General features: G+C 43.4%; 1 protein-coding gene and 1 pseudogene across 4 annotated transcripts; one reads left to right on the top strand and one right to left on the bottom strand.

Annotated features, from left to right (window-relative positions):
- The first annotated feature begins 14197 nt into the window (after positions 1–14197).
- On the top strand, positions 14198–42024 carry LOC106584605 (ethanolamine kinase 1-like; annotated as a pseudogene).
- A 33596-nt stretch (positions 42025–75620) lies between these two features.
- LOC106584620 (transcription factor SOX-6) lies at positions 75621–259764 on the bottom strand. 4 transcript variants are annotated; one of them, XM_014170103.3, is made up of 17 exons: positions 259384–259764; positions 256881–256935; positions 231388–231452; positions 191362–191581; positions 189072–189282; positions 152138–152227; positions 145314–145486; positions 144168–144236; positions 133413–133536; positions 127408–127487; positions 113596–113769; positions 111465–111639; positions 110091–110275; positions 101295–101400; positions 96649–96822; positions 89423–89639; positions 75621–79240 (listed from the first exon to the last, which is right to left on the bottom strand). In XM_014170103.3, exons 4-17 carry the CDS (start codon positions 191575–191577, stop codon positions 78937–78939), a joined length of 2298 nt encoding a protein of 765 aa, XP_014025578.1. In that variant the 5' UTR covers positions 191578–191581; positions 231388–231452; positions 256881–256935; positions 259384–259764; the 3' UTR covers positions 75621–78936. The 4 variants fall into 4 exon arrangements, with proteins under 4 accessions (XP_014025578.1, XP_045562391.1, XP_014025577.1 ...); XM_045706435.2 differs by lacking the exon at positions 256881–256935 and adding an exon at positions 253953–254081; XM_014170102.3 differs by lacking the exon at positions 256881–256935.
- Between the last annotated feature and the right edge of the window lie 286 nt (positions 259765–260050).

The raw sequence follows: 260050 nt of genomic DNA, 5'->3' as shown, positions 1-260050 counted from the left end.
GTCTTGGTAATCCATCTGGCCCCGTGGCTTTGTGAATGTTGACCTGTTCAAAGACCTTGCTCACGGCTACAGTGAGCGTGATCACGCAGTCGTCCGGAACAGCTGGTGCTCTCATGCATGCTTCAGTGTTGCTTGCCTCGAAGCGAGCATAAAAGGCATTTAGCTCGTCTGGTAGGCTTGCATCACTGGGCAGCTCGCGTCTGGGTTTCCCTTTGTAGTCCGTAATATTGTTCAAGCCCTGCCACATCTGACGAGTGTCAGAGCCAGTGTAGTACGATTCAATCTAAATCCTGTATTGTTGCTTTGCCTGTTTGATGATTCGTTTGAGGGCATAGCGGGATTTCTTATAAGCGTCCGGATTAGTGTCCAGCTTCCTGAAAGCGGCAATTCTAGCCTTTAGTTCGGTGCGGATGTTGGCAGTAATCCATCGATTCTGGTTGGGAAATGTGCGTGCGGTCACTGTGGGGACGACGTCATCAATGCACTTATTGATGAAGCCGGTGACTGAGGTGGTATACTCCTCAATGCCATTGGATGAATTCCGGAACATATTCCAGTCTGTGCTAGCACAACAGTCTTGTAGCGTAGCGTCCGCATCATCAGACCCCTTCTGCATTGAGCGAGTCACTGGTACTTCCTGATTTAGTTTTTGCTTGTAAGCAGTAATCATGAGGGTGGAATTATGGTCAGATTTGCCAAATGGAGGGCGAGGGAGAACTTTGCATTTATTTAAATAGGCAAGTCAGTTAAGAACAAATTGTTATTTACAATGACGGCCTACACCGGCCAAATCCGTACGACGCTGGGCCAATTGTGCACCACCCTATCCCAATCACAGCAGGTTGGGATACAGCCTGGAATCAAACCAGGGTGTCTGTAGTGAGGCATCTAGCACTAAGATGCAGTGTCTTAGACAGCTGGCCTCTCGGGAGCCCAGAAATGTGTCTCTGTCTGTGGGGTAAAGTTGGTCTAGAGTTATTTTTAAGTTTGCCTGCATTAAAGTCCCCGGCCAGTAAGAGAGCCACTTCTGGATGAGCATTTTCTTGTTTGCTTATGGCCTTATACAGCTCGTTGTGGTCTTAGTGCCAGCATCGGATTGTGGTGGTAAATAGACAGCTACAAATAATATAGATGAGAACTCTCTTGGTAGATAGTGTGGTCAACAGCTTATCATGAGGTATTGTACCTCAGGCGAACAATACCTTGAGACTTCTATAATATTATACATCGCGCACCAGCAGTTATTGACAAAAAGACACACACCCTCGTCTACCAGACGTAGCTTCTTTGTCCTGCCAATGCACAGAGAAGACAGATAGCACTATATTATCTGTGTTGTCGTTCAGCCACGTCTCGGTAAAACATAAGATATAACCGTTTTTAATGTCCCATTGGTAGGATAGTTTTAATCATAGATTGTTCAGTTGGTTTTCCAATGATTGCACGTTGGCCAATAATTGTTTTATTCATTTAACCTTTATTTAGTAGGTCCTATGATTGAGTGTAGTCTGACCCAGGTGTGTGAAGGTGAACGGAAAGGCACTGGAGCAACGAATCGCCCTTGCTGTCTCTGTCTGGCCGGTTCCCCTCTCTCCACTGGGATTCTGCTTACTGGTGCTCTTCCATGCCGCCCCTAGGAGGGGTGTGTCATTTGAGTGGGTTGAGTCACTGACGTAATCTTTCTGTCCGGGTCGGACATACCGTGTCCGGGTCCACATACCGGGCTCAAGCCAGTGATCCTCTGCTCACAAACACACATGACCTCCTTCCTTGTCAATGTACCAACCATTTGAGCTATCGAAGCATATCTAATTCAATAGCTCCATCGATGACATTTCAAACTAGCTGTGGAGTGAGCTTATTGTACGTTCTTAACTTCATTAGATATGTACCTGGAGGATCTTCTCCCCAGTTATTCCAATGAACCCAGGACAAGACAAGTCCGATCTTCAGTCAATTGCACCCAGTCGCAGCAGTGTAGTCGGTATGGTTGAAATGTAAGCTACATACAAATGTATCCCAGAGTATCTTAAATGTAAGGCCTTCAACCCTTCTCACAGCATGAACCCATCTTTTCCGCTCTTCCATGTTGCTCGGAAAAGCATGGAAACTTAGGTACGGCTGCTTTTGTTATTAGTATAGAGAGGTATGCTACACTCGGTTACCAAGGAAGGGACTGGAACTTGTCCCAACAAACGATACTTCCACATTCCAAAATTCGGAAGTATGATAATCACCTATTTCACTGTGATGGCAAGGCGTGCATGTTGGCATATTTTCCTTCATTATCCAGTCTTTTCTGCAGCACCCTGCACAATACACTTACCTCTTCACTCCGGAATGATGGAGTCTTGACCACCCACACGCTGTCTTCCACTAAACAATAATTGTGGAGAGGAGTGAATGGACTTGATATCGGATAAAGACAATCATATCAAGTCCATTCACTCCTCTCCACAAATCAATCTACATAAAGAAGCTTTGGATGTCATTGATCACATAGCGCCAGTGTTTTGACATCCAGCTCGGAATGATGTTTCGAAACATTAGTGTCCAATGGTCGATACAGTGTCAAGTGCGAGTGTTGAAAGTATTCTTCTGTCATTAGGCCAAATATTGGGGAGCATTTATGTCCAGTCTCACACTTGAAACCAATTACGGCATGTTTCACCATTGGTTTGACGGCTAATTAAAATATTAACATTTTGTTTATTTAGTTTTACTTGGGTCCTTGGTGGTATTGTCGCCATATGAGGACCCAGAGGAATTTTAATTGCTTTAATACACTTAAACATCAACACTGCATTAATCAGAACATGTCTGTGGTCACAGTGTTTGGTCAGGGTCAGTAGAGGGTAAAACCTTGCACGTAAATGCACAGCATATTCTGTAATTGTTGTTTTGCTGTTTTTATCTCTGTAAAAGTTTCAGATTTGCAGGGTGACTGAAAAAAAAATTGCAAGTCTCTTTTGGAAAATACATTACATAGCAATGGCAGTATATGTTTGTTCTTGAAATATTACCGGTGCTATACACGAGCATCGCAGCCTGCCCTACTCCTCTAAATGAAATGACTGGACTTCCGGCGGAATGCACACACATTATACTACACTGTTTGGGTTTCTTAAAACGCTCCTGAACTGAAGCAACATTTCAGTCTGCTTTTGGTTCAGTAAATTCCTCATGGACTGCCTTGAATATTTGTGATTGTTGCCTGAGTGCTTTTTGAGTGCAAGAGTAGACTAGCATGGGGTCTGGCTGTAAGGTTTGGAATTGATTCTGAAATAACTCTGCATTGTATTCTCTGATTAACTTTAAATGTGTGCTGTACTGTGTGTCACAAAAAGTGTACCTTAATTTCTAAACATTATCGTCTTGTACTGGAAGAAAAACAAAGGGGATGATGACCACTACTCAGTAAATGAAAAATTGTGAAAAAATGTAGTGGGACTTACTTTTACTATCAAGAAAAAATGGAGGAACTTGATCTATAGAAATATTAAAAACAGCAGGACAAACCAAAGCCAATGAGTTTCGGACTACCTTTGACAGGGCATAAAGGTTTGAATGAACTTATGGGGGCTCTATAAATAACCTTTAACCTTTGACCAATCAGATTGTGTGCCCGGAACTACCCGTTTCATACCAAGTGTTTTAAATGTTGTTATTGGAAGGAGTCCACTGCTATGGGACTACTGTAAGTTTCAGCAGAGAAATCTGTCTCACTGAACACATCTCGTCTGAAATATCTCAATAAAATCACTCCCCACACAAGACCGCTAGGTCTCAAGTAAATAACAAAACACCTCTAATCAAATTAGTAACAAAGAACAATCTGGAAGAAGTGTTTAATGACCATCTATGTAACGGTCGTCGTATGTAGTGGACCAAGGCGCAGCGGGTTGAGTGCTCATAGTGACTTTATTTAACACTGAACAAACAAAACAAGAAAACGATCGAACGAACAGGATTGCAGGCTAAACACAGCTATGCAACAACAACTTCCCAAAAAGGGACAGGTGAAAACAGGCTACCTAAGTATGACTCTCAACCAGCAACAACGATGTACAGCTGTTCCTGATTGAGAGCCATACCAGGCCAACAAAGAAATACACAACATAGACAGAACATAGAAATACGAAATAAAGAACATAACCCAAAAACCCCGGAATACTCTAACCAAACACCCCTCTACATAAACACATATACTAACAAACCCCGAACCACATAAAACAAATACCCCCCTGCCACGTCCTAACCAAACTACAATAACAAATAACCCCTTTACTGGTCAGAACGTGACAATCAGCCAGGCCCATTTTAATCTTTCACTTCCCACATTCATCTGTTCTTCCCCGGACCACATCCAAACCCTCTAAACGTCATGCAGACTCTCCTCCTTCCCTTGGCAGTCTGTCCCTGGGCCCCTTAAAAGACCACCAGAGCATGTCTCCTCCACTTAGTGTTGTCCCCCCAGAACCAACCCCTGAACAAAGGTTTTCACCCCCCAATACAAGGCCCTTGCTTCCTTCGCTTTCGTTCGCTCTAACGTCCCGGAGGATTTGTGTTTCCCTGGCTCGCTTGCCTGCATCAATGCTTACACAGTGACTGAATTGTAATTTAGCTTCTGGATTGTTGTGCTAACTGCTTACAGTTACTGACTGTAGGGTATTCTTTTGAATACCAGATACGGTAATAATGCCTTTAAACAAGCCTTTAAACAAGTTTGGCCTCCATTTTGATTAGTGACAAACCAACATGTTTGAAGTACAGTACAAACTGTAGCAGGAAATAGTAATCCATTTTGATAAATGCATTAACACCGTTACCATTTGACAAGTTTGGATTTTGGAGAGGTTTTACAGTAGCCTGTTTCTTCCACAATTATTAAGCCCTGAAAAGCAACATATCTGTCTGATACGCATGTTACAACCCTCATGTCCCAACTTCCCAACAAAAACATGAATATGTTTGGTTTGTTAGCTGGCCCATGCTGTGTGTTAAATGGAATGGTTGAGTTTCTGAGAATGGGACCTGCTAAACCACTGTCACAATCAGTAACTTACAGTCAATGGACATAGTCTGAGGACTTCATTTGACATTAAAGACATACAACAGCAACTCACTTGACTTTGGTACAAAACATTCTATTATATCACAGGTAGTTAGAACAGCAAAGTTTATTATAAAAAATAAAAAACTGTTTGTAGTCATAGGTAACCAGAACGTGACGACAACTAAGTTCGATGACCAAACTGTGCTGCTTTGGGGAGTAAAAACTTGTGCCTCCTACCCTTTCATTTTACGGAATGCAGTGGATTGAAGTGTTGGGGAAACTACTTTGAAAATATAGTTTACCAAGCTACCAATTACTTCGCACTGGTAAAAGTTAAACTGCACAAAATCTTCTCTTAAGAAGCATATAGTGTACTTAACTCAAGTTACATTGAAAAATTAGTTCACAAACTACTTAGTGAAAGATGATCTTGTGTAAATCTGAAATGTCATAGACTACAAATCGCAAGAACAGATCACTTTGGGCTCATTGTCACGTTCTGACCTGTAAAGGTGTTATTTGTTAGTGTTTAGTTTGGTCAGGACGTGGCAGGGGGTATTTGTTTTATGTGGCTCAGGGTGGTTGTGTGTATGTGTCCATGTAGAGAGGGGTATTTGATTTATTAGTCCAGGGTTTTGGTTATTGTTCTATGTCAGTTTATTTCTATGTTCTGTCTAGTCATTTGTATTTCTATGTTTAGTTAATTGGTGTTGGGGCCTTCAGTTGGAGGCAGCTGTCTATCGTTGCCTCTGATTGAAGGTCCTATAATTAGGGTTGTGTTTGTATTGTGGGTTGTGGGTAGTTGTATTCTGTTTTGTGCCTGTCACCTGACAGACCTGTTAGTGTCGTTTCTGTTAATTGTATACGTGTTTATTTTGTTTCTCCTTCTTATATGTTAAAAAGAGAAGATGAGTATGCACTTCCCTTGGTCCTCCACACATGACACGCGTTACACTCATATGTTAACAGAATGTGGAATTTAGCCTATTAAACACAAAACGATGTTTCAAGTGAGAATTCAGCAGGTCTGATGCCACCAAAAAAATAAAAAAACATTATTGCACAGCAAATTCTCCAGTGTTAAATTAACACTGAGAGTGAATCATTTAACACTGGGCCAGTGTCTATACGGGTTCACACTTTCCATTGCTAAATTAACACTGTGCTTAGTGCTGACTCTGTTACCCTTTGTCAGTGTTAGGGAATTAATACTTTTAGTGTTTTGCAATAATACCTCATATGGTATTTTTAACACTAGGGAGGGTATATAGTTTGCACCGGTGTATTTCTAACCAAAGAGGTCCATATCTCTTGACAAGGTCACTAATTTATTTTAATTTTTTTATTATTCTTTTTTTATTATTATTTTTAGGGGTAGATCAGCTTAATATTTGCGGAAAGAATATTGCTTCCATCAATGTAATTGTCTGCATCATTTCCAATCCCCATTTAGTTTTTTTGGGGGTGGGGGTGTCTGCAGAGACACCTGCCTTGCCTGTAGCTTGCAGCTTTGACTGAATGTGTCTGACCCAACCCATCCCATCCTTCTGTGAAAATGTAGACATTGTAGTCCTGTGTTTTTGCGTTACACCATATTCACGGAACAGTGCATGCATTTTCTGTTGCAGAGTCCTGAACTTTGATGCAGCTGCACAGCCTCATGAGTTCATTTTCATTGATGAAGATGGATTCAATCTGGCTAAATCCAGGTGTCGGGGCCGAAATGTCATAGGACAAAAAAGCCGTTGTAAATGTCCCTGGGCAGCGCGGGGGAAATATCACCTTGTGTGCCGCCATTAGTCTGCAAGGAGTTCTCCATCACCACGCCACCCTAGGTCCCTACAATACTGCACACATAATCATATTTCTGGATGCACTACATAATGCAGTTGTACATTTTGCCATTTTGAAAAAGGATTGTTAGGTTTTGATTGCTGAGTTTTGTTTTGACATACCGTAGAAGTGAGATGTTTATCTCCAAGTGTTGTGTCTTATTTGGCTGGTGTGTGGAGTTTTGACACAATGAGCCAAATTCCGCAACAAGTGTGTAAGCAATCGCAAAAAACTGTAACATACCCAAGCCACATCAGGCCTAGAAGTCACATTATGCTGGCTTGCAAAGCGAGGTGTAATTATTATTGGAATCCAGAGTTAGGACAGCCAACAATTGGAATTTTATTCACCCGCAACCTGCATTCAGAATAATTGACAGGGTTAGGAGCGTTGGGAGGAGACTACTTAAACCATTTAAACTGGAACAACCATTTCAGTAACGGGTGCAATAAATCTAACTGATTCGTTTAGAGAAATGTATTGTCTGTTTAGCATAAGATTCATTCATTAATCAATGTACCTGCAAAACACAGATATTAAAAATGTCTACCTGCAGTAGAGCATGATGGGAAATCTGATAAAGATAGGCATGGTTTTGATGGGAATGTTTTACTCTCCACAGAAAAAAATTTACACAATCACACTCAATTGGTTATTAACACCAACACTGGGGTTATTTTACACCACTGAGTGTTCATTTAATTACATTCACTCCAGTGATGCCGCTCCATATCCTGGTCTTTGAGTGAGCATCAATAACACCAACTCCGTCGTCCCTCAGCTGTTTCCGCTTTGCTGCACTGCAATGGAACTTACATTACCGTCTCCATGTAAATCACTCTCCCACACAAAGACAACTAGCGAGTACGAAGTGATGGGGACCATTCATTGCTCCCCCTGACAGCAGAAATTAAAATTACATAATTATAAATGCAACATGCAATAATTTCTAAGATTTCATGAGTTACAGTTCATATAAGGAAATCAATCAATTGAAATACATTCATGAGTCCCTTATCTATGGCTTTTACATAACAGGGAATACAGATATGCATCTGTTGGTTCACAGATACCTTAAAAAATAAATGTAGGTGCATGGATCAGAAAACCAGTGAGTATCTGGTGTGACCACTATTTTCCTCATGCAACATCTCCTTTGCATCGAGTTGATCAGGCTGTTGATTGTGGCCTGTGGAATGTTGTCCCACTCCTCTTCAATGGCTGTGCGAAGTTGCTGGATATTGGTGGGAATTGGAACACGTTGTCATACACGTTGATTCAGAGCATCCCAAACATGCTCAATGGGTGATATGTCTGGTGAGTATGCGGACCATGGAAGAACTGGGACATTTTAAGATTCCAGGAATTATGTACAGATCCTTGAGACATGGGGCCATGCATTATCATGCTGAAATATGAGGTGATGGCAGAAGATGAATGACACGACAATGGGCCTCTGGATCTCGTCACGGTATCTCTGTGCATTGAAATTGCCATCAATAAAATACAATTGCTTTCATTGTCCGTAGCTTATGCCTGCCCATACCATAACTCCACCTCCACCATGGGGCACTCTGTTCACAATGTTGATATCAGCAAACCGCTCGCACACACGATGCCATACACGCTGTCTGCCATCTGCCCAGTACAGTTGAAACCAGGATTAATTTGTGAAGAGCACATTTCTCCAGCGTGCCAGTGGCCATTGAAAGTGAGCATTTGCCCACTGAAGTCAGTTACGATGGCGAACTGCAGTCAGGTCAAGACCCTGGTGAGGACGAAATTGAATAATGTTTTGGTTGTGCAAACCCACATGGGTACACCTGGTCTGCGGTTGTGAGGCCGGATGGACATGCTGCCAAATTCGCTAAAACAAGGTTGGAGGCACCTTATGAACATTCAATGCTCTAAGCAACAGCTCTGGTGGACATTTCTGCAGTCAGCATGCCAATTGCACGCTCCCTCATCTGTGGCATTGTGACATCTGTGGCACTGTGTTGTGTGAGAAAATAGCACGTTTCAGAGTGGCCTTTTATTGTCTCCAGCACAAAGTGCACCAGTGTAATGATCATGCTGTTTAATCAGCTTCTTGATATGCCACACCTGTCAGGCTGATGGATTATCTTGGCAAAGGATACATTCTCAATAACAGGGATGTAAACAAATTTGTGCATAAAATGTGTGAGAAATAAGCTTTTTGTGCATATGGAACATTTCTGGGATCTTTTTTTATTTTTTTATTATTATTATTTTTTTAATTTTTTTTAACTCATAAAACATGGGACCAACACTTTATGTGTGGAATATATATTTTTGTTCATTCAACACAGCTGGTTTGGATGACCTGCTCTACTAGGGATGTATAGTAAGACATTTGTAGAAAGTGTTTGTGTATGTGGTGTGTGTGTTTGTTTGTGTGTGTGTCCTGCTGCTCTAACATAACATACATGGGTGAGAGTTTTACCACTTATACATATATTATAAACTAAAGAGTCTAATTACACATTGAGAAGTCCGAAGGTAAACCACTTTGAATTGTTGTCTGTGAGTATTGCTCTTTGTCAGGAATAGGGCTCTGTAACTGAACAAGCATACGGGAAATGTTTTCCTGAATAGCTTTATTTTCTGCAGTATTACTCACAATTTGTCCTGACTCAATATGAACAGTAAATATAACAACAACAAACAACTGTTATTACACTTAATAATGTTTCTAACATGTATGATTTTATCAAACGAGAGGGGGCCATTAAGGCTGGACTGTGATTTTCTCAGAGATGAAAGTGAATATGTAATTAACACTCCCTATAATTGCTATCAGACATTCTTTTCATTTGAAAACGAAATGATTAACATTCTTTCAAACCAAGGTCAGATGCCCAGTCATAAATATTTAATAAAACAGGATCAACACACGTTTGGCTGCTAAGCGAAATGTCATGGTATCGTATGCTCTATCGGTCATCTCTAAATTCAATGAATACACAAATACTCATCACAGGAAATGGCATATCAAAAGTACACTCAGCATGCAGGCCATTTTTTAAATAAAAATTAAAATCAATCACTTGATTATGGAGTAGGTGTTGTTGCTTATCCACACAGTCATGGGTGAACAGGGAGTACAACAGTAGGTGTTGTTGCTTATCCACACAGTCGTGGGTGAACAGGGAGTACAACAGTAGGTGTTGTTGCTTATCCACACAGTCGTGGGTGAACAGGGAGTACAACAGTAGGTGTTGTTGCTTATCCACACAGTCGTGGGTGAACAGGGAGTACAACAGTAGGTGTTGTTGCTTATCCACACAGTCGTGGGTGAACAGGGAGTACAACAGTAGGTGTTGTTGCTTATCCACACAGTCGTGGGTGAACAGGGAGTACAACAGTAGGTGTTGTTGCTTATCCACACAGTCGTGGGTGAACAGGGAGTACAACAGTAGGTGTTGTTGCTTATCCACACAGTCGTGGGTGAACAGGGAGTACAACAGTAGGTGTTGTTACTTATCCACACAGTCGTGGGTGAACAGGGAGTACAGCAGGGGAGTAGATGTTGTTGCTTATCCTGTATGTGTGCATATTAATATGCATTTATGGGCCTGTCTTAGTGCATTAGGAGGCATCTCACCATGCTAAACCGTCTATTTCAGTGCACCGTGTAGTGCTAATTTCCCCTACTTAGAACTAAAAACAGTAGCCAGACCTCAACTCTCCATTACTCGCTATAAAACTAAATTGGGGACTCATCTGGTGACGTGGTTATGGTGGCTGGGTATCCGACAGATGATTTCAGCACTAACCGTCTTGCTTGGTCTCCGACAGATGATTTCAGCACTAACCCACTGCCTCGCTCCATAAACACAACCCCAACCACTCTACTGCTTCCCTCGCATTTATTAACATTCAAAGTCCGAGGAAGTCTGCTAAAACGCTTTCCGAACATGGAATATATAAACCAGGAAATATACCATATTATTGGCGAATATAAGCGTGCTATCGAAGTAGGTTTAACAAGACTAGCTGTGGTGAGGGATTTGGCTGCTTCGAGCAATGATCAGAACTGATTCATATAGGATACTAAGGATGAGTCCCAAATGGCATCCTATTCCCTACATAGTGCACTACATTTTTTGGGGTGATATATACAGTACCAGTCAAAAGTTTGGACACAGCTACTCATTCAAGGGTTTTTATTTATTTAGACTATTTTCTACATTGTATAATAATAGTGAAGACATCAAAACTATGAAATGACACATATGGAATCATGTAGTAACCAAAAAAGTGTTCAACAATTGAAAATATATTTTACATTTTAGGTTCTTCAAAGTAGCCACCCTTTGCCTTGATGACAGCTTGGCACAGACTTGTCATTATTATTATATATATATATATATATATATATATATATATATATATATATATATATATATATTTTTTTTTTTTGTACAAATAAAGAAAAACCCTGACTGGTTCTGTATATATGTATTTATTCCGGTTTTTTTTTCTCCAGATTTCAGATTATTACACATTTCATAATTGACAATTTCAGATTACTTAAAGTTGCATAGAGTAAGATGGTTCCCTATAGGTCCTGGTCCAAAGTAATGCATTATAGGGAATAGGGAGCCATTTGGGAAGCCTGAGATCCTTGTAGAAGCTGCTGTTAGCATCAGACTAGAGCCAAGCTGTGTGTGGGTGACCTAGTGGACTGTGGTTTGGATGGCACTCCAATGACGAACGATGTTTAGAGCTACAGTATATGGTTATAGACGGTTACAGTATAACATGATCTCAACGGTTTCCGTCTTCCTCTGCTTTACATTTGACAGTCGCCATCCCGTTGAGTGTTTCTCCAACATTTGATGTCTATCCTTACTCTTGACTGTCAAGTCAATTGATTGGTTAAACATTGCCTACACACTTCCATTACACACTGGAGACAGTATACACACACACACACACACGGACACACAGCCCTGTGTGTTTTCTTACTCTGTTTTCCTACCAGGCATAAGAAAGGGCCTCACTGCATCCACTTATCCCCAAAACAATATGTTACATGCTTTTCTAATAAAGAATATTAATCATTCCTTGCTTCTAGTTTCCCTATCTTAAAGCAGTGACTTCTGTAGTGTGAGTCCACAGAAGAATAGTAAAGCTTTGTCCCCTACGTCACCCTCTCCACATAATCAACTGACAGCAGGACAGTGTCATGTCTTGGTTTGAAGAGTAAGCCGTATTAAATGGTGTAACAGGCAGCATTAGAACCTCGAAATACAGGTGTACACCCACAGTTATTACCATGCCCCCTTGAAACAAAAAAAGGCATTTGTCTGGCAATAAAATTGGATATCAACCTGTCTGAAAGCCGACTCCGTTTGTCTCTAACAAACGTTAGCGGCGACGGCAAACAGTTTGACACACTTCCATAAAATGCGAGTGAAGGCAAACCATCCTTTGGTAATAGCCCCTCATTGTTGGCTCTATTCATACCGGTGTGTGATTGAAAAGAAAATTGAATGCCTTGTGATGTGATAAATGTGTCCATTACTGCCTTTGAACACAAAATGTCCATGGAAATTACAGAGGGAAGCCAAGACATCGGAGGGTGGGGAGGGGGAGGTGGGGGGAGAGCGCCGGGAGGACATATTGGATTCTATTTGAGCTGAAATATAAATATACTGTACAGCCAGATGAAATGAGGCCGTGCTGCATGATTTCTCATAGGCACATCACAAATGAAATCCTTTGAGAGACCCAATTGTAAGACTATATAAAAAGGTTAAATGTCTCCATAGTGCTCTGTACTGTAAATAGCTGTTTGATAATGGACACCGTCTAATGTTTGCCTACAGTAATAAAAGGGAATATTTCCTGTGAATAAGTTCTGAGACTTCCTTCCTCCGAGAGGAAAAATAAGATATGTGGAGTACAGTATGTGCCCACTGTTATGACAAAGGCCATCTTGGATGTTCTCAATTATAAAATCTGTGTGTCCTTTCTTCACATCTTACAAAACCATCTTTGTGATTCAACAGAGCTTCATGTTAATTGAAAACCTGATGAAATCATACATTTTGTTGTTGTTTGCATAGCTGTGTGTGTAGCCTGCAATCCTGTTCGTTCGATCGTTTTCTTGTTTTTGGTTAATTTCGTGTTCAATAAAAGTCACTATGAGCACTCGACCCGCTGCGCCTTGGTCCACTACGTACGACGACCGTTACAGAACTTCCCACCTCCAACGGACCAAGCAGCGGGGTAAGGAGCAAAAGAAGAATTATGTGGACTATTCGGAGACTTGGACATGGGAGGAGATCCTGGACGGGGCAGGACCATGGCACCAGGCTGGGGAATATCGTCGCCCACCGCAGGAGATAGAGGCAGCCAAGGCGGAGCGGCGCCAGTATGAGGCTCTATACACACGGTTGGCATTTAAGCCTGAGAGGCAGCCTCAAGAATTCTTTTTGGGGGGGCACACGGTGGTTTGGCTGGGCCAGGGTTAAGCCCCAAGCCAACTCCCCGTGCTTATAGGAAGCAGCCTGTTACTGGTCAGGCCCCAGTGCGTCAGCCCAGTCTAACTCGTCCTGTTCCTGCTCCTCGCACTAGCCCTGAGGTGCGTGTATTCAGTCTGGCGTATCCAAAGCCAGTCCCACGCACCAGGCTTCCAGTGCGTCAGCCCAGTCCTGTTCCTGCTCCTCGCACTAGCCTTGGGGTGCGTGTATCCAGTCTGGCATCTCTAGTACCAGCCCCACGCACCAGGCCTCCAGTGCGTCATCTCAGTCCAACTCGTCCTGTTCCTGCTCCTCGCACTAGCCTTGGGGTGCGTGTCCCCAGTCTGGTACCTCCACTACCAGCCCCACGCATCAGGCTTTCAGTGCGCAGTCCCTGTCCAGAGCTTCCGACGACAGTACCCTGTCCAGAGCTTCCGGCAATAGTGCCTCGTCCAGAGCTTCCGGCAACAGTACCCCGTCCAGAGTGTCCGGAAACAGTGCCCTGTCCAGAGTGTCCGACGACAGTGCCTCGTCCAGAGTGTCCGGCGACAGTGCCCCGTCTAGAGATGGCCCACAGTCCGGAACCGAGTGAGACGGCCTACAGTCCGGAAACGAGTGAGACGGCCTACAGTCCGGAGCCGAGTGAGACGGCCTACAGTCCGGAGCCGAGTGAGACGGCCTACAGTCCGGAGCCGAGTGAGACGGCCTACAGTCCGGAGCCGAGTGAGTCGCTCTACAGTCCGGAATCGGCGCAGCCAGAGTCGCCCTGCAGTCTGGAGCTCCCAGAGTTGTCCTTCTGCCCGAGGTCTACAGCGACATGCCTCAGCCAGAGGTCTACAGCGACGTGCCTCAGCCAGAGGTATTCAACGGGGGTGGACAGGTTAGGTGGGGGACTAAGGCCAGAGCCTGAGCCACCTCCACAGTAGGAGGATTGGGGAGGGGGGGGGGGGTGTAGCACGGGAACCGTCGGTGACGGCAGCCACCCTCCCTTCCCTCCCTTTAGTTTGGGGGGTTTATTTTGTGTTTTTTGTATGAGATGCATTAGGGGTCTGCACCTTTGGGGGGGGGGGGGGGGGGGGGTACTGTCACGTCCTGACCAGTATAAGGGGTTATTGGTTATTGTAGTTTGGTCAGGACGTGGCAGGTGGTATTTGTTTTATGTGGTTCGGGGTTTAATGGGATATGTGTTTATGTAAGAGGGGTATTTGATTTATATGTTCCGGGGTTTTTGGTTAATGTTCTTATTTCGTATTTCTATGCTCTGTCTATGTTGTGTATTTCTTTGTTGGCCTGGTATGGCTCTCAATCAGGAACAGCTGCTGTACATTGTTGTTGCTGATTGAGAGTCATACTTAGGTAGCCTGTTTTCACCTGTCCCTTTGTGGGAAGTTGTTGTTTGCATAGCTGTGTGTGTAGCCTGCAATCCTGTTTGTTGATCTGATCGTTTTCTTGTTTTTGGTTAAGTTTGTGTTCAATAAAAGTCACTATGAGCACTCGACCCGCTGCGCCTTGGTCCACTACGTACGACGACCGTTACAATTCATCACCTTAAAGGACATGGTCGCAATCCAAATTACACTCCATTCCCTATATAGTGCACTACTTTTGATTACTTATGTAGGGGATAGGCTCTGGTCAAAAGTAGTGCACTGTGTAATGCTAACCATGTAAGCCGATATAGTGTTTGGTTCAGAACATACTATGTTATCTTTACGTTGATGGTTAGGTTGGATAAGATTAGATCATCTTTATTGTCCACCATTAAAGTTATGATCAGAAATATTGTCTTAATGTTTTACTGGCTCCTGATAAGAAACTGTTGTTGTGATAAACTCTTACAAAATACTTTCATTTTGAGGAAACGCTGACGTTATTCCTGAGACATTGTAGAAAAATACAAAATGATTCATTGTTAGTAAAAATGGGGCTAGATTGTATAAGCCACACACATGCATATATGTACAACGTCGAGCACATTTACTGTAAGTCAACTTGGATATTCTGTAGATGTTCATTGGAAAGAGATTGTAGTGACCCAGACAATTAAAGAAGACTTGGGTAGTCAATCAATGAGTCATCTTGCTTTAATACATCAAAAAGTAAAAAGAGCTAGTCTGAAGTTGCACACAGATTTCTAAAGTTTAATTAATTTTGCACAATCAACCATAGTCCATTTTGTCTTCAGTCTGATGATACTGCAGAAAAAGACAGGGCAACAGTACCCGACACCACCCCAGTCAAAATAACACAACTCTGTTATTCTCTCATGTTCTCTTCAACTCTTGTCTGCTTTATGATCTTTTTATCAATTATTAATTTCTTCCCAGTCATCTCCAAGGTCTGCCTCTCCCCTGATTCAAACAGGACTGTGAGTCTGAAACGGAAATGTGGATAAAAGAGAGGGGGATAGTGAAAGTATGTAAGGAAAAGTGAAGGAAAGACATAAAAAGTGTGCGGAGAATCTCTCTCTCTGTGTGTGTGTGTGTGTGTGTGTGTGTGTGTGTGTGTGTGTGTGTGTGTGTGTGTGCGTGCGTGTGTGCGTGCGTGTGCGTGTGCGTGTGTGCCATCCCAGTACCCTTATACCGTGCTACTTACTGTATGTCCAACTTGTTGGAAAAACATGTTCAGCCAACACTGACTTTGAATCTGTGCTGTTCTACAGTATCTCCTAAATCATTTATGTATACAATCATCTCCCTTTCAATACACAACATCTTTGATGGCGAGGCGCCCTTTGATGACAACTGAATTTAATTTGCGTCTAAAAGCCTGGAAAATATTGAATTTATGATGATCAACATAATCATGACTTCTAAGCAATTACTGTAATTATGTAAAATTGGAAACTTTGGACGACATTCTAAATAATTCAACATGTAAACAGCCTGTTATTACATATCATCCATTCAATGTGGTAGAATGTTATAGGGGAAGTTCAGGATTTTACAACTTGATGTTAAATGGTTCCTCACCCTAAAAGTAATCTATGGGCCAGGAGAAACTGTAATCCATACCCTAGTATACCGTATACTGGGGTAAACCGTATACTGGGGGTATTTTGAAATATAGGCCATATGATTTTCTTATTCCAAAAAAAAAATATGTTCTTCTGATCAGACCCTGAACCAAAAAGAGTTATCCTTTGGGGACAGCCGAAGAATCCTTTGGGAACTCTTTTTTCTAAGAGTGTAGTATGTTCCCCTGGTTTTCTTGTGGTGTGCATCAGACCTTGAAAATGTTTCATTGAAAGACATTCCTCTCAACCTTCATCCGGACACTCAGAGGTAACAACTTCTGCAATAAGGTTGGACACCGTATTACATTAGTAGAACGTCTGTCCTCAGCTAACATAGCTTCTCTGAAGGATATCACACTTAATTTGTGTGTGCAAACAGTGGGGCAATCTCCCAGAGAAATGGGATCCATGTTTGTCAGGGTCACACTGGAGCGAGACAGTGACCTCTCAATCTAGAGTAGGTCTAGTTTAAGCACACAGAGAGGTGGATGCTAACTTCCAGAGTTCCCCCTCATATGCACATTGTGTCAGTAGGTTTGTGGGACTACGAACAAGCGATTCAAAAAGGAAAGAAAAGGGGATGTATAGACATCTCAGAGAAACTCTCTCAAATTAAAGGAAGCATGGCCTCTCAAACTGTCTACGGATTAAGTTGAAGCTTTTCTGTCTGCTTCAAATGTTTTTGCTCTGTCAATCTCGACTCCTCGACAGACATGCTTCAACATAATTCAGAGGCTCAGTTGAATAGACGAGTCAGGTTGAATCAGGGTGACAGACTCTTCAGTCAGTTGGATAGAGAAATTATCCTACTCAGCAGAGCTTAGACCATGACAGCTACACTGAGTGTACAAAATATTAAGAACATTGCTCTTTCCGTGATATAGACTCACCAAGTGAATCCAGGTGAAAGCTATGATCTCTTATTGATGTCACCTTTTAAATCCACTTCAATCAGTGTAGATAAAGGGGAGGAGACAGGTTAAAGAAGGATTTTTAAGCCTTGAGACATTCAGAGGGTGAATGGGCAAGGCAAAAGATTGAAGTGCCTTTGAATGGGGTATGGTAGTAAGTGCCAGGCGCACTGGTTTGAGTGTGTCAAGAACGGCAATGCTGCTGAGTTTTTCATGATCAACAGTTTCCCGTGTGTATCAAGAATGGTCCACCACCCTAAGAACGTCCAGCCAACTTGACACAACCGTGGGAAGCATTGGAGTCAACATGGGCCAGCATCCCTGTGGAATGCTTTCGACACCTTGTAGAATGAATTGAGGCTGTTCTGAGGGCAAAAGGGGGTGCAACTCAATATTAGGAAGGTGTTCCTAATATTTTGTACACTCAGTGTAGTTTCACTGACTGGGTTGTGTTCATTAGACATGAAACCGAACTGAAACAGGGAGGTACTACATGGACTTCATTTACGTTTTCCTTGGCAAAGATGAAAAGATTTCCTACTGCAAAACTTCATAGATGTTAAGATTTCACATCTATTCATTACCAAGGCAATGTGAGATCACAGATTCATTCAATGAATGTAGTGGTTCTCATACCTCTATTGAAGTATGAAACAAGTGGTCTAATCATCTTTTAAACTCCATCAAATATTTTTCTATTAAAACAAGGCAAACACCTCTCCTTGAACCAAGCACCGTGTTTTGGCGTCAGGAATACAGCTAATTGTTCTTGCCAGGTAGTTGGAGAGCATACAGCCTCTAATTTGTATGAAAAAAACCTTCCTCTGAATCTTAAACAGAATACTGATCATCTGGTTACCACTGTCAGTAAATCAATCACTTTTAAGATGGATCAACAAAGCAAGCTATTCTCTGTTAGCCGAGGTTCCGAGTAATGTGACTGCACATCAGCATATATTGTTATTGGTGAAAAGGCCTATGGGTACACACTGGTTGAATCAACGTTGTTTCCACATCATTTCAATGATTAAGTTGAAAATTTATTTGAACCAACGTGGAATAGAGATGCTCACCACATTGTGCAAACCCAGAACCAAATCTTCTGTACACCGGCCAGATAACAATTGTTCTAAGAGTCTGTCACGAGAGACAGTGTAAACTCCCTCAAGTTCGCTACAACATTTCTGATTGCTAGCCAACGAAAGGCAGATTCTAAATAGAATACACCCCCACACAAACGGTTTGTAAATGCATGGACCTTGCTTCATATTCAAGAAAAGGTTATGGCGTTGATTTCTTGCTCCGACATACCACGTCGGTCTGATGACAAAAGCCTGTCGTATTTGATCACAATATTTTGGGTTAGATGTGGCGTGTTTGTTCAAGTGGCTCTCATTCCAGTGCTATGAATACTTCATCAAATGTCAAGGCGACAATGTTTGTTCTCTGCCTGTGTTTCATGCGGTCCCTTCGGAGTTTGAGGACGCTTTGGGGAACAGTGGAAGTGAGAGAACGCTCAGCAGGCAATGAATGGAAACAAACGTGCAATGATGAGGCCTTGCTAGCAAACACAGGCCAACACAGACTGCATGTGGAGGGTCTGATATTGCTGACAAAGCCAATATCATAACCACTGAAGAGTGTCCTTTCGGTGCTCAATAATGCAAGTTGCCTGTAGGGTTTGTCACTCAAATTTTCACAATCAGTTACTTAATACACTGGAGTGACTATAAACGCTTACAAGAACCATATTTAAATGTGTCCTTTTAATATTCCCTCAGATTAAAGGGATAGTTCACCCAAATTACAAAATTCCATATTGGTTTAAGCAGTTTAGGAACAAGGTAAGACAACAATCCATGTTTTGGTTTGGTTTACCTAGCTACTGTCTCCAGGGAAGGTAATGGTATGTCATTTTATGATTTGTGTGAACTATCTCTTTAATGAGTAGAACCAAACCCTGCTGCCTGCTCCCTCCCTAAGTGAGTCTCTGCTGGCTTTGAATAAGACATGGCTTTGCTCTCTTAGTGTTTATTGGGTTCAATCATCAAAGAATTGTTGTCTTTAAGGTATAAAGTTGGAAGTCATAAACTCCTGTGACCAATCATAATACCATAACTTTAAAGGCAATAGAAATACCGTCCCAATGAAAGTGTTATGCAATTACTTTAAACAGGAACTTGTGACTTATTGTTAGTTTCATATTGAATGTTGTTGTTTACACACAAGGGGCAAGCCCATGCAGAACACGCCATAGCACAGCATCACTACTATTTTCCAATTTTAATCTCATGTAGTTTGGACCTTCTGTTTCCACTTATTCTGATGTTTTGCCTGTTTATTCCCTCTTTTGGACAGTGCGCTGTCCCGACTCCGGCCGAAGTCGGCCCCTCTCCTTGTTCGGGCGGCGTTCGGCGGTCGACGTCACCGGCTTACTAGTCACCACCGATCTATGTTTCCCTGTTACTTTGGCTTTGTCTTAATTATACACACCTGTTTTTGATTCCCTGATTAGGTTCATTATTTAACCCTCTGGCTTCCCTGTTTGTCTTGTCTGTGATTGTTCATGTTTGGTGGTTGTTGGAGGTGTTTCTCCCAACCCTGTTATTTTGCTGGGAGAAGTTTATTGAAAATTTGAGTAAACACGTTTTGTTTACACTTATCCCTGTGTCCTGCGCCTGACTCCACTACTTCTCATAAGAAACCATTACATGCGCGAACAGAGATTTTGAGTCCACAGGACAATCAACATAAACACACAAAACATAATTGATATAGACATCATGCGTAAAAGTGGTATGATTAAGCAATAAGGCACAAGGGGGTGTGGTATATGGCCAATATAGCGTGGCTAAGGGCTGTTCTTTCCCCGACGCAACGCAGAGTGCCTGGATACAGCCCTTAGCCGTGGTATATTGGCCATATACCACAAACCCCCAAGGTGCCTCAATGCTATTATAAACTGGTTTCCAACATACTTAGAGCAGAAAAATAGTCTGTCAGCCAATCAGCATTCTGTGCTCGAACCACCCAGTTTAGAATCTGATTTAGAACAGGGAGAGCGGGACACGTTGCAGCTGAACTTTTGCTGTGCTTGAAAAATCCAAGCAGTGAACTAACCCCTCAGGGGTAGAAATATGTGGTTGAGAGTCAGAGTGTGACCAGACTATCAACACTATCCTGACATTACCACTCCACCAGACTATCCACACTATCCTGACATTACCACTCCACCAGACTATCCACACTATCCTGACATTACCACTCCACCAGACTATCCACACTATCCTGACATTACCACTCCACCAGACTATCCACACTATCCTGACATTACCACTCCACCAGACTATCCACACTATCCTGACATTACCACTCCACCAGACTATCCACACTATCCTGACATTACCACTCCACCAGACTATCCACACTATCCTGACATTACCACTCCACCAGACTATCCACACTATCCTGACATTACCACTCCACCAGACTATCCACACTATCCTGACATTACCACTCCACCAGACTATCCACACTATCCTGACATTACCACTCCACCAGACTATCCACACTATCCTGACATTACCACCACCAGACTATCCACACTATCCTGACATCACCACTCCAGCAGATAATCCACACTATCCTGACATTACCACTCCACCAGACTATCCACACTATCCTGACATTACCACTCCACCAGACTATCCACACTATCCTGACATTACCACTCCACCAGACTATCCACACTATCCTGACATTACCACTCCACCAGACTATAAACACTATCCTGACATTACCACTCCACCAGACTATCCACACTATCCTGACATTACCACTCCACCAGACTATCCACACTATCCTGACATTACCACCACCAGACTATCCACACTATCCTGACATTACCACTCCACCAGACTATCCACACTATCCTGACATTACCACTCCACCAGACTATCCACACTATCCTGACATTACCACCACCAGACTATCCACACTATCCTGACATCACCACTCCACCCGACTATAAACACTATCCTGACATCACCACTCCACCAGACTATCCACACTATCCTGACATTACCGGTCCACCAGACTATCCACACTATCCTGACATTACCACTCCACCAGACTATCCACACTATCCTGACATTACCACTCCACCAGACTATCCACACTATCCTGACATTACCACTCCACCAGACTATCCACACTATCCTGACATCACCACTCCACCAGACTATCCACACTATCCTGACATTACCACTCCACCAGACTATCAACACTATCCTGACATCACCACTCCACCAGACTATAAACACTATCCTGACATTACCACTCCACCAGACTATCCACACTATCCTGACATTACCACTCCACCAGACTATCCACACTATCCTGACATCACCACTCCACCAGACTATCCACACTATCCTGACATTACCGGTCCACCAGACTATCCACACTATCCTGACATTACCACTCCACCAGACTATCCACACTATCCTGACATCACCACTCCACCAGACTATCCACACTATCCTGACATTACCACTCCACCAGACTATCCACACTATCCTGATATTACCACTCCACCAGACTATCCACACTATCCTGACATGGTTGCCTTGTGTTCAGGCAATTCCAGTCCTCGAGGGCCTGGTTGGTGTCACAGTTTTTCCCCAGCCCCATCTAACACCCCTGACTCCAATAATCACCTAATCATGATCTTCAGTTTAGAATGTAATGTGATTAATCAGCTGTGTTTGCTAGGGATGGAGAAAAAATGTGACACCAATAAGGCCCTCGAGGACCGGAGTTGCCCACCCCTGACCTAGTGCATCACCAACCAGCTGATGGGCTGCTTCGTGGGCTCACTCCAAGAGTTGGGGGCCATGCAGGTGCTTGTGTACGGGAGGTTGACAGAGCTCTATGTGGACCGGGAGAGAGAGACGTGGAGATGTTCCAGATACTCCACGCTCACGACTGCGGCCCACAGATCTATTGCAGCTTCCAGAATGGCATCTGCTATGAGTTTGTGAGGGAGACTGTGTTAGACGACGCACAGCTCATACAGCCTGCCATGTATCTGTGAAAAGTTATACAATACCAGTCAAAACTTTGGACACACCTACTCATTCAAGGGTTTTTCTTTATTTTTACTATTTTCTACATTGTAGAATAATAGTGAAGACATCAAAACTATGAAATAACACATAGTCATCAAAAAAGTGTTAAACAAATATATTTTATATTTGAGACTCTTCAAAGTAGCCACACTTAGCCTTGATGACAGCTTTGCACACTCTTGGCATTCTCTCCACCAGCTTCACGAAGTAGTCACCTGGAATACATTTCAATTAACAGGTGTGCGTTGTTAAAAGTTCATTTGTGGAATTTCTTTCCTCCTTAATGTGTTTGAGCCAATCAGTTTTGTTGTGACATGGTAGGGTTGGTATACAGAATATAACCCTATTTGGTAAAAGACCAAGTCCCTATTATGGCAAAAACAGCTCAAATAAGCAAAGAGAAACAACAGTCCATTAAAACATGAAGGTCAGTCAATCCGGAAAATGTCAAGAACTTTGAAAGTTTCTTCAAGTGCAGTCGCAAAAACCATCAAGCGCTATGATAAAACTGGCTCTCATGTGCACCGCCACAGGAAAGGAAGACCCAGAGTTAACTCTGTTGCAGAGGGTAAGTTCATTAGAGTTATCAGCCTCAGACACATCTCAACATCAACTGTTCAGAGGAGACTGCGTGAATCAGGCCTTCATGGTCAAATTGCTACAAAGAAACCACTACTAAAGGACACCAATAAAAAGAAGAGACTTGCTTGGGCCACGAAACACAAGCGATAGACATTAGACTGGTTGAATCTGTCCTTTTGTCTAACGAGTCCAAATTTGCAATTTTTAATTCCAACCACTGTCTATGTGAGAAGCAGAGTAGGTGAACGGATGATCTCTGCATGTATTGTTCCCACCGTGAAGCATGGAGGAGGAGGTGTGATGGTGTGGGGTGCTTTACTGGTGACACTGTCATGATTTATTTAGAATTCAAGGCACACCAGCATGGCTACCACGGCATTCTGCAGCGATACGCCATCCCATCTGGTTTGCCTTTAGTGGGACTATCATTTGTTTTTCAACAGGACAATGACCCAACACACCTCCAGGATGTGTAAGGGCTATTTGACCAAGACGGAGAGTAATGGAGTGCTGCATCAGATGACCTGGCCTCCACAATCACCCAACCTCAACCCAATTGAGATAGTTTGGGATGAGTAGGACCGCAGAGTGAAGGAAAAGCAGCCAACAAGTGCTCAGCATATGTGGGAACTGTTGGAAAAGCATTCCAGGTGAATCTGGTTGAGAGAATGCCAAGAGTGTGAAAAGCTGTCATCAAAGGGTGGCTACTGTGAAGAATCTCAAATATAAAATATATTTTGATTTGTTTAACACTTTTTTTGGTTACTACATAATTCCATGTGTTATTGCATGGTTTTGATGTCTTCACTATTATTCTATAATGTAGAAAAAATTGTCAAAATAAAGAAAACCCTTGAATGAGTAGGTGTGTCCATACTTTGACTGGTACTGTATATTTACACACATACATACTGTACAGATCTGCAAACATGACCCACAATTCACAAAAAACTACAATTGACCCATATTAGGTTTTTCCCAAGGACAATTTGACCAGTGTCAATCCACTGGGTCTCACACTGGATCTGAAAGTTAATTATAACAGTGGAGCATGGAAATGGAGGGATGAGGGAATGGCGGGATGAAGGAATGGAGGGATGAAGGAATGGAGGGATGAAAATATGGAGGGATGAGGGAATGGCGGGATGAGGGAATGGAGGGATGAGGGAATGGCGGGATGAAGGAATGGAGGGATGAAGGAATGGAGGGATGAAGGAATGGAGGGATGAGGGAATGGCGGGATGAAGGAATGGAGGGATGAGGGAATGGCGGGATGAAGGAATGGAGGGATGAAGGAATGAAGGAATGGAGGGATTGTGCGTGTGTGTGTGTGTGTGTGTGTGTGTGTGTGTGTGTGTGTGTGTGTGTGTGTGTGTGTGTGTGTGTGTGTGCGTACGTGTAAAGTAAAGTTTGGGCGCTAATTCAGATTTGGGTCTGGAGGATGGTTTCTCAGTGGGTACCAGAGTAAAGGGTATGTTTGTTTTTCAAGAAACAGTGATATATAGCCATTATGTCTATAACAATTTGATGGCTCCTCCAGTTATGCTAGTGGACAGAACCCAGACAACAGATTTGGCTACTCCAGCTATGCTAGTGGATCGAACCCACACTGTTAGCCGTTTTTGTAATTTTATCAGTTAGTTACCCTATTAATTAACAGTACGATACTTTCTAAACTGAATACAGTAGATAACTGTAGAATGCACAGTAAAATATCGTACATTTGTTTTACAGTACATTATAAGACCCTTCTGAAATTGCAACAGTAATACACTGTAGAATGCACAGTAAAATACCGTAAACGTGTTTTACAGTATTAATTATGGTGCATCGTGAGAAAATGTTGTGGGCGGGGAAAGAGTCTCTGGCTCATTAACATATTTTAGGGCATGCCATGCAAAAGGCTATATTTGTTGTACCCCCACAGAATATGGTAATATACTATGTTTATGGAATTCTACAAACTCTGTCCTGAAACTCTACAGTAACTTACTGGTAAATTGCTGCTAGTAATTTACTGTAATTCAGAATACAGTACCATACCACATTTTTGGAGTGTCAAAAACCTTTTGAACACTAGTGGGTGCATGGTTTTGTTGTTTTTCACTCAATTCAATATTTCGAGGCGCGTCTTGTAAGGTCTATATTTGTTGCAGCCGTTAGTGAGATTCCTGAACCAATTTAAGTAATATGTGGTAGTGGTCCCATGATAATTTAATTTATAAACTTGACGGATCAGAACGGCAGCAAGTTGTCAGTTTAGATATAAAGTGCCAAATATCAGTTGGAATGCTGTAAGATACATTTAAATATTCACTATTAGAAATTGCTGATTTTTTTTCAATACAATTCAACAATAAAGTACTATATTACTGTTTTGGTATATTTCTACTGCAGCATATTGTAAATTACGTTAAATTGTAGGGAAATGTCTTGGGAGGAGGAAGAATTGCTGGCTCATTGGGGAGGCAGGTAGCCTAGTGGTTAGAGCATAGGGCCAGTAACCCAAAGGTTGCTGGATTGAATTCCCAAGGCGAAAATCTGTTGTTGTACCCCTGAACAAGGCAGTTAACCCACTGTTCCCCAGTAGGCTGTCATTGTAAATAATAATTTGTCCTTAACTGACTTGCCTAGTTAAAAAAAGGTTCAATTAACATATTTTAAGGTGTGCCTTGTAAGGGTCTATATTTGTTGCAACTATTAGTGAGATTCCTGAACCAATTTAACTAATATGTGGTAGTGGCTTCCTAACAGTTAAATGTATATAAGCAAAAGGTCTGAGTTGTAGCAGGTCTTAAACTCTTAATGGTTGAATATTTACCCATGTTTATTTGATATGTTTTTCTATGTAATCACAGCCAGTTTGGAAGCCTTTGTTTAGGCCTCTAGAATTGCAAGTGATATTAAACACCTAGCGTTCATTCATGTGCTGTACTATGCAAATGTATGCAGCTAACCTGCTGTAGAATACTCAAGAAATAATTGTCTTACAGTTTAATAGTCACTTTTACTGTATTGTACTGAGCTTCATTGCTCTGACATCATGTTACTATGAATATCTCAGTATTGTATTGGCACTATCCAGAGATATATCATAAGATATCTTGTTTTAACTACAATTATTTTGAAGACCTTAACTGCATCAATATTTTCAGTAATGGTTACAGAAATGTTTTACTTGCCATGACTGTGATGTGTTTTTTTTTAATCAATCTTGGTTGAATGCACTGACTGTAAGATGCTAAGGGGTCCTGAGTGGCATTGTAGTCTAAGGCACTGCATCTCACTGCATCTCGCACAATTGGCCCAGCGTCATTAGGGTTTGGTCAGGATAGGCTGTCGTTGTAAATAAGACTGACTTACCTAGTTACATTTAATAAATGTTTTTTTTAAGGAGAAGAGCACCCGCTAAATGGCCAAAAGTTAAACGTAAATGTAAAAAATTAAACCTTGCAAAGGACACTGGGTAAAATGTCGCTGCATGGGTAATTCCAGTAATATACTGTAAATTAGATTACAGTAAAATGTTCCCCGTAAAATTTATTACAGTAGTTGCACTGTAAAATAAATTACCTTAATTTACTCGCCAATTTCTGCCAGTTAGTTCATGTAGTTTATACAGGAAATGTTTTACAGTGCAGACAGCAGGTTTGACTCCTCCAGCTATGCTAGTGGATGGAATCCAGACAACAGGTTTGGCTCCGGCTATGCTAGTGGATAGTATCCAGACAACAGGGGGCAAACCTCAGGGCCAGTCTCCATCTATCAGCCTGCTCAGTTTGATAGCCTGTAGCAAAAGCGGCTCCATGACACCACAAACACTCTGCAAAACATGCACACTAGCAATCAATAGGGTCCTAAATGAAACAACATTTAGTTTGAATGGATTGCTTAATGGAAAGATAGCAGCTATCTATTTCTGGTCCAGAGTTCTTTTGTGCAATATCTTGGCTCAGTCTCATCTGTAGTTATGGTATAAATTATCCTAGTTTTTTTCCCCTGCAGATTGATTGCGATAGAAATTGGAAAAATCCTCTCGATCGAGTTCGAATCTGACAACCCCGCAGAGAATATTCTGTGGAAGAAGATGGCACAATTCCTCAAACTTGTCCAGCACGCTCAGAGCAGAACACCAGCATCGCAGAGGTGAGTTAACACTACAAGATCTACTTAGACATTTTCTATTTTGCAAAATATTTTTTTGTAAAGCAAAAATTTGCACTTTCCTCTTCTTCTATGAGATGTGTTGACGGTGAAGTCTGACGTGTTTAGCCAGTCTTTTCTGTCGCTATCAGTCCACTCTCTTGCCATGTGGCACCAAGCAGTGATTGGCCCATTGAGGAGGTGGGGGAACAAAGAAAATAAGACATTAGCTCGGCTTCCTCGAACGGTCTCTCTCCATTATCAATCAAATGTTCTGTGTTGTTTACGATTGCTGTGAGGGTTGAGGGGTCGGAAGTCCATGCAAACTAGAGTCAAGCTAGAGTCCTAAAGTACTGTGTCTGCTTTAGCTCTTTAGATTGAAATAATATCACCAGACTGTTCCAGTATGTTCTTTGTGTTTTGTGGAGAGAGGTCAAGAGGTCAAGGCAATTAGCTATGGATTGGGTCATCCATTTAATAGACAACTGCTATGGGGAGATTGGGACCTTTATGATAAGAGAGAAGCAGCTTCCTGCACACATCTGAGATGGAGCCAGCATGTCTCTAGTAGTCTTTTTTTAACATTGCTATGACAGGACACAGGCAACTAACTTTCTGTGAGTAACAGCCCATATAGCTCTATTCTGAAGCGTTGTCATGATGTGACATTACACAGGGAGGATTATTATTATTATATGATAATGGAGGTATAAGCAAACAATTTTCATGAATCTTTGAAGTAACTAAGGGCTCCATTCAATCGGTATCGCTGAACAGTTACAGATTGCGCGATAGACATTTAAAGGAAATATCCGATTGAGCTGACATAGGCAGTGTTTACAGTGAATGCAGTCTCCGCTAACGTGGAAATGTTACCTTTAAATTTCAATCACAATGTAGTACTGAACTTCCATGACACTGATTGAATAGAGCCCTAAGATTATGTTAACAGCCAAGTGTGTATACGAAATTGCTAACTTGTAGGCAATTTCATTATATAAAGGACATTTTATTTTACAGAGCGTACACCAACCTTTATCACAGTTGCACCGCATTCAGAAGTCCAATAGATGGAGCTATATTGTGATATATTTTTAAGCTGGATCACTCGATCCACATTTAAAAGTCTCAAAATGAAATTCATATGACAAGAAAGCATCAAAGAGAGAACAAATATTATATATCATACTCAATATAAGGTGATTTCTGTAAAAAAAAATATATATATGTATATCTTTTTTTTACATCTCTCATTGTAAGGTGTTCCACTAATACAAGACATTTTTGAAATGTATTGGCTTTTGCAGGTCAATAATCCATAAAACATACATTTGATTGCTTTGAATGTGTGTATACATGTTGTTTCGTACACAGCTAATTCTACTTGTATATTTCCCAGAATGCCTTGCTTTTCGAGTGAATTGTAGCGTTACCATCCATGATTGTATTTGTTATACCCTTTCAAAAGCAATAATTGATAACCTTTCAGACATTTTTTTTTAATTTAAGTGTGGCTTCTGTACCTTTAGAGACAGAAGAATTCTGTATAGAATATTAGGTACTGTTTCCCTGTGTTGTTTTTCTGCTATTTTTTAATGGTAGGGTAGATGTTTTCTCTACTAACTGTATTGGTAAGTCATTGTATTTAACAGACTTCAAAGTACTTTTCTAAGAGGTGAGTGGTCTGCACACAGGCATCTTGAGATCATTTCATTGACAGTTCAACCAGAAGTTGCCGCCACTACAGACAAGTTAAATGCCGCTTCAAAACTATCTCCAGAGAAGGTTTCATGACGGATTTTTAAAAGCTGTAGCCTTTCAGACAAACAAACATGCTGTAGCCGAGGTGCTTCAAGGCGCCACATTACATATGTCTGAAAGGAGTGTTAGTGACAGAGACATGGTTGTTGCATTCATCCGTTTTCAAGCCTCTGGCCATCACCAAGTGAGATACTAAGCAAATATGTTATCGTAAAAATGTAATTATTCCACACAATACCACCAGTATTCCAAAAGCTCTTATTTTAAGGCCCTAGTTTTACCCTAATATAGTGGCATGAAACTCATGGTTTACAAGCCACATCAGGCCTGCAAGTCACATTATGCTGGCTTGAAAAGTGATGTGTGATTCTTACTGGAATCCAGCCAGAGTGAGGATATCCAACATTTTGAATTTTTATTCACCCACAACCTGCATTCAGAATGAATGCTAGGTTTTGAAGAGTAAGACAGGAGAATACCTAAACCATATAAACTGGAACAACCATTTCAGTACCCGGGTGCAATAAGTCCTATTAACAGATTGGATTAGTTTAGACACATGTATGTTATTTCTATTTGAGTGGCATACGATTAATTAATCAATCATGCAAAAACAGAGATATTGAAACAAACAATTCTAAAAATCAACAAGCAATACAGCATGCTGGGAAACACTGGTTAGTACCACTGGTTAGTAGCACCAAGGCTGGGGTTATTTTACACCACTGTGTTAATTTAATATTAATATTAAATATATATGAAATATGAATACATTTTCACTTACAGAGTTCATTTAACACCTGAGTCAACCTAAGAAATGTTACACTGAAAAATCAACACTGTCCAATTTGCTGTGTATCTAAAGGGAGCAACAGAAGGACAGGGTGAGAACCAGTCAACACACAAAAGCATCAGAGAGACTTTTATACTTGGGCAACGTATGAGTGCTTGTGAGAGAGTGTGTCTTCCGAGGAAACGTGGGGAGAGGGGGAGCAGGAGAGTGGGTGCACCTGCAGAAGAGCTCCTCTGTCTGAATCAGATAGTCACCCACTGGGGTGGGAGGCAGAGGAGAGAAAGGAGGGGAGATACATCTGTGGTGTTGAGGAGAGGGGGGGAAGAAGACCGAACAGGAGAGGAGGGGAGAGGAGCTAACAGGAGAGGAAGGGAGAGGACCTAACAGGACAGAGCCAGACAGGAGAGAACATGAGAGGGGAGGAACGCAGGAAAAGAGAGACACAGTACAGCTGCACTTTCCGAGGAAAGCGTAGAAACCGGGAGAGCAGTCTCCTGCTCTGCTCAAAGCCCTCCCGCTAATTCTCCCATTTAACACTCAACACAAACCACACAATACTGCCATAATCACTGCTGCTCCACTGGAGCTGGTAATCAGATGTAAATAAGGCACATTGATAACGAGCCACCAGAGGAGGAAATTCCTCTAATTGCTGTAGTAGCTAGCTCTCTAGAAACAGACTTCACTGAGAGACATGAGAGGAGTGGGAGCCGGGAGGCAAGCATCGTCCTCCACGACCGCCTGCATCTGAAAGGCATTGGGCAAGAGAAGGGGGAGAAAGTCCAAATAGCAGAGTGGTGTTACGATGTGAAATGCTTGGGAGCTTGTTTATATATATATATATATATATATATATATATATATATATATAGAATAGTTGATAGGAATGAATCATGTAAGTTTCACCGAGGATTGAGCCTTTGAACAAACATTAGTTTTCATATGAACAGTTATTCTGCAAACAGAATTAAAAATGAGTATGCATTTTTAAAGAGATGTGGAATTTGTAAACCACATTTAATATTACATATTTTCATGAATATTGATGATATAAATAAATTGCCTATCAAGAGCTAATATATGAACGAAATACTAATATAATACAACTATTTATTCTGTACTATGCTATTTTTCTAAGCAAAACTTGAGTTTCTGGGGAAAGTAAAAAACAAACAAGGTTATTCTGAAAATGCAAGAATGCATGCTACAACAAAACTATGTCACAATATATCCCAGAAATCCAGATACCAGTTGTCAGTGAATAGGGCCAAAAGCCTTTATGAGTGATGAGCAAAGTGTCCATTTTGCAACCACAACTAAAAAACGATGGAACAGAGCAGAACGAGATACTCTTCCATCCAAATAAGCGTGTGTGGCTGAGGAAGTAGTGAAGGAGGCTGTAGGAGTGGAGAAGAGACCTCTATCATGACTGTAAACAACGGCCAACGTCACTGCATTTATTGTACGTTCCTAACAGACCTCACTAAATTATGTCGACAACTGTGTATAATAACACCGCAACTGTATGTCTCCTTGCATAAATAGGTATAACAGTGTTTAAATTAAATACTTTTTTTTGCCGATTGAAAGGAGACATAAAAATTCCTCAGAACGGTACAATGCTTACACAGCATTTCGCAGGTGCATTTTTTTCAAGTAGCGTCTGTGAAAATAAGACCTTTGTTGATTGATGGAGCTGTCCCAAGAAGGAAAAACAAGACATTGTAAATAGCATGTAACCTCTCCAGATGATATGGTGTGCTGTCTGGTGTCATAAACAACTTGTGTTGCTGTAAACGCATGCAGGCCTGGAGAATGCATCTACAGGTTGGTGAACTACTGCATTAAGAAGTAGTTCCCCCCCCCCTGATAGAATAAAATACCGGGCCAGACGTTTTCCTCTTCTAGTCTTTGTAGGCACAGGAAATCATGGATTTTATTTATTTATTTAAGTCATTTTCACTGTGAGAGTACTGGTTGATTAATGGCCCACATGGCCTGGATGTTATACAAGTAACTTGAAACATGGAAATATTTCCAATATACCTGTGTAAATGTCAGTGTCCAGTCAGAGGTGGGAATTCTTGAAGGTACAATTAAGTAAGTAAGCATACTATGTACAGGAAATATTTTAAAAGTCAGTTTCAATACCATATTTACATGTGCAGGAATACTGGAGTGATGGAGGTAGATATGTATAGGGGTAAGATGACTAGGCAACAGGATATAAGTTAAACAGAGTAGCAGCAGCTTGTATGTGAGTGGGTGTGCAGTCAGTATAAATGTATGGGCATATTATGTGTGAGTGAGAAAATATTGGAGTGAGTGTGTGTTTTGTAGTGACAGTGTGTGTGTGTGTGTGTGTGTGTGTGTGTGTGTGTGTGTGTGTGTGTGTGTGTGTGTGTGTGTGTGTGTGTGTGTGTGTGTGTGTGTGTGTGTGTGTGTGTGTATAGCGACAGTGCAAAGATTGAAATAAAAGGTCAATAAAGTTACAAGATTCATTCAGATAGCCCGTGTAGCTATTTTGTTAGCTATTTATCAGTCGTATTGCTTGGGGATAGAAGCTGTTCAAGAGCCTGTTGGTGTCAGACTTGATGCACCGGTACGTCTTGCCGAGACGTCAGCAGAGAAAATAGTCTATGGCTTGGATGGTTGGAGTCTTTGAAGATTTTCGAGGCCTTCTTTTCACATCGCCTGATATAGAGGTCCTGAATGGAGAGCTCAGCCCCAGTGATGTACTGGGCTGTCCGCACAGCCCTCTGTAGGATCCAGTTGCAGAGGGAGGTGTTCAGACCCAGAGTCCTAAGCTTGGTGACGAGTTTGGAGGGGACAACGGTGTTGAGCTCTGAGCTGTTGTCAATGAACAGCATTCTCACATAGGTATTCCTCTTATCTAGGTGGGTGAGGGCAGTGTAGAGAGCAATTGAGATTGCATTGTCTATGGATCTGTTGGGGCGGTATGTAAATTGGAGTGGGTCTAGGTTGGCTGGGATGGAGGAGTTAATGTGTGCCATAACCAGCCTCTCAATGCACTTCATGATTACAGAAGTGAGTGCTACGGTGTGGTAGCCATTGTGGCATGAAGCCTTAGAGTTCTTAGGAGCAGGAATGACAGACTGGGACAAGGAGAGGTTGAAAATTACCGTGAATATTTTTTTATTTAGTCTTTATTTAACTAGGCAAGTCAGTTAAGAACAAATTCTTATTTACCTATTTAATATGCCTGCCAGCTGTTCTGTGCATCCTCTGAGAACGCACCCTAGAATACCGCGGCCTTGCGGGTGGTGACCTAATTAAAGACCCTTCTCACATCGGCCTCGGAGAGCGAGATCAACCAGTCCTCTGGGTCGGTGACGGCCCTCACACCCTGCTCAATGTTGTTGTTGTCAAAGCGTGCATAAAATGCATTGAGTTGGTCTGGTAGAGAGGCCTCGCTGGGCAGATCACGGCTGGGTGTTCCATTATAATCCGTAATGGACTGTAGCCCCTATCACATGCGGCAGGCGTCGGAGCCTGAGTAATATGATTCCACCCTATTCCTTATAAACGTGTATATTTACTGCAGACCATCAGTAAGACTTTATAACATACAGTATATCCTACCTCCCTTCATCTAGGGGTTCTCTACATTTTCTCCAATAGAGACATAGTCTATTTGTTTTTGAAAGTGTATTTGAAAGTTATTCAAATATGAAAAAAGACCATAAAGACGATAAATACTTACTAAACAGCTAATTAAACACAGCATGCATAATAGCATGAGCTCAATTTGAATGTGATGATAATATATGAATGTGATGATACTATATGAATGTGATGATACTATATGAATGTGATACTGATTCTTTCAGTGTCTGCAATACGTAACAGTTCTTTTGTTATTTTTTTGTCCACATAGTTCCAAGCTGCTGAAAGAGTTCCCTAGCATCGGAACCCTGTCAGATGAAAGGGAAACGTTGAAAAGACACCTCTCCGATTCGCTCGCCGACCGTGCTTTGTCACAACGACCTCCTGACTAAAAACATAATCTATGACCACAAAGAGGGTGGATGATGAGTCTTAGTGCCTGGATTTTGAGTTGCAAGGCTGACATATAAAGTGTTCCAAGCGAGTGTATGTGATCATTTAAAAAAGCGACACAGTGTGAAGAATAAGTGGATTCATTACTACTGAACTGATTGGTTATAGCGTTTGTTCTGCCATTCTGATGCAATATACCATCAGTGTCAGAAAGAATACAAGATTGCCATGTTTTAGACTCAATAACTTGGATGTCCCTTTGATTTAACTTATTTCCATGAAATGGTCCAATTGCAAGACATGTTCCATTTTAACACTTTGACAAAATGTGGTTCACAAAACGGTCACATCTTTCCTTTCTTTTGCTATGGATAATACATCTATACCCTATTCTCTTAATCCTCTTGTCATTTCATTATGTCCTTATGTCATTTCATGATGACCTTAGGTCCTTTCATTATGCCCTTATGTACAGACGTACGGCCTTGGTCATTGTTATGATTAATGTATGGAACACGGTTATAATGAATACATTATTAATGTTTCTCTGAAGCTTTTCAGGGACTTTGTTGTTGTAACAGTAAAGCACAAACTAAAAGAATATTATATCTGAACAAATCATACATATCAGAACATAATATGGAGTAAAGTGGAAAATTGTTTCATTGTATCTTTAATTTAAAAAAAATTAATTAATTAATTTGTATCCTATTGAGGAATTGTAGCGTTGACTATTAAAGCTTTCAGAGCACACTATCAATTATAGCGGCATACAGATAACTGGCAAAATAAAGGAAACCAACATAAATTGTCTTAATAGGCAGTTGAGCCCTTATTCCACTCCAGTCATTACCATGTGCCCAATTAAGGTGCCATCAACCTCCTGTGACACACACACACACACACACACACACACACACACACACACACACACACACACACACACACACACACACACACACACACACACACTGCTTAACTCAGGCACTTGCTTTCAATATACTTTGTATCCCTCATTTACTCAAATGTTTCCATTATTCCATTATTACCCTCTACATAGGGTACAGTACTGGGTTTCAAATATTTGAAAAAAATCATTAAAATACTTTGAGGCTTTGCTTGTCTGCCTAGTGGGTGGTGTTTGCAGTTTTGGGACTTTTCTATTTGTTTATTAAGCCAGGCATGTTCAAACAGGCCAAGTATTTGAATATATTTGTCAAGTAATTGCAACCTAGGTCTGATAGAGTAATAATTATATTGCTGAGGTGCTACAGAACAGTTTACTAATGTGTATGTGTCATTGCAATAAACTGTATGAACCATACGTTGCTCTCTTCTCCTTTAGGCATGGTGAGATTCATTGACTATGAGTATGCTGATGATAGCAGGCCTTCGACATAGGCAATCACTTCAATGTGTTTGCAGGTGCGTTCCTTCAGTTGACAGTTCATTTCTGAGGTGTATCTCACAGACAGAGAATCAGAGCGAAATGTTTTTTTTTTTTCAATGTATTTCAAATATTTCATTTTGCCTTCAACATTGAACTAAGCAAGCACATTAACCTGTTGGGGTGTAGGGGGCAGTATTTTCACGGCCGGATGAAAAACGTACCCAATTTAAACAGGTTACTACTCTGGCCCAGAAACTAGAATATGCATATTATTAGTAGAGTTGGATAGGAAACACTCTGAAGTTTCTAAAACTGTTTGAATGGTGTCTGTGACTATAACAGAACTCATATGGCAGGCAAAAACCTGAGAGAAATCCAAGCAGGAAGTGGAAGAGAATTGTAGTTCTTCTTTTGATTCTCTATCGAAACTACAGTGTCTGTGGGGTGACGTTGCACTTCCTAAGGCTTCCATTGGCTGTCAACAGCCTTCAGAAAGTGGTTTGAGCATTCTCCTGTCACTGGGCAGATAATAGGAGCTCAGTTACTGAGTGGACTGCCTGTGGACAAAGGGATTGGATATGCGCGGTCACACGAGCGCACCGTTCCTTTTTTTTCTACTTGAATGAATATGCTATTGTCCGGTTGGAATATTATCGCAATTTTACGTTAAAAATACCATAAAGATTGATTTTAAACAGCGTTTGACATGCTTCTAAGTAAGGTAATGGAACATTTTGACTTTTCGTTTCTGGTACCGCGCTCGCGCGGTATTCCTTTGGATAGTGACCTGAACGCACAAACAAAACGGAGGTATTTGGACATTAATATGGATTACTTCAAACCAAAATAACATTTCTTGTGGAAGTAGCAGTCCTGGGAGTGCATTCTGACGAAGATCAGCAAAGGTAAGACAATATCTGTAATACTAATTCTGAGTTTAGGTTGCCCCAAACTTGGCGGGTGTCTGTATAGCTCGCTGTGATGGCTGAGCTATGTACTCAGAATATTGAAAAATGTGCTTTCTCCGTAAAGCTATTTTAAAATATGACACAGCGGTTGCATCCAGGAGTAGTCTATCTATAATTCTTTAAATAATTGTTATATATTTTGTCAACGTTTATGATGAGTATTTTTATAAATAGATGTGCACATTCACCGGAAGTTTTGGTGGGAATACATTTTCTGAACATCATGCGCCAATGTAAAATGCTGTTTTGGGATATGAAAATTAACTTTATCGAACAAAACATACATGTAGTGTGTAACATAATGTCCTCGGAGTGTCATCTGATGAAGATCGTCAAAGGTTAGTGCTTCATTTAGCTGGGTTTTGGGTTTTATTGACACATGTCCTTGCTTGGAAAATGGCTGTGTGAATATTTTTGTCTATGTACTCTCCTAACATAATCTAATGTTTTGCTTTCACTGTAAAGCCTTTTTGAAATCAGACAATGTGGTTACATCAAGGAGAAGTGTATCTTTAAAATGGTGTAAAATAGTTGTATGTTTGAGAAAGTTGAATTATGACATTTTGTTGTTTTTGAATTTGCCGCCCTGATATTTCACTGGCTGTGTCCTGCAGGTGGGACGCTAGCGTCCCACATAGCCCATAGAAGTTAAAGGGACATTACACCTTCAAATTAAAGTTTGTCAGATGTAAAGTAGTCTAAGTAGTCTACCTCTAAAGTAGTCTGTCAAGATGAAACCATTTCCCACAACATTGGTCGTGTAGATCCAGCTATTTGCCTCCACCCCAAATGAATGTAAAAGATACGCTGACAAACTTTCCTTTAAAGTTTCCCTTTACACAGTTTACGCAAAGATTTACAATGTGATCTTTTAAACAGTCAGGCCCACTAGTCCCCCCTCCCCTTCTCCATCTCTCTCTTTTTATCTCAAATGCACGCACACTCTCTCACACACACATACTTTCTCTAAAACACATGGGCACACACACACACATTAAGTCTGGGAATTGCCAGGGACCTCATGATACGTTACAGAACTCCAAATTGGTACAAGGGTTTCTAACCCATGTTTTTGCTGTATCATCCAGCCTGATTGGGTTGACAGGTTCTCATTACATTTGTCTGTGTGTTTGATACGTCCCCAAGGTGTGAAAGGCATTGACTACAGCCTGTATCCCAGCCTTTAACTGCAGAGGGACAGGTTGACTGCTTACCTGGAGCGCTACAAGCACAGTGTGGGGCTAGGAGCCACAATTACAGGACGAGAGGTTCAGGAGCTTTATGTTCAAGTCTGCAAGTTCTCACTGGTGAGAGACACTGGCACAGCACCCATCAACCTGGCCTACGACATTGATATTTCACCACAGCACCCATCAACCTGGCCTACGACATTGATATTTCACCACAGCACCCATTAACCTGGCCTACGGCATTGATATTTCACCACAGTCTAAGTAAATACTGTATGTCTACATTCTGATTCACTTTTATTTCTCTGTGTGAAATTTACAGATATAAATTCATTGGCTGATCTCCATTTTAATGTGAGTATTTGTCGATGCAGAGACCAAAAGTAGTTTTGTGCAGGGGTGCCTGCCTTTCACTATAGTAATGAGCACTGGCAAGATTCAATATTTCAATTCACATCAAACAATGTCCTTTTACGGGTCCATATTCCCAAAAACCAAAGTCCCATCCACTCTGTATGATCCACTTACCGCTGCATTTTGACATACTCTATTGGAGTTGATTTGAAACCACTGCAAGAAAAATGACAGACAGCAGCCAAGATGTGTTTTTTTAACAACCACAATTTTCAGTCTTTGGTGGCTCAAGTGCTGCTGGACTAAACTAATGGAGCTTTCATAAGTGGACACAATACGCAGGATTGTTTTAGTAATTTGGGGGGGTAGTGTCGATGTCGCTCAAAATAGTCCAGAAATGATGAGTAAGCCTTTTCTTTTTAAAATAACTCTGCCTCAGCCAAACGCGGAAGGGAAGAAAAAAAACATGCCTGGAAATGAATAAGAGCAGCGATAACATATTGTTGATTGAAATCAGATTTCTGTGACAAACCAAGAACTCTGGCTTGGTGAAGTGGGAGAAGTCTCTCATTGACAATGAATGGGTGAGTCAAGTTTCCTGCCCAAGTTATTTACAAGTCTGGCATAGAGATGGTGGATATGCTTGTTTATCAAAACAATCACGAAATAAAAGTTTGGCTTAGCTGGTTTTCATTTAAATCTGATTTAAAGATATGACTAGAACTTTCTCAATATCCCTCCCATACTCTGGTTTTTAGTCATGTGACCGGATGGTGGTTTGGCAGTGTTTTTAGACTACAATTTCAGTTAATGGGAGGACCTAGGTCTACTGAAAGGAAGCTTACTTTGTCCAACTGATATCAATGCCCTATTGAACTTCAGGGTCTGTTGTGATATTTCCCAGGGTCCTTAAATAGACAAATCGTCTTCACTGTGGATTCACTAGCGAGTAGCTCTCTGCCAATGTTCTGGGGAGGGGAGCTTCTCCACTGCTCCTCTCCCTATCTTAAGCCGAGACAGAGTAAGCCAAGGCACACTGGGCTCTTTACGCCTCTTCTTGGCCCCCTCTGGGACCCCCCCCCCCCCCCCCCCCCCAAATACTGAAGGGCCAAAGACTGTGACTCCGTGATGTCACCCCCCTATCTTGTTGTAGTATGCTTCCTCTCTGGGCTTTTCTGAATGGTTCCCTGTCACTGGCCATCTCTGCTTAGCGTTAGGCTAATGGCATCTTAATGGAGGGGAGTTATTAAACATAGTAGAAGAACTGCACTCAATCTCCATCTAGAACCGGGGAGAGACATTACAGTTGAAAATGTGCCAGGAAAAAATGGAGAGGAGAAACCACACACTGCTCCAGTATTTCATTCCGCCCTTTATTTGATTATCAAATAAAAATTTAATTATATCACTCGGCCACAACACAGAGGTCCGCCTGGAACTCGTTAGGAAATTATTAGTGGTCCCACCGTGGATAATTACTATTAGGGTGGATGACAACAGAAATGTATGGAGGCGTGGAGTGCTATGGAGTTAAGGGAGCAATTCCATTAGTACGGGAACAATTCAATATGAGCATTGCACTTTTCCCCTTTTTCTTCAGAAGCAAAACACAGGGAAATCTAAACAATTTACTTGTGGTTTATGGGTACAAAAAATCTTGTCATAAAAAATTGCCATAAATAACATCCTAACACAATACAGCTCTCACATGTAAGTTCATTTTCTAGTTTAAAGATGTCAAAATGTACGAAACATTTACAAAATGTATAGCACTTTCTTACCGAGACTCTAGGTAATGTTACTAAACATATCATGAGAATATATTTTTTTAATTAGTTACACAGTTATTGTTTTAGTTAATGCTCCATTTCAACGCTTGGTTCAAATTCTTCACGGCGCCGCAATGGACAGTATTTTCTGTCAGCCTTGGCGGCATTTGACGTTGATGTCTCATTGAAAACAATGGCATACGTTTTTGTCCTGCCATCATGAGTCGCCCGAGACGCTGCATAAGAAAGGTCATTACAGAAGTAGGATCTTCATTTGAGAACGCTTTCATTTGCTGAGAATTTTCCTGCGCTGCAGGAAATGCAGATGAGCTTTGTGATTTACATAAATTCACTGAAAACCCACTCTAAATCAGTTATATCACAGTTCTAAAACAAAGGTCATGTGGTTTGGTAAGAAGAATGCCCCCCTCCCCACAAGTGTGATTACTACCTCTGAGGGTTTAGAGCTTGAGGTAGTCACCTCATACAAGTACTTGGGAGTATGGCTAGATAGTACACTGTCCTTCTCTCAGCACATATCAAAGCTGCAGGCTAAAGTTAAATCTAGACTCTATCGCAATCGCTCCTCTTTCACCCCAGCTGCCAAACTAACCCTGATTCAGATGACCATCCTACCCATGCCAGGTTATGGAGATGTAATTTATAGATCGGCAGGTAAGGGTGCTCTCGAGCGGCTAGATGTTCTTTACCATTCGGCCATCAGATTTACCACCAATTCTCCTTATAGGAAATATCACTGCACTCTTTACTCTTCTGTAAACTGGTCATCTCTGTATACCCGTCGCAAGACCCACTGGTTGATTCTTATTTATAAAGCCTCTTAGGCCTCACTCTCCCATCTGAGATATTTATTGCAGCCCTCATCCTCCACATACAACACCCGTTCTGCCAGTCACATTCTGTTAAAGGTCTCCAAAGCACACACATCCCTGGGTCGCTCATCTTTTCAGTTCACTGCAGCTAGCGACTGGAACGAGCTGCAACAAACACTCAAACTGGACAGTTTTATCTCAATTTCTTCATTCAAAGACTCAATCATGGACACTCTTACTGACACTTGTGGCTGCTTTGCGTGATGTATTGTTGCTTCTACCTTCTTGCCCTTTGTGCTGTTGTTTGTGCCCAATAATGTTTGTACCCTTTTTTGTGCTGCTACCATGTGCTGCTGCCATGTTGTGTTGCTACCATGTTGTTGTCATGTTGTGGTGCTACCATGCTGTGTTGTCATGTGTTGCTGCCATGCTGTGTTGTCATGTGTTGCTGCCTTGCTATGTTGTTGTCTTAGGTCTCTCATTATGTAGTGTTGTGTTGTCTCTCTTGTCGTGATATGTGTTTTGTCCAATATTTTTATCAAATATATTTTTATTTTATCCCAGCCACTGTCCACGCATGAGGTCTTTTTCCTTTTGGTAGGCCGTCATTGTAAATAAGAATTTGTTCCTAACTGACTTGCCTAGTTAAATAAAGGTTCAATAAAATAAATAAATAAACAGTAACAGTATTGCACTTGTCATGTAGCCTACTTTTGTCCAGCCTAACCACCGATCAAGCAACATTATGGACTAAATGTTTAAATCCTGTTGCTGTAGGATCATTTTGCTACGACAATATTGGTAAAGTTCCAACATCAGTCTATTTCAGTCATGTAGCACACAATATTGCACCATGAAAGGTACATCCTCAAAACCACAGCAGTGTGGAACAAAGGCTTCTGAGAACATACAGGACAGGACAATATAACCAGAGAGGAATTGTAATGATTTTCTGGGGTCTGAAACAACAGCTCTTTGCAGGCTACAGTGTCTCGATACGACCACTTAGTGGGTACTTCAAACTCACTGAACTTTAAAGGGATACTCCCCCAGACTCAGATGAACTCATGGATACCATTTTTATGTCTCTGCATCCAGTATGAAGGAAGCTAGAGGTACTTTTGCGAGCCAATGCTAACTACTGTTAGCGCAATGACTGGAAGTTATGGTATCTACTAACATGCTAGCTGATACTGTAAACTTCCAGTCATTGTGCTAACGCTAGTTAGAAATTACGCTAACGCTAGCGTAGTTGCGGCAGGTAGCCTAGCAATTAAGAGCGTTGGACCAGTAACCGAAAGGTTGCTGGTTCACATCCCTGAGCTGACTAAGTGAAAATCAGTTGATGTGCCCTTAAGCAATGCACTTAAACCTAATTGCTCCTGTAAGTCCCTCTGGATAAGAGTGTCTGCTAAATGACAAAAATGCAAACGTATAGTTAGCTACTTCCTTCAAACTGCACACAGAGACACCCACGAGTTGATCTGCGTTGGGGAAATAGATTAAGGGCTCCATTGTCAAAATCCCAAAGTATCCCTATAAGAAAGACAGGATTCTGAATTATATTTAACAATAAGAAATATTTCTTAAATGTAGTGGCAGGGTTAAGTATTAGATTTATACAGAAGAGGACATCAAGTACAAGTCAAGATGAGAACAACCCTGAACAAGGCATGACCCTTCCCCTTCTCACAAACCTATTCGCAGGTCTCCAATTTCTTCTGGGATCTCTGGGCAATCCTGCAGGCCAGACACTCTTCCATTGACTTCAACTTTGAAAGGTGAGTGACCAGGTATCTCTTGAGTCTAGACTGTGGGGCTTCGGTCTTACAGTAATAGTATTACTTCTAAATGCTGATACAAAGTAAAACCTACAATTGTTTACTTAGCTTTACTATGAATAGCCTTTCCTCCCCTCAGACCTCTTCTGCTCCGTACTCACACAACCTCCCTGCCTCCCCATACTCACACAACCTCCCCGCCTCCCCGCCTCCCCATACTCACACAACCTCCCTGCCTCCCCATACTCACACAACCTCCCTGCCTCTCCATACTCACACAACATCCCTGCCTCCCCATACTCACACAACCTCCCTGCCTCCCCATACTCACACAACCTCCCCGCCTCCCCATACTCACACAACCTCCCCGCCTCCCCATACTCACACAACCTCCCCGCCTCCCCATACTCACACTACCTCCCTGCCTCCCCATACTCACACAACCTCCCTGCCTCCCCATACTCACACAACCTACCCGCCTCCCCATACTCACACAACCTTTATGAGGAATGAGAAAACACCTAACACAATGGATGAACTTCAATGGAATCACCTAGTAACACATTAGAACCAGTAACAAACATTTAGTATTTTCAGGGGGACAAAATGTATTATGAACAGCATAGTCCTGTGAGCAGAAAGTGTTCCTTTCCTCATCCTCTCGTTCTTCCTCCTCTCTGCTGCCATGCCCCATTGTGCCCCACAGCAGCAGCAGCAGCAGTCTCCACGTTAATCACTATTGACACACAGCACCCTCCCCTCTGTGTGGCTTCTTCTCTGCCCGCTCTGGGGACCAGTGACTGGTGTCGCACCTCTTCTCTATCAGAACCTTGGAAGAAATGTGATCCATCAGGAGCAGATGGAACAGTATTGTTCCAGTCTCATTGGTCCTCCCTGTCTGTCTCCCATCCCTGGTTGGGCCACATGTGGCTGTTAGCCTGCCTAGCCCCACCAAGCTCCATACACAAGTTGCCCCAAAGTGCATTGCGAGGGTCAGGTTACATCCCTATACCACAAATCTAAGTTGAACCATAATGAGGTGGAGAATGGCGAGTTTGCACCAGCTGCTTGTGTGGGTAAAGTCTCCCTCTAGAGCTTCCAGTAGAGAGCCTATGTCCTAGACTGGGAGGAGAGTCCTCGCGATTAAGGTTTGTTGGAGTGTTTCTCTCTATGCCTGTTTCCTCGCTGCATTATCTCTTTGAGCCAAATCTCTGCTGACTACTCAACGAATGACAGGCGACTGCTAGGCTTCCCGCTTAACCAAAGACAGATGTGCATGTGACAATAGGGAGCCACAAGGGGAATGCATGTACCCCACCCTCCCTGCCTCCCACCCTACACACTTAGAAAAAAGGGTTTTGAAAGGATTTGTTGGCTGTCCCCATTGGAATAGCCTATTTTGTTCCAGGTAGAACCCATTTTGGTTCCAGATAGAACTCTTTTTGGTTCCATGGAGAACCCTCTGTGGAAATGGTTCTACATGGAACGCAATAGAGTTCTACCTAGAACCCCAAAACGTTTTTTCAAAGGGTTATTCTGTGGGGACTGCCATAGAACCCTTTAGGTTCTATATAGAACATTCTTTAAGTGAGTAGGAGGCCCACTGTTTGAGTGGAAGGCCTACTGTTTGAGTAGGAGGCCCACTGTTTGAGTAGGAGGCCCACTGTTTGAGTAGGAGGCCCACTGTTTGAGTAGGAAGCCCACTGTTTGAGTAGAAGGCCCACTGTTTGAGTAGGAAGCCCACTGTTTGAGTAGAAGGCCCACTGTTTGAGTAGGAGGCCCACTGTTTGAGTAGGAGGCCCACTGTTTGAGTAGAAGGCCCACTGTTCGAGTAGGAGGGCCACTGTTTGAGTAGGAAGCCCACTGTTTGAGTAGAAGGCCCACTGTTTGAGTAGGAGGCCCACTGTTTGAGTAGGAGGCCCACTGTTTGAGTAGGAGGCCTACTGTTTGAGTAGGAGGCCCACTGTTTGAGTAGAAGGCCCACTGTTTGAGTAGAAGGCCCACTGTTTGAGTAGGAGGCCCAGTGTTTGAGTAGAAGGCCCACTGTTTGAGTAGGAGGCCCACTGTTTGGAATGGGTCAAGTGAAGAAAAGCACATTGTGAAATGGTATACCTGCTTTTGAATGTGTGTATTTGCCCCCCTTTTTCTACAGTAAATAGTAAATAGGAAAATGTTTATTACTACATTTTATCGTAAAACATACATTTTCATGGCATCCTGTTGGAGAAGTTAAATGTAGGTTTTCTTAACTGCACTTCATGTGGTCATGTCCTACATTAGGCCAACATGATATAACCATAGACTTATGTCATCTTTAAGCAAGAGGGAAAAACTGCAAATTACAACAGCTGGTTCGATGGAAACAAACTTAATTAAATATTTTTTATCAATCGTTCTCAACAAGAACTGTTTTCTGTTTAACCAAGTTACTCTCAGAAGACTGATGATGACTCTAAGAGAGGTTTTTCAGATAAATAACCTTTTCTAAAATTGAACAGTGGACAATTTTAATCATCCTCTCCATGATGTCATTGCCAATTTGAGGCACAAACTAACAATTTTAACAGAATGACAAATTAATCCAAACAAATACAACAAAACAACCACACATATAGATGGGATGAGTGTGGAATGCTAGCAGCTAAGTCGTGGAACTGGAAAATAACTTTATGAAATACATCTGTTGTATACCAAATGAGTCTTTTCGCCAGAGTAAGATGGCTGTCAGTTAGGGCAACTGTGAGGTTCAGTGAGATTCACACTATGTACTGAGCTGGCACTGAAGAGTTAACCATCATCTCCTTTATGTCTCCATTTTCCGTTCTGTTTTTAAACTTCACTGTTTCAAAGATGAGCCAAGGGCAAGAGCATCAGATTTATTGAAGTGTTGAACAACTTGGTTCAAACAAATACAAAACCACTTTTCTCGCGGTTAACTTTTCAAACATGTCGAGGCTTCTGTGCTACTTTGAAAGAAAGTACTTTGTTGAGATGATGAGAGTCAAAGCCGACTTAATAATGTCATGAAAGGCAACTACCTAAATCAGTGCCATGTTGGGACAACTTCTGTGAAGATACAACATACTGTATCAAAGTAAATCACTTCGTCCAAAGTAAGAGGGATACATGTCCCATGAAATAAAGAAAATGTGTAATCTATTGATTAGAAAATCTTATCTCAATTAGTTTTCCTAATTGATTATTTGATTGTCAACTCCCATTATCATCAGCTTATCTACAGGAAATCAAACCACAGGTTGAGATATTTGGAGATGTATGAATTCCAATCTTTTGTTACTGTATTTCTAATTTGTTAAAATCAATGGACATTTTTTTTACTGTTTAATATCAAGCCATCTGTTTCACTTGGTTCATCTCTTTCTCTCTCCTCTTTCATTAATGGCATTCAACCAGATCCTACCTGACCTATCACTTCTCCTTTTTGTTATTAATCCCCCCCCCCAAATAAAATTATTTTTCTCAGCCGCCCTCTTCCCCTTGATAGGAAAGGCGTTGTAGAGTGAGGAACATTTGAAGTGCTTTCAGTGAATCACTTAATTTCCATGCCTGAAATGAGCTACTTCTATCCGGCATCACTGAAAGAACTTTGTCATAATGGTTATCAAATGAATAATGCCTTCCCTCCCCTGAAAGCAAGCGTTATGACAACACAACACATTTGTGTTGATGAATAGGTCTCTACGCAGTTCATGAGTGTATAAAAGCCAGAAAATGCAATTGACTCCGACTGATCCTGAATCATCTCAGTTCCAAATGCTTTTGACAGAACAGATATCGTGGCAATGTAACAGTTTAAAAAAGTATAATTTTTATTCATCTTTTTACTCATCTACATGTAAATCCATGATTGAAACATTCATAGCAATGCAGGTGAAATTGTTTGGTTTGAATGGTGTTTTATGGCAGACAGATTGTAGCCCTAAATTTAATTTGAATGTGGATTTAACTGTACTTTACTATAGTAAACTGTTGACAATAAACAAAGAAATGTATGTTTCCATCAATGTCAAACCACCGGTGTGTTCATGAGGAGACTTAGGTAGGGATTAAAGGTGCATTATAAAGCAGCCCACTACAACAGACTTTTTAAGGTCATTTACACTTAAACCGACATTTACAACATTTAACGTGACTGACAAGAACTTCTGGTCATTAGATCAGCAATTACTGACCACAAATTCTACTTCGCTGACCTGGACCCTTGGTTTGGATTACACGAAGCAGCCCCATTCATCCCGGATGCTCTGCTAAAAAGACATGTTGAAAATCAAATCAAATCAAATTTTATTAGTCACATACGCCGAATACAACAAATACAACATTACAGTGAAATGCTTACTTATGAGCCCCTAACCAACAATGCAGTGTAAAAAATATATGAATAAGAATAAGAAATAAAAGTAACAAGTAATTCAAGAGCAGCAGTAAAATAACAATAGCGAACTATATACAGGAGGGTACCGACACAGAGTCAATGTACGGGGCACCGGTTAGTTGAGGTAATATGTACCTGTAGGTAGAGTTATTAAAGTGACTATGCATAGATAATAACAACAGAGAGTAGCAGCGGTGTAAAGGGTGGGGGGGTGGAAATAGTCTGGGTGGCCATTTGATTAGATGTTCAGGAGTCTTATGGCTTGGGGGTAGAAGCTGTTTAGAAGCCTCTTGGACCTAGACTTGGTGCTCCGGTATCGCTTGCCATGCGGTAGCAGAGAGAACAGTCTATGACTAGGGTGGCTGGAATCTTTGACAATTTTTAGGGCTTTCCTCTGACACCGCCTGGGATAGAGGTCCGGGATGGCAGGAAGCTTGGCCCCAGTGATGTACTGGGCCATACGCACTACCCTCTGTCGTGCCTTGCGGTCGGAGGCCGAGCAGCTGGCATACCAGGCAGTGATGCATCCAGTCAGGATGCTCTCGATGGTGCAGCTGTAGAACCTTTTGAGGATCTGAGGACCCATGACAAATCCTTTCAGTCTCCTGAGGGGGAATAGGTGCTCGCTGCTCACGAGGACTGCAAGCTCCCAATCTCTGTAGCCGACTTGAGTCGGACTTTCAAACGTGTTAACCCTCGCAAGGCTGCCGGCCCAGATGGCATACCAAGCAGAGTTCTCAGTGCATGTGCAGACCAGCTGGCTGGACATGTGACCAACCACCTCGATTCGGGCTTATGTAGCAACATTTGAAATTTACATTGGATAAAAGTAGAGACTCAGAGCTACAAAATGATATATCATACACTGCAGTTGAGGAACAATGGGAAAGTAATTCTGCTTTGAATGTTGATAAACTTGAAACCCCACTTTTGAGAAAAAGTACACCTCCCGGAGAGCTCTTCTTTGTCTTCACCGATTCAGCATCGTTCACACCCTCTTAAGCCTTAGCCCCACCCATCTCTCTAAGCATTCTCATGTGAGGACATGTGCTAAACAGGCTGAGTAAGGTAGTGTAGTAAACAACAAAAGATTTCAAGACTAAAAGTGATAGAAGTAGTAGCCTACAACTCATCTCTCAGCATGTCCAGCCCATTCATTAACTCAACCAATCATGGCTTGCGGGAAGGTTCCTGCCTTTTTCATATTTTTTTGTAATTTAACAATTTTATTCAGATTTACAGATGGCACACACGTTTGTTATTAAGGCACATGAAAGTTCACATGCCAAAAAACGAATTTGATTAAAAAAAAATGAAATTACGTTCAATTGGCTCTCCTGTGAAGTAGTGACGTGCGACATATGCCTAGCTTCCTGAAACGGGTCACATATTCAACCTCTCCCTATCCCAGTCTGTTGTCCCCACTTGCTTCAATTGATCCTGTACCCAAGCAAGCTAAGGTAACTGAACTAAATGACCATCGACCCGTAGCACTTGTAGCGGAATAATGAGATAAGGTGATACTCGCGACTAGCGACTAGCGATTGGCTGGCGTGGGAGTACAGCGTAATGACTCAATCACAATTTATGACATTGTTTGGATGGCAGACTATCTGTTGGCTATCACAGGGATAAAACACATCTTATCTGTGTCAATTTCGATGAAGAGACGTTCTCACGGAAGTCCTGGGGTCACTGATGCCAGGAAAGGTGTGACGACTGATAAAAACTTGACATGATGAAATTGGTGGTACTGTGTGAATTAAATTGTCATGTTTGGTTTGTTTCAAAATCTAATAAAGAGCTGCACATTTTGATATGTCTTATTGCATAGTATGTTTTCTGGTTGATGTATTTTTAAAGTGACTCGATTGTATGTTGGGTTTACTGGTTATCAGGCACATTCTTGTTGTCTGGTCATAACATCCAAATTGAGTTTATTAGATTAGAATCTGGGTGTGTTCCTACCTTTTGTTTTCACTAGCAAAATGTTAAGAAATATTAATTCAGGTTGGGGGTGCGTTCCTGCTTGAATTTGGTTTAAAGGGCAGTGAATTCGCACATACTTTGAGAACTTGCTACCAAGCCCCTGTGTGTATCAGACACACATCGTTTTTTCTCTTCGAGATGATTCTGAACTGAACACGTGTAACCACGTTAAGTCGTAGCCTATTGGTGATAGTCATTTACTCTGTGGTATTCTGTAACGTGTCATGTATTTCATGTACAATGTAATTGTTTGTGTCAATAAGTGACTAATACATTCTATTCACTGAATTGTGTAAATGTATTCCTGGTTTTACAGAGTCATTTTTTGATTGACTATATGCCTATAATTTAGTAGTTCTATTGACAGTTGTTCACTGCACTGTACACATAGCACATGTTTGGGTACCAACTTGACATCTCTGATCTGCTTGCCTCAATAAATTATTGCTAGAACATTGGTTGCCAGGATTAGCTATATTTATCTAGCCTCTTAATAATTGCATAAAATAGCAAGCCAGATACATGTTCATTATAGACATACTGAGACAGTGATGCAATGATTCACTATCTTTCTAGATCCTCCAGAGATGCACAGGGCCTTACCAACAATGACGAGACAGCCTACATGGAGGAGTTTAGAGTCCTGGCATAGTGGTGACTGGAAAATAACCCCTTACTCATTGTAAAAAAAAAAAGAAAGGAGCTGATCGTGGACAACAGGAGGCAGAAGACGTTCAATTTATTATTGACGAGGCTGAGGTGGAGTGTCAACAGCTTCCACAACACTGAGGACCTGAAATGGTTCCACTACACCAACACCATGTTGAAGAAGGCGCAACAGTAACTCTACAACTTTAGGTGGCTGAAGAAATTCGTTATGCCCCTCAGGCCCTCACAAACTTCTACAGATGCACCATTGAGAGCATTCTGACAGGCCGCATCACCACCTGGTATGGCAACTGCACCACTGTTACGTTCCCCAGTTTCTGTGTTGTGGTTTGTATATTTTCATGTATGTATTTCAGGAAATGGCTTCCTGAAATTCTCCCCAAGCAGCTGATTGGTCAGCACCCATTGATGATTGGAGAGCTGACCACGCCCCCTCGTCAGGAAACGCCTGTATCCCATTACCGACTCCTTCTGAAGCTATATAAGCCAGTGTTCAGTTGCTCAGGAGAGAAGAGTTGATTGCTGAGAGAGGAAGCTGATGTTGAGGGTTATAGCATGTTGGTTGGTGCTAAGAGATTTGGTATGTACTGTGTTGTTGCTGAGGGAGCTGATTGGTTATGTCTGTTGTGTGTCAATAGGATGCCGTGTTTTGATTATTGAAATTGTTTGTGTTATTCTGTTTCATTTGTTCCCAGGGGGGAAGGGGAAGGCACCTAGGGAGTGCTTAGGCAAGAGGCCCGTGGGCATACATTACCCATAGTAGTTTACTGTCTATGCACACTAGGAAAGACCTGGGCAGACCATCCCCTGTATTTTGGTTAGTGCACCAGGTGGTGCTAGTTAGGTAAGTAGTGGGTAGGCAGGTAAGGTAGGAGAAGGGGCTTTGATATTTACTTTCTTTGCTTTGGTTCCGTCCAGCCCCTTTTCCCCAAAATTATCGTGCAACAGAATAAATTCCCTGTAAACAGTAAATCTCTGCCTTTTGTCATCCTTACTCACACCTACAGTCCATACCTCTTTCACACCACGGAGAGTTGAGTTGTAGCAGGGTATTGCGTTCCCTCTTACTAGAGGCGTGCGTAACAACCACCCTCAACCTCATGGCTCTCCAGAGGGTGGTGCAGTCAGCCCATCGCATCACTGGGGGCCCGCTGCCTACCTTACAGGACATTTACAGCACTCAGTGTCAAAGGAAGGCCAAGAAGATCATCAAGGACCTCAGTCACCCGAGCCTTGTTCACTCTGCTACCTTCTAGCAGACAGAGCCGGCACAGGAACATCAAACCCGTGACAGAGAGACTGAAAAGGACATCAGACTGTTGTACAGCCATCACTATCTGGCTTCTTTCCCTGTACTCTGCCCTGCACTTTGAGACAAATGCCCAGAATCATTGAATGCTGGTCACCTCATATTCTGTTTATATACTGTTTACTCACTGTGTATGTATATACTGTGTTCTCCACATAGCTCATTCTAACATACAGTACCTACCATTTTCTTTCCAAATTGTATACTGTCTAAACACACGACATATTTCTGGATTCTGACACATGTTCACTGTAATGTATCTACTCTTGATTGTTGATTGGATCCGTTGTGTCATTTCCTGATTTCTTGTTTTGTAACGGATTGGCAGTCGTGGTGAAGGAATGAGGCACAGGAAGCAGCGAGCACAGGGTAGTGGCGTATTTAATGTACACTCACTCATTAAACAAAATACTCCCACACACAGGGGAGAAAATACACACGGCGTAAAATAGCGCCGACACAAACATGAACCGTCACAATAGAAATAATCCCACACAACACGGAAGCGGACCAGCTAACATAAATAGCCCCGCTAATTAACCAAACTAAACACAGGTGCACAAAACCAAAAGGAAGGGAAAACCAAAAAAGGGAATCAGTGGCAGCTAATAGGCCGGTGACGACGACCACCGAGCGCCACCCGAGCAGGAGGGGGCACCACCGTCGGTGGGAATCGTGACAGTACCCCCCTCCTGACGCGCGGCTCCCGCAGAGCGCCGACACCGGCCTCGAGGATGACCCGGAGGGCGAGGCACAGGGCGATCCGGACGGAGGCGATGGAAATCCTTCAACATGGATGGGTCCAAGACGTCCTCCGCCGGCACCCAGCACCTCTCCTCCGGGCCGTACCCCTCCCAGTCCACGCGGTACTGCAGGCCCCTCGCCCGGCGTCTCGAGTCCAGAATGGCCTGTATGCTGTGCGCCGGGGACCCCCGATGTCCAGAGGGGGTCGAGGGACCTCCGGTACCTCACCTTCCTGCAGGGGACCAGCTACCACCGGCCTGAGGAGAGACACATGAAACGAGGGGTTAATACGGTAATAGGAAGGGAGTTGTAACCGATAACACACCTCGTTTATCGTCCTCAGGACTTTAAAGGGCCCCACACACTGCGGCCCCAGCTTCCGGCAGGGCACGCGGAGGGGCAGGTTCCGGGTCGAGAGCCAGACCCTGTCTCCTTGTACGAACACGGGTGCCTCACTGAGGTGGCGGTCAGCACTCCTCTTCTGCCGTCCACTGGCCTCCTTCAGGGAGTCCTGGACGGCTCTCCAGGTCTCCTTGGAGTGCTGTACCCAGTCCTCCACCGCAGGAGCCTCGGTCTGGCTCCGGTGCCATGGTGCCAGGACCGGCTGGTAACCCAAAACACACTGAAAGGGTGACATGTTAGTAGAGGAGTGGCGAAGTGAGTTCTGGGCTAACTCAGCCCAGGGAATGTACCTCGCCCACTCCCCTGGCCGGTCCTGGCAATACGACCTCAGAAACCTGCCCACCTCCTGGTTCACCCTCTCCGCCTGCCCATTGCTCTCGGGGTGAAAACCGGAGGTCAAACTGACCGAGACCCCCAGCCGCTCCATAAACGCCCTCCAGACCCTGGATGTGAACTGGGAACCTCGATCAGAGACAATGTCCTCCGGCACCCCGTAGTGCCGGAAGACTTGGGTAAATAGGGCCTCCGCAGTCTGCAGGGCCGTAGAGAGACCGGGCAATGGGAGGAGACGGCAGGACTTAGAGAACCGATCCACAACCACCAGAATCGCAGTGTTCCCCTGAGAGGGGGGAAGATCTGTCAAGAAATCTATAGATAGGTGCGACCATGGCCGTTGTGGAACGGGGAGTGGCTGTAACTTCCCTCTTGGTAGATGCCTAGGAGCCTTACTCTGAGTTCACACCGAACAGGAAGAGACATAGGACCTCACGTCCTTAGCCAAGGTGGGCCACCAGTACTTCCCCCTGAGACTCCACACTGTCCTCGCCACACCAGGATGACCCGCAGTAGGTAGCGTGTGCGCCCATCGAATCAAACGATCACGAACACTGAGCGGCACATACATGCGACCCACGGGAACCTGCGCAGGCACAGGTTCCAACACTAATGCCCGCTCGATGTCCGCGTCCACCTCCCATACCACCGGTGCCACCAGCCTAGACGCTGGAATGATGGGAGTTGGATTGATGGGCCGGTCCTCCGTGTCATAGAGACGGGACAACGCGTCGGCTCTAGTGTTAAGGGAACCCGGTCTATAGGAGATAGTGAACCTAAACCGGGCGAAGAATATGGCCCACCTTGCCTGACGCGGATTCAGTCTCCTCGCTGCCCGGATGTACTCCAGGTTTCGGTGGTCGGTCCAGATGAGAAAGGGGTGTTTAGCCCCCTCAAGCCAGTGCCGCCACACCCTCAAAGCTTTTACCACCGCTAGCAACTCCCTGTCCCCCACATCATAGTTACGCTCCGCCGAACTGAGCTTCTTCGAAAAGAAAGCTCAGGGGCGGAGTTTCGATGGCGTACCCGAGCGCTGTGATAGCACGGCACCCACCCCAGCCTCGGATGCGTCCACCTCCACTATGAATGCTAGAGACGGGTCCGGGTGCACCAACACGGGTGCGTCGGTGAACAGGGTCTTCAACTTCTTGAAGGCTCCGTCCGCCTCCGTCGACCATCGCAAACGCACCGGTCCCCCCTTCAGCAGTGAGGTAATGGGAGCCGCTACCTGGCCAAAACCCCGGATAAACCTCCGGTAGTAATTGGCAAAGCCTAAGAACCGCTGCACTTCCTTCACCGTGGTTGGAGTCGGCCAATTACGCACGGCCTTAACGCGGTCACACTCCATCACCACCCCCGTGGTGGAAATGCGATAACCCAGAAAGGAAACGGCTCGTTTGGAAAACACACATTTCTCAGCTTTAACGTATAGGTCATGCTCCAGCAGTCTACCAAGCACCTTGCGCACCAGGGACACATGCGTGGAGCGGGTGGCGGAATATATCAGAATGTCATCGATATAGACAATCACGCCCTGCCCGTGCAGGTCCCTGAGAATCTCATCAACAAAGGATTGAAAGACGGCTGGAGCATTTTTCAACCCATACGGCATGACGAGGTACTCATAATGGCCCGATGTGGTACTAAAGGCGGTTTTCCACTCGTCTCCCTTCTTGATACGCACCAGGTTATACGCGCTCCTGAGATCCAGTTTCGTGAAGAACTTTGCTCCGTGAAATGATTCCACTGCCGTAGCGATGAGAGGTAGTGGGTAACTAAACCCCACCGTGATAGCGTTTAGACCTCAGTAATCAATGCACGGACGCAGACCTCCCTCCTTTTTCTTCACAAAAAAGAAACTCGAGGAGGCGGGTGAGATGGAGGGCCGAATGTACCACAGTCCCAGGGATTCAGTGACATATGTCTCCATAGCCGCTGTCTCCTCCTGTGACAAGGGGTACACGTGACTCTTGGGAAGCGCAGCGTTAACCTGGAGGTCTATCGCACAATCCCCCTGTCGATGGGGTGGTAATTTAGTCACCCTCTTTTTACAGAAGGCGATCGCCAAATCGGCGTACTCAGGGGGAATGCGCACAGGGGACACCTGGTCTGGACTCTCCACCGACGTGGCACCTATGGAAACTCCTAGACACCTCCCTGAACACTCCTCTGACCACCCCTGGAGAACCCCCTGTTTCCACGAAATACGGGGATTGTGACCAGCCAGCCAGGGGACCCCCAGCACCACCGGAAACGCAGGCGAATCAATAAGGAAAAAACTAATGCGTTCCTTATGATTCCCCTGCGTTACCATGTCCAGTGGCACCGTAGACTACCTGACTAGCCCTGACCCTAATGGTCGGCTATCTAGGGAGTGCACGGGGAAGGGGGGGTCTATCGGCACCCGCGGAATGCCCAGCTTAATGGCAAGTCCACGATCCATAAAGTTCCCAGCTGCGCCTGAATCGACTAGCGCCCTATGCTGGGAAGAGGGAAAAAATTTAGAAAACAAAACAGGTAAGAACACGTGACCAACAGGGGGTTCTGGGTGAATCTGGTGCTGACTCACCTGGGGTGACCCAGAAGTGTTCTGCCTGCCCTCTCGACTCCCAGACTGGCTCCTCCAGCACCGGTCCACGTGTGTCCTCTTCGACCACAGCTGGTGCAGGAGGAGCCAGCTCCTCCGGTGCCTCTTGGCACGGCCCACCCTACCTCCATAGGGATAGGGGCGGGGGTGCACGGAGGTGGAACGGGCAGGACCCTCTCCGAACGCCCGCGGGCAGCCAGCAGATTGTCCAAACGAATGGACATGTCGATGAGCTCGTCCAGGGATAGAGCGGCATCTCGACAGGCCAGCTCCCTGCGGACGTCTGCCCGGAGACTGCATCTATAGTGGTCTATGAGGGCCCTGTCGTTCCACCCCGCCCCAGCAGCCAAGGTCCTGAACTCCAACGCGAAGTCCTGAGCGCTCCTCGTCTCCTGCCTGAGGTGGAACAGCCGAGTCTGGGCCATTCCAGACCGCATTAGCCCACTCCAGAGCTCGGCCCGTCAGGCAGGAAACGAGGGCACTCACGCTCCCCTCTCCTGAGGGAGCAGGTCTGACGGTGGCCAGGTACAGCTCGAGCTGGAGCAGAAATCCCTGGCACCCAGCCGCCGCCCCATCATACTCCCTCGGGAGCGCCAAACGAAGCGCGGTAGAGCCAGACGTAGTGGGAGGAGGAGGTGGCTGCATCGGAGGAGCCGGAGGTGGAGAGAGGAGACCACTTCTCTCCCATCGGTCCATCCTCTCGATCATCTGGTCCATCGCGGATCCTATGCGGTGGAGGACCGTAGTGTGGTGGAGGACGCGTTCCTCCATCGAGGGGACAGGGGTGGCCGCTGCTCCTGCTGATTCCATGCCTTTTCGTGGTGAGGGATTCTGTAACGGATTGGCAGTCGTGGTGAAGGAATGAGGCACAGGAAGTAGCGAGCACAGGGTAGTGGCGTATTTAATGTACACTCACTCATTAAACAAAATACTCCCACACACAGGGGAGAAAATACACACGGTGTAAAATAGCGCCAACATGAACCGTCACAATAGAAATAATCCTGCACAACACGGAAGCGGACCAGCTAACATAAATAGCCCCGCTAATTAACCAAACTAAACGCAGGTGCACAAAACCAAAAAAGGGAAAACCAAAAAAGGGAATCAGTGGCAGCTAATATGCCGGTGACGACGACCGCCGAGCGCCACCCGAGCAGGAGGGGGCGCCACTGTCGGTGGGAATCGTGACATGTTTAGATTTGTTTATTTATTTCTGTATTTGTATTGTATTTGTGAGACATTCTGCTGCACTGTTGCAGCTAGAAATGTGTTTCACTGCAAATCTGTGTATGTGACCAATAAACTTTGATTTGAATGTGATATCCACGAACATCGAGGTAAATGCATTTAAAAACATGCATTGTTGGATGTCTAGTGCGCTGCGCAGTAATGCGCCTCGGATTGAATCCCAGCCTAATGATTCACACTGCATACCTCATGGTCTTTAATCACCTATGCTCTATCTGCAGGTATGCCATGGCCCAACTCAACTACTACTTTGAGAAGAAGGAAGAATACTTTGGATTGACTATCAGCTAGGACACTGAGCCCCCAAAAATGTAAATAGTTACAGTCTGCTGCATCTTTATTTGGATTTGAAATAGTATCTTTGTCTGTACTGTACATATACAGTGCCTTCAGAAAGTATTCACAGCCCTTTACTTTTTCCACATTTATTATGTTACAGCCTGAATTTGAAATTGATTACATTTAGATGTTGTGTCACCGATCTACACACAATACCACATCATTTCAAAGTGGAATTATGTTTTCAGAAAATTTGACAAATGAATACAAAATGAAATGCTCAAATGTTTTGACTCAATAAGTATTCAACCCCTTTGTTATGGCAAACCTAAACTTCAGGAGTAAAAACGTGCTTATTAACAAGTCAGATAATAAGTTACTTGGTGTAACTTTCTGTGCAAAAGGCAAAAATGTCTAAGATTTTACTGAGTTATAATTCATATGAGGAAATCAGTACATTTTTATGAATTCATTAAGCCCTAATCTACGGATTTCATATGACGGGAAATACACATATGGGCCTCACAATGCAACTGTGTTTGTTGTTCGTAGCTTATGCCTGCCCATACAGTGCATTCGTAAAATATTCAGAACACTTGACTTTTTCCACATTTTGTTACGTTACAGCCTTATTATAAAATGTATTAAATTGTCCCCCCGCTCCAACAATGTACACACAATACCCCATAATGGCAAAGCAAAAACTGTTTTTTATTTTATTTTTGCAAATGTATAAAGAGAAGAATGGGAGAAACTAGCGTTATACCCAAGAAGGCTCGAGGCTGTAATCGCTGCCAAAGGTGCTTCAACAAAATACTGAGTAAAGGGTCTGAATATTTACAGTGCTGTGAAAAAGTATTTGCCCCTTCCTGATTTCTTACTTTTTTGTGCATTTGTCACATTTAAATGTTTCAGATCATCAAACAATTTTTAATATTACACAAAGATAAACCAAGTAAACACAAAATGCTGTTTTTAAGTGATAATTGTATTTATTAAGGGAAAGAAGCTATCCGAACCTTCCTGGCCCTATGTGACAAAGTACTGTAATTGTCCCCCCCCCCCCCCCCCCCCCTTTGTTAAATCATGAATTTACTGTGGTTAATCAGATTTTTTGGAAAGCTGAGTTCAATTTCACTAGCCACACCCAGGCCTGATTACTGCCAGACCTGTTGAATCAAGAAATCACTTAAATAGAACCTGTCAGAAAAGTGAAGTAGGCCAAAAGATCTCAAAAAGCAAGACATCTTGCCGCAATCCAAAGAAATTCAGGAACAGATAAGAAACAAAGTAATTGACATCTATCAGTCTGGAAAGGGTTACAAAGCCATTTCTAAAGCTTTGGGACTCCAGCGAACCACGGTGAGAGCCATTATCCACAAATTGAGAAAATTTGGAACAGTGGTGAACCTTCCGAGGAGTGGCCGGCCTACCAAAATTACCCCAAGAGCGCAGCGAGGACACATCCAAGAGGTCACAAAAGAACCCACAACAACATCTAAAGAACTGCAGGCCTCATTTTCCTCAGTTAAGGTCAGTGTTCATGACTCAACCATAAGAAAGAGACTGGGCAAAAATGGCATCCATGGCAGAGTTCCAAGGCGAAAACCATTGCTGACCAAAAATAACATAAAGGCTCGTCTCACTTTTGGCAAAAAACATCTTGATGATCCCCAAGACTTTTGGGAAAATATTCTGTGGACTGACGAGCCAAAAGTTGAACTTTTTGCAAGCTGTGTGTCCCGTTACGTCTGGCGTAAAAGTAACACAGCATTTCAGAAAAAGAACATCATACCAACAGTCAAATATGGTAGTGGTAGTGTGATGGTCTGGGGCTGCTTTGCTCCTTCAGGACCTGGATGACTTGCTGTGATTGATGGAACCATGAATTCTGCTCTCTACCAAATAATCCTGAAGGAGAATATCTGGCCATCAGTTAGTGACCTCAAGCTGAAGCGCACTTGGGTTCTGCAGCAGGACAATGATCCAAAACACACCAGCAAGTCCACCTCTGAATGGCTTTAAAAAAAAAAGTGAATATTAAAATTTGTTTGATGATCTGAAACATTTAAGTGTGACAAATGTGCCAAAAAAATAAGAAATCAGGAAGGGGGCAAATACTTTTTCACAGCACTGTATGCAAATATGACATTTCAGTTTTTTCATATATATAATTTTGCTAACATTTCTACAAACCTGTTTTTGCTTTGTCATTATGTGGTATTGTGTGTTTGTAGACAAAATGTGCGAAAAGTCAAGGGTCTGAATACTTTCCGATGCACTGTACCATAACCCCACCGCCACCATGGGGCTCTCTGTTCACAACATTGACAAACCGCTCGCCCACATGATGCCATTTCACAATACTAACCTAAATGATGGAGTGAAAAGAAGGAAGCCTGTACATAATACAAATATTCCAAAACATGTATCCTGTAATAGGTAGCAGTCGGACGTCTGTTTTGTCTTGTCTTGTCCCGTCTCCTGTGTGTGTGTATATATAGTTTTCTCCGTATATATTTCGTATTCTTAATATTATTAATCTCAATTTCCATCTACGGACTGAACATACTCTCCTGCAACCCGTCTCACCCAATGTGGTACAATCTGCTATTTTTTTTTATACTTTAGATCCGGAACCCCCATCAGAAGCTAGCCAGCAAACTAGCTACTAGCTAGTAGTCTGTCAGCCACTGCTAGCAGTCTTCATTGTTAACTCGGATATCAGCCAGCCTCAGCCCGGTCAATTCCTGCCAGTCTGCACAGCGCGATATCAACCCAGAGCATAACGGACTGGTTTCTCTACCACATCTCCGGATTCCTACCGCAAACTCTGAACCTTTACACCGGATCATCACAGCTAGCTAGCTGCTATCCGAGTGGCTACTCCTGGCTAACGTCTCTGTCCCGAAGCAAGCACCAGTTAACCTGGAGATAGCCTCGAGCTAGGCCCATCACCCGGCTAGCCAAAGAGATCCATCAGAGAATTCCTTGGCTACAATACCTCTTTTGTCAATTGGCCTGGACTCTTTACTGCCGACACGGAGCCCCGCCAATCCATCATGACTGGTCTGCCGACGTAACTGTCCGGGGGGGTTTCAACAGGCTCTTCCGTTGCGACGTCCCCCGGAGGCCCATCTGCGAGCCTGCTTGCCCCGGCCTGCTATCTGTCTGAATCGCCGTGTCTCCAGCTCGCCTAGCTACTCACTGGACCCTATGATCACTCAGCTACACATGCCTCTCCCTAATGTCAATATTCCTTGGCTATTGCTGTTTTGGTTAGTGATTATTGTCTTATTTCACTGTAGAGCCTCCAGCCCTGCTCAATATGCCTTAGCTAGCCATTTTGTTCCGCCCCCTACACATGCAGTGACCTCACCTGGCTTAAATGGTGCCTCTAGAGACAAAACCTCTCTCATCGTCACTCAATGCCTAGGTTTACCTCCACTGTACTCACATCCTACCATACCCTTGTCTGTACATTATGCCTTGAATCTATTCTTCCTCGCCCAGAAATTTGCCCCATTTTACTCTCTGTTCCAAATGCACGAGAAGACCAGTTCTTATAGCCTTTAGCTATACCCTTATCCTACTCCTCCTCTGTTCCTCTGGTGATGTAGAGGTTAACCGAGGCCCTGCAGCCCCCAGCATCACTCCCATTCCCCAGTCGCTCTCATTTGTTGACTTCTGTAACCGTAAAAGCCTTGGATTCATGTATGTATGTTACATTTGTTTTATTCACTGCTTTAGCACACTCTGCCAATCCGGATGTCCTAGCCGTGTCTGAATCCTGGCTTCGGAAGGCCACCAAAAATCCTGAAATTTCCATCCTTAACTATAACATTTTCCGACAAGATAGAACTGCCAAAGCGGGCGGAGTTAGCCTGCAGAGTTCTGTCATACTATCCAGGTCTGTGCCCAAACAATTCGAGCTTCTACTTTTAAAAATCCATCTTTCCAGAAATAATTCTCTCTCTGTTGCCGCTTATTATAGACCCCCCTCATCACTGTCAAATGCTCCCTAAAACATTTCAGCGAGCAGGCCTTTCTAATTGACCTGGCCCGGGTATCCTGGAAGGATATTGACCTCATCCCGTCAGTAGAGGATGCCTGGTTGCTCTTCAAAGGTGCTTTCCTCACCATCTTAAATAACCATGCCCCATTCAAAAAATGTAGAACTAAGAACAGATATAGTCCTTGGTTCACCCCAGACTTGACTGCCCTTGACCAGCACAAAAACATCTTGTGGCATTCTGCATTAGCATTGAATAGTCCCTGCGATATGCAACTTTTCAGTGAAGTCAGGAACCAATATACTCAGTCAGTTAGGAAAGCTAAGGCTAGCTTTTTCAAATAGAAATTTGCATCCCGTAGCACTAATTCCAAAACGTTTTGGGACACTGTAAATTCCATGGAGAATAAGAGGACCTCCTCCCAGCTGCCCACTGCACTGAGGATAGGAAACACTGTCACCACCAATAAATCTACGATAATCGATAGTTTCAATAAGCCTTTTTCTACGACTGGCAATGCTTTCCACCTTGCTACCCCAACCCCGGCCAACATCTCAGCACCCCCAGCAGCAACTTGCCCAAACCCCCCCCCACACACACACACTTCTCCTTCACCCAAATCCAGACAGCTTATGTTCTGAAAGAGCTGCATCCCTACAAATCAGCTGGGCTAGACAATCTGGACCCTCTCTTTCTAAAATTATCCGCCGAAATTGTTGCAACCCCTATTACTAGCCTATTCAACCTCTCTTTCGTATCGTCTGAGATCCCCAAAGATTGGAAAGCTGCCACGGTCATCCCCCTCTTCGAAGGGGGAGACACTCTAGACCCAAACTGTTATAGACCTATATCCATCCTGCCCTGCCTTTCTAAAATCTTAAAAGCCAAGTTAACAAACAGATCACCGACCATTTGGAATCCCACCGTACCTTCTCCACTATGCAATCTGGTTTCCGAGCTGGTCATGGGTGCACCTCAGCCACCCTCAAGGTCCTAAACGATATCATAACCACCATCAATAAAAGACAGTACTGTGCAGCCGTCTTCATCGACCTGGCCAAGGCTTTCGACTCTGTCAATCCCCGCATTCTTAGCGGCAGACTCAATAGCCTTGGCTTCTTAAATGACTGCCTCGCCTGGTTCACCAAGTTCTTCTCTGATAGAGTTCAGTGTGTCAAATCGGAGGGCCTGTTGTCCGGACCTCTGTCAGTCTCGATGAGGGTGCAACAGGGTTAAATTCTCAGGCCGACTCTTTTCTCTGTATATATTAATGATGTCGCTCTTGCTGCTGGTGATTCTCTGATCCACCTCTACACATAGACTCCATTCTGTATACATTTGGCCCTTCTTTGGACACTGTGCTAACAAACCTCCAAACAAGCTTCAACGCCATACAACACTCCTTCCTTGGCCTCGAACTGCTTTTAAATGCTAGTAAAACTAAATGCATGCTCTTCAACCGATTGCTGCCCGCACTCTCCCGCCCGACTAGCATCACTACTCTGGACGGTTCTGACTTAGAATATGTGGGCCACTACAAACACCTAGGTGTCTGGTTAGACTGTAAACTCTTCTTCCAGACTCACATTAAGCATCCCCAATCCAAAATTAAATCTAGAATCGGCATCCTGTTTCGCAACAAAGCCTCCTTCACTCATGCTGCCAAACATACCCTCGTAAAACTGACTATCCTACCGATCCTTGGCTTCGACGATGTCATTTACAAAATAGCCTCCAACACTCTACTCAGCAAACTGGATGTAGTCTATCACAGTGCCATCCGTTTTATCACCAAAGCCCCATATGCGTACCTGTATGCTCTCGTTGGCTGGCCCTCACAATATTTTTTCGTTGCCAAACCCACTGGCTCCAGGTCAGCTATAAGTCTCTGCTAGGTAAAGCCCCTCCTTATCTCAGGTCACTGGTCACCATAGCAGCACTCACCCATAGCACGCGCTCCAGCAGGTATATTTCACTGGTCATCGATAAAGCCAACTCTTCATTTGGCTGCCTTTGCTTCCAGTTCTCTGCTGCCAATGACTAGAACAAATTGCAAAAATTACTGAATCTGGAGTCTTATATCTCCCTCTCTAACTTTAAGCATCAGCTGTCAGAGCACCTTACCGATCACTGTACCTGTACACAGCCAATCTGTAAATAGCACACCCAACTACCTCATCCCCATATTATTACTTACCCTCTTCGTCTTTTGCACCCCAGTATCTCTACTTACACATCATCATCTGCACATCTATCACTCCAGTGTTAATGCTAAATTGTAATTATTTCGCCTCTATGGCCTATTTATTGCCTTACCTCCCTACTCTTCTAAATTTGCACACACTGTACATAGATTTTTCTATTGTGTTATTGACTGTACATTTGTGTTTTTGTCGCACTGCTTTACTTTATCTTGGCCAGGTCGCAGTTGTAAATGAGAACTTGTCCTCAACTGGCCTACTTGGTGAAATAAAACATTTAAAATAAAATAGGCACCAAAGTAATACTAGATGATTAACTTTTTGTCCTGAATACAAAATAATAATGTTTGGGAAAAATCCAACTGAACACATCACTGAGTACCACTGTTCATATTTTCTAGCATGGTGATGGTATGCATGTCATCGGCACGGACTCTGGAATTTTTTATGATAAAAAGAAATGGAACAGAGCAAAGCACAGGCAAAGTTCTAGAGGAAATCCTTGTTCCGTCTGCTTTCCAACAGACACTGGGAGAAAAATCCACCTTTCAGCAGGACAATAACATAAAACACAAGGCCAAACACAGTAAACACGGCAGTTTTATTGAAGTTCCTAAGTGGCCTAGTTACAGTTTGACTTAAATCAGCTTGAAATTCTATGGCAAGACTTGAAAATGGCTGTCTAGCAATGATCCACAACCAACTTGACAGAGCTTGAAGAATTTTGAAAAGAATAATGGACAAATATTGTACAATCCAGGTTAGCAAAGCTCTTAGAGACTTACCCAGAAAGACTTACAGCTGTAATCACTGTCAAAGGTGATTCTAACATGTATTGACTCAGGGTGTTGAATACTTATCTAATCAAAATATATTAGTGTTTTATTTTCCATAAAAAAAACATATTTTGTGTATATTGTTAACAAAAATGTACAATGAAATCCCTTTTAATCCCACTTTGTAACACACCAAAATGTGGAAAAAGTTGAGGGGTGTGAATACTTTCTGAAGGCACTGTATGTACACTACCATTCAAAAGTTTGGGGTCACTTAGAAATGTCCTTGTTTTTGAAAGAAGAGCAATTTTTTTGTTAGTTAAAATGACCACAAATTGATCAGAAATACAGTGTAGACATTGTTAATGTTGTAAATTACTATAGTAGCTAGAAACGGCAGAGTTTTCATGGAATATCTACATAGGTGTACAGAGGCCCATTATCAGCAACCATCACTCCCGTCTTCCAATGGCACGTTGTGTTAGCTAATCCAAGTTTATCATTTTAAAATGCTAATTGATCGTTAGAAAACCCTTTTGCAATGATGTTAGCACAGCTGAAAAATGTTGTTCTGATTAAAGAAGCAATAAAACTGGCCATCTTTAAACTAGTTGAGTATCTGGAGCGTCAGCAATTGTGGGTTCGATTACAGGCTCAAAATGGCCAGAAACAAAGACCTTTCTTCTGAAACTCATCAGTCTATTCAAGTTCTGAGAAATGAAAGCTATTCCATGTGAGAAATTGCCAAGAAACTGACGATCTCGTACAACGCTGTGTACTACTCCCTTCACAGAACAGTGCAAACTGGCTCTAACCAGAATAGAAAGAGGAGTGGGAACGCCCCGGTGCACAACTGAGCAAGATGACAAGTACATTAGAGTTTCTAGTTTGAGAAACAGACACCTCACAATTCCTCAACTGGCAGCTTCATTAAATAGTACCCACAAAACACCAGTCTCATCATCAACAGTGAAGAGGCAACCCCAGGACGCTGGCCTTCTAGGCAGAGTTCCTCTGTCCAGTGTCTGTGTTCTTTTGCCTATCTTAATCTTTTATTTTTATTGGCCAGTCTGAGATATGGCTTTTTCTTTGCAACTCTGCCGAGAAGGCCAGCATCCCGGAGTCACCTCTTCACTGTTGACGTTGAGACTGGTGTTTTGCGGGTACTATTTAATGAAGCTGCCAGTTGAGGACTTGTGAGGTGTCTGTTTCTCAAACTAGACACTCTAATGTACTTGATGTTATTTTAAAATGGACAAAAAATTGGCTTTTTTTTCAAAAACAAGGACATTTCTAAGTGACCCCAAACTTTTGAACGATAGTGTAAGTGTTTCCAATGACATCATCAGTGTGCATCATGTGATTTTAACCAATTATGAGTTGATATTGCCTAATAATTATCTACTCATTGGTTGATGTCATTGGAAACACTTGTCTTCCTCTATATTTTTTACTACAACAATTAGAAATGCACCATTTTCACATAATGTTGATGTTGGAGTGGTGCTAGATGTTGATGTTGGAGTGGTGCTAGAGATGATGATGAAGTTGAACATTTTTGAAATTTCCCTTTCATGAAAACTACAACTCCCTTGAGCCCATCGTCCAACATACTTAATGACTTGATTTCTCTCGTGAATTATTTGATTTCTCTCTACATTTCTCAATGGCGCGTTGGGCTCACAAAAAAATATGAAGTACTGTATATTATATACTCCCAAAAATATAATTGCTTAGTGAAAGAGATATTGTTTAACAAGTAATCATTTATTTTTTTCCCCTCCTGTTTTCAATACCTTTTAATACCTCACCTTGCAAGGATAATGACACTGAGCCTTTCTCAAATGTTTTATGAGTTGTAGAAGGGAGGAATCGTAAAGGGATCTTAGACCATTCCTAAAATTAACAATTTCTTTGTGGATTTTGACATGTGCTTGGGGTTATTGTCTTGCTGGAAGATCTACTTGCGGGCCAAGTTTCAGCCTCCTGGCTGAGGAAACCAGGTTTTTGTCTTAAATGTCCCGGTACTTGGTAAAGTTCATGATGCCGTTGACCTTAACAATGGCCCCAGGACCAGTGATGCAAAATAGCCCCATAACATCAAAGATCCACCATCATATTTTACAGTGGGTATGGGGTTCTTTTCTCCTCATGCATTCTCATGCAAAAATGTTTTGGTTAATTTCTGTATTTATCTTTTATTAAAAGAGATGCAAATACAAAAGCTATTGTAAAATGGTTATTGATGTATGGTCTGTTATTCTTTGGACATATGACAATGCATTCTTTTGCAACTTTAGAAATACAGCTACACACAATTTCATTGATCAAGGCTACGATAATGTGTTTGAGTCACACAATCTGACAAGCTTTCAAAGGAACATTGTTGAATATAGGATATTTAATTAATGGACTGAGCATGTGAAAGCAACCAAGGACTTCGATTCAAGAAAATAAAAATTGGCCTTTTGTCCATTGACCATTTTCCTTTGAATGTTTCATTTTTCAATTGAATGAATGTAAGTACAGAATTCTATACAGTGTTTTGGAGACATTGAAATATGGGCATCACCAAAGCCTGTCTTACAAAGGCAATGTTTTAACATTTTATTTTATTTGTGTAACTTGCATTTAGTGTTTTAGGATGTCCAAGGTTGACACTTGGTATTTTAATTACTAGTTTTCCTGAACTGAACTTTGAAAAATGTACATTGCTACTTTAAAACTTTACAGGGCGATTCCATGCCAGCGTGAGTGGAAAATATTTTTGGTATCTCAAATTGTTCTGGCAATCTTCACTTAGAAACGTAATTGGGAGTAAGGATGTTTATGCTTTTTAATTTTGTATCACAAACCCTTTTTTTTGTTAAATCATGACGAAAGTGGCAATTTTATGCAATTTTTAGACATGTACATATCCCCTTTAAGACCTTATGATCCATGAACTGTACATGATAGACAACCTTTTGGTGTCATTATAGTCAGTTTGTGTACATTTGTGCCCTCCAAATAATCTATTTAAAACAAAAAAATTATCTGCAACGTGAAAATGCCTTATTTTGTAAATGTTTTCGTTTTTTGCAGCAACGGAAAAAAACTGAAAATGTTATCTCACTTTTGCATATAAACCAAAAAACAACTTACTTGATATTTCAATTTTTACAACTGGGTGGGTTTAAATGTGGAATGCCTGTGATTGGCCAAACACTTACTGTCCCTACAAAATAGAAGTTCACCCTTTTCACTTCATTGTATTCATCTACTATCTATTAAGTCATCTATTAATAGCTAGTAATTTATCTATTAATGTCAAGATAAAGTGATATTTCTCATTTCTATTTTATATTTAAGATAGTGTTTATTGACCTATCATTTTTGTGACTATTAATGAACTGATGTTACTGTAAATGGTTAGGTAACTGATATATCCTAGCTCCCTAATTAACCATTAGTAATCTGAGCATCGTGGACTATATCATTGCTGAAGAGGTGTCATTTCAGATTGAGGGGTGCTGTAACTCTGCTTGAATTGCTATTCTGTCTGTCGAGCTCAGGAAAGGAGGAGAGTGGAGGTGCCAGAGAATTACATAATTTAACAGAGGGACAATGAAGAGGAAGTGAGCAGGGTGGGAGTTTCAGATTAAGAGCCAAAGGTCTGAGGCTACAGAGACGACCCACAAATAACTGGCCAGGCCATCACACATACACCTGCAGTACACTCCTCTCCTCACCACGCATTCACTCACACACCTAACATTTTGGAAGATCTAGGGATGTATTCAAAAAGTGTCTCAGAGTAGCATTGCTGATCTAGGATTACTGATCAGGGCCCTCTTGTCCATGTAATTAGCACTAAGCCTATCAGAGGGTAAGATGGAGCTCTCACCATGTCACCACCCATCAATCACTCTCAGGTTAGGGGTTGTGTCTGGACAGGGCCTGGGTAACACAGCTACTCACTCACTCACTCACTCACTCACTCACTCAGGCACTGTCTAAAAATGTTACTAGCTGTCAAATCCTTGCTTCCTCTGTCCTTGTTTCCTTCATTCCTCACCTCCCTCTCAAAGCATATTAGGGGAGAGGATTGAAGGTTCCTCCCCTTAGGTTCTTCACATTGCAGATTTTTCCGATTTAACTCTGGAAAACAATTGGCAAAAATGTGCACAGACCATACTCCTTATAGTGTGCTCTAACATATGGAGTATGTCTACATTCTGAAATACACATTTCACATACATTTATTCAACATTAATAATATTAAAACTACTATTTTTGATTGTGTTAATTTTAAGACACATTGTTTTGAACTATATACTCCACTACAAGTACATAACACTTCCAGAGTGGGCTCTGTTAATTCAAATTCTGAAGTACTAATCAATTTTAGGAACATCACCAACGGGGAGAGGATATACGGTAAGCCTGGTGCTCAAATTGATGACACGCACCTGAGAGTTGAGTGGAGATGAATGGATTTGGTTCAGTCAGTCGTCCTGACCAGCTCTTCCCAGCTAGCTAGTTTATGCTGACTAGCTGGCAACAACAGCAGCATGGTGCTAGATAAAACTTGTAAAAGAAAGTGATGCTTATTTCGATGGGCGAGGGAGAAGTAACTTGTAGTAGGCCTACTGGATGTCACCATGACATGTCAATTAGCTAGCATAACAACAAGATGTTGCGGATAAGCAGTGCAAGGGTGTTGTATCGAGGTGCTTGCTAGCTTCTTCGCTCGGGCAACATGTCTTCCAGCGTGACCCAATATGGTTGGGCGAAGAGGCTAGTGCTTCCCACTGGGGAGCACAGTTGCTTCCCATCGGGGAGCGGTATCACAAGTCACCAGTGGTAGCTAAAGTGGCTAATTTGTTCCATCCCGCTTGATTTGGTACTAGTAACCATCTGGATGTCACCGTGATCAGGGATGGGCAAAAATTACAAAACAATTACAAAATAAAGAAGCAAAATATCATAAAGATCAATGTATCAAAATAAAATACTTGTATTTTTTCATGTATTTAATTAGCCGGCCCGAAAAACATGTACAAAACATTAGGAACATCTTCCTAATATTGAATTGCTTCCCCTTTTGCCCTCAGTACAGCCTCAATTCATCAAGGCATGGACTCTACAAGGTGTCGAAAGCATTCCACAGAGATTCTGGTCCATGTTAACTCCAATACTTTGCACAGTTGTGTCAAGTTGGCTGGATGTCCTTTGGGTGGTGGACCATTCTTGATACACATGGGAAACTGTTGAGCATAAAAAACCTAGCAGCGTTGCAGTTCTTGATATAATCAAACCGGTGCGTCTGGCACCTAATACCAAATCCTGTTCAAAGGGACGTACATATTTTGTCTTGCTCATTCACCCTCTGCATGGCACACACACAATCCATGTCTCAAGACTTAAAACTCCTTCTTAACCTGTCTTCTCCCCTTCATTACACTGATTGAAGTGGATTTAACAGGTGACATCAATAACGGATCATAGCTTTCACATGACTTCACCTGGTCAGTCTATGTCATGGAAAGAGCAGGTGTTCCTAATGTTTTGTCACTCAGTGTATAAAAAGCATTTTCAAACATCCTTCCTCCCACTGAAGTTTCTATGTGAGAATTGCCAGAACAATCTGAGACAGACCTACCAAAAATAGTTTCCGCTCCCGCTGGCTTGGAATCGCCTAACAGTGGCCTTATTGTAGGCCTTTCTATCAGAGCTGATGATGTTTGCTAGTGTTACGCCATGGGGACACTAGACCTACAGATGCAGTTTGTTTTGGCACACAGCACAGCATGCCACACTCACCTGGGTCAAGATCCAGGAGAGGAAGGCAGACACAAAATAATCTCATATCTGTGGCATTTGTTGTAATTTAATGAAGTAAAATATCAATCCCTGCAGGTGAGTGGGGCATGCTGTGCTGTGAAAAAAAAAGACTGCATTTGTATTTGGACCTAGTTGGACTGAATTGATGAACTGATAGTTGTTTATTGTACTTCACCTTCTAGCTGTAGCAAAGACATGACCAAACCATCTACTATAATGACCTCCCTCATCAGATACCACTACCTTTGATGCTTCTTCGGGAAGAGAGAGCCTCTCCGAGATGCTTGGACAGCCTGCCTTTGTAATAATGATCTATATTTCTTTTGATCTGACGCAAACATTTCAGAGAAAAACATACATTATTTTGTACTGTACATTTTAAATTATTTTTTAAAATTGTGCCTTGAGAGGTCTATCTTAAGGAGAGTCTTTCATAAGATCACCAAAGAGCAGAGCATGTGATTTTGGCACAGTACCTCTGTAACCATAGAAGAAGACAGGTCAATTCAAAGTCTGTGTAATTAATGTCAGTTTATTAGTATGTCAGTCTTTCTCTTTGGCATAAGAACCAGTGTTAGACAAGAGTAGAACTCGTCTGCCTTTTTAGATGTTTGATTCATTTGAAGATAGTGGATTTGTACTCAAGTGGTGTATTAGAAATCTCTCAGCATATTTCCAAGTGAGGCACCAGGTAAATGCCCAAACATTATTTCTCCCCTTGGTGGGTTGAACATGCCTCTGGATGACCTGTGTCAAACCTGTAGTCAACAACAAAAAATGTCCAAGTACATTTTTCTGTAGTTCTAGCACTAAACATTATTGGTAGCTTTATTTTTGACACCGGCTCTTTGCCAAACTTGGTTATGTTTGTATTTACAGTTTCCTGTCTCTGTTTAACAAATGCAATTATATAAATCAATCAATTAATTGGTCTCAAAAAACATCAGAATTGGTCTGCCTGTCTAAACATAACCATTACATACTGTATAAAGGTGCATCAACAATATCAGTAAATTACAACTCCTTGGGCCATTGTGTCAAATTATCCTACCATTTTGCTTAATACTTTATGACTATTGCCATACAGTAAAGTGAGACATACAAAAGAAAGTCAGACATGCGGGATTTATTTTCAAGTGGGGGCAAATAAGACTCTGGAAATGTCATTCTCGGTCGTGTTCATTAGGGCAAACAAAGGAAAACACTTAAAAAATTGAAGATTTTATAAAAAGTACATTACAGTGGCTTGGAAAAATAATGCCACGTCAAAAGGAGGAAAATAATTTGTTTGAAAAACATTGTCATCATGTCGCCGATTGACTTTAGATGCAGTATAATATTAGGTAGCTAGCTAAGATTCAGGTGAGACCAACAAATTTTAGCTAGCTAACATTAGCATTGGCAGGTATTTTTGACAAATTGTGCCAATGATAATGATAGCAAAGTTGTTTCCTGCTAAATGTTTGCCTACTTTAGCAATGTCATCGTATTTCCAGGCCACTATACTGTAATTTAGATGAAACAGTAATTACCCATTGGGCACACAGTGGTTGAATCAAAGTTGTTTCCACCTCATTTCAATGAAATTACGTTGAACCAACTTGGAATAGACGGTGAATTGATATCTGTGCCAGTTGGTAGCCTCAGTTCAGAATGACTGGTCTTATCACGACTTTTGGCCACCACTATAGCAGGGGGCGGATTGAGAACGTTCATAACAATGGCATGACGCGACCAAGTGACAGGGGTGCAACCTATGAATTGGAAAGTCCCAGTAGTCCCCCCTTTCAGTCTATTTTCTTCCGTTTGGTGCCTAATGAACACAACCCAGCTCTGTCCCACTCAAACTTGTCTAGAACTCTCCCCTAACTGTGTAGTCAGTACATGGGATTCAATTGTAGAGGCAGAGCAATGCATTCATGTTAATGATCTGCAGCCCAGACATCCAGGACTTTGTGCTAAAGTTAACTTTACTATGCAATTCAAAGACTACACTTAAGATCTAAGTAATCATTCCTAGTATTTGGAACACACCAGCAAAGCACACACAGACACACACACACACACACACACACACACACACACACATACAGTACTGTTAAAAAGTTTGGGATCACTTAGAAAAGTTTTTAAAAAGACTGGTGTTTTGCAAGTACTATTTAATGAAGCTGCCAGTTGAGGACTTGTGAGGCTTTCGTTTCTCAAACTAAACACTCTAATGTACTTGTCCTCTTGCTCAGTTGTGCACCGGGGCCTCCCACTCCTCTTTCTATTCTGGTTAGAGCCAGTTTGCGGTGTTCTGTGAAGGGAGTAGTACACAGTGCTGTACGAGATCTTCAGTTTCTTGGCAATTTCTCACATAGGATAGCCTTCTTTTCTCAGAACAAGAATAGACTGAAGAGTTTCAGAAGAAAGGTCATTTTTTTCTGGCTATTTTGAGCCTGCTAACATAATTGCAAAAGGGTTTCCTAATGATCAATTAGCCTTTTAAAATGATAAACTTGGATTAGCTAACACAATGTGCCATTGGAACACAGGAGTGATGGTTGCATATAATGGGCCTCTGTACGCCTATGTAGATATTCCATAAAAAATGTGCTGTTTCCAGCTACGATAGACATTGACAATGTCTAGACTGCATTTCTGATCAATTTGATGTTATTTTAATGGACAAAAAATGTGCTTTTCTTTCAAAAACAAGGATATTTCTAATTGACCCCAAACTTTTGAACACTAGTGTATATATATATATACACACACAAATGATCATTTTCTATTGATCTGGCATACAACAAACTGTTTATCCTATTACAAACTGTATATCCTATTACAACATAGAAAAGGAAGGGGAAATGTCAATTATTATGACTTATTTAATGAGATTAAGATGGCGACGGCACAAGTATGATTTCAAGCAGGCTCGTCTCCTGGGAGCCACACACACAGACACACTCACACACGCACAGAGCAGTGTGACAAACTTCCCAGCGGCCCTCTTAGTGTGACGCTACATTCAATTTGGGAATTGCAATAAGATTTATTGTGTGGCTGCATATGGCAAATTCTTCTGTCTCCCGCTGAATGTCTGGGACTCTTATGTAGCAAGCACCGGCGCCACGCGTACACACCACAGCGTAGTGAGAATATGTGGCGGTCCCATGCACATGCACACGCACACGTAGAGAAACACACACACACCAGGGTTGGGCTCAATTCAGAATTTTGGAATTGACTCCCATTCAACTCATAAATTGAAATTAAAATTGGATTGGCCACACCCCACAGGATGTAGAATTTGAATTTGCATTTGAGTGACAGGAAGTAGAATTGAATTCAGTGCAATTCAAAGAAATTCCACTCAGAACATGAGATTTGAATTGAATCTGACAGGTCACACTTCCAGATACCAAAGAATATATCACTTTTCTCTGGGAACAATGTTCATAATACTCTTTTAACCTTAGTGCTAAAATAGACAATTATATTTCCACCAAACATTTAATTTGTTTGGCTTCTTTTTGAAGGCCTCAGGGTCAATGAAGGTTAAACTAATTCATTATGGGAGAAGTAGTATTTTCCCCATATGTGACTCGTTTCAGGAAATTTGGTGTGTCGCACATCACTACTTCAAAGGAGGCATTTAAATGTAACTTTTATTTATTTGTATCAAAATGCATTTTTTGGCAGAAATGCCTTCTGAAACATGTGAACTTTCATGTGCCTTAATAACATAAATACTAATAAAATTGTTAAATTACGAGCTTAGCTGGTTTAGCCACGGAAAAAGGCAGGAACCTTCCCTCTAGCCATGATTGGCTGAGAAAATGGATGGGCTGGACATGCAGGGAGATGAGTTTGGATTGGTCTGCCGTGTAGCATGCTTCTGTCTATAACATGAGTTGCTCAGTATGTGTTGATAGTCCTTTCTACCGTGCTGTTTTTGAAAGATATAATGTTAGCCATTGAGAACTACAAATGTTTCGCTACTTTTCAACAACATTGATATGCTGTTTACCAGACGCTATCGAAAGATCAGTTGGGAAAAGTGATGGGCTACTTTCTGCACACACCATGGTCAGTGTGAACCGGAATGACTTGACACAATGCTGGCCCCAAAAAAATGTAGTTACAAACAAAACCGAGTTAAAGCTTATAGTCTGCCGTGTTCAGCCATGTATACAGGTAAGAGTCTAGCTACATGTTCGTGGCGCACTAGCTAACGTTTTGTGTATAATCTGTGTAGTAATATTATTCAAATCAGAACTCCATTTGCATTGCTAGTTATTGCCTAATGTTAGCTACATGTAGCTAATATTGAACGTAGTTGTTAGCTTTAGCCACCTGCAGATTCATACTACAGCTATGACAATGTTTGTATTGGTAGTAGTATGAGTTAGGATTATGTGGGTTTATTGTTTAGCTAGCTAGCTAGCTAGCTACATGTCTAAAGAAAAGACTCCACTTCACCAGATGATTACATGACCCATCAAGTTAGCCAGGTGTGTCTGGAGGTGATTACGACCATCTATTGTATTTCATGAACATGTGTACATCTCTAGACAATAGTGACTCATCCACTTAGCTAGATGTGGCTGGGGGGTGGTTATAGGATATTGCTACTATGCAAGTAACCATTTCACTGTACCGATTACAACTTCTGTATCCTGTGCATGTTACAAATACACTTAGATTTGATATAGTGCGTGTTTACCAGAGATGGTAATGTGAACAACAACATGACCTTCACCAAAGTCAGATTAGGATACATGACTAGAAAATGTATATTTTTACTTGGAGTTTTTCCTTATTGTAGTCTAGTAATTTCGCCACTTTTAGTCTTGAAATCTTTGGTTGTTTACTAAACTATGGCCTCACATGTGAATCCTTAAAGAGATGGGTGGGGTTAAGGTTTAAGAGGGTGTGAATGATGTGGAATAGGTGTAGACATAAAATAACTCTCCAGTAGGTGTACCAAAACATTCAAGCACCTTTTTCTCAAAGATTTATCAACTTTCAAAGCAGAATTACTTCCCCATTGTTCCTCAACTGCACAAGATGTATATTCGTTTAGACTACACCTAATATATCCTGAACAAAAATATAAATGCAACATGTAAAATATTGGTCCCATGTTTAATGAGCGGAAAGAAAATGTTCCATACGCACAAAAAGCTTATTTTTGTCATATTTTGTGCACAAATTTGTTTACATCCATGATAGTGACTATTTCTCCTTCGCTAAGATAACCCATCCACCTGACAGGTGTGGCATATCAAGAAGCTGATTAAACAGCATGATCAATACAGGGGTGCACCTTGTGCTGGGGACAATAAAAGGCCACTCTAAAATGTGCAGTTTTGTCACAACACAATGCCACAGATGTCTCAAGTTTTGAGGGAACGTGGACAGCTGATGCAACTGTGGGTTTGCCCACCCAAAGAATTCTGCACAAACTATCAGAAACCTTCTCAGGGAAGCTCATCTGCGTGCTCGTCATCCTCACCAGGGTCTTGACTTGACTGCAGTTCGGTGTCGTAACCGACTTCAGTGGGAAAATGGTCACCTTCAATGGCCACTGGCATGCTGGAGAAGTGTGCTCTTCACAGATACATCCTGGTTTCAACTGTACTGGGCAGATGGCAGACAGCATGTATGGCATCGTGAGGGCGAACAGTTTGCTGATGTCAATGTTGTGAACAGAGTACTCCATGGTGGTGGTGGGGTTATGGTATGGGCAGGCATAAGCTATGAACAACGAACACAATTGCATTTTATAGATGGCCATTTGAATGCACAGAGATACCGTGACGATTGGCTAGGCCGTCGTTGTAAATAAGAATTTGTTCTTAATTAAGGTTAAATAAAAAAAATATAATCCGAATTGTAATTCTGTATCCTGTTTAGTACTTCAATTCAAGTTAAAGCATTGAATTGGAATTTATGAGACATTCACAATTCAATTCCGAACTGAGCCCAACCCTGACACACACACACACACACACACACACACACACACACACACACACACACACACACACACACACACACACACACACACACACACACACACACACACACACACACACACACACACACACACACACACACACACACACACACACACAAAGGATAACTCATTATGAAGGAAAAGAACAATAGGCCATGTTGAAATCGGTTCCCAAAATTATACGAATAGAAAGGGTAATTACCAAATATTATTGGACGGCGGGTGACATGGATGGGAGACGGTATACAATTGGAATGTATAATATACTTCTGTAGGATTACCATGGAAAAACAACCAGTTTTGAAAGCAGTTCCTCCATGAAAACCCCAATTTAACCATTGATAATAATAGCTTGTGTTTGAGTCAATACTATTTCTGAGAAACCACCTTTTAATCAACAAATGTCAAACATTTCCTCTGATCTCAATTTATAAACACTGCACTCTTTTCTTTCTCATCACACCATATTGAAAAGTGAATATCCTTTATATGGCATGTTCATTCTTATTAAAATGTATGCATGGACTCAGTTGCTGCAACTACCTTCCTACTGTGTGTGTGTGTGTGTGTGTGTGTGTGTGTGTGTGTGTGTGTGTGTGTGTGTGTGTGTGTGTGTGTGTGTGTGTGTGTGTGTGTGTGTGTGTGTGTGTGTGTGTGCACTTGGTTAGATCAGCTTGGTACTAGTCTCTTGTTGAAGATACTGCTTAAGTGTTATAATCACTAATAAACAAGTAAAAACAATAACTTACAGCAAAAAGTACATGCTGTCTTCTGTCCACTGATAAACACCTAATACAAGTCAATGATTAGATTCTGAATTTGTAAGGAAATCTCAGTCTTTATTTTTTTCTGATTGTCTTTCTCACCAAGTTGTACTGACACTTTTAGAGCCAACACCGGCTAATAAATACAATGAAATGTTAAAATGCACAATTGAATTTCAAATACAATACTTAACACAAAATGTGTGGGGCCAGGAAGAATTACGTCTGCTTCTGTAGGTTGGTTGAAACTGACCGGTGGTCTGAGTGACCTTTGAATTTGTGTCAAAGGTCAGAGCACTTCAGGCAGCACTGAAGCTAAATCAACTATTTCTGCATAAATAATACAAATGTTACTAAACTGGAAATGTACTCAAATCTGGCGTCCAAACAGGTGATGTTTTGTTTGTCAGAATTTTGTCATTGTTGTTTTCTAAGGACAACTTCACATTAGACAGTACTGAAAAATACCACTCATATCCAGTGCCTGTGATGCTTACAAAACTTGAAACAATGTCTTTGCATGAGGTGAACAGTACAGCTCTCCTTTTTCTGTAATGCAAGCAAAATCAAACTTCAGTCGTAACAAAAATGTTATTTTCTACCAACCTGCAAAATATCATTCGACATGGTCGTAAAGAGATACAAATCACATACAAATCAACCAGAAAACAGAGTAACCTAAACCCGGCTAAAATAGAGGTTGTAAAAGTATACATATTTTCAAAGTAGAGATGGGCATATGAAAATAGGACTTATGGGTATATTTTCATTTACCTGAAATATCTGTTTCAAAATATTCTTGCACTACATTTTTGAAATGCTAAAGCTAATATTGACTCATGTTTTTTTTGCCAATGTACCAATTTTACAAAAACAAAACATTGGTTTGTATTTTGAAAACCATCTCTGGCTACATAATTGTAAACTGTTCAATTCACAGAAACAAATCTGATCTTCTGTATCTAGGTACAATAGAGTAAATAAAACCTACATTTAAAAAACCCTAAATATATGGTGGCCCTACCATATAGATGACTGTCGGGACCGCTCCTCTGCATTTTACTGTATGACAAATAGAACTAGAAGAGTTCAACGTTAAGACTTATTGTGCCTATTATGATGTCCTGTGTCTTTATCAACATTTGCAGAGTCTATATAACACGTTTTATTCACAACCTCTATACTCAAACAAAAGAGATTTCAAACCTAAAAGCCACTCCAGCTGAATGTCAGTGTACTGTAACAGTTTACCAAAATAACGAATTTGATCGTTTTTGGCCCCTATGCATTATGGATGAATTAAAGGGGAAGTTCAGGATTTTACAACTTGATATTAGATGATTCCTCACCCTGAAAGTATTCTATGGGCCAGGAGAAACTGTAACCCATTGTTGTTTGGTTTTCTCTAAGCAGCCAATACAAACTTAGGCTAGATTCAAATCAGGTTAAGTGTTAACCGGCGATAGCCGACTCCCACATAGCTGATGTTTTGGCGGTGTCGGAGGTGTAACTGCGTTGGAGCTGTCAAATCAGTGAGCAGCTGCTCTTGATCATTGTCACGAAGCCACACCCATCCCACTCGTGTTAGAAGTTCAGAACGAGAAAGTGCAGGCTATATACTGTAGAAATAATGGCCCTCAAATTGAAAATCATTCAGTGAAAAAATGTGGATTTCTATCAGCCTAATTGAGGTGTTAATTACATCTCACATTCCAGTGTTCGAACTTGTAAACAAAGCTGCATGGGATTTCTCTTAATGTGACTCCGTGCAGCCAATGGCAATGTCTGCTTTAGGTATAATGCCAAGACCTTCTTGTGGATTTGACAGCGCTAACGCAGTTCCACCTCCGACACCATCAAAACATCCGCAATGCAGATGTCAGCTAAAGCGGCAGCTTTCTCCTAATAGGGACACCTCAGCAATAAAAACTGATTGTATAAGACTTTTTGCAGCATCAGCATTAAGACTAGAATATTTCTGAATGATGTGAATGTAGGTTTGGCACATTTGAAGAAAATTGTACAATATCTCAGAAAATAATAATTATAATAATAGGTATTTTCTCCTCTGTTTCATTGTCAGTCTGAACATTTCTACCACTCACTCGTATGAAATCAAAAACACATTCACAAGCTGGCACAGCATACCTGAGCAAGGATATAAACCCCATCATAAACAGTAATGTAACATATTGTAAGCATTTGTCGAGAAAGGTGTAGATGTACTGTACTCATAAGAAATAATAGACGAGAGCTAAGGATTTATATTCACTTTCAAATGTTAAAGTCCTGACAGTGCAAGGTTTTACAGGCAGTAAGTAACCTGTCAGGACAATTTCCATGGAAATCCAGAAACCCACAATCAAAGGAAACATATCATAAAAACTTAAATCACACTTAAAATAACATTTAAGCTGTTGAAGACCAATTTCTGATGTCTCAGTCAAGTCCATGGACTCTCCTTTAAAAAACCACACGCAGAAATGTGTCAGTTATCTCTTTGTTCGAACATTCTCTTCTCATCGCCCTGACTCTTACTAGCTCTTGACTGTGTTGGATTGTCTTGTTCAGTGTCTGGAGGTTGTCTCAGCCCAATCACTTGGTACGGGATTGTTCAGAAAAAGTGTTCTTGTCCAAAATTGTAGTTTGAGAAACATGGACGGTCTGTGAGATCTTCGAATGCTCAGTGTATGTCACGACCTGTCCAGAGTCAATCAGAGAATGCTCAGTGTATGTCACGTCCTGTCCAGAGTCAATCAGAGAATGCTCAGTGTATGTCACGTCCTGTCCAGAGTCAATCAGAGAATGCTCAGTGTATGTCACGTCCTGCCCAGAGTCAATCAGAGAATGCTCAGTGTATGTCACGTCCTGCCCAGAGTCAATCAGAGAATGCTCAGTGTATGTCACGTCCTGTCCAGAGTCAATCAGAGAATGCTCAGTGTATGTCACGTCCTGTCCAGAGTCAATCAGAGAATGCTCAGTGTATGTCACATCCGGTCCAGAGTTAATTATAGCATGCTCAGTGTATGTCACATCCTGTCCAGAGTCAATCAGAGAATTCTCAGTGTGTCACATCCTGTCCAGAGTCAATCAGAGAATGCTCAGTGTATGTCACGTCCTGTCCAGAGTCAATCAGAGAACGCTCAGTGTATGTCACATCCTGTCCAGAGGCAATCAGAGAATTCTCAGTGTATGTCACGTACTGTCCAGAGTCAATCTGAGCATGCTCAGTCCGTGGTGCATCAAATCCCGGACAAATTGTTCCGCCCCCCTTGTACTGTTGAAAAGTTGTTCTGAGCAAAACTCAGTCTCTGTCATATTGTCCTGCTTAATTTTTTTTCTAAAAGTTCAGAAGTTCTTCTGAGCAGGTTCAGTTGGCACTGACAGGCTCCCGTGTCTCGTGGTCGCTGCTGTAGTCCGATTTGTCCTCAAAGTCTTCGTACATGTCTATCTCGTCCTCCCCGTTGACCGGGTGGTCACCGGTCACCATGGCAACCGGCTCGGGCTTGACCACGCCGAACGTGCTCTGGATGACGGGGATTGCGGGCTCGGGGCTGGCCGACGCGCTGGAGCAGTCCGATGTCAGGTGCGGTGAAGGCGTGGCTGTCGCCATGGTGATGGTGCCCGGGTAGAGGCCGCCAGCGCTGTTGCTGATGGGGATCTGAGGCTGTGGCCTGAGGTAGAGAAGAAAGAAAGAAAGAAAGAAAGAAAGAAAGAAAGAAAGAAAGAAAGAAAGAAAGAAAGAAAGAAAGAAAGAAAGAAAGAAAGAAAGAAAGAAAGAAAGAAAGAAAGAAAGAAAGAAAGAAAGAAAGAAAGAAAGAAAGAAAGAAAGAGAAAGAGGGAGGGATAAGGAAGGAAAGAGAGAGAGAAAGAAAAAGAGTGAGGGGGAGATAGAGAGCGACAGAGATAGAGAAAGAGATTGAGTGAAAGAAAGAGGGAAGGGGAGATAGGAGGAGAGTGAGCGGAGAGAGAGACGGAGAGAAAATAAGAGAGAGTGAGCGGTAGAGGTAGTGAGAGAATGAGAAAAAGAGAGAGACAGAGAGGGTGTATTAGAAAAACAGATTCATTCTTTGCCAGACTGATTTTGAACGGTGCATTAATTCTTCAGCTATTTAAAACAAGTTGAACAGTAGCTCACTCTCTTCTTTTGGACAAGCCTTAACACAGAGCTTCTGCCAGCACACAGTAATCCTGTCAACGTCAGCTAAATAACCTTTCCAGAAATGGATGGAATGAAGGTAAACGCATATCACTCAAGCAAGCCCTCTGGCTCCTCAAATGAAGCACATAAACCAAGAAAATTGCTGTCAGTTTCCTCACCTAACAGTTCCTCCTCCCCCTTCTAGAAAACAATTACAGCAGAGAACAGTCTTAACTACTTAAAAACTACCCGGTTTTCATTATACGGCGAGCTTGGTCGAAATTGGTTATACCTCAACTTATAGCCAAGTTATTTGATTTAGTCATGAGTGAAACTCCAGCCGCTACAGCAAATCAGGCTTTGCTTTCGCTTGACCACACACAGTAAATGACAGAGTTAAGCCTGTGACATCTACCTATACCGCCACTCTCCCCAGTTAGCACATTTGGCTCCTTGGAAGATTTGGGAATGTATGTTTTTCGTTTCACATTGGTTATGGGAACGAAGCCATACGTTTTCTGACCGGTAAAATTGAAAGTTTTTAAACGTTCTGAGAACAGAAGTGAACATTTTGCCTGTTCTGGGAATGTTTATTTTCAGGATGCAGCGAGGTTCTGAGAACATTTTACTCTGGTTCCTTAGAAGTTTTCATGTGAGGTTTTATTAACGCTCTGAGAACGGAAATTGTAAGTTATGAAAACATACATACTGTGTATATATATATATATATATATATATATATATATATATATATATACTGCTCAAAAAAATAAAGAGAACACTTAAACAACACATCCTAGATCTGAATGAAATAAATAATCTTATTAAATACTTTTTTCTTTACATAGTTGAATGTGCTGACAACAAAATCACACAAAAATAATCAATGGAAATCCAATTTATCAACCCATGGAGGTCTGGATTTGGAGTCACAATCAAAATTAAAGTGGAAAACCACACTACAGGCTGATCCAACTTTGATGTAATGTCCTTAAAACAAGTCAAAATGAGGCTCAGTAGTGTGTGTGGCCTCCACGTGCCCGTATGACCTCCCTACAACGCCTGGGCATGCTCCTGATGAGGTGGCGGATGGTCTCCTGAGGGATCTCCTCCCAGACCTGGACTAAAGCATCCGCCAACTCCTGGACAGCCTGTGGATGGAGCGAGACATGATGTCCCAGATGTGCTCAATTGGATTCAGGTCTGGGGAACGGGCGGGCCATTCCATAGCATCAATGCCTTCCTCTTGCAGGAACTGCTGACACACTCCAGCCACATGAGGTCTAGCATTTTCTTGCATTAGGAGGAACCCAGGGCCAACCGCACCAGCATATGGTCTCACAAGGGGTCTGAGGATCTCATCTCGGTACCTAATGGCAGTCAGGCTACCTCTGGCGAGCACATGGAGGGCTGTGCGGCCCCCCAAAGAAATGCCACCCCACACCATGACTGACCCACTGCCAAACCGGTCATGCTGGAGGATGTTGCAGGCAGCAGAACATTCTCCACGGCGTCTCCAGACTCTCTCACATGTGCTCAGTGTGAACCTGCTTTCATCTGTGAAGAGCACAGGGCACCAGTGGCGAATTTGCCAATCTTGGTGTTCTCTGGCAAATGCCAAACGTCCTGCACGGTGTTGGGCTGTAAGCACAACCCCCACCTGTGGACGTCGGGCCCTCATACCACCCTCATGGAGTCTGTTTCTGACCATTTGAGCAGACACATGCACATTTGTGGCCTGCTGGAGGTCTTTTGCAGGGCTCTGGCAGTGCTTCTCCTGCTCCTCCTTGCACAAAGGCGGAGGTAGCGGTCCTGCTGCTGGGTTGTTGCCCTCCTACGGCCTCCTCCACGTCTCCTGATGTACTGGCCTGTCTCCTGGTAGCGCCTCCATGCTCTGGACACTACGCTGACAGACACAGCAAACCTTCTTACCACAGCTCGCATTGATGTGCCATCCAGGATGAGCTGCACTACCTGAGCCACTTGTGTGGGTTGTAGACTCCGTCTCATGCTACCACTAAAGTGAAAGCACCGTCAGCATTCAAAAGTGACCAAAACATCAGCCAGGAAGCATAGGAACTGAGAAGTTGTCTGTGGTCACCATCTGTAGAACCACTCCTTTATTGGGGGTGTCTTGCTAATTGCCTATAATTTCCACCTGTTGTCTATTCCATTTGCACAACAGCATGTGAAATGTATTGTCAATCAGTGTTGCTTCCTAAGTGGACAGTTTGATTTCACAGAAGTGTGATTGACTTGGAGTTACATTGTGTTGTTTAAGTGTTCCCTTTATTTTTTTGAGCAGTGTATATATATATATATATATATATATATTGTTTGTTGTATCCTTAACCCTTTACACTTGTGGGAATTGGCCTATGTGGATAGCGCTAAATTGAAATGTTCCTTACAGAAGAAATATGAAATGCATATGTATGAGCATAGTAGCAATTGAAAGGGAACAGTTTGGAGATTATGGGAAAATTATTAGACCAAAGTTCACCTTATACAAGACTGAATCCAAACATTACACAGTTGATTTTATGTGTATTTTACATTTACTGTACTTTTCACTGCATTTGTTGATAACGACATCTGAAAATACTCTGGACACATTCAGTAACATGATAAGAAAATTCCTGGAAAATGTGGAGTAGGTGCAACATAAGACAAAACAAATTGTCCAAGTGGCCACAAACCTCTCCAAAGTGTGCACAGTTCCTATGTAATTTCAACACACTTTAATGACACAAAGAAGAGTCTTCAACTATAATGTGCTTTTTTGAGCTCTTCTTAGCTGTGCCATTGAGGAACTAGAGCAAGCACACAATTACTGTTGTTGTTTACGCAATCCAAAAACAGACCATTTTAAATCACAATCTGGGTCAGGTGGGCATCAATTGAAAGCTTGTTCTATTGTCAACATCTAAGTTATAAAAGACGATCTTGCGGTGTTAGGCTTTCACAAGGGAATTCAGAGAAACAGATCATCATTTTGGTGCACATAGAAAGGGGTGCATTCATTTAGGCACTTAACAATGACAAAATCTACCATTTTCAACCCACGTATACAGACACAACGCATCACCGGGGGCAAACTACCTGCCCTCCAGGACACCTACACCACCCGATGTCACAGGAAGGACAAAAAGATCATCAAGGACAATAACCACCCGAGCCACTGCCTGTTCACCCCGCTATCATCCAGAAGGCGAGGTCAGTACAGGTGCATCAAAGCTGGGACCGAGAGACTGAAAAACAGCTTCTATCTCAAGGCCATCAGACTGTTAAACAGCCATCACTAACATTGAGTGGCTGCTGCCATACTGACTCAACTCCAGCCACTTTAATAATGGAAAAATTGATGTAATAAATGTATCACTAGCCACTTTAAACAATGCCACTTCATATAATGTTTACATACCCTACATTACTCGTCTCATATGTATATATTGTACTCTATACCATCTACTGCATCTTGCCATCTTGATGTAAGGTATCACTAGCCACTTTAAACAATGCCACTTTTATATGTTTACATATCCTACATTACTCATCTCATATGTATATACTGTACTCTATACCATCCACTGCATCTTGCCTATGCCGTTCTATACCATCACTCATTCATATATATATTTTTTTATGTACATATTCTTATTCATTCCTTTACACTTGTGTGTATAAGGTAATTACTCGTTGGTTATTACTGCATTGTCGGAACTAGAAGCACAAGCATTTCGCTACACTCGCATTAACATCTGCTAACCATGTGTATGTGACAAATAAAATTTGATTTGAGGTGCGTGTTCCGTGGGGAATTGTCTTCACAATAGATAAACATAGGCTCATTCTGTTCAGAACTACGTCATCTTCTAACTGTACATTAAACATAGTGACCATCATTAACTTTGACACTGTATATGACTTGAGTTTTATGATTTGGAAATGTGAAGTGCACATTTGGACTCATAGGTGTTTGGCTTCCTTGTATGACATCAAATTAGTATTTATTTTAACCCTCAATGTCTCATCTTTCAAAAGACATAGAGTCCTCTTAACTTACAGCATTTCCCTCAATCAGACAACAAAACATTGCAAAAGTTGCCCAATTAGCGGGAGGGATGGGGGTAACTTCTTCCCGCGCGTGGTGCTCAAGTTCAGAACGGCTGTCAGTCAAAACCCATACAGCAATGTGAAGTGCAGAGCCTGAGCTCTGACATCATTTATAGCATGTTACTGTACATCCACTGCGTTCCAATTTAGGCATTTATCAATGACAAAATCTACCATTTTCAACCCACGTATACAGTGCATTCGGAAAGTTTTCATACCCCTTCCCTTTTTCCACATTTTGTTACTTTACAGACTTATTCAAAAATGTATTAAATTACTTTTTTCCCTCATCAATCTACACACAATACCCCATAATGACAAAGTGAAAACAGGTTTTACAAAAATACCTTATTTATAAGTATTCAGACCCTTTGCTATGAGACTCGAAATTGAGCTCAGGTGCATCCTGTTTCTATTGAGCATCCTTGAGATGTTTCTACAACTTGATTGGAGTCCACCTGTGGTAGATTCAATTTATTGGACATGATTTGGAAAGGCACACACACCTGTCTATATAAGGGCCCAGAGTTGACAGTGCAAGTCAGAGCAAAAACCAAGCCATGAGGTCGAAGGAATTGTCCGTAGAGCTCCGAGACAGGATTGTGTAGAGGCACAGATCTGGTGGAAGGGTACCAAAAAATGTCTGCAGCATCGAAGGTCCCCAAGAACACAGTGGCCTCAATCATTCTTAAATGTAAGAAGTTTGGAACCATCAAAACTCTTCCTAGAGCTGGCCGCCTGGCCAAACTGAGCAATCAGGGGAGAAAGGCCTTGGTCAGGGAGGTGACCAAGAACCCGATGGTCACTCTGACAGCACTCCAGAGTTCCTCTGTGGAGATGGGAGAACCTTCCAGAAGGACATTACTCTGCAGCACTCCACCAATCAGGCCTTTATGGTAGAGTGGCCAGACAGAAGCCACTCCTCAGTAAAACGCACATGACAGCCTGCTTGGAGTTTGCCAAAAGGCACCTAAAGATTCTCTGGTCTGATAAAACCAAGATTGAGCGCCATGCCTGGAGGAAAGCTGGCACCATCCCTACAGTGAAGCATAGTGGTGGCATCATCATGCTGTGTGGATGTTTTTCAGCGGCAGGGACTGGGAGACTAGTCAGGATTGAGAGAAAGATGAATGGAGCAAAGTACAGAGAGATATTTGATGCAAACCTGCTCCAGAGCGCTCAGGACCTCAGACTGGGGCGAAGGTTCACTTTCCAAAAGGACAACTAGCCTAAGCACACAGCCAAGACAACGCAGGAGTGGCTTTGGGACAAGTCTCTGAATGTCCTTGAGTGGCCCAGCCAGAGCCCGGACTTGAACCTGATCGAACATCTCTGGAGAGACCTGAAAATAGCTGTGCAGTGACGCTCCCCATCCAACCTGACAGAGCTTGAGAGGATCTTCAGAGAAGAATGGGAGAAATTCCCCAAATACAGGTGTGCCAAGCTTGTAGCGTCATACCCAAGCAGACTCGAGGCTGTAATCGCTGCCAAATGTACTTCAACAAAGTACTGGGTAAAGGGTCTGAATACTTATGTAAATGTGATACTTCTGTTTTTTTTATTATATAAATGTGTAAAAATGTAAAAAAACCTGTTTTTGCTTTGTCATTATGGGTATTGTGTATGGATTGATGAAGAAAAAACCCCTATTTAATACATTTTAGAATAAGGCTGTAACTAGGATTGCAAAATGAACTTTCAATAAATTCCCTGGTTTCCCAAAATCCTGGTTGGAGGATCCTGGAATCAGGAGGGAATAAGTAGGAAATCTGGAACCCTCCAACCAGGATTTCTGGAAAAGTTCCCTGAATTTTGCAGCCCTAGCTGTAACGTAACAAAATGTGGAAAAAGTCAAGGGGTCTGAATACTTTCCCAATGCACTGTAGGTACGAGTGTAAAGGGCTACAACTTTCATTTAATGTTTCAATAAGACTTTCAATAACACTGCTAGCTTATTTTGGGTTAACTATTTGGAACTCCAACCACGGATAGGAAACATGGAAATTCATTTCCTTGGGCATTAATCATGCCAAAACATTTTATTTTATTGGGACATGGCATCAGTGAGATTCAACCCTATGATCTTCTGTTCTCTATCCATTGAATAAGTCCACTGCGCCACCAGGATGAACCTAGCATGCCATGTTTTTTTTGAAAATAATGTTCATTTATTTTAATTGTTTTACCTTTATTTAACATTTTAGTCTATTCAAAAAGACCCATTTCAAAGGAAACAAGCACTCATTCAGATCAGTGTGGCCAATTACTGGGCCACACACATGAACACACTTAACAAGATAGAGGATAGAGACAGTTTTGTTGATGCTGAGAAATAATATTTTAAATAGTATTCTTAGAACATTCTCTTCAGGTTCTGAGAATGGAATTTAGAACTTATGATGTTAATGTGTACAATTCCATCTTTTTTTACATTCCCAGAATATTGCCAAGAACTGACATAAAAGAGAATCATACCTTCTCTGAACGTTCTGAGAACATCGCTTAAGTCACAACATTTGAGAACTTAAAAATATGACATTAAAAAGATCCACATGGGAACTGTTCTGTGGAAGTACTGAAATTCACAAAAATTAACATTGTTTCTTAACGTCCTCAGAACAATTTGAGAACATGACTTTAGATGGAAACATGTAGGAAACGTTATCCTGAAGTTCTGAAATTCCCACAGAAGAACGTTGTTTCTTAACGTTTTTGGTACAATTTGAGAACATGCCTTCAGATGGAAACCTGAAGGAAACGTTATCCTGAAGTACTGAAATTCCCACAGAAGAACATTGTTTCTTAACTTTCTCCGAACTATTTGAAAACATTCCCAATGTCAAACCAGTTGGAGAACGTTCCTAGAACATTACAAAAATGTAAATGAAATATAACCATGTTTGAACTTTTAACCCTTTCACACGTACAATCACACGGGGTGTGATCGTTCTACAGTGGTCCCTGAAGCGTACGATCACACCCCGTGTGATTAGAACACTCATTTAGAACACTCATTTAGAACGGCCAGTTTCGAATGACGCAACAATCAACATTTGAGCTGGCCACACTTTTTTCAGAAACTATTTACACAAACACAGTCCTTACAAAGTTATGTCCAGAATGTGAGCAGTTTATTTTTGGATGCAATGTTCAGATATTCACAGAAGTATCTATAGCATAACACAATCATCCTAACCGGAAAAATGTAGGCTACATTTGTCCTAGCGCTGAGGAAAGATTGACGCAACACAAGCGGTCATATTTTCTAACTATCGGCTGACATAAACTACACTATGAATTAGCTAATAGCAATTACTATGTACAATTAATCACATCACGGGTGAGCTCATCGTTGATCAAAATAATTGAGTAAAACACTTTCTAGAAATCGAAAGTAAACCGACGATTAGTTTCAGCGCGCAGCCATGCTTTTTTACCTCACAGAAACCGAAGATAATAAGAGAAGACAAGATGAGTTGTTGAAGGGGTGTGGTCTACCATCATTCACATCCCACATTCACTTCTTGAAGTTCTCAAAAAATGAGTGAACCCTTACTCACCTCATTTTGTTATAGCATCTTTGGTCCGACAGACGATCAAAGTGAAACCCAGAATGCATTGTATGTCAACAAACATGGCTCCATACACAAAGCTGGAATTAGCTTAGCTCATCATAATCAGTACAACCTTCAAAACATTATTTTACACACATACTATGCACCCTTTACAATTTATGCAAAAATCGGAACGCATGATTTATCACGGGTAATTGAAAAACGTAAATAAAATAGTAAATATATCAATAATACCACACAAAACATTTTCTGATAGTGATTTATTGATACAAATTGCGCGTTTAGGCAGTCAATCACGGTAACCTCTCACTCCCACTCTGAGCCATTCAGTGTTGTTGTTTATGTAACAATCACATCCTGGAATGGAGAGAACGTTTGAACATCACGTGCATAAAAAAACAAACGCTGGGGCGACCGTTAGAGATATTTGGAACTCACGCGTGAAAGGGTTAAGAAATGTTCTGTGAAAGTAATGAATACCAAAAAAAAAAGTTTTTATTTGTCAAGTTCCTTAACTATCATGCACCATTCCCAGAAAGATGCGGGGAGGTTGTATGCAAAATAACCATAGGACAACCACGCTCTCACCAAGCGCTAAGAAATATGGTTCTCAGAACATTGTGTGCTAGCTGGGTCTCTCTCTCCCTCTCTCTCAAACATCTGCTTACGTTTTATATCCTGGTAGTGTAATGTCTGTGTCCAATTTCTACCGGCAGCAAGCGCCCGCCATTGTCCTAATTTAATAAATGACAACTATTAAAAATCGTTCCAATTCAAAGCTGTGCCCCTGGTAAATCCATTGAAACGAGGCCCGCCGTGATGACTTAAAACACATCCATGCCTGTTTCCTATTAAGACCAAGCCACTAGTTTTGTCTGAGTCTGAAATGGCACCCTTTTCCCTATATAACGCACCACTTTTAATCAGGGTCCCGGTCAAAACTAGTGCACTATTTAGGGAATAGGGTGCAATTTGTGACACTACCTTGTTCTCAGCATTGCCTACAGTTTGACAGAAGAGGATGAGAAAAGCATAATGATAAGGGACCTCATTATCGTTAAACTAGTAGTTTGGATTACAAATTCAGCTCACAGCTCAGCACTATTGCTTGAGGGACATGGTCAGAGTCAGTACTTGGTACATTGGGAATTAGCCAAACAACGAACAACTTCCCTTAACAAAATGATTAGGACCAGTTGATTCAAGTGTACCATCTGAAAATGTGAGCAGTCCATGAAAAAATATTAAAGGGATTGTTGATCCCAGGGTCACTGTTTAATTATCACTTTAAACTTAGTATTAAAGGGGAAGGTGCAGTTGCTACATCTACTTTTGGACTTATAAATTAACTATATGTACCCAATGTTTCTTGACTAATATAACTTATAAATGCCTCATGAGCTTAGTTCAACTTTCACACACCATCAGAACCCAGAATATAAGCTTGTTTAACTCCAACGTTTGTAAAAAAAAAGTAAATGTAAACAAAACACTATACAGCCTCAAAATATGGTTAAAACTATACTTTTGATATCATGGATGGTCAGTCCTAGCTCTGTCTATGAATTTGAGAATGGTTACAAATTTGTCCAGCTCATCCGTCAGCTTTTTATCTAAAACAGGGGCGAGGAGAACACTTAGTTATAGTTTGAACTGCTGATTGCTGCTTTAAAGGCTAATTACACTCCAAACAGTTTTCTGACTTCAAAATAAGTCTAATGTCAAGATGAATTCACATACCACTCCATCGGTTATGTTTTTACAGCTATATTCAAATGATTGAACAATATCTCTTTGTTTTGGAAATCACATGGTGCTTATCTTTTTCCATTTTAGATTGTGGCAGAGAGCTGAATCTACACAACAGATGACCTGGGACATGGATTTATGTCAACAGAAGACCATTTTGAGGTTTGAAAACATTTGACACAATTGGATTTTGGAGTGTAATGTCCCTTTAAGTACACTACCAGTTAGCCTAAAGAGTTTATCCCAGTAGATGAGATGGAGTGTCTCTCTCTTACCCCACACTGAAGAACTGCCTCATCTCCTGCCGCCGTGAGCGCATCATCTGCTTGTACTCCCCGATGCGGAGCTTTTTCCCGTCGATGATGCAGGTCCTCTTGGGCCGGGGCTTGTACTTGTAGTTGGGGTACTTTTCCAGATGGTTCTTACTGAGACGGGCCTGTTCCTCATAGTATGGCTGCTTCTCCTGGTTGCTCATGGACTTCCAGCGAGAGCCTGTACATGGGATAACGGGACACATGCACCAAGAGTCAGGGTTGAAACACAAACTACAGTGTAAGGACGAACGCACACACACAAACAAACACACTCACATGTTCACACACACACACACTCAAAGACAGCATGAAGGTATTGGTGTTCGAAGAGTGTATTGGAGTCAGTTTGTCCAGTATGGTCCTGTAAATAGTATTTTTTTCACCATTTAGTGGATTGCAATGTTCAGTAAATTGATTGTTTATGTTCTAATAATGTGGTTAAATTAGCCATTGAACTGTATGTGTCAGTACTTCCACTGCACTAAATGTATCCTGTCTTACTTCTATCATAGCAGGACATCTCTTCAGGTAGGAGCCTCTAATAAGAGAAACTACTAGTTTGAAAAAACAGTCTTTAAGATTGGCAGGGGATCTCTGATACATTGTGTTCTCAACATGTCTCTCCTATAAGCACCCAGCTGACAGAACAAGTGGACAGGTCCGTTACCGCAGGAATGGAGCACATCTGCTTTCTGACAACCCATTATACACACCGCAGATAGGACACACACAGAGAGGAATCCAGGACTGCGTCCCAAATCGCACCCTATTTCCTAGTTAGTGCACTACTTTTGACCAGGGTCCATAGGGCTCTGGTCGAATGTAGTGCTCTATATAGGGATTGGGGTGCCATTTGGGATGCATCTAGGAATCTGTTTACCAACGTTTATCGAAACTCCCTTATTTTTTTACTAAGGAAACAGGAAACAGTGAGGACACTCCTTTTTTTCATCATGTCCCTCGTCTCCAGCTGTGTTATTGTCTGAGCAGCACACACTCCATCCTCTCCTGATCGCCTCTCAGGTCTAGCGTTTCCCTGGTGTCACCACAAGCAAATCGCTAGCTAGGTAAATATCCGGAATGTTCTGTCTGATACGTGAACTCTGACACTAAATTTTTGACCCCAACTTTGAGTGATGAGATTTGAGCTATCCAATTCTTTAGAATGATAACTTCAGTGATATTTAACAATGTTCTATGGATGATAAAAGTGCAAAGATTGTATTTCTTTAATTCAGCGTTCAGATATATTAGTTATATTTTAGCAAACAAAGTCACTTAATACCATTTGCTCAAAGCCAAACATTTTAGCCTAGTGGACCACCAATTCACGACAGAAAATGCTCTCTCTAAGTATATACAAAGCTTTAGCAAAAGACCGAAAGACCAGGCACATAGTCCCCCTTCTAAAAACCAGCTCCTACACGTTGCCAAGCAACATTCCAAGTTCTTTCATGCAGTCTATGAACTATGAGGGCTGTCTCCCAAATAGCACCATATTCCCTATATAGGAATATGGGCCCTGGTAAAAAGTTGGGCACTGTTTGAAATAGGGTGCCATTTGGGATGTAGATAGGACTCAAGTCTCAAGACAGTGGAGCCCTTCAGCCATTCTGTGTACAGCAAAGTGTAGTGCTCTGTGAATAGATATCTGTGTTAGTTAGCTAGCTAGTATCAACACAAGAAGCACTTTTCACTGCATACATCCATCACCCCAGTCGGGGTCTCAGTGGAGTGTGCGTGTGTGTGAGAAAGAGAGTTCTATGTGAATACTGACTTTTGTAAGAAAAATATATCATTTTTTCCAATAGTGTTTGAATGATTAAATTAGATTGAATTAAATAAGGTCAGACAAATTGATTGATTCATCGATCGATTGGTAGTTGACTGATTTACAATGTTTTGAATGTATCATTGAATGTTTAGCTGGAGGTGGGGGGGTAGTAGTAACGTTCTGTTTCTGTCTCATAAGCACACAGTGTGCACAGTTACCTCTATAAAAGAGCATGCCTACACACTATCTATTTAATGGACCACCATGTTTTGTATTTAAGAGGCCACCAACAATTTCATCAAGGCGAGACAACAGTTCCTATTGGACAAATTCAGCTAGGCCCCTCCCCGTTTCTTTCCGTTTGCTTCTGTTTAAGAAACATTTTGCAACAGAATTGGCGTAATGAACATGCCCCAGTGGACAGTCAGTATAAAATGCCCTCTTGCAACAGCAGCATAGTGCAGATGCCAGCCTATAGAATAAAAGTTTGAGGGAGTTCCTCCCTTCTAAACTCCCCCGTGGTGTTGTGCTCCATCCTGTCAAAACCAAAACAAATGAGTTTAATTGAAGATCATGAGTAGGGCTTTTATTGCTCAATCTAATTCATGCTGATTATAAAAATTAAAACAGATATTCTCAAACTCGCAAACTTTTGATAGACTTAAACAGCTGCTTAAACAAAGCAAGAGCATCATTTATTTTTCAACTCAAAGCAATGAGGCCCAATCAGTCCTCCATGACAACAAAATAATAAACAACATAGTAGGCATAGAAGGCTAATTAGTCCTTCGTTTTTGGGTTATGCTTAGCCCAGAAGACGGTGTGTGTCCTCAGACATGGAGGGAGGCAAACGTCATTCCGCTACCCAAGAATAGCAGAGCACCCTTTAATGGTTCAAGCAGCTTACCAATCAGCCCGTTGTACAAGTACTTAGCAAACTGTAGAAGTGCTTAGCAAACTTTTTCAAAAAATGGTGTTTGATAAAATATAAAGTTATCTTACAAAACAAAATGAACAACAGACTTTCAGCATGCTTATAGGGAAGTGCACTCAACATGCTCGGCACTGACACACATGACAGATTACAGGCTGAAAGAAATTGATAGTAAGAAGATTGGGAGCTGTTCTGTTAGAATTCAGCGCAGCTTTTGATGTCATTGATCATAACCTTTTGCTGAAAAAACGTAGGTGTCATGGATTTGCATCCTCTGCCTTATTATGGATTGAGTTACCTATCTAATAGAACACTGAGGGTTTTCATTAATGGGAGACTCTCTCATGCAAATTCAGTTGTGTGTGGTGTACCGCAGGGCAGCCGACTAGGGCCATTATTGTTTTCTGTTTTTACAAATGTCCTTCCACTGACCTTAAATAAAGCCTGTGTGTCTATGTACGCTGACGACTCAACAGTATACACGTTGGCTGCAACAATAAAATAACTAACGGACACCCTTAACATAGAGCTCCAGTCAGTTTTAGAATGGGTAACTAGCAATAGGCTGGTGGTAAATATCTCAAAAACAAAAAGCATAATTTTTGGGACAAACCACTCGCTCAATGCTAAACCTCGTTTAGATCTATTATTGAATAATGTGGCTATTGAGCAAGTTGAGCAAACTAAACTGCTGGGTGTAACCCTAGATTGCAAGCTGCCATATTCAAAACATAGACTCGATGGTTGCTAAAATGGGAAGCGTTCATTATATGATAGGGCGTTGTTCTGCCTTCTTGACATCTCAGCCGACCAGACAGGTCCTATAGGCCCTAGATTTGTCACATCTAAACTACTGCCTGGCTGTGTGGTCATGTACGGCAAAGAAGCACATAGGTAAATTGCTGTTGGTCCAGAACACCAGCAGCACGTATTGCACTTAGATGTATAAGGAAGGAAAGTGTCAGTAACATGCATGTCAGGCTTTCCTGGCTCAACGTTGAGGAGAGATTGACTGCATTACTATTAGTCTTTGTGAGAGGTGTTGATGGTACCGAACTGTCTGTTCAGTTGGCACACAGTTCGGACACTCATCGGTACAACACAAGGCATGCAACCAGAGGTCTCTTCACAGTCCCCAGGTCCAGAACAGAGGCTGGGAAACACACAGTATTAAATAGAGCCATGACTACATGGAACTCTCTACCATCCCAGGTTACTCAAGCCAGCAATAAACAGCTTCTACACCAAGCCATAAGACTCCTGAACAGCTAATCAAATAGCTACCCAGACTATTTGCATTGACCCTCCCCCCCCCACCACGCTGCTGCTACTATGTTATTATCTATGCATACCCACTTTAATAACTCTACCTACATGTACATAATTATCTCAATTACCTCGACACCTGTGCCCCCGCACATTGACTCTGTACCGGTACCCCCTGTATATAGTCTCCACATTGACTCTGTACCGGTACCCTCTGTATATAGTCTCCACATTGACTCTGTACCGGTACCCCCTGTATATAGCCACGCTATTGTTATTTACTGCTGCTCCTTAATTCTTTGTTATTCTTATCTCTTACTTTTTTGGTATTTTCTTAAAACTGCATTGTTGGTTAAGGGCTTGTAAGTAAGCATTTCACTGTAAGGTCTACACCTGTTGTATTCGGCGCATGTGACAAATAACATTTGATTTGATAAACAAAAACGGATAAAATAACACCTTACTGCACAAAGGGGACTGTGATGAGACACAGCCATTTTATATATCTTGTATTGTAACTTGCACTGTATTATGTATTAGACCAAGATATTGTGTGTACTGATATATATAGGCTATGTGTGACATTTTAAATGTATGTAGATCGGTCCTTGACTAATAATGTTCTGTACTATATACTATGTCATGTTTCATGTGGACCTCAGAAGGGTAGCTGCTGCTTTTGTAGCGGCTAATGGGGATCCTAGTAAATATCAATACTAAATACCAAACAATTTGACTAATTTATCTTTCCATATTCCCATGTCCTATTCTTGAAGATAAAGGGGCACTAAATAATTGGAATAACTGGAAATCTGACAGACTTTTTTAAAATGTAAAGATATAGCCTAATCATGGCTTTATCATATTATTATATGTAGTAGAAATGGGTTAGAACATACCTACAGAACCGTACAGAACAAGCACAAAGTACACTCTTGTTGGCTGGCCCTCGCTTCATACTCGCTGCCAAATCCACTGGCTCCAGGTCATGTACAAGTCTCTGCTCGGTAAAGCCCCGCCTTATCTCAGCTCACTGGTCACCATAGAAGCACCCACCCGTAGCCCGCACTCCAGCAGGTATATCTCACTGGTCACCCCCAAAGCCAATTCTTCCTTTGGCCGCCTTTCCTTCCAGTTCTCTGCTGCCAATGACTGGAACAAACTGCAAAAATCACTGAAACTGGAGACTCATATCTCCCTCACTAGCTTTAAGCACCAGCTGTCAGAGCAGCTCACAGATCACTGCACCTGTACATAGCCCATCTGTAAATAGCCCATCCAACTACCTCATCCCCATACTGTATTTATTTATCTTGCTCCTTTGCATCCCAGTATCTCTACTTGCACATTCATCTTCTGCACATCTACCATTCCAGTGTTTTATTGCTATATTGTAATTACTTCGCCACCATGGCCTATTTATTGCCTTACCTCCCCTATCCTACCTCATTTGCACACACTGTATATAGACTTTTTTCTACTGTATTATTGAGTGTATGTTTGTTTATTCCATGTGTAACTCTGTGTTGAACTGCTTTGCTTTATCTTGGCCAGGTCGCAGTTGTAAAGGAGAACTTGTTCTCAACTAGCCTACCTGGTTAAATAAAGGTGAAATCTATTTATGGCTATGAAAACTCTAACATTGATTTATCCTGCAATAGATGTAGTTCAATTGGTAATATTCATTTGTTTTCTTCTAATGCCTCTTAAGCAGGTTGACGTTTATTGGGTTGAGTCTTGTCTGAGGCAGAATTGAGCAATTTCTGCTAGATGGGCCAGCTGCAAAGGCAAAATTGGCTATGTTGTACATATTAATGAAAACAAAAATGTGCTTTTTGGTCTTAATTTAAGGTTAGAGTTAGGCATTAGGGTTGCAGTGTGATTATGGTTAGGGTTAAGGTTAAAATCGTACTTTGTGGCTGTGCCAGCTAGTGACCACTCTGCAGAGCTGCTTCAACCAGATTCATAAGGGGTGAGTAATTTAAAGTACCTGATTACGTTACTGAGTTATGGTAATCCAAAAGTTACGTTACTGATTACAATTTTGGACAGGTAACTAGTAACAGTAACGGATTACATTTAGAATGTAAGCTACCCCAGGCTGTGTTACAACGGGCCGTGAAAGGGAGTCCCATAGGACGGAGCACAATTGGACCAGCATCGTCCGGGTTAGGGGAGGGTTTGGTCGGGGGGGATTTAACTTGGCTCATCGGGCTCTAGTGACTCCTTGTGGCGGGCCGGGTGCCTGCAGGCTGACTACCGGTCGTCAGTTGAGTGGTGTTTCCTCCGACACATTGGTGCAGCTGGCTTCCAGGTAAAGCGAGTGGGTGTTAAGAAGTGCGGCTTGGCGGGTCATGTTTTGGAGGACGCATGACTCGACCTTTGCCTCTCCTGAGCCCGTTGGGGAGTTGCAGTGATGAGACAGGATCGTAATTGGATCGCAATTGGATATCACGAAAAAGTAACCTACCCAACCCTGACTATTGGGTCGCAGCCTTTTCTATTTGTTAACTATACACCACTTGCTCGGAAGCTCTACCGGACCGTGTCCCAGTCCAGGATGATTTGCTATGTTTTCACACACACAACCGCTAAATTGGTGTCTGTGGTAAATCAATCTGCTTAATTTTTGCAAATGAAAGGCCCTGTATGACCATAACAAGGCCACAGTGTATGGGGGCTGTCTTTAGAAATATATATTTGTATATTGTTAGGTGTTTTATACACTTTATTAAAGGGATACTTCATTATTTTGGCAATGAGGCCCTTTATGTAGTTCTCTAGAGTCAGATGAACTTGTGGATACTATTGTTATGTCTCTGAGTGCAGTTTGAAGGAAGTTGCTAACTACCACAATTGCTAACTAGCATGCTAGCAGATACCCATAGACTTCCAGTCATTGGGCTAACGCTAGTTAGCATTGGCTCATGAAAGTACCTCTAAATTCCTTCATACTGGAAACAGAGACATAAAATTGATATCCATGAGTTCATCTGACTCTGGGGAAGTAGATAAAGGGCCTCATTGCTAAAATGCCGAAGTATCCCTTTAAAGACCGCTAGGAAATTAGAGGGGGAGACAGGCAAGTGGGAGAAAGCATGAGAAGGATGAACGCATGCATTGAAACCTGGTCTCCAGTGGGGAGTTTTATATGTAACATGCCAGGGAGTATTACCACTACACCACGGCTCTGCACAAAAGAGGTCATCTTACCCAGGATCTTGCTGATGTTGGAGTTATGCATGTCGGGGAAGGTCTGCAGGATCTTCCTCCTCTCGTCCTTGGCCCACACCATGAAGGCATTCATGGGCCTCTTGATGTGGGGCTCGGCACTGTTCCTACCCCTGGCCTCCCTGAAGACCCGTGCTTCCGTAGTGCTGGCACCACCTGTGGCATGGGAGGGACATTGCATTACTTAATCAATCGCTCACTCGTTTGTGCAAAAAAAGCCACAAAATGTCACAAGTACATGTACTGCACTGTATGTCCAAGAGCGGGGACGACGCTCCGATTATCAGCCAGATAAGATCTCCATTTATTCTCCTGTGTTTACAGCTCTGATTTCAAGCTACAGCGTGATGAATGCTTCCCAATCCACCGTAGCCTGTAAACACTGGGGGTTTATGGAAAAAAGGTGGGCTTCTGGGCCAGAAAAGAGAAAAGTCCCCAATCTGTTTTAACTGCCTTCCTTCTGCTTGCTTACTTCGGCAGGGTGGAATTGTCTGAGACACAAACAGTGCTAGTGGGTTGGAAAGAGGGGGAGAATATAGAATACCATTTCTTGTTCCCCATAGACGTAAGTCCTTAATTTGAAAAACAACAAAACGGAAACCCTGCCACTTTATTTGTATTTAGCTGAGGGATGTGATGGGGTTATTGAACAAAGCTCATTAGGCCTTAAATGATCAGAAACAGCTGTAAATATCACAGAGTGGGCCTTTAAATGGGCAATCTGCAGTTTCTGCATCACTTTTTGGAGTGATATGCACCCAATGTTTCTTGACTAATATAATTTATAAATGCCTCATCAGTTTAGTTCAACTGTCATACCCCATCAGAACCCAGAATATAAGCTTGTTTAACTTCAATGTTTGTAAACAAAGTAAATGTAAACAAACACTGTATAGCCTCAAAACATGGTTACAACAATACTTTTGATATCATGGATGGTCAGTCCTTGTGTCCATACCTCTGTCTTTGAATGGTGACATTTCTCCAGCCTATCCCTCAGCTTTTTACTGAAACCGTGCTGGGGATTATGTTTTGTTATTGTTTCAACTGCTGATTGCCACTTTAAGTGCAAGGCATCTGTTTGGAGAACATTTTGCTTGGACTGTCAAGTGTCCACTTCTGAGGCGTTCCGAGAGGAACACAATACATATTTGTGTCTGGTGAATACCTGTGTTCAGAGCAAACTCTCTATCTGTGTCTATTCTATAGGGAACACAGTTGAAAGAGGCCCAAAAAATGTGGCGCCACCTAACCAAGGGCCCCAAGTGAAGGGTCACTGGCATCCATTTAGCCTGACCAGGATGTGCCCACTTTTACCTCAAACCTAACTTGTTCTACTGTCCATAGTCGCGGGATGTGGTTTTGGAGTGGGGGTGCTGCGATGTTTTTCTTTGTCAGGGGTGGGGTCTTTGCCTGCGCGGCAGACGGCTATATCGGTCCGCTAATACAGGACTATTAAAAGGCCCAGTGCACTACTTTTGTGAAGAAAAAATATACATTCAAAAAAACACACATACGTAACATTACATTACATATACACCCAGTACCATGCAAAGGTTTTAGGAAGGTTTGAAAAAATGCTGTAAAGTAAGAATGCTTTCAAAAATAGTAATGTTAATAGTTTATATTTATCAACTAACAAAATGCAAAGTGAGTGAACAGAAGAAAAATCTACATCAAATCAATATTTGGTGTGACCGCCCTTTGCCTTCAAAACAGCATCAATTCTTAGAGTCAGGGATTGTGTAGGCACATAGTCAGGTGTTTGATTAAACAATTATACCAAACAGGTGCTAATGATCATCAATTCAATATGTAGGTTAAAACACAATCATTAACTGAAACAGAAACAGCTGTCTAGGAGGAATAAAACTGGGCGAGGAATAGCCAAACTCAGCTAACATGGTGAGGTTGCTGAAGACAGTTAACTGTCAAAAGTCATACACCATGGCAAGACTGAGCACAGCAACAAGACACAAGGTAGTTATACTGCATCAGCAAGGTCTCTCCTAGGCAGAAATATCAAGGCAGACAGGTGTTTCCAGATTTTCTGTCCAAGCTCTTTTGAAGAAGCACAAAGAAACGGGCAACGTTGAGGACCGTAGACGCAGTGGTCGGCCAAGGAAACTTACTGCAGCAGATGAAAGACACATCATGCTTACTTCCCTTCACAATCGGAAGATGTCCAGCAGTGCCATCAGCTCAGAATTGTCAGAAAACAGTGGGACCCTGGTACACCCATCTACTGTCTGGAGAAGTCTGGTCAGAAGCCTTCATGGGACCCTGGTACACCCATCTACTGTCTGGTCAGAAGACTTGCGACCAAAAGGCCATACCTCCGATGTGGAAACAAGGCCAAGCGACTCAACTATGCATGAAAACACAGGAACTGGGGCCGGATTCACAAAACCTTAGGAAGAAATTTCTTCCTAATTGCCATTTTTTTCCCTATAGACTATAGACTTAAGAAGAAATTTAAGCAAAGTTACTATTCCTCAATAAAGTTATTGGAAATGTTCTTAAGGTTTTTCCTAAGTTTCTTCCTAAGAAAATGTTAAGAAGAAATGGGAATCTTGAAAATAATGCATTAGGATTTCTTCTTGGTAATGTACTTTAATTTTACTTTTATTTAACTAGGCAGGTCAGTTAAGAACAAATTCTTATTTTCAATGACGGCCTAGAAACAGTGGGTTAACTACCTTGTTCAGGGGCAGAATGACAGATTTGTACCTCGTCAGCTCAGTGATTTGAATTTGCAACCTTTCGATTACTAGTCCAATGCTCTAACCACTAGGCTACCCTGCCGTCCCTTAACTTTAGGACAGCTAAACCCTTGTCTTGAGATGAATGGATACTTTTGTAACCATGTATGTTTTCTTGCGCCACAGACACAGTTGGCTACCGGATATTTAAATACAGCAAGAATACAAATGAAACACGCATAATCTAGCTAGCTAGTAATTAACAATATATTTCATTATTCTAGCACTATCTCGTCAATTTGCAAAGAAGAACTTGGCTAACTTAGCTAACGTTAACGTCATTAGCTATTTTGGCTATAATGTCTTTACACATTAACTAGCTAACATAGCTAACTAACTTACCGGTCGCACAGTCCCTCTACCACCACCTCTATGGTGGACGACACCTTCTCCTCCAGCTGGTCCACATGAATGGTCTCTCAACTCCCTTCTTCTTAGCAGCCGACTTGATGTCGGACCACTTGTTTTTAGGGCGTCACTGTCCCTTGCCATACCCCCGACAGCAGAGACAGACTAGGCCACTCTTGCCCATCCTCTCCTTTTGGTCTCTGCAGTGACCCCGCAGTTATCAAGTCTCCCCAACAGCAACCTTTTCCTGGCTGCTATTTCCTCCACCATCACCTCAATGTCTTATATGGTTATAATGTATGAAAAATAACGAAACAACCAAATCCGATCATCCCTGTCACATAGGCTTATTTATTGGTTTCAAGCACGTCACTAATGTCAATACAGAAATAAGATATTTACGAAGTTCTTAAGAAAGATATTTACGAAGTTCCTAAGAACATTTTGAGGAATTGCATTTTTGAACTATGTTATGAACTTTTTTGTGAATCCGGCCCCTGGGGTGCAGAAAAAATGGCAGCAGGTGCTCAGGACTCATAAGTCAAAATGTGAAATATTTGGCTGTAGCCGAAGGCCTGGAGTGCGGTACACGAATGAGTGTCTGCAGGCAACAGTTAAGCATGGTGGAGGTTCCTTGCAAGTTTGGTGCTGCATTTCTGCAAATGGAGTTGGGGATTTGGTCAGAATGAAGGGTCTCCTCAATGCTGAGAAGTACAGGCAGATACTTATCCATCATGCAATACCATCAGGGAGGCATCTGATTGTCCCCAAATATAATCTGCAGCATGACAACAACCCCAAACATACAGTGAACGTCATTAAGAACTATTTTCAGCGTAAAGAAGAACAAGGAGTCCTGGAAGTGATGGTACGGCCCCCACAGAGCCCTGATCTCAACATCATCGAGTCTGTCTGGGGTTACATGAAGAGAGAGAAGCACCTGAGGCTGCCTAAATCCACAGAAGAACTGTGGTTAGTTTTCTAAGATGTTTGGGCAAACCTACGTACTGAGTTCCTTCAAAAACTGTGTGCAAGTGTAGCTAGAAGAATTGATGCTGTTTTGAAGGCAAAGGGTGGTCACACCAAATATTGATTTGATGTAGATTTTTCTTCTGTTCACTCACTTTGCATTTTGTTAGTTGATAAATATAAACTATTAACATGACTATTTTTGAAAGCATTCTTACTTTACAGCATTTTTTCCCACCTGCCTAAAACTTTTGCACAGTACTGTATATCTTTTTTTTCTATTATTATGATTATTCAGGGGATGCTGCAACACCCTCAGCACCCCTACTTCCCGCAGCTATGCTAATGTATTATAAATATTCATTTGACCTCTCTCTTCTCTTTTCCTCTGTTCTACTATTATGCACCAAGCTATATAGATACGGGTTGTAAGCATACACACATAAACATCAACAGAATGCACTTACATAAAAGTATTGAGAACTGAAAGAGATAGTTGCGGAAGAAGAACATCAGAAATGTAGAAAGAAAGAAAGAGACGAAACCCACCATGAAGATCCTCAGGTCTGGTAAGGTCAATGACCCTGTGGCCCATCTTTCCATCCTCTCCCAGGTTGCCCAGGTGCTGACTCAAACTCTCAAAGTGCATCCGCTCCTAAAATACAAAGAGGTCAAAGGTCAATCAGGGTTGAGTGCGGTTCGAGTCTGCCTAATAGTGATAGATAGATAGATAGATAGATAGATAGATAGATAGATAGATAGATAGATAGATAGATAGATAGATAGATAGATAGATAGATAGATAGATAGATAATAGATAGATAGATAATAGATAGATAGATGATAGATAGATAGATAGATAGATAGATAGATAGATAGATAGATAGATAGATAGATAGATAGATAGATAGATAGATAGATAGATAGATAGATAGATAGATAGATAGATAGATAGATAGATAGATAGATAGATAGATAGATAGATAGATAGATAGATAGATAGATAGATAGATAGATAGATAGATAGATAGATAGATAGATAGATAGATAGATAGATAGGAGGGAAAAGAGAGAGAGCGGCCCCCTAAAAAGTTTGTTTAGCCACAAAAAGAGACAATACGCCAGATCTACCCAGAGCTACCATGTAAGCTGACTCAGTGCTCCCCACCCATCCTGCCTACTGTCTCTGATTATTCTGCGCTGCCTGCCCGCCATCCCGCCCTCTCCCTCAAATGAGTCCAGCATGCCGTCTGTAGCCCTCCAGCTAAAATTACCCTGCCACGCTCCCGAACTGTGGTGGAAAACAAGGGCCTCCACAATCACCACACATCCACTCATTCCTCCACCTCTCCTCCTCCTCTCCCCGTTTTCTGGTGACAAAGGCATTTTGTTTGACGGAGGGAATGGTTGCTGGATGAAGTCATGCCGTGGTAGACGCTGGCAGCACCGATGGAACTTGGGGCCTTTTGTTTTTTTTATATATATATATATGTGTAGGGAGCCAGGGAGGGCCAATGTCAGCACGACGTTAAGGGCTGTAATCAGGCCACCACAGAACATGTGCCTGGGCAGCGCTGCACACACCACAGAATCTGCTCACAGAGAACTAAGAGAGAGGACTAAAACTGGAAGACCTACTGAGAACTAACACTGGACCAATAGAGGACTTACAAAGATGACTAACACTGGACCAATAGAGGACTTACAGAGATGACTAACACTGGACCAATAGAGGACTTACAGAGAGGACTAACACTGGACCAACAGAGGACTGACAGAGATGACTAACACTGGACCAACAGAGGACTTACAGAGAGGACTGATTTAGGACTTAATCTGTAACAGGACTCAGTATGACAGCAGGCCTAGAGTCAGTCCAATGTGGTCACTTGTAAATGACAACAATGACTAATCAACATTAGCTACATAGTTCAAAGCTATAAAAGACCATCTTAAAATATACTATTATTACTTTACAGGACTGGGGCTTGTCCAACATTCAACTCAATCTATATTTCGGAACTTAAAGAGACACACAGAGCTCCTCTATTGCCTGGGCTCTCCTGAACTCGTTGGCTGGGCACACATTTTAACGGGTTGCTATGGCAGCGCTATAAACACTGCACCGGCCGAGCAGTTTTATCAGCGTCATGTTCAGCTCATTACTGCGTCGACGTGTACAGGCAAACCCTGCTCCAACCGACCCACAACATTTACTGCCTCTTCCAGGAGCAATGAAGTCCCTCACTCCTCCTCCTCCTCTCCCCCTTCCTTCTTTCACTGTGCCTGTCATCTCTTAATACAGATGCCTTGTCCTGTTGTCCATGGAAAGTGAAGGAGCTCACATTCTGTTTCATCCAGTTGTAGCAGCAATAATACATATTCATATCTATAAGGCCTTGAATTTGGATGCAACGGTACTTGTATATAACTTTGCTCAAAAACTATAAGGTGCATACTAGCAATGAGAACGCACTCCAGAACAGCCAGTGAATACCACAACACATTTCCTGTTGGGACTGACAACAGAGACTGCTGTGTGGTGACTGGCCTGGCTTGACTCAAGTCACCCACATTTCTAATGTTCTCCTCAACGGTCCCTCCTTTCCTTGCAGTGTGGCACACAAAAGAGCTGGTGTAACGTAGTTGAGTAGTTCCGACAGCTGATGTCAACTACCGACAGAGTTAAGTAGGCTTAGTGACAGGGACGTTCTAGTAAAGTACCAGTGCTCTGCTGAGTAGGACACACTGAATGCTCTACGCAATACCAGCTCACTCAAAACTGGAATAAACTTACTCCATACACACACACAGTCACACACACACCAGTATACATGTAGACACACACACAAACACACACTAATATACATGTAGACACACACAAACACACACACGCACACAGGCACACAGGACAAACACCCACGCACTCACACTCTGTGGCTATTTTAGTGTGCTTGCTTGGCAGCTGCGGGCCTTGTTGGAAGCAGAGTAAGCGTAACGCGATACTCAACAATGCCACTTGCTGGCTGGAGCTAGCGTCTGTGCGCAAGGCGAGCTATAATGACATTAACATGGCCAAGGCCAGCCCAGTGCCAGGACACGGCAGCAGAAAGAGGACTCCTGGATCACCGGCAGTAGTACAACTTATAGCAAAGGGAATCTTGTTAAAATTGAATGATGACTAAGGTTAAGACCCGCACACACACACACACCCACACACACACACACACACACACACACACACACACATATGCATGCATACAGACACACCACACCCACACACAGACCATCAGCATAGCTCCATATGAAGTTACACCCCACACCCTCTTCACCCCATGGTGTATCCTTAGAACACAGTCATCTGTGTGATACCCCCTGTATCAGAGATCAGATTAGGATCAGGTGTTTCAGTAGTTTCATACTGCCTAATCTAATGCATTTCTAAAGAATGTCCCAAAAATAGCATCAATATTACCTAGAAAAAATGATTTTCATGAAAGCATGACGCTCAGACTCAAATATAATGAATGCAAAGTCCAAAGTGTAGCCCATTGGATTGGATTAGTTACATGAGTTATCTGCAGAATGGAGGTGGTGAGTCATGTCAGCTTTCTCTATGAATTGACTAGGACAGAGACAATCCTATGAGTGGCAAAAAACATAACTTAAAGCTAAGAAAAGTGTGTTTGAGGAACCGTTGTTAGGTAACGAATAACACTGAACAACAAACAGTGGCCTGTGGTGTTTTAGAACCGGAAACAATAACTTTGAGAGTTTCCAAATGAGCTTTTTATTAGGAGGAAAGGAGCCATAAAGTAAATTGCTGCATTGCTCGGTTTGTCCTTATAAAGTCGGAAAATATAGTGTTGGTACATGTGAGAACCTATTGTTCACAATATACCAGGCTTTGTTTGATCATTTAAAATCATTGACACATTTAGACCTTTTGATTAGGATCATGTCAACCCATCTACAAAGAAACACATTCAAAACACTGATAAATAGCAGAATATTTTTCTCCACTTATGCTAAACAACTTCCAATCAAAAACAGAAAGTAATGTTTAATATGTACAGGAAACGTGGCCTCTAGTTTAAGCTGTGGCCTCTAGTTGGAGCTGTGGCCTCTAGTTAGAGCTGTGGCCTCTAGTTGGAGCTGTGGCCTCTAGTTAGAGCTGTGGCCTCTAGTTAGAGCTGTGGCCTCTAGTTAGAGCTGTGGCCTCTAGTTGGAGCTGTGGCCTCTAGTTAGAGCTGTGGCCTCTAGTTAGAGCTGTGGCCTCTAGTTGGAGCTGTGCACTCTAGTTAGAGCTGTGGCCTCTAGTTAGAGCTGTGGCCTCTAGTTAGAGCTGTGGCCTCTAGTTGGAGCTGTGGCCTCTAGTTAGAGCTGTGGCCTCTAGTTAGAGCTGTGGCCTCTAGTTGGAGCTGTGGCCTCTAGTTAGAGCTGTGGCCTCTAGTTAGAGCTGTGGCCTCTAGTTGGAGCTGTGCCCTCTAGTTAGAGCTGTGGCCTCTAGTTAGAGCTGTGGCCTCTAGTTGAAGCTGTGGCCTCTAGTTGGAGCTGTGGGCTCTAGTTGAAGCTGTGGCCTCTAGTTGAAGCTGTGGCCTCTAGTTGGAGCTGTGGGCTCTAGTTGAAGCTGTGGCCTCTAGTTGAAGCTGTGGCAGAGGGGATTCAAAGTATTCATCACTAAAATATTAATGATTCCTCTGACTTCGTCCTTCCTCCCTTTCAAAATGTATTTTCCCTTGAGTCTATCCATGATTGACTGATCTGATTTATATTTTGAAGATATTTTTTAACATGGGGGACCCTGTGGGTATAGGAGTTCCTGCTACAAAGTGGCCCATCTCCTCCCTTCAACCCGGGGGGCAAGGAGGTCTGAAGGCCCTCTGCCCAGACTGTGGTTCTAATTGGGTATAGACCCCCAAGACACACACACACACACACACACACACACACACACACACACACACACACACACACACACACACACACACACACACACACACACACACACACACACACACACACACACACACACACACACACACCAAAACCATCACTGTCATAGACCCAGCTGCTGTCTGTTCAAAGCAGTCGACTTCTGGGTGGCCGTGGATATGAAAGAAGAGAGGATCTCAAGAGCACTGGCCAGGGTTCCAGAGAAAAAAGCAGACAACACTATTTCCCTTCAACAGTACATGTATGAATTGAGAAAGTGACAGAATTGAGCTTGCCCCGTGTCAATCTGAGAATGAGAATATAGTTAGAGCAAGTGTACATTGTTCAGGCATCTGTCTGCATTTTCTTACCTTGTCTGTTGAGGCTAATAGTGCTCATTGAAAATATGTAGCTTGTGTGTGTGTGTGTGTGCGCTCATTGGTGTTTATTTGTTCATTTGGATCCCCAGTAGCTTTTGCCGAAGCAGCAGCTACTCTTCCTGGGGTCCACAAAGTACATGACATGTATCAAAGCACTGATAGACAAGGACAGTCACACAAAACACTAATACACTGATAGACAAGGACAGTCACACAAAACAGTGATACACTGATAGACAAGGACAGTCACACAAAACACTGATAGACAAGGACAGTCACACAAAACACTAATATACTGATAGACAAGGACAGTCACACAAAACACTAATACACTGATAGACAAGGACAGTCACACAAAACACTAATACACTGATAGACAAGGACAGTCACACAAAACACTGATACGCTGATAGACAAGGACAGTCACACAAAACACTAATACACTGATAGACAAGGACAGTCACACAAAACACTAATACACTGATAGACAAGGACAGTCACACAAAACACTAATACACTGATAGACAAGGACAGTCACACAAAACACTAATACACTGATAGACAAGGACAGTCACACAAAACACTGATACGCTGATAGACAAGGACAGTCACACAAAACACTAATACACTGATAGACAAGGACAGTCACACAAAACACTAATACACTGATAGACAAGGACAGTCACACAAAACACTAATACACTGATAGACAAGGACAGTCACACAAAACACTAATACACTGATAGACAAGGACAGTCACACAAAACACTGATACGCTGATAGACAAGAACAGTCAAACAAATGTAAAACACAACGATATAGAAACAATACAACAATTACACAAAACATACAACTACAAAAGTATGTGTGTGTTAGAGTGTGTGTACGTGTGTGTATGTGTGTCTGTACGTGTCTGTACGTGTCTGTACGTGTGTGTCTCTGTGTGTGTGTACGTGTGTGCGTGTCTGTGTCTGTGAGTGTGTGTCTGTGAGTGTGAAGTGTGTGTGTGTTAGAGTCTGTCTGTCTGTCTGTCTGTCTGTCTGTCTGTCTGTCTGTCTGTCTGTCTGTCTGTCTGTCTGTCTGTCTGTCTGTGTGTGTGTCTCTGTCTGGCTGTCTGTGTCTGTCTGCATGTCTTTCTACATCTGCGCGTGTGTGTGCGTGTGTCTGTGCGTGTGTGTCTGTCTGTGTGTGTGTCTGTGTGTGTCTGTCAGTGTGTATCTGTCAGTGTGTGTCTGTCCGTGTCGGTGTATGTGTCTGTCGGTGTATGTGTCTGTGTCTGTGTCGTTCTGTGTCTGTGTCTGTCAGTGTGTGTGTCTGTGTCTGTCAGTGTGTGTGTGTGTGTGTCTGTCAGTGTGTGTGTGTGTGTCTGTCTGTCTGTCTGTCTGTCTGTCTGTCTGTCTGTCTGTCTGTCTGTCTGTCTGTCTGTCTGTCTGTCTGTCTGTCTGTCTGTCTGTCTGGTCTGTCTGGTCTGTCTGTCTGTCCTGTCTGTGTGTGGTGTCTCTGTCTGGCTGTCTGTGTCTGTCTGCATGTCTTTCTGCATCTGCGTGTGTGTGTGCGTGTGTCTGTGCGTGTGTGTCTGTCTGTGTGTGTGTCTGTGTGTGTCTGTCAGTGTGTATCTGTCAGTGTGTGTCTGTCTGTGTCGGTGTATGTGTCTGTCGTTGTATGTGTCTGTGTCTGTGTCGTTCTGTGTCTGTGTCTGTCAGTGTGTGTGTCTGTGTCTGTCAGTGTGTGTGTGTGGTGTGTGTGTGTGTGTGTGTGTGTGTGGTGTGTGTGTGTGTGTGTGTGTGTGTGTGTCTGTCAGTGTGTGTTTCTGCGTGTGTGTGTCTGTGTGTGTGTCTGTCTGTCTGTCGCGTGTCTGTCAGTCTGTCTGTCTGTCTGTCTGTCTGTGTCTGTCTGTTTCTGCATCTCTCTGTGTGTGCCTGTCTGCCCGTCTGCCCGTCTGCCCGTCTGCCCGTCTGTCTGTCATGCGTGTGTGTCTGCGTGTGTGTCTGCCTGTCTGCCTGTCTGTGTGTCTGTGTTTGTTTGTTTGTGTGTGTGTGTGTGTGTCTGTCTGTGTGTGTGTGTGTGTCTGTCTGTGTGTGTGTGTGTGTCTGTCTGTGTGTATGTCTGTGGCTGTCTGTGTCTGTATGTGTCTGTCTGTGTGTGTCTGTGTGTGTGTGTGTGTGTGTGTGTGTGTTTGTTAGTCTGTGTGTATGCGTGTGTTTGGGTGTGTGTGTGTGTGTGTGTGTGTGTGTCTGTCTGTCTGTCTGTCTGTCTGTCTGTCTGTCTGTCGGTCTGTCTGTCGGTCTGTCTGGCTGGCTGGCTGGCTGACTGGCTGGCTGGCTGGCTGACTGGCTGGCTGGCTGTGTGGCTGGCTGTGTGGCTGTTTGTCTGGCTGTGTGGCTGTCTATGTGTGGCTGTCTGTGTGTGGCTGTCTGTGTGGCTGTCTCTGTTTGTGTGTCTGACTGTCTCTGTTTGTGTGTGTATGTGTCTGTGTGTGTGTTTGTGTCTCTGTCTGTGTGTGTGTGTGTGTGTGTGTGTGTGTGTCTCTGTCTGTGTGTGTATGTGTTTGTGTGTGTGTGTGCCTTTGTCTGTCTGTGTGTGTCTGTCTGTGTGTCCTCACAGTTCTCGAGTTCTTGTCTAATCCGTTGTTTCAAGGTTATTTTGCTGTTTATTTGAGTAATAGTAGATGGAAGGGAGTTCCATGTGATCATGGTTCTGTATAATACTGTGCATTGGCGTGAATTCATTTTGGACTTGGGGACTGTGAAGAGACCCCTGGTGACATGTCTCGTGGGGTATGTATGGGTGTCTGAAGAGACCCCTGGTAACATGCCTTGTGGGGTATGTATGGGTGTCTGAAGAGACCCCTGGTGACATGTCTTGTGGGGTATGTATGGGTGTCTGAAGAGACCCCTGGTGACATGTCTTGTGGGGTATGTATGGGTGTCTGAAGAGACCCATGGTGACATGTCTTGTGGGGTATGTATGGGTGTCTGAAGAGAACCCAGGTGACATGTCTTGTGGGGTATGTATGGGTGTCTGAAGAAAACCCAGGTGACATGTCTTGTGGGGTATGTATGGGTGTCTGAAGAGACCCCTGGTGACATGTCTTGTGGGGTATGTATGGGTGTCTGAAGAGACCCATGGTGACATGTCTTGTGGGGTATGTATGGGTGTCTGAGCTAAATGTTATTTGATTATTCAGACAATCTGGAATTTCCAGATTATATTATAGTTATATTTCTCATAAAAACTAGAGAAGAAGTTCATCTCTCGTCAACCCTCAACCAGGAAAGACATGGCATGCATGTCTTTCTTACATGCAGGTAGCCTGGTAGTTAGAGCGTTGGACCAGTAACTGAAAGGTTCCTAGATTGAATCCCTGAGCTGACAAGGTAAAAATCTGTCGTTCTGCCCCTGAACAAGGCCGTTAACCCACTGTTCCTCGGCCATCATTGTAAATAAGAATTTGTTCTTAACCAACTTGCCTAGTTAAATAAAATGTTGATGGTAGTGCTGTATGTGTAGTTAAGGGCAAGGTGTGCTGCTGTGTTTTGAGCCAGCTGCAGCATTGCTAGGTCTTTCCTGGCTGCACTTGACCATATTACCGGACAGTAATCAAGAAGGGATATGATTAGAGCCTGAACAACTAGTACAGGTGATGTTTGTGTCAAAAACGCAGAACATCTTTTTATAACAGACATACTGTATTTCTCCCCATCTTCACAACAACTTTGGCAATTTTTTATTTATTTAACTAGGCAAGTCAGTTAATTAAGAACACATTCTTATTTACAATGAGGGCCTGATAATTGATGGTCCAATGTTAATACCTTGGAGTTTAGCTTCCTCAACTTTCTCAATGGTCTTTATGGACAACTCCAGTTGAAGTTTAGGTCATAGAATTTTTATTAAACTAAATACAATGATTTTAGTAAACACACATGTGCATGCGTATACATGTGTGTATGCATCTACGTGTTTGAGTGTGAGTTTGTGCATGCGTTCATGTGTGTGGGTGCATCTTTATGTGCGTTGTGACTATCACCTTGCTGCCATTGCTGAGGCTCATGCCGCTCAGGGCTGTGAGCTTGGCCTCCAGGCTCTGCTGCTGCTGATGATGAAGCTGTTCTCTCTGGATCTGCTCCCTCATCTTCCTCGCCTCCTGGATGGCCTTCATCACCGCGTCCTGGTCCCCAAACAATGCCGTGGAGTTCAGGCTGGATAGGATGTCTGTGGGTAGAAAGCAGCGGCCGTCAGTGTCTGACTGTTGATGGGCACAGTAGCAGACCAATCAGCATTGTTGCTGTACGTGACCTTACAGGAAAAGATCTTGACAAACGACTGATTCCAAATGGACCACTAGCTCCTCCTCTCTAGACATGTGTAGAGCTGAGAGGATTGGTTCCTCCTCTCTAGACATACGTAGAGCTGAGAGGATTGGTTCCTCCTCTCTAGACATACGTAGAGCTGAGAGGATTGGTTCCTCCTCTCTAGACATACGTAGAGCTGAGAGGATTGGTTCCTCCTCTCTAGACATACGTAGAGCTGAGAGGATTGGTTCCTCCTCTCTAGACATACGTAGAGCTGAGAGGATTGGTTCCTCCTCTCTAGACATACGTAGAGCTGAGAGGATTGGTTCTTCCTCTCTAGACATACGTAGAGCTGAGAGGATTGGTTCCTCCTCTCTAGACATACGTAGAGCTGAGAGGATTGGACAGGTATAAGCAACATAGAAAAAAAGGTGGAGTTGTTACCATATTGCTTTTAAATCTCCAGCTCATTGAGATCTACACAGGTGCCTAGGGGTAGGGGTGACGCCTTTATTTGTGGTTAGACAATGAAAGACTCATCTGTAAATTACATTTTTCCAACGGCAGTTTCTCTACAAGCACCCAATGTTCTCCTCCGGGAGTGCAAACTTTCCGCTACCTTCCTTGTCTAATTATCAGATGAAGAGGAAGTACTGTATGCTTGGGTGGCCGTTAAAAAAAAGGCGTAATATAGCACACAGGAAGGAACACAAGTGAAGTGGTACGTCCTCAAAGACACTCTAGAGGAGCTAACAAAATAGTTTTGGTGTAATGCAAGGCTTTAGATTGGGCTTAATCACAGATAGCAGAGGTAGAGCACTAAGGTTTATGGTCCAGGGCAGACAATGATGTGAGGAAGTCTCTTTAAACCAAATAACGTGTGCTGGGTTTCACTGGTTCCGCTGCCTGGGTTTTCATTGGTACTAAATACAGGGCTTTGGGCACTCGTAAAAACATTTTTTTTTAAACTAGGTCTCCTTTGGGGTTGACTTGAACTGGCGGTGGATGCTAGGAATGTTTGTGTGCAATGTGAAGGTGTTTGTGTGCATTTTGTTTATTTGTACCTGTGAGTGTGTGCACAGGCATGTGTGTGTGTTCACTGCACCCACCCAGTGAGCCTCTGCCCATGTTGGAGAGGGGGCTGGGGATGCGCCCCTTCCCCATGGTGATGGGGCTGGTCTTGTTGCTGGGGAACAGGGTGTGTGACGGCGAGGACGGGGAGCGGTGGGGCTCGCCAGTCTTAGATCGGGCTGAGAGGTTCAGGGGCTGCGTCGACCCTTCCTCCTGTGGAAGACGAGGAGAAAGAGTGGGTACAGGGGTAAGAAAAGGCTGAAAACACACCATGGACCTGTTACATGGGCAAACAATTATTTTGACGTTGTTATGATGGCATTATGACAGACTCCTTCAAGTGAAGACCTGGTGAAAATGTAGTTGTCAGTTGAAGTGTGTATACACTGAGTGTACTAAACATTAGGAACACCTTCCTAATATTGAGTTGCACCCCCTTTTGCCCTAAGAACAGCCTCAATTCATTGGGTTATGGACTCTACAAGGTGTCGAATGTGTTCTGCAGGGATTCTGGCCCATGTTGACCCCAATGCTTCCCACAGCTGTGTCAAGTTGCCTGGAAGTCCTTTGGGTGGTGGACCATTCTTGATACACACAGGAAATTGTTGAGCATGAAAAACCCAGCAGCTTCGCAGTTCTTGACACAAACCGGTGTACTACCATACCCTGTTCAAAGGCACTTAAATCTTGTGTCTTGCCCATTCACCCTGTTTATGGCACACAAGCACAATCTCAATTGTCTCAGGGCTTAAAAATCCTTTAACCCATCTACTCTTCCTTCATCTACACTAAGGTAGATTAAGAAGTTAAATTAAGTTAAATTAAGTTACATTTATTTAACCTACCTGGTTAAATAAAGGTGAAATAAAAAATAAATTAAAAAAGAAGTGACATCAATAAGGGATCACAGCTTTCAGACCTGGATTCACCTGGTCAGTCTATGTCATGGAAAGACCAGGTGTTCTTAATATTTTGTACACTCAGTGTAGCTGTCATGATCTAAGCTCAGCTGAGTAGGATAATTTCTCTATCCAACTGACTGAAGAGTCTGTCGCCCTGATTCAACCTGACTCGTCTATTCAACTGAGCCTCTGAATTATGTTGAAGCATGTCTGTCTGGGAGTCGAGATTGACAGAATAAAAACATTTGAAGCAGACAGAAAAGTTGTGTTTGTTTATACTCAGTGTAGACCAGTGTGAATGATGTGTTTGAGAGTGCAATATTGCTTTAATACTTTGGTCGTGTTTCCCAGGGCACCGTGTTGAGACCGCACATTGTTCAGAAGCTGGGAAAAATCAGGCTTTGACCCTCAGATTGCTGCCTAAAAAAGGTACTCAATTGTCCCACTTTCAAGTTGTGGCCATTTATAAATACATTTGATCAACAAAAACTTTTGGCATCCCGTCTCCTCCTCTCTTTCCTAATCAAAGGTTCATGACCACATCGCCTCACATTGAGTTTGTGAGGAATCCCTGACTGGGTCGTGAAAGGGAACGCTAACAAACATGGATTTAATTTGGAACCAGTCTTGAGGAGAGGAGAAATAACGTGATTTGGTAGGCTGGGAGGACATTGGGATGCCAGTGTGGAGGGTAGCGAGAGTGGAAAGGGGTTAGGAAATGTGGAAGTTTCAGGGTGGAAGTTTGAAGTTTCAAGGGAAGAGTACTTCTGTAGAGCTGTGGTGAGTTCTGACTCCAGTCTATTGTGATGCTGGTTGCAGCGGTGGTGAGTTCTGACTTCAGTCTATTGTGATGCTGGTTGCAGCTTTGGTGAGTTCTGACTCCAGTCTATTGTGATGCTGGTTGCAGCGACCCCACATAGACACATGGCTCCCATTATTGCCTCGTCGAGTCAAGATGAGGCGTATGCTCTCGAGCTCACTCCAGTAAAGAGGTCTGGGCCCATGCCAAACAGCAGCCAGCGCCAATGTGTGTGTGTGTGTGTGTGTGTGTGTGTGTGTGTGTGTGTGTGTGTGTGTGTGTGTGTGTGTGTGTGTGTGTGTGTGTGTGTGTGTGTGTGTGTGTGTGTGTGTGTGTGTGTGTGTGTGTGTGTACATGTGTGTATTCATTCCCTTTCACTTGAATCATTGATTCAGTCAGTGAGTTATATACTGTATAACCAAGGTCCAAACAAAAACACACAAAGTCAAGCATAAAGAGAAGGCTCACCTTAATGTGAGTGACAGGACTCAACACTCTCTTCTCACTCTTCAAGCCGGAGGGCGATAGGGGGTCTGAGGAGTTGGGAGGCTGTGGCAGTGAGGCCATTTTGGCTCCAGGTGAGATCTGCATGCTGGCCAGCTGGGCGGCGTACAGCTGCTGCAATGAGAGGAAATAGGGAAACTGACAAGCTATTAACATCAGCAGCCAGCCGCTAGAACTGGCTTGCTTCCTGCCTCCCTCGCTGTGTGTCACACATCTACACGCACTTTAGAGAAAAAACACAGAGGCCCTGTCTAAAGCTGGTTGTGACTTGAAGCTAAAATTAAAAAGACACCCACAACTATGAGCATTGTTGGAGGCATGTGTTTGTTTGTCAAGGTTCAGATCCAGAGAAAACATATTTAACTCAAACCATCGCCAATCTATCTACAATGCCGATTCATTCAACAGATGGTGGTGTTCAGAGCGGCTTGCTCATCGATTGATATCAATGCTTGGATCCAGTTTGAGGTTTTGAGTGTTCCTCAAAACTTCAAGTCAGAGAAATGCTTCAAGTTAAATGTCAGAGTAAAGTTTCAGAGAAAGATTTTTATTTTTAACTCTTTCAAAGAATTAATGGAGAATAAACCTCCATTTCAGAGAAATCCTACAAAGCTTCAGCCAGTCCAAGACACTTAGTAAATATTAAACAACCGAATCTTGAAAAGAGAAATACAGTCTCTGTCTGAGGTGCAGCAGTCTAAATCAAAGCTCTGACCACTGCCTGAAACCACTGTCAACCTCCGTCTGAGGACTTGACAACATATCAAAGCCCCAATCCTGCAGGAAAACCACCCAGACATGGCTTGTGTTCAGTAAGACTTGGCCTGCCTCTCTCCCTCCTCCTCTCCTCTAATATCTCCATTTATACACTCTTCTTTTATCTTCTCCTCTCCTGTCTCCTCTCTCACCGTTCTCCACTCTTCTCTCCTCTCCCTTATCTCCTCCCTCTCCTCTCCTCCTACCTCCCGCTCTCACTCCCCTTGTCCTCTCCTCTCTTTCCCCCCTCTTCCCCTCTCCCTCTCTCCCCATTGTATCATTGCCCCAGTGTTGTGAGATCTGATTTCCTCTCAGTCTAAACCGCTAGGCCTCATGAGGACTCTGAGGTCCATGGAGGAGGGTGGCAGACACATGAGAAGCAGAGCAGAGGGGAGGACTGCCACGCCGTCTCATTCTGTGGTTCAGGCAGCGAGTTGGACAGCCCTCTCTCGAGCCAATATTAAACACAAACAGAAGGGGCCCTCGCCGCGATGAAACAAAGCCCTGGTGTCACGTCGCTTATTTTCCTTGGCGAGTATGAGGAGTGCCCGGGCCAACCTCTGGCGATATGAGATCCGCTCAAGAATGTGCTTTGAATGACTGGTAGGGCCTCGCGCGTCTATCATTCACGACCACAAGAGTAACTCGCTGTGGTGATGGCTGTTGTTCATACAACTGCGGAGAAGAGGAGAGCTGAGGTTGAGGTATACACCCTGAATGTCTCCGAGGCCCAAGCACACGTACAAACACACAAACTGTCTCTCTCTGCTGAGCAAGGATTATGTATGGGAATGAGTTAGACAGTTAGACACTGGTAGACTGAGCTATGGGCCCCTATACCCAAGCACACTCACACAAACTTAAAACACACAAACAAACATTCACATTCATACCCCCACACAAACTAAAACAGAGGTAGCCCCCCACCCCCCCCCCTTTCAATATGGCTGCCAAAACAACATCAGACAAGGGCTTTGCACAGAGAGCTGACAAAAAGCGACCAGTCGAACGTAAATAGGGAGTCAAACGGTGCACCTTTCTAGTAACCTAGTAAAAGATTGCCACAGTCATTTTTAGCCACATTGAGCCTTGTAAATGTATAATTTCATTATTGTTTACTTGACATTGACCCTGTCCTTGCCAACTGGCATAATGCTGTTTAAAGTCAAACAAACAAAAGCATTAAAGACAGGCCTCTTTCTCCCTTTTCCCCCAAAAACCTGAGGGATCGATGGCCGGCTAGAAGCCAATGTGCAACGTAAACAACGGCAATCGGACCTCTCGCTGTTCAGTAAACCCTGAGGGAAGACAATGCAGTGATTTTTTTAAATTACAAATTGACAAACAGTCTTTAAAAACAAAACTCGCTATTGGACGGGAGCTCTGGCTGTTAGTGCTAATTTGACTGAAACTAAATGATTAGTCTGTAATTTTCCTCCATCAGTGCTGGTTTTGATAGCCATGTTAGCACAATAATATGTTAAGAGAAAGGTATGATGTGCTTTATAGGGGGCTGAGTAGGAGTGCTGATCTAAGATCATTATGGGCTTTAAGATCATAATGAATAAGTTAACATGGATTCTATACCAGCTCCTAGTGGGACTGGTACAATCCCCTTGGCTAGCTTCTTTTAGCCTCGGCTTTCTATTGATCTCAGTATAAGGAAAACACATGGGGGTTGGAATTTTTCAGCAGGTTAGCAGGGAGAGAAAGGAGAAAAAGGGACTGACTGCCTGACTAAGAAAAGGCTTAACAACTCTGGTGTGTGTGTGTGTATTCTTATGTATGTGTGTTTGCGTGTGTCATGCGTGCTCACACAAGTACGTGTGCGTGTGTAAAAGTACATATGTGTAAACGTCACAGTAAGCGTGTCTATATATATATATATATAAACTCAGCAAAAAAAAGAAACGTCCTGTCAATATCAACAGCGTTTATTTTCAGCAAACTTAACGTGTAAATATTTGTATGAACATAACAAGATTCAACAACTGAGACAAACTGAATAAGTTCCGTAGACATGTGACTAACAGAAATTGAATAATGTGTACCTGAACAAAGGGGGGGGTCAAAATCAAAAGTTACAGTCAGTATCTGGTGTGGCCACCAGCTGCATTAAGTACTGCAGTTCCTCTCCTCCTCATCGACTGCACCAGATTTGCCAGTTCTTGCTGTGAGTAGTTACCCCACTCTTCCACCAAGGCACCTGCAAGTTCCTGGACATTTCTGGGGGGAATGGTCCTAGCCCTCACCCTCCGATCCAACAGGTCCCAGACGTGCTCAATGGGATTGAGATCCGAACTCTTCGCTGGCATGGCAGAACACTGACATTCCTGTCTTGCAGGAAATCACACACAGAACGAGCAGTATGGCTGGTGGCATTGTCATGCTGGAGGGTCATGTCTGGATGAGCCTGCAGGAAGGGTACCACATGAGGGAGGAGGATGTCTTCCCTGTAACGCACAGCGTTGAGATTGCCTACAATGACAACAAGTGCAGTCCGATGATGCTGTGACACATCGCCAAAAACCATGATGGACCCTCCACCTCCAAATCGATCCCGCTCCAGATTACAGGCCTCGGTGTAACGCTCGTTCCTTCGACGACAAATGCAAATCCGACTATCCCCCCTGGTGAGACAATACCGCGACTCGTCAGTGAAGAGCACTTTTTGCCAGTCCTGTCTGGTCCAGCAACGGTGGGTTTGTGCCCATAGGCGATGTTGTTGCCGGTGATGTCTGGTGAGTGACCTGCCTTACAACAGGCCTACAAGCCCTCAGTCCAGCCTCTCTCAGCCTATTGCGTACAGTCTGAGCACTGACGGAGGGATTGTGTGTTCCTGGTCTAACTCAGGCAGTTGTTGTTGCCATCCTGTAACTGTCCCGCAGGTGTGATGTTCGGATGTACCGATCCTGTGCAGGTGTTGTTACACGTGGTCTGCCACTGCGAGGACGATCAGCTGTCCGTCATGTCTCCCTGTAGCGCTGTCTTAGGCATCTCACAGTACGAACATTGCAATTTATTGCCCTGGCCACATCTGCAGTCCACATGCCTCCTTGCAGCATACTTAAGGTATGTTCACGCAGATGAGCAGGGACCATGGGCATCTTTCTTTTGGTGTTTTTCAGAGTCAGTAGAAAGGCCTTTTTAGTGTCCTAAGTTTTCATAACTGTGACCTTAATTGCCTACTGTCTGTAAGCAGTTAGTGTCTTATTAACGACCATTCCACAGGTGCATGTTCATTAATTGCTTATGGTTCATTGAACAAGCATGGGAAACAGTGTTTAAACACTTTACAATGAAGATCTGTAAAGCTATTTGGATTTTTACAAATTATCTTTGAAAAACAGGGTCCTGAAAAAGGGACATTTCTTTTTTTGCTGAGTTTATATATACAGTCATGGCCAAAAGTTTTGAGAATTACACAAATATTAATTTTCACAAAGTTTGCTGCTTCAGTGTCTTTAGATATTTTTGTCAGATGTTACTATGGAATACTGAAGTATAATTACAAGCATTTCAAGAGTGTCAAAGGCTTTTATTGAAAATTACATGAAGTTGATGCAAAGAGTCAATATTTGCAGTGTTGACGCTTCTTTTTCAAGACCTCTGCAATCCGCCCTGGCATGCTGTCAATTAACTTCTGGGCCACATCCTGACTGATGGCAGCCCATTCTTGCATAATTAATGATTGGAGTTTGTCAGAATTTGTGGGTTTTTGTTTGTCCACCTGCCTCTTGAGGATTGACCACAAGTTCTCAATGGGATTAAGGTCTGGGGAGTTTCCTGGCCATGGACTGTAAATATCAATGTTTCGTTCCCCGAGCCACTTAGTTATCACTTTTGCCTTATGGCAAGGTGCTCCATCATGCTGGAAAAGGCATTGTTCATCACCAAACTGTTCCTGGATGGTTGGGAGAAGTTGCTCTCGGAGGATGTGTTGGTACCATTCTTTATTCATGGCTGTGTTCTTAGGCAAAATTGTGAGTGAGCCAACTCTATTGGCTGAGAAGCAACCCCACACATGATTGGTCTCAGGATGCTTTACTGTCGGCATGACACAGGACTGATGCTAGCGCTCACCTTGTCTTCTCCGGACAAGATTTTTTCCGGATGCCCCAAACAATCGGAAGGGGGATTCATCAGAGAAGATGTCTTTACCCCAGTCCTCAGCAGTCCAATCCCTGTACCTTTTGCAGAATATCAGTCTGTCCCCAATGTTTTTCCTGGAGAGAAGGGGTTTCTTTGCTACCCTTCTCGACACCAGGCCATCCTCCAAAAGTCTTCACCTCACTGTGTGTGCAGATGCACTCACACCTGCTTGCTGCCATTCCTGAGCAAGCTCTGTACTGGTGGTGCCCCGATCCCACAGCCGAATCAACTTTAGGAGACGGTCCTGGCGCTTGCTGGACTTTCTTGGGTGCCCTGAAGCCTTCTTCACAACAATTTAACCGCTCTCCTTGAAGTTCTTGATGATCCGATAAATGCTTGATTTAGGTGCAATCTTACTGGCAGCAATATCCTTGCCTGTGAAGACCTTTTTGTGCAAAGCAATGATGACGGCACGTGTTTCCTTGCAGGTAACCATGGTTGACAGAGGACGAACAATGATTCCAAGCACCACCCTCCTTTTGAAGCTTCCAATCTGTTATTCGAACTCAATGAGCATGACAGAGTGTTCTCCAGCCTTGTCCTCGTCAACACTCACTCCTGTGTTAACGAGAGAATCACTGACATGATGTCAGCTGGTCCTTTTGTGGCAAGGCTGAAATGCAGTGGAAATGTTTTTTGGGGATTCAGTTCATTTGCATGGCAAAGAGGGACTTTGCAATTAATTGCAATTCATCTGATCACTCTTCATAACATTCTGGAGTATATGCAAATTGCCACCATACAAACTGAGGCAGCAGACTTTGTGAAAATTAATATTTGTGTCATTCTCAAAACTTTTGGCCACGACTGTACATATACAGTTGAAGTCAAAAGTTTACATACACCTTAGTCAAATACATTTAAACTCAGTTTTTCACAATTCCTGACATTTAATCCTCGTAAAACTTCCCTGTCTTAGGTCAGTTAGGATCACCACTTTATTTTAAGAATGTGACCTTTCAGAATAATAGTATAGAGAATTATTTATTTCAGCTTTTATTTCTTTCATCACATTCCCATTGGGTCAGACGTTTACATACACTCAACTAGTATTTAGTAGCATTGGCTTTAAATTATTTAACTTGGGTCAAACGTTTTGGGTAGCCTTCCACAAGCTTCCCAAAATAAGTTGGGTGAATTTTCACCCATTCCTCCTGACAGAGCTGGTGTAACTGAGTCAGGTTTGTAGGCCTCCTTGCTCGCACACGCTTTTTCAGTTCTGCCCACAAATTTTCTGAGATTGAGGTCAGGGCTTTGTGATGGCCACTCCGATGCCTTGACTTTGTTGTGCTTAAGACCCATTTGCGACCAAGCTTTAACTACCTGACTGATGTCTTGAGATGTTGCTTCAATGTATCCACATAATTTTCCGTTCTCATGATGGCATCTATTTTGTGAAGTGCACCAGTCCCTCCAGCAGCAAAGCACCCCCAGAACATGATGCTGCCACCCCCGTGCTTCACGGTTGGGATGGTGTTCTTTGGCTTGCAAGCCTCCCCCTTTTTCCTCCCCCTTTTCCAAACATGTTCATTACGGCCAAACAGTTCTATTTTTGTTTCATCAGACTAGAGGACATTTCTCCAAAAAGTACGATCTTTGTCCCCATGTGCAGTTGCAAACCGTAGTCTGGCATTTTTATGTCGGTTTTGGAGCAGTGGCTTCTTCCTTGCTGAGTGGCCTTTCAGGTTATGTCGATATAGGACTCGTTTTACTGTGGATATAGATACTTTTGTACCTGTTTCCTCCAGCATCTTCACAAGGTCCTTTGCTGTTGTTCTGGGATTGATTTGCACTTTTCGCACCAAAGTACATTCATCTCTAGGAGACAGAACGCGTCTCCTTCCTGAGCGGTATGACGGCTGCATGGTCCCATGGTGTTTATACTTGTGTACTATTGTTTGGAAATTGCTCCCAAGGATGAACCAGACTTGTGGAGGTCTACAGTTTTTTTCTGAAGTCTTGGCTGATTTCTTTTGATTTTCCCATGATGTCAAGCAAAGAGGCACTGCGTTTGAAGGTAGGCCTTGAAACACATCCACAGGTACACGTCCAATTGACTCAAATGATACCATTTAGCCTATCAGAAGCTTCTAAAGCCATGACATCAATTTCTGGAATTTTCCAGTCAACTTAGTGTATGTAAACTTCTGACCCACTGGAATTGTGATACAATGAATTTCAGTGAAATAATGTGTCTGTTAACAATTGTTGGAAAAATTACTTGTGTCATGCACAAAGCAGATGTATTAACCAACTTGCCAAAACTATAGTTTGTTAACAAAAAATGTGTGGAGTGGTTGAAAAACGAGTTAATGACTCCAACCTAAGTGTATGTTAACTTCCGACTTCAACTGTATATAGCATAAGAATGCCCTCTAATAGATTCACAGCTGAGTCTCATTGAGAACACGTCCATCACTAGTCTTCAAGTTGTGCCTATGCTCTAATCTCTTCAAAGGGTCAGATCTATGCTCCTTAACGTCTGCCCCAAAACATTTTGATTTGATTCCCCTACTAATCTCGGAAGTCACACAAATGTCCTGCAATGAATGAAATCACACAGGGCAAAACAAATCTGCAAATCCCTATATTTAGCAAAGTAGGGGAAAACCCTTGATTCTCCGCATATCAGTGTTGCGTCAATTCCTCACCTTTAGAGCTATGAAACAGAAATAGCTAATTGAGCCGGAGAGGAAAAGAGTGAGCGACGTCTTGTGATGACAACAAGAATGTCTGCTAAGTAACTGTACACAAAGGGAGTAATTCTTCAATTGAACTGAACTGCAGATGCCAGGCCATAAGGACTGGAAACAATTGCCTGATGAAGTTCCTACAGTGGTAAGTCCCAAATGGCATTCTATTCTCTTTATAGTGCACTAGTTTTGATGTGAGCCGGTGCCATTGAGACACAGCCCCTGGCTCCTAAAATATTCTGCCGCTTGTTGTGCTGGTCATGAATGATCCAATACAATTAGTCAATATATTGTATTCTAGTTTCCCTCCTATGACTATACTGTAAGTGCAACATATTGTTGAGGTAAAATAAATTGAGGGTGTAGAATGCAAGAGATTTGGAGATCAAGCTATCCTGTCTTCCATCTTTAGAGTGTTATAAATAGATGCATAATTTTATAGGATTGTAATGGATTTGGTATTCCCCCCCTCTCACCCGCCTAACCAGATACATTCTCCTCTCCCCATTACCATCCCTCTCCTCTCCATTACCATCACTATCTCTCCTCTCCATTATTATTTCTCTATCTAGCTCTCCTCTCCATTACTATCTCTCTCTCCTCTCATTACTATCCTCTCCATTACTCTCTCTCTCCTCTCCATTACTTTCTCCTCTCCCTTATTCTCTCTCTATCGCCATCACAATCTCTCTTCTCTCCATTACTATCGCTCTCCTCTCCATTACTATCTCTCAATTCTCTCCTCTCCATTACTATCTCTCAATTCTCTCCTCTCCATTACTATCTATCTATCTATCTATCTATCTATCTATCTATCTATCTATCTATCTATCTATCTATCTATCTATCTATCTATCTATCTATCTATCTATCTATCTATCTATCTATCTATCTATCTATCTATCTATCTATCTATCTATCTATCTATCTATCTATCTATCTATCTATCTATCTATCTATCTATCTATCTATCTATCTATCTATCTATCTATCTATCTATCTATTCTCTCCTCTCCATTAGTATCTGTCAATCTCTCTCCTTTCCATTACTACCTCTCTCCTCTCCATTACTATCTCTCAATCGCACTACTCTCCATTACTCTCTCTCCGCTCCCTTTTAATCTATCGGCTCTCCATTAGTGTCTCTCTCTCTCTCTCTCTCTACTATCCATCACTATCTCGCCAACTCGCTCCTCTCCTCTCCATTATCTCTCGATCTCGCTCCTCTCCATTAATATTTCTCAATCTCTGTACTCTATTACTCTCTCTCCACTCCCTTCCTATCACTCTCCTATTACTATCTCTCTATCCTGTCCATTACTATCGCTCAATTGCTCTACTCTCCATTATTCTCTCCTCTCCATTTCTATCTCTCTAATCTCCATTAATATATCTCTCTTGAGCAGATCAACATGAAGAATAGCGTCGCCGCCTTGGTGCCGGATCTGCCTGCGCCTTCATCGCTGGGACTGCCTGTGTCTAAGCACAGCTGTGCTGACTCCAACTACGCTGACTCCAACAGCGGCTTTGTCGTCGAGCTCGGCTCCTTTCCCTCTCTCTGGCTCTGATTGGGCTCTGCCTGCTGTGGGAGGTCTGGACCTATCGTCGGGAGCTGCAGGCGTACACTATCCTGCTTCTCGTGGGCCCGTGAAATGTTCCACAATTTTTGTGAGGGTTAGGAATGGGCAAATTTGTCCATTCCCTTCTCCGGCCGTTGTATTGGGTAGTTCAATGGTGAGAAATGTCTCAGTCCCTGGAGCCAAAACGTTGTGCTTCCCAGGAGCACGATTACAGGACATCAATAAGCTGCTCCCAAACATTTTAAACCTACATCAGAAAATGGAGTCTATCATAGTTCATGTGGGATTCAATAACATTATGAAGGGCAGCTCAGAACAGCTGAAGATGGATTTTAAAGACCTGATTGGGTCTCTGCTTGACATCAACCAAACGCCCCATAATATCTGGCCCTGCGCCCTCCCTAAATCGTGACATTGATCGTTTCAGCAGTCTTTTAGCCCTCCATAACTGGCTATGTGACTATTGCAGCTCTGTGGGTGTAACATTTATTGACAATTTTGATACCTTCTGGAAACAACACTAATTTTATAAGGAGGATAGGATCCACCCAAATCATTTGGGTTCCTGGATCCTTTCACAGCATTATAAGGCTACGTTGAGACAATGACTTATCAATGACCCAAGCCCAGCTCAGTTAATCCCTACCATTGTGTCGCTGAGTTGTCATAATGCTATAGCAAATGTACATTATCCCACGGGCATTGGTAGACGCAATGTAAGTAACCTAATTTATGTCCCTCTAACTGCCTTGAATGCCTCTGCTGATCCTACAGCTATTATATGCAGTAATCATGTGCGTATGAACCAGAGTTATACTGTTAGCACTGAGGCGGTGTGCCCTAGTAGGAAGTCCAAGGTGTGTAGCTCACCCTGCACTAACATAAATAACATGAGTATGTCTACTTCTGCTAAGCTTCACAGTAAAGCAATAAAAATAATCAAGCATCCCAGAAAAGTGCTAAAGATAGCCCATGTTAACATATATCGTTTAAGAAAGAAGGTTCATGAAATCCATAATTTGCTAGTAACAGATAACATTCATATTCTGGCAAATCTCTGAAACTCACTTAGATAATGCCTTTGATGATACGGTGGTAGCAACACATGGTTATAACATCTACAGAAAAGACAGAAATACCAATGGTGGAGGTGTTGCTGTTTATATTCAGAACCACATTCCTGTAAAGCTTAGAGAGGATCTCATGTTAAATACTGTTGAAGTAATATGGCTACATCTACCTCACCTAAAGCCCATTCTGGTGGGAAGCTGCTATAGACCACCAAGTGCTAACAGTCAGTATCTGGATCACGTGTGAAATGCTTGATAATGTATGTGATATCAACAGAGGCATATTTTCTGGGGGATTTCAGTATTGACTGGCTTTCATCAAGCTGCCCACTCAAGAAAAAGTTTCAAACTGTAACCAGTGCCTGCAACCTGGTTCAGTCAACCTACCAGGGTAGTTACAAACAGCACAGCAATGAAATCATCAACATGTATTGATCACATCTTTACTAATGCTAGAGAAATGTGCTTTAAAGCAGTATCCAAATCCATTGGCTGTAGTGATCACAATATAGTAGCGATATCTAGGAAAATCAAAGTTCCAAAGGCTGGACATAATATTGTGTATTAGGCCCATGGCAAGGGAGAACTGGAGCACTACCAGATCCTGTCTGTCAGTCTCTAAAACAGTTTGATGTTGCTGGGACTGAAGCACTACCAGATCCTGTCTGTCAGTCTCTAAAACAGTTTGATGTTGTTGGGACTGAAGCACTACCAGATCCTGTCTGTCAGTCTCTAAAACAGTTTGATGTTGCTGGGACTGAAGCTACCAGATCCTGTCTGTCAGTCTCTAAAACAGTTTGATGTTGCTGGGACTGAAGCACTACCAGATCCTGTCTGTCAGTCTAAAACAGTCTGCCATGTTGCTGGAAAAAATCCTGGAACCCCTGCATTTAGGATGAATCCCGTCTCTTTTAAAAAATGCTGGTTGCTCCCACAGCATTTCAAAGTTGTCACAAAAAGAGACATTTCTGTCGTTGCAAAGTTTCTTCAGGTATATTTTAGGGAAAGAGTCGGCTGAAACGTTCCAAACCCCTTCAGTAGCATGGGAGGGGGCCAGAAATAATTATTATCTTCCCTGTGCTAGAGAGGGTCTTTAAAAAAATGTTGTAGTCCTCCCTCAGATCTCCTAAAACGAAGGTCGCTAAAACCTAAGTGAGTGACGATGGTGTCAATATTGGAGTAGTTGGCCAGAACTGTGAGCAAGAGAGAGTTGACGTCATGAACATGGGCTCCTGGGTGACAATGGACCTTAGTTGGTCCACAGACCATAGGCAGGTCAAGATCTCGAGCTGCCCACAATGATGATGGTAGTGATGGAATCCGATGGGGAAACGACCTGCTGAACTGTGGTGGCCGTGGGGGAGGGTGCCACTGGGTGGCCGCGGGTGTTGGTATACACCCAGGATCCGTGCTAACTCCCGGTGCTGGTAGGTCTGTCTCAAGCGGGGAAAAGCTGTTTGATAGCTGGGTCAGATCTTCTCGGATAGATGGGTGGTCAGACTGCCTCCCCGACCTCCTACGCCTTGCGAGTGTCCAGTCTTCCATGGGCCGCGGAGCTGAGCTGAGCTGAACATCTGTCTGTTGGATTGGGACAGATCAACCGACTCATCAACAGCTTTACTGTTGAGATTGGGTTTGCCTGGGTTACAGCAAGGTCGGTGTACTTAGAAAGCAGGTTTTCCTGTTCTCACATTCGAGCTAACAGACGGAGGATCTCTTCCCTAAGATGCTTGATGGTGGTGCATTTAGAGCAGACAAATGCCTGTCCATTTTCCAGTTCTACCTTATCTTCATCTTGTGTGAAAATCATCTCACACCTGAAGCATTTGTGGGGTGTCTCACCGTGTGTCTCACTCTGACTCGTCGACAGTACATATGAAGCAGAGCCTGACCTGAGAGAGGGAGAACTTCTAAAGCACTACAGCGTACACCCAATGGCCACACACAGATGAGATGTTTAATAATACTGCATAAGGCCAGGATACCATGATGCTCATTGAGACATAGACATATATCACACCACTACTTAACTATATGATTATGTTATTTTTGTCAAGACAAACTGAAGACTGTGTACTGTAGCACTATAACCCATATGGCCACAAACAGACCACAAGGTTAAATTACAGTACCACTCCTCCACATACATTGGCACTACACGCTTAATCTTTAGATGAGGTTAGACGTATGTCATTCTACTGAACTCTTATGTCATTTTTGTCATTACAAACTAAGAAAATGATTTTGTATCATTTTTCCAGCATTCCTAGCCTTCTCTTCCCTTCAATAACACTTACCCTATCTGTCTATAAATCTCAACCACTCCCTTTCACTTTGTTTTTGTTCTAAACAAGCGGTATAATGAGCATCTTCCTCTTTCATTCAGGTTTTCCTTCTCTCCATCTCTGAGATGTTTAAATATAAATGATTACACATGTCACGATTCATTCATTCTCTTCATTCTACCTCACAAATGAACACGCACACACAACACCACTGTGAGGTACAAATGCTTTGATCATTTCAAAGGCACACGTGGGGATATTCTGTCTAACTGAACAGCAGGTTCCGTTTCCCAACTACACCACACAGTGCTTTGTTAGGTCAATAACATTTAATGAGAGCTTTGCTAGGGGAAGCCATATTACAGCCTGAATAACCTGAGGCAAAGCTGTTATGTTTAACAGCTGACTGCAACGATACCAGAAATAATGATTGATGCCGGAAAGCGATATTGTTTACCTATGAATATAACAATTTGAGACGTTCTGTTATTTTCCAATATGCTGTAGAGGAGGGGTGGATGACTATGTTGTGAAATTGGGGTATGCCCTTTGGGGTAGAGGCTTTAAAAAAAAATGTGTAGCCATGTTCAATGATAACTATTGTCTATAGGTGCCATTCGCTAACCATAGGTGTCAAGCACCAATAAAAATATGATACATTGCCTAGGCCAGGTGTTGTGCTGGTGGGTTGGAACACCAAAGTGATTTATCATATTGGCCTTTGTTTGACTCTGCCAACATATTTCAGATAAGGGAAGTGGTGGGTTCAATATCTAGGGTATAGAGTCTATAGGCTTGGTAAACATGGGAGTCTATAGGGGGCTTGGTTAGTTAGCATTGTTGCTAATGCCAGGCTAGTATTTTGTGGTTAGGCTGTTTAACAACTCTCATGCAGGACTTAGTGGACTAGCATGTTTCTGATAATACATTTGTCTTATTGGGATCTACCCTCAAGATGAAATTCCCTCTGGAAAAACAAATAAAAAACAAAACTGGTTCCAGGTTTGGTGCAGATATTTAGTAGACCTAAATCTGCTACTGTAAATGCTTGTTAGCATGTCAGTACCTTTCCTTTGTGGAGCAGCACATGGGGATGTAGGGTGAAGTGGCCTCTAGATGCTGATCTTGGATCAGTTTTGCATTTCCAATTCTAATGGTTTAGGTTAGGATTGGGGTGGGGAAGCTGATCCTAGATGTGTAGCTAGGGGAAATGTTTCACTGAAGAAGCACATGGGCCTACCTGTAGTTGTAGTGGGCTCAGTCCTGACGCGGCTGCAGCTGCCATTGTGGATGGAATGAACTGCATGGGGTAGTTATCACCTATCAGGAGGAGAGAGACAACAACACATACAATGAACTGCATGGGGTATCAGGAGAGAGATACATGGGGTATAGTTATCACCTATCAGGAGGAGAGAGATACATGGGGTATAGTTATCACCTATCAGGAGGAGAGAGATACATGGGGTATAGTTATCACCTATCAGGAGGAGAGAGATATATGGGGTATAATTATCACCTATCAGGAGGAGAGAGATACATGGGGTATAGTTATCACCTATCAGGAGGAGAGAGATACATGGGGTATAGTTATCACCTATCAGGAGGAGAGAGACAAAAAAACATACAGCCCAGGCTAAGATGAGGGAGTTTACCACGCCAAGAGAAAACCTGCCCCCCTCCCCTCCCGATACTTGTTTGCTCACTCTTGCTCTTTCTGTCTCACTCTCGCCCAGTTCTAGTCTCTCTGTCTGTTTATCACTCTCTGGTTCCACTCTCTCTGTCTGTTTACCCCTCTCTGGTTCCACTCTCTCTGTCTGTTTACCTCTCTCTGGTTCCACTCTCTCTTGACTGTTTATCACTCTCTGATTCCAGTCTTTCTGTCTGTTAACCCCTCTCTGGTTCCACTCTCTCTGTCTGTTTATTGCTCTCTGGTTCTCTTGCTCTGTCCCTCACACTCTCTAACTCAGTTTTTCTCACCCACAAGTTACGGTAGATGTATTCCTCATGTCTATTTCCTCCACACAAAAACCCAGAGCCTACTAGCCTCTCGACGAACCCGTCCTGGCCTATAATGAATTGTGGCGTGAGCGTTTGTCAAAGGTTACTAATGTGTTATGTCTGTACTCATGGATCCCAGTAGAGTCGATGCACCGCTGCTCTCTCCGAGCAGTACGACTTCTAACTTCTAACAGTAAGATTCCTGATTGCGATGCACTCATGAATCCAGCAGGCTTTTAACAATCTAGCACCAGAATGTTCTGCAGAAACCCCACTGTTTGTCCTAAAAGGCTTTCCATGTCCGCCTCAATGTTAAAATAAAAATACTGTAAACAAAAAGAAGTTATAACCATTACCACAGCCATACTTCTTGGAGGGATAACTTTATTACTCTATTTTATCGTTTTTTGTTTGTTTTTTTAGAGTAAAATTTGTTTTTTTGAAAAAAATTAAGATCTCATATGTTCTTGCTCAAAAACAAGGACTTGTGCACTACTTGTGCACTACTTTTGACCAGACCCTATTCCCTACATAGGGCTCTGGTCAAAAGTAGTGTAGTATGGGAAAAGAATGGAATGTGGGAAAGGAGGAGAAAAGATAGAGCAGGTGGTGACTATAATTCCTGCCTAGAAAGGGAGTCTGTGTGTGTCTGTGTGTGTGTCTGTGTGTGTGTCTGTGTGTGTGTCTGTGTGTGTGTCTGTGGTGTGTCTGTGTGTGTGTCTGTGTGTGTGTCTGTGTGTGTGTCTGTGTGTGTCTGTGTGTGTGTCTGTGTGTGTGTGTCTGTGTGTGTGTGCTGTGTGTGTGTCTGTGTGTGTGTCTGTGTGTGTGTGTCTGTGTGTGTCTGTGTGTGTGTCTGTGTGTGTGTCTGTGTGTGTGTCTGTGTGTGTGTCTGTGCATAACGTTTGTGTAAATACAGTACATGTATAAGTATGTACATATATTCAAAAGTGCATGTGTGTGTGTGTCTGAGCAAGTGTGTGAAAGAATGAAATTCCATGTTGCAGATGTGATGTGCTGTGTAACTGAAATGCTTTCAGCACATCACAAACAGCAACATTCCACCGTTAGTTATCTATTGTTCCTTAAATGACCAACCAGGAAGTTAACATTTCTTGGTTGAATCTATGTCACAATGTTGTAAATTAACTAATAATGATTCACAAACAAACTCATTTCTACGACACATTATTTGTTTGTGAATTATTTTGACAGCAGTATATATGAAACCTCCAACATTCTCAATTTGACACACTTCATAACGTAGACAAGAATGATCAAATTGGATGCAGTCTATCACAGTGCCATCCGTTTCGTCACCAAAGCCCCAAATATTACCCACCACTGCGACCACTCGTCGCCAAACCCACTGGCTCCAGGTCATCTACAAGTCTCTGCTAGGTATAGCCCCGCCTTATCTCAGCTCACTGGTCACCATAGCAGCACCCACCCGTAGCACGCGCTCCAGCAGGTATATCTCACTGGTCACCCCCAAAGCCAATTCCTCATTTGGCCGCCTTTCCTTTCAGTTCTCTGCTGCCAATGACTGGAACGAACTGCAAAAATCACTGAAGCTGGAGACTCATATCTCCCTCACTAGCTTTAAGCACCAGCTGTCAGAGCAGCTCACAGATCACTGCACCTGTACATAGCCCATCTGTAAGCAGCCCATCTATCTACCTACCTCATCCCCATACTGTATTTATTTATTTATCTTGCTCCTTTGCACCCCAGTATCTCTACTTGCACATTCATCTTCTGCACATCTACCATTCCAGTGTTTTATTGCTATATTGTAATTACTTCGCTACCATGGCCTATTTATTGCCTTTACCTCCCTTATTTGCACCTTACCTCCCTTATCTTACCTAATTTGCACTCACTGTATGTAGATTTTTTCTTTTTCTACTGTATTATTGACTGTATGATTGTTAATTCCATGTGTAACTCTGTGTTGTTGTCACAGTTGTCACAGTCACAGTTGTAAATGAGAACTTGTTCTCAACTAGCCTACCTGGTTAAATAAAGGTGAAATAAAAAAATAACACTGTTGTGTCCTAAAATATGAAAGACCCCCTATTCCCTATTGTAGTGCACTACTTTTGACCAGAGCCCTCCACTTTAGATTTGTTTTTAAAATATGTGAAGGTTTATTCTTTGTACCTTTAGTTATACTGTAGGTCACAGGAGGTTGGTGGCACCATACTTGGGGAGGATGGGCACGTGGTAATGGCTGGAACGGAATAAGTGGAAATGTATCAACAACATCAAACACATGGTTTTCATGTGTTTGATGCCATTCCATTCACTCCGTTCCAGACATTATTATGAGCCGTCCTCCTCTCAGCAGCCTCCACTGTTATATTTAGGTACATAATTGTACCCTTGCAGTTCATACCTTAAAAGAGCCAATAGTGTACCTTGGGGGACAAGATGGTACAGGTACAAGAGTATACCTTTGGAAAAGGTTCACATTTGTCTTTTTAGGGTACCAACACAGTGACAAAGCAGTTTGTTCCTTTTATGTGGCAAAAAATGTACCTATAAAAAGGTTTTGTGTGTTGTTTAACACTGTAGGGTGTAAAGCCTTATTTGCATATTTCCCAGAGTGCCTTTCAAGTGAATTTTAGAGTTACCATTACCACCCATGACTGTTGCATTAAATGAGTTTCAGTCCTGTAGCCATCACCAACTAATTGCCTAAGTGAATATTGTATCATAGACAAACTCTTTATGACAATACATTACATATATCATAAGGCCATACTTTGACATCCTAGTTAAATCCCAACACAGAGGTCTAAAACTCATGGTTTGCAGGCCACATTGGACAAGTCACATTATGCTGGTTTGCAGAGTGATATGTTATTCCTATTGGAATCCAGTCAGAGTTGAGATATCCAAAAATGTGAACTTTTAATCACCCGCAACCTGCATTTAGAATGACTGCCAAGGTAGGGACACTAGCTAAATGAGACTACCGAAAGCATTGAAACTGGAACAACCATCTACTAACAGAATGGATTAGTTTAGAAAAAGGTATGTATGTTATTTACCTTTGTGTACCATAAGACCAATCAATCAATTTGCATGCAAAAACATACACTGAAACAAACAATTCAAAGAATTGCAATAGAGCATGCTGGGAAATACAATAATGATTGTTTTTGAGAGTGTGATGATTGTACCTTTATATTCAAAAATTGGCAAAAAAATGTACCATTATACTAGATTATCTGCACATATACCCTAAAAGATATCGAACAGTACCATGTGAGGTTATGCAATTAAATTTGGAAGTTTACATACACTTAGGTTGGAGTCATTAAAACTCGTTTTTCAACCACTCCACACATTTCTTGTTAACAAACTATAGTTTTGGCAAGTCGGTTAGTTTGTGCATGACACAAGTAATTTTTCCAACAATGGTTTACTGACAGATTATTTCACTTCTAATTCACTGTATCACAATTCCAGTGGGTCAGAAGTTTACATACACTAAGGTGACTGTGCCTTTAAACAGCTTGGAAAATTCCAGAAAATGATGTCATGGCTTTTGAAGCTTCTGATAGGCTAATTGACATCATTTGAGTCAATTGGAGGTGTACCTGTGGATGTATTTCAAGGCCTACCTTCAAACTCAGTGCTTCTTTGCTTGACATCATGGGAAAATCAAAAGAAATCAGCCAAGACTCCATAAATAAAACTGTAGACCTCCACAAGTCTGGTTCATCCTTGGGAGCAATTTCCAAACACCTGAAGGTACCACGTTCATCTATACAAACAATAGTACGCAAGTATAAACACCATGGACCCCGCAGCCGTCATACCGCTCAGGAAGGAGACGCGTTCTGTCTCCTAGAGATGAACGTACTTTGGTGCGAAAAGTGCAAATCAATCCCAGAACAACAGCAAAGGACCTTGTGAAGATGCTGGAGGAAACAGGTACAAAAGTATCTATTTCCACAGTAAAATGAATCCTGTATTGACATAACCTGAACGGTTGTTCAGCAAGGAAGAAGCCACTGCTCCAAAACCTGCCATAAAAAAAGCCAAACTACGGTTTGCAACTGCACATGGGGACAAAGATTGTACTTTTTGGAGCAATGTCCTCTGGTCTGATGAAACAAAAATAGAACTGTTTGGCCATAATGACCATTGTTATGTTTGGAGGAAAAAGGGGGACGCTTGCAAGCCGAAGAACACCATCCCAACGTGAAGCACGGGAAGGCAGCATCATGTTGTCAGGGTGCTTTGCTGCAGGAGGGACTGCTGCACTTCACAAAATAGATGGCATTATGAGGACGGAAAATGATATGGATATATTGACGCAACATCTCAAGACATCAGTCAGGAAGTTAAAGCTTGGTCACAAATGGGTCTTCCAAATGGACAATGATCCCAAGCATACTTCCAAAGTTGTGGCAAAATGGCTTAAGGACAACAAAGTCAAGGTATTGGAGTGGCCATCACAAAGCCCTGACCTCAATCCTATATAACATTTGTGGGCAGAACTGAAAAAGCGTGTGCGAGCAAGGAGGCCTACAAACCTGATTCAGTTACACCAGCTCTGTCAGGAGGAATGGGTGAACATTCACCCAACTTATTGTGGGAAGCTTGTGGAAAGCTACCCGAAACATTTTACCCAAGTTAAACAATTTAAAGGCAATGCTACCAAATACTAATTGAGTGTATGTAAACTTCTGACCAACTGGGAATGTGATGAAAGAAATAAAAGCTCTACTATTATTCTGACATTTCACATTCTTAAAATAAAGTGGTGATCCTAACTGACCTAAAACAGGGAATTTGTATTAGGATTAAATGTCAGGAATTGTGAAAAACTGCAACTGTATGTACCTCTGAAGGTATATTATGTGTATTTTTGGACCCCTGGGAACAATATTGTACCCTAACCGTACCCTTTTTTTCTGAGCATGTATGGGCCCTGGTCAGAAGTAGTGCACTATAAAGGGATTAGGGTGCCATTTGGTTCACATCCTGAGCTGTTTAGTGTATGAAGTGAACGTGGGGAATCCTGTCAGGACCTCATTTGACACAGCACAGTGACAATAGATATGGAGGCTTCTGCAAGAGAAGCACGATACAGAGAAAGGAAAGAGAGAGAGAGTGAAATACTGCAGAGAGGGAGACAGAGCCAAATCTTTACTTAAACACATTGTAACTCAAATATTTTGTGTGTGTGTGTGTGTGTGTGTGTGTGTGTGTGTGTGTGTGTGTGTGTACCTGGTTTGTAGGACATGTTGTGTGGGAAGAGGAAGCCCTGCTGTGCAGCAGCGGCGGCAGCAGCCAGAGATCGCTGGTCGTGAGGAAACACTGGGATCATCAGAGGAGGCATGTGACCCTGCACCTGAGGGAGACAGAGAGAGTTCAATAGTTGTTATACTTCTACATTTTCTGATGAATATTTCTAAATGTTTTTTTTCTTCTTTTCTGTTTGTTCTTCTGTTTCTAATGAATGATTCTTAGTGTATTTATGTAACACTTCATTTAGATAGTCTATCTGTAGATGCCCTATGGCAGGGTTCCCCAACTGGCGACCAACCGTGATTAAATAAAATAATAAAATATATTATTATTTCCATTAAATCTTTATTGTTGGACATAGAAGACTGTGGTTTTAATTTAGGAAATCTGTTCCCAAGTATATCACCACGCACAATAGAGAGATACGCTGCATTCGGAAAGTATTCAGACCCCTTGACTTTTTACACATTGTTACTTTACAGCCTTATTCTAAAATTGAACTAATAGTTTTTTCCCCTCATCAACCTACATACAATAACCCATAATGACAAAGCAAAAACAGTTCTTTCTTTTTTTGCAAATGTATGAAAAATAAAAACGGAAATATCACATTTACACAAGTATTCAGACCCATTACTCAGTACTTTGTTGAAGCACCTTTGGCAGTCTTCTTGGGTATGACGCTACAAGCTTGGCACACCTGTATTTGGGGAGTTTCTCCCATTCTTCTCTGCAGATGCTCTCAAGCTCTGTCAGGTTGGATGAGGAATGTTGCTGCACAGCTATTTTCAGGTCTCTCCAGAGATGTTCAATTGTGTTCAAGTCTAGGCTCCGGCTGAACCTTCACCCCCACCCTGAGATCCTGAGCACTCTGGAGCAGATCGCTCAATACTTTGCTCCGTTCATCTTTCCTTCGATCCTGGCTGCTCTCCCAGTCTCTGCCGCTGAAAAACATCCACACAGCATGATGCTGCTGCCACCACCCTGCTTCACAGTAGGGATGGTGCCAGGTTTCCTCTAGATGTGACACTGCGCATTCAGTCCAAAGAGTTCAATCTTGATTTCATCAGACCAGAGAATCTTGTTTCTCATGGTCTGAGAGTCTTTAGGTGCCTTTTGGCAAACTCATAGCGGGCTGTCATGTGCCTTTTATTGAGAAGTGGCTTCCGTCTGGCCACTCTACCATAAAGGCCTGATTGGTGGAGTGCTGCAGAGATGGTTGTCCTTCTGGAAGGTTCTCCCATCTCCACAGAGGAATTCTAGAGCTCTGTCAGAGTGACCATCGGGTTCTTGGTCACCTCCCTGACCAAGGCCCTTCTCCCCTGATTGCTCAGTTTGGCCAGGCGGCCAGCTCTAGGAAGAGTCTTGGTGGTTCCAAACTTCTTCCATTTAAGATGGAGGCCACTGTCTTCTTGGGGACCTTCAATGTTGCAGATATTTCTTTTTACCCTTCCCCAGATCTGTGCCGATACACAATCCTGTCTCGGAGCTCTACGGACAATTCCTTCAACCTCATGGCTTGGTTTTTGCTCTGACATGCACTGTCAACTGTGGGACCTTATATAGAGAGGTGTGTGCCTTTCCAAATCATGTCCAATAAATTGAATTTACCACAGGTGGACTCCAATCAAGTTGTAAAAACATCTCAAGGATGATCAAAGGCTCTGAATACTTATGTAAATAAGGTATTTCAGTTTTTTATTTTAATACATTTTCCCAAAATTCGAATACGCTGTTTTCGCTTTGTCATTATGAGGGTATTGTGTGTAGTTTTTCAAGGATTGTAATTTATTTAATCCATTTTAGAATAAGGCTGTAACATAACAAAATGTGGAAAAGTCAAGGGGTCTGAATACTTTCTGAAGGCACAGAATGCAAGGTTTGAAATTATCATGTTTTAGTCAAATGTTATATCTGTTTGGGCTTCTTGCGGTCAATTTGCAGTCTACAAATTATATGTAATGATGTTCCGGCCCCCTGACCATCCGCTCAAGAGAAAATCGTCCCACGGCTGAATATAGTTGATGATCCCTGCTCTACAGACTATCTACTCACCCTAGCCCTAACCATTATCCTAACCCTTATTCTAAACCTAACTGTAACCTTAGCAAGCAGTTGCTTATCAATAGTTTGTTGATAGTATGACCATGTGTAGAACATCTACAGCTGGACTATCCGGACTATCCAAATAAAGTGTGACCTTGAATTGTTCAACATTGTCTTTATTGTCAATACAATAATTATTTATTATGCCAATAAAGCATTTCAATGGAAGAGAGAGAGAGTGAGAGAGAGAGTGAGAGAGAAAGAGAGAGAGAGAAAGAGAGGGAGAGATCAATAGAGAGAGAGAGAGATAATAGAGAGAGATAAATAGAGAGAGAGAGAGATAAATAGAGAGAGAGATAAATAGAGAGAGAGAGAGAGAGAGAGAGAGAGAGAGAGAGAGAGAGAGAGAGAGCGAGATAAATAGAGAGAGAGAGAATTTAGATCAGGGATGTCAAACATACAGTTTAAGTTAAAAAAATATATATATATACTTTAAAATGACTAAAACCTAATTGAAACAGTGTAGAAATTATAATGGACGTACATTTATACAGTTTCTTGACTGTGTCCAGCTCGCTAATAATCACTGAAATTAAAGCTAGACAGTCAGGGAGTATCGAAAATTTCAAAAAGAAAACGATGGAAAGAGGACTATCTTATACAAATGTTTACAGCGAGGAAATAACACATTTTCAGTGCGGCCCTCTGGACCTCGTTGAAGACCGAATGCAGTCCCAGGGGCAAAATTAGATATATATCCTGTGGAACTAACTAACTATCATCACATCAAAACAGCTCTATATATCGTGCTCATATCTTCCAGAGAGATGAGAGAGAGCGGTAAGAGAGTAGACACACATGCGTGTACATGCACACACACACCCACCTACCATGTGTATTGTTTCAACAAAGCCTATATTATTTCATCTGAGCCTGGAAGCTCAGATGCTAAGTAGTGCTAAGTAGTTAAAGCAACGAAGTCTCTCTCTCAAATGAAAGCTGAACCACCGCACCTCGGTCGCTTCCTATTTCCCTCTTTCTTTCTCTGTCTCCCCTCTCTCTTTACTCTCTCTTTTTGACCCCAACTATCCTTATCCTGACTTGTTTACTTATCCTCATCTAGTCATCATAATAAGTGCACTTTGATTATCTGATCTCAACTATTGAACTAAATATTCAGTGGAAAAGAAGGTAACATGGTGGTCTGGTGAGATAGCAGTAGAAGTTGAGACTATGAGGGGAATATGTGTGAGCGCAGTTCAACTGGTTAAATGAGAAGTGTGTCTCCGGAGTGTGAAAGAGCATGGGTAAAGAGGAGCGCAGAGAGGACACACAAAGATCCCAGCCTTCCAGACCGTTGGAGTACCGTAAAATGAATAGCCCAGGAGTTTATTTGCTTAAATTGCTGAACTCAACAGGTGCATATTAGAGACAAGCTTCTATTTGAGCCAGGCGTCTATTTAATGCACACAGCATTTATGTACTTGCATAGTTATTTGTTTAATTCCAGCATTCACTTCCATCAGTCTTCATTTCCTGCACCAATGCATTATCATTTACGCACTGTGTTACGTTTATTTTGTCTTCGTATGCTTCTATAAAATAAAATAAAATAACTTTTCCTTGACAGAATAATTATTCTCTTCTTTAACTGTGCATGTTCGGCGATTGGCCAATTTCTGGGGGTCTCTTCTCCCAAAGTTGTTGACTTGTTGTGCAAGTTAGCTATCAGCAGCTCTCAGCTGTTAGCAGTTTCTTACTGACAATAAAAGTTTCTTACTGGCAATGCTATCATTTTTTTTGTCATTACAGAATTATTTAATGTAACAAATCAAACATTAAACCTCAAACAATTCATGTTAACCTCGTAAACAATTCATTTAGACAGAGCGTTTATTTGAAACGGGTTTATTCTCCAAAATGTGTGCTGTTGCCCTGCTATTAAAAGGGACTGGCGGCTATTTGAAATGTAGCGTTTCATTTAAGTTTTACGCTATGCTTCTTTCAAATACTTTTTCTTATTGCCATCGCCTGGAAAGGGAAAAACATGTTCTCTCATATTTCTACATGTGTGTGTGTGAGAGAGAGAGAGAGAGAGAGAGAGAGGGAGAGACAGAGAGAGAGAGAGAGAGAGAGAGAGAGAGAGAGAGAGATAGTGTGTGTGTGAGAGAGAGTGTGAGTGTTTTTCTAAGAACACAGTCACCATCAGATTCCACTGAACACTTTGAATCGAGATCCTGGAGGTTCTATAAGGTTCACACACACACACACACACACACACACACACACACACACACACACACACACACACACACACACACACACACACACACACACACACACACACACACACACACACACACACACACACACACACACACACACACACACACACACACACAAGGGAGGCCCAGACACACACACACACGGGAGGCCCAGACACACACACACACACGGGAGGCCCAGACACACACACACAAGGGAGGCCCAGACACACACACACACAAGGGAGGCCCAGACACGCACACACACACACACACACACGTCTTGTGACACCACCGAGAGACTAGGGCAAGAATGAAGGGAGAAAAAGAAAAAAAGGTCTGTGTGTCCAAGCGGAGGGGGGGAGAATGCTCCATTCATTGTGAATGCCTCCCCTCCACCAAACACAAAGCACAGGCCTTCTCCTAGAGGAGAGGGATGAATGGACTGGCCTGCTCTCCCCCAGCTCTAAGAAAACGTAGAGCCCCCTTCCCCAACTACCCACCAGACACACACATACACAGACACACAAGCGCATGCACAGATGCATTTAGGCACACACAAGTGTGCACACGGTATTAATGGTCCTACTGTGTAAAGACTGGGGTGTGGTGGGCACAGTAACGGCTGTGGATGAGAGAGAGAGAGAGGGGGGGGCAGAGAGAGAGGGGGACAGAGAGAGACAGAGAGAGACAGAGAGAAAGAGAGAGAAAGAGAGGGAGAGAGAGAGAGAAATGAAGAGAAAGACAGAGGGATAGTGGGAGAAATAGAGAGATTCCTGTCCATTTTTTTCTGGGGCTAGTTTAGCTTGGTAGGCAGAGCTACAGTTTGTATGCTTTCACCCCACAGATTATCATCATTTTTTAAATCATAATACACTAAACCAGTGTTTCCCAATCCTGGTCCTGGGGACCCAAAGGGGCGCACATTTTAGTTTTTTCCCTAGCACTAACACACCTGATTTACATATCCTCTGTCACTGTGTGCATTGACAACAGCATTAGCTCTAGATAAATCCCTTACAAGCCAATTACCATAATGGTTCACACCATTCTTGTCATTTTCCATAGTTGCTGAATTTGTTTCAACATTGCAGTTGGCCCAACGGCTTTACGAGCCATTGTGTCCAGTACTGGTTGCTGAGATGGCATCTATTGGTCATTTGTGTGCACTATTAGGTCTTAACGTGGCTTTAGTGGACTAACAGCACAGCCTTCATCTCACGGCAGCAATTCTTATACTGGCTATTGACAAGAGAGCTCACTTAATTTTACACCTGATTGGTAAGGAGCGACGACATTACCTACTGGATAGAATGGACAAGGTCAGGTTAAAGGGCGGAAAGAGAATAAAACTATTCTACATGAGGAAATAAAATACAAAATACAAGGTGAAGATGAAAATATTTGAAAAGACTGATGAGAGAAGAGAGGGGGTGGATGTTAGAATAGGGAGACGAGGAATAATAAAAAAAAAAAGCTAATTAAAAATATCAAGAAGGGGAACAAAACGCGATGAGAAAAAGCAAGGCGAAGGGAAGAGGAAGAGCAGATACAGGTCTTCCAAGAGGAGGTGAAGAACAAGGGAGGGATGAGGAGTACAAAAAATGGAAAATGGAAGTAAGAGGAGGTAGGTGAAGAACAGAGAGAGGACAGAATGAAGCGATGAAAAGAGGAGGAGTGTGGGTTTGCGGTCATTAATTAGTCTGGTTAGCTTGGCCCGGCCTCTGGGGTTTGGGCCTGCCTTTGTGGCCCTGAGGAAATGTGTGCGTGTGGCTTGTGTGTGTAACCGGGAGGCTGTCGGAAGCTTTCTTTTAACCCTTGGAAGTTCCCTACTGTTTCTACAGAACATTTAAAACCACATGACAGGAAACCGGTGTCACTTTGAACTGGGCACTCCCTCACAATAAAACACAAGACTGACAAACACTCATTACACCCAGAGAAAGAATAACAACATATTCTACGTAAACGGTTGTACTTTTGGATTCATAAAAAGGGAAGAGTTTGGTCATTTCCATTCATCCAAATTGCTATGAATGAAGGACTAACAGTAAATGCCTCTAATCATCTTTAATCTGTTTAACAATTTACTTCTGGGAAGTAAAGATCTGAATGGGGGTACAGAATTGAACACAGGATCATGTTGATGTCATCTGGATGGCCCTGAGGTACAGTACAGGCCAAGTCTGAAGTCTGAATCCCAAATGGCAACCTATTCCCTATGTAGTGCACTACGTTTTCTTTCTTTCTCCAAAGTAGTGCAAACTGTAGGGAATAGGGTGCCATTTGGGACACAAGCCCGGGTATGAACCCCAAACAGTAGCCCTTGGTCAGTCCCTTAGAGCATTGGGCCCAGTAGCCTAGAATAAGTAGGTCTGGAGGTGATAAGTAGTAGCAGACTGGGTGTTCTTGTGCTGCTGCGCTGCCAGTGTGTTTAACCCTTTACACTGGTGGAAATTGGCCTAAAGCGATTAGAATTTTATATTTACTGTACTTTTCGCCACTTTGGTTGATAACAGAATCTGAAAATACTCTGGATACATTCAGTAACATAATAAGAAAATTCACTGACATTTTGGAATAGGTGCAACATAGAAAATAAACTATTACAACAGTTTGAGTGAGAGGTTTAACTGGTGTCTCTTCTGCACAACATCTAGTGTCAAAGTCATTTCAATGCACTTTTATGACTCAAGGAAATGTCCAACTATAAGGTGCTTTTTTGAGCTCTCCTAGCTTTGCCATTGAGGAACTAAAGCAAGTACAATTGTAGGGTTTTTGTTTGGAACACAGCCCATTCAAGTGTGTGTGTTACACAGCAAATTTTCTTCAAAATAAGACAAACATTGTGTTCAAGACAACCCAGAGTATAACATGTGCCGTCTTGTAACTGTACATCAACATAGTGATCATAAAAGTTCATACTGTAAATGGCTTGAGTTTTCTCTTGTTTGCTTGTATGACATCAAAGCGGTATTTATTATAATCCTCAACGTGATTTGGACACAGAGGAACTTGAAGCTCTCACTGCAGCCCCGTCGATGTGGATGGGGGCGTGCTCCCCCATTTCCTGTAGTCCACGATCAGCTCCTTGGTCTTACTGACGTTGAGGGAGAGGTTGTTGTCCTGGCACCACACTGCCATGTCTCTGACCTCCTCCCTGTAGGCTGTCTCATTGTCGTTGGTGATCAGGCCTACCACCGCCGTGTCATTAGCAAACTTAATGATGGTGTTGGAGTTTTGCGTGGCCACGCAGTCGTGGGTGAACAGGGAGTACAGGAGGGGACTAAACACACCCCTGTTGGGCTCCCATGTTGAGGGTCAGTGTGGCGGAGGTGACGTTGCCTACCCTCACCACCTGGGGTCGGCCCGTCAGGAAGTCCAGGATCCAGTTACATAGAGAGGTGTTCAGTCCCAGGTTCCTAAGCTTGGTGACAAACTTGGAGGGGACAATGATGTTGAACGCTGAGCTGTAGTCAATGAAAAGCATTCTCATATAGGAATTCCTCTTATCTAGGTGGGTGAGGGCAGTGTGGAGTGCAATTGAGATTGCGTCATCTATGGATCTGTTGGGGCGGTATGCAAATTGGAGTGGGTCCAGGGTGTCTGGGATGATGGAGTTGATGTGTGCTCAATGACATTGTTCAATGCAATCAAAGTTTACATAGCTCTTTCAAATGACTTAGCATGCTTAAGAGCATTAACAAGGCATTGGGAGGCACTCTGTATGACACACCAGCTTGAAAATACTATTTGAAACTATTTCAAATACTTAATCTGTGCTCGATTGAGCTTGCCTGTAACAATAGAGAAAATAGAGTCTGAAGTCTGAAAAGTGTAAAACCCTGCCCACCTGACACTCCAGGGAGGCTAAAGGAAACGCTCAAAGTATTTGAAAGATTTCAAATAGTATTTGAACCCAGGTCTGCTGTATGCCGATTATGTTTGCACTTCTTGACAGCTGCAGACGTGCCAACACCAAACTTCTCTCAACAACATTAAAACACACCGTAAGGCAGTGAGATCATAGAGACTAGTATTTTTACTGTCTCACACACACACACCCTGCCTCCCCCTGAGGCCCGGTCCTAATGAACTCAGATCTGTGGTTTATTAAAAGCAGAGGGGGGCATTGTAAAAGAAAGCCTTGTTAAAAGCACAACACCTCCAGAGCGCCAGAGAACAAGGGGCCCTTGCTCACTGCCTTCCCCAGCCACGACTCTCTGGGTCAGGGTCTTTACATCCAGTCAGCACCAGTGGTGAAGACGGATCAGTTGGAAAAGTTAGTTTTGTGAAGAGGGAGAATGAGAGAAAACTCTGCAACAGTTTACGATAGCAGAAACAAGAATGAAAGAGACAAGCGGGGGATATTCGTAGGTGAGTGTGAAAGAGTGTGAGAAATGGAGTGGCGGGGGGGAAGTAGCAAGAGGAAAATAGATGGCCAGTATGATTGAGCGAACTATAGGAGTATACGTGTGGAGAAAGGAAGGAGATGGTGTTGATAAATAGAAGAGGTAATAGAGAGAAGCTGATAGTAGGGATACAATAGTGTATTGATCAAGACATGATCAATGACCCAGCAAATGAAGCCCCTATAAACAGGTAAATTACAGGGATCAGTGTGTGTGTGTGTGGACATTTGTGAGTGCTTTCTTGATCACTGACGATGATGAGACAGACTATAGGGAAGAGATCCGTGGCCTGGCAGTGTGGTGCCAGGACAACAACCTCTCCCTCAACATCAGTGAGACAAAGGAGCTGATCATGGACTACAGGAAACTGAGGGCCGAGCACGCCCCCATCCACATCGATGGGGCTATAGAGCGGGTCGAGAGCTTCAAGTTCTTCAGTGTCCACATCACTAAGGAATTAACTAAGGAGTGTCCGCCATGAGAGTGGAAGGTTGTGAGTTCCATCCCTGGCAGAGACATACCAAAGACTATAAAAATGGGACCAGGCACTCAGCATTAAGGAGATAGATTGGAGGTAAGGCCCTGCGATAGACTAGCGTCCTGTCCAGGGGGGGTACTCAAGCTGACTCACACTACAGAAACAGGAGATAGGCTCCTCCTCCATTCCGGCTCACACAAGGCAAGGCTACTTACTTATACACCAACACAGTCGCGATGTAGGCACGACAACGCCCCTTTCTCCTCAGGAGGCTGAAAAGATTTGGCATGGTCCCACAGACCCTTAACCTCTTGGGGCTAGGTGGGACGCTAGCGTGCCACCCGTGGTGCACTCCATCAACAGCAGGTGCATTTCAAGAGCGGCAAATTTGAATCCAAATAAATGTCAAAATTCAAATTTTTCAAAAATACAACTATGTTACACCATTTGAAAGATAAACATCTCCTTAATCTAACCACGTTTTACGATTTCAAAAAGGTTTTACGGCGAAAGCATAAATTTAGAGTATGTTAGGACAGTACATTTACAAGAGTTGTGTGTAATGTTTTGTCAAGTCAAAGACAGGGTCACCAAAACCATAAAACCAGCTAAAATGATACACTAACCTTTTACAATCTCCATCAGATGACACTCCTAGGACATTATGTTAGACAATGCATGCATTTTTAGTTCTATCAAGTTCATATTTATATACAAAAACAGCGTTTTACTATGGCATTGATGTTGAGGAAAGTGATATAGTTGCACCATTGAGGTCATCTAGACTGGCTGTTTCACCGCTTGGTATGGAAACTGCTTGGCATCTGACCTCAAGGCGCTACAGAGGGTAGTGCATAAGGCCCAGTACATCACTGGGGCCAAGCTCCCTGCCATCCAGGACTTCTATACCAGGTGGTGTCAGAGGAAGGCCCTAAAAATTGTCAGACTCCAGCCACCCTAGTCATAGACTGTTCTCTCTGCTACCGCACGGCAAGTGGTACCGATGCACCAAGTCTGGAACCAACAACACCCTGAACAGCTTCTTCCCCCAAGTCATAAGACTGCTAAATGGACAGCTAAATAGCTAACCAAATAGCTACTTGGACTATCTGCATTGTCCCCTTTTGCACTAACTCTAATGACTCATCACATAGGCTGCTGCTACTATTTATTATCTATCCTGTTGCCTAGTCACTTTACCCCTACCTATATGTACATATATACCTCAATTACCTCGTACCCCTGCACATTGACTCAGTACTGGTACCCTGTGTATAAGCAAGTTATTGTTACTCATTGTGTGTTTATTCCTCGTGTTATTATTTTTGTATTATTTCCAAAAAATGTCTCTCTGCATTGTTGGGATGTCCCTTAAGTCAGCATCTCACTGTTCACACCGGTTGTTTACGAAGCATGTGACAAATACTGTTTGATTTGATTGATACACGTGTGTGTGCATGTGGACGTGTGTGTGGATGAACACATGACTAAGATAAGAGAGAATGAATAGGTACAGTGAGTAGTCAGCACTGACCTGTATCTGCTGTTGGAGAACGTTGATCTTGTGCTGCTGCTGCATGAGCTGCTGCTGTTGCCTCGCAATCTGAGAGGGCAGGAGTGAGAAAAGAATGAGACATGAATGAGAAAAGGAGACGTGAGATGTTGAGGAGACAAAGACAAACCACAGAACAAAGGGAATGCCATGCAAACATTCTTTAAAGTTTGAGTTTTGAGTTTGAACATAGCAAGCTAAGGATACAAGAGCGACAGAACAGAGCGAGAAAAGAATGAGACAAGAACAAGACATTATAAAATAAGAGAACGACCAAAGACAAGATGACGTGAAAGAATAGAGAACAAAGAGATGACGTGAAAGAAGGGAATTTGAGCTTAAACAAATATTTATTTTTCACATTTAAGGTGATAGAACAGAGAGAGCAGCAACAGGAGGGAAAAGAGAAAATCAGGGGAAAGGGCTGAGACTGGGGGAGTCAAAAATGAGACAAAGATGTATATATTGGGAGACGAGAGTGAACATAGTGGATATGTAACACTGGCAGTAGCACGTGTTCAAGAGACGCTATCGACAGTGAGATTGACATGTTTACGACTGACTGGCACAAGCCTGACTCCCCCTCGGCTCCCTGTCAACAGGGGCAATGACTGACAGCTAGAATTGCCCAACCACACAAGGTCAAACTCCCAAAGGTGGAGTGTTTACTCCAGCTACTCAGTGAGAAATAAATAGAATACAAACTGCTGGCCCATTTTTTATATTTATTTTGATGTATTTAATTACAGGCTGTTCATTGCGGGACGTCGCCCACCCAAACATGTGTCAGGATTCATTTAGGCATGCCTTCTCAGTGGCGTCAATATAGGTCATTATCCCATCATGTCTGAACAGCTAAACAGCAGGCTAATATTGGAATGTGTCCGTCTATTGCTCATGCTCACTTTTCTTTTGTGATGTGATGGAATGTGTTGTCTCATAATAGGGTGATGGGAATAAAGAACTTGTCCAAACATAATTTGTCAACACACATGTTTAGACTCGACTCATCACACACACACACACACACACACACACACACACACACACACACACACACACACACACACACACACACACACACACACACACACACACACACACACACACACACACACACACACACACCTGGTCCTGCTGCTGGCGGGCCAGCTCCATTTGCTGCCTCTGTTTCTCCATCTGTGACGCAGCCATCTTCTTCTGCTCGTCGTGGGCCGCCAGGAGCTGCTCCCGCAGGCTGATAAGTTGGCCGATCATGGTGGACAGCTGCCGCTCCTTCTCCTCCAAACTCTCTGGGGTACCTGACGGAGCGAAAAAGTGAGAGCAAGAGAGAGAGCAAGAGCGAGCGAGAGAGAGCGAGAGTGGGGGGAGAAGGAGGGAGGGGAAAGAGAGAGAGAGGTGGGGAGGAGAAAGAGAGAGGGGGAGGATGGAGAGAGAGAGAAGGGGGTAGAAAGAGAGAGGATGGAGAGAGAGGATGGAGAGAGAGAGGGGATGAGACAGAAGAAAGGAGGGTGAGAAAGAGAGGGCAGGGGAGAAACAGAGAAAGAGAGAGGGGGAAACAGAAAGAGAGAGAGGGGAGAAACAGAGAGAGAGAGAGAGAGGAGAAAGAGAGAGAGAGAGAGAAACAGAAAGAGAGGAGAGAGAGAGAGAGAGAGAGAGGAGAGAGAGGAGAGACAGAGAGAGAGAGAGAGGAGAAACAGAGAGAGAGAGAGAGGAGAAACGAGAGAGAGAGAGAGAGAGAGGAGCGAGACACGGAGGAGGGGGGAGAGAGAGGAGAATAAAATAAAGAGAGAAAGTGGTATGAAAGAGAGAGAGAGGGGAGGAGAAAGAGCGAGAAAACATACATCCATGACTCACCTCACATAAGTGAGATATGAATGTATACATGATCATTTTCTATCTTCTATATTCCATTCAAGGTCTCCCATCTCTGAACTGTGCCACTTGTGTTGCCGTGACCTCTCCTTCCTATAGTTGGTATAGAAAAGGACTGGGGTGGACTGTATCTTAGACTAGGTAAAAGAGTGATATTAGTGCATCTGTAGGGATGCATCCCAAATGACACCTTATTCCCTACATAGTGCACTACTTTCGACCAGGGCCCCATAGGGCTCTGGACAATTATAGTACACTATATAAGGTACAGGATGCCATTTGGCATGCATCCAGATCTGGTTAACAATGGTTCAGTTTTCCATTCCATTGATCCATTCTCCACTGCATGTAAAGAGTAATACATTTCCCATCATTTCCCATCACTCCAATTCACATACCATCCTAACAGATCCACAGATGACGTAATCTCTATTGCACTCCACACTGCCCTTTCCCACCTGGACAAAAGGAACACCTACGTGAGAATGTTGTTCATTGACTACAGCTCAGTGTTCAACACCATTGTGCCCTCCAAGCTCATCACTAAGCTAACGACCATGGGAATAAACACATCCGTCTGAACTGGATCCTGGACTTCCTGACGGGCCACCCACAAGTAGTGTGGTTCGGCGCCAACACATCCATCATGCTGACCCTAAACACGGGGGCCCCTCAGGGGTGCGTGCTTCGTCCCCTCCTGTACTCACTGTTCACCTACAACTGCGTGGCCATGCACGACCCCAACACCCTCATTACATTTGCAGACAACACAAAGGTTATAAGCTCGATCACCGGCGACAATGAGACAGCCTACAGCCTACAGAAAATGGAGGATCGAGCACGCCCCCATCCACATCGAAGGGGCCGTTGTGGAACGGGTCGAGAGCTTCAAGTTTATCGGTGTCCATATCACTAAGGAACTATCATGGTCCACACATATCAACACAGTGGTGAAGAGGGCACAACAATGGCTCTTCCCCCTCAGGAGGCTGAAAAGATTTGGCATGGGCCCTTAGATCTGTCAAAATGTTCTACAGCTGCACCATTGAGAGCATCTTGACTGACTGCATCACCGCTTGGTATGGAAACTGCTTGAACAGGTTATTTTATGCTAGTGGTTTATTAATTTGGGATTTATCGTATCCCACAACTCCCAGACTATGTTTGGAATAATTCTTTATTTTACAGAATATGTCAACTTTTGTACTATGCGGAATAGTAGATTGATATAGGCTAGTCCTTTGGCTGTTCGTTGGGCCTACTCATCTTGTTGGCTGACAAAAAGTAAATGCGGACAGTTCTTCCAATATCTTCAATATGCGCCTCGGAATTGGATAAGGACGCGTGCGGTTGCATCCCCGATGTGTCCGTCTTCACTTGTAGCCTGTGAGAAAGACCCGATCACATGACGGAGAGCCATGTGAGTGAGAGGTGGGTGCTTCGGCATGCAGCCGGGAGAAGGGAATTGTAATTATTATAGTCAGCCCAAGGGCACAACGACCACTAGCCTCAAAAGACATGGATTTTTTTTAAGGGGCATTATGGCCACACAAAGGGGATGCAGCCAGGAAATTGTGAAATTGTGAATGAAAGACTGATGAAGTGTGTAAAGCCTGCGCAAAAAACAAAGCAGAGCTCATGCCTTTCATGGGACTTTTTTCAAATCAGAGTCGCATCATCTAGCTTTCGAATGTATTAAAAATCTAAAGATATAGCATCACAACTAAAGTTACATAAATAACTCTAAATTAAGCATATAGAAGTACCTTTTTCTTTGTTAACCGCTCAACACAAAATAGCCACATGAGCGCACTCCCTCAAATCGATTGGAGAAAATATCCTTTCTATTTCATTCAGCTTTGTTCAATTGTATTCTTCATACTATAAAACAATATAAAATAATGCCACAGAATTCTACACAAATCTTGTCTGCTAAATTAACTAGTGTAGCCCACAGCCATATTGCAAAGCCAGATAAGGGCCTTACAAGGACAACTCAGAGTATGCTATTCTGTTCTTCTGAAATAGACTACATTTTCTTCACATCATATTTATTTAGACTAGTCTAAACTGGTCACGTCCGGTTGTGGCACAGCCCGGGAACAAACCCGGATCTGTATTAACACCTCTAGCACTGCTTGTGATGCAGTACCTTAGACCAATGAGCCACCCGGGAGGCCCTAAAAGTGTTTGTTCATTAACGGTCAATTACTGTGAGACCTGCGGTTATTTGCTTGACAATCACCAGCTGACAAAATGTCATGACCACCACAGCCCTAGGTCCGACCCGGTACTAGATGGGTGTACCTAATAAACTGTCCACTCACCTATGTAGACCACCTTCAATTGATGATAGATAGTCAATTAACCTCAACTGCTTCTATATATTAGGCTCGTTCCTTCCCTAAACCTTTATCAATAAAAAAAACTAAACGGCAGAGATTCAAACCCAAGAGTGGTTCACTAACGTTACCAGACACTCTATTAAACAGGTTTTCTCAGGCGGGAGGAAAAATCTGGGAGAACATTGTAAGATTCGTCAAGACTAAAGATAACTGTGAATGAACAAATATGTTGATAGTGTTGTGTGTGATTCACAGCAAAACAGTCCTATATCTATCCATCTATCTCTCTCAGTGGTTAGTCCCTGTTCCATGTCGAGCATTAAGAAGTGAGCCGGCCGTTTGAATTGAATCACAGTGTTTTGGAGTGAGGACACAGCTGGTGGAACAGAGTGCTCTGTGTGTAAGAGAGAGAGAGTGAGAGAGGGAGAGAGAGACGGAGAGAGAGAGAGAGAGAGAGAGAGAGAGAGAGAGAGCGCAACAGAGACGGAGAGAGAGCGCGAGACGGAGACGTGAGAGAGAGAGCGAGACGGAGAGTCGGAGAGAGAGAGCGAGACAAAAAGAGAGACGTAGAGAAAATGAATATGAGAGAGGGAGACAGCTCCAGCTGCTTAAGTATGAGAGTTGAAGTGAGGAGGCTCAATGTCAATCCTGTTCCAAATTGTGTTTCTGTGTATTTTTTACGTTGTCTGCAGAGGAAATGCTGCCATTTCTAAGTGGGCAATCTAAATGGCACTTTCAGAGCGCCGCTAAGAAGGAGCAGATTGATGAGGAAAGAGAGGGTTGGATTCAGAAAGCTCATCATGGTTGAATCCCAAATGGCACCCTATTGCCCATATAGTGCACTACTATTGTCCAGGACCTATAGGGCTCTGTTCATAAGTAGTGCACAATGTAGGGAATAGGGTGCCATTTGGGACGCAACCATAATGTTATCTCCCTCAATCAAACTTTTCCTCCTAGCGGCTAGAGTGGTGGGGCAGTAACCAAAGAAATCTGTCGATGTGGCCTTGAGCAAGGTACGTAACCCTAATTTGCTATCCAGGGGCGCCGTACTACTATGGCTGACCCTGTAAAACAAAACATTTCACTGCATTCTTGGATGATTTTGCAGCAGGATATCAGTTATTATTTATCTTTTTTTATTGTTTTATCAGATATAATAAGCCTGTGCCCGTGTTACTCAGACACTGAGGAGGACTGAAGTATGGTGAAATAAAGAGGGAACTGTTTCAAATCAAATAATTCCCATCCACTGTGTGCATGTGTGTGTCAGTGGAGGCTGGTGGGAGGAGCTATAGGAGGACGCGCTCATTGTAATAGCTGGAATGGAATAAATGGAATGGTATCAAACATTTGGTTTCCACATGTTTGACTGTTCCATTGATTCCATTCCAGCCATTACAATGAGCGTGTCCTCCTATAGCTCCTCCCACCAGCCTCCACTGGGGTGTGCGTTCGTGCATGCCCACGGTGGGTATGGGTAGGAGGTAAAGACAGTCATCTCTGAAAGTCAGCTTTCATACAATATACAGCCTCACGGCCAATCCTGCAAGCATGTATAGAATTGTATAGATGTTAACCACACTAAAGCACTTGTTGATTCATCATTCAACACGCTGTGGGTCTTAATGCGTTTAAGCCTCTTAGTTTGCATGCTAATGAAGCAGTAGACCTTGTGCCTCGCCAACTAACGAATGAGGCTTTTTCTCTCTCTCTCTCTGTGTGTGTGTGTGTAAAAGCATAATTGATATGATATTCAAGTTTTCAATCCTTAAACTAGATCCAGCTAAAACATGCATGTGTGCGATTCTATGTAACCCTCCTCCACCTGTGTCTATTCACAAGCTAGTCCCAATGGGAGTTTGAATTGAATACAACACACTGAAATCAGTTAGCTTTCCTAACTACAAATTTGGATTTGCTTACTTTGCACATAAGAGCATTTACCTGACCTCATGTACAGTATAGGCTTGTCTAAGTTACTGCTGAGGAATACATGCATTAGAATGGACTGCTTTTTCATACATACATTTAATCAAAGTTATAATTCCAACCTGGACATGAAAATAATGCTTACATAAGTATTCAGACCCTTTACTCAGTACTTTGTTGAAGTACCTTTGGCAGCGATTTCAGCCTTGAGTTTTCTTGGGTATGACGCTACAAGCTTGGCACACCTTTATTTGGGAAGTTTCTTCCATTCTTCTCTGCAGATTCTCTCAAGCTCTGTCAGGTTGGATGGGGAGCGTCACTGCACAGCTATTTTCAGGTCTCTCCAGAGATGTTTGATCAGGTTCAAGTCCCGGCTCTGGCTGGGCCACTCAAGGACATTCAGAGACTTCTCCATTTTTACATTTTAGTAGACGCTCTTATTCAGAGCGACTTACAGTAGTGAATGCATACATTTAATATATTTGTTGCATACATTTCATACAATTTTTTTTCCATACTGGTCCCCCGTGGGAATCGAACCCACAACCCTGGCGTTGCAAACACCATGCTCTACCAACTGAGCCACACGGGACCACATGCCTGTGTGCGGGACAAAGACTTGTCCCAAAGCCACTCCTGTGTTGTCTTGGCTGTGTGTTTAGGGTCGTTGTCCTGTTGGAAGGTGAACATACACCCCAGTCTGAGGTCCTGAGAGCTCTGGAGCAGGTTTTCATCAAGGATATCTCTATACTTTGCTCCGTTCATCTTTCCTTCGATCAGGACTAGTCTCCCAGGCTCTGCCGCTGAAAAACATCCCCACAGCATGATGTTGCCACCACCCCGCTTCACCATAGGGATGGTGCCAGGTTTCCTCTAGACGTGACGCTTGGCATTCAGGCCAAAGAGTTCAATCTTGGTTTCATCAGACCAGAGAATCTTGTTTCTCATGGTCTAAGAGTCCGTTAGGTGCCTTTTGGCAAACTTCAAGTGGGCTGTTGTGCCTTTTACTGAGGAGTGGCTTCCGTCTGGCCACTCAATCATAAAAGCCTGATTGGTGGAGTGCTGCAGAGATGGTTGTCCTTCTGGAAGGTTCTCCTAACTCCACAGAGGAATTCTAGAGCTCTGTCAGAGTGACCATCGGGTTCTTGGTCAACTCCCTGACCAAGGCCCTTCTCCCTCGATTGCTCAGTTTGGCCAGGTGAACAGGTGTACATTTAAGATGGAGGCCACTGTGTTATTGGGGACATTCAGTGCTGCAGAAATGTTTTCCTACCCTTCCCCAGACCTGTGCCGATACACAATCCTGTCTCAGAGCTCTACGGACAATTCCTTCGACCTCATGGCTTGGTTTTTGCTCTGACATGCACTGTCAACTGTGGGACCTTATATAGACAGGTTTGTGCCTTTCCAAATCATGTCCAATCAATTGAATTTACCACAGGTGGACGCCAATCAAGTTGTACAAACATCTCAAGGATGATCAATGGAAACAGGATGCACCTGAGCTCAATTTCGAGTCTCATAGCAAAGGGTCTGAACACTTATGTAAATAAGGTCTGTTGTTTAGTTTTTTTTGTAAATTAGCTAACATTTCAAAAAAACTGTTTTTGCTTCGTCATTATGGGGCATTATGTGTAGATTGATGAGGTTGTTTTTTATTTAATATATTCTATAATAAGGCTGTAACGTACATTTTTGGGGAAAAAGTCAAGGGGTCTGAATACTTTCCAAATGCAGTGTAACTACAAGAGAGTGGGGGATATCCCGTGAATAACAGCCATCTTTGATGCAAAGTCTCACCTTTGACCTCTCCTAGGAGCTTGCTGGCATTCAGTCTGTCCATCCTGTCTTTCCAGTCCTTAGACAGAAGTCTCTCCATACAGGACGACTCTACAGGAGGAGAGAGGAGGAGAGGAACACACAAGATAGTATCCTGGTTCTGTCAATCAAGGTACATGTTATTGGCTAAGCAGAATGCGATGGAAACCACTCCACTAAATCTCTCAATGGGTCTCTTTAGAGTCTCTGAATATTATGTTCAGCATTCATCTCTATGCCCCCAGTGTGTATGAGAGAGAGAGAGAGAGATATCGGAGACGTCAAGCAGTCAAGACGGCATTCTTCTCTTCCAGTATGGAAACCCCCCAAAGGGATTTTCTAGATAAAAAATGGTTAAGTGGACAATGGCTCATCTGTGGGACTCGATCCTAACAAACGGACAAGTATTCATAAGCACATGGGCATTTGAATGGCTTAATTTTTTTGTTTAAGAGGTTTGGGCATAGGATATTGTGGTCATGAGGCTCTCAAAAGGGGGAATACAACTAACTTGGTGTGTGTCCCAAATGGCACCCTATTCCCTATGTAGTGCACTACTTTTGACCAGGACCCTATGGGAATAGGGTGCCATTTGAGACACAAGTTATTCAGCCCCATTAAAGCCTAGCATGTTAACACTGGATTATGATTATTGTAAATAAGTTCATGCTGTGCGGAATCACATGGGATGAACACGAACAATGGTCAATTAAAGGGAGGCAATGTATGCATTCCCAATAGCACCCTATACCTTATGTAGTGCACTACTTTTAACCAAAGTAGTGCACTACTTTTAACCAAAGTAATGCACTACATTTAACCAAAGTAATGCACTATGTATGAGATGCAGCCCATAAGAAACAGAATGTAAATGCTTACAAAAGAGGCAAACTTCAAAACATATTTCAAATTCCAAAAGGCCTTTCCCACCCTGTGTACTCAAAACATGGAAGTCCAATTCCTAATAACAAGATGCAATTTTGCCATCAAAATCCCCTGTAATATGTTGATAATTTGTCTTCTCAACCTGAAAGGACGCCTAGCTTGACATGTACTGTATATATTTGGTAGACTATTTACAACCAAGGGAAGAGTGTCTTTCTCCCACTATGAGAGCTAAACATACAGTCTGTTAGGCCTCGCATAAAACACAATTAGAGGGAGGATTTATAGACGCACTTAGGGAAGAAAATACAACCTGTAACTCTACTCTACGTCTGTGCTTTGGCGCAGTACAAGGGAAACGTGCGTGTCTGTGTGTGCGTGTGCGTGTGCATGTATGTGTGTGGGGGGTTTATATGATTTATACCCCCCCACACTGATGAACATCTGAAGAGAAAAGGAGGAAGAAGGGAGAGCGAGACACAGGAGGATGGAGAGGAGAAGAGAGGAGTAAATGAGGATGAGAGGAGAAGAGAGGAGTAAATGAGGATGAGAGGAGAAGAGAGGAGAGGAGTAAATGAGGATGGAGAGGAGAAGAGAGGAGTAAATGAGGATGGAGAGGAGAAGAGAGGAGTAAATGAGGATGAGAGGAGAAGAGAGGAGTAAATGAGGATGGAGAGGAGAAGAGAGGAGTAAATGAGGATGAGAGGAGAAGAGAGGAGTAAATGAGGATGAGAGGAGAAGAGAGGAGTAAATGAGGATGAGAGAAGAAGAGAGGAGTAAATGAGGATGAGAGGAGAAGAGAGGAGTAAATGAGGATGGAGAGGAGAAGAGAGGAGTAAATGAGGATGAGAGGAGAAGAGAGGAGTAAATGAGGATGGAGAGGAGAAGAGAGGAGTAAATGAGGATGGAGAGTTGAAGAGAGGAGTAAATGAGAATGAGAGGAGAAGAGAGGAGTAAATGAGGATGAGAGGAGAAGAGAGGAGTAAATGAGGATGAGAGGAGAAGAGAGGAGTAAATGAGGATGGAGAGGAGAAGAGAGGAGTAAATGAGGATGAGAGGAGAAAAGAGGAGTAAATGAGGATGGAGAGGAGAAGAGAGGAGTAAATGAGGATGAGAGGAGAAGAGAGGAGTAAATGAGGATGGAGAGGAGAAGAGAGGAGTAAATGAGGATGGAGAGTTGAAGAGAGGAGTAAATGAGAATGAGAGGAGAAGAGAGGAGTAAATGAGGATGAGAGGAGAAGAGAGGAGTAAATGAGGATGAGAGGAGAAGAGAGGAGTAAATGAGGATGGAGAGGAGAAGAGAGGAGTAAATGAGGATGGAGAGGAGAAGAGAGGAGTAAATGAGGATGGAGAGGAGAAGAGAGGAGTAAATGAGGATGAGAGGAGAAGAGAGGAGTAAATGAGGATGAGAGGAGAAGAGAGGAGTAAATGAGGATGGAGAGGAGAAGAGAGGAGTAAATGAGGATGGAGAGGAGAAGAGAGGAGTAAATGAGGATGGAGAGGAGAAGAGAGGAGTAAATGAGGATGAGAGGAGAAGAGAGGAGTAAATGAGGATGAGAGGAGAAGAGAGGAGTAAATGAGGATGAGAGAAGAAGAGAGGAGTAAATGAGGATGAGAGGAGAAGAGAGGAGTAAATGAGGATGGAGAGGAGAAGAGAGGAGTAAATGAGGATGAGAGGAGAAGAGAGGAGTAAATGAGGATGGAGAGGAGAAGAGAGGAGTAAATGAGGATGGAGAGTTGAAGAGAGGAGTAAATGAGAATGAGAGGAGAAGAGAGGAGTAAATGAGGATGAGAGGAGAAGAGAGGAGTAAATGAGGATGAGAGGAGAAGAGAGGAGTAAATGAGGATGGAGAGGAGAAGAGAGGAGTAAATGAGGATGAGAGGAGAAGAGAGGAGTAAATGAGGATGGAGAGGAGAAGAGAGGAGTAAATGAGGATGAGAGGAGAAGAGAGGAGTAAATGAGGATGGAGAGGAGAAGAGAGGAGTAAATGAGGATGGAGAGTTGAAGAGAGGAGTAAATGAGAATGAGAGGAGAAGAGAGGAGTAAATGAGGATGAGAGGAGAAGAGAGGAGTAAATGAGGATGAGAGGAGAAGAGAGGAGTAAATGAGGATGGAGAGGAGAAGAGAGGAGTAAATGAGGATGAGAGGAGAAGAGAGGAGTAAATGAGGATGAGAAGAGAAGAGAGGAGTAAATGAGGATGGAGAGGAGAAGAGAGGAGTAAATGAGGATGAGAGGAGAAGAGAGGAGTAAATGAGGATGGAGAGGAGAAGAGAGGAGTAAATGAGGATGGAGAGTTGAAGAGAGGAGTAAATGAGGATGAGAGGAGAAGAGAGGATTAAATGAGGATGAGAGGAGAAGAGAGGATTAAATGAGGATGGAGAGGAGAAGAGAGGAGTAAATGAGGATGGAGAGGAGAAGAGAGGAGTAAATGAGGACGGAGAGTTGAAGAGAGGAGTAAATGAGGACGAGAGGAGAAGAGAGGAGTAAATGAGGATGAGAGGAGAAGAGAGGAGTAAATGAGGATGAGAGGAGAAGAGAGGAGTAAATGAGGATTAGAGGAGAAGAGAGGAGTAAATGAGGATGAGAGGAGAAGAGAGGAGTAAATGAGGATGAGATGTGTTTTACCCTAGATGGGTCTCTATCTCTCCCTCCTTTCTTAACCCTACAGAGTGAGGATCAAGTGATGTTTAGATTGGGGAATGGATAAAAATACCACACTGTCCACACCTTCCCAACGTAGAGGGGCTATTCAGGTGATGAACGACTTGTGAACAAAGTCCAGAGAACGGGAGAGAGGGAGAAGGAGAGAGAGGAAGAAGGGGAGCAAGAGGGATAGAGGGAGAAGGGGAGAGAGAGTGAGAGAGAAGGAGAAGAGGAGAGAGGGAGAAGAGGAGAGAGGGAGAAGGGGTGAGAGGGAGAGAGATAGAAGGGGAGAGAGAGGGGGAAGGGAGAGAAGAGGACAGAGAGGGAGAGAAGAGGAGAGAGAGGGAGAGAGAGAAGGGGAGAGAGAGGGAGAAAGGGAGAGAGAGGGAGAGAAAGATGGAGAGGGAGAGAAGAGGAGAGAGAGGGAGAGGGAGAGAAGAGGAGAGAGAGGGAGGGAGGGAGAAGGGGACAGAGAGGGAGAAGGATAAAGAGAGGGGGAGAGAGAGTGAGAAGGGGAGAGAGAGGGGGAGAGAGAGAGAGAGGGGGGAGAGAGGGAGAGAAGGAGAAGGGGAGGGGGAGAGAGAGGGAGAGGGAGAGGGAGAGGGGAGGGAGAAGGGGAGAGAGAGAGGGAGAGAAGGGGAGAGAGAGGGAAGGGGAGAGAGAGAGGGAGAAGGGGAGAGCGAGGGAGAAGGGGAGGGCGAGGGAGAGAGAGGGAGCGAGGGAGAGAGAGGGAGTGAAGGAGAGAGAATGAGAGAGGGAGAAGTGGAGAGATAAGTGGAGAGATAAGGGAAGAGATAAGGAGAAGGGGAGAGATAAGGAGAAAGGGAGAGAGGGAGAAGAGAGGGAGAAGGGGAAAAAGGGAATGAAGAGGGAAGAAACGGAGGGTGATGAAGAGGAAGAGAAGAAGGGAGGAGGAAGAAGAAGAGATAAGAGATGAGTGGGGGAGGAGGAAGAAAATAGGGAAGAGAGGAGGAAAAAAAAGGAGGACCAAGAAGTGGAGATCGAGGCGGGAAGAAAGTCCTAAAGTGCTTCTATTTTTCTCATACACACAAATGCACACACAGACACACAGACCCCAACACACACAGGCAGAGCTGCCATTGTAAATCTGTTGGGCCCGCCAAGTATCAGAGATTGTGCTTGGTGTAAACAGACTTTTTATCACCTGGCTGCTTCAGCGTTGTGCCAAAAGCAAGTGTTTATGGTGTTTAACAGAAACCACAGGCGTGTGACGGTGTGCAGCAGGCAAGCATCAACAGTCCTGGAGGGAGGACACTGCCAGGAGCTTAGAGCCAGCCTTTACTGCCTACAGCAGCCTCCCATGAGATCACCACTTGTAGAGAGGAGAGATATCATCCTTGTCTTTCTCTTGCTCCATCTCTCACATACACACCTGGTAGCAAGCACGCAACACACAGCACACACACACCAGCAGTTGTCCTAAACATTGATTTAAGGATGTGTGTGTGTGTGTGTGTGTGTGTGTGTGTGTGTGTGTGTGTGTGTGTGTGTGTGTGTGTGTGTGTGTGTGTGTGTGTGTGTGTGTGTGTGTGTGTGTGTGTGTGTGTGTGTGTGTGTGTGTGTGTGTGTGTGTGTGTGTGTGTGTGTGTGTGTGTGTGTGTGCTAAAGAGTGGATCTCTCCTTTCCTCTCTGGCCTGACTCCTGGTGTTTCTCCTTTCCTCTCTGGCCTGACTCCTGGAGTTTCTCCTTTCCTCTCTGGCCTGACTCCTGGAGTTTCTCCTTTCCTCTCTGGCCTGACTCCTGGAGTTTCTCCTTTCCTCTCTGGCTGACTCCTGGTGTTTCTCCTTTCCTCTCTGGCCTGACTCCTGGAGTTTCTCCTTTCCTCTCTGGCCTGACTCCTGGAGTTTCTCCTTTCCTCTCTGGCCTGACTCCTGGAGTTTCTCATTTCCTCTCTGGCCTGACTCCTGGAGTTTCTCCTTTCCTCTCTGGCCTGACTCCTGGTATTTGGGCATACAGTATGTTGAGTTTTATGCTTTCACACTGACATAAATCCTCTGTCCAGTTGTTCTCTCTCTCCCTCTCCAACTGCACTATTGGGTACTGACTCTCTCTCCCTCCAACCTCTAAATAAAGTATAGTGTATGTTTCTGATACAACAGTAGCTGGGGCTACAGTAGCTGGGGCTACAGTAGCTGGGGCAACAGTAGCTGGGGCAACAGTAGCTGGGGCTACAGTAGCTGGGGATACAGTAGCTGGGACAACAGTAGCTGGGGCAACAGTAGCTGGTAGTTGTCGTTGTCATTTTATTGCTCTACACAGTCCATTTGATGTAGTAGGGGAGGAGGGGTGATTTGGCTGGTGGATCCTGACAGCTCTCGAGTTAGGCATCAGGCTCTAGGTATCATGCATTAACCATTGGGATGAAAACATGTGCGAACACACACACATAAACACATACACAAACAAACACATACACACCCACCCCAACACACACACAGTCGCACACACACACAGTCGCACACACAGTCGCACACGCACACACACACACACACACACACACACACACACACACACACACACACACACACACACACACACACACACACACACACACACACACGAGTAAAACAGGCCAGGTGTGTACTGTAACCAGCTAGCCACTACAAGAGTAAAACAGGCCAGGTGTGTACTGTAGCCAGCTAGCCACTACAAGAGTAAAACAGGCTGGGTGTGTACTGTAGCCAGCTAGCCACTACAAGAGTAAAACAGGCCAGGTGTGTACTGTAGCCAGCTAGCCACTACAAGAGTAAAACAGGCCAGGTGTGTACTGTAGCCAGCTAGCCACTACAAGAGTAAAACAGGCTGGGTGTGTACTGTAGCCAGCTAGCCACTACAAGAGTAAAACAGGCTGGGTGTGTACTGTAGCCAGCTATCCACTACAAGAGTAAAACAGGCCAGGTGTGTACTGTAGCCAGCTATCCACTACAAGAGTAAAACAGGCCAGGTGTGTACTGTAACCAGCTAGCCACTACAAGAGTAAAACAGGCCAGGTGTGTACTGTAGCCAGCTAGCCACTACAAGAGTAAAACAGGCCAGGTGTGAACTGTAGCTAGCTAGCCACTACAAGAGTAAAACAGGCCAGGTGTGTACTGTAACCAGCTAGCCACTACAAGAGTAAAACAGGCAGGTGTGTACTGTAGCCAGCTAGCCATCTCAAGAGTAAAACAGGCCAGGTGTGTACTGTAGCCAGCTAGCCACTACAAGAGTAAAACAGGCCAGGTGTGTACTGTAGCCAGCTAGCCACTACAAGAGTAAAACAGGCCAGGTGTGTACTGTAGCCAGCTAGCCACTACAAGAGTAAAACAGGCTGGGTGTGTACTGTAACCAGCTAGCCACTACAAGAGTAAAACAGGCAGGTGTGTACTGTAGCCAGCTAGCCACTACAAGAGTAAAACAGGCCAGGTGTGTACTGTAGCCAGCTAGCCATCTCAAGAGTCAAACAGGCCAGGTGTGTACTGTAACCAGCTAGCCACTACAAGAGTAAAACAGGCTGGGTGTGTACTGTAACCAGCTAGCCACTACAAGAGTAAAACAGGCCAGGTGTGTACTGTAGCCATCTAGCCACTACAAGAGTCAAACAGGCTGGGTGTGTACTGTAACCAGCTAGCCACTACAAGAGTAAAACAGGCTGGGTGTGTACTGTAACCAGCTAGCCACTACAAGAGTAAAACAGGCAGGTGTGTACTGTAGCCAGCTAGCCACTACAAGAGTAAAACAGGCTGGGTGTGTACTGTAGCCAGCTAGCCACTACAAGAGTAAAACAGGCCAGGTGTGTACTGTAACCAGCTAGCCACTACAAGAGTAAAACAGGCCAGGTGTGTACTGTAGCCAGCTAGCCACTACAAGAGTAAAACAGGCAGGTGTGTACTGTAGCCAGCTAGCCACTACAAGAGTAAAACAGGCCAGGTGTGTACTGTAGCCAGCTAGCCACTACAAGAGTAAAACAGGCCAGGTGTGTACTGTAGCCAGCTAGCCACTACAAGAGTAAAACAGGCAGGTGTGTACTGTAGCCAGCTAGCCATCTCAAGAGTAAAACAGGCCAGGTGTGTACTGTAGCCAGCTAGCCACTACAAGAGTAAAACAGGCCAGGTGTGTACTGTAGCCAGCTAGCCACTACAAGAGTAAAACAGGCTGGGTGTGTACTGTAACCAGCTAGCCACTACAAGAGTAAAACAGGCCAGGTGTGTACTGTAGCCAGCTAGCCATCTCAAGAGTCAAACAGGCCAGGTGTGTACTGTAACCAGCTAGCCACTACAAGAGTAAAACAGGCTGGGTGTGTACTGTAACCAGCTAGCCACTACAAGAGTAAAACAGGCCAGGTGTGTACTGTAGCCAGCTAGCCACTACAAGAGTCAAACAGGCTGGGTGTGTACTGTAACCAGCTAGCCACTACAAGAGTAAACCAGGCTGGGTGTGTACTGTAACCAGCTAACCACTACAAGAGTAAAACAGGCAGGTGTGTACTGTAGCCAGCTAGCCACTACAAGAGTAAAACAGGCTGGGTGTGTACTGTAGCCAGCTAGCCACTACAAGAGTAAAACAGGCAGGTGTGTACTGTAGCCAGCTAGCCACTACAAGAGTAAAACAGGCTGGGTGTGTACTGTAGCCAGCTAGCCACTACAAGAGTAAAACAGGCCAGGTGTGTACTGTAGCCAGCTAGCCACTACAAGAGTAAAACAGGCCAGGTGTGTACTGTAGCCAGCTAGCCACTACAAGAGTAAAACAGGCCAGGTGTGTACTGTAACCAGCTAGCCACTACAAGAGTAAAACAGGCTCGGTGTGTACTGTAGCCAGCAAGCCACTACAAGAGTAAAACAGGCCAGGTGTGTACTGTAGCCAGCTAGCCACTACAAGAGTAAAACAGGCCAGGTGTGTACTGTAGCCAGCTAGCCACTACAAGAGTAAAACAGGCCAGGTGTGTATTGTAGCCAGCTAGCCACTACAAGAGTAAAACAGGCTGGGTGTGTACTGTAGCCAGCTAGCCACTACAAGAGTAAAACAGGCCAGGTGTGTACTGTAGCCAGCTAGCCACTACAAGATCTAAATGCTGTAAAAACCATTAGAGGCCCTAGTCAGATGTGTGTTGTGTGTGTTAGCACGGTGTCCGTTACTGAGACACTATTTTCATCTGTCAGATGACACCTTGCTCTGCCTCTCGCTTTTGTTGGATCTACCGGCCACGGGCTCCAGGGTGACGTTTCCCCTAGGTACAGATCTAGGATCTGCCAACTTTACCCGATCTTACCCTTAACCATTAGTGGGGTAAATGCAAAATTGACCCAAGATCAGCATCTTGGTGCAACTTAATCCTGCCCATGTTTGGAGAATGCTTGCAAGCAGCTATTTTACAGAGGGTGGATGGGGGCTGGCTGAAGGGTGTAGTAGCATACTAGTCTCTCTGTACTACCTAGTCAACTGATCAACCATTGACCCACAAGCTTCCAACTTTCTACCTCAATTTTACCAACATGTCTCCTGCGCCACTAGGGGCAGTAAAATTGTAGACCACTTTTATTTTAACCACAGAAATGCATACAAGGCCCTACCTCGTCCTCCCTTTGGCAAATCTGACCACTATTCTCCTGCTTCTTGTTTACAAACAAAAGCTCAAACAGGAAGTACCAGTGATGTGGTCAATACGGAAGTAGTCTGATGAAGCAGACGCTAAGCTACAAGACTGTTTTGCTGGTACAGACTAGGTTATGTTCCGGGATTCATCCGATAGCAGTCAGGGGCTTCATCAATAAATCTGTAGACCAAGTCGTCCCCACAGTAATTATACGAACGTATACAAACCAGAAAACATGGTTCGCAGGCAATATCCATGCTGGGCTAAAGGCTAGCACTACTGCTTTCAAGGAAAGGGACACAGGCATTGACGCATACAAGAAAGCCTGCTATGACCCCGACGAGGCATCAAACATGCAAAAGGACAATTTTGGAGGACGGCTCCAACGCTTGCAGACTATAACGGATTAGAAAGGGAAACCCAGCCGTGACATGCCCAGTGATGCAGAAATCCCAAACGCCTATTTTTCTTTTAATTATACTTTTTTTATTCTGTATCATTGTGAAGGGCTTGTAAGCAAGCAATTCAAGGTAAGTCTAAACCCATTGTAATTGGTGCATATGTCAAATACAATTTTATTTTAAATTCAAAACCGTTGGATTGGTGTATGAAGGGAAGAGAAGAAGCCTAGAATTTTACAGAAGGGTAGAAGTGTAAAAGGGTAGACATGTAGAAGCATAGAGAAGGGTAGAAGGGTAGAAGTGTAGAGAAGGTTAGTCGTGTAGAAAAGGGTAGAGGTTTAGAGAAGGGTAGACGTGTAGAAAAGGGTAGACGTGTAGAAAAGGGTAGAAGTCTAGAGAAGGGTAGAAGGATAGAAGTTCAGAAGGTTAGACGTGTAGAAAAGGGTAGACGTTTAGAGAAGGGTAGACGTGTAGAAAAGGGTAGAAGTCTAGAGAAGGGTAGAAGGATAGAAGTTCAGAAGGTTAGACGTGTAGAAAAGGGTAGACGTTTAGAGAAGGGTAGACGTGTAGAAGAGTAGAAATATAGAACAGGGTAGAGGTGTAAAAGTGTTGAGAAAGGGTGGAAGTGTAGCAGTGTAAAGACGGGTACAAGTTTAGAAGTTTAGAAAGGGAGAAGTGTGGAGAAGGGTACAAGTTTAGAAAGGTAGACGTTTAGAGAAGGGAGGGAGTTTAGAAGGATGGACGTGTAGAGGGGTAGAAGTGTAAAAGGGTAGCGGATGGTTGAAGTGTAGAGAAAGGTAGAAGTATAGAAAAGGGTATGAGTGTAGATGTGTAGAATTATAGAGACGGGTAGATGTGTAGAACAGTGATTCTCAATCCTGGTCCTGGGGACCCAAAGGGGTGTACATTTTTGTTTTTACCATAGCACTACACACCTGATTCAAATCATCAAAGCCTTTTGAATCAGCTTTTTTTCACCCTGGAGGTTTTATCTGGACATGGTTCGTCAGGACTTCAAACAGCCGAAGCTAAGTAACATTAACATGATGCCTTCTAATTGCAGTCGTTGTACTTATAATATACAGGAGAACGATCGCCTTACGGCAAGGATAGCTGTGCTGCAAGCCCAGCTTCAGATGCAATCGTTAGGCAAGGGTCATTTCAGTGTAGGAAAGGATGAAACAGCGTCTGTGCCACCAGTAAGTACAGATAGTAACGTTAGTATAAACCCCCTCGCACGGTCCCCGCAGCCGGACAACTTTCTCATGGCTTCTGGAGGGAAACGCTGTAGGAATGCTCAACCGGTGTCGCTTATTCAGCCGACAGAAACTTTCAACCGGTTCTCCCCATTAAGCGACTCGGAGGCGGAGGCCGAAACTTCTCTGGTCTCTACTCCTCCCGTTGTGGGGTCTGAGACGCCGAAGGCTCCCACCATTAGCTCTGACAAATTGAAAACCCTAGTCATTGGCGACTCCATTACCCGCAGTATTAGACTTAAAACGAATCATCCAGCGATCATACACTGTTTACCAGGGGGCAGGGCTACCGACATTAAGGCTAATCTAAAGACGGTGCTGGCTAAAGCTAAAACTGGCGAGTGTAGAGAGTATAGAGATATTGTTATCCACGTCGGCACCAACGATGTTAGGATGAAACAGTCAGAGGTCACCAAGCGCAACATAGTTTCAGCGTGTAAATCAGCTAGAAAGATGTGTCGGCATCGATTAATTGTCTCTGGCCCCCTCCCAGTTAGGGGGAGTGATGAGCTCTACAGCAGAGTCTCACAACTCAATCGCTGGTTGAAAACTGTGTTCTGCCCCTCCCAAAAGATAGAATTTGTAGATAATTGGCCCTCTTTCTGGGACACACCCACAAACAGGACCAAGCCTGGCCTGTTGAGGAGTGACGGACTCCATCCTAGCTGGAGGGGTGCTCTCATCTTATCTATGAACATAGACAGGGCTCTAACTCCTCTAGCTCCACAATGAAATAGGGTGCAGGCCAGGCAGCAGGCTGTTAGCCAGCCTGCTAATTTAGTGGAGTCTGCCACTAGCACAGTCAGTGTAGTCAGCTCAGCTTTCCCCATTCAGACCGTGTCTGTGCCTCGATCTAGGTTGGGCAAAATTAAAGATGGCGGTGTTCGCTTTAGCAATCTCACTAGTATAAAGACCTCCTCCATTCCTGCCATTATTGAAAGAGATTGTGATACCTCACATCTCGAAATTGGGTTACTTAATGTTAGATCCCTCACTTCCAAGGCAGTTATAGTCAATGAACTAATCACTGATCATAATCTTGATGTGATTGGCCTGACTGAAACATGGCTTAAGCCTGATGAATTTACTGTGTTAAATGAGGCCTCACCCCCTGGTTACACTAGTGACCATACCCCCCGTGCATCCGGCAAAGGCGGAGGTGTTGCTAACATTTATGATAGCAAATTTCAATTTACAAAAAAAAAAACAATGACGTTTTCGTCTTTTGAGCTTCTAATCATGAAATCTATGCAGCCTACTCAATCACTTTTTATAGCTACTGTTTACAGGCCTCCTGGGCCATATGCAGTGTTCCTCACTGAGTTCCCTGAATTCCTATCGGATCTTGTAGTCATAGCAGATAATATTCTAATTTTTGGTGACTTTAACATTCACATGGAAAAGTCCACAGACCCACTCCAAAAGGCTTTCGGAGCCATCATCAACTAACATGTCTCTGGACCTACTCATTGCCACAGTCATACTCTGGACCTAGTTTTGTCCCATGTAATAAATGTTGTGGATCTTAATGTTTTTCCTCATAATCCTGGACTATCGGACCATCATTTTATTACGTTTGCAATTGCAACAAATAATCTGCTCAGACACCAACCAAGGAGCATTAATAAAAGTTGTGCTATAAATTCTCAGACAACCCAAAGATTCCTTGATGCCCTTCCAGACTCCCTCTGCCTACCCAAGGACGTCAGAGGACAAAAATCAGTTAACCACCTAACCGAGGAACTCAATTTAACCTTGCGCAATACCCTAGATGCAGTTTCACCCCTAAAAACTAAAAACATCTGTCATAAGAAACTAGCTCCCTGGTATACAGAAAATACACGAGCTCTGAAGCAAGCTTCCAGAAAATTGGAAAGGAAATGGCGCCACACCAAACTGGAAGTCTTCCGACTAGCTTGGAAAGACAGTACCGTGCAGTATCGAAGAGCCCTCACTGCTGCTCGATCATCCTATTTTTCCAACTTAATTGAGGAAAATAAGAACAATCCGAAATTTCTTTTTGATACTGTCGCAAAGCTAACTAAAAATCAGCATTCGCAAATGGAGGATGGCTTTCACATACATTTATGAACTTCTTTGAGGAAAAGATCATGATCATTAGAAAGCAAATTACGGACTCCTCTTTAAATCTGCGTATTCCTTCAAAGCTCCATTGTCCTGAGTCTGCACAACTCTGCCAGGACCTAGGATCAAGGGAGATACTAAAGTGTTTTAGTACTATATCTCTTGACACAATTATGAAAATAATCATGGCCTCTAAACCCTCAAGCTGCATACTGGACCCTATTCCAACTAAACTACTGAAAGCGCTGCTTCCTGTGCTTGGCCCTCCTATGTTGAACATAATAAACGGCTCTCTATCCACCGGATGTGTACCAAGCTCACTAAAAGTGGCAGTAATAAAGCCTCTCTTGAAAAAGCCGAATCTTGACCCAGAAATTATAAAAAACTATCGGCTATATCGAATCTTCCATTCCTCTCAAAAATTTTAGAAAAAGCTGTTGCGCAGCAACTCACTGCCTTCCTGAAGACAAACAATGTATATGAAACGCTTCAGTCTGGTTTTAGACCCCATCATAGCACTGAGACTGCACTTGTGAAGGTGGTAAATGACCTTTTAATGACGTCAGACCGAGGCTCTGCATCTGTCCTCGTGCTCCTAGATCTTAGTGCTGCTTTTGATACCATCGATCACCACATTCTTTTGGAGAGATTGGAAACCCAAATTGGTCTACATGGACAAGTTCTGGCCTGGTTTAGATCTTATCTGTCGGAAAGATATCAGTTTGTCTCTGTGAATGGTTTGTCCTCTGACAAATCAATTGTAAATTTCGGTGTTCCTCAAGGTTCCGTTTTAGGACCACTATTGTTTTCACTATATATTTTACCTCTTGGGGATGTCATTCGAAAACATAATGTTAAATTTCACTGCTATGCGGACGACACACAGCTGTACATTTCAATGAAACATGGTGAAGCCCCAAAATTGCCCTCGCTAGAAGCCTGTGTTTCAGACATAAAGAAGTGGATGGCTGCAAACGTTCTACTATTAAACTCGGACAAAACAAATATGCTTGTTCTAGGTCCCAAGAAACAAAGATATCTTCTGTTGAATCTGAGTATTAATCTGGATGGTTGTACAGTCATCTCAAATAAAACTGTGAAGGACCTCGGCGTTACTCTGGATCCTGATCTCTCTTTTGAAGAACATATCAAGACTGTTTCAAGGACAGCTTTTTTCCATCTACGTAACATTGCAAAAATCAGAAACTTTCTGTCCAAAAATGATGCAGAAAAATTATTCCATGCTTTTGTTACTTCTAGGCTGGACTACTGCAATGCTCTACTTTCCGGCTACCCGGATAAAGCACTAAACAAACTTCAGTTAGTGCTAAATACGGCTGCTAGAATCCTGACTAGAACCAAAAAATGTGATCATATTACTCCAGTGCTAGCCTCCCTACACTGGCTTCCTGTTAAGGCAAGGGCTGATTTCAAGGTTTTACTGCTAACCTACAAAGCATTACATGGGCTTGCTCCTACCTATCTTTCCGATTTGGTCCTGCCGTACATACCTACACGTACGCTACGGTCACAAGACGCAGGCCTCCTAATTGTCCCTAGAATTTCTAAGCAAACGGCTGGAGGTAGGGCTTTCTCCTATAGAGCTCCATTTTTTTGGAATGGTCTGCCTACCAATGTGAGAGACGCAGACTCGGTCTCAACCTTTACGTCTTTACTGAAGACTTATCTCTTCAGTAGGTCCTATGATTAAGTATAGTCTGGCCCAGGAGTGTGAAGGTGAACGGAAAGGCTGGAGCAATGAACCGCCCTTGCTGTCTCTGCCTTGCCGGCTCCCCTCTCTCCACTGGGATTCTCTGCCTCTAACCCTATTACAGGGGCTGAGTCACTGGCTTACTGGTGTTCTCCCATGCCGTCCATGGGAGGGGTGCGTCACTTGAGTGGGTTGAGTCACTGACGTGGTCTTCCTGTCTGGGTTGGCGCCCCCTTGGGTTGTGCCGTGGCGGAGATCTTTGTGGGCTATACTCGGCCTTGTCTTAGGACGGTAGTTGGTCGCTGGAGACATCCCTCTAGTAGTGTGGGGGCTGTGCTTTGGCAAAGTGGGTGGGGTTATATCCTGCCTGTTTGGCCTTGTCCGGGGGTATCATCGGATGGGGCCACAGTGTCTTCTGATCCCTCCTGTCTCAGCCTCCAGTATTTATGCTGCAGTAGTTTATGTGTCGGGGGGCTAGGGTCAGTCTGTTACATCTGGAGTATTTCTCTTGTCTTATCCGGTGTCCTGTGTGAATTTAAATATGCTCTCTCTAATTCTCTCTTTCTCTCTTTCTTTCTTTCTCTCGGAGGACCTGAGCCCTAGGACCATGCCTCAGGACTACCTGGCATGATGACGCCTTGCTGTCCCCAGTCCACCTGGCCGTGCTGCTGCTCCAGTTTCAACTGTTCTGCCTGCGGCTATGGAACCCTGACCTGTTCACCAGACGTGCTTGTTGCACCCTCGACAACTACTATGATTATTATTATTTGACCATGCTGGTCATTTATGAACATTTTAACATCTTTACCATGTTCTGTTATAATATCAACCCGGCACAGCCAGAAGAGGACTGGCCACCCCTCATAGCCTGGTTCCTCTCTAGGTTTCTTCCTAGGTTTTTGGCCTTTCTAGGGAGTTTTTCCTAGGGAGTTCTTCCTAGCCACCGTGCTTCTTTCACATGCATTGCTTGCTGTTTGGGGTTTTAGGCTGGGTTTCTGTACAGCACTTTGAGATATCAGCTGATGTACGAAGGGCTATATAAATACATTTGATTTGATTTGATTTAGTGCTACGGTAAAAACAAAAATGTGCATCCCTTTGGGTCCCCAGGACCTGGATTGAGAACCAGTGGTGTAAAAGTTTAGAAGGGTAGAAGTGTAGAGAAGGGTAGATGTGTAGAAGGTAAGAAGTTTAGAGAAGAGTATACCTGTAGAGAAGGGTAGACATATAGAAGGTTAGAAGTGTAGAAGTGTAGAGAAGGGTAGAAGTGTAGAAGTGTCGAGAAGGGTAGAAGTGTAGGGAACAGAAGGGTAGACTTGGAGGGAAATGGGAAAAAATGGTGGCTGTGCTACATTGGCGGTTGCAGATAGAAACGTCTTGTATAGAGCTGACATTAGACGTTAGTCTACATGACAGAGGCATATCAGTTATAATACTGTACAGTACATTACTCTATGAACGTTCTGTAACTTTGAACCCCACTGAACGAACATCATCCTTTTCTGGGTAGACCTCAGTTAATTGTTACAGTCATGGGGTCCGTTGTACTGAAGCACAATTATAGTACAAAGAAACTTAACACTAAGCTTTAAATCGTGGGTTTAAATTCACTCTCGACTTGCTTATTTCACCTGACATCTCCCAATGCAAATACAGACAGTACAATTCGAGGATAGAGAACGTCTCACCACCATCTTTCAGAATAGATCACATCTCCGCACCCCTCCAATATACAGGTTCAAGTCCATTAGCTTCCGTTTCCACTTTAGTTGTGATTTGAGGAAACCCTATACAGTCTCACCACCCCCACTGCCATGTGAAGCAGAGATACAATAGAAGTGTTGTTGTGGGAGGCCATAGGGTAACAGGGATTTGGGGTGGTGGTGGTGGTTCAGTTCACAGGTGGTAACAGGGTGTTGGGGTGGGTGGTTGGGTTCACAGGCGGTAGGAGAGGTGGGGGGGGTTCAACAGCTGAGTGCAGCAGGGCCGCTACTGATGTTAACACGTACAAATAGGAGCCCACCAGAACAGAACAGAACAGAGAGAGAATAGCCCACCAGAACAGAACAGAGAGAGAATAGCCCACCAGAACAGAACAGAGAGAGAATAGCCCACCAGAACAGAACAGAGAGAGAACAGCCCACCAGAACAGAACAGAACAGAGAGAGAATAGCCCACCAGAACAGCACAGAACAGAGAGAGAATAGCCCACCAGAACAGCACAGAGAGAGAACAGCCCACCAGAACAGAACAGAACAGAGAGAGAACAGCCCACCAGAACAGAACAGAACAGAGAGAGAATAGCCCACCAGAACAGAACAGAACAGAACAGAGAGAGAATAGCCCACCAGAACAGAACAGAACAGAGAGAGAATAGCCCACCAGAACAGAACAGAACAGAGAGAGAATAGCCCACCAGAACAGAACAGAACAGAACAGAGAGAGAATAGCCCACCAGAACAGAACAGAGAGAGAATAGCCCACCAGAACAGAACAGAACAGAGAGAGAATAGCCCACCAGAACAGAACAGAACAGAACAGAGAGAGAATAGCCCACCAGAACAGCACAGAGAGAGAACAGCCCACCAGAACAGAACAGAGAGAGAATAGCCCACCAGAACAGAACAGAACAGAGAGAGAATAGCCCACCAGAACAGAACAGAACAGAGAGAGAATAGCCCACCAGAACAGAACAGAACAGAGAGAGAATAGCCCACCAGAACAGAACAGAACAGAACAGAGAGAGAATAGCCCACCAGAACAGAACAGAACAGAGAGAGAATAGCCCACCAGAACAGAACAGAACAGAGAGAGAATAGCCCACCAGAACAGAACAGAACAGAGAGAGAATAGCCCACCAGAACAGAACAGAACAGAACAGAGAGAGAATAGCCCACCAGAACAGCACAGAGAGAGAATAGCCCACCAGAACAGAACAGAGAGAGAATAGCCCACCAGAACAGCACAGAGAGAACAGCCCACCAGAACAGCACAGAGAGAGAATAGCCCACCAGAACAGAACAGCACAGAGAGAGAACAGCCCACCAGAACAGAACAGCACAGAACAGTAATCTGTAAGTGGATCATCAAACCCTCTCACAGCTACTGTCACAGTCTCCTACTTTCAAAACTACATTTGAACCACTTACATTGTGTATTTTACGCCACACACTGGGGCCTGCAACTCTTTTAAATCACGTCTACAAAATGTATTCGGTAAATAAACATGAACCTTTGTTTGAAAAGAGAAAAACATGGTTGGTGTATTTGAGGGAGTTGTACTCTAGCTGGTACTAAGGGGAGATGGGTTCATGTGTGTGGACTGAAGGGGATATGGAAGAGATAACCATATACTCATTTGGCCAACTGCCAAGCCATGGAGTAGGCTACTGGGCATCCCATGTGGCTTGATGTAATTAAGGCCCTCTGCCACAGATCATTACAGCAGAGATCCCTATTCATTACAGGGGAAGACAGGGAACCAGACCATAAGACCACCAAACAGAGAGGTGGAGGAGGCTGGGGGATGTTCAGTCACACTTGTAAAATACACACACACACACACACACACACACACACACACACACACACACACACACACACACACACACACACACACACACACACACACACACCGCACACACGCACACACACACACACACACACACACACACACACACACACAATCACTCAAGCAGCCAGTCCTGTAGACAAGGGCAAACAGACTGGCAATGCCAAGCCTCGAGTCAAATAGCCAGTTTAATTAGCCTCTAGGCTTAACCCTTAGGCTGACCCTATTCGTATCTGTACCATGTTGACCACTGTACCTCTACCCACAGTACCACTACTATCACCTCCCTGCACCCAGTAAAGTCCGACACACACAAACGTACCGTACCAATTAGAATGGGATAGGGCACGTCACATACGGTGGGTTCCACAAAGGCAGTGTGATTATGTCATGACATTTAAACAAATCACTTCAAAAAGGTAGGCTAACTGAGAAAGTTGGTCCACTCCAAAATGATTCCAGCGTCCAAACAGAGCACTGTGCCCTCGTGCCATTAGATGAATGGAAAGAGACAACTGTTACAAAACACCAAGAAGTTTTGGCGATTGTCATTGGGTCTACAAATCAAATCAAACGTTATTTGTCACATGCGCCGAATACAACAAGTGTAGACTTTACCGTGAAATGCTTACTTACAAGCCCTTAACCAACAATGCAGTTCAAGAAGAGTTAAGAAAATATTTACTAAATAAACGAAAGTAAAAAATTATAAAAAGTAACACAATAACATAACAATAACAAGGCTATATACAGGGGGCACCGGTATGAAGTCAATGTGTGGGGGTACAGATTAGAGGTAATTTGTACATGTAGGTAGGGGTGAAATGACTATGCATAGATAATAAACAGCAAGTAGCAGCAGTGTAAAAACAAATGGAGTGGGGGGGGGGGGGTCCGGTGGCCATTTGATTAATTGTTCAGCAGTCTCATGGCTTGGGGGTAGAAGCTGTTAAGGAGCCTTTTGGTCCTAGACATGGCGCTCCGGTGCCGCTTGCCGGGTGACTGGAGTCTCTGACAATTTTATGGGCTTTCCTCTCACACCGCCTGTTATATAGGTCCTGGATTGCAGGAAGCTTGGCCCCAGTTATGTACTGGGCCATACGCACTACCCTCTGTAGCGCCTTACGGTCAGATGCTGAGTAGTTGCCATACCAGCCGGTGATGCAACCAGTCAGGATGCTCTCAATGGTGCAGCTGTAGAACTTTTTGAGGATCTGGGGACCCATGCCAAATCTTTTCAGTCTCCTGAGGGGGAAAAGGTTTTGTCGTGCCCTCTTCATGACTGTCTTTGTGTGTTTGGACCATGATAGATTGTTGGTGACATGGACACCAAGGAACTTGAAACTCTCGACCCGCTCTACTCTTAAAGCCTAAAATAATTGATGCGTCTTGCTGACAAAATGCCTTTTTTTGTAGAAAGTAACGTTGGGACACCTAAATTAAAAAGGGGGTGAGATAAGGGACGGTCCCGGGATGACAAGTGCAGACAGATGGATGTATGTTTTATTAAACCATGACACAGAGGAGGGGGTGTTCGTTTAATTTGAAATCAGCTTTTATTTTAACGTTTACCACTGAAGCAGTACAAATTGCATTTAAAAAGAGAGAATAGTTAAATTAGCATTATTTAGAGACCACCACCAAGTTTGACTTTGTTGCATTTAGGGGGACTCATGTCTCTAATTTGCACTCTGCACAAAGGACTATTGTACATACACTGACACATACTCTCTGGATTACCCACCCCCCTTACGGTTAGGCTGTGTCACAAATAGCACCATATTCTCAATATTGTGCACTACTTTTGAGCCAGAGGCCTATGAACCCTGGTCAAAAGTAGTGCACTACATAGGGAATAGGGTGCCATTTGAGATTCAGCCTCAGCGTGTAACCGACATTACCTGCTTCACGCATAATGTACTTTAAAGGAATCCTTAGCACCTAAACGAGGAATTGGTTAGACGGAATGCTAAATTACTCAAATGTAAATGTAAAATGCAGAAGCATGCCTCTTTTTAGAGAGGTATTTCCAGTTACATTGAAAAACTCAAAGTGCCTTCAGAAAGTATTCACACCTCCTGATTTTTTCAAAATTGTGTTGTTTTACAAAGTGGGTTTAAAATGGATTAAATTGTCATTTTTTTGTTAACGTCTGCACAAAATACTCTGGAATGTCAAAAGTGGAAGAAAAGTTATAACATTTGTAAAAAGATATGAAAAATAAAACACTGAGTCAATATATGCTAAAATCACCTTTGGCAGCGATGACAGCTGTGAGTCTTTCTGCGCCAGTTCTGAATTGTGCAACATTTGCCCATTATTCTTTTCAAAATTCTTCAAGCTCTATCAAATTGGTTGTTGATCATAGCTAGACAACCATTTTCAGGTCTTGACATAGATTTTCAAGAAGATTTAAGTCAAAACTAACTCGGTCACTCAGGAACATTCACTGTCTTCCTGTTAAGCATTTACATTTTTACATTTTAGTCATTTAGCAGACGCTCTTATCCAGAGCGACTTACAGTAGTGAATGCATACAATTTCATTAAAAAAAATTCTGTGCTGGCCCCCCGTGGGAATCGAACCCACAACCCTGGCATTGCAAACACCATGCTCTACCAACTGAGCTACAGGGAAGGCTAAATCAGTCTTTCCTCCCCGTTGGGGAATTGAACCCCGGTCTCCCGCGTGACAGGCGGGGATACTCACCACTATACTAACGATGAGCAGTGCAGATTTGTCCTTGTGTTAAAGGTTATTGGTCTGCTGAACGGTGAATGTATCTCCCAGTGCCTGTGCTTAGCTCCATTCCGTTTATTTTTTATCCTTAACAATTACAAGCATACCCATAACATGATGCAGCCACCACTATGCTTGAAAATAATGGAGAGTGGTACTCAGTAATGTGTTGTATTGGATTTGACCAAAACATAATATTTTGTATTCAGGACAAAAATATAATTGCTTTGCCATATTTTTTGCAGTATTACTTTAGTGTCTTGTTGCAAACAGGATGCATGTTTTGTAATATTTTTATTCTGTACAGGCTTCCTTCTTCTCACTACAATGTTGATGATCCATCCTCAGTTTTCTCCTAACACAGCCATTAAACTCTAGAAAACCTCCCTGGTCTTTGTGGTTGAATCTGTGTTTGAAATTCACCTTACAGATAATTGTATGTGTGGGGTATAGAGGTGAGGTAGTCATTCAAAAATAATATTAAACCCTATTATTGCACACAGAGTGAGTCCATGCAATTTATTATGTGACTTGTTAATTAAAACTTCTTCCGGATTGGTGGGTCCCCTGAGGGATGGTTGAGCTAAGGTAGGCTAATGCGATTAGCATGAGGTTGTAAGTAACAAGAACATTTCCCAAGACATAGACATCTGATATTTGCAGAAAGCTTAAATTCTTGTTAATCTAACTGCACTGTCCAATTTACAGTAGCTATTACAGTGAAAGAATACCATGCTATTGTTTGAGGAGAGTGAACAGTTTTGAACATGAAAAGTTATTAATAAACAAATTTGGCACATTTGGGCAGTCTTGATACAACATTTTGAACAGAAATGCAATGGTTCCTTGGATCAGTCTAAAACTTTGCACATACACTGCTGCCGTCTAGTGGCCAACATCTAAATTGCACATGGGCGGAATAATACAATATGGCCTTTCTCTTGCATTTCAAAGAAGGTACTTTGTATCATCTTTTACCAGATCTAATGTGTTATATTCTCCCACATTCCTTTAACCTGTTAGGGCTAGGGGGCAGTATTGGCACGGCTGGATAAAAAACGTACCCGATTTAATCTGGTTACCATTCCTACCCAGTAACTAGAATATGCATATACTTATTACATATGGATAGAAAACACCCTAAAGTTTCTAAAACTGTTTGAATGGTGTCTGTGAGTATAACAGAACTCATTTGGCAGGCAAAAACCTGACAAGGTTTCAGGCAGGAAGTGGCCTGTCTGACAAGGTGTCGTTCTTCTTGTCTCTGTTTATTGAAGTGTGAGGATCTTAGCTGTCCCGTGACACTTCCTACGGCTGCCATAGGGTCTCAGAAGGCGGCAAAAAGCGGATTCGTGGCTTTGCAGGCTCTGGCTGAAAAAAAGTAGCGCGTTTGGGTAGTGGCTGGTTACAGTACTGTGAGACTCAGGCTCGTGCCCGCGTCGACCGAAAGCTTTGTTTACTTTCCTCAGTTTAGCTAAATGGACATTCCCGGTCGGAATATTATCGCTTTTTTACGAGAAAAATGGCATAAAAATGGATTTTAAACAGCGGTTGACATGCTTCGAAGTACAGTAATGGAATATTTAGATTTTTTTGTCACGAATTGCGCCATGCGCGCGACCCTGATTTACCATTTCAGATAGTGTCTGGGACGCACAAACAAAACGCCGCTATTCGGATATAACGATGGATTATTTTGGACCAAACCAACATTTGTTATTGAAGTAGCAGTCCTGGGAGTGCATTCTGACGAAGACAACAAAAGGTAATCAAACTTTTATAATAGTAAATATGATTATGGTGAGTGCTAAACTTGCCGGGTGTCTAAATAGCTAGCCCGTGATGCCTGGGCTATGTACTTAGAATATTGCAAAATGTGCTTTCACCAAAAAGCTATTTTAAAATCGGACATATCGAGTGCATAGAGGAGGTCTGTATCTATAATTCTTAAAATAATTGTTATGCTTTTTGTGAACGTTTATCGTGAGTAATTTAGTAAAATGTTAGCGAATTCCTCCGGAAGTTTGCGGGGGGTATGCTAGTTCTGAACGTCACATGCTAATGTAAAAAGCTGGTTTTTGATATAAATATGAACTTGATTGAACAAAACATGCATGTATTGTATAACATAATTTCCTAGGGTTGTCATCTGATGAAGATCATCAAAGGTTAGTACTGCATTTAGCTGTCTTCTGGGTTTTTGTGACATTATATGCTAGCTTGAAAAATGGGTGTCTGATTATTTCTGGCTTGGTACTCTGCTGACAGAATTTAATGTTTTGCTTTCGTTGTAAAGCCTTTTTGAAATCGGACAGTGTGGTTAGATTAACGAGAGTCTTGTCTTTAAATAGCTGTAAAATAGTCATATGTTTGAGAAATTGAAGTAATAGGATTTTTAAGGTTTTGAAAATCGCGCCACAGGCTTCAAGTGTCTGTTACGTAGGTGGGACGAATTCGTCCCGCCTAGCCCATAGAGGTTAACATTTCCACAAATGTCAAAGTGTTTCCTTTCAAATGGTACCAAGAATATGCATATCCTTGCTTCAGGGCCTGAGCTACAGGCAGTTAGATTGGGTATGTCATTTTAGGCGAAAATTGAAAAAAAGGGGCCAATCCTTAAGCAAATTGTTTAGTCCTGAACGTATTTAGGCTTACCATAACAAAAGGGTTGATTAATTATTGACAAGACATTTCAGCTTTTCTGAAATGTAATTTCTTTTAAATTCAGGCTGTAACACAACAACATGTGGAAAAAGTCAAGGGGTGTGAATACTTTCTGAAGGCACTGTATGCCAAATGGCACCCTATTCCCTGTAGAGTACACTACTTTGATGAGGGGGGAATACGGCTCTGGTCAAAAGTAGCGCACTAGATAAGGAATAGAGTTCCATTTGGGACGTAACCTTGGATTGGAGGCAGAGCTAGCCTTGGCTAAACTAGCTGTGGATATATGAGAGGTTGCTGGACAACACAACACACCGGGGTATCCTGGAATGACATTGACCTCATCCCGTCAGTAGATGATGCCTGGCTATTCTTTAAAAGTGCCTTCCTCACCATCTTAAATAAGCATGCCCCATTCCATTTTTTTAAAACTAGGAATAGATATAGTCCTTGGTTCACTCCAGACCTGTCTGCCCTTGACCAGCAAAAAAACATCCTGTAGCGTTCTGCATTAGCATCGAATAGCCCCCCGTGATATGCAACTTTTCAGGGAAGTTAGGAACAAATATACACAGGCAGTTAGGAAAGCTAAGGCTAGCTTTTTCAAACAGAAATGTGCATCCTGTAGAACTAACTCAAAAAAGTTCTGGGACACTGTAAAGTCCATGGAGAATAAGAGCAGCTCCTCCCAGCTGCCCACTGCTCAGAGGCTAGGAAACACTGTTACCACCGTTAAATCCACTATAATTGAGAACTTCAATAAGCATTTCTTTACGGCTGGCCATGCTTTCCACCTGGCTACCCCTACCCCGGTCAACTACCCGGCACCCTCCACAGCATCCCGCCAAAGCCCCCACCATTTCTACTTCACCCAAATCCAGATAGCTGATGTTCTCAAAGAGCTGCAAAATCTGGACCCCTACAAATCTGCCGGGCTAGACAATCTGGACCCTCTCTTTCTAAAATTATCTGCCAAAATTGTTGCAACCCCTATTACTAGCCTGTTCAACCTCTCTTTCGTATCATCTGAGATTCCCAAAGATTGGAAAGCTGCCGCGGACATCCCCCTCTTCAAAGGGGGTGACACTCTAGACCCAAACTGCTACAGACATACATCTATCCTACCCTGTCTTTCTAAGGTCTTCAAAAGCCAAGTCAACAAACAGATTACCGACCATTTCGAATCCCACCCTACCTTCTCCGCTATGCAATCTGGTTTCAGAGCTGGTCATGGGTGCACCTCAGCCATGCTCAAGGTCCTGAACGACATCATAACCGCCATCGATAAGAGACATTACTGTGCAGCCGTATTCATCGACCTGGCCAAGGCTTTCGACTCTGTCAATCAACACATTCTTACTGGCAGACTCGACAGCCTTGGTTTCTCAAATGATTGCCTCGCCTGGTTTACCAACTACTTCTCTGATAGAGTTCAGTATGTCAAATCGGAGGGCCTGTTGTCCGGACCTCTGGCAGTCTCTATGGGGGTGCCACAGGGTTCAATTCTCGGGCCGACTCTCTTCTCTGTATGCATCAATGATGTTGCTCTTGCTGCTGGTGATTCTCTGATCCACCTCTACGCAGACGACACCATTCTGTATACTTCTGGCCCCTCTTTGGACACTGTGTTAACTAACCTCCAGACGAGCTTCAATGCCATACAACTCTTCTTCCGTGGCCTCCAACTGCTCTTAAACACAAGTACAACTAAATGCATGTTATTCAATCGATCACTGCCCGCACCTGCTCGCCCGTCTAGCATCACTACTCTGGACGGCTCTGACTTAGAATATGTGGACAACTACAAATACCTAGGTGTCTGGTTAGACTGTAAACTCTCCTTCCAGACTCACATTAAGCATCTCCAATCCAAAATTAAATCTAGAATCGGCTTCCTATATCGCAACAAAGCATCCTTCACTCATGCTGCCAAACATACCCTCGTAAAACTGACCATCCTACCGATCCTCGACTTCGGTGATGTCATCTATAAAATAGCCTCCAACACTCTACTCAACAAACTGGATGCAGTCTATCACAGTGCCATCCGTTTTGTCACCAACGCCCCATACACTACCCACCATTGCGACCTGTACGCTCTCGTTGGTTGGCCCTCGCTTCATACTCATCGCCAAACCCACTGGCTACAGGTTATCTACAAGTCTCTGCTAGGTAAAGCCCCGCCTTATCTCAGCTCACTGGTCACCATAGCAGCACCCACTCGTAGCACGCGCTCCAGCAGGTATATCTCACTGGTCACCCCCAAAGCCAATTCCTCCTTTGGTCATCTTTCCTTCCAGTTCTCTGCTGCCAATGACTGGAACGAACTGCAAAAATCTCTGAAGCTGGAGACTCATATCTCCCTCACTAGTTTTAAGCACCAGCTGTCAGAGCAGTTCACAGATCACTGCACTTGTACATACATACACTTGTACAAACAGCCCATCTATCTACCTACCTCATCCCCATACTGTATTTATTTATTTATTTATTTATCTTGCTCCTTTGCACCCCAGTATCTCTACTTGCACATTCATCTTCTGCACATCTACCATTCCAGTGTTTAATTGCTATATTGTAATTACTTCGCCACCATGGCCTATTTATTGTCTTAACTCCCGTATCTTAGCTCATTTGCACTCACTCTATATATACTTTTTGTTTTCTTTTGTTCTACTGTATTATTGACTGTATGTTTGTTTGTTCCATGTGTAACTCTGTGTTGTTGTATGTGTCGAACTGCTGTGCTTTATCTTGGCCAGGTCGCAGTTGTAAATGAGAACTTGTTCTCAACTAGCCTACCTGGTTAAATAAAGTTGAAATAAAAAATTAAATTAAAATAAACAAGCAAAACCATGGCAAGCGCTAGTGCTAGTCTTACACCACTAGTGGTGCACTACTGTATTTAACCTACTCTGCAATTCACGCTCTTCTGTGTGTTTTGACGGTTAAGATAAACTATTTCTCCACAACTCCATGTCAAAATCATTTAGCCTCTAGCCGAAGACTATCTGTTGTGTATCTGTTGTGTTCCATGTCAACAGTCTTTCAAACCATTTGTTGGGAGATGCCGTGTAAAAGTTCTGTCCAAACAGCGGTGAACATTGCCAATGAGAGCCCATACTACCACTGCATGTGTGTGACTGTGTCAGTCAGAATTTTAACAAAGCATGAGAGAGCTGTCTTGCTATATCGCTACATCTGAGAGATGCATGTGTCAACCCCCATAACTCTGCATATCATCAACTAAAGGCTGCAACGAACCCCCTTTCTCATGTCTGAAACTGACAGGCTTTGAAGGGACTTGAACCCGCATTGCGTGAAAGAATTTAGTTATTTAGTTATAACTTTTTTCTACATATTTCTTTACTGAAATATAGTTTATTCAAATAATTCATGTGATCAGGCTAACCCAAGACCAACTAGGACTCGTTCCTGTGTTACTAAAATAATTTCTTGTAGTATAAGGAGTGATTATACTTTTAATCAGTAGCCGAGCTGCTACAGAGCCACACTGGGGACAGAAACGTTTTTAATTCACTACAGTAAGTCAGACTAGGCAGGGTATAAGGGTAGATTAGAAAGATCAAGTGCTTGCCAGGCGCCAGTGCTGCTCTGGGCACATTAGATGGCTGACTAAATTGGCACGTGGGCACTGTGCCGATGCCAGGGCCGCTGGAGGCTGTGGCTATACTATTCGTAGTAATCAGCAACGACACAGATGAGAGTTTAATGACAGTTCAAACTTTATCAGACTTGGGCCCTGTTCAAAAATAGTGCACTATATAGGAAATAGGGTACCATTTGAGATGCAACCCATTGACATGTGTTCACCTGGTGACAGTGTCCTCACGCAAAATGCTGAGTCATACGGGCAGGCTAGAAGAATGCAGATCCATGTGGATTGAAGTGCTATGTAAACTCTCTTGACTGGAACTTGATGTATACAGTAGGTTTGTCAGTTTCTTTTCAAGTAAGTATATTTCTTTCCTCTGTGAGCAGTTTCAAGTATTTTTTTTTTCTTTCTTCCTTTCCCATCCTTCACCTACACGAAGAACCACTCCACTTTTACATAAGTTCCATGCATTCTTCTCCCATTCAGCGTGGGACATTTCTACATTCCAAGCCCTCTTTCCCATCCTTCACCTACACGAAGAACCACTCCACTTTTACATAAGCTCCATGCATTCTTCTCCCATTTAGCGTGGGACATTTCTACATTCCAAACCCTCTTTCCCACCTGTTGTTCAACAGTTTAGTTTTTGTCAATGTTAATATCAATTTGATAGTTATGGGTCTTTTATGCTTTTTATAATGCTGGCATTTCAACATAAATAAAGACTTGGACATATTGATGCTAGGAATATCATTCATATCGAGTTCTGTGGATAAAAATAATTAACTTACAAAAAAACATAAACCAACTGTACAAATCAGGTAAACGGACACAGTTTCCTTAGTCCAACACGGGCTAATAGAGCTTGTACAGCTGAAGTGGCTAGTCTGTGAAAACCACTGCCTCCTCTACAAGGGAAGGCCATTTCCATTCATTAAAACTGTCACAGGCACTTAAGGCACTCTGAGATGCTGGCGGCTAACAGTGAGCTGAGAGGGGGTAGAAGCTGACGGCTAACAGTGAGCTGAGATGGGGTAGAAGCTGATGGCTAACAGTGAGCTGAGAGGGGGGTAGAAGCTGATGGCTAACAGTGAGCTGAGATGGGGGTAGAAGCTGACGGCTAACAGTGAGCTGAGAGGGTGTAGAAGCTGATGGCTAACAGTGAGCTGAGATGGGGTAGAAGCTGACGGCTAACAGTGAGCTGAGAGGGGGTAGAAGCTGATGGCTAACAGTGAGCTGAGATGGGGGTAGAAGCTGACGGTTAACAGTGAACTGAAAGGGGGTAGAAGCTGACGCCTAACAGTGAGCTGAGAGGGGGGTAGAAGCTGATGGCTAACAGTGAGCTGAGAGGGGGTAGAAGCTGATGGCTAACAGTGAGCTGAGATGGGGTAGAAGCTGACGGCTAACAGTGAGCTGAGATGGGGTAGAAGCTGATGGCTAACAGTGAGCTGAGATGGGGTAGAAGCTGACGGCTAACAGTGAGCTGAGAGGGGGTAGAAGCTGATGGCTAACAGTGAGCTGAGATGGGGTAGAAGCTGATGGCTAACAGTGAGCTGAGAGGGGGGTAGAAGCTGATGGCTAACAGTGAGCTGAGGGGGGTAGAAGCTGATGGCTAACAGTGAGCTGAGAGGGGGTAGAAGCTGACGGCTAACAGTGAGCTGAGAGGGGGGTAGAAGCTGATGGCTAACAGTGAGCTGAGAGGGGGTAGAAGCTGATGGCTAACAGTGAGCTGAGAGGGGGTAGAAGCTGATGGCTAACAGTGAGCTGAGAGGGGGTAGAAGCTGACGGCTAACAGTGAGCTGAGAGGGGGTAGAAGCTGACGGCTAACAGTGAGCTGAGATGGGGTAGAAGCTGATGGCTAACAGTGAGCTGAGATGGGGTAGAAGCTGATGGCTAACAGTGAGCTGAGAGGGGATAGAAGCTGACGGCTAACAGTGAGCTGAGATGGGGTAGAAGCTGATGGCTAACAGTGAGCTGAGAGGGGGTAGAAGCTGACGGCTAACAGTGAGCTGAGAGGGGGTAGAAGCTGATGGCTAACAGTGAGCTGAGATGGGGTAGAAGCTGACGGCTAACAGTGAGCTGAGAGGGGGTAGAAGCTGATGGCTAACAGTGAGCTGAGATGGGGTAGAAGCTGATGGCTAACAGTGAGCTGAGATGGGGTAGAAGCTGACGGCTAACAGTGAGCTGAGAGGGGGTAGAAGCTGATGGCTAACAGTGAGCTGAGAGGGGGGTAGAAGCTGACGGCTAACAGTGAGCTGAGAGGGGGTAGAAGCTGATGGCTAACAGTGAGCTGAGATGGGGTAGAAGCTGATGGCTAACAGTGAGCTGAGATGGGGTAGAAGCTGATGGCTAACAGTGAGCTGAGAGGGGGATAGAAGCTGACGGCTAACAGTGAGCTGAGCTATAGAGACCACACTTTAACCCCTGACTACGGATTGCATTGGGGTCAGGTCAGTTAAGCCAAGTGAGAGCTTGGCGGCTAATAGGGTTTATTCCATTTGATCATAGCAAATCTCACCTCAGGAAGTCAACCTTGATGAGCCTTTTTAACAGGAAGAGGAGGCTATAAAGAGAATAGGATGCCATTTGGGATGCAAGCGGAGATGGACAGGGCAGGCTTGGAGGGAGGAGGGTGGATTTTATTGTCAAAGACATAATTAACTATTTCTAACATCACCAAGAACTTAAAGTCCACAGTTCTCATACAACACACCTCATGTCCTGTACCCACAGTGACCCTCTAACTACAACACACCTCATGTCCTGTACCCACAGTGACCCTCTAACTACAACACACCTCATGTCCTGTACCCACAGTGACCCTCTAACTACAACACACCTCATGTCCTGTACCCACAGTGACCCTCTAACTACAACACACCTCATGTCCTGTACCCACAGTGACCCTCTAACTACAACACACCTCATGTCCTGTACCCACAGTGACCTGCTAACTACAACACACCTCATGTCCTGTACCCACAGTGACCTGCTAACTACAACACACCTCATGTCCTGTACCCACAGTGACCCTCTAACTACAACACACCTCATGTCCTGTACCCACAGTGACCCTCTAACTACAACACACCTCATGTCCTGTACCCACAGTGACCCTCTAACTACAACACACCTCATGTCCTGTACCCACAGTGACCTGCTAACTACGACACACCTCATGTCCTGTACCCACAGTGACCCTCTAACTACAACACACCTCATGTCCTGTACCCACAGTGACCCTCTAACTACAACACACCTCATGTCCTGTACCCACAGTGACCCTCTAACTACAACACACCTCATGTCCTGTACCCACAGTGACCTGCTAACTACAACACACCTCATGTCCTGTACCCACAGTGACCCTCTAACTACAACACACCTCATGTCCTGTGCCCACAGTGACCCTCTAACTACAACACACCTCATGTCCTGTACCCACAGTGAGCCTCTAACTACAACACACCTCATGTCCTGTACCCACAGTGACCCTCTAACTACAACACACCTCATGTCCTGTACCCACAGTGACCTGCTAACTACAACACACCTCATGTCCTGTACCCACAGTGACCCTCTAACTACAACACACCTCATGTCCTGTACCCACAGTGACCCTCTAACTACAACACACCTCATGTCCTGTACCCACAGTGAGCCTCTAACTACAACACACCTCATGTCCTGTACCCACAGTGACCTGCTAACTACAACACACCTCATGTCCTGTACCCACAGTGACCTGCTAACTACAACACACCTCATGTCCTGTACCCACAGTGACCCTCTAACTACAACACACCTCATGTCCTGTACCCACAGTGACCCTCTAACTACGACACACCTCATGTCCTGTACCCACAGTGACCCTCTAACTACAACACACCTCATGTCCTGTACCCACAGTGACCCTCTAACTACAACACACCTCATGTCCTGTACCCACAGTGACCCTGCTAACTACAACACACCTCATGTCCTGTACCCACAGTGACCTGCTAACTCTACGGGGTGGCAGGTAGCCTAGCGGTTAGTGCCTTGGGCCAGTTACCGAAATTATGTTAGTTTGAATCCCCGAGATGACTAGGTGAAAAATCTGTCAATCTGCCCTTAAGCAAGGCACTTAACCCTAATTGGTCCAGGGCTGCTGCCAATAATGGCCCAGACCCTACTCTCTGAGGAAGTGGGATATGCAAAAAACACATTTCCATTTCACAGCAGACACTTGTACAGGTTACATAAATATAAGCACCCCCTTTTTGACCTCTAACACGCAGCAGTGAGCTGACAAACAGCAGCTCACTAGACACACCACTAACCCACTCTAGGCAGTCTGTAAAAGCAGTGCACGCCACAAAACCATAAAGTAATAGACAGTTCAGTGGTGCTAAACGTTGTTTCATTGGTACAGCACTAGGGGAGAGTGGGGTAAGTTCAGCCTTTTTTTACATTCAGCATCACTCCGTCAAGGGAAATATAGTATTCTTTCTAACAAAGATATCTACATATATTTCAGGATGTTGTGTATCCCTGGAAATAATCCGAATATATAGCTTGTCCAACTTATGGGGTAAGTTGAGCCGCGGGAAAGGGTAAGTTAAGCCGCCTACAAATTTCTGTACTGAATTAAATATTACCACTAACTTTTTAAAACCATGTCTATCTTTATTTCCCAAACACAATTCAGCACAATCATAATCGCTTGCTTGTCTTTTAATCATTTTAAGCATCTTTTAACACAGGCTTAAGACCTAACAAACACCTTGTACTTTTTTAAACACTTTTAACATAGGCCCTGATGTTACCTCATATCCCAGTGATAATGCCTGGGAAGAAAACACTTAAATTTGCTCAACTTTCCATTGGCTCAACTTACCCCAAGGTCATTAGCCTAGTTTACCCCAAACAAAAAAATTATGGGCAAAAAATATCCCAATTTGGGTTATTCGGTAACCAAGCGCTGGTTAAATAGTGGGTTGTTTTGACCTAGCACATGTTGGGTTATTTTGACCTAGCCAGTTGGGTTGCATTAATTACCCAAAATGCTGTTTTGTTGGGATTACCCAAACATGGGTTAATTTAACACTCAGTTGGGTATTTCTTTACTCTCATAATGGGTTGACCTAGCAGCTGGGTCTTTTTGAACCTAATCCTAAAGTTATAGATCTTATTGGCCACCCGTGAGAGTAAATGTCATTCATGTTCTTCATGTCAAGTTTACATACTGCAAATTCAAATTTCAGTATTTTTTTTACACATTCTTCTACAATATTAAGATTATTTATTGCATATTATAATAAGGTATACCATGTTATTGCCTAATAATGTATACCACCTTATTGTATCCCAACAATGTGATTAGCATAGGCTTTTAGAAAACTCATACACTTCTGTAAGCGTCATCAAAGTTACAAAAATTAAATGTTCTACCTTAATACGTGATAACTATGCAACAAAACAGATGAACATGAATGGCATTTACTCTCATAGGTGGCTAAAAATAACTATCTGGAAGCCACACCCCTACAAAACTACACCTCCAGTCTTCTGATCTGACTTGCTGGGTCATATCTCAATAACCCAGCACCAAAAACCCAACACCCAGCATCCATAACCCAACTGTTTTTAAAGAAAACAACCCAGCTAAGTGACCCAACGCCTGCAACCCAGTAATTGAGTCAACCAAACAGCCCCACATTTTTTTTTGTGCAAGGCAAACATTTTGACCTTGTTAGCCCACACAGCTACAAGTATGCACTTTCACGCTAGGTTTAGAACCTCATATTGAAGCTTATAGAGATCCTAATGGATGTATAAAATCTTTAAATTAGATACAAGCATCATGAAACCTCTAACACAATATATTAATTTGACTTGGTGAAAATACGTTTTTTGGATCTAACTTGCTTACCACTTTTTTCCATGTGGTTTCTTCCTTCACATACTCCATGAAAAAATGACCTCTTCCTAAATATTTGGTCAAAAAATTACTTTTGTATAAGGTTTCCAAGAAACAAGGGTGGCTCAACTTACCCCACTCTCCCCCACCAGGTCTGCCTTTTTACAATGATGCCTCTGCACATAAAGACTCCCTTGTTCTCTGTCTTTCGAAACATGTATGAATAAGGCAATGTCCATAGCAAAATGTATGAATCTAAACAATATAAAAGCAAAATAGAACCATAGCTACAAAAGTATTGTCCTTAATAATTTTTTTTTATGAATAATCGCAGAACAGGTCAAGGGGAATGGGTCAGAATTGAGAAAACACTCTGAGTGGGAGAAGAATGACAAACGTAGGTGGCCTAAAAAGTGAACCCTTCAAAAAAGAAAAAGGAAGATAAAGGAAGAAAAAATGGTACAATAGTTTTAGAGATGGGTTTCTGTAAAGAGACGTAACAGCACCTCAATCTGGATCTACAGTATACGTTTATGGCTGCATTTGCATTTGTGGAGCGATATTCACAGAGCCAATCAATGCATTAATGTAGAAGTCTCTCAGCCTTAGTGATTTATTTATTGATCTCCTGCTATCTTAAGCCAAACACATCACATAAAATGAACCCATCTGCTAATCTCACTGGGCAGGGTCAAATGCCAAAAACATAAATGAAACACATCAACAATATTTAATGTACAATGAATAAAGGGCTGAAATTCTAAAGGTCAGAATGAAGTGCAATAAGGAATCATCGCTGTAACTGTAATTCATTTAATCATGATCGTAGACTTCACATAGGGAGCTAAAACCGAGAGATGTTACTTATCCTGTTGGGTCTAGGGGGCAGCATTTGCACGTCTGGATAAAAAAAATGTACCCGATTTAATCTGGTTACTAATCCTACCCAGTAACTAGAATATGCATATACTTATTATATATGGATAGAAAACACTCTAAAGTTTCCAAAACTGTTTGAATGGTGTCTGTGAGTATAACAGAACTCATTTGGCAGGCAAAACCCTGAGACATTTTCTGACAGGAAGTGGATACCTGATGTGTTGTATTGACTTTAAACCTATCCCATTGAAAAACACAGGGGTTTAGGAATATTTTGGCACTTCCTATTGCTTCCACTAGATGTCACCAGCCTTTACAAAGTGTTTTGAGTCTTCTGGAGGGAGATCTGACCGAACAAGAGCCATGGAACGATGATGTCCCATTAGACACCTGGCGCGCGAGTTCATGTTGGGTACCCTCGTTCCAATACGTTATAAAAGAGTATGCATTCGTCCACCTTGAATATTATTCATGTTCTGGTTAAAAAAGGCCCTAATGATTTATGCTATACAACGTTTGACATGTTTGAACGAACGGAAATATATTTTTTCCCCTCGTTCATGACGAGAAGTCCGGCTGGCTTACATCATGTGCTAACGAGACGGAGATTTTTGGACATAAATGATGAGCTTTTTTGAACAAAACTACATTCGTTATGGACCTGTGATACCTGGAAGTGACATCTGATGAAGAGAATCAAAGGTAATGGATTATTTACATAGTATTTTCGATTTTAGATCTCCCCAACATGACGTCTAGTCTGTATCGCAACGCGTATTTTTCTGGGCACAGTGCTCAGATTATTGCAAAGTGTGATTTCCCAGTAAGGTTATTTTTAAATCTGGCAAGTTGATTGCGTTCAAAAGATGTAAATCTATAATTCTTTAAATGACAATATAATATTTTACCAATGTTTTCTAATTTTAATTATTTAATTTGTGACGCTGACTTGACTGCCGGTTATTGGAGGGAAACGATTTCCTCAACATCAATGCCATAGTAAAACGCTGTTTTTGGATATAAATATCAACTTGATAGAACTAAAAATGCATGCATTGTCTAACATAATGTCCTAGGAGTGTCATCTGATGGAGATTGTAAAAGGTTAGTGTATCATTTTAGCTGGTTTTATGGTTTTGGTGACCCTGTCTTTGACTTGACAAAACATTACACACAACTCTTGTAAATGTACTGTCCTAACATACTCTAAATTTATGCTTTCGCCGTAAAACCTTTTTGAAATCGTAAAACGTGGTTAGATTAAGGAGATGTTTATCTTTCAAATGGTGTAACATAGTTGTATTTTTGAAAAATTTGAATTTTGACATTTATTTGGATTCAAATTTGCCGCTCTTGAAATGCACCTGCTGTTGATGGAGTGCACCACGGGTGGCACGCTAGCGTCCCACCTAGCCCCAAGAGGTTATAGCCAATGGATGGATAAATAGATGGAAGGATGATGAATCCTAATCTACACTGCAGTGTTTGGGTTATTGTTTCGTCTAATTCCTGCCATGGTTAAGTGCTCCCAGTATGATCAATGCGGCTGGTGGGTCCTTGGGGACTCCTGGTGGGTCCTTGGGGACTCCTGCTGGGTCCTTGGGGAGTGAATTGTTTTATTTTTTTTGTCAACAATGTACCGTTACTGTACATTTCACCACTGCCATTAAAGAATGTATAGGAACAAAACAGAGGGTAATTTGGGAAGCTACAGTAGATTAGTGTTTTGATGATATGAATTAATATAATTTTACACCTACGAATTCTGTTAACTACTATTTCTATTATAAAAACATATATATATTTAACCTTATTTAAGCAGGTATTCACATTGAGGTCAGAAGACCTCTTCCCAAGGGAGACCTGGCCAAGAGGGGCAGCTCAGTGAAATGTATCCCCTATATGGAAGTGAAAATCTTAAGACACACAAATTGACCAAAAACAGATGGGGGAACGCTGACACTGCTTCAAGACACTCTCAGCTCTGTGTGCTTTGTCTCCCTGCCTTAGCATCGATGTACATCACTTCTGTTAGACAGGCAGATGACACACGCACACACACACACACACACACACACACACACACACACACACACACACACACACACACACACACACACACACACGACACAGACACAGACACAGACACACACACACACACACACACACACACACAGAGAGAGAGAGCGAGAGAAAGTTGCTCACTCACAGTAAACCAAAGACTATCTACAGTAAAGTTGAAGTGGTGATGCCTTTAGCTATTTGGCTCTAGAGATCACTACTCTACACTGCACAATATCAGTAACAAAGTGAAGCATTAGGACGATAGATCAGTGGGGCCTCTGATATCATGACAATTACCATGTGTAGCATAGCAGTACAGAGAGATGTAAGATCTCCATAGCTGTGGGGTATAGGAGCATGCAGGAGCATGTAGTGGGAGTCAACCACTGGCCTGATGTGAGGAGACAGATCTTAGGGGGAGAAAAGGGAAACTAGCGATTTCACTTCTCACAGATCTGTGATCTATGGGTGGGGGATTTGACACTTGTAATTGAATGGTTCAAAGTTCCTCTGAAGAGGATATAGACACAAAGGAAAAGCTAAACATACTGTATGTACGCATTACGCACACACACATACAGGAGAGCTCACACACACACAGTCTTGTTTAACTAAACTTGTGGGGACCCACAATTGATTCCCATTCAAAATCCTATTTTCCTTAACCCCTAACCCTAAACCGGACTCTTACCCTAACCCCTAACCCTAACCTTTAACCCCTAAACCTAACATTCTAACCCTAACACAATAGCTTTTTTCCTTTTGGGGACCGACAAAATATCCCCAGTTGGTCAAAATTTTGTTTGTTTACTATTCTTGTGGGGACTTCTGGTCTTCAAGTATAGTTAAACATGTCCATGTACAGAATAGCACACACACGTACAGAGAGGGTATATGCCTTCTCCTACCGTCCTGCTCTGTCTTTGTCAGCTCCACCAGTTTCTTTTGTTTCAGTGTGTCCACCACGTCGGCCAGGCTTCCTTTGCGGCGCTCAAGTGTTCCGAAGGTCGATCCGCCTAGCTGCTCGCCCCGCTCCCGGGAACACTCCTCAGGCTTTGGTGGAGAGGTAGAGTTATTCCGGTAGGAGTACAAGGAACAGCCCTTGCTGCTACCATTGTCCTATAGGAACAAATACAACACGGGGTGTCAGGTAGCCTAGTGGTTAGAGCATTGGACTTGTAACTGAAAGGTTACAAGATCAAATCCCCGAGCTGACAAGGTAAAAATCTGTCGTTCTGCCCCTGAACAAGGCAGTTAAACCACTGTTCCTAGGCCGTCATTGAAAATAAGAACTTGTTCTTAACTGACTTACCTACTTAAATAAAGGTCAAATGGGGGTTTGGAATTACTATGACTTCTTATTTTTCCTTTAGTGGCTTATGGCCATTACCTCAACTAAATATTAATGGCCATTATTTCAACTAATAACTAACTCACCATCAAGTAAAGTGTAACTTAAACTACAATCACTATTTATATAATTGCTTTTTAAATTTGACTTTTCACCACCTCTATATTGACTAATGTTGGTGGTTGTTGCTGCTGTGGGTGTTGTTAAAATCATCTAATGTTTGTGGTTGTTGCTGCTGTGGGTGTTGTTAAAATCATCTAATGTTTGTGGTTGTTGCTGCTGTGGGTGTTGTTAAAATCATCTAATGTTTGTGGTTGTTGCTGCTGTGGGTGTTGTTAAAATCATCTAATGTTTGTGGTTGTTGCTGCTGTGGGTGTTGTTAAAATCATCTAATGTTTGTGGTTGTTGCTGCTGTGGGTGTTGTTAAAATCATCTAATGTTTGTGGTTGTTGCTGCTGTGGGTGTTGTTAAAATCATCTAATGTTTGTGGTTGTTGCTGCTGTGGGTGTTGTTAAAATCATCTAATGTTTGTGGTTGTTGCTGCTGTGGGTGTTGTTAAAATCATCTAATGTTTGTGGTTGCTGCTGCTGTGGGTGTTGTTAAAATCATCTAATGTTTGTGGTTGTTGCTGCTGTGGGTGTTGTTAAAATCATCTAATGTTTGTGGTTGTTGCTGCTGTGGGTGTTGTTAAAATCATCTAATGTTTGTGGTTGTTGCTGCTGTGGGTGTTGTTAAAATCATCTAATGTTTGTGGTTGTTGCTGCTGTGGGTGTTGTTGTTCAAATCATCTGTTTGTGGGTGTTGTTGGTAAACTCATCTTCTTACAGCAGAATCTAGACTCCTGTATTGGCAGCCAGCGTATGACACCTTGGCACGGCAGTGGGGAAAGGCCAAGTTGATATCTAAATCCCAAATGGCTGCCTTTTCCCTTTGTAGTGTACTACCCACAGGGCCTACAGTCAAAACTAGTGCACTATATAGGGAATAAGGTGCAATTTGGGACAAAGGCCATAACTCATGGGTTTCGCAACAAAGGCAGTCCCCTTTTGGGCCTGTGCCAAGAACACGGTTACAGATATCCACTCCCTCCATCTTGTGATTGACGAATTAAACTCAACGCAGAAGAATGCCACAGGTCATAGCCTGTGGGGCAAGGGTAAGAGGTACACACCTGTCATGCAAGGAGATAGCAGTGGTTTTCAGGGTAAAAACAGCCAACTCTGACTATACAGCAAAGCAAAATCCCACAGGACTGACTATGGTCATTTTTTGTGTGGAAATGACAAACTTCAGAAGCCTTTTTAAACCACAAATACACTACAAGTTTTACATTTTCCTGCAGCAGGGTGATCCAGTTAAGATCCTACATCTGTACACTTATGACATCATAGGTCAAAGGGCATTCATGGGGCCAGTAATACTGTAGCACAGCGATAGAATGCGTCCCAAATGGCACGCTACTCCATATAATCCACTACTTTTGACCAGAGCCCTATGGGTCGTGGTAAACAGTAGTGCACTATATAGGGATAGGGTGCCATTTGGGACATAACCATACTGTTTTTAATAGTGAACCGACATTGTCCCTCAGCACACGCTCTAGCACAGGTGGCCTGACGAGAGGTTTATTTCTGAATGTTGTCTCCTCCTCTTACAGAGTGAGGGGATCTCCAAGAACATTAGATGGCTTATGTTACAAACACAAGGGGCTTTGGCTAACAGAGACATCTAAAGATGTCCTTGAAACTGTTCCAAGAGGCATTTGTCTTAAAGAGGAAGATTCCTCTATAATGGGGATCAGTGACAGTGTCAATCTGATGAAGAGTGTGTGTGTGTGTATGTCTCACCGTCTGAGTAGAGCCTATACTCTTCCACGCCGACTCCGGCTGGCTGTCTCTGATTGGCTGGTGCTCTTCTGGGAGGGATTTGCTGTGCAGAGTGGGCGAGGCCGGCTGGTCCTGGCTTTCTCTGTCCTCATTGGCCCAGCCCACATCGTCCTGACCCATTGCTTCCTCTTCCTCCGTCGCTGGGGGAAACGGAGGTGTGGCTTGCTTGGAAGACATAATTCTATAAAAAAAACAATGAAAAAATATATGACTTTCTTCCACGTTCATTCATATCTGTATCTTGTTATGCACCTGTTGGGGAAAAACCACAAACAATACCCATAAACACTGAATATTCAGGATTAGAGTGGATGTTGGGATGATACTGTAGAATGCTCTCACACTTGAAGGGAAAGACAAGAAAATACCTTTCTTCTACATTACAATCACACTGATGAACAGAAGTCAACCACAGGAAGACTTATTTGTTTTTATTTTCCTCCCCTTGTATTGTTTTATTTGTTAAGCACTTTGAAATGGCTCCCCTTTAAGAAATGTGCTCTATAAATAAAGTTTGCTTTGATTAAGCTTATGTTGCCGATGGCAGATGGAATTTTATCAGTGTTATGACTCCATCACCTACTGATTCCTAGAAGTTCGAGTATTGAGGTCAATCATTAGGAAGACAATCAAGCTTACACTGCATATCTTCTCCAGCGCCTGTCTTTCATTTATTATTTTGTATTTTTGTATTTTACCCCCTTTATCTCCCCAATTTCGCAATATCCAATTGCGATCTTGTCTCATCGCTGCAACTCCCCAACGGGCTCGGGAGAGGCGAAGGTCGAATCATGCGTACTCCAAAAAGAATACCAGCCAAACGGCGCTTCTTAACACCTAATCCAGAAGCCAGCTTGACCAATGTGTCAGAGGAAACATCGCCCAACTGACAACTGAGGTCAGCCTGCAGGCGCCCGGTCCGCCACAAGGAGTCGCTAGAGCACGATGAGCCAAGTAAAACCACCCCGGCCAAACCATCCCCTAACCCAGACGACGCTGGGCCAATTGTGTGCCGCCCTATGGGACAGAGTTTTCTCTCTCTTCTTCTCCAGTGTTACCCTATCTCCAAAGGCCATTTTGAACATGATACATTCCCCACCATCCCCACCCACCAGCATGCACACACACACAGTAATATACCCATTTGTGGTAGGATAATCTATTAGACAGTGTACAGATGCAGGATCTTAATATAGAATAGAACATGGAACCGACAGAGATGGTCGCTTCGCGTTCTTAGGAAACTATGCAGTATTATGTTTTTTATGTATTATTTCTTACACTGTTACCCCAGGAAATCTTAAGTCTTATTACATACAGCCGGGAAGAACTATTGGATATGAGAGCAACGTCATCTTACCAACATTACGACCAGGAATACGACTTTCCCGTAACGGATCCTCTGTTTGGACCATCACCCAGGACAATGGATCGGATCGCAGTAGGCGACCCAAAACAACAGCGCGGCAGAAGGGGCAGACGGAGCGGTCTTCTGGTCAGGCTCCATAGACGGGCACATCGCTCATCGCTCCCGAGTATTCTTCTCGCCAATGTCCAGTCTCTTGACAACAAGGTAGACGAAATTCGTGCAAGGGTTGCCTTCCAAAGAGACATCAGAGATTGTAACATTCTCTGTTTCACGGAAACATGGCACACTCGGGATACGTTATCAGAGTCGGTACAGCCACCCGGTTTCTTCACGCATCGCGCCGACAGAAACAAACATCTCTCTGGTAAGAAGAAGGGTGGGGGTGTATGCCTTATGATTAACAAGTCGTGGTGTGATCATAACAACATACAGGAACTCAAGTCCTTTAGTTCACCTGACCTTGAATTCCTTACAATCAAATACCAACCGCATTATCTACCAAGAGAATTCTCTTCGATTATAATCACAGCCTGGTATATCCCCCCCAAGCAGACACATCGACGGCACTGAAAGAACTTCACTGGACTCTATGTAAAGTGGAAACCACATATCCTGAGGCTGCATTTATTGTAGCTGGGGATTTTAACAAAGCTAATCTGAAAACAAGGCTCCCTAAATTTTATCAGCATATTGAATGCGTGACCCAGGCTGGCAGCATTCTGGATGATTGCTACTCTAACTTCCGCGACGCATACAAAGCCCTCCCTTGCCCTCCTTTTGGCAAATCTGACCCCGACTCCATTTTGTTGCTCCCAGCCTATAGACAGAAACTAAAACAGGAAATGCCCATGCTCAGGTCTGTTCAGCGCTGGTCCGACCAATCTGATTCCACGCTCAAGATTGCTTCGATCACGTGGACTGGGATATGTTCTGGATAGCCTCAGACAACAACATTGATGTATACACTGATTCGGTGTGTGAGTTTATTAGCAAGTGAATCAGTGATGTTGTACCCACAGTGACTATTAAAACCTTCCCCAACCAGAAACCGTGGATTTATGGCAGCATTCGCGCAAAGCTGAAAGCATGAACCACTGCTTTTTATCATGGCAAGGCGACCGGAAACATGACCGAATACAAACAGTGTAGCTATTCCCTCCGCAAGGCAATCAAACAAGCTACGCGTCTGTATAGAGTCAAAGTAGAGTCGCAATTCAACGGCTCAGACACGAGACATAAGTGACAGGGTCTGCAGTCAATCACGGATTACAAAAAGAAAACCAGCCCCATCGCGGACACCGACTTCTTCCTCCCAGACAAACTAAACAACTTCTTTGCTCGCTTTGAGGACAATACAGTGCCACTGACACGGCCCGCTACCAAAACCTGTGGGCTCTCCTTCACCACAGCCAATGTGAGTAAAACATTTAAACGTGTTAACCCTCGCAAGGCTGCCGGCCCAGATGGCATCCCTAGCCGCATCCTCAGAGCATGCCCAGACCAGCTGGCTGGTGTGTTCATGGACATATTCAATCAATCCCTATCCCAGTCTGCTGTTCCCACATGCTTCAAGAGGGCCACCACTGTTCCTGTTCCCACGAAAGCTAAGGTTACTGAGCTAAACGACTATCGCCCCGTAGCACTCACTTCCATCATCATGAAGTGCTTTGAGAGACTAGTCAAGGATCATATCACCTCCACCCTACCTCCACTCCAATTTTCTTACCGCCCCAATAGGTCCACAGACAATGCAATTGCAATCACACTGCACACTGCCCTAACCCATCTGGACAAGAGGAATACCTATGTAAGAATGCTGTTCAACGATTACAGCTCAGCATTTAATACCATAGTACCCTCCAAATTCGTCATTAAGCTCGAGACCCTGGGTCTCGACCCCACCCTGTGAAACTGGGTCCTGGACTTTCTTACGGGCCGCCCCCATGTGGTGAGGGTAGGAAACAACATCGCCACCCCGCTGATCCTCAACACTGGGACCCCACAAGGGTGCATTCACAGCCCTTTCAGGTACTCCCTGTTCACCCACGACTGCGTGGCCATGCACGCCTCCAACACAATCATCAATTTTGCAGACGACACTACAGTGGTAGGCTTGATTACCAACAACGACGAGACGGCTTACAGGGAGGAGGTGAGGGCCCTCGGAGTGTGGTGTCAGGAAAATAACCTCACACTCAACGTCAACAAAACAAAGGAGATGATCGTGGACTTCAGGAAACAGCAGAAGGAGCACCCCCCTATCCACATCGGCAGGACAATAGTGGAGAAGATGGAAAGTTTTAAGTTCCTCGGCATACACATCACGGACAAACTGAAATGGTCCACCCACACAGACAGCGTGGTGAAGAAGGCGCAACAGCGCCTCTTCAACCTCAGGAGGCTGAAGAAATTTGGCTTGTCACTGAAAACACTTACAAACTTTTACAGATGCACAATCGAGAGCATCCTATCAGGCTGTATCACTGCCTGGTACAGCAACTGCTTCACCCACAACCGTAAGGTTCTCCAGAGGATAGTGAGGTCTGCACAATGCATCACTGGGGGCAAACTACCTGCCCTCCAGGACACCTACACCACCCGATGTCACAGGAAGGCCAAAAAGAACATCAAGGACAACAACCACCTGAGCCACTGCCTGTTCACCCCGCTATCATCCAGAAGGCGAGGTCAGTACAGGTGCATCAAAACAGCTTCTATCTCAAGGCCATCAGACTATTAAACAGCCATCACTAACATTGAGTGGCTGCTGCCAACATACTGACTCAAATCTCTAGCCACTTTAATAATTTAGAATTGGATGTAATAAATGTATCACTAGTCACTTTAAACAATGCCACTTTATATAATGTTTACATACCCTACATTACTGATCTCATATGTATATACTGTACTCTATACCATCTACTGCATCTTGCCTATGCCGCACGGCCATCGCTCATCCATATATTTATATGTACATATTCTTATTCATTCCTTTACACTTGTGTGTATAAGTTAGTTGTGAAATTGTTAGATTACTTGTTAGATATTATTGCACGTTCGGAACTAGAAGCACAAGCATTTCGCTACACTCGCATTATTATCTGCTAACCATGTTTATGTAGCCAATAAAATTTGATTTGATTTGAATATGACCAGTATTGTCGTAGCAAAATAATCCTGCAGCAACAGGATTTTAACACTTAGTCCATAATCTTGCCTGATCGGTGGTTAGGCTATTAGCTGGGCAAAAGTAGACTACATGAAAAATGCAATACTGTTAATATGATGTGTTTGTGCACGTTTTCAGAATTTATGTAAATCACAAAGCTCAAAAGAAAACAAGAATGTGTTCTCAGTCAATTTACCTGGTAAAATAAGAAAATAAAATGTTTAAATTAATCTGCGGTGCAGGAAAAGTCTCAGCAACAAAAGAGCGATCAAATTAAGATCCAACATCTGTATCACTTGTCGATCACTCATCACCTTGCAGCAGTGAAAACACAGTAGGCTTGATTCAAGTGGGTTTCTGTGTAAACCTGTATTTCCTAAAGCAAAGCCTCAGACCTGCAGCAGTGAAAATACAGTAGGCTTGATTCAAGTAACCCTGTACTTCCTCCACCTGACCTTACCACGTCAATAAATAATCTGCTGCAATTAATTTACACACAAAACCCCTCAAATCTCCATATTGTTTAGTGTTCCTTGCCAAAACAAAAGCTGCATGCCGATTCTCCACTTCTCCCAAAGTGTACACTTGCAAACTTCCTATCATGAATTTGACAATGGTATGATGGTTACACCGATCCTATGATATTAAATTAATGACAGAGTGTGTGCAAGTGCACGCTTGGGGAGAAGTGTGGAGAATCAGAACTCAAATGGGATTAAAAGGTGGGAATGTGAGAGTTGTGTTTTACACCAAAGAGAACCAACCTCAGTTTCTAAAAAGTAAAACAGATCGCCACTTCAGTATTAGCACCCCATAAATCACGCAGGATGGTTTATCTCTGAAGTATTCCATCTCCTGGGCCCCCTAATACCTAAATCTATCCCTTACTCAACTATCTAAGAGAGAGAGAGAGAGAGAGAGAGAGGGAAGTTGAGAAAGAAAGCTAAAGAGAGAATGTGATCAAATGGGAAGGAAAGGGAGTGAAAGAAAGAGTTAGAGAAAGAGAGAAAAAGAGAAAGAGAAAAAGAGAAGGGGGTTCCTTGAGAGTGACTCCCACAGTAGCAGGTGTCCACAGTGATTTGATAGGAGCATATACAGTGGATCAGAGGTGGGGGGTCTGTGACTCTGTCAACTGGAGAACATTATACATCATAAGTGCTGAAAGGAAACCTGGGGAGCTGGGACAGGGTCAGCACTAGCAGTGTGTGTGTACTTGTGTTTGTGCACGTGTGTGTGTATGTATGTGTGTGAACGTGTGTGTGTGTGTGTGTGTGCTTACATGCGTGTTTGTGTGTGTGTACGTGTATGCTTACATATGTGTGTGTGTTCAAAGGGTGTGGAATGATTGTGTGATTGTGGGAAAAGCCAAACTTAGACAGAAGAAGTCCATTGCATAGATGACATCTGACACCAGTCCTGACCCTACCGTGACACTGACGATAGCATCATTGGTTAATTACACCACCAAATACCTCTACAGTATTCATCTAAATTGCTGTCATGCTTACTTCCAACTTAAAGGAAAATTCCACCCAAAAACAATATTTTGGTTTTTGTTTCATTCGTCCATTGTCGATAAAGTCCCACATTTTTTTGCAGGTCAGTAATCAAGTTTTCAAAATATATAACTTTCAAAATACAGAACTACAGCTGGTATGATGCATTTTGCATAGGATGTAAAACACAGCATCATACGGCTGTATTTCTGTATTATGAAAGTTATTTATCTTGAAAACTTGATTGGTGACATGGAAAACATTGTGTGACTATATCAACAATGGACTAATGAAACAAATATCAAAAGTTAGTTTTTGGGTGGAGTTGTCCTTTAAAATGGAAAATTCATAATATCCAGCACCACCACAATGTCAACATATGTGACCCGATTCAGGAAACTAGGTGTACGTCGCAAGTCATGACTTCACAGGAGAGCTGTTTGAACATAAAAATAAAATACAAATTATTTTTTTCATAGAAATGCCTTCTTGAACATGTGAACATTCATGTGCCTTAATATCAAACTTCAATGCCATCTGTAAATACAAATACAATTGTTAAATTACGAGCCTAGTTGGTTGTGCCACAGAAAAAGTAAAAACAACCTTCCCGCTAGCCATGATTGGCTGAGATAATGAGTGGGCTGGACATGCGTTGATGAGTTTGGATTGGTCTACCATATAGCACGTGTCTGTCTATTGGAGCTGGTCAGTATATTTAGGTAATCCTGTCGAAAGCTGCTTTTAAATATTTTTTATTGCATAGTAAAACTGCATAAACTTAATGTAAAGTTAAAGTGTACTGTTAGCTAGCTAACGTTATGTGTATGCTCTTCACTTTCTGGAGGACCAAGTTTTGAAATCAGTGGAATTTGAGTATGATAGCTAAGGAGATGGAAAACACACGTCTGGAATACATCGTCAAACTAAGGCAACCATGCATGGCATCAGACAGGAGATGTGTCCAACCATGATGTATACTAGTAAGATTTTCAGATATTACACGTTTCTAATTTTGGCAGAAAGTGGTTTCATTTCAAGTGTACTGTTAGCTAGCTAACATTAGCTGGCTGGGTTGCTAGCTAACGTTATGTGTATGATCTTATTATTCGTATCTCAGACACATTTGCTTGACTAGTTATAGCCACAGAACCTGGTGGTTAACTACCTGCAGATTCATGCAGGGTAGTAACGTCATGAGTTGTGATTATGGTCCATTGTTTAGCTAGCTAAACTCCACTCTAAGTTTGACAAAGTATTTTCATTTCAAGTTAATGTGTACTATTAGTTAGCTAGCTAACATTAGCTGGCTGGCTCACTAACTAACGTTACGCCATGCGTTGGGATTAATAGCTCAACTAGCTAGCTATCTAGCTACATTTCTTAGCAAAAGACTCTCGTCTTAGTGTGCCAGAGCGCAGAATAACTGATGGATTTTTGAACCTCAACACCTGTTGAATCTGTCCGGTGTCAGTAAACATCGGCAACAAAGCGTAATTCAATTGTTGCCAGCAGCACCGTTACAGTCACCAACACTCTGGATAACATAAATAAAAGCCTAACCAGCTCTGCTAGGGTGAGTAAAATGGTCAGAGTGGGGTGTTCTCTCATTATGTGTCTGGAAGTAGCTAGCCAATGTTAGCCAGTTAGCTTGGGTGCTTGATTGTAGTTGTGAGGTCAGAGGTTTCAGAACAACCCTACTTATTGGCCAGAGCATCCAGTGTGCACTCTGAATGCGAAACCACAGATAGAGCAACAGGGTGAGTAATGTTCAGTGAGCTGTTCTCTCTCTCTTAGATGTCTGGAAGTAGCTGCCAAGTTTTTTATTTATTAAATTTTTTACCTTTATTTAACTAGGCAAGTCAGTTAAGAACAAATTCTTATTTACAATGACGGCCTACTCCGGCCAAACCTGGACGACGCTGGGCCAATTGTGCGCTGCCCTATTGGACTCCCAATCACGGCTGGATGATGTCATCATCAAATGCATCAGAAACACTAATCTCTTTGACTAAAAAACATAGAAACCCGACATTTTCACATATGTGATTCACCACCTGGATTGAGTCTTATGTAGCAACATTTCAATTTCTGTTTTTACATTTGATAAAAGTTGAGACTCAGCGCTACAAAATGGTATATCATACACTGCATTTGAGGAAACAATGGGAAAGTAATTCTGCTTTGAAAGTTGATCAACTTGTAAACTCACTTTTGAAAAAAACGTTTTTCAATGTTTTGGTACTACTATTGGAGAGCCCTCAGCATTGTTCACACCCTCTTAAGCCTTAGCCCCACCCATCTCTTTAAGGGTTGATCCAACTGTTCTGCTCTAACAGCAGTGTAGACTAGTGGTTAGAGTGTTCGACTAGTAACTGAAAGGTTGCAAGTTCAAATCCCCGAGCTGACAAGGTAAAAATCTGTCGTTCTGCCCCTGAACAAAGCAGTTAATCCACTGTTCCTAGGCTGTCATTGAAAATAAGAATTTCTTCTTAACTTACTTGCCTAGTTAAATAAAGGTTAAAATAAATAAATGTAATCCGGAGGCACTGATGACGTCCTCTGGGGTGTATCATATGATTTATATATAAATATATGAGCAGGCAAAGGTTAAGTAACTGATACGGAATATGCAATGAATCCAGGCCCATAGACTAGCACATATACTGTACAGAAAGAAAAACAAAAAACAGAAGTATGTGCCAACTCCCAATGCGATTCCATACAAAATCACAATCCTTCATGCAAGGAGCCAGATAGTCTGGCCCACCAGTCAGTTAGCTATATGAACTTTCATGCCCCCTGCTTAGCAGAATAGAGATGGCAGAAAGCCAGACAGACAGACGGACAGTCATACTAGAAGAGTTCACATACAGACCCATATGGCTACTGACTACAGACAAAAATCATAACTTGCTACGGCGTTTCGTCAGCTAACACACAGAGCGAATCGATAAGCGTGTTGCGAAACTAAGCCTTCCTCGACCCAACAGTCCCAATCTCACCACCACACCCCCCAGGAGAAAAACGAAGAAGGGGGGAAGCAGAAGGGTGGAGGAGAAAGAAGGGGGGCTATATTTAGCTGACAATATTGCTGCCTGTTTATGGGGGCTTAAGAGCTTCTTAGAAATGAGATCTCATATGGCCCAGAATGCCTGGACCTTATAAATTGCGGCCACTGATAAAGTTTCATCACGCAACAGACCCCAAGCTGTTTGTTAGCGTTAGCGAGACCATCAGGCCGCATGATCATTAGCCAGACCCCATCACAGAAAATGGACATTTTCATTGGCAATATCTGCCCCAGTATAATTGAGTGAGACAATAGTGGCAAAAAATAATACAATATCAGGAATGCATTGCTGTTTAGTCTTCAAATGGACACTAAGGTCATCTAGCTATAACAATTGCAGATAATATGTGATGAAAGATGAACAGGAAATCAACACAGTATCTACATCTGAAGTAAACTCCCATCTACACACACCTCTACTCCACTTAGCTTGGTGAAACGGCTGTTGATATACATCTGATGAGACACACAGATAGAAAGATACGGAGAAACACCCAGAGACGTCAGCCATTACTTCACTGTAAACAAAATATTACTACAGTTTGCCTGTAGGAAGCCTCAGGAGAGGAAAGTAGAAATTGAGTGATTATAGTCGAAGCGGTGGCGGACATTTTCCCTGAAGTAGAAATCATTCCCGCCGGGAGCCCAACTAAATAATGAGCCTTGCTTCCTGGAGGGACTGATGAGACCATGATTAGACAGTGGTCCAAACAAAACACTCTATTCATCTTTTTCACATGATTACCGACTAGGCCAACCTTGGCCAACATTCCCGAATGACCACCGCACCTTTCCAGTTGATACACTATTAGAGTATTGGAACAAATCGCTTCCCTTTAAGTCTAGGAAGTTTCTTGGAAAGTCGAGCCAATGTATCAAATGCATTGTATCTTCATGACACGAGATGACAAGATTGATAAGGAAACCAGAACATTGTGAGACAGAGTCAAATGTTAAGAAAAATGACTACTGATATTCCACGAAAACAAGGAGCTGCCACAAAACAATCTAATTTCATTGCTGGATAAAAAAAACAGCTGCATATAGTCAAAGTTTAAGCATTTTCTTTCCGCAATGAGGCCAAGGGGGCAGCTCTACACTATGGATGCTTCTGGTTAATGTAGTTTTTTACAACTCCTGCCATAGAAAATGTCTAAATGTCTATATCAATGGATGTTGTTTGCTGTAGAAGGACAGGGGAGCATTTTAACTCCCCACAAAAAGTCCAGGGTAATTTATAATCCCTTTGTGAGGGAAAAAAGCGAAAGAAAAAGGGGGTCGGAATTTGGCAAGAGTTCATCATTCACTACTTCTCCTCTCCTGGAACCTGGAAACCTGGCTATTCTGGAGAAACAATTGGCCATTGTGGAGCATGGAGACTGAGGGACCTGTCTGTGACAGAAGAGAGGGAGAGCGAAGGCCCCTCTTAGGAAAACACAAAGCGCCATTCAGCCGCCGGAGTCCCCTCTGCCACTTGTGGAGCGACGAGGATGGCAACAAAGGCCTCTGATTCACCCAATTGGGTGTAAAATCTTCAGCAATTCCCGTTGAAGTGAGCTGAGTAAGTGGGAAATGCCAGAAAGAGAGGGAGCTAGAGAGAGAAAGGAGAGGATAAAAAAGAGAGATCTTCTTGGTCTCCTGGACAATCCCAATAAGCATGAGGTGAGTTAGGAGAATGAGGAAAAGGAGGCCAGTACAGTGAGTTAGGAGAATGAGGATAAGGAGGCCAGTACAGTGAGTTAGGAGAATGAGGATAAGGAGGCCAGTACAGTGAGTTAGGAGAATGAGGATAAGGAGGCCAGTACAGTGAGTTAGGAGAATGAGGATAAGGAGGCCAGTACAGTGAGTTAGGAGAATGAGGATAAGGAGGCCAGTACAGTGAGTTAGGAGAATGAGGATAAGGAGGCCAGTACAGTGAGTTAGGAGAATGAGGAAAAGGAGGCCAGTACAGTGAGTTAGGAGAATGAGGATAAGGAGGCCAGTACAGTGAGTTAGGAGAATGAGGATAAGGAGGCCAGTACAGTGAGTTAGGAGAATGAGGATAAGGAGGCCAGTACAGTGAGTTAGGAGAATGAGGATAAGGAGGCCAGTACAGTGAGTTAGGAGAATGAGGAAAAGGAGGCCAGTACAGTGAGTTAGGAGAATGAGGAAAAGGAGGCCAGTACAGTGAGTTAGGAGAATGAGGATAAGGAGGCCAGTACAGTGAGTTAGGAGAATGAGGATAAGGAGGCCAGTACAGTGAGTTAGGAGAATGAGGATAAGGAGGCCAGTACAGTGAGTTAGGAGAATGAGGATAAGGAGGCCAGTACAGTGAGTTAGGAGAATGAGGATAAGGAGGCCAGTACAGTGAGTTAGGAGAATGAGGATAAGGAGGCCAGTACAGTGAGTTAGGAGAATGAGGAAAAGGAGGCCAGTACAGTGAGTTAGGAGAATGAGGATAAGGAGGCCAGTACAGTACCAACTTGGTCCCACAGGCTGAACTCTACAGACCATCCCAACACAGGAGGTTGGTGGCACCTTCATTGGGAAGAACGGGCTCGTGGTAATGGCTGGAGCGGAATCAGCAGAATGGTATGAAATACATCAAACACATGGTTTCCATGTGGTTTCCATGTGTTTGATGCCATTCCATTCGCTCCGTTCCAGCCATTATTATGAGCCGTCCTCCTCTCAGCAGCCTCCACTGAATCCCAAACAGAATAGGTTCTCTTCCTATTACCGTGTCCAACAGAGAGTCCATCCAAAAATGGCATCCTATTCCCTATATAGTGCACTACTTTTCCCCAACTATAGTGCGCTATAAAGGGAATAGGGTGCCATTTGGGATGCATAGATCTATACGTTTTTCATTGGTCAGTCTGGGCCCTCGTTAAATGGTCATTGATCGGCCTAAACAGAGGTTACTGTCATTCAGACGTGTTGGAACGCAGACACACACAGGCCCTGCTTTCTCCACAGAGATTCCCCCATTCCTCTCCCTTTTCCCCAAATAGAAATGTTCACTAGCAACCTGTCAGTTGCACCGAAAAACGAGCCAGTTTTGTCAGCCAGTACACCAATGACAAGAAAAGCAGTTGTATTTCCTGTCACACCATCCAATAAGTGGATTTGTGTGGGGAGGGAATGAGGAAATGAACTTCAGCACTACGTCCATTATGGAGCTACTCTTAGGGCGGTTGCAAGGTAGCTAACAAATAACACCCCTAATTCACTGCATCAGATGCAACTGGGGCTACTTTCATGATACAATGAAGGAACTTGTGAAGGAAGTGGATATTGTGTATGGTGGCTACGTCAATTGTGCGCATATTGTGTGTTTGGTGATTCGTCAATAAAACACTTCAAAACCAAAGGAGCTGCATTCATCATTCTACAGGTCAATAGAAAGTTAGTGTATCGTCAACAGTGTGTTGCAATGGGACCTCTATGTATTTACCTTATTGGTAAAGGAGTCCCGACCTATCGCAAGGACCAATTCATCTGGCCCCTAGTGAATGGAGGGCCTGGTCGACAGTGTGTTGAAAGCTGACCGCTTGCGGGATGGGTGGCAGGGGAAAGTTAATAAAAACTTACTGAATCAATACTTGGTAGCAAAGTCCACATCCTATGTAGAGTACTGTACATCTATTATATGTATTGTAATGAACCTGGGGCCGTATCAAACATCTCAGAGTAAGAGTGCTGAGCTAGGATCAGGTCCCCCCCATCCACGTGATCTTATTCATTGTGATCCAAATACAAAACTGATCTTAAAGGCACAGTGCAGTCAAAAACAGGATTTCCTGTGTTTTATTTATATATTTCCACACAAGGTTGGAATAATACTGTAACATTTAGAAAATGATGATAATGCCCTTTCAGTGTAAGAGCTCTTTGAAAAGACCACCTGTAATTTCAGCCTGTTTTGGTGGGATGGATTTTCATTTGGATCACCAAATGAGTTAACAGATCAATAAGAAAGATCGTTCGAAACCTCTGTGCCAATAACAGCTAGTTTTCAGTTTTCCCCTCCCCACTCAGACCTCTCCCAGACAGTCCTAGCTAAATTCCTGCTTGAGAACTTGCTCTTGCTCAGAAGCCATTTCTATTTATTCTTTTATGACAATCACGGTAAGGTACTTAATTGTTACCCAGAAATTATTTGATATTGAGAGAGAAATGCTTGCATTGGGCCTTTAAATCAGAACTCTAATTCAGAGATGATTGATACAGAGGACCCCTGGCATTGATAAGTTACCAATTCCCGAACAGATCCAGCTCAGGGCCTCAGGAAGCCAAGGTCCAGTCCCACCTCGGAACATCGCTCCGCCCACCCGAGACTCTTTACTCTGTTGCTCTGCATTTCTCTCAAAACTGGCCTCCTGCATGTTTGCTTTAGCATTTGTATTATATTGTCGAAACACATTTCTATAAGTATAATTACAGTTTTAAATGTGCGCAATGCCACAAAACAGTAAATCACAACAGATGGACACCTTGATCTGGTACGATCATGCCGATGTGTAGTCCTCTAAAAGGAAAATCTCAGTGAAAATGTAATGGAACCCTCGAAAATGTTAAAAGACTGAATCTTTTTTTTTTTCTCCACTCACACATGCACTCTTATGCAGGGTCTCTATGTGCTAGTCCGTCCCCCAGGAGCGGTCTTGTTGACCAACACCTTGCCTTGTGCTTTTATTTCCCTGGCATTGGAACACACCCAAGTTAACACAGACACAGCATACAGTATATTTGCTTTATGGTTTTAGAGTAAAACCATTCAAGACCAAAGTCAACACGCAACGGCGCTAAAGGGCCGTCTGTCTGTCATTCTCTTTTGCTGTAGTCAGTAGCCTTAGTCGATGGCAGAATATTATACAACACTGTATTGTGGCAAATAACATTTGATTTGATTTGAATATTGTCTCCTAATGTCAATGTAGCCTCCAATGCCTGTGCTCAGACATCCTTCCATTAAACACAAATTGACAAAAACTTGAGAAGATAGAAATAAACGCTTTAGGGATTTTGCTACGATCACAAAACACAGCAGAAAGAGAAATACTATGTTTTAATCTTTGGTCATTTTGCTCATTTCAGGCTTAAATATGAATACTGTAGCTAAATAGCCAAACTAAAAATAAATCGCATGTGAGAGTCATACAGATATTGGATAAGTCAATGATACTACTGTGCTGGGAGTGTACCCAGTCATTAGACATCTAATCTAACACTCACCCAGTACCCAGTCATTAGACATCTAATCTAACACTCACCCAGTACCCAGTCATTAGACATCTAATCTAACACTCGCCCAGTACCCAGTCATTAGACATCTAATCTAACACTCACCCAGTACCCAGTCATTAGACATCTAATCTAACACTCGCCCAGTACCCAGTCATTAGACATCTAATCTAACACTCGCCCAGTACCCAGTCATTAGACATCTAATCTAACACTCACCCAGTACCCAGTCATTAGACATCTAATCTAACACTCACCCAGTACCCAGTCATTAGACATCTAATCTAACACTCGCCCAGTACCCAGTCATTAGACATCTAATCTAACACTCGCCCAGTACCCAGTCATTAGACATCTAATCTAACACTCGCCCAGTACCCAGTCATTAGACATCTAATCTAACACTCACCCAGTACCCAGTCATTAGACATCTAATCTAACACTCACCCAGTACCCAGTCATTAGACATCTAATCTAACACTCGCCCAGTACCCAGTCATTAGACATCTAATCTAACACTCGCCCAGTACCCAGTCATTAGACATCTAATCTAACACTCGCCCAGTACCCAGTCATTAGACATCTAATCTAACACTCGCCCAGTACCCAGTCATTAGACATCTAATCTATCACTCGCCCAGTACCCAGTCATTAGACATCTAATCTAACACTCATCACTCCCTTCTTTCATTCAGTCTTCGTTTATTGAAATTCTCTTATTCCATCAACTCTCTATCTCCGTATGTATCTCTTTCTCTCGACTCTCTCTCCCACCTTCTTCACACAGCTCAGCTGTGTGTGTGTGTGTGTGTGTGTGTTGTCTGTGTGTGTGTGTGTGTGTGTGTGTGTGTGTGTGTGTGTGTGTGTGTGTGTGTGTGTGTGTGTGTGTGTGTGTGTGTGTGTGTGTGTGTGTGTGTGTGTGTGTGTGTGTGTGTGTGTGTGTGTGTGTGTGTGTGTGTGTGTCCCAGAGGGCGGCGCACAATTGGCCCAGCGTTGTCCGGTTTTGGCCAGTGTAGGCCGTCATTGTAAATAATAATTTGTTCTTACCTGACTTGCCTAGTTAAATAAAGGTTCAATTAAAAAATAATAGTAATGTGTCAGTGGGTTCGGGCCTGTGTGTGTATAATAATGCTGGGTCTGGGCCTGTGTGTGTATAATAATGCCGGGTCTGGGCCTGTGTGTGTATAATAATGCCGGGTCTGGGCCTGTGTGTGTATAATAATGCCGGGTCTGGGCCTGTGTGTGTATAATAATGCCGGGTCTGGGCCTGTGTGTGTATAATAATGCTGGGTCTGGGCCTGATACTGTACAAACCCAGCTGTCCTTTATGTCCTGTAGAGGCTTCTTCCTCTCTTATCAGCTCTCACCTCTGACCCGTGACCCCTAGTGCTCTGCCCAGGGTCAACACAATGTCACTTGGTGGCACAATTAAGCTCGTTACACAAGTTTAAGCCTGTTGGGCGACCTTAACTTACCTTAACTTAACAGTGGGAGTAAACAATCCTATTACTCTAATAATATAGACGAAGCCAAGAGCCCTTTTCCATTCTTAAATAACCCTGCCAGGCTTTGCTGCTGGTTGCTGGCTGTCAGACACTGTGTAGCCAACAACACTACCAAAGCCTTCTTAGAGGGATTGAACTCGTGATTCCAGGAACCTTTTTGGAGCATCTGCTAAATGACCGAAATGTAAATGTAAATTTAAAGAGACAAACGTTTTATATTAATATTAAATCCAAGTTTGTTAACAAAAACCCTTTCAAAGGAGAGTCTAAAATGTAATCCATTGAAAAGTGCGGATGGTTATACAATTAGAATAAAACTTGGGTCTATACTGTATGTAATATGGTCCAACGGTAAATGTGTTATTAGATCATTCAATTTGGGCTAGCGACTGATATAGAGATGAGAGCGTGAGTACAGACAGTGACTAGGAGGCTGACTGCAACAGCTGCCTCCACACATATTTCAGGGCGACTGCATTAGCCCTGAGGCTAAAGCCTAGACAAAGTGAGCTTTAATAAATTATTGGACCTTCCCTAAAGTTAAAACAATCACCAAGTGTTCATAGTGAAGCTAAGTCAAAGATGCTATGTGGTGCATTTTGCATTTGTTTTCGTCAGACACACACACACATTCATATGTATCATTCAGGACACATTGAGTAGAGCTGACATGAATGCCACAGAGGGCCCAAATCCCTTTCAGTCAAGAGAGGGTCACAGATAAGTGAAGTTGAAATATGTCCATTCTCACTGCTGTTGGGTTTCAGCTGCTGACAGGTATACCCAATAGGGCCGGGACAATACCAGTATGGCGATACTCGTTAGTATCGTGGCAAGGAAACAAAACACAAAGCGGATTTAACTTCTTTAGGAAAACAACCCTAATGTTGAAAACAAACATCATTATGTTGTCATCCAGTCAAAATTGTTTTCCAAGCTATAGCATACAATATTTTACATACAGCAGATATTTAAAGGACCAAAGAGTGTGGTCTGTTTCAGGTTTCCATAGCCTGAAAAACACTGTGATCATGACAACCCAAGCTGAAGGTCAATAGCTATGGCAATATAACAGTGATGCTTATGCATTTTCCCCACACCATGTAGATGTATATTTACACAGTGCCTTCCGGAAAGAATTCACACCCCTTTACTTTTTCCACATTTTGTAGTGTTACAGCCTGAATTAAACATTTATTAAATGTTGTGTGTCACTGATCTACACACAATACCCCATAATGTCAAAGTGGAATTTTGCTTGTAGAAAATGTTTGAAATTAATAAAAAAATGTAATGTTGAAATGTCTTGGCTCAATTAAATCCCTTTGTTATGGCAAGCCTAAATAGAGTAAGTTTAGGAGTAAAAATGTGCTTAACAACTCCCATAATAAGTTGTATGGACTCATTCCATGTTCAATAATAGTGGTTAACATGAATTTTGACTGCCCCATCTCTGTACCCCACACTTAAAATGTAAGGTCCCCCAATTGAGTACTAAATTTCAAGCACAGATTCAACCACAAAGACCAGGGAGGTTTTTCAATGCCTAGCAACGAAAGGCACCTATTGGTAGATGGTTTTAAAAAACTATTAAAGATACAGGTGTGCTACCTAATTCAGTTGCCAGAGAGGAAGAAAACTGCTGAAGGATTTAACCATGAGGCCAATGGGGATTTTAAAACGGTTACAAAGTTTGTTAAATGGCTATGATAGGACAAAACTGAGGATGGATGGATGGATCAACAACATTGTAGTTATTTCACAATACATAACAGATTGAAAAGAAGGAAGCCTATACAGAATAAAAATATTCCAAAACATCCTGTTTGCAACAAGACACTAAAGTAATTCTGAAAAAAAAAACTTTTTGTCCTGAATACAAACCATTAAGTTTGGGGCAAATCCAATACAACACATCACTGAGTACCACTATTCATATTTTCAAGCATGGTGGTGGCTGCATCATGTTATGGGTATACTTGTCATCAGCAAGGACTAGGGAGTTTCTTAGGATAAAGAGAAATGGAATACAACTATAAGCACAGGAAAAATCCTAGAGGAAAACCTGGTTATGTTTGCTTTCCAAAGACACAGGGAGACAAGTTCATCTTTAAGTAGGATAATAACCTTAAACTAAAGGCCAAATCACTGGAGTTGCTTATAAAGACAACATTGAATGTTCCTGAGTGACCTAGTTACAGTTTTGACTGAATAAATTGGCTTGAAAATCTATGGCAAGAACTTGAAAATGTCTGTCAAACAATGATCAACACTCAACTTGACAGAGCTTGAAGAATTTTAAAAAGAATAATGGGCAAATATTTAACAATCCAGGTCTTAGTCCAAACACGACTCCAACACCATCATTAAGTTTTCTGACGACACAACAGTGGTAGGCCTGATCACTGACAACGATGAGACAGCCTATAGGGAGGAAGTCAGAGAACTGGCAGTGTGGTACCAGGACAACAACCTCTCCCTCAATGTGAGCAAGACAAAGGAGCTGATCGTGGACTACAGGAAAAGGCGGGCCGAACAGGCCCCCATTAACATTGACGGGGCTGTAGTGGAGCGGGTCGAGAGTTTCAAGTTCCTTGGTGTCCACATCACCAATGATCTATCATGGTCCAAATACACCAAGACAGTCGTGAAGAGGGCGCAACAAAACCTTTTCCCCCTCAGGAGACTGAAAAGATTTGGCATGGGTCCCCAGATCCTCAAAAAGTTCTATAGCTGCATCATCGAGAGCATCCTGACTGGTTGCATCACTGCCTGGTATGTCAACTGCTCGGCATCTGACCGTAAGGCGCTACAGAGGGTAGTGCGTACGGTCCAGTAGATCACTGGGGCCAAGCTTCCTGCAATCCAGGACCTATATAGTAGGCGGTGTCAGAAGAAAGACCATAAAATTGTCAGAGACTCCAGTCACCCTAGTCATAGACTGTTTTCTCTGCTACCGCACGGCAAGCAGCACCGGAGCGCCATGTCTAGGACCAAAAGGCTCCTTAACAGCTTCTACCCCCAAGCCACAAGACTGCTGAACAAATACAGTTTGATTTGATTTAGAGAAGACACACTGCTCCAAATGTGCTTCTACAAAGTATTGACTCAGGGGTGTGAATACTTATTTTAATACATTTGCTAAAATTTCCAAAAACAAGTTTTTACTTTGTTATTATGGAGTATCGTGTGTAGATGGGTGAAGAAAGAAAAATGTTTCATCCATTTGGAATTTAGGCTGTAACACAACAAAATGTGGAACGAGTCTAGGGGTATGAACACTTTCTGAAGGGACTATACCTAGGGCCAAATCCTATCAATGCCAAATCCATGTTACAAGCTTACAAACAGGTGGCTTTTAGATAGCTCTAGAGGTATAATCCTAGATTAAGACTGACAACAAGTCTTCACTGGACTGGGAATACATCTCTATTGTAGTTCCAGGCTGTCTCTTATCTGAAAGCTCACAGCACGCGTTGTTTGTCACCGGGAAAAAAAACACAGAAACATTTGTCTGTTTGTTTGCATCAAACAGCTATATTATTCACCACAAAACTGCTTTCTAACAGGAGATAAACAAAAAATATCTTCATTAAATTATTGAATGGCATGAAAGCATAATGTCCGCAGACGGCCTCCGATTCGAGACATTGTACATTTGTTCTAGTTTTTAGACAGTAAATAATGAACTTAGTTTGGGAATGAATAGTTTACACACAAGAAGCGACGCAGGCTTTTCAGGGAACACGATACACAATGGAGAGACATCGGGGAGACTGATGCATGTTTAAAGTACCTCGCTACACAACCCATATGACAGTCCAAGATAAATAAATGCATAATATGGGTAGAAATCAGGGCTTATACTCATAAAGTGTCTCAGAGGTAGAGTGCTGATCTAGGATCAGGTCGCTTCTCTTTTTTGTTATGAGATCAGCACTCCTACTCTGATTGAATACAGGCCCATACAGTAGCAATAGAAAACGGCACTGCTTTCTACCAAGAAGAGGAGTTTCACCCACTTTTTTTACTTTCTTTCCTCTTAATCACTAGTCACAGACTAAAACGTAGATGGAGAGAGCAGGAGTAGCTGATGGTCTACGTAAGCAGAGTTAAATAATGCTTGGATGACTTGAGAGCAGGTGAGGAGGAGAGGCAGATCAGGAAGGCTGAGGTAGCACTGAGAGAAGTACCCTTAGACCCTGAAACTAGTTCTCTCCCCTCCCAGAACAGTTGTTGTTGGGTTGCAGGCATGTCAGCAGTGTCCCCTTGGCATGGCCAGCTGTCAGAATGCAAGCTAATCCTCCAAGGTATCCCCCTGCCAGGCCAGGACATTGTATAGCCTCCGTCCCCCACTGCTGCCCTGGCCTGCACCACACTGTCTGTCTGTCTGTCTGTCTGTCTGTCTGTGTGTCTGTCTGTGTGGGGCACGTTAAAGGTTTATTATGGGGGATCAGGCAAAGGCCTGCACAGACACACATTTAGATTTGTTAGTATATACATACAGTACAGACAGACCTGACAGACCAGACAGACAAACAGAACAGACCCAACAGAGAAACCAGACACGACATATCGAAAGACAGACAGACGACAGACCAGACAGACAGACCAGACAGACCAGACAGACGCCCTCAAATATAACACACACACACACAGACTTAAAGCCTGCCTGGCGTTGAGAGGTGTAAGAGTGAGATGGCAGGCCAAGTCATCCTGGCTCCTACACAAGGTAACCATTGTCCCCTGTAGCTGCAGACATGCTATACATTGTACAGAGCACAGAAGACCTTGGTTGAACTCGTACGGCCATAGGCGCTGGCTAACCGTAGCCTTTTTATTCACATGGGGCTAGGACCTCAAATCACCATCGACCTCAGGAAATACTCCAGGGCTTTTGTGTATTGAGTAACACCCATAGAGATCCTATTCAATTATTAGAGGGGCTACGTCATTTAAGGACCTGTGTCCTAAACCCTCAAAGTTCCATAATGGGGTGACAATGGCAGCCATCTTTGTCAGGGAGAAATCCAAAACCAGTCTATCCCTTTCATACACAGACCAAAATCCCACTTATTTACCATGCCTGCATTTTTATACCAGCTTTTTCCTATATCTGAAAGGGGTAGGGGGTAAAAAACATGGAAAATAAAAGCCACCTAGAGACCTAGTCATGATTCCTGCATTTTCACAGACCCTGTAACCAAAATACAGGTCGATCGGGCAGTATGAATGGTTCTCTGCTATTTTTGCAAGTAAATGTATTAACACTTCCATTGTTTAACACCTCCCTAATATGAACTGCAAACCACCCACATGGGTCAACAACATACCCCACCCAGCACTGAAACATAGCTCAGGGGTGGTCAACCCTCTGGAGAGCAAGCAGGATCTTCATCCAGTCCTATTTTAAAATGTTTGTGTTCTTACCTTGACAGCAATCTATGGACAAGATGACTGCTATCTATGATTTGCTTCCCCACTGCCATCAACCATTAATATGAGTATTTCTTGTGCAGAGCCTTGTTCTAGTGGTAACTCTCTCCGGCACCTGCTGCATTCAACTTTCCACCGGAGAACAAGGATCAATCCCTACTTCCAACCTTCCCACTGTTTCTCCCATTTGCCTGTTTCCCCATCTAATTTCCTTACTGTCTGAATAAAGTGTCAAAACACCCAAACAAATATTAGCATACTTTAAATTTCATCACCAAAAAATCTCAATGTAACCATGTCATCGAATATTATTCAAAGCTTCCTGAATACACCTGACCGTGTTTATTTTTTAAATACTTTTTGTACTCTGGACATAGGCCTAAGCCATGTCAAAATACATAGAATGTCAGGAAATTCATTTTAAAATGGGATAAATGTGTGTGTGTGTGTGTGTGTGTGTGTGTGTGTGTGTGTGTGTGTGTGTGTGTGGGGGGGGGGGGGGGGGGGGGGTGGTTTAAACCATAAACTGTTTGTGTGAGTGATGGAGGTACATAAATGACCATACATCAAAGTTAATGTACAGTATCACTGAGCATTAACTATTTACCATACATCATTACTGATATGTGTCTCTACTCAATAGATAGTACAACAGTAACCTACTAACATTATTTAACCTTTATTTAACTAGGCAAGTCATTTAACCTTTAACCTTTATTTAACTACGCAAGTCATTTAACCTTTAACCTTTATTTAACTACGCAAGTCAGTTAACCTTTATTTAACTAGGCAAATCATTTAACCTTTATTTAACTAGGCAAGTCATTTAACCTTTATTTAACTACGCAAGTCATTTAACCTTTAACCTTTATTTAACTAGGCAAGTCATTTAACCTTTATTTAACTAGGCAAGTCATTTAATACAATATATACATATGAGATGAGTAAAGCAGTATATAAACATTATTAAAGTGACTAGTGTTCCATTATTAAAGTGGCCAGTGATTCCATGTCTATGTATATAGGGCAGTAGCAGGGTGCAGGGTTGAGTAACCTGGTGGTAGCCGGCTAGTGACAGTGACTAAGTTTAGGGCAGGGTACTGGGTGGTAGCCGGCTAGTGATGGCTATTTAACAGTCTGATGGCCTTGAGATAGAAGCTGTTTTTCAGTCTCTCTGTCCCAGCTTTGATGCAGCTGCACTGACCTCACCTTCTGGATGATAGTCGGGGTGAACAGGCCGTGGCTCGGGTGGTTGATGTCCTTGATGAAATGTTTTGGCCTTCCTGCGACATCGGGTGCCGTAGGTGTCCTGGAGGGCAGGCAGTGTTCCCCCGGTGATGTGTTGGGCAGACCACTCCACCCACTAGAGAGCCCTGTGGTTGTGGGCAGTGCAGTTGCCGTACCAGGCGGTGATACAGCCCAACAGGATGCTCTCAATTGTGCATCTGTCAAAGTTTGTAAGGGTTGCTGTTGTGCCTTCTTCACCACACTGTCTGTGTGGGTGGACCATTTCAGATTGTCAGTGATGTGTTCGCCGAAGAATTTGAAGCTTTCCACCTTCTCCACTGCGGTCCCGTCGATGTGGATAGGGACGTGCTCCCTCTGCTGTTTCCTGAAGTCCACGATCAACTCTTTTGTTTTGTTGACATCTCGTCATTGTTGGTAATCAGGCCTACCACTGTTGTGTTGTCTGCAAACTTGATGATTTAGTTGGAGGGGTGCATGGCCACGCAGTCATGGGTGAACAGAGAGTACAGTTTGGGACCCAATCTCTGTCTTATCCTAGTACCTTTATCTCTAACTCTCCATTGTACCATTTTATTTCTTACTTTCTGTAACTGCATGGGTTGTGTGTGTCAAACAGGTAAGTGAGCGAGGTGTACACATGAGTGACTTTAAAAAATTAAGATTATATTCTCTATTTGAATAAAACACAAAATATGTTGCTGTAATTTGTCCATCGGTCTCCCACGGTATGCAACGGTCTCCCACGGTATGCAACGGTCTCCCACGGTATGCAATGGTCTCCCACGGTATGCAATGGTCTCCCACGGTATGCAACGGTCTCCCACGGTATGCAACGGTCTCCCACGGTATGCAACGGTCTCCCACGGTATGCAACTGTCTCCCACGGTATGCAACTGTCTCCCACTGTACGCCGCCACTGGTGCGTATTCACATGGCATCCAAGGGTACATTGGGAGTGAACAAAGTGGAACTATCATAGTATGGGACACAGTGGCATACAGTAGGAGACCGTGATAGACTATGGTAGACTATGGTAGACTATGGTAGACTATGGTAGACTGTGGTAGACTGTGGTAGACTGTGGTAGACTATGGTAGACTGTGGTAGACTGTGGTAGACTGTGGTAGACTATGGTAGACTATGGTAGACTGTGGTAGACTGTGGTAGACTGTGGGAGACTGTGGCATACCGTGGGAGACAGAGGGAGACAGAGGGAGACAGAGAATATAGTGGGAGACAGAGGGAGACAGTGAATATAGTGGGAGACAGAGGGAGACAGAGAATATAGTGGGAGACAGAGGGAGACAGTGAATATAGTGGGAGACAGAGGGAGACAGTGAATATAGTGGGAGACAGTGAATATAGTGGGAGACAGTGAATATAGTGGGAGACAGAGGGAGACCGTGAATATAGTGGGAGACAGAGGGAGACCGTGAATATAGTGGGAGACAGTGAATATAGTGGGAGACAGTGAATATAGTGGGAGACAGAACGAGACAGAGGGAGACCGTGAATATAGTGGGAGACAGAGGGAGACCGTGAATATAGTGGGAGACAGAGGGAGACAGTGAATATAGTGGGAGACAGTGAATATAGTGGGAGACAGTGAATATAGTGGGAGACAGAAGGAGACAGTGAATATAGTGGGAGACAGTGAATATAGTGGGAGACAGTGAATATAGTGGGAGACAGTGGGAGACAGTGAATATAGTGGGAGACAGAACGAGACAGTGAATATAGTGGGAGACAGTGAATATAGTGGGAGACAGAAGGAGACAGTGAATATAGTGGGAGACAGAGAATATAGTGGGAGACAGAGAATATAGTGGGAGACAGTGAATATAGTGGGAGACAGAGAATATAGTGGGAGACAGAGAATATAGTGGGAGACAGTGAATATAGTGGGAGACAGAAGGAGACAGTGAATATAGTGGGAGACAGAGAATATAGTGGGAGACAGAGAATATAGTGGGAGACAGTGAATATAGTGGGAGACAGAACGAGACAGTGAATATAGTGGGAGACAGTGAATATAGTGGGAGACAGTGAATATAGTGGGAGACAGTGAATATAGTGGGAGACAGTGGGAGACAGTGAATATAGTGGGAGACAGTGGGAGACAGTGAATATAGTGGGAGACAGTGAATATAGTGGGAGACAGAGAATATAGTGGGAGACAGTGAATATAGTGGGAGACAGAGGGAGACAGTGAATATAGTGGGAGACAGTGAATATAGTGGGAGACAGTGAATATAGTGGGAGACAGAGAATATAGTGGGAGACAGAGAATATAGAGGGAGACAGTGAATATAGTGGGAGACAGAAGGAGACAGTGAATATAGTGGGAGACAGTGAATATAGTGGGAGACAGTGGGAGACAGTGAATATAGTGGGAGACAGAACGAGACAGTGAATATAGTGGGAGACAGTGAATATAGTGGGAGACAGAAGGAGACAGTGAATATAGTGGGAGACAGTGAATATAGTGGGAGACAGAACGAGACAGTGAATATAGTGGGAGACAGTGAATATAGTGGGAGACAGAGAATATAGTGGGAGACAGTGAATATAGTGGGAGACAGAGGGAGACAGTGAATATAGTGGGAGACAGAGAATATAGTGGGAGACAGTGAATATAGTGGGAGACAGAGGGAGACAGTGAATATAGTGGGAGACAGTGAATATAGTGGGAGACAGTGAATATAGTGGGAGACAGAACGAGACAGTGAATATAGTGGGAGACAGTGAATATAGTGGGAGACAGAACGAGACAGTGAATATAGTGGGAGACAGAGAATATAGTGGGAGACAGTGGGAGACAGTGAATATAGTGGGAGACAGTGAATATAGTGGGAGACAGAGAATATAGTGGGAGACAGTGAATATAGTGGGAGACAGTGAATATAGTGGGAGACAGTGAATATAGTGGGAGACAGTGAATATAGTGGGAGACAGTGAATATAGTGGGAGACAGTGAATATAGTGGGAGACAGTGAATATAGTGGGAGACAGTGAATATAGTGGGAGACAGTGAATATAGTGGGAGACAGTGAATATAGTGGGAGACAGTGAATATAGTGGGAGACAGTGAATATAGTGGGAGACAGAGGCGAGACAGTGAATATAGTGGGAGACAGAGAATATAGTGGGAGACAGAGGGAGACAGTGAATATAGTGGGAGACAGTGAATATAGTGGGAGACAGAGAATATAGAGGGAGACAGTGAATATAGTGGGAGACAGTGAATATAGTGGGAGACAGTGAATATAGTGGGAGACAGAGAATATAGAGGGAGACAGTGAATATAGTGGGAGACAGAGAATATAGTGGGAGACAGAGGGAGACAGTGAATATAGTGGGAGACAGAGGGAGACAGTGAATATAGTGGGAGACAGTGAATATAGTGGGAGACAGTGAATATAGTGGGAGACAGTGAATATAGTGGGAGACAGAGGGAGACAGTGAATATAGTGGGAGACAGTGAATATAGTGGGAGACAGAGGGAGACAGTGAATATAGTGGGAGACAGAGGGAGACAGTGAATATAGTGGGAGGCAGAGGGAGACCGTGAATATAGTGGGAGACAGTGAATATAGTGGGAGACAGTGAATATAGTGGGAGACAGAACGAGACAGTGAATATAGTGGGAGACAGAGGGAGACAGTGAATATAGTGGGAGACAGTGAATATAGTGGGAGACAGAGAGAGACAGTGAATATAGTGGGAGACAGAGAGAGACAGTGAATATAGTGGGAGACAGAACGAGACAGTGAATATAGTGGGAGACAGAGGGAGACAGTGAATATAGTGGGAGACAGTGAATATAGTGGGAGACAGTGGGAGACAGAGAATATAGTGGGAGACAGTGAATATAGTGGGAGACAGTGAATATAGTGGGAGACAGTGAATATAGTGGGAGACAGAGAATATAGTGGGAGACAGTGAATATAGTGGGAGACAGTGAATATAGTGGGAGACAGTGAATATAGTGGGAGACAGAGGGAGACAGAGAATATAGTGGGAGACAGAGAATATAGTGGGAGACAGAGAATATAGTGGGAGACAGTGAATATAGTGGGAGACAGAGGGAGACAGAGAATATAGTGGGAGACAGAGAATATAGTGGGAGACAGAGAATATAGTGGGAGACAGTGAATATAGTGGGAGACAGAGAATATAGAGGGAGACAGAGAATATAGTGGGAGACAGTGAATATAGTGGGAGACAGTGAATATAGTGGGAGACAGTGAATATAGTGGGAGACAGAGGGAGACAGAGAATATAGTGGGAGACAGAGAATATAGTGGGAGACAGAGAATATAGTGGGAGACAGTGAATATAGTGGGAGACAGAGGGAGACAGTGAATATAGTGGGAGACAGAGGGAGACAGTGAATATAGTGGGAGACAGTGAATATAGTGGGAGACAGTGAATATAGAGGGAGACAGAGGGAGACAGTGAATATAGTGGGAGACAGAGAATATAGTGGGAGACAGAGGGAGACAGAGAATATAGTGGGAGACAGTGAATATAGTGGGAGACAGTGAATATAGTGGGAGACAGTGAATATAGTGGGAGACAGAGGGAGACAGTGAATATAGTGGGAGACAGAGAATATAGTGGGAGACAGTGAATATAGTGGGAGACAGTGAATATAGTGGGAGACAGTGGGAGACAGTGAATATAGTGGGAGACAGAGGGAGACAGTGAATATAGTGGGAGACAGAGAATATAGTGGGAGACAGTGAATATAGTGGGAGACAGTGAATATAGTGGGAGACAGGACGAGACAGTGGGGGACAGTGAATATAGTGGGAGACAGAACGAGACAGTGGGGGACAGTGAATATAGTGGGAGACAGAACGAGACAGTGGGGGACAGTGAATATAGTGGGAGACAGAACGAGACAGTGGGGGACAGTGAATATAGTGAGAGACAGAACGAGACAGAGGGAGACAGTGAATATAGTGGGAGACAGAACGAGACAGTGAATATAGTGGGAGACAGAACGAGACAGAGGGGGACAGTGAATATAGTGGGAGACAGAACGAGACAGTGAATATAGTGGGAGACAGAACGAGACAGTGGGGAACAGTGAATATAGTGGGAGACAGAACGAGACAGTGGGGGACAGTGAATATAGTGGGAGACAGAACGAGACAGAGGGAGACAGTGACGCTGTGAGTAAACTTTACGTTTCAAATAAACAGGAGATCTGATACTGCAGCTCCCTCTTTCCCTATATTCTCTCTCTCTCCCTCTCCCTCTTTCCTTATATTCTTTCTCTCTCTCGCTCTCCCTCTTTCCCTATATTCTTTATTTCTCTCTCTCCCTCTCCCTCTTTCCCTATATTCTTTCTCTCTCTCCCACTCACTCTTTCCCTATATTCTTTCTCTCTCTCCCTCTCCCTCTTTCCCTATATTCTTTCTCTCTCTCCCTCTCCCTCTTTCCCTATATTCTTTCTCTCTCTCCCTCTCACTCTTTACCTATATTCTTTCTCTCTCTCCCACTCACTCTTTCCCTATATTCTTTCTCTCTCTCCCTCTCCCTCTTTCCCTATATTCTTTATTTCTCTCTCTCCCTCTCCCTCTTTCCCTATATTCTTTATTTCTCTCTCTCCCTCTCCCTCTTTCCCTATATTCTTTCTCTCTCTCCCTCTCCCTCTTTCCCTATATTCTTTATTTCTCTCTCTCCCTCTCCCTCTTTCCCTATATTCTTTCTCTCTCTCCCACTCACTCTTTCCCTATATTCTTTCTCTCTCTCCCTCTCACTCTTTACCTATATTCTTTATTTCTCTCTCTCCCTCTCACTCTTTCCCTATATTCTTTCTCTCTCTCCCTCTCACTCTTTACCTATATTCTTTATTTCTCTCTCTCCCTCTCCCTCTTTCCCTATATTCTTTCTCTCTCTCCCACTCACTCTTTCCCTATATTCTTTCTCTCTCTCCCTCTCACTCTTTACCTATATTCTTTCTCTCTCTCCCACTCACTCTTTCCCTATATTCTTTATTTCTCTCCCACTCACTCTTTCCCTATATTCTTTCTCTCTCTCCCTCTCACTCTTTCCCTATATTCTTTATTTCTCTCTCTCCCTCTCCCTCTTTCCCTATATTCTTTCTCTCTCTCCCACTCACTCTTTCCCTATATTCTTTATTTCTCTCCCACTCACTCTTTCCCTATATTCTTTATTTCTCTCTCTCCCTCTCACTCTTTCCCTATATTCTTTCTCTCTCTCCCTCTCTCTTTCCCCTTGCGTGTCAGTCAGCGTGTTGTTTACTCTTTAAGAACATATTGGTCCACAGGTCAGGTGAAATTTCAGAGAACTATTAGAATAGTGCAAGGATTACTTACCGATTAAGGGGGTTAAGTTCAACTAGTTAAGTTTAAATTTAGTCGGTGGAAACTCCATTGTGTTGAAGAGAGGGGCTGAAGAAGAGAGAGAGCCTATTTGCCTTGTCAACCTTCCTGTTCTTAATCTACTCTGATCCTGTTGGAGGTTAAATTCATTAGACCACTGTTAGTTACACACTTCACTCTTGACAGTGATATAAGACCATGGCTGGTTCATAGTTACACTAGGGCACACACACACACACACACACACACACACACACACACACACACACACACACACACACACACACACACACACACACACACACACAGGCATACGCACGCACACACGCACACACACACACATGAAAGCACACGAGGCAACACACACACACTAAAACAAGCACATACACCACCGCACCACACACACAACAGACATGCTCGCACACACACACACTTTTTCCTCGGATCACAGTCTCCATATATACTGTATATCCATATGGTTAATTGACTTCGACAAAGAACAAAAGGCGACGATTAGAGGATTGACGGTTCCACACAGTCACTGATCAGGGGGACTTAGTCGTGGCTTTGAAAGAGGTCATCCCTCCCTGCACTATGATTACCAGACCTCTTGGCCATGTTCATTAGGGCAAAACGTTTTAAAACCTTTTGCAAAGGAAAGCAAAAATGAGCATTGCTTAAGTCCTAGTAGTCCCTCCCTGTTTCAGTCCGTTTTCTTCTGTTTGATTCATTATGGACACAACCCAGATGTCACATGAGGATAGGGAGGATGCTCCTTCTCCTGCACTTTGTAAAGTATGTGTCTTGCGCCATCCCACTGGGCACAGACGTCAGTTCGATGTCTAGTTTTATTAACATGTGGATGAGTTGTCAACTAACGTGAATTCAACGTGAAATCAATAAAAAATGGCACCATGTATTGGATTTAGATTAAAAGTTGGGTGAAAGAAATTCCCTTACGTTGATGACTTTTTGCAAATCCAATCTATTTTAAAAGTTGATTCAACGTCATCATTTTATTTTTTTTGTTATCAAATCAAAGTGTATTGGTTGTGTACACAGCTTAGCAGATGTTATAGCAGGTGCAGCTAAATGTTTATGTTATTAGCTCCTAACAATGCAATAAAATGTCAAATAAGTACACAAATTATACAAAAAAATGTAATTAAGGAATGTCATAACGAATCCAATTAACAACCCAAATAGCACTGTAACAGTAATCCAATTAACAACCCAAATAGCACTGTAACAGTAATCCAATTAACAACCCAAATAGCACTGTAACAGTAATCCAATTAACAACCCAAATAGCACTGTAACAGTAATCCAATTAACAACCCAAATAGCACTGTAACAGTAATCCAATTAACAACCCAAATAGCACTGTAACAGTAATCCAATTAACAACCCAAATAGCACTGTAACAGTAATCCAAATGCAATGTATATGTATATAAACCGGTGGAATTTACACAAGATATACTATGAATGATATGAATCCAGCATATAAAACATATTCGGTGTGTATAAACAGTGTAACATACCATGTACAGCAGTAGAAATATTACAATGAACTATGTCAAGAATACAGTATTTATATAAACAGTACAAAACCCCATAGCAAAATGGATAGAATTGCAGGAAATTAGCTTCCAGACCAGACACTGGAATATAAATACGGTGAGCTCCAAAAGTATTGGGACAGTGACACGGTTTGCTCTTTCGGCTCTGTATTCCAGCACTTTGGATTTTAAATGACACAATGACTAAGAGGTTAAAGTGCAGACTGTCAGCTTTAATTCTTGGTTATCTTCATCCATATCGAGTGAACCGTTTAGAAATTACAGCACTTTTTGTACATTTTAGGGGACCAAAAGTATTTGGACAAATTCACTTATACTCCATGTGTATTAAAGTAGTAAAAAGTTAAGTACTTGGTCTCATATTCATAGCATGCAATAACTACACTGTATTCACTAACATGTTCAACCTCGCCCTGACCCAGTCTGTAATACCTACATGTTTCAAGCAGACCACCATAGTCCCTGTGCCCAAGAACGCCAAGGTGACCAGACTAAATGACTACCACACCGTAGCACTCACATCTGTAGCCAAGGAATGCTTTGAAAGGCTGGTCATGGCTCACATCAACATCATCCTCCCAGAAGCTCTGGACCCACTCCAATTCCCATACTGCCTAAACAGATCCACAGATGATGCAATCTCTGTTGCGCTCCACACTGCCCTTGCCCAACTGGACAAAGGGAACATCTATGTGAGAATGTTGTTCATTGGCTTCAACTCAGCAGCGTTCAACACCATAGTGTTAAGGTCCCTGGGACTGAACACCTCCCTCTGACACTGGATCCTGGACATCCTGACGGGACACCCCCAGGTGGTGAGGGTAGGCAACAACACATCTGCCACGCTGAACCCCAACACTGGAGTGCCTCAGGGCTGTGTGCTTAGTCCCCTCCTGTACTCCCTGTTCACCCACGACTCCGTGGCCGTGCACGACTCCAACACCATCGTCAAGTTTGCCAATGACACGACAATGGTAAGCCTGATCACCGGCGGCAATGAGGAAGCCTATAGGGAGGAGGTCAGAGACCTGGCAATTTGGTGCCAGGAAAACAACCTCTCCCTCAACGTCAACAAGACTAAGAAGCTGATCGTGGACTACAGGAAATGGACGGCCAACCCCCCATTCACATCAACAGGGCTGTAGTGGAGCGGGTTGAAAGCTTCTAGTTCCTTACTGTCTACATCACTAAGGACCTATCATGGTCCAAACACACCAACAAAGTTGTGAACAGGGCACAACAATGCCTCTTCTCTCTCAGGAGGCTGAAACTATTTTGGTATAGATCCTCAGATCCTAAAAATGTTATACAGCTGCACCATTGAGAGCATCCTGACTGGTTGCATCACTGCCTGGTTTGGCAACTACTCGGCATCCGACCACAAGCCGATACAAAAGGTAGTACGTATGGCCCAGTACATCACTGGAGACAAACTCCCTGCCATCCAGGACCTCTATACCAGGCGGTGTCAGAGGATGGGCCTAAAAATTGTCAGACTCCAGCCACCCAAATCATAGACTGTTCTCTCTGCTACCATACCGGAGCACTAAGTCTGGGACCAAAAGGCTCCTGAACAGCTTCTACACCATAGCCTTAAGACCCTTTTTGCAATAACTATTTTTGACTCTATGCACACACACTGGACTCTTCCCACACACTCACACATACTGTAGATAATGGTTAGGGTGAACAGGCCGTGGCTCGGATGGCTGAGGTCCTTGACGATCTCCTTGGCCTTCTTGTGACACTGGGTGCTGTAGATGTCCTGGAGGGCAGGCAGTATACCCACGGTAATGTGCCGCACCACCCTGTGGAGAGGCCTGCAGTTGCGGGCGGTGCAGTTGTCGTACCAGGGTTAAGGTCTGATTATAAAGGCTTAACCACTGATCTGAAAGGATCGGCATTATATAGGCATAACGACTGATCTAGGGCCTCCCGAGTGGCGCAGCAGTCTAAGGCACTGCAGTGCTTGAGGCGTCACTACAGATCCGGGTTTGATCACGAGCTGTGTCGCAGCCGGCCGTGACCGAGAGACCCATAAGGCAACGCACAATTGGCCCAGCATCGTCCGGGTAAGGGGAGGGTTTGGCCGGCCGGCCAATACTACTTGAGTAAAAGTCTAATAGTATTTGGTTCTAAATATACTTAAGTATCAAAAGTAAATGTAATTTAAGTAAAATATACTTAAGTATAAATAATTTCAAATTCCTTATATTAAGCAAAGCAGATGGCACTATTTTCTTGTTTTAAAAATGTATCATTTACAAACGATGCATTTATATTTAGTGAGTCTGCCAGATCAGAGGCAGTAGGGATGACCATGTGTTCTCTTGATAAGTGTGTGAATTGGACCATTTTCCTGTCCTGCTAAGCATTCATCATGTAATGAGTACTTTTCGGTGTCAGGGAAAATGTATAGAGTAAAAAGTACAATATTTTCTTTAGGAATGTAGTGAAGTAAAAGTAGTCAAAAATATAAATAGTAAAGTAAAGATACCCAAAAAAAAGTAGTACTTTCAAGTATTTTGAGTTAAGTACTTTACACCACTGCCGGCCGGGATGTCCTTGTCACATCACGCTCTAGCGACTCCTGTGGCACGCCGGGCACATGCACGCTGACACGGTGGCCAGTTGTACGTTTCCTCCGACACATTGATGCGGTTGGCTTCCGGGTTAAGTGAGCAGTGTATCAAGAAGCAGTGCAGCTCTGTGTTTTGGAGGACGCATGGCTCTCGACCTTCGCCTCTCCCAAGTCCATACGGGAGTTGCAGTGATGGGACAAGACTGTAACTACCAATTGGATATCACGAAATTGGGGAGAAAAAGGGCAAAAATAAATAAATATAGGTATAATCACTGGTCTGAAAGGACTGGCATTATAAAGGTATAACCACTGGTCTGAAAGGACTGGCATTATAAAGGCATAACCACTGGTCTGAAAGGACCGGCATTATAAAGGCATAACCACTGGTCTGAAAGGACCGGCATTATAAAGGCATAACCACTGGTCTGAAAGGACCGGCATTACAAAGGCATAACCACTGGTCTGAAAGGACTGGCATTATAAAGGCATAACCACTGGTCTGAAAGGACCAGCATTATAAAGGCATAACCACTGGTCTGAAAGGACCAGCATTGCAACATATCACTTAAGTCACAAATGGCACACTATTCCCTATATGTGACCCGTTTCAAGAAACATTTTAACGTTTTTTTTTTAAATGTATTTTTATCAAAATGTGTTCTGCCTTCTGGAACATGTGAACTTTCATGTGCCTTAATAACAAACTTGTATGCCATGCCATCTGTAAATACGAATAACATTTTTAAATTACGAGTCTTGTTTTAAATTACGAGTCTTGCGCCACAGGATTCCACTGGCTGTTACGTAGGTGGGACGATTTCGTCCCGCCGACCCTAGAGAGGTTAAGACCCAAGTGCAGACTGTGTGAAGTAACAATGTTTAATGTAACAACCGGGGCAGGCAAACGACAGGTCAAGGCAGGCAGGGGTCGATAATCCAGAGTAGAGGCCAAGGTACAGGACAGCAGGCAGGCTCAGGGTCAGGACAGGCAACGGGCAAAAACCAGGAGGACGAGAAAAAAGAAACTGGAAAAAGCAGGCGCTGAGACACAAAATGCTGGTAGGCTTGAACAAACAAGACGAACTGGCCACAGACAGACAACACAGGTATAAATACCCAAAGGATAAGTGGGGAAGATGGGCAACACCTGGAGGGGGTGGAGACAAGCACAAGGACAGGTGAAACAGAACAGGGCGTGACATGATGAACCGTTTACCAATATGGACACCTAGAGTGGTGACAGTGACAGCCCTGTGAGACCGTGTAGCACGGCTGCCATGGCAGATCTGAGAGGCCAGGTGAGGATTAGAGTGAGTTGCCCCTAGACGCTGATATTGGGTCAGTTTCCCTACTAATGTTTAAGGTTAAGATCGAGTGAAGGGACGTTGATCCTACATCTGTACCTAGAGAAACTTTACCGCGGAGGGCCAGGTGGCCAGCCCCTGTGGCTTGGAAAAGAACAGGTGAGTTTGATCCTGACCTTTCACCCCCTCAGTTAAAACCAGAAGCAATTATTAACCTGAGTGGTGGCTGCTCTGACGGCATTTCTTAATGGTAGCCTTTAGAAGTATGTCGGCTTTAGGAGACACCAGTTGTTACCTGGCATTGAGGTGAAAGTAAGTTAAACGTATGCACGCACACTCACGCATGCACGTGCATACACACACACACTCACACACACACACACACACACACACACACACACACACACACACACACACACACACACACACACACACACACACACACACACACACACAAACCTCCCTAGCAGAATTTTCAGGCGGGGCACAAAGGCCCCCAAAGCAACATAGGCCCTTTGACATCAAAATAACTGTCATACAATGGTAGGAGAAACACTGCACTAACCGAATGGAAAGAGCATTTCACAACAACAAATACAATCTTCTGCCTTTGTGTTTTGACAGCCACTGCCTGTGCTTGGTACAGATCATATAATGGACATAATGTACTCTGAAGAAGAGTGACACAAACACATTCCCTACAGTACATTTCTTAAGTCTGAGTCTCCCCTTAAGGAGATATGTGACATATGCCACAGGGTGATATGTGGAAGGTGACATATGCCACTGGCTGAGTACCTTCCAAGCTCATCATTAAGCTCGAGGCCCTGGGTCTGAACCCTGCCCTGTGCAACTGGGTCCTGGACTTCCTGATGGGCCACCCCCAACAACACCTCTACTATGGTGATCCTCAACACAGGGGCCCCACAAGGGTGTGTGCTCTGCCCCCTCCTGTACTCCCTGTTCACCCATGACTGCGTGGCCACGCACGTCTCAAACTCAATCCTCAAGTTTGCTGACGACACAACAGTTTTAGGCCTGATTACCAACAACGACGAGACAGCCTACAGGGAGGAGGTGAGGGCCCTGGCGGAGTGGTGCCAGGAAAATAACCTCTCCCTCAACGCCAACAAAAATGAAGGAGCTGATCATGGACTTCAGGAGACAGCAGAGGAAGCACGCCCCCATCCACATCGACAGGGCCACAGTGGAGAAGGTGAAAAGCTTAAAGTTCCTCGGTGTACACATCAATGACGATCTGAAATTCCACACCCACATAGACAGTTAGGTGAAGAAGGCACAACAGCGCCTCTTCAACCTCAGGAGGCTGGTACGGCAACTGTACCGCCTGCAACTGCAGGGCTCTTCAGAGGGTGGTGCGGTCTGCCCAAAGCATCACCGGGGGCACACTGCCTACCTTACAGGACATCTACAGCACCCGGTGTCACAGGAAGGCCAAAAAGATCATCAAGGACCTCAGCCACCCGAGCCACAGCCTGTTCACCCCACTACCATCTAGAAGGCGAGGTGAGTACAGGTGCATCAAAGCGGGGACCGAGAGACTGAAAAACAGCTTCTATCTCAAGGCCATCATAGTCACCACTAGCCGGCCCCCGCTCAGTTCCCTGCCCTGAACTCAGTAACTGTCACTAGCCGACTACCACCCGGTTATTCAACCCTGCACCTTAGAGGCTGCTGCCCTATCTACATAGACATGGAATCACTGGTCACTTTAATAATGTTTACTGTTTTACCCACATCATATGTATATACTGTATTCTAGTCAAGGACTATCCTATATAAGTACTGCTGTCCACTTCATATGTATATACTGTATTCTAGTCAAGGCCTATCCTATTTAAATATTGCTGTACATATACTATTCTATCCTACGTATTCTTCAGATATACTACATATTCTATCCATATACTGTCCATGTCTATACATCCCATCATATATTTAAGCAATAAGGCACCTCGGGGGTGTGGTATATGGCCAATATAGCATGACTAATGGCTGTTCTTAAGCAAGACGCAACACGGAGTGCCTGGATTCAGCCGGGGTATATTGGCCATTTACCACAAACCCCTGAGGTGCCTTATTGCTTAAATATATGATGGGATGTATAGACATGTATAGACATACATATATTGCATTTTTCTACACCCGCAATAACATCTGCTAAATATGGGTATGCGACGAATAACAGTTTATTTTATACGTGTAATGTGATACAGTGGATCTGAAGTCATCTGAGAAGATGAGAGGGGCGAGCGAGGCAAGGAAAGATGTTTTGAAGGCTGTCAGTCATCATTGAGGATTGTTGATGTTAAAGATGACGATCATGACGATGGTGATGAAGATGGTAATGTTGACGGCTATGATGATCATAACGACAATTATGACATTAATGACGATAAGGACGACATTTTTACATTTACATTTTAGTAGACGCTCTTATCCAGAGCAACTTACAGTAGTGAATGCATACATTTCATACATTTTTTTTTTTGTACTGGCCCCCCGTGGGAATCGAACCCACAACCCTGGCGTTGCAAACACCATGCTCTACCAACTGAGCCACAGGGTAGGCCATGATGATGGCGACGACGGCAATGACGACAGTGATGATAATGACCATGACGATGAGTATTGACATGGCAGCTAGCACAACAACATACTTCGTGCCACGAACACTCACGGTATGTCTTTACTTCTTAGTGTAAGAAACAGAGGCCTCCAACTCTCCCCTCTAATCTTTTTCTCCCCCCTCCCTGACTTTATATCTCTCCCTCTTTCTCTTTCTCTTTCTCTTTCTCTTTCTCTTTCTCTTTCTCTCCCTGTATCAGAGACGGTCTCACTGCATGACCTCATGGAAGACGGTCTCACTGCATGACCTCATGGAAGGAGGATCTCCTTGAAGCCTCAGTGGTAATAGAAGAGACAAAAGAAGTCGTCCTGGGGAAGCTGCCCTCGCTTGTGGTTTGGAGGCCGAGAGAGGGAAAAAGTGACTAAGCCGCGTGGCTCTTTTCTTCTCTCCACTCCTCCATAAACAGAAAGGGATAAACTAGAAGGAGATCCTATTTAGAACAGGCCCCATTTCAAGGCTAATATAAGTGAAAGAGTGATAGAGCTTGGTGGTTTTGCAAAGACGCTGTGGGATGAGGCTGGTGGATTCTCTCGCTGGCTTTGAGCTGCTCGCTGATCCAGCCTAAGTAAGGAACCACATCCCAGGCCCAACCTATAGCCTCGCCATCTACAACCAATGAGCACATTCAAAAGAGAACCATATTCAAGTGATTTCAATGAATGAGTTAAGTAGTATGGATAGAAATACAACAGGGAGTGCACACCTCTTCAACAACAAGCCTTTGAAATGGACCTCCCTGCCCTGGCCAACATAGTGGATACGTATAGCCTATCCCCAAACAGTAAATCATTAAAGCCTTCCCACGACAAGGGCTAGGGGCCAATGAGGATCAGCTAACTGATAACCTATAGCGTAAAGTCCCTCCCCCTCTGACATGGCACCAGGGCCACAAAGAAGACAACTATTATTACTTTCAAACTGGGATAAACCATATGGCCATATGGCACTTTTCTTTAACTTCTCCCAGCTCTACATTTCATATATTTCTCTTGGTAAAGCCATTTAAATCTATAGGACTTCAATATTGACAGCTTAATTTGGGCTTTGCAGCAATATGACAATGAAGGCCTGATTCACAAGGTCTCCTCTGAACAGTTGATGTTGAGATGTGTCTGTTACTTTATTTGGGCTGCAATCTGAGGTAGAGTAAACTCTAATGAACTTATCCTCTACAGCACTCTAGGTGTTCCTTTCCTGTGGCGGTCCTCATGAGATCCAGTTTCATCATAGTGCTTGATGGTTTTTGTGACTGACCTTCATGTCTTAAAGTAATGATGGACTGTCATTTCTCTTTGCTTATTTGAGCTGATCTTGCCAAAACAATTCCACAAATTAACTTTTAACGAGGCACACCTGTTAATTGAAATGCATTCCAAGTGACTACCTCATGAAGCTGGTTGAGAGAATGCCAAGAGTGTGCAAAACTGTCATCAAGGCAAAGGGTGGCTACTTTGAAGAATATATTCTGATTTATTTAACACTTTTTTTGGTTACTACATCATTCGAAACGTGTTATTTCATAGTTTTGATGTCTTCACTATTATTCTACAATGTAGAAAATAGTAAAAAATCAAGAAAAACCCTTGAATGAGTAGGTGTGTCCAAACATTTGACTTGTACTATATATCTTTATTATGAAAAGAGAGAAAGTCCATTAAAAGGGATACTGTAGCGTAGACAGGGAGAAATTCCATTAAAAGCCTACTGTAATGTAGACAGGGAGAAATTCCATTAAAAGCCTACTGTAATGTAGACAGGGAGAAAGTCCATTAAAAGCCTACTGTAGCGTAGACAGGGAGAAATTCCATTAAAAGCCTACTGTAATGTAGACAGGGAGAAAGTCCATTAAAAGCCTACTGTAGCGTAGACAGGGAGAAAGTCCATTAAAAGCCTACTGTAATGTAGACAGGGAGAAATTCCATTAAAAGCCTACTGTAGTGTAGACAGGGAGAAAGTCCATTAAAAGCCTACTGTAATGTAGACAGGGAGAAAGTCCATTAAAATCCTACTGTAATGTAGACAGGGAGAAAGTCCATTAAAAGCCTACTGTAATGTAGACAGGGAGAAAGTCCATTAAAAGCCTACTGTAATGTAGACAGGGAGAAAGTCCATTAAAATCCTACTGTAATGTAGACAGGGAGAAAGTCCATTAAAAGCCTACTGTAATGTAGACAGGGAGAAATTCCATTAAAAGCCTACTGTAATGTAGACAGGGAGAAAGTCCATTAAAAGCCTACTGTAATGTAGACAGGGAGAAAGTCCATTAAAAGCCTACTGTAATGTAGACAGGGAGAAAGTCCATTAAAAGCCTACTGTAATGTAGACAGGGAGAAATTCCATTAAAATCCTACTGTAATGGAGACAGGGAGAAAGTCCATTAAAAGCCTACTGTAATGTAGACAGGGAGAAAGTCCATTAAAAGCCTACTGTAATGTAGACAGGGAGAAAGTCCATTAAAAGCCTACTGTAGTGTAGCGCTGACAGGTTCCTGGAGTGTTGCCTGCCTGTGTGTCTTTAAAAGAGGCCTTTCTACCCCACACTGAAAGCTCCTATTGAGTGAATACAGAGAAACACCCTGACCAGAGTGGTGGTCCAGATCCGTACGGGGAAGCTATCAAAAGCACTCTGTATGTGAACGACGAAGGCAAACTAACGGACACGTACAAAGTCAGGTACAGTTTGTTCACCTGAAACGTGACAACACGCAGAAATAAAAAGGCGTGTGCGCCACTGACATGACCATTTATACAAGACAGGTACATTCCTTTGTGGCATAACATATGCACCAAGAAATCCATGCTTTAAAGTGAAAGTTTCTGCTTTTGTTTTCGACTTCCCTAAGGCATTGTCAATTCCTCCAAACAGTTTTTAAATTCTTTAGCTGGTTATTTAGCAACATCCAGAATAAGTTTAACTTAAAACAAGTGAACTATCCCTTTAAGATAATGTCTTACAGAGTAGAAATTAGAATGGACTTAACACTTACAGCAGTAGAGAGACTTCAACACCTTCAGCTCACTTGTGGGTCAGAATTGGATTCATGAACGTCTCCTAAAAAAGAGCAAAAACAAGAGATCATTTAAAACAAACAATCAGTGGTGGAAAAAGTATCCAATTGTCATACTTGAGTAAAAGTAAAGATACCTTAATAGAAAATGACTCAAGTAAAAGTGAAAATCACCCAGTAAAATCCTACTTGTTTAAAAGTATTTGTTATTACATATACTTAAGTATCAAAAGTACATTTTAATTGCTAAAATATGCTTAAGTATCAAAAGTAAAAGTATAAATAATTTCAAATTCCTTATATTAAGCAAAGCAGACGGCACCATTTTCTTGTTTTTAAAATGTTTGGATAGCCAGGGGCACACTCCAACACTCAGACCATTATTTACAAATAAAGCATTTGTGTTTAGTGAGTCCACCAGATCAGGCAGTAGGGATGACCAGGGATGTTCTCTTGATAAGTGTGTGAATTGCACTATTTTCCTGTCCTGCTAAGCATTCAGAATGTAACTAGTACTTTTGGGTGTCAGGGAATGTGTATGGAGAAAAAGTACATTATTTTCTTCAGGAATGTAGTGAATTAAAAGTAAAAGTTGTCAAATTTAAATAGTAAAGTACAGATACCCCAAAAAACGACTTAAGTAGTACTTTCAAATATTTTTACTTAAGTACTTTACACCACTGCAAACAATCACATCATTACATTAATATTAAAAATGTATACACATATGGACAGCATATAATGATTACAAGGTTATATCTTGCACACTTGATTGCCTTTATGCCATGTTTACATTTGTTCATGGAGTGTGATTTGTGTATTCTTTATTGGACAAAGAAGAGATAGGAGAAGAGTGTAACATAGGCAGTGGGTTGGAATCAAACCCACGCCGACACTGACCACTAGTCCTCCCAGGCCACACAGAATTGTCACTTAATCTGCTATTGTTTTGATTGTAATGAGAAATATCTCATTAGGTTCTGTGTGTATAATTAGGATTAACTCAGTGTGTGCCCCTAAAAACTAAATGTCAGAGCATTTTTTATAAATTACGCTTCTTCTAGTTGTTAATCTAACGTCTTCATCTATAGCTATGCATATAGGCATGCAATGTGCTTCTATACTTGCTGCCTATCCAACAGAGAGCCTCCATGTTGGACAGGAGAGGCAGTGTAACGTAATGGTGCACACACACGGCAGCACATAAATGACAACGCATACTGTATGCAGGCACACAAACCCAGCAACACACCCAACATTAAGATTATTCAACACAGCTTTGAAGTTGGACGTTTGTTAAGCCTTGTCTTAACGTGATTACTGTCGAGGCCGCCGAGGTAGGTCACTTTGTCCTCATCAACCTGGAGGGAGAAGAAGGTGGCACCCTAGTCCCTATATGATGTACTACTCTGGACCAGAACTCTAGTCAAAAGTAATGCACTACATAGGGAATAGGATGCCACTTGGGCCACAACGAAGAGTCACTGCCCGACACTGCTCTCACACATCAGTGGAAACGTACCAACTAGTCGTGTGTAACTACTTAGCTTCTAAAGAGCCTTTCTCCTGTGGCGCTGCTGGTTACCGCAAATAAATGAGAGAGAGAGAGAGATATAGATATAGATATAGATAGATCATGGAATATACATACACACACAACCAACCTCCAACTGACATCAAAGTAAACTTTATATTTTCTCTGAGGGCACAATTTAGAGCAATTCCAACAAGAACAACCCAGAGCCCTTGTGTTCTAGGAAGATCCTAAACTACTTAACAAATACTCAGCAGAAAATATAGCTAGAACCATCCAACCTATATCTCTGTTTCATGGAATAAGGTGAAGTTGCTCCTAGTCACTGATCTTGGGTCAGTTTTGCATTTCCATTACTAATGGTTAAGGATAGGATTGGAGGAGGGCATGCTGATCCTAGATCTGTACCTAGCCAAAACTTTACCCCCGGAGCCTGTTTCAAAGTCAGTTTCAAAACAATCACTGCCACATAAAAACAAAAAACTTTGCACTAAGTCGAGGTCCCTTGACTGCCATTCATACTCTCAACCTGTCAGCTCGTCTGAACACGTTCCAAATATCTGCAGAACCAGTTATTCTCTCTTTCTCTCCTCTACTTCATTCTTTCCTCTTTTTCTCCACCGCTCAACACACCCTCGCCACTCTATCATCTGCCGCTGGTGGCCTCAACACCTGGAGGACGATTGGTAATCAGAAAGACAGCTGGCTACCCAGGAAGACAAGAACAAGCCACGGAACACACTTAACACACACACTTAACACACACACACACACACACACACACACACACACACACACACACACACACACACACACACACACACACACACACACACACACACACACATGCACTAGCCGGCACTCACACTTCACACAAAAACACACACAACACACTTCTTAACATAAAGACCTTTATTTTACAGGATATGGCATGTGACATGCCACTGCACTCAAGACACAGCACTCAAAATAAGTGTGTAGCCTCAAAAACGTATGTGTGTGTGTGTGCTGGTGTGTTCATGTGTTTTCATGTACATGTGTGCATAAAGGCGGTGGAGAGAGGCCCAGAACCCTGCTATGATAACCTCAGTAATTTAGGTCTATAAATTTGCTGAGGAAAACCCAGAATAACAAAGGAAGGCCTTCTCCTCAGAGAATATCCAGCAGATCATTTAGTTACTACCCACTGGACCCCTTCCAGTCTCACTCAGCCACAGCTGGTCGGAGCATTGGGCTGACAGTAAGGATCCACACACACACACAGACAAACACACAGACAAACACACAGAGACACACACACCTGCACTCTCACGCACATGTAAGCACAGACAAACACACTCCTCTCATGCACATACACACAGACAAACTGACACAACCAGCCTCCCCCTCCACACACACCACACACACACACACACACACACACACACACACACACACACACACACACACACACACACACACACACACACACACACACACACACACACACACACACACACACACACACTTCCCACATCCACTCTAAGGTCTTGACATGCAAGGGAGAGATGAAGCCGTCCTGGGCCTCCCCTGACAACTGGGATATGGCTGCTACCTGTTTGGCAAGGGTTCCAGCAGCTGTAAAATATTACTGTCCATATTAGGCGAACGTTCAGGCAGCTATGGAACACACCTGTCTGAGTGAGGATCTGGCAATGGTGAAATGAGAGGGTAGACTAGCTAGCTACATGTTCGGCAAAAGTTCAAGTAGTGAAATTACAGACAGGGACTAGGGAAACACAGCACAGTGGAACAACCAGAAGAAATCTGTGGAGAGATACACACATGGTGCAACACATGAATACATGCATTCACACACACATGCCAGCACACCAAAACATCCATGTGCTGTTTCGTCCCAGTTGTCAATGTCGCTCAGAAAATGGGAGACAAAGAGACACTGTGAGACAGAGAGGGTCTCGATAACGCTTGCAGCCCATGAGCTTCGACGTTGCGATGTCAATGAGGCGTTGCGATGTCAAGCACAGCTCTACTCAGATATTGTATGTTGCACCGCAAGCTAATCACCTGGTCAATTAAACTAGAACAGATGTCAATTGATCCATAAATGATGAGCTGGTCAGTGGATCCACTGAGAACTCACTATTTGTGTTATTGGTTGATGTCCCGTTTTCAAAGCCACTCTTTCACTCATTGTGAATACAACCCCCAATAGCTGGGGTTTCAAGCTACCAGGGTTGTGTTCATTAGGACATTAGGACTGTAGAAACATGTCACGTCCTGACCATAGAGTGCTCTTATTTTCTATGGTATAGGTCAGGGTGTGACTGGGGGGTTTTATCTAGTTTATTTTTTCTATGTTGGGTTCTAGTTTCTTTTTTCTATGTTTGGGGTTTTTGTATGATTCCCAATTAGAGGCAGCTGGTCATCGTTGTCTCTAATTGGGGATCATATTTAAGTAGTTGTTTTTCCCACTTGTGTTTGTGGGAGATTATTTTTGAGTTAGTGCATATCTGTTGCACCTCTGTCGTCACGGTTTGTGTTTTGTTTATAGTTTATTGTTTGTCTTGCAAAGTTTCACATTCAAATAAAAGATGTGGTACGAAACTCACGCTGCGCTTTGGTCCGTTCCTACACACAAGCGTGACAAAACATGCTTTCTTAAAACATTTTTTTTAAATAGTATCTCTCAGTTTCGGAATGCTTTCTTGGTGCCCACTGAACACAACCAAGATGTGAGTATGGATGAGAACTCCAAGTCAACACTTTAATGAGGGGAACAAGGTAAGGGATGCCTTGCATGACTGAAACGCTTTGGTGCACGCTCACAAAAGACCTGGTTAACACTAGATTGACTTAACTGACAACAAGCATTATTGAAGCAGTTGTTAACATGAAATATTGCAGAGGTGAGGGGCAAGTGGCAACACATCAGTCTCAACCTCACCCTCGCTCGGTACACTTAGGCAAGATTACATTATGCTCGCTGCCATTGTTCCCCTGGTCTTCAAGACAAAGCCTGTTCCACTCTGGAAACGCTCGCCAAACGTTGTAAAAACAAGGGTGAATGTCAGAGTCATGAATAGGATTTCTCTTCTTTTGTTGGTTCTGGAGAGGTATGCACAAGCACATCACTGTGTGAGAGAGAAGAAAGGAGGACCTGTGAGGGAGTCGGTCGAGGAGCCCTGTGAGGGAGTCGGTCGAGGAGGACCTGTGAGGGAGTCGGTCGAGGAGCCCTGTGAGGGAGTCGGTCGAGGAGGACCTGTGAGGGAGTCGGTCGAGGAGCCCTGTGAGGGAGTCGGTCGAGGAGGACCTGTGAGGGAGTCGGTCGAGGAGCCCTGTGAGGGAGTCGGTCGAGGAGGACCTGTGAGGGAGTCGGTCGAGGAGCCCTGTGAGGGAGTCGGTCGAGGAGCCCTGTGAGGGAGTCGGTCGAGGAGGACCTGTGAGGGAGTCGGTCGAGGAGCCCTGTGAGGGAGTCGGTCGAGGAGGACCTGTGAGGGAGTCGGTCGAGGAGCCCTGTGAGGGAGTCGGTCGAGGAGGACCTGTGAGGGAGTCGGTCGAGGAGGACCTGTGAGGGAGTCGGTCGAGGAGCCCTGTGAGGGAGTCGGTCGAGGAGGACCTGTGAGGGAGTCGGTCGAGTCGGTCGAGGAGGACCTGTGAGGGAGTCGGTCGAGGAGCCCGACGGTCTTCGCATTAAAAGACCTACCATGAGATGTGGATTCTTGGCCCCAAACAGAGTTCTGTGAAAACAGACCGCTGACACACCCTCAAAGGCTGACCTATGAACTCATACAGACCGTAAATCAGAGTGATAACAATACCAAAAGAGATGCACCTTAACTTGAAACTTTTGAAAGTACGAATACAAAAGAGAGAGAAAAAACACAAAGAAACAGTTCCTGACCTGTGTGGAGATATCAGAAGAACCTATAAAGACCACGAAACACAACCAAGGGAACAGATCCCAGAGCAGTATCAGACCTCTAAGGATTTGACAGCACTGTATTGAACTGAGGTTATACAGCATCAACCTTTGGTCGACTGTGTCATGGACCCAACAACTATTTAAACTGTCAGGGCAATTAGCAACTGCCATGCTTTAATTTACAAGGCCAGAGCAGGCCTGTAATTAATTGCTGTGTGCTATAAATGTAAATGAGTCCAGTGGGGAACGGGGGAAACAAAAGTTAATTTTGTGCAAATCTGCACATTTTTCCATGGGGTGTAGAGAAAATGGTGCAGTTTTAAAGCAAGTTTGCTGCAATTCTACAAAATGTTTCATGTGTCAGATAGAAGATATAGCAATTTTATAACAATTTTCCTTTAACTATGGGGCGAAAATGAAAATGTGCTAATTTGACCATGATTACTAAATGTAGATAGCTGGCCCTTAGACTAGTTACCCATCCCTGGTCTAGCTCATTCTCCAGTGGGCTTAATCTGCGAGACAGGGAAATGATTTAGTGGGGAACACAAATCCACCATATGATGGAACGTAAGGAAGGAGGTGTACAGTGAGTTGAGATGGGGGAGTTAGACTAGTCTTTGAGATGGGGGAGTTAGAATAGTCTTTGAGATGGGGGAGTTAGACTAGTCTTTGAGATGGGGGAGTTAGAATAGTCTTTGAGATGGGGGAGTTAGAATAGTCTTTGAGATGGGGGAGTTAGAATAGTCTTTGAGATGGGGGAGTTAGAATAGTCTTTGAGATGGGGGAGTTAGACTAGTCTGAGATGGGGAGTTAGAATAGTCTTTGAGATGGGGGAGTTAGACTAGTCTTTGAGATGGGGGAGTTAGACTAGTCTTTGAGATGGGGGAGTTAGACTAGTCTTTGAGATGTGGGAGTTAGACTAGTCTTTGAGATGGGGGCGTTAGACTAGTCTTTGAGATGGGGGAGTTAGACTAGTCTTTCTTAAGTCAGGAAATGTCAGACAAGCGTTTTCACTGTAAAGTTCCTCCTCGTCTTTAGAGTGTGGTGCTGAAGCTGCTTTCTCATATCAGGAAAGGGGTGAGGACTCTACTGTGTGGTGCCCCAGTCTTCGGCAACGCCACAGTCTTGCCACAGTCTCTTTACAGTCTCTTCACAGTCTCTTTACTGTCTCTACTACCTTTTTTCTAAAGACAAGCTTCTAGGGTGCTGACCAATACTTTAATCAAGTGAAATGCAAATTTGGCGGAACGACCCCTTAATTTGAGGAGGTTAAACAGGTTAAGTAGGAATGGTTGTGCTTGAGAGGGTGTGATTAGATAAGAGGCAAACAAAGATATATATCGATCCTCAAGGTATCCACTTTGCTAACTTCATCATTCCCACGGATCCTAATATTGTGTGTACATGCAACACGTGAGTTCTTCACTCTTCTGATTGGCTGTTTTGGGGGCTTTCAATTGCCCATGGAAAACTTGCCTGTCAGAAAGGGGGCGTGTGTGTTTTGAAGTTGTTCGACACCATCAAAAGCACCCATCATTATTATCTTTCATCTGACCCCACAATGACATAATAATTTATGGCTGCTCTTTTTCACCAATCTGTCTCACAAAATGTTGGCGCTTAACCCTTTTCCTGTGTGCACCATGAACAAACAGGCACAGAGCCCATTGTGTGTTGAGAGCGACGGGAAACACACGTGAAGTTTAACAATGTAGGGTACGAGTTAAGCGAGCAACACTTCAACACAGAGGCCTGGGCTGCCACAATAGAGTCTTTATGACATAAGCTTCTTGTCACTGTGGCTCTTTAGAAAAGCAGATGGGATTTTTCCTACAGCATGCATCCAGCAATAACAATTGACATCACAAGCCAGCCTATATTTGCCATATTAAAAAGGGGGACACAGTGTAAGCTCCCTGAGAAGGAGGCTACACAGCACAGCCAGCTGAGGCAGCTATTTTCCAGTCCTACTGCGGGAGGTCCTTACAGAGGGAACCAAGAAGTTGGGAGGCTTCAGAAAAGTACTTCTCCTATGGCTACACTTGCTTTTAAATCGTTGTAAGTCCGGCAAGCCAGAGCAACCACTCTGTGGTCGTTTTGTAGGTGAGTTGGTTAGTGGTTTCTCATAGTGAATGCTAACACAAGGCTAACGTTACTGCTGGTGCTGAAAGGCCTCGTAACACAAGGTTAGCATTAGCGGTGCTAAAAGCACAAGAGGTGGGTCCCATGAAATGCCTGTAATTCTATTCAGATGGGCTGCTTTACCCACTGCTACCGTTACAAGAGGAGGAGAGGGGGGGTTGAGATACCCTTTGATACAGTGAACCTCAACTTCCATCGGTCATATCGTATACATACAGTGTGTTAGATTACATGAGGTCACATGCAGTCCAGTAGCAGTCCAGCCCCGTCAGCTGTACTGGTGCCAAAGCCCCTGTTCAATACTCTGTCATCCAGAAACAGTATGCCTCAGCAGCCCAGCGAATAGGATTCCTGCTTACATGGCTGTACAGTATACTGTACACAAATAAGGCATGGGAGAAACATGTAGCCTACTACTTGTCTCTTGAACTGTGTCCCATCATTGGACTCATAAAACACAGACTACCATGTTATACACCTAGTCATGCTCAAATGTAGGGTTGTCAATCAAAGCGTACTAGTGCATTTCTATTCTGGGTTTCCTGGCCCCATCCCTTTCCCCCTGACCACTCCCCCTCTCAGGCCTTTAAACAGAGCCAGTCTTATTGTGGGCCCCTCCCTTTCCCCCTGGCCACTCCCTGTCTCAGGCCTCTAAACAGAGCCAGTCATACTGTGGGCCCCATCCTTTTCCCCCTGGCCACTCCTCCTCTCAGGCCTTTAAACAGAGCCAGTCTTATTGTGGGCCCCTCTCTTTCCCCCTGGCCACTCCCCCTCTCAGGCCTTTAAACAGAGCCAGTCTTATTGTGGGCCCCTCCCTTTCCCCCTGGCTACTCCCCCTCTCAGGCCTTTCAACAGAGCCAGTCTTATTGTGGGCCCCATCCCTTTCCCCCTGGCCACTCCCCCTCTCAGGCATTTAAACAGAGCCAGTCTTATTGTGGGCCCCATCCCTTTCCCCCTGGCCACTCCCCCTCTCAGGACTCTAAACAGAGCCAGTCTTATTGTGGGCCCCATTCCTTTCCCCCTGGCCACTCCCCCTCTCAGGCATTTAAACAGAGCCAGTCTTATTGTGGGCCCCATCCCTTTCCCCCTGGCCACTCCCCCTCCCAGGCCTCCAAACAGAGCCAGTCTTACTGTGGGCCCATCCCCCTCCCAGGCCTCCAAACAAAGCCAGTTTTAATATGGGCCCCTCCCAGGCCTCCAAACAAAGCCAGTCTTACTGTGGGTCCCTCCCAGGCCTCCAAACAGAGCCATTCCTACTGTGGGCCCCTCCCAGGCCTCCAAACAGAGCCATTCCTACTGTGGGACCTCCCAGGCCTCCAAACAGAGCCATTCTTACTGTGGGCCCCTCCCAGGCCTCCAAACAGAGCCATTCCTACTGTGGGCCCCACCCAGGCCTCCAAACAGAGCCATTCTTACTGTGGGCCCCTCCCAGGCCTCCATACAGAGCCATTCTTACTGTGGGCCCTTCCCAGGCCTCCAAACAGAGCCATTCTTACTGTGGGCCCCACCCAGGCCTCCAAACAGAGCCATTCTTACTGTGGGCCCCTCCCAGGCCTCCAAACAGAGCCATTCCTACTGTGGGTCCCTCCCAGGCCTCCAAACAGAGCCATTCTTACTGTGGGCCCCTCCCAGGCCTCCAAACAGAGCCATTCTTACTGTGGGCCCCTCCCAGGCCTCCAAACAGAGCCATTCTTACTGTGGGCCCCACCCAGGCCTCCAAACAGAGCCATTCTTACTGTGGGCCCCTCCCAGGCCTCCATACAGAGCCATTCTTACTGTGGGCCCTTCCCAGGCCTCCAAACATAGCCAGTCTTACTGTGGGCCCAGCTCTCACCACCACCTCATAATGACCACAGCTTGATTAAAGGCCTCTCTCCAAGCTGTAAACCACGGGAACAGCCTGCATTGACAGCTGGCCACCAACCAATCAGCGTCGGCTATAGAGACATGCTGGGTGGAACCAGCATCCTTCCCCAGGCGTTCTGACCACATACCCGTTTGAGGCCTCACACCCTGAGCGGTGCCGCCACGCCCCATTAGTAGTGGCCACTCTGCGAATGGTGAAGTGTGGGCTGGTAAAGCTGAAGGCTGGAGCTTTTCATCCAGGCACCAAAATATGTTGCACAACATCTCGACATGACCACACATACTATGGCACATATCAATACATATTCCATCTTTGTGGCAAGACCCCACCCACACAAGGCCCTGTCTCTACAAGACCTTGGAATACTTGTGTGTGTGTGTGTGTGTGTGTGTGTGTGTGTGTGTGTGTGTGTGTGTGTGTGTGTGTGTGTGTGTGTGTGTGTGTGTGTGTGTGTGTGTGTGTGTGTGTGTGTGTGTGTGTTTTATGCCAGTGTATCCGTCTGTGTGTGTTATTCTCTGTGTGGTGTGTCCCAGCTTCAGCAGCCCTTTCAGATGGTCAGATAGGCTCATGGTAACTGCATGGGAGGCCAAACCACAAACCCTCGCTACAACATTTCAGCACATTTCCCTTTTTCAACCACATCCAGAATAAGACTAACTGTAAATGTACAGTATGTTAATACCACAGAGAACAAATCACAGGATCTTGTAAAAGAGCCATTTGTCAATGGTGCACTGCTCAGGCTGGAGGTTCAAATCCAGCTCTGCCAATAGGATGAACATGAACACAAATGGTATTAACACTAGTAATAACATGATAATAAATAGGAATACCACTTAGACAGCCTTATGGGTGGTAACCACTGTGTTGTGCAATGATCGAGCCAAAAGCAACGTTGCACCCAGCGACTCGAGAACTCTCGAGGTGACACATATCCACCTGGAGACGATGTGGCGCAGACAGACAAATATCAACACCTTCTCACCCTTTGTTAGCCACGTCTGGTGTCAGCCTTTTGACCGTGCGTAGAGCACACAATGAAATGCGTGGGAGTGGAGCCTTACAAAAGCTAGTCTATGTTTTGTTATTTGATATGGTAACTTTTTCACAGCTTTCTTCTACAGCGCCTCTTTTGTTCCAGAAGGAAGGCCATTTTTCTTCGCCTGACACATGGGAAAGAAAGCCAGGCTTAGTTTCATTATGATTTGTTTTCCATTTTGATCCAAGTCAAGTGTTCATATTTTCCTAGTTTCCCTTTCTGCATTCTGTCGGCTGGCGTGCTCGTGGAAGACGGCGTCGGGGAATGTAAGTTTCCTGGTCTGGAGACCATTCATAGCCCATTCATAGCCTGTTTAAAACCTGTTCATAGCCGGTTCATTGCGGCATGTCTCATTCCTGGAGACCAACCATAGCCTGTTCATAGCCTGTTAATAACCTGTTTATAGCCCATTCATGCTGCATATCTCATCCCAGGAGACCATTCATGGCCTGTTCATAGCCTACTTATAACCTGTTCATAGCCATTTCCGGTTGCAGGTCTCATAATTTAGGATTGTTTTGACTGGAAGTTGAAGACGCAAAGCAAAGTTCTCTGAACTAAATCTGCTGCCACCTTCTGTCTTCCAAACAGCTAATGAAGTCAGCACGCCATTGGCTAAAACCAAGGAGACCAACAAATTCAGCAGTTTTCTTCCAGAGGAATTTTTTTCCAGAGCTCTTTGACACGTGCTTTTGTCTGTACCTTGCAAGTTAAGACGTCAGTGCTTTTGGCTTTACCTCGCAAGTTTAGACATCAGTCAATGACTGATTGAGAAAGCCCAGGCAAAATGATGTATTTTCTCTTTTACAATGATTCCGTCTTTGAAAAATGCACTAATAAAAATGTACGATGACGGGAGTTCCAGGGGCCTCGTTTAAAAACTGTGCATACGTACAAAATATACCCCAAAATGTGTGTGCGACAGTTTTCCTGCAAATGAGCATGTCCTTTCCTCCAAACAAACTTTTAAACCATGCGTACGCACACCTTCTAATCTAGTGGATGAAGTATTGTATTGTAAGTATTACACTACATACCAATGGGGGCTATGATTACACACGTATTCATAAAATACATAATGCTGCCATTTGCCATTAGTGAGAAGAATGAAAATAAATCAAGGGTGTTATATTCTTTTGATTTAAACTAATTAGACATAAGAATTTATTTTATTTTCATAACCATTGCAGAATATATTCCTCACATTTTCTGGCTGTGATGGGTTCATGTTCCTGAAGTAGCCATATAACAAATCACCATGCGCATCTCTTGTTGAATTGGGCCTATGTAAATAGATAGGCTATACATTGGCTGTATGTGATCTCATAGGCAGTGAGGTTTATGGCCTACAGACACATTTAACAGGTGAACATCAAGACAGTTGATATTCTACTTTGAAGTATGTATGCTACTACTGTGTCTAGCCTACTGAAACTTACATTTGTTTTGAATAGCCTTAGACAATGTTTCAGAATTCGTGGGCAGTCCAGCCGATTTAGGTTGGGGGAAAAGTCAATGCAAAACATTGTTGAATTCAAAAGCTCTGCTGACAGGTCCACACCAATTTTGCCATCCTTTGTTTTCTCTTTCAGACACTGTCACGGTCCTTGGTCAGATACAGCATAAATTACTGCTTATATAAAATATTTGACAGTATGGGTAGGCTACAGCACTGCTGTGCGATAGGAGTGTGACATCATAGCCTATTTCATCTCAGAGCCTATACCAAGGCAGGAAACACAATAATCTATTGATAAACCAAATATTGAACAACATGTCATCCTTTGTATAGAAGTGTGAGCTGTAGCCAGGCGTTCTGGTCTCCGATATACAGTCGTGGCATGACACAAATATTAATTTTCACAAAGTCTGCTGCCTCAGTTTGTATGATGGCAATTTGCATATACTCCAGAATGTTATGAAGAGTGATCAGATGAATTGCAATTAATTGCAAAGTCCCTCTTTGCCATGCAAATGAACTGAATCCCCCCAAAACATTTCCACTGCATTTCAGCCCTGCCACAAAAGGACCAGCTGACATCCTGTCAGTGATTCTCTCGTTAACACAGGTGTGATTGTTCACAAGGCTGGAGATCACTCTGTCATGCTGATTGAGTTCGAATAACAGACTGGAAGCTTCAAAAGGAGGGTGGTGCTTGGAATCATTGTTCTTCCTCTGTCAACCATGGTTACCTGCAAGGAAACACGTGCCGTCATCATTGCGTTGCACAAAAAGGGCTTCACAGGCAAGGATATTGCTGCCAGTAAGATTGCAACTAAATCAACCATTTATCGGATCATCAAGAACTTCAAGGAGAGTGGTTCAATTGTTGTGAAGAAGGCTTCAGGGCGCCCAAGAAAGTCCAGCAAGCGCCAGGACCATCTCCTAAAGTTGATTCAGCTGCGGGATTGGGGCACCACCAGTACAGAGCTTGCTCAGGAATGGCAGCAGGCAGGTGTGAGTGCATCTGCCCACACAGTGAGGCAAAGACTTTTGGAGGATGGCCTGGTGTCAAGAAGGGCAGCAAAGAAGCCACTTCTCTCCAGGAAAAACATCAGGGACAGACTGATATTCTGCAAAAGGTACAGGGATTGGACTGCTGAGGACTGGGGTAAAGTAATTTTCTCTGATGAATATCCTTTCCGATTGTTTTGGGCATCCGGAAAAAAGCTTGTCCGGAGAAGACAAGGTGAGCGCTAGCATCAGTCCTGTGTCATGCCAACAGTAAAGCATCCTGAGACCATTCATGTGTGGGGTTGCTTCTCAGCCAAGGGAGTGGGCTCACTCACAATTTTGCCTAAGAACACACCCATGAATAAAGAATGGTACCAACACATCCTCCGAGAGCAACTTCTCCCAACCATCCAGGAACAGTTTGGTGATGAACAATGCCTTTTCCAGCATGATGGAGCACCTTGCCATAAGGCAAAAGTGATAACTAAGTGGCTCAGGGGAACAAAACATCGATATTTTGGGTTCATGGCCAGGAAACTCCCCAGACCTTAATCCCATTGAGAACTTGTGGTCAATCCTCAAGAGGCGGGTGGACAAACAAAAACCCACAAATTCTGACACACTCCAAGCATTGATTATGCAAGAATGGGCTGCCATCAGTCAGGATGTGGCCCAGAAGTTAATTGACAGCATGCCAGGGTGGATTGCAGAGGTTTTGAAAAAGAAGGGTCAACACTGCAAATATTGATTGACTGTTTGCATCAACTTCATGTAATTGTCAATAAAAGCCTTTGACACTTATGAAATGCTTGTAATTATACTTCAGTATTCCATAGTAACATCTGACAAAAATATCTAAAGACACTGAAGCAACAAACTTTGTGGAAATTAATATTTGTGTCATTTTCAAAACTTTTGGCCACTACTGTACAATCAATCTTGCAGAATGCACAGACAGGCATTCGATATTGACAGCATGCATGTTTTGTTTTAAAAAGTCACTGCAAATTATTTTTCCCACACCCTCACAGAAATGTGACCAAATATGTAATTTCCCTTTCTTTTTCAAACTGCCGTGGCCTAATTCCAATAGTGCCAAAGTATACATCATAAAAGGTAAATGGAGGGCGTTTTCCCGAACAGAGTTTTATTGTTCTTTCCTGAGCGCACAGTTTATGTCTGGCGTGGGCTTATGTATGGCGTGGGCTGCTTATGTATGGCGTGGGCTTATGTATGGCGTGGGCCAAGTTGATAAATCTCTATATTTTTAGGCGTACGTATTCTTTTCATGGCGCACGCCGATATTTAGTGTGATATTTACGAAACGGTTATAAATGAGGCCCCAGACAGTATAGCGGTGAAATACATGACACTGAGTATCAGGGGTGTTTGAGTGCCTGTAGATCTCCCAGAAATTCAGCTATGGATCTCTAAGCCAATTCCACTTTTTTTTTATTCCCCTCTAATCAGGGTGTGATTTAAAAAAAAAATGTAACCTTTATTTAACTAGGCAAGTCAGTCAAGAACAAATTCTTATTTACAATGACAGCCTACACCGGCCAAACCCAGATGACGATGGGCCAATTGCGCCGCCCTATGGGACTCCAAATCACAGCTGGTTGTGATACAGCCTGGATTCGAACCAGTGTGTCTGTAGTGACACCTCTAGCACTGAGATGCAGTGCCTTAGACCGCTGCGCCACTTGGGAGCAATTTATTAGATTTTATTTCACTTTCATTTTAGCAGGGAGTCCCATTGAGATTTAGATCTGTTTTACAAGGGAGCCCTGCATATACACAATTTATAAATACAACATAATACAAAAATGACAAAACATCTCCAATCAACAATTTGATTGCAAAGTCAGAGCTAGTAACAGGGAACTTTGTCATTCATCATTGGATTGGCTTTGGGTTACTTCATTGCTGGCTCATGTCATTTCCTGTGGGCTTTACACGGAATCCTCCAGGTATTGTCTTTGAAAGCCTAAATAAACATGGTGGCCGATGATTAAGATGGTTGCTGATACAGCGGTTTTCTCCCTGTTGGGTGGTGCTGGAAGTCAAAGTTTGGAGGTTGTGTTGATACTGCTTGTCCTTTGTTGAGGCCTGTTGTCTAAAACCACTCAAAAGTACTGCTACATTCTCCCTATGCTGCAGCCTGCAGGCACGGCCATGTGCCACTTTTAGCTTCAGAAATGCTGGGAACATATTCAAGGATTCCCTCAAAGACAAGACTACCAGGGGTTCAATGTTTTCAAAGGAGGACAGGGGTCAAAGGAGAGCGATAAGGGGATCACAAAGAGGAGAAATACATGTTTTGGAGACTAGAGACACAGGAGAACTACTGCTATACGTTGGGGAATGAAAAAGCACTGGTTTGGTTTCTGTGAGTTTAAGGGGTATGTTCTTCTACGATATCTAATAGCGAAGTACATTTAGGGAGAGGGGCGCATACACACTTAACCCACAGGGCACAAACTGGGTAGCCCTTTCCTGCAGTCAATGAAGCACCCTTTTTGGCCTCATGGGTGGAATGTTATTCCTATTTTTCATAATTTCATAATTAATAAAGTTATTATTTTACGACAAAAATACTGTCACGACTTCCACCGAAGTTGGTTTCCTCTCCTTGTTCGGGAGGCGTTCGGCGGTCAACGTCACCGGCTGTCAGGTCCTGACCATAGTAAGATGTGATTTTCTATGGTAGAGTAGGTCAGGGCATGACATGGGGTGTTTTGTGTTTTTCTATGTTTTGTATTTCTATGTTTAAGTTCTATGTTTCTATTTCTATGTTGTTTTTTGGGGGATGATCTTCAATTGGAGGCAGCTGGTCCTCGTTGTCTCTAATTGGAGATCATACTTAAGTAGGGTTTTTTTTCACCTGTGTTTGTGGGCAGTTATTTTCTGTTTAGTCTCTGTACCTGACAGAACTGTGCGCTGTCGTTTTTTCTCTTTGTTATTTTGCTTCAGTATTTTGAGTTATAATAAATGATCATCATGAGCACTAAACATGCTGCGCTTTGGTCCCCTCTCTACGACAGCCGTTACAGAACTGCCCACCGCGACTGGATCAAGCAGCGTGCCCGGGAGGAGATGGATTCCTGGTCTCTGGAGGAGAGGCTAGAGAGGGTAAACTGGACTTGGGGCCAAGTACTGGACAGATATAGAAGCCTGCCGGGGATGCACGAGAGGCTACAGAAACCCAAAGAAACATTTTGGGGGGGGCACATGGAGCAGTCGGCGGGAGAAGAGGGAAAATTTGGAGAAGGGAGAAATTGGAGAGTTATTAAGTTGGTGGAGGATGCACAAGATTTTCCCAAAGGAACGTGTCGTCAGTTTGGTGCCACCTGAGTCAGCTCCCCGTACTCGTCCTGAGAAGTGTGTGGAAGTTCCGGAACAAGTGATACCGGCTATACACACCAGGTCTCCAGTACGTCTCAACAGCCCGGTACGTCTTGTGCCTGCTCCTCGCATTCGCCCTGAAATGCGTGTCACCAGTCTGGTGCCACCTGTCCCGGCTCCACGCACTACGCCTTCAGTGCGCCTGCCCAATCCAGAGCCTCCACAAACGCTTCCCAGTCCGGAGCCTCCAGCGACGCTTCCCAGTCCAGAGCCTCCAGCGACAGTCCGCAGCCCGGAGCCTCCCGAGACCCTCCGCAGCCCAGAGCCTCCCGAGACCCTCCGCAGCCCAGAGCCTCCCGAGACGCTCCGCAGCCAGGAGTCTTCAGCGGCGATCTACAGTCCGGTTCCTCCGACGACGATCCACAGTCCGGTGGTACTAAAGCAGAGGGATCAGCGGGTTCTTCCGACGATGATCTACAGTCCGGTTCCTCCGATGACGATCTACAGTCCGGTTCCTCCGACGACGATCCACAGTCCGGTGGTACTAAAGCAGAGGGATCAGCGGGTGGAGCGGGGGTTATGCACCGAACCGGAGCCGCCTCCTCTGCTGGAGGATAAGGTTATGTGGACTGCACTAGAGCCGCCATAGATAGGAGTTACCCACCCTACCCTCCTTTTTTAAATTTTTTTTTTTTAGTGGCATTCAGAGTCTGCACCTTTGGGGGGGGTACAGTCACGTCCTGACCATAGTAAGATGTGATTTTCTATGGTAGAGTAGGTCAGGGCGTGACAGGGGGTGTTTGTGTTTTTCTATATATAATAAATTATCATCAGGAGCTCTAAACACGCTGCGCTTTTGTAATCTCTCTACGACAGCCATTACACCGGCTTTCTAGCTACCACCAATCTACATTTCTTTTCCATTTGTTTTGTCTTGATTGTACACACCTGGTTCCCATTATGTTATAATTTATTCCCTATTTAACTCTCTGGTTCCCACATGGTTTTGTGCGTGTTTGTTCTTTGTTTAGTGTTCTAGACTTCTGTGCGCTGGTGTGTTTTTTTCCCTGCATGGAAATTATTGTTGTTTCTTTTTGAGTAAAGTACGTCTTTTACTCAGTTCTGTGTCCTGCGCCTGACTCCGTCCTACCACTGCACACTGACACTTGACAGAAACACACACCCAGTATGGAGTCAGCAGGTGCACCCAGGCCTCCGTTACCAGTGGAGGAGCGCATCCAGCAGCACGCGACGATGCTCCAAAATCCTGGCACAGCCATGGATCGCGTGCTGCACACCTAGAGCGATGGGAGAGAGGGGGTTTTCCCACACCCCTATCAACTTCACCCCAACCCACACTGCTGTCTACCCCTCCATCACCTGGACCCAGTCGGATTCGGCTCTCGCTCCCGAGGGTATATGATGGGACGGCTGCCGGGTGCCAGGGGTTCCTGCTCCAGTTGGAGCTCTACCTGGCGACCGTCCATCCGGCTCCATCGGGATACGAGAGTGTGTCCACCCTCATCTCCTGTTTATCGGGGAAAGCGCTTGAGTGGGCCAATGCTGAATGGGGAGGAATAGACGCAGCGTTGGTCCGCTATGAGGATTTCACCTGCCGCTTCCGGGCGGTCTTCGATCATCCACCTGAGGGGAGAGTGGCGGGGGAACGCTTGTTCCATCTCAGACAGGGGATGAGAAGCGCACAGGACTTCGCACTGGACTTCAGGAACCTGGCTGCCAGCGCGGGATGGAATGAGAGGGCCCTGATCGACCATTACCGGTGTAGTCTACGTGAGGACGTTCGTCGGGAGCTGGCATGCAGGGACACCACCCTTACCCTCGACCAGCTGGTGGATTTATCCATCCGGCTGGATAACCTGTTGGCCACCCGCGGACGTCCGGATCGGGGTCCGTCCATTCCATCCCCCAGCATCTCCGATCCTACACCTATGGAGCTCGGAGGTCCTGCTCTAAGGGTGACCGGAGGGGGGGGGGGGCGTTTCCTGTACCACCGGTGGCCGCAGAGGGCACACTGCTGGTCGGTGCTGGGGAGGTTCCCCAGGGAGTCGAGGCAGCAGGCAGGGCACTGGTGGATCATCCCAGGTGAGTAGGTACCCGACTCACCCAGAGCTCCCTGTTGCGCACACGTGAGTATGTATAGAATTTCCTGAGTTTTCCCAACATTCCCAGCATCAGGCGCAGCTGGGAACTTTATTGACCGTTCATTTGCACTTAGATTAGGGATCCCTATTGCTCCTGTTGATGTGCCCTTCCCTGCACATACTTTAGATAGTCGTCCTTTAGGGTCGGGCCTGATTAGGGAGGTCACAGCTCCACTATGTATGATAATGCAGGAGGGTCATGAGGAGAGAATTAGTCTCTTCCTGATCGATTCTCCTGCGTTTCCTGTGGTGTTGGGGCTTCCCTGGTTGGCCTATCATGACCCCACTATTTTGTGGCAACAGGGGGCTCTTAAGGGATGGTCAAGTCAGTGTTCAGGGAGGTGTGCAGGTGTTTCCATAGGTGCAACTATGGTGGAGAGTCCAAACCAAAATATGCCGATTTGGCTCTCACCTTCTGTAAAAAGAACTACCACCCCATCAACGGGGGGATTGTGCGATAAATCTCCTGGTAGACGCAGCACTTCCCAGGAGTCACTTGTATCCTCTGTCACAGGAGGAAACGGCGGCTATGGAAACATATATCTCCGAATCTCTACATTCGGCCTTCCACTTCACTTGCCTCCTCGAGTTTCTTTTTTGTGAAGAAGAAGGATGGAGGTTTATGCCCGTGCATTGACTATAGAGGTATAAATCAGATCACGGTGAAGTACAGTTACCCATTGCCGCTCATAGCCAGTGTGACAGAGTCATTGCACGGGGCGCACTTCTTCACCAAATTGGATCTCAGGAGCGCTTACAACCTGGTACGGATCCGGGAGGGGGATGAGTGGAAGACGGCATTTAGTTCCACCTCTGGGCACTATGAGTACCTCGTCATGCCGTACGGGTTGATGAATGCTCCATCAGTCTTCCAATCATTTGTAGATGAGATTTTCAGGGACCTGCACAGGCAGGGTGTAGTGGTGTATATAGATGACATTCTAATATACTCTGCTACACGCGCCGAGCATGTGTCCCTGGTGCACAAGGTGCTTGGTCGACTGTTGGAGCATGACCTGTACGTCAAGGCTGATAAATGTCTGTTCTTCCAACAGTCCGTCTCCTTCCTAGGGTACCGCCTGTCCGCGTCAGGGGTGGAGATGGAGAGTGACCGCATTTCAGCCGTGCGTTATTGGCCGACTCCAACCACGGTTAAGGAGGTGCAGCAGTTTTTAGGGTTTTCCAACTCCCACCGGAGGTTTATCCAGGGCTTTGGTCAGGTAGTGGCTCCCATTACCTCCTTGCTGAAGGGGGGACTGGTGCGACTGCAGTGGTCAGCTGGGGCGGACAGGGCTTTTGGTCACCTGAAGGCTCTGTTTACCTCGGCTCCCGTGCTGGCTCATCCTGATCCCTCCTTGGCATTCATAGTAGAGGTGGACGCGTCCGAGGCTGGGATAGGAGCTGTCCTGTCTCAGCACTCGGGTACGCCACCAAAGCTCCGCCCCTGTGCTTTCTTTTCGAAGAAGCTCAGCCTGGCGGAGCGAAACTATGATGTGGGGGACCGGGAGTTGTTGGCTGTTGTCAAGGCTCTGAAGGCGTAGAGGCATTGGCTTGAGGGTGCTAAACACCCTTTCCTCATTTCGACTGACCACCGCAATCTGGAGTACATCCGGGCGGCAAGGAGACTGAACCCTCGCCAGGCAAGGTGGGCCATGTTGTTCACCCGTTTTGTTTTCACCCTATCCTACAGACCAGGTTCCCAGAACGCTAAGGCAGATGCACTGTCCCAGATGTATGACACAGAGGAGCGGTCCACAGATCCCACTCCCATACTTCCAGCTTCTTGCCTGGTGGCACGGGTGGTATGGGAGGTTGACGCGGACATCAAGCGGACGTTATGTACGGAGCCCACTCCCACCCAGTGTCCAGTTGGGCGTCTGTACGTTCCGTCTGATGTCCGCGATCGATTGATCTGTTGGGTCCACACGTCACCCTCCTCTGGTCATCCTGGCATCGGTCAGACAGTGCGCTGTCTTAGTGGGAAGTACTGGTGGCCCACTTTAGCTAAGGACGTGAGGGTTTATGTTTCCTCCTGCTCGGTGTACGCCCAGTGCAAGGCACCTAGATACCTGCCCAGAGGGAAATTACAATCCATACCCGTTCCACAACGGCCGTGGTCACACCTATCGGTGGATTTCGTGACGGATCTTCCTTCGTCACAAGGAAACACCACGATCCTGGTTATTGTGGATCGGTTTTCTAAGTCCTGCCGTCTCCTTCCTTTGCCCGGTCTCTCTACGGCCCTACAGACTGCGGAGGCCCTGTTTACACACGTCTTCCGGCACTACGGGGTCCCTGAGGATATAGTGTCTGATCGGGGTCCCCAGTTCACATCGAAGGTCTGGAGGGTGTTCATGGAACGTCTGGGGGTCTCGGTCAGCCTGACCTTAGGGTTTCACCCCGAGAGTAATGGGCAGGTGGAGAGAGTTAACCAGGATGTGGGTAGGCTTCTGCTGTCCTATTGCTAGGACCGGCCGGGGGAGTGGGCGGCTTTCATCCCCTGGGCAGAGATGGCCCAAAACTCCACCACTCCTCCACTAACCTGTCTCCATTTCAGTGTGTACTAGGTTATCAGCCGGTCCTGGCACTGTGGCATCAGACCCAGATCGAGGCACCTGCGGTGGATGAATGGTTTCAGCGCTCGGAGGAGACCTGGGACGCTGCCCATGTGCGCCTGCAATGGGCCATCAGGCGACAGAAGGCGAGCGCCGACCGCCACCACAGTGAGGCCCCGGTGTATGCACCGGGACACCGGGTCTGGCTCTCGACCCGAAACCTGCCCCTTCGCCTGCCCTGCCGGAAGCTGGGTCTGCGATTTGTAGGGCCATTTAAAGTCCTGAGGAGACTGAACGAGGTATGTTATAGGTTACAGCTTCCCCCTGATTACCGTATTAACTCCTCATTCCATGTGTCTCTCCAGGGGCCGGTGGTGGCTGGTCCGCGAGCGATCATGAACTCAAGGCATCGGGCGAGGGGCCTTCAGTACCTCGTGGAGTGGGAGGGGTACAGTCCGGAGGAGAGATGCTGGGTGCCGGTGGAGGACATCCTGGACCCTTCCTTACTGCAGGAATTTCACCGTCTCCACCCGGATCACCCTGCGCCTCGTCCTCCGGGTCGTCCCTGAGGCTGGTGTGCTGCTGGAGCCGCACCTCACGGGGTGGTAATGTCACGACTTCTGCCGAAGTTGGTGCCTCTCCTTGTTCGGTTGGCGTTAGGCGGTCGACGTCACCGGCTTTCTAGCTACCACCGATATACGTTTATTTTTCCATTTGTTTTGTCTTGATTGTACACACCTGGTTCCCATTACGTTATAATTTATTCCCTATTTAACCCTCTGGTTCCCACATGGTTTTGTGCGTGTTTGTTCTTTGTTTAGTGTTCTAGACTTCTGTGCGCTGGTGTGTTTTTCCCTGCGTGGAAATTATTGTTGTTTCTTTCCCGAGTAAAGTACGTCTTTTACTCAGTTCTGTGTCCTGCGCCTGACTCCGTCCTACCGCTGCACACTGACACCTGACAAATACGGTGTCTCCATGTCTAACAGTTTTGTTATGTTTCAGTCTTCTGTGATGTATATAAAGTGTAATATTAGGATGCAAACTCAAAATTGAATACATTTCAACTCTATCTGACATGGTAGATGGTACAGGTTTCTTCTTTTTTTAAAGCACATAACCATGTGTGTGAGGTGTATACTTTTGTTTCAAAGTAGATTTGTTTAGGGCTACCAAGATTCACTCTGTGTGGCCCTGATTTAGCTCACTGCAGTATCAAGGTTGTTTCAATGTGATTTGTCAATGTATTGGGAATTCAGAAAGTATTCACACCCCTTGACTTTTTCAAAATGTGTTACAGCCTGAATTTTACATTTATTAAATTAAGTTTTGTCACTGGCCTACACACATTAGCCCATAATGACAAAGTGGAATTATGTTTTTTGACATTTTTACAAATTTATTAAAAGCAGAAATGTCTTGAGTCAATAACAATTCAACCCCTTTGTTATGGCAAGGCTAAATAAGTTCAGGAGAAAAAAGTTGCGTAACAAGTCATATAATAAGTTCCATGGACTCACTCTGTGTGCAATAATAGTGTTTTTGTATGACTATCTCATCTCTGTACCCCACACATCTGGAAGGTCCCTCAGTCGAGCAGTGAATTTCAAACACAGATTCAACCAAAGACCAGGGAGGTTTTCCAATTCCTAGCAAAGAAGGGGACATATTGGTAGATGGGTAAAAAAAAAAGCAGACATTGAATATCCATTTTAGCAAGGTGAAGTTATTAAATACACTTTTGATGGTGTATCAATACACCCAGTCACCACAAATATACAGGCATCCTTCCTAACTCAGTTGCCAGATAGGAAGGAAACTGCTCAGGGATTTCACCATGAGGCCAATGGTGACTTTAAAACAATTACAGAGGTTAATGATTGGGATATGAGAAAACTGAAGATGGATCAACAACATTGTAGTTACTCTACAATACTAACCTAATTGACAGAGTGAACGAACTAAGCCTGTACAGAATAAAAATATTCCAAAATATGTTGAATTTGTACCTTGGAAACAACGTCAGATCTTCAACTATCTGGGAAAAAACAGACTGGGCAGCACCTCCTACTGGAGATCTTCAGTTATTCATTTGGCATCATATCCAGGACTTTAACCAATCCCAGCCTTGCTTAGCTTTCATATTTGTCACTGACTACTACCAATGTGCTATGGTCAGATGATGGTTGAGAGATAACTAAATATATGCACTGTTGCCAACAGTCATTCCAAAGAGTAGGTTTAACAGGGCCTATTAAATGTTACCATAGTACTTTATAAGTCACAGAAGAACGCCTGCTCTTTGCATGACAGACTGACCAGTTGGGGGGGGGGGGGGGGGTTGCAAGTCAGTATTAGGAAGGTGTTCCTAATGTTTGGTATTGTATCAGCAATTATACTATTTAGGCCTATATAGAATTTGTTAAGTCATCAACAGCTTTTGTTTCAATTCAACCCAGGGTTCAACTAAAAATGCACTATACATAAAAGGAAAGGAAAGGGAAAGGGGGATACCTAGTCAGTTGTACAACTGAATGCCAACTGAAATGTGTCTTCCGCATTTAACCCAACCCATATGAATCAGAGAGGTACGGGGGCTGCCTTGATCGACATCCAGGCCTAGGGTTTCAAGCTTTGGTTGATTTCAAATGTAATCTTGAAGTTAATCATTAATATTTTGGATTCATATCTCCATCTAAACCAAAAATAAAACCTAAAGAATAGGACTAAATCAAATCAAACTGTATTTAAAGTTTGATTAGATCAATTTTGTCTTATTGTTTAACTTAGATTTTCTGCCTGAGATGGAAACGTGAATCCAACATATCAATTATTAATTTGTAAACAAACTGGATATTGAATTATGTTTGGTTGTCAAAAGAAACAAATATAACACATTTAAAGAGATGTATCTTCTGATTGGATAGTTCCATCTGTGCCACTGACTTAGTCTGGCTTTAATTCCAGCTTGTCTACAAATTAATAATTGATATGTTGGATTCACGTTTCCATCTCAACCAAAAAATCTAACTTTAAATGCACTTTACATGAAGTTTGAATTGATTTAGTCCTATTCTTTAACTTTGATTATTGGTTGAGATGGAGACGTAAATGGAACATATCGATTATTCATTTGTAGACCAACTGGTATTAAAGCCTTGTTCACACTGCAGGCCTTAATGCTCAAATCAGTTTTGTTTTTCAAATCCATTTAGGAATATTGACTGTCCAAACAGCAAGTTACAAATGACCAAATCAGATTTGTGTCTTCAGACTGTAGTCATTTGCTGACATGGCTACGCTAGTTGTCGTTATGACAGGTGTGTATGCAGTGGTTGTGCTTTTAACTGGTTGAAAGCGCAGCGATAACACACTGAAAATTCAACGAACTTCTGGCTGTCTTTGAGTGGGTGAATAAAGGTTACAATCTCCAAGTTCAACGTCTCAACTAAATATGACCCACATTTCCACATTGAAATGACCTGGTGTGCCCAGTGGGAAGTAGCTCTTGCAGGACGAAGCCCAAGCACAGTTTGGGTTGTCATTATTGCTGGTTTGTCAGGTACGATCCCATTCAGACTTATAATTGGATGGTTGGGGAGCAGGTGTTACGGCAGAAGCCTCCAAAAGGATAGGTCATCATCAGAACCATTGAGAGTAAGCAGGAGAAAGAAAACTGGCAAAATGGGAAATCGGGCTCCAAGGTTATATGGTGGAGGGAAAATAGAAAGCAATACAATCCCCCCATAACTGGCATTGTGGTTGAAAACCTTACAGGCATCTGCCGCTGTATTTCAAGTGCTCATTCACTAGAGCTTCGACCTTTATTTTTCGGCAGCAAGACTGCAATTTGGGTGTGTCGTAGAGCCGCAGATAAGTATAGGCTGGCGAATATGTAGCCTACTTACGACGTGAAGAGAAATACTTACGGCTAAATGTTTAATGTCTGTTTGTACAACATGTCCAATTTAGGTGTCTTTTGAAGGAGCTCGACAAATAATTGTGACTTTCTGACTTTGACATCCTAGAATAAAGCTGTTTGTTTATTTACAATTTCAAGGTGACTGACATACTTTATCTAAAAACAACATGCAGAAAAAATGTACTTGATTTAGGTCATAGAAATAGAATACATACATAGTGTTTCAAAGCAGCATGGGATTAATCTAATAAGGACAAGGAAAACAAAATGACAACAAAAGAACAGTGTCAGAATAATGAGGAAAAACAAGCAACATTAATAAATATGAATTTTTTAACAAATGTATATTAGTCATTATGAAAACTATTAGGTGTCTCAGTGAAACATACCTGGTGTCCATTGCTATGTTATTATCATGGTGATAACTATCAAAGGCTGCAGGCAAGCTGCTAATGAGAGCAGCCAATTGTGCCAATCTAAGTCCATAACTTACATTCTCTCTCTCACGGCTGTTAAACACCCTCACCTGTAAATCGCCTGCAACTGTTTGCCCCTTTTCGTGTTGCTAAGAGAATGTCACCCTAGATGAAAGAGAAAGCCAAAAGGTTCATTCACTACATCTACTCTCACTCTGCTGCAAATGGAAACTCATTTGACGTCAGCGTTTATTTTCATTTTGTATTTCATTTAATTTTTATTTCATCTTTAATTAACTAGGCGAGACAGTTAAGAACAAATTCTTATTTACAATGACGGCCTTATCAGAGATTTCTGAAAAGAACTCTTCATCCTCATTCATTTACAAGTCACAGCAACTGTTTCAATGATTTTGAAGTTCTGATATAATCTGAGGAAAACAAGCTAAAAAACAAAGTGTCTTGAAGGCCAACTGCAGTGAACCTAGAGAAAAAGATCAGAACCGTAGTTTTATAGCCTATTATATGTTCTACATAATCACAATGCAAATTGCATCTTTTAGTTAGATTGGGGAAAACATTTTCTAAAACCACATTATTAAATAGAATACTTTTATAGGATCTCTGACTAAAATCACACGATCCTATCATGTATATAATAGGAAAAATAAAATGGAAGTCAGAATCATAAGTAAAATTGACAGATATTGGGTACAATATAGCTTAAGGACAACATCTCTCTGGAATGTTCATGTGACAAGGGTCTATGGGAGAAGATCCTCTTTGGTGTTTCTCAAAATTGGTAAGGACCTGAACTCATGTTTAGCCTAATGCATATTCAACTACTGTATATGTAATGTTAATACTTTATAAATGTTCAGTATCGACACAGTAGGCCTATCTTCAAATGAACTTCAAGATTGAATGCATCAAAATATCCCCAGTGAGCAGACAGCATTGCACAGCTAGCGGTACATTTTATTTTGTTCACTGGCATAAAAACTCTGCATAACTCGAAAAGTATTAGTTTTTACCAAAGATATCCAGAAATGGCTTTTGATATACATTTATCCACACAAAAAAAACACAATTGCTAATCATAGCCTAATTATGAGACAATGAGTCACTGTTCTCAATCCAAGGTGTATAGTGCCTTTTTAAATTACTTTAAAGTATGTATCATATTAGGTAGGCCTATGTCTGTTCTTTTTTTTAATATAGGCATAAATAGTTGGACATGATAGCCTAATTTGGGGAAAGTTACAAGCGCCAAACCTATAAGCACTTGTATGATGGGACCAATTCAATAATATACATTAATTTTTAGGTTTATAGGCTACTGTAAAAGTTCAGAGCGAAAGGATGACGAATGCTTCATTTGTGGCAGATTATATCAGAATTGACTGCTGAATGAACGACAAAATGAACGGTCAATATAATGCAGGGGAGTTGCAAGTGCGCAGCGACTCTAAGGTTTCTCAGACAGTGGATAGCACAGCCCTTGTATAAATGCCGTCCCGGGACAATGTGCTGAATTGGCAGCCTATTTATAAATCTGCCATTTGGACGTGGACGGCACTCTAATGCCACTTTACCTTATGAGGGAACTTCAACCCACAGCACCTGCTCAAAACAAAATGCCATACGAGATCAACTTCAGCCCCGCGGTCCGTGGACGGTCCCATCGTCAGATTGTTTTTCAAACAGACACTCTTTTACAACGGGAATGTGCTTCTCAATTGGTCAACCATGCATAGAGTACAGACAATTAACCTTCGCTGAAGAGTATTGGCACCGTTTAAATCAGGATAAACAATCGAAATGTGTCCACATGGCAACAAGGCTACTGCATTTCAATTGTAGGTTATTTAGAATAAAAATTGAGTGGAACGTTGTGCCCTTTATAGCCTAACTGGTTGTCACTCCCAGTGTCAACAAGTTTAAGGGACCAAAAAAAGAAATCTTTATGGCAATTATCCGGATATTGCCACAATCAACTACATTTCCTTTTTAGTGGTTTTAAACATCACTTGCACGCGTCGTGCATTCATTTGGCGTCAGTGCATACGGGCTCTCTATAAAAACGTTATCACTGCGTGTGCAGCACTCTAGGCGCGTTATCTAAGAACTTGAGTGCGTCTAAATTTGTGGAACACCCTAAAGTGATGACCTATCTCCCTTTTCCAGAAAGGCTACGGTGGTTATGTGCGCCTTGTCCTCCTATACCCTGACATGTAAACGTATCATTTAGTTCACCCCATGAATCCTCACCGTGACTTTCACTCTCACCAATTAGGCTATTGTCAAGTGCAAGGCAAGATGAACACTTCTGACTTTTTGGGAATTATGTATGGAGCGTGACTAAATTAACGCTGCTGTTTATATCATGCATACGCTATGACATGAATGAATTACATTACATTTCGTAATTTGCTACCATAGGCTTGATAGGTGTTGTATTGCTAGTAGGCTAGCCTAAATCAAAAGCACATTTAGAGAGAAAATGAATCTAGTCTATAGGCTCCAGGCTGTTTTCAACTAAAACACGAAAAATACATTTACATGTAGGATATATAGCCTAGAGGCAATCAATTCCAATTGAAAACAACTTACTTAAATAAGTTCTCCTTTCGTCGCACGGTGTTCTCCGCTGGGACCAATGTCTTGTTTCTTCAGTATTGTCTCCCAATGGATCCGTTTTAGAACGAAGGGTTACGTCTATTTTAATTTATGACTCACAACGCATTATTTTAGGGTCCGTTTCTGTGACCCGAGAGAGTAAACTTGTGAGAGAGTAATGGTTTACTCCGCAGACAGCGTCAACAATATTCCCATTTTCCCGTTGATTAGAACTGTATCAAATTCATTCTGATTTGGACATGCCGCCGAAGCAAACCGGACTCGCGAGCGCACTGCGAATCAACTCTGAAAGGCATTTACACTTACGGTTGTGGCAAGAAAAGCGCACGTCGTTTCCAATGAATAGTACCACTATGTGGCCGAACAGGAAACTACCTCCTACTAAAGTAGACTACAATAATTTACCAGCCATCTGCAAGCCGCAGGGCTCGCTCGCAAAGCCGGAATGTCGAAAGAACTACTTTTATTAAACAGATTTTGGGCCTATTATAATAATGGGTTGACATAAACCCGACTGCAAGGAATTATATACGTTTACAGCCTAATTCTTTAAACACTCAAGTTTAGCCAAGTAGTTCAGACTAAAACACTCAACTAACGTAGCTATATTCACAACATTGACAAAATATCGCTATATTTT

The sequence above is a fragment of the Salmo salar genome, chromosome 23 (genome assembly GCF_965601325.2).
Source record: "Salmo salar chromosome 23, fSalSal1, whole genome shotgun sequence".
Lineage (NCBI taxonomy): Eukaryota > Metazoa > Chordata > Actinopteri > Salmoniformes > Salmonidae > Salmo > Salmo salar.
Note: the sequence above shows the minus strand (reverse complement) of the source record. Positions and strands in the feature narration are given on the sequence as shown.

Coding starts and splice junctions, on each gene's coding strand:
- LOC106584620 (XM_014170103.3), bottom strand. CDS start 191,577: ATGTCTTCCAAGCAAGCCACACCTCCGTTTCCCCCAGCGACGGAGGAA. Junction 144,237..145,313: donor CCCGCCAGCAGCAGGACCAG/GTGTGTGTGTGT, acceptor CTGCCCTCTCAG/ATTGCGAGGCAACAGCAGCA. Junction 89,640..96,648: donor CAACATCAGCAAGATCCTGG/GTAAGATGACCT, acceptor TCCCATGTACAG/GCTCTCGCTGGAAGTCCATG.